Raw genomic sequence first — 288,358 nt, 5'->3', positions numbered from 1 at the left:
CTGGTTGGTGCTCCAGTGTTTGAGATATCTATAGGCCCCTGTTAATTGAGACTGCTAGTCCTCCTACAGGGTTGCCCTCCTCCTCAGCTTCTTCCAGCCTTTCCCTAATTCAACCATAGGGATCAGCAGTTTCAGATCATGGGTTGAGTGCAAATATCTGCATCTGACACTTTTAGTTGATCTTTGGGTCTTCAGGAGTTGCATGAAAGGTCCCTTTTTTGTGATCACTCCATTAGCCTCAATAATAGTGTCAGCCCTTGGGGCCTCTCAATGAGCTGGATCCAACTTTGGTCCTGCCACTGGATATTCTTTTTCCCAGGCTCCTCACCAGTTCCATACCTACAGTTATTTCAGACAGAAACAATTATGGGTCAGAGTTTTGATTGTGGGAAAGCAACCCTCTCCACTACTTGATGCCCTGTCTTTCTGCTGGAGGTGGGCTCTACAAGTTCCCTCTCCCCACTACAGGGCATTTCACCTATGGTTCTTCTATTTGAGTCATGAGAATCTCTCACCTTCCAGGTCTCTGATGAATTCTGGAGGATCCCCCAACTTCGTAACTACCTACCTTCCAAGGATGCCTGTTTCCATTCTTCTGCTGGCCCTAATGCCTTAAGTTCTTTTCCCTCACCCAATACTGGATAAAGATCCCATCTTCCTCCTACAACCGTCCACTTTCCCTCCCAGGCACCTCCCTACTTCCCTAATTCTGATTGCTTTCTTTTCTCTCTCAAGTGGGATTGAGACATCCTCACTTGGGCCCTTCAGCTTATTGACCTTTCTGAGTTCTGGGGACTGTATCTTGGGAATTCTGTTTTTTTTTTTTTGTTTTTTTTTGTTTTTTTTAGTTAGTTAGTTTGTTTGGTTTGGTTTGGTATTTTTGTTTTGTCTAATATCTGCTTACTACTTAGTACATACCATGCATGTCCTTTTAGGTTTAGGGCTGAATTACCTCACTCAGGATATTTTCTATTTCCATCAATTTGTTGCAGACCTCATGATGTCTTCATTCTTACTAGCTAAGTAGTGTAAATGTGTCAATTGTGTAAATGAACCACATTTTCTGTATCCATTCTTCTGTTGTGTGACATCTGGATTGTTTCCAACTTCTGGCTATCTCAAACAATGGCACTACAAACTTAGTAGAACACATGCCACTGTGGCATAGTAGGGCATCTTTTGGGTATATCCCAAGAGTGGTATTGCTGGGTCTTCAGGTTGATCTATTCCAATTTTCTGAGGAACTTCCAGATTGATTTACAGAGTTTTTGTATCAGTATGTGATCCCACCAGCAATGGAGGAGTACTCTTCTTTCTCCTCATCTTTGTCAACCAGTTTTGCCTGACATTTAGATCTTGGTGTAAGATGGAATCTCAGGGTAATTTTCATTTGCATTTCTCTGATCACAAATGACTCTGAATATTTCTTTAGGTGCTTCTCAGTCAATCAAGATTCCTCTGTTGTGAATTCTCGGCTTAGTTCTATACTTTGTTTTTTGATTCGGTTGTTTGGTATTTTTGGTGGTAAACTTCTTGAGTTCTTTATATGTATAAAGATATTTGGATATTAACCCTGCATCAGATATGGGGTTAGTGAAGATTTTTTCCTGATCTGTAGGTTGTCGATATGTATATGACTTACTGACTATGTCCTTTGCCTTAAGAAGCTTTCCAGTTTCATGATGTCCCATTTATCAATTCTTTGTCTTAAAGCATGAGCCATTGGAGTTCTGTTTAGGAAATTTCCCCCTGTGGCAATGAGTTCAAGGCTCTTTCCAACTTTCTCTTCTATTAGATTCTGTGTATCTGGTTTTATGCTGAGATCCTTAATCCACTTGGACTTGAGCTTTGTGCAAGGTGACAAATATTGATCTATTTTCATCTTACAAAGTACATTCAGAGAGTTAGACCAACACCATTTATTGAAGATGGTTTCTTTTTTCCAATGTATATGTTTGGCTTCTTTGTCAAAGATCAAGTGCGTGGTTTTATTACTGGGTCTTCAATTTTATTACATTGATCAACCTGCCTGTCTGTGTACCAATATCAAGCAGTTTTTATTACTACTAGTCTGTAGTAGAGCTTGAAGTTAGGGATTGTGATTCCCTGAGCTTTTCTTTTATTGTTAAGAATTATTTTTGCTATTCTGGGTTTTTTCTTTCCAGTTGAATTTGAGAATTGCTCTTTTCATGTCTTTGAGTAATTGTGTTGATATATTGATGACGATTGCATTGCATCTGTAGATTGCCTTTGGTAGGATGGTCACTTTTACTATGTTAATTCTGCCAAACCTTGAGCATGGGAGATCTCTCCATTTTCTGAGATCTTCTTCCATTTCTTCCTTGAGAGACTTGAAGTTATTGTTATGCAGATCTTTCACCTATTTGTTTAGAGTTACCCCAAGATATTTTATATTATTTGTGGCTATTGTGAAAGGAATAGTTTCCCTAATTTGTTTGAGGGATTTTTTTTTTTTCTAGACAGGGTTTCTCTGTATAGCCCTGGCTATCCTGGAACTCACTTTGAAGGCCTGGCTGGCCTCAAACTCTGAAATCTGCCTGCCTCTGTCTCCCAAGTGCTGGGATTAAAGGCATGCGCCACCACACCAGGCTTTGAGTTAATTTTCTCTCTGGCCACTTTACTGAAGTTGATTATCAGCTGGAGATGTTTTCTGGTAGAATTCTTTGGGGTCGCTTATGTTTACTATCATATCTTCTGCAAATAATGATATCTTTACTTTTCTTTGCCAATTTGTATCTCCTTGAACTATTTTAGTTTTATTGTTCTATCTAGCATTTTAAGTACTATATTGAATAGATATATTCAAGTACTATATTGACTATATATGGGAGAGTAGGTATCCTTGTCTTGTCCCTGATTTTAGTGGAATTTCTTCAATTATCTCTCCATTTAATTTGATATTGGCTGTTGGTTTGCTGAAAATGCTTTTATTATGTTTATGTATGGTACTTGAATTCCAGATCTCTCTAATACTTTTAACATGAAGAGGTGTTTTATTTTGTCAAATGCTTTTTCTGCATCTAAGGTGATGATCATGTAATTTTTTTCTTTGATTTATTTACATCCTGGATCAAGTTAATGGATTTTCATATACTGAACCAACCTTAAATCAGAGGGATGAAGCCTACTTGATCATGCTGAATCATGGTTATGATGTGTTCTTGGATTTGGATAGCAAGAATTTTATTGAGTAGTTTTGCATCAATGGTCATTATTGGGATTAGTCTCAGGTTTGATAACATTTCATTGAGTGTCTATTTTATTGGATATTAGGATGGCAACTCCATCTTGTTTCTTGGGACTATTTGTTGAAAGAACCTTTTTCTATTCTTTTATTCTGAGGTAGTGTTTGTCATTGTTATTGAGGTGTGATTCTTGTATGCAGCAAAATTCTGGATCTTATTTGAGTGTCCAGTGTGTTAGCTTGTGACTTTTTATAGGTGAGATGAGTCTATTAGTGTTGGGAGATATTAAAGACAGATTGTTGATTTCTGTTATGTTTGGTTTTGTAGGTGGCTTTATGTGCTTGTGGTTCTCTCCTTTTGGCATTGTTGTTTGATGCTCAATATCTTGTCTTTATTTTGTTGTAGGCACCTTTCTTGTGTTGGAAGTTGTTTTGTTTTGTTTTGTTTTGTTTTTTGTTGTTGTTTTTGTCTAGGTTCCTCTGGATTGGTAGATTGCTATTCTCCTGTTATATTTTGTTTTCTCCATCTATGTTGATTCAGAGTTTTGCTGGATATAATTGCCTGGGCTGGCATTTGTGTTCTCTTAGAGTCTGCATGACATCTGATAATAGATCTACTTTGTATGTTACTTGGCCCTTTTTGCTTGCTTCTTTTAATATTTTTCTTTGATCTGTGTTTATTGTTTTGTTTATTATGTGATGAGAGGATTTTCTTTTTGCTCCCATTTTTTAATGTTCTATAAGCTTCTTGTATCTTTATGGCCATCTGGAAGTTTTCTTCTGTGACTTTGTTGAAGAAATTTTCAGGTCCTTTGAGCTGGGAGTCTTCATTTCCCTCTATTGTGAGTATTCTTAGATTTACTCTTTTCATTGGGTTCTGAATTTGCTAAATGCTTTTGGTTAGAAGGCTTTTTTTTTATAAACACCCACTCCTGCTTCCCTGTCCTGGCATTCCCCTATACTGTGGCACAGAACCTTCAAAATACCAAGGGCCTCTCCTCTCACTGATATCCCACAAGTCCGTCCTCTCCTATATATGTGGCTGGAGTCTTGAGTCCCTCCATGCTTACTCTTTGGTTGGTGGTTTAGTCCATCGGAGCTCTGGGGTTACTGGTTAGTTCATATTGTTGTTCCATCTATGGGGCTGTACACCCCTTCAGCTCCTTGGGCCCTTTCTCTAGCGCCAACATTTTAGACCCTGTTCTCAGTCCAATGGATGGCTGTGAGCATGCACTTTTGTAATTGTCAGACACTGACAGACTCTCGGGGACAGCTATATCATGTACCAGTCAGCAAGCATTCTTGGCAACCATAATAGTGTCTGGGTTTGGGAACTCTATATGGTATGTATGCACAGGTTGGACAGTCACTGGATGGACTTTTCTTCAGTTTCTTCTCCAAGATTTGTCTCTGTATCTCCTCCCATGGTGATTTTGATCCCCCTTCTAAGAAAGACTGAAGTATCCACATTGTGGTATTTCTTCCTCTTAAGCTTCTATGAATTGTATCTTGGGTATTTCTAACTTCTGGGGTAATAGCCACTTCTCAGTGAGTGCATACAATGTGTGTTCTTTTGCGACTGAATTACCTCACTCAGGATGATGTGTTCTACTCCATCCATTTTTCAAAGAACTTCATGAATTCATTGTTTTCAGTAGCTGAGTAGTACTCCATTGTGTAAATGTACCACATTTTCTTTATTCATTCCTTTGTTGAAGTTCATCTTGTTTCTTTCAAGCTTCTAACTGTTATAAATAAAGCTGCTATAAACATAGTGGAGTATTGATAAATGGAACCTCATAAAATTGCAAAGCTTCTGTAAGGCAAAGGACACTGTCAATAGGACAAAATAGCAACCAAGATATTGGTAAAAGATCTTTACCAACCCTACTTCTGATAGAGGTCTAAAATCCAATATATACAAGGAACTCAAGAAGTTAGACACCAGAGAGCCAAATAACCCTTTTTAAAAAAATTATACTCTGAATAAATTTGGCTATTGCATGAGACTTTAGTCTTCCTCATTTATCACATCCTTTCTCACAAGTTTCAGCATCTCTAGAAGAGTGACCTGTGTGAACTAACTTTATTTATAAATATTGTTTAGCCTTATGTAATTTTCATAATTAAAAGCATGGATTCATAAATCTTTGCCTAAAAAAAGTAACTTTTATTTGTCAGATGTAATTGCTGTCTTGGAGGCTTACCTCTGAATAATGTCATCCTTCCTAGTTCTTTCTGAACTCTGGTTGTTTCATTTCAGTTGTTCTGTCTCAAAATTCCTCTCAAAGATCACTGATAAAAGTGACTTCTTTCTGCTTTTCACTGAGTTGTTTGACTTCTGCACTTCACAAATTGTATTCAACGGCCACAACCTGAACTGTCCCCCATTCTTGGCTCAATTTGTGCTGCACTTAAATATCCTCTATTGTTGCTGTAAATCTCCCAAATATGCCCGGACAATGAAAACACAGCACAGTTAATATGATTACATGCTGCACGCCTAGATTGCGCAGATCTACTGCTATACTACCATCTTCCACATCTATGAGACCCCTTAGAAGTTGCAGTTTCTCCAGGCCATGTGCTTCTGCTTTGCTTGTCTTCTACCTCCGCCTCCTCTGCATCCTCTCCCTCTTCCATTTTCTCCTTCTCCTCCCACCTTCTGCTCCACCTTTCCTTTTATCTGCCCAATTATCAGCTCTCCTTTAATTTACAAATTACGGTGGGAAGCAGGTTTACAGGAAATCACCTGAATGCTGACTCATTCCTTGTTCATAACCACTCACAGGAGAATGGAATTAATGTCAAATATAATTAGCCCCAGGGCTATCTACAAAATTTCTGCCTTTCTGTCCAATTAAAAGACTATTTTATCTCAGATATAATTGAACATAACTATTGCTATTTTGTAATTTATAAAGTACAAGAGACCTAACACCCAGTCTACCATCCTTGTTAATGAAACAGAACCTCTGTCATCTATCTTTACTTAAAAGATTTATAATTCTACATCTGACTATGTCTTGGCGATTGAATGCCATCTGGAAACCATCCTCTCAAAACTGTTCCTATCAAAACAAAAATCCTGGGTCGTCTAGGAGACTATGTAGTTTTTCAACCCCATCAGACATAAAAGAACGACTGATATTAACTGAAAATATATAGGAAGCCTAAAACAGCTTCCAAATCTTAGCTATTCCATAGAGACCGCTGATCACTTGGACAGTCCCTTACTTTAACACGTTGGAGCATCGGTCTTCAGCCTACTGGTCAGGGTCAGTTGACAGATGTAAAGAAACAGGAATATTAAGGACTAGCCTACTCTGTCTTGGCAGAATCAAGCTGTCCTAATTTGCAGTTGTGTCCTTTCGTTAGACAGCATTATGTCTATAGATGAAATGAGGCAATTCTTGCCTAGTGGCTATTTTGCCACAACTGTAGTAACTCAAAGATGTTCAGTTTCTTCTTTGAATCCAAGACAGGGAAAGCTATCAGTAGCAAACACATAAGTGGACGCTCACAGTCAGCTATTGGATGGATCACAGGGCCCCCAATGGAGGAGCTAGAGAAAATACCAAAGGAGCTAAAGGGATCTGCAACCCTATAGGTGGAACAACATTATAAACTAACCAGTACCCTGGAGCTCTTGACTCTAGCTGCATATGTATCAAAAGATGGCCTAGTCGGCCATCACTGGAAAGAGAGGCCCATTGGACTTGCAAACTTTATATGCCCCAGTACAGGGGAACGCCAGGGCCAAAAAGTGGGAGTGGGTGGGTAGGGGGTGGGGTAGGGTATGGGGGACTTTTGGGATAGCATTGAAAATGTAAATGAGGAAATACCTAATTAAATAAAAGAAAAAAAAAACATAATGGAAAGGAAAAAAAAGAAACAGACTGATCTCAACAACAAATGAATAAATAACATTAAATGTCACATTCTGTGGGCTTCTGATTTTTTTGAAAACCAACTATTTATGTGAAGTAACCTAGATTGTCCTTTGTTACCTACTCTCAGCCATTTCTGTTTAAAATAACTGAAACACCACTAAAAATAAACTCAGAGTCATGGATTTACTATTTGGCTTAACTCACAGGCTTAACCATCTCAGACCTGTTTATAATAATAGCAATAGAAGGAATGGGTCTAATCCCTATACTTCAAAATTTTTAGCATCAAAGACAACCTATAATAACCATCCCCAGCCCCAAATCTTAGGGAACTGGGACAATGACTCTTCATAACTTCTTCAAGCTGAATATGGGTGTTGAGATTTTTTTGAATGGAGGGGAAAGGGTAGCAAAATGGGGGAGTTAGTTGGCCTTAAGATAACCACACCAATGATTGTATTAGTCTCTGATGTCTGTGTCTTGGCTGGATCCAGATGAAAAAAAACAACACATCAGGAGTTCAGGCATGTCAGTTCAGCATGTCTGACGATGACATTCACCAAGGCTGTATATTCTGTAACATATAAATCTCAAAAAAAAATTTTAGTATCATGAAGATAAACTTTTTGTATGATTCTCTGAAATCTAGTTCTCAGGGGGTCTCCCTCTATCAAATCTGATTCATATAACTCTGGAAGGTGTAAATACCTTAATCACCTTTTCCAAACACAAAGACAAAACCTTTTCCCCAAATCAGCACATCCTTCAGCCGTAACCAGGAAAACCTGGAGCTTGCCCTTTGTACCAGAGGAACAATAAAACAAACACAACACTCAAAATCACACACATTTTAGTCTATTTCAAAATCACACACATTTTAGCCTATTTAAACCTTTCTAATTTGTCATGTCAGGATTTAAACCCAAAATTCTCATGGAGCCCACATTAGACAGAATATGAGTCTCCTGCAGACTTTATACCATCTTTAAAACAATTGATTGACTGGACAGTGGTGGTGCATGCCTTTAGTCCCAGCACTTGGGAGGCAGAGGCAGGCAGATTTCTGAGTTCGAGGCCAGCCTGGTCTACAGAGTGAGTTCTAGGACAGCCAGGGCTACACAGAGGACCCTGTCTCGAAAACAAAAAACAAAAAAACAAAACAAACAAATAAAAAAACACAAAACAAAAAAGCAATTGATTCACACTTCTATTTTCATTTCCTTTTCCTTTTCATTTCCTCTTTTCTTTCCTTTTCTCTTTTCTTTCCTTTCTATACCTGCTTATAAGAAGCAGCTTGTCAAACCAGGATTTAAACCCAAAATTCCCATGGAGCCCATGTTAGACAGAATATGAGAATTGAGTATGCTGTAAAACTTATTAGGGTGCTTTCTACCTTGAGCTACAAATATTTATTTAATTAATAACCATTATAATATCTATCTGTTATGCTCTCTATGTGTAGCCACAGACTTCTATTAATTAATACCTATTCATAGCAGGAGATTATCACTGCTCTCTCTACTTGGAGTCAGTGACTAATTTCCATATATAGTGTTGAACATGAAATTTCTCATAATAAGCTCTCTGCCTAGAGTAACCATCCTGTCTATTGTGCACTCTACCAGGAGCCACAGACATTTATTTAATTAATACCTATTATATCTATCTATTATACTCTCTACCTAGAGCCACAGACTTCTATTAATTAATAACTGTTCATAGCAGGAGATTATCACTGCTCTCTCTACTTGGAGTCAGTGACTAATACTCCCTATCTGGTTCTGAAACGCAGGTGAAATTTCCCATCTTTAGGTACTAAACCTGCTTAAAAGAGGCAGTTTGTCAAACCAGGATTTAAACCCAAAATTCCCATGGAGTCTACATTAGACAAAATATGAGTATCTGGTAAGACTTATTAGAGCAATGTACCTTTATATCATCTTCAAGTATCAAAAGATTATATTTCTCTCTTTATAGAAATGAACTACCTGGTGCGGAGTCCATTGTACCTTTGTTTCCCAATTATTTATTAACAGGGAGAAGCTGAGTGTAAAAAGATCTGAGTTGTCTGTGTCCCTGTTTGGAGATGGGGGAGGCAGGGTGGGGAGCGGAGGATACAGGGAAGCAAACACAGATAGGCTTTCTTGGGCATAGATGCCTCTCTGCTGTTCTCTGTAGGCCCTTCATATCTAGTCAACTTCAAATCCATACTGCTACAGACTAGGTCACTGCCCAAGCCTCATTCAGGGGTTGGGGTCAGTAAATTTTTATCTCAGGTTAGCTGAATCCAAATCAAAACTTCAGGTGCTATTTTGTTGCAGTAAATCTCCTCCGAAATATGTCCAGGCAACGAAAACACAGCACAGTTAATATGATTACATGCTTCACGCCTAGATTGGGCAGATCTACTGCTACACTACCGTCTTCCACAGCTTATGAGACACCTTAGAACTTTCGGTTTCTCCAGGCCATGTGCTTCTGCTCTGCTTGTCTTCTTCCTCGTCCTCCTCTGCATCCTCTCCCTTTTCCATTTTCTTCTTCCTCTCCTCCCACCTTCTGCTCCACCTTCCCTTTTATCTGCCCAATTATCAGCTCTCCTTTAATTTACAAATTACAGTGGGAAGCAGGTTTACAGGAAATCACCTGAGTGTTGACTCATTTCTTGTTCACAACCACTCACTGGAGAACAGAATTAACATCAAACATAATTAGCCCCAGGGCTATCCACAGCACTCTCTCTTTTATGTTCTTATGGTAATTGTGTACATTCAATAGCTGCTATATTCTGACAAAAATCTTTCTCTGGTTCATCACTTTGTCTGTCCCAACCCCCAAATTTCCAAATTAGTTATCAACTTTTGATATGAGTGCTTCCTTCTACAAACTAACTTTCCAGTCATTATTTGGAAGTTGAGGTGTATATTAAGGAATTGTCTCTATTCCAGCCAGAGGAATTAATTCTGTCATTAAAACTGGATTCTGCAGACCTAGAATGTGATCCCTTGATGAAGTCATATTGCTAGATTAAAATTACTCTATATTTGCTAACATCATATATTTTAATCATTCTAAGTATTATATCATTCTAATATCCTAAGGATTATATATGACTACATTTTTTAATCAACTCTCAGAATTCTGTCAGTACTGTCCTCTTTTTAATCTGATATACAAAGAATTGTGCTGGACTCAATGTATTCTAAGGCATATTCTGTTTTCAATTAATGACCTCCATTAAATAGATATCACATTTAATTTACATCTAATGTGTGTGTATATATACATATATATATATATATATATATATATCCCATTTTCCTCTTTCTTTTAATCCTCTGAATAATACAACATAGAAAGTCAACCTATTTGATTTTAGTCTTTTATTTAAATGTTTTTGATTAAGTTATAGGATACAAGTTTATTATATCTAACACTTTACAGAAGTCATTCTATAATTAGCTTGAAAAGTGACTATTGAAAAGTAAAGTCTGTTATCAGTTTGTACCAGCTCATTAAACAAGATGATAATTTTCCCTTAATCATCTGTTTTATCCTTAAGAATGCAAGTCACTTTTTATATTTTATTAACTTTCAATTTTTCACATTAAAATATAATTATATTATTTTGCACATCCCTTCCTTCCACCAATACTTCACATGGATTCCACCTTGCTGTCTCTGAATATATGTTCACCATGTCTTTAATGGTATACATACATATATATTATATACATATACAAATATACATATACACATATAATATACATTTATGTAAGTGTTACATATATAAATAATATATCTTCATTTATGCATAAAATGTATATGTATACTCATGATCATATATATATGCTCAGAATATGTAATATTACTTATATTAATATATATCCATTTATTAATACAAGTAATATATTATATCATAAATCATATATATATATATATATATATATATATATATATATATGATTTAAGAGCTAGGTTGGTGAATAACCAATTGTGGATGGCTTTTCCCTTGGGAAGACCTTTTCTTTTATTTTTTTAAATTCCTCTTTCTTATATCTCTTTGTCTAAGTTTGAGGTGCCATGAGATTCCCCCCTTTCCTCTTAGCATGACTTTTGGTCTCATCCTTGTTTAGGTCTTGTTTAGCAAGCCATGCTAGTGAGATATCATGTTTTGTAGATTTTCTGGGATTTCTAGTAAAGGATATTGCACATTAAACTCCCTGTTCTTATTTTGCCTTTTAACAACCTTCCCACCTCTTAGTCTTAAAAATCACCCACTTGTTTGTTTGTTTGTATGCATGTTTAGTGAATGTGTTTCTTTGCTTGTAATGTGAGTAGGGGGGTGGTACACATGGTATTAGTGGTACTATGAGCATAATTTCTGTAAATTTGTTCCTTTCCACGTCCATGTAGATTCTGGGAATCAAACTCAGGTTATCAGACTTGCTTTGTAGGTGCACATTTTCCACCCCATTATTCATCATTATGGACTTTAGTTATTTTTCTTACAATTATTTCCTGAGGAAGAACATTTTGGCATTTGACTGTGTATAATTATATAAAGTAAAAAAAAACAAAAATGTTCAAAAAATCACATATTATGTAATTATTATATCACTGAATCTAAAGCCCCCTATGGTGGTTTGAATAGGAATGGCACCCATAGACTCATGTGTTTGACTGCTTGGCCTGGGAAGAAGTAGAGGTAGGCTTTGTGATCATACATGAGAAAACTATACCCAGTATTTCACACAGTCTCTTGGCTGCTATCTGTGGATCAAGATATAGAATTCTCAATCCCTTTTCTAGCACCACATCTTGCTGCATGCTCCCATGTTTCCCTCCATGTCAATAATGGGCTTTTATAACAATGGAATAATTATTTCAACCAGGACACATCTCTTATTATTGCCACCAGCTCAGCTCAAGTATTCAAATATATGAGTCTACGAGGACCATTTCTATTCCACCCACCATAGGTAGTCTTGGACTTGGTGATATAATGATAACATAATATGTGACATTTTTGTCACTTTTAAAACCCCTGAAACTGTAACTTAGTCTCAATTAAATATTTTCCATTATAACAATATCTATGTTTATGGTGGTCCTTCACAGCAATAAAACACTATCAAAGATACTATGAAAGAGAATCATTATCAAATTTAATGAGTGAATAGTCAGTCCTGTGTATCATTTCAAAGCTGCATCATTTGTCATTTACTTCACATTTCTATTATAATCAAATATGTTGAGCAAGAGTAAAACTATGTTTATGCCTTCCATATGATCAAATGATCCATTGGTAGGAATAAAATTTAAATAGCTTTTAGATCAATAACTTCATCAAATAATGAGTGAGAACTCTGATCTGAAATAGAGTTTAATAATGACTGACTGTCAGTTTGAGCCCATAGAAAAGTTATAATAGTGCTTCTCACCATTCCTAATGCTGTGATCCTTTAATCAAGTTTGTACTGGTGTGATCAAACCTATGATAGGCTGGGAACCCAGGTCATAACTGCATAAATTGGAAAAAAAAACAGATTCACCCCTCTTTCCTCAATCATAGCATCACCGAGAAAACTCTGGGATAGCATGTGATTGTTTGTCTATATTTCCTGCAGCACATCCGAGTGCCTCTATAGAGGGTCAGCTTTTGACAGTGTGTGGACACAATTCCAGCTCCTAGCTGACACATGGTGGAGGAATTTTAATGCAATAACGTGGCTGCTCTCTCTAGGGATTACATCCAAAGAACATTCAGGTCTGTGGAACTAAAACCCTAGAATCTAACTAGAAAACAAACACGCCTTTATTCTCAGGAGATAGAAGCAGGAAGGTCTCTAAGTTCAGGACTAACAAGTGTCAGGTAAAGAAAAGCTTAGGTCCAGGGCCTTAATCCCAGCACTCAAGAGACAAAGGCATGCAGATGTCTTGAGTTCTAGTCAGTCAGTTTTGTCAGTTGAGTTTAGGGCAGTGTGGAGTCAATGCAGTGATAGTGACGTTGAGTTCATTGAGTTCATGCAGCTTTGTTCAGTCAGTCCGGCAAGAGACATTGCAGGGAAGTTGAGTCCAGCTCATTCAGCACCAGATGCAATTGAAACCAGAGATGAAAGGGAGCTAGAAGATTAGAACAAATTGCCAGAGTTAGTTTGAGAGCATCAGAGCAATTCAGTGATAAGGTAAGAGAAACCAGATTGAATCATTCAGGATGGAGAGGAGTTTGAGTCAGAACAGCTGAGTTGAACTGGCCAGAGTTTAGAAAGAACTAAGGAAGGGTGAGCATATTCAGCATTAAGACTTTGAGATGACAATTACATCAGGTGAATAAAAGTTAGTTGTTCAATATGCCCTCATTCATTGCCTATGCTCTATAGTGCCTCCCAACCTTGCTTTTATCTGGATGCAGAACTCCACTGACCTTCGGTAAGATCAGTGAATCTGCCTGCCTGAGAACTGCTTTGTAATATGTCTATATTTATCTATTGTTAATCTGATATAATCTGACATAAATCTGTATCATTGAGAGAGATGAAAAGCCTATCACCCTAACTCTAATATTAATTTTGCTACTTCCTAACTATAATTTTGCTATTGTTAATTACTATAATATAAATATCTAAAATTTCCAATGACTTTAGGCAAACCCTGTGAAAGAGTCATTTGATCCCAAGAGGAGATGCTAATTGAAGGCTGAGGAACACTGAGTTAGAGGCATAAATACTTCATATATTAGAGTACACTTACAGTTTGCCTTGCAAAAATTTCCTATGATCTGACTACTTCTCTAGAAAAAATTATTACAGATATACCATTTAAAATATTTTTAAATTCTGTATGCTTAATTATGAACTCATATAACCCTAAATATTACATTTAATTTTATGTAATTTTGTTGTTTTTAAACTTATAACTAAACCTTTCCAAGTCCAAAGAAATTATTTCAGCTTGTATTATGAATACTATATTACTGAACACTTTACCTAATTTTCTATACAAGAGATAAAATTTATCCTTTCAGAAATTGTCATAATGGAATGGAAAGGTGGTTTATTAGGAAAAGTACATAAAGGCACTTACTTTCAAACCTGAAATATGGGTTTAAACTTGATATCTTCATGGAAACAAAAGAGAAGTTACTTATGAAGTCCACCTACTGCCATATATATCCTGTAATATATCCATGCCAACACACAAACACACCCAAAGAGAAAGAATAAACTGAGAAGCACAATTCAATTTTGAATAAATTTGTACCATATCAAAAATGTTTGTGTATAAATAGCTAAATGAGTGAATATTGCATTATTGCTTTTACATTGGAAATATGTTAGAAAGATTAAGACATATTGCAGGCTTTTCAAAAGTAGAAAGCATTAAGACAGAATGAATTCCTGGTTTAAATTTACAGATTGGGGAAGGTGCTTCAAGCTAGAATAAATAAGTTTAACTGAGTGGCTAAAAATATCAATGATTTTATGTTTAATATTTTCTCCATTCAGGCTTATATTTATCATAGTTTAAAAACCTTTACAAATCAGAGAATTTACTGTTTATTTTGCATTTGTTAATATTGTGGCTGGAGCTGTTCCTAAACAGGTAATCATCATGTTTTAATTTCACAACTGCTGAAAAAAATAATTATGCACTATTCTACTCATCAAAATATCATATTTTCAAACAGGCAAGTTTATCAAGATATTTTTAACAGTTTAATTGTATATCACAAGAAGATAAGCATTATCATCAGAAACTGATATCCCTGTGCATCACAAAGCTCCCAATGAAGAAAGTTCGTTCTTTCTTTCTTTCTTTCTTTCTTTCTTTCTTTCTTTCTTTCTTTCTTTCTTTCTTTCTTTCTTTCTTTCCTTCTTTCTCTTCCTTCCTTCCTTCCTTCCTTCCTTCCTTCCTTCCTTCCTTCCTTCCTTCCTTCCTTCCTTCCTTCCTTCTTTCCTTCCTTCCTTCCTTCCTTCCTCCCTCCCTCCCTCCCTCCCTCCCTCTCTCTCTCTCTCTCTCTCTCTTTCTTTCTTTTGTTTTTTGTTTTGTTTTGTTTTTTTTGTTGTTGTTGTTTTGTTTTGTTTTTTGAGACAGGGTTTCTCTGTGTAGCCCTGGCTGTCCTGGAACTCACTTTGTAGACCAGGCTGGCCTTGAACTCAGAAATTCACCTGTCTCTGCCTCCTGAGTGCTGGGATGAAAGGTGTGCCACCACGCCCACTGAAGAAAGTTTTCTAAGCTTGGTGAAAAACAAACCAAACCAAACAAACAAACAAAAACTAAGCTTATTGGTGCAAGCCTATAATTCTAAATGTGAGAGACTGGTATCAGATTATATAAATTCTAACTGCAGGATGAGTTTAATGACATTCTGAGCTATATCAGACTCTTTAAAATTAAGATTCAATTTATTTCTCCAGTGAGACTCCTTTGGAGGAAACTATACTTTCACTTGCTAGTGGTTATCAATGAAGACTACTTCTAGGTTAAGGATGGGGGCACATGAGTACTTCTTTATTCACAGGTAGGCTATATGACCACCAGTAGATGGCCAATGGAAAACAAACTCAATTCCACTTTTTATGATTTTTTGTCTTATGATGCAATGTCAATGCTTTTCCATATGTGTGCACATATATATGTGTGTGTGTGTGCATATATGTATATATATATATGTGTGTGTGTATGTATATGTATAAGTATATGTATATGTTTATATGTGTGCATATATATATATATATATACACTACAGGCCATTTAACTATACTATATTATTTCCAATTTAGTATTTATGTGTAAATGTAGCATATTTTTTGTATCCATTCTTCTGTTGAGGGACATCTGGGTTCTTTCCAGTTTCTGGCTATTATAAATAAGGCTGTTATAAACATAGTGGAGCATGTGTCCATATTACAAGTTGGAACATCTTCTGGGTATATGTCCAGAGAGGTATTGCTGGATCTTCCCATAGTATTATGTCCAATTTTCTGAGGAAACTCCAAACTTATTTCCATAGTGTTTATGCCAACTTGCAACCCCACCAGCAATAGAGGAGTCTTTCTCTTTCTTTACATTCTCGCCAGCATTTACTCTCACCTGAATTTTTTTTTATATTTTTATTAGGTATTTTCCTCATTTACATTTCCAATGCTATCCCAAAAGTCCCCCATACCCTCCCGCCCACTCCCCTACCCACCCACTCGCACTTTTTGGCCCTGGCATTCCCCTGTACTGGGGCATATAAAGTTTGCAAGTCCAATGGGCCTCTCTTTCCAGTGATGGCTGACTGACTAGGCCATCTTTTGATACATATGCAGCTAGAGTCAAAGCTCCGGGGTACTGGTTAGTTCATAATGTTGTTCCACCTATAGGGTTGCAGACCCCTTTAGCTTCTTTGGTACTTTCTCCAGCTCCTCCATTGGGGACCCTGTGATCCATTCAATAGCTGACTGTGAGCATCCACTTCTGTGTTTGCTAGGGCCCAGCATGGTCTTAGCCATTCTGACTGGTGTGAGGTAGACTTGATTTGCATTTCCCTGATGATTAAGGATGTTTAACATTTTTTCAGGTACTTCTCAGCCACTCAATTGAATTATTCCTCAGTTGAGAATTCCTTGTTTAGCTCTGTACCCCATTTTTAATAGGGTTAGTTGATTTTCTGGAGTCCATCTTCTTGATTTCCTTATATATATTGGATATTAGTCCCCTTTCAGATTTAAGATTGGTAAAGACCCTTTCCCAATCTTAAATCTGACTGGTGGACCTTTTGTCTTATTGACTGTGTCTTTTGCCTTACAGAAGCTTTGCAATTTTATGAGATTCCATTTGTTGATTTTTGTTGTTTGATTATTTCCTGAGGTCTACTCCTCTTGCATGAATTTGCTTCCTTTTGTTTAGAGCACTTAGGTGTGCTGTGAAGCTGCTAGTGTGTGCTCGCTCTAGTTTCTTTGTGGCAGCACTCAGAGCTATGACTTTTTCCTCTTAGGAATGCTTTCATTGTGTCCCATGAGTTTGGGTATATTGTGGCTTAATTTTCACTAATCTCTAAAAAGTCTTTAATAACTTTATATTTTCGTTGACCAAGTTATCAATGAGTAGAGTGTTGTTCAGCTTCCACATGAATTTTGTCTTTCTATTATTTATGTTGTTATGGAAGATCATCCTTATTCTGTGGTGATCTGATAGGATGCATAAGATAATTTCAATATTTGGTATCAGTTGAGGCCTCTTTTGTGACCAATTATATGGTTTGTTTTGGAGAAGGTTCCATTCCATAAGGTGCTGAGAAGAAAGTATATTCTTTTGTTTTAGGGTAAAATGTTCTGTAGATATCTGTTAAAACCATTTGTTTCATAATTTCTGTTAGTTTCACTGTCTCTTTGTTTAGTTTCTGTTTCCAGGATCTGTCCATTGATGAAAGTGGGGTGTTAAAATCTCCCACTATTAGTGTGTGTAGTGCAATGTGCTTTTTGAGCTTTAAAACTCAAAATTCATTAAACTTCATTAAAGTTTCTTTAATGAATGTGCATGCCCTTGCATTTGGAGCATAGATATTGAGAATTGAGAGTCCATTTTGGAAGATTTTACCTTTGATGAATATGAAATATGTCTTTTTTGATAACTTTGGGTTGGAAGTCAATTTTATTAGATATTAGAATGGCTACTCCAGCTTGTTTCTTTGGATCGTTTGCTTGAAAAATAGTTTTCCAGCCTTTTCTTCTGAGGTAATGTCTATCTTTGTCCTTGAGATGGGTTTCCTGTATACAGGAAAATGTTGTGTGCTGTTTATGTAGCCAGTATGTCAGTCTATGTCTTTCTATTGGGGAATTGAGCCCATTGATATTAAGAGATATTAAGGAAAAGTAATTGTTACTTCCTATTATTTTTGTTGTTAGAGTTGGGATTCTGTTCTTAAGGGTATCTTCTTTTAGGTTTGTTGAAGGATTACTTTCTTCCCTTTTCTAGGGCATCATTTCCCTGTGTGTGTTGGAGTTTTCCTATCCTTTGAAGAGCTTGATTCATGGAATGTTATTGTGTCAATTTGGTTTTGTCATGGAATACTTGGTTTCTCTACCTATAGTAAATGAGAGTTTTGCTGGGTATAGTACCCCGAGCTGACATTTTTGTTCTCTTGGGATCTGTTTAACATCTGTCCAGGTTCTTTTGGCTTTCATGGTCACTGGTGAGAAGTCTGGTGTAATTTTGATAAGTCTGCCTTTATATGTTACTTGATCTTTTCCTCTTACTGCTTTTAATATTCTATCCTTATTTAGTACATTTGTTGTTCTGATTATTATATGTTGGAGGGAATTCCTTTTCTGGTCCAGTCTATTTGGAGTTCTGTAGGCTTCTTGTATGTTCATGGGCATCTCTTTCTTTAGGTGAGTGAAGTTTTCTTCTATAATTTTGTTGAAGATATTTACTGGCCCTTTAAATTGAAAATCTTCATTCTCATCTATACCTATTATCCATAGGTTTGGTCTTCTAATTGTGTCCTGGATTTCCTGGATGATTTCAGTTAGGACCTTTTGGCATTTTGCATTTTCTTTGTTGTGTCCATGTTTTCTATGAAATCTGCACCTGAGATTCTCTCTTCCCTCTCTTGTATTCTGTTGCTGATGATCCCATCTATGGTTCCTGATTGCTTTCGTAGTATTTCTATCTTCAGAGTTGTCTCCCTTTATGATTTCTTTATTGTTTCTACTTCCACTTTTAGATCCTCGATTATTTTGTTCAATTCTTTCACCTGTTTGGTAGTATTTCTCCGTAAATCTTTAAGGGAATTTTTGTTTCCTCTTTAAATCCTTTTTGTTTACCTGTGTTTTCCTGTATTTCCTTTTTAAAGTCCCCCATCATCATCATGAGAAGTGACTTTAGATCCATGTCTTACTTTTCTGGTGTGATGGTGTATCCAGGACTTGCTATGTTGGGAGACTTTGGTTCTGGTGATGCCAAGTAACTTTGGTTTCTGTTGCTTCTGTTCTTATGATTGCCTCCTGCCATCTCATTATCTCAAGTGCTTGCTGCCCTCAATATATCTGATTGGACCCTGTCCTTCCTATATTCCCAGTTGATTCAGGACTTCTCAGAATCCAGCTTTCTCTGTGATCCTTTGATTCCAAGCTCCTGTGTACCTGAGATTCTGGGTGTGTCAGATTTCTAGGCTGTCAAGCTTTCTCTGAGACCCTGAGATCCTGGTGTGACCAAGCCCCTGTTATCCTGGGATCCTGGAATCCTAAGATCCTCAGCATGTTACAGAGCCTGGAAGTGGGGTCTCCTCTGAGAACCGTGGAGCTGTCTGGTGTGTTTAAAACCAAGGTATACCAGTTCTGATCAGAAGGAACCAGAGTAGCTGGTCAGGCAAGGCTCCTGCTGTCACAGGCCTGTCACAATTAGTTTTGAACACATGTTGTGTTCCACTCACCAGTGATCCTAAGATCGCCTTGAAAGTCCTCTGGGGACCGCAGGAAATTCTGCAGAGTTCGTGCCCAAGGTGACCTGGAGCTGGTGCTGACTGGAATGGACTTGTGCCCCTGGTCCTCCCTAAGCCTGAAGTGGGCTGATGCAAACCTTGCTGCCACTGAGAATGAGACCACCTGGGGTGGAGCCTTCTGACCTAGATGGTTCTATTGTTCTGTCACCTGCTGCTGCTCACCTCCAAGACATTGCTACCTGCTGAGAGGCCCCTGAGATATTCCAGAAGCACATTCTATCCTGCACATCTCCTGCAGGCTGGCTCCAGGCACCAAGAATGGATTGGCAGGGGATGGGCTTTCCCCTTTTTAAGCACAGTCTCTGAGTAAAATCATGGGCCTTGATCAGAACATTTGTCTTGGCTTCATTACCTTTTCTTGCAGTCTAAGTCTTTTTCAGCCCCAGCCTGCCTTCCAGAAATACCCGGTTCATGTAGGCCACGGGCCTGCTTACAACAAGTCTTCTATTTGGCTCTTTACCGTTTGTTTGTCTTATCCTATATTGATGTGTCATTTTATTATTATTCCCTTAGAAGAGTATGTGTTTTCTAAGCCGGGCGTGGTGGCACACGCCTTTAATCCCAGCACTTGGGAGGCAGAGGCAGGCGGATTTCTGAGTTCAAGGCCAGCCTGGTCTACAAAGTGATTTCCAGGACAGCCAGGGTTATACAGAAAAACCCTGCCTCGAAAAACCAGAAAAAAAAAAAAAAAAAAAAGAGTATGTGTTTTCTAATTACAGCCTTAAAAGAGTTGTACCTGGGTAGAAGAGATGTCAAGGAATTAAGAGGAGAAAATGAAGAAGAAATCATAATCAAGCTATTATCTGAGGAAAAAAGTATATTTTAAGAGTATTAAGTATATAATAAGAGGAAAAGTATAATTTTAAAGAGTGAATTTAACAAATAAGGTGTTTCAGAACCTCATATTTTAAGATTATGACCTTTTTAGTAGAAGCACAACACATGCCTACATATGATTGATTTGAAGTTCTATTAAGTATATTACTGTTGGGTCCCATTTTAGACCTGGTTTGGGCCTTGAGGACAAACCTGAGCCTGGCTCAAGTTTTGAGACTTATTTTAGTCAATTCTCTATTAGGTAACTCAGCAAGATCTGTTTGGCCCTGCCTCTGCCCTGCCCTTGCTGATGTAGAGCTTTGTCATTGGCCCTGTCAGTCACTCCATCCTTGTTTAACCCTACAAAAAAATCCCCCGCCCTATGTTCAGAAATAAATAATAAATAAATAAATAAATAAATAAATAAATGAGAGGCTAATGCCATAAAGTTGAGTTCCTGCCGCGACAAGACTCCTGGCTTGGTGTGTTTCTTTTGGGCCATTTACACTCACCATTTACTCAGCCCTGCAAAGACCCCAGAGGACCAGAACCTCTCTCCTCTGGCCTGGACCTGCCAGGAAGGAACTGGCACATTATTATTTACCATATTGATAATGTGTTTTTTTGTTTTATTCCAACATTATAATGTCACTTGATTTATCATATGTGCAGTTAATTTCTTGATGAAATGTTGAAAACATAGTGAAAATAGAAAATGTGTGGGTAAAGCAAATAACTGCAATGGAGATTATAATCAATCAAAGAATTCTTTTAAATTTGAGGACAAGAACATAGTCCTAAGTACATAGGAATATTATTTTCCTCTATTTGCTCAGTTATGTTCCCCATCACTCAATTAGTATTTCTATAATACATACTATATTCTAGATACTTTGTTTTTTATGCCTTATTGATACAGAATAAAATTAAGTACACTATTCTATTGTTGTCTTCAAACATGACATGTGTAGTAGTCATGGTGTATACCTTCATTATGCATTAAATCCTCATATCCATAGGAGCTCACCCATAACACAGCCTATTGCTGATCAGATGCTGTAAATGAATGATGTAAAGCTAAGTGAGGAGGCACTGACAACTCTTTTGAGTTACTGATCCAGTTAAAATAAACAATAACCAAAGCAGAAGTCCTATATAGAAAGAATCAATAATAAACACATTATCATACATATTTGCCTAGACAAGAATAATAATCATATGGCATTATGTTCTGTCACTTAGAACAATAAGGAGATTTCCTCATTCACTATAAACAGTAGCATGCCCATTTTTGACACAAAGAAGAGAGACCTCAGCCTCTATTAATACTATAAATTACCATCAATTTTCAACATGTTACTTCAGAATCTATTGGCTTGCTTATGCATTCAGGTGGAGAACAGTAGTTAAACATGTGTTGGACTGCAATGCAGCACTGCACTGGGAGGTAGCAATATCAGTGTTATTCATTATCAGTGTTCTATAAAAATAATTTTGTAAAACATAAAGGGTTATTAATTATGTTTTATCTCCTACTTTCAAATATAAAATATTATTATATGACCAAAGTGATCTTTGATTAGTAATAAGATTGTTTTTATAACATTTTAGAATATATTTCACATCAATATTCCTTTAAATTTAAATCTTTAAATTTTTTAACTACATGGATAACATATTTACATAATTAGCAATCCTCTGTTTTCTGATCACCAAATTTTGTTCTTTATCCCCTCACTACGTCTGAAATTCATTATCTTTCTTCTTTAATTACTAGAACTGAGTCTATTTATTATTGTTCACGTTTACATATATTTTGGGCTAACAATTGAGTTTGTATAATTTATTAAAAGCTTATTTCTGAAGACAATTAAATCTTTATTCTCAGCAGTAATTTATTACCTGTACCTTCTCATGTAATGTGGAACTGTGATCTGTTTGTATGTTGAAGACAGTGGTTGAGATATTTGGTTTTTGTATGTTGGTTGTATGGTTTTTATATATTTGACTAATATATAATTTATGAATATTCTATTGATCACAGATCTAGGAGTTGTTTTATATCCATAATTAATATCTTAAATAAAAAATGACCAAATAAGGCAAAATATGTAAGATAATTTGGGAAGATGATGATTTAACTAATTGAAAAGTGTTTGGTAATATTACCAAAATGATCACTGTAAAATGAAAGTTCATAGTTGGTTATATTATTCTGATATCTTATTGGTTTTATACTATAGTTTTCACTCTATGTAAACAATACCTTATAATAATTACTTATATAATATATGCTCTTTTTAGGCATTTTAATAATTATTTGATTTATTAGTAGGAGTAGACAAAGCATGTTTATAAATTATACTTCAATATTGTCATAATTTGTAGATAGATTTGAATTTCTAAATTCAGAAAAGATACTATAATTGTATGTATTTGTGTTTGTGTGTGTATATGTGTCATTGTGTGTGTCTGTGAGTAGAGGCATACATTCTTGAATATCTTTAAAATCTGAGCAAAATTGTCTTAATTTTTTTAGTGTTCTTGACAGTGGAGTCTTGGCCTCAAGTGAAGGTATATAATAAAATCACCTCTGATTTAGTGTAATTCTCAGTTAATTTAATTGCTATATCAGGACCCCAGGCAGTTGTAAATATATATCAAATCTCTAATAGGCACTATACAAAGACAAATACCCTAACATTTTTATTTCAATCTCTGAACCATAATCCCACACATTGAAATTATTTGATTCCAAGTTATTGGCTTGCTTGGCTCTTCCCTTTTCTCAGTCTTATAGGTTGATTTTGTATCTTTCATTGCCTAAAACCATTTCAATTTTACCTAGCTTCTAAAACTGCAATGTTATTTATATGTTCTTCAGTTTTCAGAAAATGTTCGCAGTCAGAGATACATTATTATTTTCCACTGAAATACTTTATCAGTGTACAAAAGTTTCTATATGAGTAAAAATCATGTTTTTGTTTTTTTCAGGTTCCCTTGCATGAACCTACAAACTGAATTCGCAACTCTCCTTTTCTTATATAGATAACTTATAGTAATATTGTTTTAAGTTGTGTATTATTAATTCTGTGGAAGAAAAATTTTAGAGTGCAACAACACTAGCAAAGTAATACAGGCAAATAAGGCATGCTGAATTAGGAAAAAGACTTCTCAGAGAAAAGCTACTCAAATTGTTATGTAATACGAGGTACTCAACATAAAGATAATATACATATAAACAATTATATAGGTGAGAAAGATGTAGGTATATATTGAGGATACAATATATATTCTATATAAATTAAGTAAAATTGCTCCCAAATGTTCTGAGACAAAGAAGAATGATGTACAAGAGGGGTTTGAGAGAGGAAAGGAAAGGGGACAAATGATTCACTTACAATTTAGTGTAAAAAATAAAAATATTATGAAGTAACTATACAATTTTAGAAGTTCAACTAACTATATTTTATCTCCAGTCCCTATCTTTCTGCACATTAATATTATAATATAATATTATAAGAAGTTTTTTATATATCAAAATAGATATTTTCCATTATGGGTGATTTATTTGCATAAATTTGTATATATAAATTTCAAAATAATACATTTTCAGATGAGGATGGAGAGACAGACAGATAGAAAAGAGAGACAGAAAGATAATTGTGAAAGACAAGAAAGAAAAAAGTACATTCCATAAACAGACATGATTACTTTTTAATCTATTTATGGCTAGTTGGCTTTGAGCAGATGGCACTGAATAAAAAAGAAGCATAAAATGCCAAATTTCATATAATATTGTACATTAGGATTCTATTATCTTCATGAATATCATATATATATGTGTGTGTGTGTATGTATATATATATATAATATATATATATATATTATATATATATCTTTTGGGGGCAGAAATAGTTACATGAGAAGAAGTATGACTTCACCTCAATAATTCTGATGACAAGAGTGAATTTCTTATGATATGAAAGAAGTTATATTTGGTACTTTAATCCTGGATAATGAAACTCATTGTGTGAAACTCTTTACCACCAAAGACCTCAAATGAATATTTACACATAGGTGAAAATTTCTCTGCAACATTAGTAGTCATTAAATAATACTTAAAATAATTCTATGTTCAGTCTTTACACATGACTACTTTACATATTACTACTATCAAAACCCAACATATTGCCTTGTACTAATTTTTTACCTAGTTACTGTAAAGGAAAAAGAAAAAAAATCAATATCCCTCTTTCATTTGGGCCTCTGATTTACCTATATCTAAGTGATTTCCCAATCTTTCTTTGATTTATTCCCCAATATATTTCCAAAACCTGGACAAGTGAAGATAAGTTGTGTTACCCTTTACACCTCATTAGCTGTTACAAATACATTATGACTCTTACTGAAGCACTATCATACCTGTTGTTCTATTCTTCACGATATTGCTTTCCTGCTGTTTTTAGAGATGGTATTTAAGTAAGACTATTCTGACATGTATCATCATTACTGAATCATTGTCACAGAACTGTAAGACCAAAATTAATTAAAATAAAAGTACCAATAATTGATATATTATATATATTTCATATATTAGTATATAAATATATTTATATATTTATTTTTCCCTGTTGCTTGTCACATTATCTTTTGAGACAAGGTCTGTCATAGAATTTGTAGCACATTTACTAGACAGATAGGACATAATAAATCTGAAATTCCAATGTACCAGAAATTTCACGTGTGTGTTTGTCATTATAGTTAGCTTTATATTGACAGGGATCCAAACTATGACCCAAATTACCTGAATAGTAAGAACTTTATCAACTGAACAACCTCCTACATGCTGTACTATTCTGCTCTTAAATCAAAACTGTACATACTTCTACACTAGTTTATGATATTAGCATAGTTTCTCTGTTTTTTTGTTTGTTTGTGTATTTGCTGACACATTCTCAGTATTTAAGATAGGAGGATGTAGAATACATTAAGTGTATCAAGATGGCCTTGGTACCTACAGAGATCTACCTACCTCTGCCTTTCAAATTGGGATTTTAGCAGTCTGAGAATATTTCTGTATGAGCATAATTTAAGAAAAATATTAATATAGGTGCTAGTCATGATTGACTCTAAATTTCAATAATATTAAAAATACATGTTTTAGCAGGGCATGGTGGTGCACACCTTTAATCCCAGCACTCAGGAGGCAGAGACAGGTAGATTTCTGAGTTCAAGGTCAGCCTGGTCTACAGAGAGAGTTCTAGGACAGCTAGGGCTATAAAGAAAAACCCTGTCTCAAAAAAAAAAAAAAAAAAAAAAGAAAGAAAACTAAAAAACCCCACATGTTTTAAGGTAATTTTTCTAGGTTTGGAAAATATACCTCATTAGGAGCATATTTCTCTAGGATCCATGATGTCCTAAGAAAGATAGATAGGGAGAGAGAGAGAGAGAGAGAGAGAGAGAGAGAGAGAGAGAGAGAGAGAGAGATTAAGTTCTTCAATCAATTTATTAAATGTCATTTCAATGTCTACCATATGCTAGGCCTGTGACATCCAAAATAAATTAAATCTTTCTAAGAATCAAGTCACATGATATTTATTATACAAAAAAAAAAGCAGTTCAACCTTCCATTTGTAAGGCCAACCCAAGTCAAGCTTGAATTATTGAGGAAAAAGTCAATAGTGAAATTAATCTGTGTATCAGTACAAATTTTTTATGATCCTGTTTCTGAGATAATCAAATTTCCATAGTTAACTACAAATTTGATGTGCCACAATGACATGAAACACAACTCTGAAATAGACAATGTCCTGAGTAGTATCTATAAATACAGACTTTCTCTTTTCTATAACCCAGAGCCACCTATTCTCTTATTGTTTCTAAGACGTATCCCCTATGGCTAGCATGCAGAGAAACATCGCTGGGAATATATAGCCTGACAACTAACATCTCAGCCCTAACCAAGCAACTAAAGATCTGCACAAATAAAAAATGCTAATTCAATATAATCAGCTAGTTATGACCTGATGGAAATCACCTTCGTATTATTTATATAATTCATCAATTTTCTTTTTGGATTATACAATGAATTTGACTCTATTTAATTCTCTCATCATGAAAGCATTTCTTTCTATTATATTTAAACGTAATTCCATAAAACCATAAAAAGAACAATGTAGATGTGTTAAAGCCACACAAAATGTAACAATGTCATGTCAGTCTAAGGAAGAAATATCCCTATAGAATATAAAAGTTGATGGTCACCAAATGATTATATAAAACAATATTATTTCTTAACAATGTGCTCAAAATCTAGATAAATTCAGATCCAATTGTGCAAGAAAATCCAGTCATTCCTATCGCCTGACACTATTTATGGAAATATGTGAATAAATGTCTACTTACCACAGATAGAGAAACCAAAATATAGCAATGCTAGGAAATAACATGTGGTAAATAAAATGGCCTCCACAGGCTTATACTTTGGAATATTTGTTCCTAATTTAGTGGAATTATTTGGGAAGTGTTACAATGTATGTGGCAGGGGAGAACCTGATAGGCATTAGTGTGATTCTGTGAAATTGAAGCCTCAGTTGTGTTGGTGACATCTGATTATGTTGTATATGACAGCAATGGAAAATATGCCAAGGAGAAATGTATACATGGAATATGACCACCCCAAGATTGGTAAATATGTTACAGACAGCCACAATGAAAAGATAGAGTCATCTAAACCTTCTGAAATAAGCAATAGAGATATACAAATTGGGGTTTGCTCAGCTGGTTTTAAACTAGTCTTGGACCATTATGTCTTCAATATGTGCTGATTTTCTGAGTTGAAGTGAATTCAATTTAAATTATGATACTTTTAGGAGGCTATCGGTACCTCCATATGTAATGTAGTTGTTTTAATGAGAATGATCTCAGAGACTCATATGTTTGAATATTTGATGTCCAACTGGTGCTACTGTTTGGGAAGAACTGGGAATGTAGTTTTTTTGCAGGTGTGATAGAGTAGTAGGCACTGAGGATTCAAAAGCCTACTGTAAGTCCCAGTGTCTCTATGCCCTTTTGCTTGTGGATGAAAATAGGAACTATTATGCTTCATGCTGACATAATGAACTCAAATGTTTCAAAACCATTACCTATTAACCAAATTAAAGTATTTCTTTTATAATTCATCTTAGTCACAGCATTTTTTTTTCAGGGCAATGGAAAGTTAAGCAAAAATACCATCAAAGACCTATTTAGTAAACCAATGAGTTTTAGGTGGATTATTTACTGAAATTTTAATGTGGTCACTAATAGGAGCATAAGTCAATGAAAAACAGCAGCCTCACCAAAGTACATTCCATGTCATGAAAATGGAATACCTAGAGGCCATACTACAGTTTGCTGACAGCTTAACAGATTGGAGAATGCCCTTTTCCCTTTTTCTGAATGATTTCAAGGCAGCTAGTCTGGTCCCTTTTAGACAGCTTTGATGGTTTTGAGAGTAGTTTCAGTACAACTTACTGCTTATATGTGCTTATCCAGTAAAAGTCCTGTGAATCCAACTAGTTTCAGAGAATATCTGAAGCTATTTTGAGTAGTTTATTTTTTAAGTTAAATACTTTTCCACTATATAATTTCCTAGTTCACTTCCTAGTAAAAATTCTGTTATTTTAGCCTTCTGTAAATATTGGCTTAATGTGATACTTTTCATTTTGAAGATAACTGTTGAAGAGCACCTGAGAGGAAATGATGCTCTTGGATTTCATTAAATATTCTAAGCATGAAATAAATGTGCCTTTTGGTTTTATTGGGTTCATAACAATAACCCCCAAATATTACATAAGCATTTTGCTACTTATATTTGTAGATTTATAATAGCTATGAAACCTTATGCTCTACTCTACCTCCTCATTTTATACAACATGAATGCATGTTCCTTTTTTTTTTATTTCTACAAGGAAACACCCAGTAAATTTTAGTGCCTCTGTATGGTTATATTCAGAGAACAATCAATTATTGAACATGTGAGATTTCATAAAGGAAGCCAAATGTAGGCAGGTGATTAATCATTCATTTTTGGTTCACCTTGAAAGAGCAGCACACAGCAAAACATTGTTTATATTTCTAGATCATTCTGTGCCTAATCAGCAAACATGTATTCTATAAAGTTAGTTCTTTTCTTTTTCATTTTTTATTAAATATTTTCTTTATTTACATTTCAAACGTTATCCCCTTTCCTCTCTTCTCCTCTGAACACCCCCTATTCCATGCCCCCTTCCACTGGTCACTAACCAACCTACTCCTGCTTCCCTGTCCTGGTAGTTCTCTACACTGTGGCATTGAGCTTTTTCACTAGGCCAAGGGCTTCTCCTCTTACTGATGTCCTACAAGGCCCTCCTCTGCTGCCTATGCAGCTGAAGCCATGAGTCACTCTCTTTGTACTCTTTGGTAGGTGGTTTAGTCCCTGGGAAATCTGGAGGTACTCATATGGGACTCCAAACCTCTTCAGGCCTTGGGTCCATTCTCTACCTCCTCCATTGGGGACCCTGTGCTCAGTCCAGTAAATGGCTGAGAGGCTTTACTTCTGTATTTGTCAGGCAGAGGCAGAGCCTCTCAGGAGACATATATATCAGGCTCCTGTCAGCAAGCACTTTTGGAAACCACAATAGTGTCTGGGTTTATTAACTCTATATGGGATGAATCCCCTGATGGGCAGTCATTGGATGACCTTTCCTTCAGTTTCTGCTCCATATTTTGTCTCTGTATCTCCTTCCATGGGCATTTTGATCCCACTTCTAAGAAGGACTGAAGTATTCCCACTTAGGTCTTCCTTATTCTTGTGCTTAAGGTTGTTTGTGATATGTTGGATATTCCTAACTTCTGGGCTAATAACCACTTATCAGTGAGTGCATGTGTGTTCTTTTGTGATTGGATTACCTCACTCAGGATATTTTCTATTTCCATTCATTTGCATAAGAACTTCATGAATTCATTATTAATAGCTGAAGAGTACTCCATTGTGTATATGTATCACACTTTCTGTATCCATTCCTCTGTTGAAGGATATCTATGTAGTTTCCAACTTCTGGCTGTTATAAATAAGGTGACTATGAACATAATGGATCATGTGCCCTTAATATGTATTGGAGGATTTTCTGGGTATATGACCAGGAGTGTGTAGCTGGGTCCTCAGGTAGTACTGTGTCCAATTTTCTGAGGAATTACCAAATTGATTTTCATAATGGTTTGTGGGAAGCAGGTGTGGCCACATGGGCCTAGATGGTGCCCTGGCCCATTGCCAGGCCCCGTGAACCCCACATGTTTACTGCCTTGCCCGAACATGCGCAGTGAAACTGCATGCATAAGATGCCTGCCAAGTTAGACTATTCCTCCTGATCCAGATCTGTCAGCCTATCTGTGACCAACCTGAGCTTGTGTCTGGAGCATGTGTGATTCTGATTGGATGGGGTGGTGTGGAGCAAGATGAGGTCAGCTGCCACTACTATAGGAGAATAGCCCTTGCTTGAAGTAGAAGTAGAAGAAAAAGAAGAAGCTGCTGCGTGAACCTGACTTGGCATCCGTGTTGTTCTTGTCTCGGTGGGTCGGAGACTGCAAGTGGTAGCCTGTATGGGGTAATGAGGCTGACCCTGTTAATGTGCAGTCTAAGCTTGCAGGCATGAACAGGGCAGATAGATATTTCACATAACCTTTCAGGCAATCTTGGTTTTGTTTTTGTCTTTTTTTTTTCCTTAAGATAGAAAACCACAGGGCTCTGCTCATCTTTAAAAGTTGTATTTTTTGAAGCACAGTCTCAGGTTGCAGAAGCAAAAGCAATTCCATCCTGTTCCTGCCTGTTTCTGGGACCTAATGGTTTGATGTGGTTTGAGATGTTCCAGATCAGACTGTACTGTGCCAGTGCTGCAGAAAAGCAAATACATCAACACTTTCTCACCTTTGATAGGTTTTGGTTTTTAACATTTTAGAACCATTGATCACACACATTTTATTTTTTCTGAAAATTCATTAAATGTACTCTCTAATCCCCATGATGTAATTATAAAGGTAAATGGACACTGTTTGTAGTCTTATTTAATTTATAAGGTTTGAGGTCAGGGACAATCAGGCCATTTGGACAATCAGCATTCCAGTCCCACTGAGTGTCGAGGCTGGAGAATCACCACTTAGGTTCTCGAGACGCTGTTGATCCATTTCTTGTATTTTTGTTTTAGTTTTTGATTTAAAAAAAACTTACATTTAAAGTTGCCTGTGGCTCATAAGGAGAAAAAACTAAAACCATTCATGACATAGATCTTTAAATTTCCATGCACTGTCTCCCTTTTACATTCCTCCATTGGCTTTGTTCTTCAGTGCAGTCCTTAGGCCCGAGCTGGCCTAGCATTTCAGTAACCTGTTGGGCTTTTAGGGCTTAGAGTGTTAAATACATGTCTTCTGTGCCTCTTCTATAACTCAATCTAGTTCCTAATTGTGCTTCATCATTGGCTGTTCTGTTTGGTTGCAGGTCTTTTGTTAACATTTGTCATCTTTATTGCATTTTCTTTCATTGTTTGTTGAAGTCAATAGCAATGAGTACAACTCTTGTACATTTGAATGAAACTGATTCTACTGAGTGTAATGAGAGCTAATGAATGCCATGTGGTGCCAGCTGGGCTGAAGCCTACCTCGGGTGCATTCTCTAGTGTTGAAGGATCAACATTCCCTTTGTCTACAACAAGGAGATATGTGTTCATAATACTGAACTTGACTTTTAAGGGAAAAATGCTTTTTGTGAAATTTGCTTAAGACCATTGTTTTGCAGTAATTAGGTAATTGCATGTTTCTTAGGGCTGAGTTAAGCTCTTTGTAGTCAAGAGTATTAATGCCGCAGTGATGGGTGCTATCCCCGGGTTCTGCAGCAGTTCACAAAGTCTACCATCTAGTTACTTTCAAGCCTCATTCAGATAATCTTGCTAAGAGCTCTTCTGCACGTCCTGCAGGTGTTCTACTATCCTCTCTCAACACTGCTTTGAACAGTGCTCTGTAAAGTGTAAGTTCTTTTGTCCCAACAGTTGTACTAGCTGTCATGTGGTTATTGTCTGGACAAGTCTTTTGATTTTGTTTTCCATAAAAAGAATATCCATGACTGTTCCAATCTTCTGTATTCAGAATATTATAATGCTGCAGACATTTTTATAGAAGGACTGCAAGTTTGTGTCCTGGGAATATCTTGTACTCATGTGTTTCTGTGAGATCTGAGATGAGTATGTTCTGGAAGAGTCCTTGGGTCTGCCTGCACATGTCTGTCTGGGTTATGTGGGTAGATGCTAGGGATTCTGCTCTTAGATGAGATAGTTGGAAGCCCTGAGGCTCCTGAGCTTCCTCGATGGCCATGATGTGCCATGTCTGGCCTCCGCCACTGAGTTTCTTGTAGTTGCACTGTTTGAGGCTCTGAAACAGCAACAGCGTACACTGCCTGTACTTGGACTTCAACTTACTGACTTTGATAAGGAAACCCAGGAGCTCCTGATTGCTGAGGAAGAGAAAAACCCATACCTGAGCATCCTAAGCAGTGTGTAAGGCATAAGCAGAAAACAAGGGTGGATGTTCTGGTGCAAGAAACATGGCTGTATTCTGACCTCAAACTACCTCCAAAGGAAAGAGAGCAGAATCCTTAATTTGGCCCATTATATATAAAAATTACAGGTCACTAGCATTCCAATGTCATATAGTTTCTTTACGACCCCCCCCCATTCAGATGTGTTTTGCAAGACAGATGTGACTTTTTGTTTGCACTACAGATTCAAACAGGCCATTCAAAGACAGTTATGGTAAAATGACTGCCTTAGAATGACCATTTTCCCACACTTGTATTCTAAGCATCCAATAAAGTCTTTAAATGTATCTGTACCTTTAAAGATAAAAGGATCTTTAGAAATCCCTTAAGAAGAGTTTTGCCAGCCGGGCGTGGTGGCGCATGCCTTTAATCCCAGCACTCGGGAGGCAGAGGCAGGCAGATTTCAGAGTTCGAGGCCAGCCTGGTCTACAAAGTGAGTGCCAGGACAGCCAGGGCTACACAGAGAAACCCTGTCTCGAAAAACCAAAAAAAAAAAAAAAAAAAAAGAGTTTTGCCTGTTGGTGGATTACTGGACCTATAATGTCGGTCCAGGCAATGATGGTGCCCCATAAAGTTGTTTAGGGAAATGTATAAAGGTTGGGGAAATGATGATGGAAACTGTTGCTGTTTTGTCTTTTTTTTATTAAATAATAAATTTAGGCATGTTCTAAAAAGAAGGGTGGGCATAAAGAAAGCACAGGCCTGTCAGGTTCCCAGGAAAAAGGCATGAAGCACTAAGGTTCTCAGGAATAGAGATAAAGGGAAAAGAATAGGCCTGATAGGTTCCCCGGAAAAAAGAGGACAGAGCACTAAGGTTCACAGGAATAGAGACGAAGGGAATTTCAGCAACATGGGTTCAACTGCGTCTAAAACAAAAGTAAAAATAGCATACGGGGAAATTTTGGTAAGCAAAGGTGAGTAAAGAAAGCCAGCTAATCCTTAAGGATATAAAGGTGGGGCTAGGAGCTTTTGGTAAACAACCTAATGTAAAACAGATTGAGGTACTTGCCTTCACTAATTGGCTTCAGTTTGTTATGAGAAATCCTATGGTATACCCCAGAATTACCCGGACTGAGCCAATACCAGGTGCTGTTAATGTATTTACTGATGGATCCAAAGGCAGTATGAGAGTAGTTTATGTTGAATTATCAATCTGCACTAGCTGTTGAATTATGTGCTATCCTGCAAGTGTTTCAAGAGGTTGAGGAAACTTTTAATCTAGTTTCAGATAGTCAGTATGTAGTCCAAGCAGTGCAGCAATTAGAAACCGTGGGGGTAATTAAAGCTGCCTCCACTGTATGTACCCTACTCTCCTCCTTGAAAAAATGATTTGAGAAAGGAAGCATCTTTTTGCATTGTACATGTTAGAGCTCATTCAGGATTGCCCGGGCCTATAGCCAGGGGGAATTCTGTTGCAGATGAATATACTCGTTCCCTGTTTGTTTTTATGAGTGCCTCTCCAGTGCAGCTTGCTGCAGATTTTCATAGAAACTTTCATGTTAATGCAGGCACCTTGAAAAAAAGTTTAGGATTACCCGAGAACAGGCTCGAGAAATTGTGTTAAAATGTGTCCATTGTGTGTCCTTGTTGCCACAAAGGCCAAATGGAGTTAATCCCCGAGGTCTTAAGCCTCTTCATGTTTGGCAGATGAATGTTACCCACATCCCCAAATTTGGTAATCTTAAATATGTTCATGTCAGCATAGATACATATTCAGGCATTGTATTTGCTACTGCCCAAACAGGGGAAAATGCCCTGAAAGACCCCCGGAGGGAGACCCTCACTCAAGTCTCAGGACAGCCGCGAACCCAAGGAGGCACTGAGACTGAACTCAAGATGTTGAGAGTAAGATTTAATAAAGCAACAACAAGAAAGCACATAAACCAGAGCTCTGGGGTCGAAACTCATACACCAAGCATGGTGCAGAGGAGATCCGACCCCGACCCAAATTTTTCACAGGCTTATATAGGAAAAAGCCAAGGGGGGAGCAGGGTAGGAAAAGTACAAGTTTGCGTCACTAAGGGGTTCTGCCAAGGGTTTTTCCAAGGGGCTTTCCAAGGGGCTTTCCATAACCAAGGGGTCGTGTCCTATATTTTGGCAATATACCCGATCTATTGAAACATTCCGAGGTTGTTCCAGGAGGCCCTTATCTCAAAAATGTTCCTGGGGCTGTTCCAGGAAGCCTCTATCTAAAAAATGTTCCTGGAACAGTCCTCAGTTGGGAGGGGGTCGGACTCTGAGTTGAAGAGTTCAGGAATATACTTTGGGGTGAAGAGTTCAGGAGTGTTCCGGGAACAATCTCCAGATGGGAGGGGTAGGACTCAGAGTTGAAAAGTTCAGGTGGCCTGTAATTTTCCACCTTCATTCCCCACTCCTTTTTGTAAGTAGCTCTAATCTTAGAGCGAGTTTTCGGCCTCCTGGAGGACCCGATATTGCTGCCTTAGTACCATAACTTGCACTGCATTAATTCTTTCTCTAATAAAAGCTACTAACTTATTGAGGATGCAGGGGCCAAAAGTAAGCAAAAGCATAAGTGTAATTAAGGGTCCTGCTATGGTGGAGAGGAGAGTGGTGAGCCAAGGGGACTTATTAAACCAGCTTTCAAACCATCCTTGTTGGCTTTCTCTTTCTCTTTTACGTATATCTAGGCGTTCTCTAAGTTTGGCCATAGAATCTTTGATTACTCCTGAATGGTCAACATAAAAACAACATTCTTCTTTTAGGGCAGCACAGAGTCCTCCTTCTTTAAGGAACAATAAGACTAATCCCCTCCTGTTTTGTAACACCACTTCGGACAGGGAAGTTAAAGATTCTTCTAATTTGGTTATAGACTGTTCTATAGTTCTAAGATCAACATCCATAGCTGTACGTAATTCTTTATAGTATTGGGGGGGTCTTAATTAAGGCAACGGTTCCTGTACCTACTCCTGCTGTTACTCCCAATCCTAAAAGTACTGCCAAAGTTAAGGTAACGGGTTCTCTTTTCCAGTGGACCCGGTGATCAAATTTATCTAAAAAGGAGCTATCATCATGATACAGGAGTCTAGGAATAAGTTGAACTAAAATGCAAAAATCTTTGGAACTATTAAAAACAGACATAGATACACAAGGAGTGAGACCAGTATTGCAAGCCCATACTGTGTCTATGGGGGGCACTAGATACTGACCACTTTTGTTAGGCTGGATGTTCTGGGTCTGATTACAGAGGTGCCCTTTATCCTGAGGTACCTGGCCTAAACAAAGCCCACTTCCTGAAACCGCTGCCAGAGTCAACTTTTTGTTTTCTCCCCAAAGGCATTGAGAATGATCTGAAGTAGTATTATAAGTCCTGATCTGAGCAATTCCTTCATAATAAGGGGGCCTAGAGGCATAGCATAACCAACATGATTGAGTCATATTAGGATTAGTCCTATTTAAAACTAAAAAAGGCTCCTTGGATTAGACAGACCAGACGGCTCTCTGTGTCTAGGGGCGGTGGGGAAACTAAGGTTGGCTTCATGAGGGGAGTATTAGTCCCTAGGGAGGGTCTCACTGTGTTGAGCTGTGGAGTTGGTGGAGCTGGTACGGCCGGGACTTTTGGGGGAGCCGGTGCGACTGGGGGGCCCTGTTCTGTAAGGACTTTGTTGGGCCCTATGGGGGTTACCGCCAGGTCTCTCACCGTCAGTCTGATTGTAAAAATGAACCCAGGGTCTCTTGGTGGAACGTATACGTGCCAACCCCACCTATTTCCTTTAAGCCAACTCAAACAATTTTGTTTCCCTTTTTCGGTGAATTTTATAAGTAGGGGGTTGCAGTATTTACCTTTGCATGATCCTGGGGGGCTGTTTTTAAGAGCACACCCACTCTCTGGATATTTATGGGGGTTTCTTTCTCCTTGGTTTGGCCTGTCATAACCACTACCTCGTTTTACCGTGATTAGGTCCCAGTCAGAGGAAGGCTTCCAGTAGGCTTCTCCTGTCGTTTCACATGTCCATTTACCACAAAAATAATCTGATGCCCCTCCACATTCTTGTTGAAGCCTCCCACTCCGACCCTGACCGGGGCAAACATAAAAATGTGCAGCTCTAAGATTAGCTCGGTAGAACTGCCCCGAACACCCATACGTGTTCCCTATTCCATTCGGAACACACCGCTGTTCAGGGGGTGGGTTACTAAGATCAGTATGATCGGGGAGGTCTCAATTGGGAGATCCTGCTGCTAACTTACAGATGTCAGGTGTGAGATCAGGCCACCAAGTCCAAGGGGGATGGACTGCAGTGACTGCCCATACAATGTTTCCCTCCTCATTAAGCACTTCCCAAGACTGTTGAATTGGATCATGAGGGTTGTGGTTCCCTAGGCTTAGGGTGGCACCCGTGACACAAGCGAAGTTTAAGAGGATTGTCAGTAGTTGCCACCGTCCAGTTGTCTTCATGGTTGCCTCTTCCCTGGCTAGGAGCCTTTTTGACGTGGGAGGCGTGGATCCAGGCGGCGATTCCGTCTACCTTTACTGCCGTGGGAGTTGTTAACAGCACCAGATATGGTCCTTTCCACCGAGGCTCAAGAGTGCCAGCGCGATGTCGTCTGACAAGGACCGAATCTCCAACCTGGAACCCGTGGGGCACTGCTGTAGTCCCCGGTGCATAAGCTTCTTTGATCTGGTCCCAGATCTGTGTTCTGACAACTTCCAAGGCCTTTAAATGGGTAAACAGAGCAGAGGGTGAGGAAGAGTCAACACTGGGATCCAATATCCCGCCGGACTCAGTCAAGGGGGGCGGTCCCCCATGTAGAATTTCATAAGGGGTAAGACCGAAACGTCCAGGTGTGTTTCGGACTCTAAGAAGCGCAAAGGGAAGGAGGGTCACCCAGTTTTTACCGCCGGTCTCAATAGCTAATTTAGTTAGGGTCTCTTTTAGAGTCCTGTTCATTCTTTCTACCTGCCCTGAGCTTTGGGGTCTATAAGCACAATGTAACTTCCAATCAGTCCCCAATTATGAGGCCAATCCCTGACTTACCTGGGCAACAAAAGCGGGCCCGTTGTCTGAGCCAATTACCTTGGGGATCCCAAACCGGGGTAGGATTTCTTCAAGGATTTTCTTGGTTACCACCTGAGCAGTTTCAGACTTAGTGGGAAAAGCCTCTACCCATCCGGAAAAGGTGTCTATAAATACCAGCAGGTACTTGTTGCCATACATTCCTGGTTTAATTTCAGTGAAGTCCACTTCCCAATAAACTCCGGGGCGATCTCCTCGTTGTCTCTTTCCTTGTTCTTTGTAAGGTTGGGCAGCATTGGTAAGAGCACAAGCCTGGCAAGAGTCAATTACCTGTTGTACTACCGAGTTGAGCTTTAAAATATAATAATCGGAACCCTTGATCAGCTGTAGGAGTTTATCAGATCCCAGATGAGTCAGTTGATGTAATTTTTGGACATAGTCTCTTCCTTCTTTTGTAGGTAAAATAATACGCCCATCTACAGTCCGCGCTAGCCCCCTAAAATTGAATTCCTGCGCCTGTTTGCGACAAACCATGGAATCTAATAGTTTAAAATCTTCATCAGAGTAAGTATAATTAGGACTGGTTGCCGATGAGGGCTCTGGTAGGGGCCTGCCTCTTTCTACCATGATTGTTACCCCGTGAGCTGCCTGATTTGCTGCTACATCAGCCATCTGGTTTCCTCGGGCCACAGGATCCTGTCCTTTTTGGTGGCCCGGACAATGGATAATAGCCACTTTCTTTGGCATATGTATAGCCTCTAGAAGGGCCAGAATTTCTTCTTTGTTTTTAATGTCTTTACCTGCCGAGGTAAGTAGCCCCCTCTGTTGGTAGATGGCCCCATGGATATGGGCTGTAGCGAAAGCATAGCGGCTGTCAGTGTAAATGTTGATCGCCTTACCTTCAGCTAACCACAGGGCTTGAGTTAGCGCCAGGAGTTCAGCCTTCTGAGCCGAAGTTCCTTCTGGAAGACCACTCGCCCAAATTACCTGTTTTCCATCTACCACTGCCGCTCCTGCTCTTCTTTTTCCCTCTACCACAAAGCTGCTACCATCTGTGTACCAGGCAGGCACACCTGGCCAAGGCTGATCAGTCAGATCTCTCCTCGTTCCAGTTTCTTCAGCCAGGACATCAGCACATTGATGTACAGGAGTGGAGTCATCCGCCAGGGGGAGGAGGGTGGCAGGATTGAGGATGGCAGGTGGAGCAAAAGTTACTCGATCATTTAGCAACAAACTCTGGTAGTGGGTCATCCGGGCATTAGTCATCCATCGGTCAGGGGGCTGTCGTACAACACTCTCCAGAGTATGGGGGGCGATTACAGTCACATGCTGACCCAGAGTAAGCTTGTCAGCGTCTTTAACAAGCAGGGCTACTGCAGCAATGGCTTTTAGGCAGGAGGGCCAACCGCTGGCGACTGGGTCAAGCTTTTTAGATAGGTAGGCCACTGGCCGCTTCCAGGGCCCCAGAGTCTGAGTCAAGACCCCTCGGGCTATTCCAGCCCGCTCATCAACATATAGGGTAAAAGGCTTAGTCAAATCTGGCAAGGCCAGAGCGGGGGCTGCAAGCAGGGCTGCCTTTATGCTGTCAAAGGCTTTTTGGTGTTCCTCAGTCCAGGTGAATGGGACTTTTTCCTTAGTAAGTGGATATAGAGGGGCCGCCAGTGTTGCGAACCCTGGTATCCAGAGTCTGCAAAAGCCCGCCGTCTCCAGAAACTCACGTACTTGGCGTGGGGTGGTAGGGGTTGGGATCAGCATCACAGTCTTTTTCCTGGCCTCGGTGAGCCACCGCTTTCCTTCTCGGAGAGTGTAGCCTAGGTAGGTCACCTCGGTGCGACATAGCTGAGCTTTCTTGGCTGATACCTGGTACCCCAACTCACCCAGTTCATTCAGGAGCTTCTTGGTTCCTTCAAGGCACAGTTCCTGAGTTGGGGCTGCAACCAGTAAGTCATCTACATACTGCAAGAGAGAAATCTGAGGGTTTTTCGCTCTAAAAGACGCAAGGTTGTAATCCCAATTAGGACGAGTCAAGGGGAAGGATTCATTTATAAGATTGGGGAGATTAGTGGGGGTCCCATCTTGTCCCAGGACATTCTTCCTGGCTTCCAGCAGGATCCTTTCTCTCTCCTCCGTGGTGAAGAGGACCTGCAAAAGTTGCTGGCAATCATCCCAAGTAGGTTGATGGGAGAACATAAGTGATTCAAGGAGCCCAATAAGCCAGAGGGGTTTTCTGAGAAAGGAGAGTGGTTAGTTTTCCAATTATATAAATCAGAAGAGGAAAAAGGCCAGTACTGCAAAGGAATGAGATCATTAGGTCCTGGCGCTGGCCCTCCCACATGTGCTCTAAGTGGCAAGGCGACTGTTGAATCCGCCCCCCCTTCCTCCCCAGGGCTTCGGCCTCGGCGGCTCCTAGTCCCCCCCGCCGGTCCCTGAACCCCTCTCGCTATTGGTCCCTGTGGCGGGGGGGGGCTGCAGGCGGCTGCTGGGGCAGGGGGTAAGGAGGAGGTTGGGAGTCCATCCAGAGGAGGTCGTCAACCTCTGGATAAATCTTGGGGGGTGCTGAGGGACTGGATTTTTCGGCTGCATCGGACTGGACAACCGCGACCGTCAGTTTCGAAGGATTTGGAATCCAAGGCTTGATCCACGGAGGTAGGAACTGAACAAGATTCTGCCAAGTCACAATGTAGGGGATCTGATCAGGGTGACCTCTTTCTTCCTGAAAAACAATTTGCCTGATGGCAGCGATTAGTGACAAGTCAAAAGCACCTTCTGGTGGCCAGCCCACTCCAAATGTCGGCCACTCGGAGGTGCAGAAGGTCTGCCAAGGACCTTTTCTAACCTCCACCGACTGGTTGTGAGCTCTAACTCTCACCTCTCCCCAATGCTCCAGAGTTAGAGACAGGGGAGAGGAGGCAGATTGTCCCATTTCTAGAATAATAGCAGACACAACAAGAGCGGACACGAGACTGAGACAAAAAAGAAACCAAAAACGGCGGCGACTTCGTGTCAACCACAGGCAACTTACAGAATCAGATGGCCTCTCCAAGGCCGGCCGATTGAGACCTTCCACCAAAGTGATGGTCTCTTGGCCTTCAAAGGGGTCCACCAGGCATCCCCGGTCCTCCCCTGTTCCGCCTGGGACGTCTCCCAGGGTGAGCGGACGGTGGACACCGGACACGTCTATCCCTATCCACCCCGCGCTCCCTCCCGGAGCGTGGTCTCACTGTGCACACTGAGCACGGAGCGTTCCGCAAAACCGAAACTGCGATCGCACCAGATACAGAAACAGATGGCCTCTCAAAGGCCTACAGATTGAGACCTTCCTGGCCTCCAGAAACAGAACACAGACACCAGACCAAGACAGAACAGAAAATCTTACCTTTAAGTGGGTCTAGGACCTCTGGGTGGTCACGCAAATCCCGGACGAGCCCCCAAATGAAAGACCCCCCGGAGGGAGACCCTCACTCAAGTCTCGGGACAGCCGCGAACCCAAGGAGGCACTGAGACCGAACTCAAGATGTTGAGAGTAAGATTTAATAAAGCAACAACAAGAAAGCACATAAACCAGAGCTCTGGGGTCGAAACTCATACACCAAGCATGGTGCAGAGGAGATCTGACCCCGACCCAGATTTTTCACAGGCTTATATAGGAAAAAGCTAAGGGGGGAGCAGGGTAGGAAAAGTTCAAGTTTGCGTCACTAAGGGGTTCTGCCAAGGGTTTTTCCAAGGGGCTTTCCAAGGGGCTTTCCATAACCAAGGGGTCGTGTCCTATATTTTGGCAATGTACCCGATCTATTGGAACATTCCGAGGTTGTTCCAGGAGGCCCTTATCTCAAAAATGTTCCTGGGGCTGTTCCAGGAAGCCTCTATCTAAAAAATGTTCCTGGAACAGTCCTCAGTTGGGAGGGGGTCGGACTCTGAGTTGAAGAGTTCAGGAATGTACTTTGGGGTGAAGAGTTCAGGAGTGTTCCGGGAACAATCTCCAGATGGGAGGGGTAGGACTCAGAGTTGAAAAGTTCAGGTGGCCTGTAATTTTCCACCTTCAGCCCCTAATGTTATATCTCATTGCCTTCAGGTATTTGCAGCATGGGAGATGCCTAGACAGATAAAATCTGAAAATGGACCTGCTTATACAGAGATTTTTACATTTTTGTAATGCATTAGGTATAAAAGTTATCCATGTCCTACCCTATAACCCCCAAAGACAAGGAATTTTAGAAAGAGCCAATGCCACATTAAAGAACACATTAATAAAACAAAAAGGGGGAATAGGGGTTCAGTTTAAATCCCCTAGGGATAAATTAAATATAGGCCTATTTATTCTTAATTTTTAAAATTTGGATAAAATTGGAAAATCAGCTGCAGAACAGCATTGCACCCCTCAGCAGGGTGCGGCCATGTCTGTGCTATGGAAGGATGTCCTCACAGGACAATGCAAAGGTCGAGATCAGGTGTTGGTACAGTCCTGAGGAGCTGTTTATGTGTTTCCAGAAGATCAGGAGGATGCAGTCTGGGTTCCAGAAAGACTGAGTAGGCCGTGGAGAGAAAGCAAACCAGAAGAAGATGAAACACCTGAGGACCCTGCCTGATCCTGATGCACCTGCAAGCGGTATCATGGCAAGAAAGACTGTTATGGGGAATAGTGAAAGCACTCCCTCTGCCAGTACCACTTAGTGTGGAGGCAGATGTATACTAATTCCATGGGAACTGCTTCAGTTCTCAATGATCTATCCTCTAATACTGCCAGTGCTTTGGCAGTACAAGAGGGAATTAATACAAATTTGAAAGCTGGTATCCTCATGGTTAACCAAAGAGTGGATTGGTTGCAGAAACAGATGAATATTTTGGAGTAGTTAGTATTTGCTTCCTGCACTACTCATATGTCAGGAATGTGTGTAACCTCTGTTCAGTATCAGAATTTTTCCGGAGCTGCAAATCTGTGGAGTGCATTGTTGCAATGCTGCTAGGAAATTGGAATCATGATCTCGACACAAAAATGAAGGAATTGCGAGCATCGATTATTGCCATGAACAACACCCATGTGGAGATTGCAACTGCAAAGCAATGGCTGGAGATCATCCAGGGAACTGTGGGATTCTTAAAAATTGGGGAGGGATGGCATTTTGGGCGTTCCTGCTGACTGTTGTGTGTGGAGGAATGCTTTAGTGGATGGCAAATATGTGAAGGCGGCATAGGGCTGATAAACAAGCCTTAGTTCAGGCTATGGCAGCCTTGGAAGCATGAACATTCCCCCAATATTGGCGGAACATGCTGGATTAGTAATCAATGATGGGTAAGACCCTCATGTACTCATACCAAACTAAGTCAGGATGGCAAAAGTGAGTTCATCACTCCCATGACAGGTAAGGATGTGTCACAGATGGGGGCGGCCTAAGATAGATGCTGATCCCAGATCTACTAATAAAACAGAAAGGGGGAGATGCGAGAAGCGGGTGGGGTCACATGAGCCTAGATGGCTCCCTGTCCCATTGCCAGGCCCCGTGAACCCCACATGTTTACTGCCTTGCCCGAACATGCACAGGGAAACTGCATGCATAAAGCTGCCTGACAAGTTAGACTATTCCTTGTGATCCAGATCAGTCAGCCTATCTGTGACCGACCCGAGCTCAAGCCTGGAGGGTGTGTGATTCTGCTTGGATGAGGTGGTGTGGAGTGAGATAAGGTCAGCTGCTGCCAATATAGGAGAATAGCCCTTGCTTGAAGTGGAAGAAAAAGAAGAAGCTGCTGCATGAACCCGATTTGATGTTCACGTTCTTCTTGACTTGGCGGGTAGGAGACTGTGGCAATGGTTGTACCAGCTTGCAATTCCACCTGCAAAGAAGGAGCGTTCATCTCTCCATTTCCTAGCTAGCATCTGCTGTCATCTGAGCTTTTGATCTTAATCATTCTGACAGGTGTAAGGTGGAATCTCAGGGTTGTTTTGATTTACATTTCCCTGATGACTAAGGATGTTAATCATTTCTTTAGGTACCTCTCAGCCACTTGATATTCCTCAGTTGAGAATTCTTTCTTTACCACTGTATCCTATTTTTAATAGGGTTATTTGGCTCTCTGGAGTCTAACTTCTTGAGTTCTTTGTATATATTGGATATCACCCCTCTATCAGATGTAGGATTAGTAAAGATCTTTTCCCAATCTGTTGGTAGACATTTTGTCCTATTGATAGTTTCCTTTGCCTTATAGAAGCTTTGCAATTTTATGAGTTCCCATTTGTCAATTCTTGATCTTGAAGCATAAGCCATTGGTGTTCTGTTCAGGAAATTTTCCTGTGTATCCAAGTAGTCAAGGCTCCTCCTCACTTTGTTTTCTATTAGTTTCAGCATATCTGGTTTTTATGGGGACATCCTTAATCCATTTGAACTTGAGCTTTGTACAAGGAGATAAGAATATGTTGATTTGAATTCTACATGCAGACCACCAGTTGAACCGGTACCATTTGTTGAAAATGCTGTCTTTTTTCCACTGGATTGTTTTAGCTCCTTTTTCAAAGATCAAGTGACCACAGGTGTGTGGGTTCATTTCTGGATCTTCAGTTCTATTCCATTGATCTACCTGCCTGTCACTGTACCAATACCATTCTGTTTTCATCATGAGTGCTCTGTAGTAGAGCTTGAGGTCAGGGTGGTCAATCCCCAAAATATCTTTTATTGTTGAGAATAGTTTTTGCTATCCTGTTTTGTTGTTGTTGTTTGTTTTGTTTTGTTTTGTTTTGTTATTCCAAGTGAATTTGGAAATTGTTCTTTCTATCTTTAAGAAAAATTGATTTGGAATGTTGATGGGGATTACATTGAATTTGTAGATTGCTTTTGGAAAAATGGCCAATATTCTATATTAATCTTGTCCATTTATGAGCATGGGAGATCTTTCCATCTTCTAAGGTCTTCTTGGATTTCTTTCTTCAGAGAATTGAAATTCTTGTCATACATATCTTTCACTTGCTCAGTTAGACTCACACCATTCATGAATATTGTTAAATGTGTCGCTTCCCTAATTTCTTTCTCACATTGTTTATCCTTTGAATACAGGAAGGCTGCTGACTTGTTAGAGTTACTTTATATCCAGCTACTTTGCTGAAGTTGTTTGTCAGGTTTATGAGTTCTCTGGTGGAATTTTTTTGGGTCACTTAAGTGTCATATCATCTTCAAATAATGATATTTTGACTTCTTCCATTTCAATTTGTATTCCTCTGAACTCTTTTTCTTGGCTAATTGCTCTTGTTAGGACTTTGAGTACCATATTGAACAGGTAATTAGAGAGTAGACAGCATTGTCTAGTCTCTGGTTTTAGAGTGATTACTTTAAATTTCTCTCCATTTAGTTTGATGTTGTCTACTGTTTTGTTGTAAATTGCTTTTACTATGTGTAGACATGGGACTTGAATTTCTAACTATATTTCCAAGTCTTTTATCATGACGTTGTTTTGGATTTTGTCAAATGCTTTCTCAAAAATCTAATGAAATGATCATGGTTTTTTTTTTTTGTTGTTGTTGTTGCTGTTTTTTGAGTTAGTAGATTACATTGATGGATTTTCATATATTAAACCATCCCTGTATCCCTGGGATGAAGCCTACTTTATCATGATGGGTGATCATTTTGATTTATTTTTGGAATCGGGTTATGAGAATTTTGTTGAGTAATTTTGAATTGAAATTCATAAGGGTAATTGGCCTGAAGTTGTCTTTCCTTGTTGAGTCTGTTGAGTCTTGTGTTGTTTATTTATCAGAGTAATTGTGGCTTCATAGAACAAATTGGGTAGAGTTTCTTCTCTTTCTATTTGTGGAATAATTTGAAGAGAATTGATATTAGGTCTTCTTTGAATGTCTGATTGAACTCTGCACCAAATCAACCTGGTCTTGGCTGTTTTTTTTTTTTGTTGTTGTTGTTTTGTTTTTTTTTTGTAGACTATTAATGACTGTCTCTATTTCTTTAGGGTTTATAGGACAGTTTAGATCATTTATTTGATCCTTATTTATCTTTGGTACCTGGTATCTTTTGAGAAAATCGTCCATTTCATTAGATTTTCCAGATTTTTTGAGTATAGGATTTTGCAGTGGAACTGATGATTTTTGGGATTTCATCAGTTTCTCTTGTTATGTCTCCCTTTTCATTTCTTCCTTTTCATTTCTGATTTTGTTGATTGGGATACTGTCTCTGTGCCCTCTAGTTAGTTTGGCTAAGGGTTTATGTATCTTGTTGATTTTCTCAAAAACAAGCTCCTGGTTTTGTTGACTGTTTATATAGTTCTATTTGTTTCTACTTGGTTGATTTCAGCCATGAGTTCAATTATCTCCTGCCTTCTTATCCTCTTGGGTTGATTTCCTTCTTTTTGTTATAGAGATTTCAGTTGAGCTTTCAAGCTGCTAGTATATGATCTCTCCAGTTTCTTTATGGAAGGACTCAAAGATAATAGTTTTCCTTTTAGCAATGCTTTCATTATGTATTATATGTTTGGGTATGTTGTGGTTTCAGTTATATTAATTTTGAAAAAGTATTTAATTTCTTTCTGTATTTCTTACTTGACCAAGTTATGGAGAAGTGTTGTGGGTCATCCAGTGGCTCAGAAGAAATGGGGTATGGCTGGGGAGGCAGACTCGACCTGAAAGAGAGAGAACTATATGGACTAGAGAAAGAATGGAGCTAAGTCAGTTTCCTGATCAAAGTTCAAATGTTTAATGATGATGTTCACTTTATAAAGAGGGAAGCCCATCCCCAGTCACACCAAGTTTCTTGTGAAGTAGTCAAAACAGCCTCTTAGCAGGAAGTTGTGAAATTCACAGTTTGGTGTTAACTCTGGAAAACCTTGGAGAACAGGTATGGCCTCAGGCAGGTAGCAGGTATTGGCACATAAAAGGAGAGGGATGAGAAGCAGCACAGCACATAGCTCTGCCTCAGTGGTGGATGGTCTGAACCACCCTGGCTAGGCTGGAAGGAGGTTACAGAGAAGGGCAGGTTACACAGAAGGGCATTGTTCACCTTCCGTGTATATGTGGGATTTCTATTTTTTCTTGTTATTAAAAATCTGCCTTAATCCATGATGATCTGATAGAATGCATGGGATTATTTCAATCTTCTTGTATCTGTTGAGGCCTATTTTGTGACCAATTATATGATCAATTTTGGAGAAGGAAACATGAGGTGCTGAGAAGAAGGTATGTTCTTTTGTTTCAGGTTGAAATATTCTATAGATATCTGTTAATTCCATTTGGTTCATTACTTCTATTAACTTCATTGTGTCTCTGTTTAGTTTCTGTTTCCATGATGTATCTATTTATGAAAGTGGGGTTTTGAGATCAGCCACTATTATTGTCTGAGGCACAATGTGTGCCTTGAGCTTTACCAGATTTTCTTTTATGAATATGGGTGCCTTTGCATTTGGAATATAGATGTTCAGAATTGAGAGTTCATCTTGGTAGATTTTACCTTTGATGTATATGAAGTGTCCTTCCTTATCTTTTTATTTGATAAATTTAGATTGAAAATCAATTTGACTCAATATTAGAATGGTTATTCCAGCCTGTTTCTTTCGACCGTTTTCTTAAAAAATTGTTTTCCAGCCTTTTACTCTGAGGTAGTGTCTGTCTTTGTCAATAAGGTTGGTGTCCTGTATGCAGCAAAATATTGAGTCTTTTTACATATCCAGTCTACTAGTTGCTCCATTAAGGTGAGTTTAGGCAAACTTAACACAAATCTCAGGGGATCTGTTCAATCATGAAAATGTTCATTGTTGCTTTATCTTTAAGTTGACAGGTTTAGTTGCCCTCTATCCAGCTTTATCAAGCTGTAACCTACTATTAAAATATGCAAGTTTATACTGAAATGTCATTTTATGATTTTAAGCATTATAAAATAATTGCTTCAATTAAATGAATTAATATATCTATCACCTCACATAATTCCAATTTGTTTTTAATAGCTTTGGTTCAAAGAAGATTCCAGCTATCACTGCAGCATTCTTTCTTTTTCTCATACAGTACATTAGATAAACATCTTACAGAGGATGATTGTAAAATTTTACTACCAATTCCACATTTTTTAATCCAAAAAACATCATTTCCATGAATTTTACAGATTATTGTGATAATACATACTTATGATACTATGTATGATTGTCATTATGATTTATTTTAATTTATCTAATGCTGTGCATTTTATAATATGTTACTATATTTCCTATGGTTTCCTTATGAGAACCAATAATGATATTATATATATGCAGTTTTATTCAATTCTCCATCTAGATAAAAAGCTTAAGTGGTTTGAATAGCCTAACTAATATCATTAATGTTACAATGACTATGAAAGTACAAGTGCTTTTATTATGATGCAGATTTTATGTACTTTGGAAACACAACCAGAAGTGAAATCAATATATCTTACCAAAATATTAGTTTTCTGAGAAACGATTTTTTAAGATAGCCATTGAACTTTGAAATTCTAACACCAAATCAGCATAAGAATTTTCATTCCCCACATCCTCAGCAACATTCATCATAAGAGCTTTTTAACACACATGGTGATAGTTATAGAATAATAATAATCCATTTTTAGAAAATGATATGCAAGTATCCAATGTACATTATACATATACATTTCCTATATTTCACCACGTTTGTTGTCTTTCTCTACATAATTCCATTTGTACAATATTTTTACAAATAGTTGTATGATTTTGTTGATATATAAAATGAATCTCATAAATAAGAGAAAATATGTAACATATCTAACATTTGTTTGCTAAATATGATTGTTTCTGATAGCATCTATTTTCATGCAGATGATAGAATTCCATCATTTATCAGTGGAAAATTTATACTTACAAGAACCCAGGGAGAAATGCACTCACAAATGAGCACAACTTCTCAAAAATGAAGTATAAGTGTCTGATACAAACATTAAAATAACTTTAAACATTTTAGTTATTACAGAAAATAATTAAGCTATTTTAAGATTCTAAATTAAAGGGTAGAGCAATCATTTCATGGGTAAAAGCACTTATTAGCACCCACAAAGTAGCTAATATCAATCTCTAACTGCATTTCTTGAGAATATGACACTATTTTTTGACTTTGGGGAGAATAATCTTACATGTTGTTTTGCATAAATGCTGGAAAATATTTGTAAGTAAGTAAATATATAAAGAAATATATTTTTTAATTTTTCAAATTCTATATCATGTCAATATAAAATTTAAACATACAGAAAGCATGTAAGAAATTCTGGTGTGACTGTGGATAAAAGGAATCTGTATATCATACTGATGAGAATAGAGATGTGATCAGCAAATGTGGGACTCAATATTCATGTTTCTTAAAGAACTAAAAATAGGAGTAATGTATGATCCAGCTACAACACTCATAGGTATTTATTCTAAGGACTCTAACACAACATACTACATATATAGCTGTGCATCAGCATTTACTGCTTCACAAATTCTGTGCATTCACAAGTTCTATTGATAGAAGTTGGGGAACCAACTGACGTTCCTAAGATTAGAAGATTGAACTGATAATAAAAATGTGATACCTATAATTTTTTAGATCTTGTTTTTTTCTTTTCTTTCACAGTAATGTATTGATTGACTCCATTCATTTTTTCCTCAAGTGGTTTCTGCTGTACTTGGGTCAATTTTGTCTTTAGAGCTTCATAAACTAGAAGAAATATAACAGAATGATTTGTTAAAGATTATCTCAGAACAATATATACTATTTGAACCAACAATGTACTTTATAAAATATTCATGTTTTATGGATTTAAATTATGCCTTAGCATATGAAATAAAATATATATTATACCACAGAAAAATTACATGGTTTTCACTATGACTATCCATATTACAAATAAGAACACTATCTTAGAATATGTCTATTTAGACTTGGTTATGAAACTCAGGTGTCTGAAGATGAAAGAAAATGATCAGGATATAAAAAGAATAATACTTAAAATGAAGAAAGTTCAAAAATAACTTTCCCTCAGAAATATTTACTTAAGAACATTTGGGATCTTCTTCTTAGTACATCTTAAATCATAGATTTATAAGCAACAGGCATGCCTTGATTAGCTGGAGAATACTAAGAAAAATGTCAACAATATATGCTCCTAACAATTTCTACAAAATAAATTTTTTATAAGTGCAAAGAAGTTGGCCTCTGTATGAGATAGATGGGATCAACCGATATAAGTTGTTAGGGGTCATTTTGGTTACAGCTGCAGCTTACTCAAGTCATCATATATGCTTACTTCTTGAAAATACTTTGCAGCCTGACCTTGTGTATTTCTTTCCAAACAATTCTTAAAGTCTTTATGATTATAAACTGTGTTTCCCATCTTTAATCTATAAATATTTACGATATTTGGTGTCTACCAATATAATGTTACAATATAAAGACTTACAAGAAAGCATTTAAAGTAAATTTTTTTTATTTTTTGATATTGCATATATTTTTTAGATTACCATCTACTTGTATCATTTCCCTTCCTTTCACTGTCTGAAACCTCTTTGACACTTCTTGCTGCTCTTCCAAATTAATGCTCTTTTTTTACTATCATTACATATAAACATATATAAGTATATGCATATAGATTCCAAATATAACTTGATAAATTTTATGATATTATCTGTATATGTTATCAGGTATTACTGTGTGTCTTTGGATAAATATTTTATATGATCGTCACTAAGGAAGAATATTTTTTTCACTCTCAGCATTCCTTAGTTTTTTGTGTAGGATTGAGGCCTCCTAAACTATTCCCCATCCTCTTTGGAATGTCTATTGTTTTAGATGTGGCTCACCTCATGCTTAGAAAGTCATTCTGGTTAAACTTTTTGAATATAAATTAAGATACTACTAGAAGGCGCAATATTATGGATAAATCTTTAATTCTCTAAATCTTATCTTTTGTAAGTCCTTTTCTACAATGTGCCCTGATTTTTATGATCAAGAGAATGTTGCAAATGCATCCAATGGTTCTGTACTCCAAAATTCTACATTTTATTGGTTGTGGTTTTCTGCAATAGTCTCTATTATTGTAGAGAAAAGTTTTCTTGATGAAGGCTTAAGATGACAATACTCTTTAGGTATAAAGTACAATGTTTTAATATAGACACAATAATCATTTAATAAAGGGGTGGCTGTTAGATTTGTTTTTTTTTTGTTTGTTTGTTTGTTTGTTTGTTTGTTTTTTCTGAAATTAGCTCATGAGTTGCAGGACATTGCTTTGATTTCCATTACTGTTCTTGATTTCCCGCTTGCTTACCTGATTTTAAGTCCAACTACGAAGGTAGTAGTTACCACCAAATTAGATATCACCCGACTCTACATTTGGAGATGTGATGCCATGTTTTTCCTTATAGTTATTCAGAGGTGTCATAGTTGGGTACATATGCTGGTTGCTGTCCTACTTTCATTCAAATACCTTGTTGAATTTAAAGCACAGTCTATGAGATAGAACTCATTCAACCCCTAATACTGCTTGTGACCAGAAACACAATAGGTCAGGATCCAAGACAAAAACAAAATCTACTCTTCTGACAAAAACAAAACAAAACAAAACAACCCCCCCCCAGAAAAAACAAAAAAACCCCAAAAAACAAAAAACAAAACAAACAGAAAACATAGTGAGAACATGACACCTAAAGACATTCTGCTAAGTCAAAGAACAGGGTCTTGCTCATACATCTTACTGCTCAAATTTTCTTCTCGTCTAGAGAATCCTAGAATAAAGATATTTTGGTGATGTTGTAGCTAAGCCTGCTCTTGAAGTTTTCGAGCCTTTGAAAGTGGTACTTATAAATAAATCAGATAATGAGAAAGAAATGAAGAAATCTTGCTTATTCGCTGCTTAACATGATGGGGCATTCAAGGATACCTAGAAAAAGATAACAATAGAAATAAAGTGTCTTTACATTTTACAGAAGTGGTGGATGTCTGATGGGCGGAAGAATGTTAATGAGAATCAAATTATGATCAACCATGTGATATGATAGTAAAGAACGTGTCTCCAATTTTGTTCATGTCTTGAGGCCATGTGGAAAATAAATTTAAAAACAAAGATATAGACTGAAAAATATTCTAATAGTTAAGAGCACTTGTTGCCATTGCATCCTTTGTGAATTGATACTAAAAAACTGAGTGAAACAACATGAAAAGAAAGAAAGAAAGAAAGAAAGGAAGGAAGGAAGGAAGGAAGGAAGGAAGGAAGGAAGGAAGAAAGAAAGAAAGAAAGAAAGAAAGAAAGAAAGAAAGAAAGAAAGGAAGGAAGGAAGGAAGGAAGGAAGGAAGGAAGGAAGGAAGAAAGAAAGGACGAACAACATGCACACTCGCACGCACACGTGCACAGAGGTGGGGGGAGAGAGAGAGAGAGAGAGAGAGAGAGAGAGAGAGAGAGAGAGAGAGAGAGAGAGAGAGATCTGCTTTTACTGCCAAATTGGCACCAAAAATTCAAGAGCCTGGAATTTATAGTACAAGTAGGAATAATTAGGTTTAGCTAGTCCCATCAGGAGGTACACGTAGAAGATGTTCTACTCATTCTGTAGGAGTTAGCTTCGGTTTTTAGTTTTGTAAGCAAATATTAATTGTTTATAAATGCTAAAACTTAGATGATAGCTTTTTGTAGTTCTGAGGCATTGGTGTTTTTCAGTATAAAATATTAACTTAAGATCTCCTCATTTATTACACATTAGTCAAGGTTTCCTTTACTTTCCATATGTTTGTATTTTAATCACCCACATGTCAGTCTACAACTGCCTGTAACCTTCAGCCACCCACAGTGATAAACTAAAAATAATAATTATAAGAGTTTTGGTATTAGGTCTTCACTGAAGTTCTGATGAAACTCTGCAGTAAACCTATCTTGTCCTTGGCCTTACTTGGTTGGGAGACTATTAATTACTATTTCTATTTCTTTAGGGGTTATGGAACTGTTAGATAAATGTATCTGTTCCTGATTTAACATTGGTACCTCTTACCTGTTTAAAAATTTTATCCAGATTTTCCAGTTTTGTTGAATATCGACTTTTGTAGTAGAATCTGATAACTCTCTGGATATCCTCAGTTTCTGTTGTTATTTCTCCCTTTTCATTTCTGATTTTGTTAATTTGTATATTGTCTCTGTGCCTACTGGGTAGTCTGCCTAAGGCTGTATCTACATTTTTTATTTTCTCAAAGAACCAGCGCCTGGTTTTGTTGATTCTTTGTATAGTTCCTTTTGTTTCTACTTAGTAGATTTAGCCTTGAATTTGGTCCTTCACATAAAGCCAGATACAGTGAAATTAATAGAAAAGAAAGTGCGAGCCTGGCCAGTGGTGGTGCATGCATTTAATACCAGCACCTTGGAGTCAGAGGCAGGTGGATTTCTGAGTTCGAGGCTAGCCTGGTCTACAGAGTGAGTTTCAAGATAACCAGTGCTACACGGAGAAACCCTGTCAAAAAAAAAAAAAAAAAAAAGTGGGGGAAGAGCCTCAAGCACATCGGCAAAGGGGAAATATTCCTGAACACTACACCAGTGACTTATGCCCTAAGATCAAAGATTAACAAATGGGACCTCATAAAATTGCAAAGCTTCTGTAAGTCAAAGAACATTGTCAATAGGACAAAACAATAACCATCAGATTGGGAAAAGATCTTTACCAACCCTACATTTGATAGATGTTCTATAGATGGCTTATATCCAATATATATAAAGAACTCAAGTTAGACACCAGAGAAACAAATAACCCTATTTAAAAAAATGGAGAACTGATCTAAGCAAAGAATTCTCAACTGAGGAATGGCAAATGACTAAGCACCTAAAGGAAAGGTCATCATTCCTAGACTTCAGGGAAATGCAAATCAAACAACCCTGAGATTTTACCTCACACCAGTCAGAATGGCTAAGAACAAAAACCTAGCCGCCTAGCCCCTCTTCTCTTCCAGGTTTCCAAAATGCCTTTCCAGGCTAGAACCCAGGCTGTGATCTGCTGGCAGGACATAATACTCTGGGAATCATTTTGGCAGTTTCTTAGAAAATTGTACATTGTACTACCTGAGCACCCAGCTATACCACTCCTGGGAATATACCCAGAAGATGCTGCAACATTTGATAAGGATACATTCTCTACTATGTTCACAGCAGTATTATTTATAATACCCAGGAGCTGAAATGAACCCACATGTACTTCAACAGAAAAAAATGTATACAGAAAATGTGGTACATTTACTCAATTTGAGTACCACTCAGATATTAAAACCAATGAATTCATAAAATTCTTAGGCAAATGAATGGAACTAGAAAATATCATCCTTAGTGAGATAACCCAATCACAAAATAGCACACCTGATATATACTCACTGATAAGTGGATATAAGCCCAGAAGCTTGGAATACCCAATACACATTCACACATGACATGAAGCTCAAAAAGAAGGGAGAACAAAATGTGAATACTTCATTCCTTATTAGAAGGCTGAACAAAATACCCATGGGAGCAGATACAGAGTCAAACTGTGGAACAGAGAGTGAAAGAAAGCCCATCCCAAGACTGCCCCACTTGGCAATGCATCCTGTTTACATTTACCAACCACAGACATTATTGTGGACGACAAGAAGTACTTGCTGACAGGAACCTGATATAGCTCTCTCCTGAGAGGTTCTGCCAGTGCCTGATGAATACAGAGGTGGGTGCTTTCAGCATTGGAATCAGCATAAGGTTCCCAATGGGGGAGCTAGAGTAAGGAAGCAAGGTGTTGAAGTGTTTTGCAGCCCCATAGGAGAAACAACAATATGACCCAACCAGTATCTCCAGAGCTTCCAGGGACTAAATCAACAACAAAGAGTTTACATGGAGGGAGCCATGGCTTCAACTGCATGTGTAGCAGAGAATGGCCTTGTCAGTCCTCAGTGGGAAGAGTGGCCATTGGTGCTGTGCTGTGATTCTCCATACACTGGTGTAGGGGAATGCCAGGACAGGGAAACAGGTTTGGATGAGTTAGTGAGCAGGGGGAAGTGGGATAGGATAGGGTATTTTCAAACTAGGAAAGGGGATAACATTTGAAATGTAAATAAAGAAAATATCTAATAAAAAAATTTGCCGGGCAGTGGTGGCACACGCCTTTAATCCCAGCAATTGGGAGGCAGAGGCCAGGGCATTTCTGAGTTCGAGGCCAGCCTGGTCCACAAAGTGAGTTCCATGACAGCCAGGGCTATACAGAGAAACCCTGTCTCGAAAAACAAAACAAAACAAAACAAACAAAACAAAACAAAACAAAAATTTAAAGAACTGTGTTTAAACCTCTTAAATGAGTTCACATGTGCACTGTCCATCTCATAATGGTATAAAATTAAATTTTGTATTAATGAAAGAAATTCACACCAATGAAATCTTTAAATGTGCCTCAAAATAAATTCTCTATCAATGTAAGAAATTATAACTTCAATTTTGCATCAATTATAAAGATTTCTACCAATTATGTTAATGGCTACACAATGCTTTGTTAAACTATAAAAATTATTAATTCATTTCATCTATTCCCTCCCTCTTTAAAATTATGACCATTGCAAAATTATCACATAAAATGACAATCAATCTATAATTTTTAAAATAACTATTACCAGACACCCAAACCCAGGGAATTGGGCTGAGGATTCTCCATAGCTCTTTCCTACTAAATATGGGTGATCAAATTTTCACTAAAGTAGTGGGAGGGGTACAAAAAAAATTGGTTAGACTTAAGAAAGATAGCATTACTAAATGTTATCCAGTCTTTGTATGCTTAGAGTTTCAGTGTTTAACCAAAGTTCTGACTGGATCAATCTGAATGGTTGGGTAAGGTAAGATGACCTGGAGTCAGCAACAAATGGTGAAGCTCTTTTGGGCAGCATTCAGAAACAGGGTGGCAAGCATGTCAGTTCAGCACCTCTGAGGATAAATCTTGCCAAAGCTGTACATTCTATAATATATGAATCTTACAACCAAAATATTAGTACCATATTCATATAGATTCCACAATGTACACAGATCTATTATTGGAGAAACCAAGATATTCCATGACAAAAACAAATTTATACAATTTCATTCCACAAATTCAGCCCAACAATGGATAATAAATGGAAAACTCTAATACAAGGAGGGAAACTACACCCTAAAACAGGGAAGAAAGTAATCTTCTCTCAACAAACCCAAAAGAAGATAGCCACACAAACATAATTCCACCTCTAACAACAAAAGTTAACAGGAGGCAACAATCACTGTTTCTTAATATCTCTTAGCATCAATAGATTCAATTCCACAATAAAAAGACATTGACTAACAGACTGAATACAAAAACAGGATCCAATATTATGCTGCATACTGGAAACTTGCCTCAGTTAAAAAAAAAAAAAGACACTACCTCAGAGTAAAGAACTGGAGTACAATTTTTCCAAGCAAATGGGACCAAGAAACAATCTGGAATAGCAATTCTAATATCAAATAAAATTTACTTTCAACCAAATATTATCAAAAAAGATTATCAAAAAAGATAAGAAAGGACAATTCATACTACTCAAAAAAAATCTACCAAGATGAACTCTCAATTGTGAAGGTCTATGCTCCGAATGCATGGACACCGACATTCATAAAAGAAACTTTATTAAAGCTCAAAGCACATATTGTACGTCATAGAATAATAGTGGGAGACTTCAAGACCCCACTCTCAGAAATGGACAAAGCATGGAGACAGAAACTAAACATTGACACAGATAAACTAACAAAAGTTATGAGCCTGATGGATTTAACAGATATATAGAGAACATTTCATCCGAAAAAAAAAAAAAAAAAGAAAAAAGATAACTTCTTCTCAGCACCTCACGGTACCTTATGCAAAACTAACCATATAATTGGTCAAATAACTGGCCTCTACTAATGTAAGAAGATTGATATAATCTCATGCATCCTATCAGATCAGCAAGGAGTAAGGTTGGTCTTCAATAACAACAAAACAACAAAAAGAACACATACACGTGGAATCTGAACAGCTCTATACTCAATGATAACTTGGTCAAGGAAGAAATAAAGAAAGAAATTAAAGACTTCATAAAATTCAATGAAAATGAATGCACAACATACCAAAACCTTTGGGACACATTGAAAGCAGTGCTAAGAGGAAAACTCATATATCTTGAGTTCCTCAAAAAAAAAAAAAAAAAAAAAAAAAACCCACACAAAACAAAAAAGAAACAAAAGACAAAAAACTGGCAAAAGCATATACTAGCAGCTTGACAGCACATCTGAAAGCTGGAGGGCATCATCCTGAGTGAGGTAACCCAATCACAAAGGAACTCACACAATATGTACTCACTGATAAGTGGATATTATCCCAGAAACTTAGGATGCCCAAGATACAAGATACAATTTGCTAAACGCATGAAACTCAAGAAGAATGAAGACCAAAGTGTGGACACTTTGCCCCTTCTTAGAATTGGGAACAAAATACCCATGGAAGGAGTTACAGAGACAAAGTTTGGAGCTGTGTCGAAAGGATGGACCATCTAGAGCCTGCCATATCCAGGGTTCCATCCCATAATCAGCTTCCAAACGCTGACACCATTGCATACACTAGCAAGATTTTGCTGAAAGGACCCAGATATAGCTGTCTCTTGTGAGACTATGCCAGGGCCTAGCAAACACAGAAGTGGATGCTCACAGTCAGCTATTGAATGGATCACAGGGCCCCCAATGGAGGAGTTACAGAAAGTACCCAAGGAGCTAAAGAGAACTGCAACCCTATAGGTGGAACAACAATATGAAGTAACCTGTACCCCGGAGCTCTTGTCGCCAGCTGCATATGTATCAAAAGATGACCTAGTCGGCCATCACTGGAAAGAGAGGCCCATTGGACATGCAAATTTTATATGCCCCAGTACAGGGGAATGCCAGGGCCAAAAAGGGGGAGTGGGTGGATAGGGGAGTGGGGGTGGGTGGGTATGGGGGACTTTTGGGATAGCATTGGAAATGTAAATGAGGAAAATACCTAATAAAAAATAAAAAAAAGAAGATACCAGGTCCCAAGCTTAAATAAGAATCAGTTAAACCATCTAAACTGTTACATAATACCTAAAAAATTAGGAGCAGTCATTAAAAGTCTCCCAACCAAAAAAGCCCAGGACCAGAAGCATTTTGAATAGAATTCTATAAGAACTTCAATGAAGACCTAATACCTACACTCTTCAAACTATTCCACAAAATAGAAACAGAAGAAAAACTACAAAATTCATTCTATGAGGCCACAATTATATTTTACCTAAACTACAAAAAGATCCAAAAAAGAAAGGTAACTTAATGCGAAAATACTCAATAAAATTCTTGCAAATCAAATCTAAAACCACATCCAAACAATCATAAATAACGATTAAGTGGGCTTCATCTCCTAAATGTGGGGATGCTTAAATATATGAAAATCAAACTATATAATCCACTATATAAACAAGCTCAGGGGGGCGGGGCATGTTCATTTCATTAGGAATTCAAGCTCCGTACATAAACAGTAAAACCAATATAGAGCAAACCAGTAGGGAACATCATACTAAATGGACAGAAACATGAAGCAATCCCACTAAAATCTGGGACTAGACAAGGATGCCCACTCTCTCCCTAACAATAAAATATAGTACTTGAAATCCTAGTCAGAGAAATTAGACAACGAAAGGGGGTCAAATAGATACAAATTGGAAAGGAAGAAGTCAAAATATCACTATTTGCAGGTAATATGATAGTATACTTAAATGACCCAATAAATTACACCAGAGACCATATAAAACTGATAAACAACTTCAGTAAATTGGCTAGATATAAAATTAACTTTAAAAAAATCAGTTGCCTTTCTCTACTCAAAGGATAAATGGGCAGAGAAAGAAATTAGGGAAGCAACACCTTTCACAATAGTCACAAATAATATTAAACACCATCTTATTACTCTAAACAAGTAAGTGAAAAATCTCTATGGCAAGAACTTCCAGCCTCTGTAGAAAGAAATGGAAAAAAATCTCAGAAGACGTAAAGATCCCCCATGCTTGTGGAATCGCAAGATTAATGGTCATATTGGCAAAAGCAATCTACAGATTCAATGCTAACCCCATCAAAATTCCAAATCAATTCTTCATAGAGTTAGAAAGAGAAATTTGTAAATTCATCTCGAATAACAAAAAACCTAGGATAGCAAAATTATTCTCAATGATAAAGGAACTTCTGGCAGAATCACCATCCATGAACTCAAGCTCTACTAAAGAGTAATAACGATCAAAAGGTCATGGTATTTGTACAGAGACAGGCAGGCAGATCAATGGAATAGAATTAAAGGCCCAGAAATGAACCCACATATCTATGGTCATTTGATTTTTGACAAAGAATCTAAAACCATCCAGTGGAAACAATTACACTTTCAACAAATGGAGCTGGTTCAATTGACAGACAGCATTTAGAAAAATGTAAACTGATTCAATCTTACATACTAGTACAAACTTCCAGATAAAATGGATCAAGGACATCTACATAAAAACAGATACACTTAACTAATAGAAGAGAAAGTAGAGAAGAGACTTGAACACCTGGGCACAGGGGAAATTTTCCTGAAGAGAACACCAATGGCTTATGCTCTAAGATCAACAATTGACAAATGGGACCTCATAAAATTATAAAGCTTCTGTAATGCAAAGGACACTGTCAATAAGACAAAACAACAACCAATAGATTGGGAAAAATTCTTTATCAGCCCAACAACTCATAGAAGGTTAATATCTAATATATACAAAGAACTGAAGAATTTATACCCCAGAGAACCCAATAACCCTATTAAAAATGGGGTACAGAGCTAAACAAAGAATTCTCAACTGAGAAATAACAAATGACTGTGAAGCATCTAACAAAATGCTTAACATATTTAGTCATCAGGGAAATGCAAATCAAGACAACATTGAGATTCCAACTCTAGTAGTCAAAATGGCTAAGAACAAAAACGCAAGTGACACCAGATGGGGCTTGGATGTGGAAAAAGAACAATCCTTCATTGTTGGTGGGATTGTAAGCTTGTATAACAACTCTGGAAATCATGCTGGTGGCTCCTCAGAAAATTAGACATAGTACTACATGAAGACCCAGATATATCATTCCTGGGAACATACCCAAAAGAGGCTCCAACATAACAAGGACACATAGTTGCCTTATTTATAATAGCCAGATGCTGGAAAGAACCCAGATGCCCCTCGACAGAGGAATGGATACAGAAAATGTGGTACATTTACACAATGGCATACTAGTTAGCAACATTTTTGAAGTTTTTTTATTCCATCTAAATATTAGTTTAATTAAATGGGATTATCTAACATTAAAGTTGTTATTATATTCATAGAATTTGAAACATAAAAGAGATTCCAAATAATTTCATTCAGAATAAAAATTAAGAAAATTTGCATACGACTTTGTGACTTATCTGGTTGTCTGCATATGAAAGGAAGCAAATAGAATTTGCATTAGTGGTTGACCCAGGATATCTTCATAAATTATGTTATTCTTATAACATTAAATAGCAACAGTTTTCGGTGTCCATTTAGGAGGTTTATATTATGTACTAATGGAAGCAGTGAAGAAATATGAAAAATAGTTGTAGCCTAGATATCTCTGTACTTTCCTGGAAGACTTTCACAAACTTAATAGTTTTTAAAGTTGTAAAATATATCATAATATCACTTTTCAAATATTTTCATTAAAATTACTTTATTTTTCTTGTCTCAGTCTCTCTATCTATCTGTCTCTCTCTTCAGTGTGTGTGTGTGTGTGTGTGTGTATGTTTGTGTGTGCATGTGGGTGCATGCTTGTGTGTGGAAAGTGTACTGTACATATATTTACACATTCATGTAGAAACAGAAAAGTTCTACCTTCATTTCTAAGGTTTTGTCTAGAATTTTTTCTTTGGAAACAGAGCTTCTCATAGTCCTGATTGATGTGATATACAGGCTTATCATCTAGAACCAATGATTTGCTTGTTTCCACATCCGTAGCACTGGGGTAATACATACATATCATCATATTCAATCTTTTTTTCTGTGAGTACTAGGGAATAGATTTTGGTCCTTATAATTGCAAGTCAATCATTAAATCCCAAGCCCATTTAAAATACATTTTAAAAGATTTATTATTATGTGAATTTGTAAGTGTATATATACATATAGGAATATACAAAATTATTATGAGACAGGAACAGCAGAAGTGGAAGATACCCACTTCCTAGTAACATATTATGAGCAAATAAGGCTGGTTGATTATTATTGTCTTTTTAATCACTACTACTATACCATGAATACACAAGTTCTTCTTGAGTTGGTGTCCTATATTTCAGTGGGTATTTACAAACAGTGGAATAACTGGATCTTATGTGAGGAGAGTCCCTAATCATATATGCACTTAAAAATACACATAATATTTATATGATATATAAAAGATGTGAATATAGTTTTGGTATTTATATATGAATATAAAATTGTGGAGTCTATTATATCTTAGTCAACTATTCCTGAATTTGATGATGTCCAGGAGTGTTTGATATACACAGTGTCATTCTATTGTAGAAAACCGAAGATCCTCTTCAAGCAAGTATAAGGGATAGTTAAGTTGTTAATCTTTACCCTAGTGGGTTTTTAAAATTCATTCATTCATTAATATTTTTCAAAGTATATTAAAATAAAATAAAATAAGACTCCCACATTAATAATCAAAGAAGGAAAACCAACAGCAAATAAGAGACCAAGAGAAGGCACAGGAAACAGAGATCCACTCATCCACTTTGCACAATCAGGAATTCCATAAAATATTAAACTGGAAGACACAATTTCCAGTAAGAGGACCTATTCTGGATCTGTAAAGACCCTGTACTGCTTCAGTCTCTGAGTTTATATGAAGTTTGCTTGTGCTGATTTAAAGAGTCTTGTTTGTCTTGGTTATTCCCCATTCTTTCTGGATCTTCAATTTTTGTTTCATCTCCTGCAGGGTTTGTTGATAAAAAATGGCAGGGAGTTAATGAAGAAATCCTATTTAGGGCTGAGTGTTATGGAGTCTCATCCTCTGTGAATTGTCTGGCTGTGGCTCTTTGTATTTGTTCCCATCTACTGTAGATGGGAATTTCTCTCATGATGATAAAACAAGACAATTAATGTCACTGGGAGTCGTTTTATGGTTACATGATTTTTATTTCCTGTAAGGAGCCGCCTTCACATTCGCCATTACAAGATGGCGCTGATGGCACTGACACCCGTGTTCTAAGTAGTAAACAAGCAAGCTGCGCATGTGCCGGGGTAGCTTTCCACGCCATGTGCTCTGCCTTTCCCGTGACAACAACTCCGGCTGATGGGCTGCAGCCAATCAGGGAGTGACACGTCCGAGGCGGAGGACAGTCCTCCATAAAAGGGAGGGGGCTCCGCCATCTCTCTCTCTCTCTGGCTCTCTCTCTGGCTCTCTCTCTGGCTCTCTTCTCCACTGGCTCCTGATGGGGTAAGCAATAAAGCTTGTGCTGCAGAAGATTCCGGTTGCCCTGAGCGTGTTCTTACCAAGGGAACACAAAAGCGCGGGCAATAAATGGCGCCGAAACCCGCGAGCTACTGCATCACGGGGAAGGAGCGGTTAATGAAGTGTTCCCGGAAACAGACTGTTGAGAAGGATCCAGTGTGGGTTCAGAACTCTTCAGCTGGGGAACTGTGATAATGAAGTGTTCCCACAAAACAGACTGTTGAGAAGGATCCGGCATGGGTTCAGAACTCTTCAGCTGGGGAACGGAGTGGAACCAGAACTGTGGGGACGGGACGCGTGTTACAGCTTTACAAGGTATGTCTAGTCTTGAACTTTCTCTAGTGTTAAAAGCCCTTTTATTTCTTTTCACATGTCAACAAGTGGTTAAGGCAGGGTGGAGAATTCTGGACAAAATTCAAGACAGTCTATCAGAAGTAAAGCCGGGAGAGAGAGCAGGAAAAAAGAGAAAGCATGGCGCGCCAAATAAGTATACAGGCCTTTCCACGGGTCTTGAACCCAAGGAAAAGTTAATGTCAGGGAAGAATACCTGGGGAGAGACTAGAAGGAAAGAGGAGAAAAAACAAAGGAAAAAAGAAAAGTTAATGTCAGGGAAAAATACCTGGGGAGAGATTAGAAGGAAAGAGGAGAAAAGAGATGAGTTTAAAGAGCCAGTTCTTAGTAGCTGTGAATCAGATAAAGAAATTAGCCCTTCTGAGAAAACAGACTTGGAGGAGGGAGCAGCTCATTATGAGAGAGAAATTCGAGCTTTTAAGTCAAGAAAAAAGCCAAAAGTGGCTGGCAAAGGCCAGCTTGCTGCTTGGCCTCAGGGCAGTTGGCTTCAAGGTCATAGTGTACCTCCGCCCCATGTGGAGCCCCCGCCCTGCGTAGTACATCAGCCCTGTGCAGAGAGGCAGTGCGCGGACTCGTTCATTTCAAGAGAGGCACAAAGGAAGATACAACAGGCATTTCCGGTCTTTGAAGGAGCCGAGGGTGGGCATGTTCACGCTCCGGTTAAAGAGCTTGCCGAATCGGTCCGTAAATATGGAGCCAATGCTAATTTTACTTTGGTGCAGTTAGACAGGCTTGCCGGCATGGCACTAACTCCTGCCGACTGGCAAGTGATTGCAAAAGCCGCTTTCCCCAATATGGGCAAATATATGGAATGGTGAGCTCTATGGCAAGAGGCTGCACAAACGCAGGCCCGAGCAAATGCTGCTGCTTTGACTCCAGAGCAGAGAGATTGGACTTTTGACAGGTTCAAACCTTGGCAGCCACATCTAATGATTGGACAGTTTTAGTTACCTCCTTTTCAGGACAAATAGATAACCATTATCCAAAACATCCAATTTTACAGTTCGCCCAAAATCAATCTGTTGTGTTTCCACAAATAACAGTAAGAAACCCACTTAAAAATGGGGTTGTGGTATATACTGATGGATCAAAAACTGGCATAGGTGCCTATGTGGCTAATGGTAAAGTAGTATCCAAACAATATAATGAAAATTCACCTCAAGTGGTAAAATGTTTAGTGGTTTTAGAAGTTTTAAAAACCTTTTTAGAACCCCTCAATTTTTTAGAAGTGGCTGGAGTGATTAAGCCTTCCAGTAAAGTTGTCAATATTTTTCAGTAGATACAATTAATTTTGTTTGCCTCTCCTTTAACTGGAGAAAAGGCCTCACATGTGATTCAACATTGCCTTAAGGCATGGAGTGCTTGGGGAAAACCCAAACTACTTAAGACTGATAATGGACCAGCTTATACATCTCAAAAATTCCAACAGTTCTGCCGTCAGATGGATGTGACCCACCTGACTGGACTTCCATCTAATAAAACAGAAAGGGGGAGTCGAGGAGGCTCTACCCCGAGTACCAAGAGTGTCTGTGTCTACAGCACTTTTTACACTCAATTTTTTAAATCTTGATGCTCATGGCCATATGGCGGCTGAATGCCATTGTTCAGAGCCAGATAGGCCCAAAGAGATGGTTAAATGGAAAGATGTTTTAAATAACAAATGGAAAGGCCCGGATCCTATTTTGATAAGATCCAGGGGAGCTGTTTGTGTTTTTCCACAGAATGAAGACAACCCATTTTGGATACCAGAAAGACTCACCCGAAAAATCCAGACTGACCAAGGGAATACTGATGTCCCTCGTCTTGGTGATGTCCAGTGCGATAACAACAAAGGGAGAGCAGCATTGGGAGATACAGAATTGGACGGCTAAATTTGAACAGACCCTTCAAAAATTGAGACTTGCCCCACGCACTTGGACCTGTCCCTGACCTAAGGACTATCTTTTCAACATTTTCCTTCTTTAAAGAATGGGTGGGGGTGGAATTATTTGGAGCTGTTCTTTGCTGTGGATTAGTGTTGCTTCTTTGATTGGTCTGTAAGCTTAAGGCCCAAACTAGGAGAGACATGGTGATTATTTCCCAGGCACTTGCAGCACTAGAACATGGTGCTTCCCCTGATATATGGTTATCTATGCTTAAGCTATAGGTCGCTGGCCACTCAGCTCTTGCACCCCACGAGGCTAGTCTCATTGCACGGGATAGAGTGAGTGTGCTTCAGCAGCCCGAGAGAGTTGCACGGCTAAGCACTGCAGTAGAAGGGCTCTGTGGCATATATGAGCCTATTCTAGGGAGACATGTCATCTTTCAAGAAGGTTGAGTGTCCAAGTGTCCTTCCCCCAGGAAAAATGACACGGGAGCGGACCAAGACCCCTTCGGGTGATGAGCCTGGGAGGAGGTTTTGTGTAAAGCCCCTATTTTACACACTGGGGATTTGACCTCTATCTCCACTCTCATTAATATGGGTGGCCTATTGCTCTTACATAAAAGAAAAGGGGGAGATGTAAGGAGCCGCCTTCACATTCGCCATTACAAGATGGCGCTGATGGCACTGACACCCGTGTTCTAAGTAGTAAACAAGCAAGCTGCGCATGTGCCGGGGTAGCTTTCCACGCCATGTGCTCTGCCTTTCCTGTGACAACAACTCCGGCTGATGGGCTGCAGCCAATCAGGGAGTGACACGTCCGAGGCGGAGGACAGTCCTCCATAAAAGGGAGGGGGCTCCGCCATCTCTCTCTCTCTCTGGCTCTCTCTCTGGCTCTCTCTCTGGCTCTCTTCTCCACTGGCTCCTGATGGGGTAAGCAATAAAGCTTGTGCTGCAGAAGATTCCGGTTGCCCTGAGCGTGTTCTTACCAGGGAAACACAAAAGCGCGGGCAATAATTTCCATAGAATTTTTTTTTTTTTAATTTTACCTTGGTCTCTGGGCTATCTTGCCTCAGGTTCTTGATCAATAAAGAAGTACCCAGTATAGGTTTCATCTCAAATATTGGGCCTTAAATCAAATCACTTATTGGTTATTTACTCTTGAAAACTTTCTGCTACCTAATCCCTAGAGTATTTTTCAGGTAGTATACCATTCTAGATAAATACTTTGTAGCTGGATAGGCATTTATGTTTCTCTTTGTGGGTATGCAAAGTGTCATTTTGTACCAAGTGTTCTGGAACACAAGTGAAAACGCATCAGATCTACCTCTCTGTCTTCAATTTGTTGATTAGATGTTGTCTTCAGCATTGGGACTGTGCTGTTAGTTTCTGGAGAGCCAAATTCTAATTAATATTGTTATGATTGGTGCTGAGAGAGAGATGTAAAGATATGGAGGGGAGAAAGTGAGAATCAGTTATTTCTTTACACATGTGTGGGCTATGGAGAAGGCAGGTAATAAGGCTTGTTCAATATACATTTAGACAAGCACTTTGCCATCTCTCTGGTACCTGTTACATATTTATAGCTCTAAATATAACTTTTATATTTAAAAATTAGCAAATTAGTGATGGATTTCATAGTGATATTTCTATAATCATACCTCATATACATTTACCCATAGAAGAATCTTAGAATATTTTTTAAAAAAATATTAATAATCATTTATGGTTTATTACAATACAACTACTCATGAAAATGATTTATTTTTATTTTCATAGGTTTGTATTTTTTCTACAAACCTTGTTTTAATCATTATTGAGGTTTCATGATTGTTAAAACTAAATAATTTCATAATAAATGGTTAGTATCTGATGTGATTCAAGTAACTAAAAATGATGGTGCCCATTTTAAGTCTGAGAGCTAAATAGTATGAGGCAGGAACAGCAGAAGTAGAAGATACCTACTTTATAGTAAAATATTATGAACAAATAAGGCTGGTGGCAAATAATTGCCTTTTTAAGCACTACTATTATACTATGAATACACAAGTTCTTCTTAGGCTTGTGATCTATATTTCAGTGGGTATTTACATAGCAGTGGAATAACTGGATCTTATGTAAGTACCTTACCATTTTCTCTCTGTATTACTTCAAAATTGGCTCCATCTTGCTGCTTTTTTATATAATTTTATTGGAAATAATTTTATATATAATCTAGTCTGGTCACTGTTTTCCCTTCCCTCATAGTCTCCTAGATCCTTACCATGTCCTAAGCTGTTCAACTACCTGCCTTCTTTCTTTCTCTTTGAAAAAAAAACAAACAAGTAAAACAACCAGAATAAAACAGAAAAAAATCAAGAAAACACACAAATAAAACCCCCATAGCATAAAACTCATACAAATTCAGACCTCTCCCAAAACAAAAAGTAAATCACATAATCTGAAATTATAATATACAGTAAAAAATTTTTGTAGGGTAAAAATGTCCATAAAAACCATGAGTCAAAACATCTCAAAACATCAAACTGAATATAGACAGCTTTCTCAGTTCTTGCCAGAGTTTACACTTTTGGATAAACCAAACAAGTTTGGTATTTTATTTGTAATTATATTTATGCGTATAATTGTGTCTAACTAGTGTTATGATTATTAGTGCTTTTACAGAGACCTGGAGAGGTGAAGTATTCTGTATTACTTGCTTTTCTATCACAAATCACATAAAGATCAATGAAACTTGCAGTAGAATTATGTTATTGGCACCTTGCAAGTTCCTAGGATTAGAGTCCATGGTGATTAAAACAGATGCATGTCAACAGGCAGGCTGTAATGACACTGGAGTTTATATCTTGCTCCACAAGTAACAGGTAGAACAAGATAACTGGCAATAACATGTGATTTTGAAACATAAAATTCTGTCCTCAGTGACAAAATTTCCTGACAAGGACACTATGCATGATGGTTTCCAAACAGTTTCATCAACCGAGAATCAGGTATAAAAATATATAAGGCAGGAGCCCATTCTCATTCATAATGCCAGTGATCCACTGGAGCTTGAGTTACAGGTGGTTGTGAGACACAATCATGAGTTATGAGATTATAACTCAAGTCCCCTGCTAAAGCAATATACGGTCCTTGTAATCACTAAACTGCCTCTTTAGTATCTAAAATAAAAATAGTTACGATATTTATTCCTTTTTCATTATATGCAATATACAAAAATCTATCAATGAAATCTACCATAAAAACAAACTGAAAACACACACACATGTCCACACACACAAACACACACATACTTTTTTACTAAAATATGGCAAATGCTGTATTTCAACATTGCTTGCATGTATATTTATGTACGCCTGCCTACATGCACCTTTGTAAAATTATACCACATCAACTCAAAAATGATTTTCCAATTGCCATCTTATAATATGGATAAGGTAGGTTCTGATAGTATTTCCATCTAACAAATATACTTTTAATTAAATGGCTCTCTAATCAAGAAACAAATAAACAAACAAAACCTTAAGAAGAAGCTGATGAATTAGGACAATAAAGACGACAACATTTCCAATATTATCTTCTCTTTCTAAAGAGTGCACTGAATTTCTCATCTTCTTTTTTAACTATTAAGATATAAGAATTGTAACTTATGATTGCACTGTTTTATGAAATTCTAAGTAAATGTATTAAACAGAACCTATTTTCACCATCTGTATGCTCCTTGTTTTAAATGAAAAAAAAAAGGAAAGAAAGTAAGTAAAATGTAGGTAGGTGTCCTTAAGAGTGGTAAGTCTCATACTTCATGACAACAGTAAAAATTGTAAAAATCAGGATTCTATTGTTATTTAATATTGATAGTGAAGCAATTGGAGGAACTGATCAACCTCTGAGCTATATGTGGATACACCATAACGCCAGAAGATAAGCCTTTGTTAACTGAGGAGGTAAAGAAAGAAGTGGTACACAGTAGACCTGGTAATCAATCAAGTTCTCCTTCCTTATCTTTGCTTTACCTGTCTTAAAACATGTGTCCTTTTAATTAAAAGTAATGCATCTTCTCTTGTTTACCTGACAAATATGTCTTTCCACCATGAATATAAAACAAAGGAATAAGTTTAAAGATAAACTTGCTAATTTAGCAGAACGACAATTAAAAAGATTTAAAACTTTAATTCTTTCTAAGAGCAATGGAATGCTCAATAATAGAAAACATCTCCCTTTTATTAATGCATCTTCTATCTTGTAATTGCAGTTGTCAACATTTTTAACAAATGAATAATTCAAAGTGTTACACGACGCTAAACATATTCCAGGGATCTGATCATACCCCAAAACACTACACTATTTGTTTGTCCTATGACCAAAGGTGAGCCAAAATGTATTAACAACACTTTACTGATTCAAAAGGTTTTATTCAGGAATGCAGATGTATATACAAAAGCATATATGCATTCACTAACAATTCGGGGAAGTAAAGGTTGTAAATGAGAAAATGAGAGGGGTAGCTTTTGGGGGACAGTTTGTAGGGAGGAAAGGGAATGCAGAATTGCAACTAAGTTATAATTTCAATATCCCCAACAAAAAGACGCCATACAAACAAAATCTCTGTTCCACAAAACTGAATCTATACAAGAAAATTCTAGTTGTGAATATATGCAGACAGTAGTAATAGTGATACTTTCAGTGACAGATTAAAGAAATTAAACTTCATAATATAAGAAGTTTTGACTTTTAGGGCAAGTATGGCCATTATTATTTTCAAAGTAATATAGAGAAAAATTTTAGAAAAATTTAAAATTTATGTTTATATACTTTATTTTAGATATATTTAATATGTTTTTATATCATAATACATAATGATTATTTTAGCTCATTATTGTTCTTTATTTTAAACAAAATCTTTTTCATGCTTTCAAAGCTTTTACCTAAATCTTCTATAACCTTCATCATTCACAGCCGACCAGATTATGATATGAACTTGACTCTAGATATTATATATTTATGCTGTATATTGACTGTGAAATTTTTTGACAAATATAGTGTTAGTATAAATGTATGATAGTACTGCTATTTTTATCACCCTGCTGATATGTAAAATTTTGGAATGCTTCAATTAACCTTAAAATGTATAAGAAAAGGGAAAACAAAACATAAAATATTTATGCTAAAAACCATACAAATCTATTTTGAACAGGTTATGCTAGGATATTGATTTTCAAAATTATGATTGTTAGAATAAATATGACTTCTTGAAATATTTTTTAACTTATCACTAATTTATTTAAAACTTAATGACTTGTTTTTCATAATATTAAAACGTACCATATTTATGAATTTACAGTTAAAGAAGAAATTATCTAGATAATTACTACATGGTTGTTGTATTTGTTTGTTTGTTAGATTATTTTTCAAGACATTATTTCATTGTAGAGTCCTGAGTGTTATGGACATCACAGTGTAGATCAGGTGGTCTTGAACTTAGAGAGATCTGCATGTCTCTGCCTCCTTCATGTTGTGTTTAAAGCATGTGCCACCACTTTCCAGCTAGAATATGTTTTATCTGGATTGATATATAAAATGTTTAAACAATTTTACTGGATAACACTTTTTAAGGTATTTTAAATTAAGTCACTGGAGTTGATTTTGCACCTTTTTTATATTCTTTGGAACATTTTCATCATTTCTATGGGAAACATTATGATCAAATTCATATCAGTAAATTTAAGGAATGAAAATGCATTTATAATGGTCATGGAAACAGGATTTCTGTTCATTTCTTCTTTTAAGGAAGTGGATTGAAAAGGTATACTTTTAAATAGAACAGCTAATTTTGACTTTGATATTTGTCCATATTCCATATTATTTGTGCATTTTAAGGAAAATATTGTCATTCATGTGAAGTTCCTTCTCAAAAATAAGTCCCTTTCATCTATGACTGAACATCACTTAGATAAGTAATTAGATTATAGTACTATTTCAGATTATATCTTGCTGCAGAGCCCATACAATTATTTCTTCAACACTTTTCATTTCTTTAAATGTGACATTCTCTAGAATTTCTATGTTTCATCCTGATATAATCATAATGATTGCCAAACAGAAATGTAAAGTTGTATTAAAATTTCCTGCTTGTGATATTTCATAAATTTTATCAGTATTAACTAAAATTTGATGTTTTAAAAAACTAAGAATGTTCCTAGTTAGTTTAATATTTTCTTCATATATTTGTAAGCAGTGTGTGAAGATCGCAGTCCTCACTTAGTATAAGTAACTAGTTTTATCTTTCATAGAAATTAATATTTTTCCCTTCTGGTCACCTTGGGCGCGAAGTCGGCAGAGAGTCCCACAGTCCCCAGAGGACTCTCCTCATGATCTTAGGATCAATTGTGACTGAATCACAAAATCTGTTCCAAACCAATCATGATGGGCCTGTGCCAGCAGCAAGGAACCCCACCTGACCAGGGTTCAAGGCCATTTAGATCAGTTCCAGCTCCAGGTCACCTTTGGAACAAACTCGGGAGACAGTATACCTTGATTTGGAACACACCAAACAGCCCCATGGTTACCAGAGAAGAAACCACTTCCAGGTGCTGTAACATACCCAGGATCTTAGGATTCCAGGATCTCAGGATAACAGGAGCTTGGTCACACAAAGATCTCATGGTCTCCGAGGAAGCTTGACTGCCAAGAACTCTGACACACCCAGAATCTCAGGTTCACAGGAACCCTGAATCACAGGATCACAGAGAAAGCTTGACTCTGAAGAATCCTGATTCAACAGGGATTATAGGAAGAACAGGCTCCAATCAGATATATTGAAGGCACCAAGCACTTGAGATGATCAGATGGCAGGAGGGAAGCTTAAGAACAGAAGCAAGAGAAACCAAGTTTACTTGACATCATCAGAACCAAACTCTCCCAACATAGCAAGTACTAAATACACCATCACGCACCAAAAGCAAGATATGGATCCAAATTCACTTCTCATGATGATGATGGGTGACTTTACAAAGGAAATAAATAACTCTCTTAAAAATTACAGGAAAATACAGATAAACAACTAGAAGCCCTTAAACAGGAAACACAAAAATCCCTTAAAGAGTTGTAGGGAAACACTACCAAACAGGTGAAAGAATTGAACAACACCATCCAGGATCTAAAAATGGAAGTAGAGACAATAAAGAAATCACAAAGGGAGACAACTCTGGATATAGAAATCCTGGGAAAGAAATCAGGAAGCATAGATGCTAGTATCAGCAACGGAATTCAAGAGATGGTAGAGGGACAGAAGATTCCATAGAAAACATTGCCACAACAATCAAAGAAAATGCAAAATGCAAAAAGATCCTAGCTCAAAACATCCAGGAAATCTGGGACAAAATGAGGAGAGATACAGAAAACAGAAGCTCAGGACTATGATTTATTCTTGTTTGTCTATGCAGATCATGGGAGAAGAATAGATATCTACTCTTCTGTTTAATAACGGTTCTGCAATTGAATTAACACAAGACCTTGGGCTGGGTGCATCATCTAACATCCATATATTCTATCCTGATGAGATCTTTATTCTGACAATGATTTGCTGATCAACCTGTTCCAAACAACAGCTAGATTCTCAGAAAGTTAGTAGAGTCTTGCAGGATCATTAGTTACAAGACTTAACAGGAACATTCAAAGGGTTGCCCAGCAAAGTTGAGGAACTGTCTCAGACTATTAATTTGAAGGAAACCTTGGGAAATAGAAGAGTTGGATTTTCTGATTAGGATGTGGGCAGAAACTAGGTGTCAATATCTAAATCAGCATATCTCAGGTATGTAGTATAGCACCTCTCTATACTGTAACTGCAATTGCTAACAACCATAGTCACTTAGTTATGTACCAATGTGCTGGGTTAGATTTTAAGCTCTTGCTGAAGCTGTGTTTCCTTTCTTGAGACATTTGATGGGTTAGCAGAGTATCTTGGGGTTTGAGGAGGAGAAGGGAGTGTGAAATGACATCATCATGCATATTATTGTTGAAAGTAGGAAGTTCTTTTGAAAGACTGTATTGAGAAACTAAGAAAATAAATTAAACCCTTTTCAATTGTGAAAAAAAAATGTGTAAATAAAGATGGCCTGAGTTGTCTCAGTTTCAGAATGTATGAAATGTTTTTCAAGTCTTCTTTTTCCTCTTCCACATATTCTCCTTCAATTTGAACCTTCCTGGGGCTGAATTTTGGTACTGTGAGCTGTGGTGGATCTAACCTTGGGTTTTGAGGAACTTTCACATTGTTTTCTGTAGAAGTTATAGCAGTGTATTCCCAACAACCATGGATAAGAATTCCATTTTCTTGACATTCTTGTTAGCAGCTGCTTGCATTAGTTTTATTAAATACTTCATTATGATTTAGGCAAGCAAAAAAGTCTTAAAAAACATAATAATTATATTTCCCTGATTGATAAGTGTAATGTGCACTTTTATATTTCTCATTAATTTGTATTTCATCCTTTGAGAATTTTTGTGAAATTTTATATCCAAGTTTTGAATTGTGTTATTTGTTTTCATAGTGGTAAATATTATTTCTTTTCTTTTAATTCTCGACACTAATGCTCTGCCAGATATATAGTTCATAACATTTTGTCACATTCTGGGGAATATGCTTTGGTGAAATGGTGGTGTCCTTTGCTATTTATTAACTTTTTAGTGTCATGGATTTAATTACATTTTTAAGTGTTGACCTTCATATCGATGCTTTTCAGATAGTGTTCAGAAAGATCTTCCCATTGCCAATGAAATAAAATCAATTTCTTACTCTCTTCTTGAGTACATTTAGTATCTGGCCTTCTGCTGAAGTCCTTTATCCTTTTGAAACTTATTCTTTTTCCAAGATAATATGCATGGATAGTTACACTCTTCCTCATTCAACTATCTTATTTGACCAGCTTCACTCAAAAAGGGGGAGATGTGGGAAGCCAACTCCAAGATGGCACTGGTTTCTGGTTGCTGTTGTCATAAACAACACCACTGTGCAGGCATCAATTCGAATTTGGCGCCAACCCCTCCTGAACGGGTGCATGCAAATTGGGTGCGGGCAGACTGGCCAATACCAGGGGGCTACGGAGCCTTCTCCTGTGCTGGGGTACATATAAGCAGGGCTCCCTGGTCGCCCGGGCTCCCCATAGAAGCATTGAGGCGTTCCTGCAATAAAGCCTGTTGAGAAGAATCTGACTGTGTCGTGTTGTTCTTGCTGGTCGAGAGCAGATGTGACAGGTATGTTAATCTGGATTGCAATAAATGTCTAGTGCTTGGAGTCTTCTGTAGAACAATAAGAATTCAATGGTAAAAAAACCAATGAATACTTACTTGATATAGTATGAGTATATGCATAAATGACCCAAACAACAACTCTAGGAAAGGCCTATACCTGACAAATACTTTCAGCAATGTAGGAGGATTCAATATTATACACAAATATTGCAATATTTCTTGTGTACAAATGACAGGCACAATAATAAAGAAAGCATGAAAGCAATACCTTCTTAGTACCTTCAAAACACAAAATAAAATATCTTGAACTTATTTTAATTAAACATGTAACCTGTAGAGAGAAACTTTAAGAGACTTTAAGACTTGAAAAATGATACTGAAAAAGGTATCAGTAGATGAAAAGAACACCCATGAGAGTGGTCATTTTAAAATGAACATGTTAAAGTAAAAAAATAAACAAAAAACAAACAAACAAATACAAACACAAAGAAATAAACAAGCAAAACTTAGATGAAATGCTATCCTGATAATGCATAACAAAACTAAGGTGAAAGCCAGTAATATGCTGAAATTTAATGTAAGTTTATAGTTACTGATGTCTAACCAGACAGCCATAAATCCTACTAAATGTTCCCTAAAGAAAAATATCAACTAAAACTTGGATTTAAAATAATTTTCAACTGTCAAGATATCTTAGTCATGAAGCACTTTCCAATCAAGTACAATAAAATCTACAACATTCCTACTCTCACATAAATAATAACAGGCATAGTTGGTTGTGCATTTCATTTTAGCACTAGGGAGATAGAGACTGGCAGATACCTGAAGGTTGGTAGTAAATTATGCTAGAATATTCAATGACATTCAGGGTTTTTTGTTTGTTTGTTTCTCTTTTTTCTTTTTATTAAAAGGTACTTTATACAATATACTCTGATTATAATTTCCCATCAACCAACTATTTGAAGATACTGCCCACTAACAAATTCACTCAAACACCTGTTCTTTTTTACTCTCATTAGAATATAAACAGACTAAATATACAAAGAATAATAAATTTTATTTCTGACTATTGTGTAGGATATTTTTTCTTAATTTCTTTCTTACCATGATTATCCTTTGTATAAAATAAGGCTATTAATTTGTTTGAGATAATTTTATATCCAGCCATTGTGCCAAGATTGTTTATCAGTTGTAGGAGTTTTCAGGTTAAATTTTTTAGGTTGCTTAAGTATTCTATCATATCATCCTCAGATAGTGACATCTTGACTTCTTCCTTTTCAACTTACATCCCTTTTGAACACCTTTTGTTGTATAATTGCTTTAGCTAGAACTTTGAGTACTATATTGAATCAATAGAGAAAGACAAACCTTTAATTGTCCCTGATTTTCCTAGTATTGCTTCAATTTCTCTCCATTTAATTTGATGTTGGCTGTTAGTTAACTGTATATTGCTTTTAATATTAAGTTATTTGCCATGAATTACTGATCTTTCCAAGACTTTTAACATGAAGTGGTTTTGTATTATGTCAAAAAAGCTTCTTCAGCATCTAATCAGAAGGTAATGTGATTTTTTTTCTTTGAGTTTACTTATACTGGATTATTTTGATGGGTTTCCATATATTGAACCAGCCAGGGATATAGCCAACCTTATATCCCTGGGATGAAACCTACTTGATCTTGGTGAATGATCATTTTAATGTGTACTCAGATTTTATTTGTAAGAATTTTACTGAGTGTTTTTGCATTGATATTAATAAAAGACTTATATAAATATAAGGGGCAATATATACTAAGAATGCCCAACCCATCGTTTTTTTTAATTTAGGTACATTACTCTAACATCTAGCCTAACTTAAAAAGTTTACAATTCTACACTTGAATTATGTTTTGATTTTTCACTTGCATTACTATCGGAAACCCGTCCTTCCAAATTTACATTATCTTCCTCAATGCTAAACAACTTATGTTTGAATGTGAGACTATAACTAGTCTTTGACCCCATCAGAGATCTGAGAATGAATTAAATATTACCTGAATGTATAAAAATATATCTTCCAAAACTTAAACAAATTACAGAGACAACAGACTACCTAGGTCTAAAGACCCTTATTCTGAAAAACTTTGGGGCATCTGTCTTTAGATTTCTGTCCCAGAATCATGAAGAAATAATTTACTCTTTATTAGTACAGCTAACCTTGTAACTTTACTGCATTGTGTGTCCTTTCCTGGAAAATATATATTGTATGTGGATGAATTAGAGCAATTTCTAACCAGTATCTACCTTGCCACATCTGGAGAAATTCCATATGAAGATAATGATGCTCAGTGTCTTCTTTGAACCACAAAGACAGTGCTGTCTGTAGTAGACATGTCACGTAGTCAAAAATCTAATAACAATGAAATGATGATTCCTGCCATATTCTGTGGGTTTTGAAAGTTTTTGAAGAGTATCTATCTAAATAATGTACAACTGAACTATTAAAATTTGACTTCTCTTAGCTATTTCAATTTGAATAATATTGAAAACACTTTATTATAATTAAATAAGAATCTAATACAACCAGGAGTTTGCTATCTGGCCCTTAACTTTCATTAATTATTCATCCTAAGTCCTTTGTAATAGCAGCTATTAGGAGGAGTGGGCCTAAGTCTTGAATTCTTAAAGGATTTTCATAGACTTTATGCCTATCTGAGAATAACAATATTAATTAATACATTTGTACCAATATGCAAAGATTTATACCAATGGAAAATTTAAATCTGAATCAATATATAAATGCTGTACCAATATAAGAAATTATTCAATATTTTATCAACTATAAAAATTTTTACCAATGTAAGATTATCACTATACTCCCTTCTATACTTAATAACAACTAAAATCAAATTTTATTCATCTCTATCCTTTGTTTGTTTGATTGGTGGAGGTGAGCACTATCTACTGCCTACTTCTCTCTACTTTCCAAGCAGGCTTACTCTTTGCTCAGCAGAGCCCACCAGCTTTCTCCAGGTTGACATGTAGAACTTTATTGTTCCCCTGCTCATGCCACGAACCTGAGAATATTGTGATCCAATTTATCATGTCTTTTATTCTAGTTCTGACCTGCCTGGCTTGTGGAGTAACCATGTGACTAGGTTCCACTCAGTTAAGAAATCAATTCTACCTACCTCCTAATCTCACATCAGCTTGTGTTTTCCATTTGAAAATCTCCAATTAATTTTTAAAAGCAAGTACAAGCCTTACACATGAGACACCATTTGTTGCATTAATTGCAAAAAAAAATCTACTCAGATCACCCTACCAGTGGAGGCACAAGTTCCTCCCTATCTACACTATGTTCTGGATTTTCGAATGAAACACACACACACACACACACACACACACACACACACACACACACACTGCCTTCTTTTTTAATATACCTTAAACAGCACAATGGTAAGACCACTCTCAAATTTCTCATTTGCTAATGCCTCCTATCTTTTTCTATACTCCTGAAATAATGCTTACTAAAATCTAAATTTCATCTTTGCTATTCTATACACAAACTGGGGCCCCCTTGGGCCACTCTTCCTGGATCTTACATGGCTGTATGCTCTTGGTTCTCCAGCTCTCAAGCCTGTTCTTTCTACTTTTCATGAATGGTGATTCTAAATCTTTCTTCTCCCACTGGTTCTCTTACACAGGAAATCTAAAGGTCCAACTCTGTCTCTCTGTCCAGTCTTTGGCCTCTGGAAACTTTATTTACCAATTAGAACCAACTAGGGACAGGACCCTAGCATCTCACATGTGGGATTCCCATGGAATTTGGAAACCAATAACGCAAGCATTAAATCGAATTCACAACAGAGTAATTTTCCATTGTGTAAATGAACCACATTACCTGTGCTCATTCTTTGCTTGAAAGACATCTGTGTTCTTTCTTGCTTCTATTACAAATAAGGCTACTATTAACATAGTAGAGCACATGTCGTTGCAATATGTTGGAGCATCTTTTGGGTATATGCTCTGGAGTGGTATAGTTGTGTCTTCAGACAGAACTTTTTCAAATTTTCTTTGCATCATTCAGATTGATTTCCAAAGTAGAATTCTTACTGTCTAAAGGAAATGCAAGGATAAAAAATAGAGCAAAGACTGAAGGAAAGGGCATCTAAAGACTGGACCAACTTTGGATCCATCCTATGTACAGGCACCAAACACTGACACTCTTTCTGATGCCACATTATGTTTGCAGACAAGAGTCTGTCATGTCTGTCCTCTGAGAGGCTCTATCAGCACCTGACTAATATAGATGTAGATACTTAAAGTAAACCATTTGACTAAGGTCAGTGACCTCAATGGAAGTGGTTGAGGAGGACTATAGGAGCTGAAGGAGATTGTAACCCCATAGAAAGAATGACAAGATTAAATATCCAGATACTTCAGAACTCCCAGACACTAAGCTACCAACCAAAGAGCATATATGGGCAGGTCTGTGGTTCCTGGTGTGTATGCTCCAGAAGATTGCCTTGTCTGCCCTCAGCGGGAGGGGATTTGCTTGGTCCTATGCAAGCTTGATGCCCCAGAGAAGGGAGATGCTAGAGGGGTGAGGTGGGACTGGATGTGTGTGGGGCAAGTACCCTGCTAGAGGTGAAGGGGAGCAGGAATGTCATAGAGGACTCATGGAGGGAGGGTGGGGTGGGAAGGGGAACAACATTTGAAATGTAAATAAATAAAATAATTAATAAAAAGTGAAAAAGAGTAATAAAATAATAATGTAAGAAAAAACAAAACAGACCAAAATAGAACAAAAGAAACAAACAAACTATAGAAGAAAGGAAGGAAGACGAACTGAAGAAAAGTTTAAGAAATATGTATAGATGCAGAGGAACACATGTTCACACACAGAAATGTCATAAAAACATTGGAGCAGAAAGCATAATATATATACAAGGGAACTACAAGGTTAAAAGAAAAAGCCCAGATGAAGAATTATTAGACAATGATTCAACAAAAATTCCATTGAGTTGGTTTTTATTAGCCATCTACTACTGTGCATGGAGACTGGTGAGTGGTTGGTATACAGAATGAAATAAAATTACCCAAATTTACATGGATGCAAATATTGTTTTATAATAAAAAAGTGCTTGGAAATCTAATACAGGAACACATTAAAAACATCAAACATCATGATCAAGTAGGCTTTATCTTACTGATGCAGGAATGGCTTAATATGCTTAAATCCGTAAATATAACCTACCATGTAAACAGACTTAAAGACAAAAACCACATTTCACAGATACAGAAAAGACCTCTGACAAAATTCAAAATTTCATAATGATAAAAGTTCTGAAGAGAATAGAGATGCACCAACATAATAAAGACAATTTGAACAGTCACATAGCAAATATCATTTAAATGGAAGTTCAAAGGATTTCCACTAAAATCAAGAAAAAATTGTTTTTAATCTTTCATTAACTACTGAATATAGCACTTGACGTCTTAGCTAGAGCAATACAAAACTGAAAAATATCAGGGTGATAAAATTAAGTAAGGTAGAAATCAAGTATATTGCAGATGATAGGATAGTATACATACATATCCCTGTAATTCCATAATGAAACTCCTATAGCTTATAAACACTTTAAACAAAGTAGCTGGATGTAAAACTAAGAAACAAAAACAAAAACAGTAGCCTTTCTATCTACAAATTGTCTCCATTTTTATTTCTGATTTTGTTAATTTGTATAATGTCCCAGTGCCTTATGATTTTCTAGCTAAGGGTTCATCTATCTTGTTGATTTTCTCAAAGAACCAGCTCCTGGTTTGGTTGATTCTTTTTTTTATTGTTGCTGTTTCTACTTGGCTGATTTCAGTCCTGAGTTTGATTTTGTCCTGCTGTCTATTCCTCTTGGGTATATTTGCTTCTTATTTGCTTCTTTTTATTCTAGAGCTTTCAGTTATTCTGTCAAACTGCTAGTGTATGCTTTCTCCAGTTTTTTGTTTGTTTGTTTGTTTTTTGAGGCACTCAGAGCTATGAGTTTTCCTCTTTGATCTGCCTTCTTTATGTCCCATATGTTTTGGTATTTTGTGGCTCCATTTTCATTCAATTCCAAAACATTTTTTTATTTCTTTTCTTTTCTTTATTGATTCCTTGACCAAGTAATCATTGCATAGAGCATTGTGTGTGAGATTTCTGCTTTTTTGTTGTTATTGAAGACCAGCCTTAGTCCCTGGTGATCAGATAGGATTTATGGGTGTATTAGTCAGGGTTCTCTAGAGTCACAGAACTTATGGATAGTCTCTATGTAGTAAAATAATTTATTGATGACTTACAGTTGGCAGCCCAATTCCCAACAATGGTTCAGTCGCAGCTGTGAATGGAAGTCCAAGGATCTATCCATTACTCAGTCCCACACGGCAAGCAGGTGAAGGAGCAAGAGCAAGACTCCCTTCTTCCAATGTCCTTATATTGTCTCCAGCAGAAGGTGTAGCCCAGATTAAAGGTGTGTTCCTTAAACCCTGAGATTTAATCTTCTGGAATCCATAGCCACTATGGCTCAAGATCTCCATACCAAGATCCAGATAAGGATCTCCAAGCCTCCAGATAAGGGTCACTGGTGAGCCTTCCAATTCTGGATTGTAGTTCATTCCAAATATAGTCAAGTTGACAACCAGGAATAGCCACTACAATGGGATTACTTCAATCTTCTTGTATATACTGAAGCCTGCTTTGTGACTAATTATATTGTCAGTTTTGGAGAAGGAACAATAAGGTGCTGAGAAGAAGGTATATTCTTTTTTTTTAGGATGAAATTTCCTATAAATATCTATTAAATCCATTTTTCATAACTTCTGTTACTTTCACTGTGTCTGTTTAGATTCTGTTTCCATGATCTGTGCATTTATGAGGTGTGGTGTTGAAGTCTCCTACTACTATTGTTTGAGGTGCAATGTGTGATTTGAGCTTTAGTAAAGTTTCCTTTATGAATGTGGGTGCCCTTGCAATTGGAGCATAGATGGTCAAAATTGAGAGTTCATCTTGGTATATTTTTCCCTTGACATATGTGAAGTGTCCTTCCTAATCTTTTCTTTTTATAACTTTTTGTTGAAAGTCAATTTTATTTAATATTAAGGTGGGTACTTCTGCTTGTTTCTTGGATCCAATTGTTTGGACATTTTTTCCAGCCTTTTACTCTGAGGTAGTGTCTGTCTTTGACACTGAGGTGCATTTCTAGCATGCAGCAAAATACTTGGTTCTCTTAAGTATTCAGTTTTTTAGTCTATGTCTTTTTATTGGGAAATTGAGTGTATTAATGTTCAAAGATATTAATAAATAGTGATTGTTGCCTCCTGTTATTTTTGGTGTTATATGCGGAATTCTATTTGTGTGGCTATCTTCTTTTGGGTTTGTTGGGAGAAGATTAGTTTCTTGCTTTTTCTAGGGTGTAGTTTCCACCTTGTGTTGGAGTTTTTCATCCGCTGTCCATTATAGGGCTGGAATTGTGGATAGATATTGTGTAAATTTGTTTTTCTCATGGAACATCTTGGCTTCTCCATCTATATGAATTGAGAGTTTTGCTAAGCATAATAGTCTGAGGTGGCATTTGTGTTCTCTTAAGGTCTGTTTAGCATTGCCCAGGATTTTCTGGATTTTACAGAGTCTGATGAGAAACCTGGTGTAATTCTGATAGGTCTTCCTTTATTCTTTTTTCCCTACAACATTTAATCTTCTTTGTTTTGTGCATTTGATGTTTTGACTATTATGTGACAGGAGGAATTTCTTTTTTGGTCCAATCTATTTGGAGTTCTGTAGAATCTTTGTTTGTTTATGGACATTTTTCTATAATTTTGTTGAAGATATTTACTGGTCCTTTAAGTTGGGAATCTCCCCTCTCTTCTATACCTATTATTCTTAGATTTGGTCTTCTCATTGTGTCCTCAATTTCCTGGATGATTTGGGTTAGGAGCTTTTTGCATTTTGCATTTTCATTAATTGATGTGTCAATGTTTTATATGGTATCTTCTGAACCTGAGGTTCTCTCTTCTATCTCTTGTATTCTGTTTGTGATGCTTGCATCTATGATTCCTAATCTCTTTCATAGGTTTTCAATCTATAGAGTTGTCCCTCTTTGTGATTTCTTTATTGTTTCTATTTCCAATTTAGAACCTGGATGGTTTTGTTCATTTTCTTCACCTATTTGGTTGTGTTTTTGTGTAATTCTTTAAAAGATTTTTGTGTTTCTGCTTTAAGAGCTTCTACCTGTTTATCTCTGTTCTCCTGTATTTCTTTTGTTTGTTTGTTTGGTTTTTTGTTGTTTTGTTTTTTGTTTTTTGTTTTTTTGTTTTTTGACACAGGGTTTCTCTGTGTAGCCCTGGCTTTCCTGGATCTCAATCTGTAGACCAGGCTGGCCTCAAACTCAGAAATCCTCCTACCACTGCCTCCCAAATGCTGGGACTAAAGGTGTGCACTACCACAGTCCAGCACTACTGTATTTCTTTACGGGAGTAATTTATGTCCTTTTAAACATCCTCTCTCACTGTAAGATGTGATTTTAAATGAGAGTCTTGCTTTTCTGTTGTGTTTAGTTATCCAGGGCTTGCTTTGGGGAACATCTGGGTTCTGATGATGCAAAGAAGGCTTAGATTCTGTTGCTTATGTTAATGCTCTTTCCTCTCACAATCTGGTTATCTCTAGTGTTATCTGGTCTTGCTGTCCTTGACTGTGGCTTGGTCCTCCTGTAAGCCTATGTGTCAGCCCTCCTGGGAGACCAGTTCTCTCTGGGAAGAATTTGGTTTTGGAGAACTTTGGCACAGGGTCAGCTCTGGGACTCAGATAGAAAGTGGATGGATCTTATCCTGGGCCGTTCCTTGTTCCCTGTGTTATGAAGGCTCTGGGCTGATCCCTCATAGGCCAGTAATTTGAGATGAAGTGGTAGTCTCACCTGCACTCTCAGGGGTGTCACTGCTCCTTGGAGACTAGCTCTCTCCTGACAAGTCCTAGTTATGGATAGCTGTTAATCCACAAGACATAAAAGAACAATTTTCAGCTTTATATAGAAATACAAAACCCAAAATAATCAATGCAAGAAAGCATAGAAACAAATAAAAATAGCTAAAATAATTCTAAATAATAAAAGAATTGTTGGGTTATCATTATCCTCAATCTCTAATTAAACTGCAAAGTATCAGAAAAATAAAAGCATGGTATTGGCATAAATCCAGACATTATGATCAAAGAAATAAAATTGAAGATACAGGCTTACATTCAGATATCATAAACAACTGATTTTTTTGATAAAGAAACTAGAAATATATACTGGAAAAATACAGTATCTTCAACAAATGCTATATTTTGAAGTGGGTGCCTATATGGAAAACACAAATAGATTTGTATTTATAATCCTGCATAAATTGATATGAATCATAGACTTCAATGTAAATTCAAATACATTTAATATGATAGAAGAGGAAGTGGGAAATATTCTTGAGTTAAATGGTCCAGAAAAATAATTTCTGAGGAGAACAATTGATTAATAGGTACTATAAAAAACAATTAATACATGGAATATCATGAAAATGAGAGATTTTTGTATGTCCAAGAACAAGCAAAACAGCAATCTATAGAAAGAATAATATGTAAACTATATGAATACTTAAAAAATCCTGCATCAACAACAAATTGGACTAAAGTAAAATGAGTTATAGATATAAAAATAAATCTTTATAGATGAAATCAAATGGCTGAGAAATGGTTAAATAAATATCTAATATCCTTAGTCATCAGAGAAATATAAGTCAAACATAATTTAAAATTTTATATTACAACAATCAGAATTGCTAAGATCAATATTACAGTGATAGATCAAGGTAGCAAAGAGGTGGATTAAAGGGAACATTCAATTCATTGATGGACTACAAATGTGTACAGTAACTATGGAATTGCTATGGAAGAAGTTCTTCAGGATGATCAAATTTTATCTACCTCAAGATCCAACTATACTATTCTTGGGCACATACTCAAAAGATGTTTTACCCTACTATAGAACAACATGCTTGATAATGTCCATTACTGGTAAATTCATATTTAGAAATTGGAACAGCCAAGATGTTTGCCAACAAATGGATTGATAAAGGAAATGTGGTACATTTACACAATGGAATATTGCTCAGTTTTTAAAAAATAAAATCATAAAATTATCAGAACAAAATAAAGAACAAGGAAAATTATCCTGAGTGATATATCTCAGATCCCAAATGCAAATATTTTTTTACATTTTTATATGTAAATATTAATTAATTCTTTAATAAGTAAGCTACAATCCATTTAACCTCAGATGTTAGTTACATAGTAAGTGACTGGAGGAGAGGGATATCCATAAAAAAGGAAAATAGAATAGATTTGTATGTATATATGGGTGTTTGGAGGCACTGGAATAAGATGATCAAATGGGGAGATTGAATGAAATAGAGTGTGGTAGAGGAAAGGAATACAGGAAGGAAAACCAAAAACTGAGGGTCATTTAAAGGGTCATATGAAAATCTGCTAAACTAAAATCTTCCCAGAATGCATAGATATATGAAGGTGGCAGAAATATAATTTCCAAATAAGAGGGAGACAGAGCCACAAAAACACATCTCTCATCTCAGATGAAGCCTCCAGTTGGAAATTTTTTGGTAATCTAACTAAGTTGTTATTCAAAGTTTCTTCTAGGGTACCTCTAAAAGACCCAAGCCATTGTCAGGGGTACTGTTTGCTCCCTAAAACCTGATGCCAAGCTCTATTCCTGAAACACCTACACGACATAATGAACAAGGGAATTCAAGCTAATGTATACCTATAGCCTCTGAATTATGAAATAGTGTTTTTGCAAGTTTTTATGTTACCAATAGAAAAATATAACCACCAACTCAACTACAAATTCTACAGTCTACAATGGTGACATTGTAAGCAAGATATGTTAGTGCAATAGTGGAACAAAGCTTGGGGAATAACCAGTTTATTGGATTTAAGGCATACTCTATGAGATAAAACTCATCCTAGGCTCTGCACATGTAGCCAATCCAGCTTTAATTTTTTAACCTTAATTTTAATGATCGTTCTTAAGTATTTTAACCATCCTTTTAGCCCAATAACTACCAGAGGTAGTAGGAGATACAGTACAAGTTGATGGCCTATTTAGAAAGGTTCTTTGGAACAAGTCCCCTCTGTGTTGTCTGGAAATGAGCAGTTCAGTTTACAGGTTAGCAGTGTCAGCTTGATACACCCACATATACATCATGGATACACCAGCAGTCTAGTTCAGTACAGTTGGGTTAGGAACAGTGGTGACACTACCTAGTAGAAACAGCAGGATTCAGCATTGGCACAAGTCAGCAGGAGGGACAAGAAGGAATACCAAGAGAAGTTCTCAGTGAAGTGACTATCCGCTTATACATGAGACCCACAAGCATCGAACAGCTAACTCTATAAGCAGGCTTCACTGGAACCCATCACTGCTGGTCAAGTCCTATTTATACATTCCAAAGATCAAGAGTCCTCCATGTGTCTTGCCTCAACAAATTCACCTGTCTCAGCTGATATTCTGACAATCACACCAATTCTGTAGAAGTAGAAAGGAACTGCAGCACACTACAAGTTGTTTGGTGCCTTTCTCTCTATGTAGTCCAAACAAATGTAGCTAAATTACACAATGTATGGCAGACAAATGCTAGCACGTTGTTAGCAAATAATACGTCACCATGTATCCTTTAATGTACTTAATTTAGCAGAACACCCTTCCTCTGTGTCTGCTTCAGATTTCAGAGAAAAATGTCTCTTCATGAATCTCCCTTAGTCTTTCCCCTGTGATGACTTCAACTAAATATTCCTTCATTTATTTGCCCCAACAAGGCACATAAAAATTAATTTCCAAAGAACCCTCCAGTTTCCACTTTGTATTACCCTTTCTGTTTAAAAGTTCTCTCTCTCTCTCTCTCTCTCTCTCTCTCTCTCTCTCTCTCTCTCTCTCTCTCTCTCTCTCTCTCTAACATTAACAGTATATACACAATATAAATAATTATAAGAATCATCACATTTTCAATATTAGCTTATGTCCAATATTGTCAAACAATAGTTTACCTAAACAACCTTAAATTTCTACCAATATACAATGAATACAAAACTCAAAATATCTATCAACATACAATAATTCAAACAAACAACTTACATTTCGATTAATATATAATAAATAAACAAAAACTTTAATAACTATTAAAATATATAATTAAACAAAGCCTCTTAAATTTCTACTTATACAATAATAAAACAAAAACATTAAATTTGAATTATACAATAATTAAACAAAATTTAAATATCTATTAATAATTAAACAAAAAGACCTAACATTTATAGCAATGGATTTTTTGTGATACCATGTAAAAATACAACTGAAATTTATATTCTTATTAAAACCTGATAAGTTGTTTGAAGAAATATATGCTACTCTGTCCATTAAATGTCTATTGTATTATATACAATCAGGACTATGTTTTTGTTTTGGATTGGGACACTATTCACTGGGGAGGATTATTTCTCTCACTGTCAGTACTCTTTTATTGCCTACATTATTTGTCTAAAGTTGGGCCTTCTGAGATTTTTCTTTCAATGTGTCAATTAATATTTCTATTGGTGACATCTCTTTTCAGATGTTTATGCAGACATGCTGGTTTCATGAGTGTTGCTTTTCTGACCTTCCTATGAGATATAGTATCATAGGAAAACTCCTGTTTCTCTGGTTCTTATATTTTCATGCCCCTCTTCTGAAACGATCCATGAACCAAAAGATGAAAGAGTGTAGTAAATTTATCAGTATGAACTCAGCTGCATGCAAACTCTGCATTTTGACCAGATGCCAGATGTGTGTTATGTAATATTTTCTACCCTTAAACTTATAGAAACTTATACATATATATATATATGCCATTTATATATCTATATATTAAAATCTACATTTTTTGATTTTTTAAATATTTTATTAGAGAATTTCTTTATTTAAATTTAAAATGTTATCCCCTTTTCTAGTTTCCTCTCCAAAAAAATCCTATGCCCTCCCCAATCCTTGTGCTTCCTGGCCCTGGCATTCCCCTATAGTGGGGCATGGAACCTTCACAGGACCAAGGGCCTCTTCTCTCATTGATGAGCAACTAGACCATCCTCTGCTACATATGCAACTAGATCCAGGAGTCCCTCCATGTGCTTTTTTTTTTTTGATTGGAGGTTTAGTCCCAGGGAGCTATGGGGTTACTGGTTAGTTCATATTACCCAACTGCAAACTCCTTCAGCTCCTTGGGTACTTTCTCTACCTCCTTCATTGAGGACCCTGTCCTCTGTCCAATAGACAGCTGTGAGCATCCATGTCTGTATTTGTCAGGACCTGGCAAAGCCTCTCAGGAGACACCTTTATCAGGTTTCTGTCCACAAGCTCTTGTTGGCATCCACAATAGTGTCTGGGTTTGGTGGTTGTTTATGGGATGGATCCCCAGGTGGAGCAGTCTCAGATTAGTTAATCTTTCAGTCTCTGCTCTGAACTTTGATCCTGTGACTACTTCCATGTGTATTTTGTTCCCCCTTCTTTTTTTTTTTTTTTTTTTGTTCCCCCTTCTAAGAAGGATCAAAGTATTCACAATTTGGTCTTCCTTCTTCTTGAGTTTTATGTGTTTTGCAAATTGTATCTTGGGTATTCTAATTTTCTGAGCTAATATCCACTTATCAGTGAGTGTATATCATCTGTGTTCTTTTGTGATTGGGTTACCTCACTTGGGATGATATCCTCCAGATTCATCCTTTTTTTTAATTTCATAAAATCATTGTTTTTAATAGCTGCATAGTGCTACATTGTGTAAATGTATCACATTTTCTGTAGTCATTCCTCTGTTGAGAGACATCTGGGTTCTTTCCAGCTTCTGGCTATTTTAAATAAGACTGATATGAACATAGTGGAACATTTGTCCTTATTACATGTTGGAGCAAGTTTAAGTGGGTCAAGGAACTCCACATAAAACTGGATACACTGAAACTTACAGAGATGAAAATGGTGAAGAGCCTCGAAGATATGGGCACAGGGAAAAGATTCATGAACAGAGCACCAATGGTTTCTGCTGTAAGATCAAGAATCAACAAATGGGACCTCATAAATTTGCAAAGCTTCTGTAAGGCAAAGGACATTGTCAGGAAGGCAAAAAGGCAACCAACAGATTGGGAAAAGATCTTTACCCAATTCTGAATCTGATAGAGGGCTCATATCCAAAAGATTCAGAAAATTGAAGAAGTTAGACTCCAGAAAACCAAACAACCCTATCAAAAAATGAGGTACAGAGCTAAACAAAGAATTTTCAATTGAGGAATACTGAGTGTCTGAGAAGCAACTCAAAAAAAAAGAAAGAAAGAAAGAAAGAAAGAAAGAAAGAAAGAAAGAAAGAAAGAAAGAAAGGAAGGAAGAAAGAAAGGAAGAAAGAAAGAACGAAAGAAAATTTTAATATCCTTCTTCATCAGCGGAAATGCAAATCAAAACAAACCTGAGACTCTACCTCACACTAGTCAGAATGGCTAAGATCACCACATAAAACCAGAGACACTGAAACTTATAGAGGAGAAAGTAGGGAAAAGCTTCGAAGATATGGGTACAGGGGAAAAATTCCTGAATAGAACAGCAAAGGCTTGCGCTGTAAGATCAAGAATCGATAAATGGGACCTCATAAAGTTGCAAAGCTTCTGCAAGGCAAAAGACACCGTCAATAAGACAAAAAGACCACCAACAGATTGGAAAAGGATCTTTACCTATCCTAAATCAGATAGGGGACTAATATCCAATATATATAAGGAACTCAAGAAGGTGGACTCCAGAAAATCAAATAACCCCGTTAAAAAAATGGGGCTCAGAACTGAACAAAGAATTCTCACCTGAGGAATGCCGAATGGCAGAGAAGCACCTGAAAAAATGTTCAACATCCTTAATCATCAGGGAAATGCAAATCAAAACAACCCTGAGATTCCACCTCACACCAGTAAGAATGGCTAAGATCAAAAATTCAGGTGATAGCAGATGCTGGCGAGGATGTGGAGAAAGAGGAACACTCCTTCATTGTTGGTGGGATTGCAAGCTGGTACAACCACTCTGGAAATCAGTCTGGCGGTTCCTCAGAAAATTGGACACAGTACTACCGGAGGATCCAGCAATACCTCTCCTGGGCATATATCCAGAAGATGTTCCAACCGGTAAGAAGGACACATGCTCCACTATGTTCATAGCAGCCTTATTTATAATAGCCAGAAGCTGGAAAGAACCTAGATGCCCCTCAACAGAGGAATGGATACAGAAAATGTGGTATATTTACACAATGGAGTACTACTCAGCTATTAAAAGGAATGAATTCATGAAATTCCTAGGCAAATGGATGGATCTGGAGGGCATCATTCTGAGTGAGGTAACATATTCACAAAGGAACTCACACAATATGTACTCACTGATAAGTGGATATTAGCCCCAAAACTTAGCATACCCAAGATATAAGATACAATTTGTTAAACGCATGAAACTCAAGAAGAACGAAGACCAAAGTGTGGACACTGTGCCCCTTCTTGGAATTGGGAACAAAACACCCATGGAAAGAGTTACAGAGATAAAGTTTGGAGCTGTGAAGAAAGGACGGACCATCTAAAGACTGCCATATCCAGGGATCCATCCCATAATCAGCTTCCAAACGCTGACACCATTGCATACACTAGCAAGATTTTGCTGAAAGGACCCAGATATAGCTGTCTCTTGTGAGACAATGCCGGGGCCTAGCAAACACAGAAGTGGATGCTCACAGTCAGCTATTGGATGGATCACACGGCCCCCAATGGAGGAGCTAGAGAAAGTACCCAAGGAGCTAAAGGGAACTGCAACCCCATAGGTGGATCATTATTATGAACTAACCAGTACCCCAGAGCTCTTGTCTCTAGATGCATTTGTATCAAAAGATGGCCTAGTAGGCCATCACTGGAAAGAGAGGCCCATTGGACTTGCCAACTTTATATGCCCCAGTACAGGGGAATGCCAGGGCCAAGGGGTGGGGGTGGGTGGGTGGGTGGGGGACTGGGGGGGGGAGTGTATTGGGGACTTTTTGGATAGCATTGGAAATGTAATTGAGGAAATTACCTAATTAAAGAAAAATAAATAAATTTAAAAAAAAAAGAAAAAAAAAACTCAGGTGACAGCAGATGCTGGCAACAATGTGGAGAAAGAGGAACACTCCTCCATTGCTGGTGCGATTGCAAGCAGGTACAAACACTATGGAAATCAGTTTGGCTGTTCCTCAGAAAATTGGACATAGTACTAACAGAAGATCCAGCAATACCACTTCTGGGCATATATATTTATTGTTAGTATCTAGTAAAATTTAAATAAAAACTGTTTTTCATTTCATAGCCTAATTTTTTCATATTTTTTAAAAATGCAAACTGTCAATCATCATAAAAGAATAGGTATTATACCTTTCGTTAATTTCTGAATTCTCACAATTTGTTACTAATTTTTATTTACCATAATGTTATAGAACATCTCCAAATTGAATAGTATATTTCACTCATATTTTTGCTTTACTTTAGGACATTATTTTAGCTACAATAAGTTATTTTATTTTGATATATATTTTCTTTTGGTTGATGCGAATTTTGGAACTTTGGATTTGAAAAGCAGTAAAATGCTTTAAATGGGGCTTAATGGGCTAGTAAAAATATGGGAGACTTCATTTCTGAGAATGATTTGAAATGTGTGGTTTTAGTTCTAGTCCAGGTTTCAGTGGAGAAATTGTATATGTGGCCTAGAGACTGTTTTGGGGTATTTTTGGTTATGAGTATTGCTATGTTTTGCCCTGGTCTGAAGAGTGCCTGAGGTTAAAGTGAAGAGAATCAGATTAATTGGATTGAAAAAGGAAATCTCTGAAACATGCATCATCGACTTTGTTCTCTGGTTAAGTCCCATGAAGAACATTTTAAACAAGTGTAGAAAGCTGAGGAAGGAAACATATAAAATATATGAATCGAGTATTAATGGGGTACCAAAAAGTGAAATGGAGTTAAATTCTATGTTAAAGGAGATAAAAAATTGAGGGAGTGGACTTTGGGGTAAGATCTTACTCAGCTAAATTTAGATCCAGGCATGGTGGAACATACCTTTAATCCCAAGAGGCAAAGACAAGCAGATCTCTGAGTTCAAGGCCAGTTTACAGCACATACTAGATGAAAAAAAAATTTAAATCCAGGCTTTGTGGACCACATCTTTTAATCCTATTGCTTAAATTACAGGCATGCAGATCTCTGAGTTCAAAGACATTCTCCAGAGCAAGTTCAAGCTCAGGCAATGGAGGATTTGGGAAACATAAATCTGGTGATAACAATAGAACAAGGGGTCATGTTCCAGTTTCAGTTTTCTGCAGGTTTGGTCATGTGGCTCTGATTTGGAGTCCAGGATAGAAGGGTAATTGATGCTGCTTAGCTTGATCTAAGAAATTAGCAGTGATTAAGAAGAGATCAGCCTCACTGAGGTGAAACCTTCTGTGAAGAGATTTCTGAGAGTACAAAAAATCTATATTCCAGAGATATCCAAGTTTGTACCTCTTGCAGCATCTATGTTTGGTAATGTGTAAGAGTCACCAAGGTTGTACTGGTTTTGAAAGCATGACAGGGTCATGAAGAGCATCTGAGGCTTGGACTATAAGAGGCCATGGAAGGAGATTAGTGAAGGTGTAACCTCAGGTGTAGTTGATGGCCTGGACTGAATGGGTCATGCAAAGGGCTGGAGGCTTGTCACAATGAGGAAAGCCCATGAGAGGCTATTGGTGAAGCCCAGTTACAGCAGAAGATCACAGTGTATTGGAGATGCCAGAACCATGGGATGATATGGAGGGCCAAACTGGAGAAATGATGACAGCCCTTAGAAGAAGCCCAGAAGATTCTGTGTGGATCCCAGATATTGACCTAAGAAGCTTTATCATTGAAGTTACCTTGAAGATTCCAAGATTTTTGAGATATCAGAGCCTTGGGTTATCTATTGAGGAAAGCTGCTAACAGGGAGTAGAACCAGACCAGGAGAAAGAACTTTGTTAAATTTAAGATGAAAAAGGAGTTGGAGATCTGAAGACCACTTTGACATCAGCCATGGAGCCTTTATAACACTTGCATTGACCATAGTGTCTGTTCACAGCAGTAAAACCATTACTAAGAGTCTTGTGGTTATCCAATTTAAATGGATAGCCTTAAAAGCATACACATACATACATACATACATACATACATACATATGTACATACATAAACACACACATATACACCACAAAATAGCATCAGCATTTACATTGTATTCATATATTTATTCATGCATATATATATATACACACACATATACATATGTGTGTGTATATATATATGCATACATAAATAATAGAAAGCCAACATTGATGTGGAATCTGAACAAAACTCTACTCAATGAAAACTTAGTCAAGGAAAAAATAAGAAAGAAATGAAAAACTTTTTAGAGTTTAATGAAAATGAAGCCACAACATACACAAACTTATGGGAAAAAATGAAAGCAGTCCTTAGAGTGAAACTCATAGCTCTGAGTTCCACCAAAAAATAACTAGAGAGAACATACACTAGCATCCTGACAGTACACCTAAAAGCTCTAGAACAAAAGGAAGCAAATTTACCCAAAAGAAGTAGACGGCAGGAAATAATTAAGCTTAAGGCTGAAATCAACCAAGTGGAAATGAAAAGAAATATACAAAGATAGCCGGACGTGGTGGCGCACGCCTTTAATCCCAGCACTCGGGAGGCAGAGGCAGGCGGATTTCTGAGTTCGAGGCCAGCCTGGTCTACAAAGTGAGTGCCAGGACAGCCAGGGCTACACAGAGAAACCCTGTCTCGAAAAACCAAAAAAAAAAAAAAAAAAAAAAAAAAAGAAATATACAAAGAATTATCAAAACCAGGAGCTGGTTCTTTGAGAAAATCAGCAAGATAAATAAACACTTAGCCAGACTAACTAGAGGGCAAAGAGACAGTATCCTAATTAACAAAATTAGAAATGAAAAGGGAGACCTAAGAACAGAGCCTTAGGAAATACAAAGCATCATCGGATCCTACTACAAAAGGCTATACTCAACAAAACTGGAAAACCTGGTGAAATGGAAATTTTCCCAGACAGATTTCAGGTACTAATGTTAAATCAGGATTAGATAATGATCTAAACAGACCCATTTCCCCTGAAGAAATAGAAGTAGTCATTAATAGTCTCCCAACCAACAAAAGCCTAGGACCAGTTGGGTTTAGTGCAGAGTTCTATCCGGCCCTTCAAAGAAGACCTAATTCCAGTTCTCCTTAAACTGTTCCAAAAAATAGAAACAGAAGGTACTCTACCCAATTCATTCTATGAAGTCACAATACCTAAACCACATAAAGACCCAACAAAGGAAGAGAACTTCAGACCAAATTCCCTTAAGAATTTTGATGCAAAAATACTCAATAAAATCCTTGCAAACTGAATCCAAAAACACATCAAAATGATCATCCATCATGATCAAGTAGGCTTCAGGGATTCAGGGATGGTTAAATATATGGAAGTACATCAATATAATCCACTATATAAACAAACTCAAAGACAAAAAGAAAAAAACAAAACACATGATCATCTCATTAGACTTGACAAAATCCAACACCCACTCATGATTAAAGTCTTGGAAAGATCATGAATTCAAGGCCCATACCTAAATAAAATAAAATCAATATACAGCAAATCAATAGCCAACATCAAACTAAATGGAGAGAAACTAAACAGCTTCAGTGCAGTAGCTGTATATAAAATCAATTCAAACAAATCAGTGGCCTCTCACTTCATAAAGGATAAACAGAATGAGAAACAAATTAGGAAACAACACCCTTCACATTAGTCACAGATAATATAAAATAACTTGATATGACTCTAAATAAGGAAGTGAAAAATGTGTATGATAAGAACTTCAAGTCTGTGAAGAAAAAAATCAAAGAAGATCTCAGAAGATAGAAAGATCTCCCATGACCATGGATTGGCAGGGTTAATATAGTAAAAATGGTTATCTTGCCAAAAGCAATCTACAGATTCAATGCAATCCCCATCAAAATTCCAACTCAATTCTTAACCAAGTTAGTAAGGGGAATTTGGAAATTCATCTGGAGTAACAAAAATTTTAGATTAGCAAAAATTATTCTCAACAATAAAAGAACCTCTGGGGGAATCACCATGCTTCACCTCAAGCTATACTACAGAGCAATTGTGGTAAAAACTGCATGGTACTGGTACAGCGACAGACAGGTAGATCAATGCAATAGAACTGAAGGCCCAGAATGAACCCACACACCTATGGTCATTTGATCTTTAACAAAGGATCTAACACCATCCAGTGATGGAAGGAAAAAAATCATTTTCAATAAATGGTGCTGACTTAACTGGTGTTTATCAGGTAGATAAATGTGAATTGATCCATTCTTATCACCTTGTACAAAGCTCAATTCTAAATGGATCAAGGAACTCCACATAAAACCAGAGACAGTAAATATTATAGAGGTGAAAGTAGGGAAAAGTCTCAAAGATATGGGCTCAGCCAAAAAATTCATGAACAGAACAGCAATGGCTTGTGCTGTAAAATTGAGAATCAAAAAATGGGACCTCATAAAATTGCAAAGCTTCTGTATGACAAAATACACAGTCAATAAGACAAAAAGGCCACCAACAGAATGTGAAAGAATTTTTTCCAATCCTAAGTCATATAGAGGACTAATATACAATATCTACAGAGAACTCAAGAAGATGGGCTCCAGAAAATCAAATAACCCCATTAAAAAATGGGCACAGAGCTAAAGAAACAATTCTCAACTGAGGATTACCTAATGTTTGAGAAGCACCTGAAAAAATGTTCAACATCCTTACTCATTAGGGAAATGCAAATCAAAACAACCCTGTGATTCCACCTCACACCAGTCAGAATGGCTAAGATAAAAATTGAGGTGACAGCAGATGCTCGCGAGGATTCAGAGAAAGAGGAACACTCCTCCATAGTTGGTGGGATTGCAAGCTGGTGCAACCACTCTGGAAATCTGTCTGGAGGTTCCTCAGAAATTTGGACATAGTACTAGATGGGATCCACTAGTACTTACTGATAAGTGGATATTAGACCAGAAACATAAGACATCCAAAATACAATTTGCAAAACACAAGAAAATTAAGAAGAGGGAGGACCAATGGGTGGACACTTCATTCCTCCTTAGAAAAGGAAACAAATTATTATCCAGAGTCTACCCCACCCAGGGATCCATCCCATAATCAGCCACCAAACACAGACACTATTGCATATTTCTACAAGATTTTGCTTACATGACCCTGATATAGCTGTCTCTTGTGAGGCTATACCAGTACCTGGCAAATACTGAAGTGGATGCTCACAGTCATCTATTGGATGGAACACTGGGCCCCCAATAGAGGAGCTAGAGAAAGTACCCAAGGAGCTGAAGGGGTCTGTAACCTTATAGGAGAAACAGGAATATGAACTAACCAGTACCCTCTGAGTTCCTGTTTCTAGCTACATATGCAGCAGAAGATTGCCTAGTCGGCCATCACTGGGAGCAGAGTCCCTTGGTCTTGCAAACATTATATGCCCCAGTACAGGGCCTGGAATTGGGAGTGGGTTGGTTGTTGAGCATGGTGTGGGGAAGTTATAGGGAACTTTCGTGATAGCATTTGAAATATATATGAAGAAAATATCAAAGAAAAAAATTGTTATTAAAAAAACAAACTTAGGACTTTGAATCTTTGTATATTGTTCTATTTGATATTCTCAATTTGGAATGCAAATCCTAATTTCCCTGGACAATTAAGTGATGGGGGATTAATAGTTTTACCAAAAGAAGTGGAAGCTATTAGTCAACAACAGATGAATTATATAGATTATGATCATTGGTTGCCTGTTTCACACCATTCCTTTGGCAAAAGGGACCATTAATGTGAATTCATCTTTCTTCATCTCTAAGTAAAGTTTGAGCCCCTTATTATGAAGCTGTTACTGTGTTAATACAGAATTGTAGAAGAGAATCATGGAAGTATTTTGGAAAGAATGTCTTAAGAACCTGATGAAATGTTTACTCTTTATTCCAAATAGCAATTAAATTTGTTATTGTGAAACACTAATATTTGGCCTATTGCATGGCAAACATTTTAGACAAATTTGATAATCATTATCTAAAAGACAAGTTGTTACAATTTGCCTCTGTCCATACTTTTGTATTTCCTGTAAATTTATGCATGTAGCTGATAATGAATGCACTTACTGTATTTATAAACAGCTCATTATTAGGAAAGAAACATATGTGATTGGATCACATGTTTATTTTCTCAAGTGTGCCCCCTGCTTCACAAATAATTGAAGTATGTGTTGTAGTCATGTTTTTGAAATGTTGAAATATCAAGCTTTTAATTTGTATACTGATAGCCAATATATAGATCATGGTTTATAATTCCTCGAAATTGTTCCTTTTTTAGATACTGCTTATTCTCAACTTTTAAAGTTATTTATACAAATACAGCTCAATTTAAGAAACATGTACTGTTCCTTACTTTATCAGACATTAAAGAACTCATACTGGATTGCCTGGACAGATTTGTGTACCACGCCTTACAGGAAGAATTAGCCAAACAATTTCACTCTTTACATCATCAAAAAAGTAATAGATTGAGACAATTTCATATTTCTAGAAAATATGTAGGTCAACTATAAAGATTTGTTTTGTTCTCAGTGTCCTCAGTTTCTTCATGTGTCACATAATGGTTTTAATTTGTAAGGACTCATACCTAATCAATTATGGCAACTGGATGTTACCCATATTTCTTTATCATCCTAAAGGACAAGTTACTGTGGAACAAACACATTGAACTTCAAAACAATGGTTTCATAAAAACAAAAAAGGGGAAATTATATCCCCATATACCAAAAAATTATTTAAATCATGCTCTTTATTTTAAAATTTTAAAGTTTTGATATCAAGGAACTCTTTGAGTGTGGAAGAAGCAGCTATTGGCATTTCTACCCTGGTTTTGCAAGGAAAAAATTATGAGCTCCTTAGAACAGTAATAGGTACAGATATAGAAAAGATAAAAAACACTATAGACAATTTGCCAGAATCTCTAACCTCCTTGCTTGAGGTAGTGTTTCAAAACAGGAGAAGACTTGATCTTTTATTACTTCAAAAAGGAGGACTAAGTACCTCCCTCCATGAAGAATGTTACTTTCACATTGATCATTCAGGAATAGAAGAGAGTCTATGGCTGAAGTTCGAGAAGGACTAGCCAAAAGGAAAAGAGAAAAAGGGAATGGTTTGAATCAGGGATGGTTTGAATACTGATTCTCTGTTTCCCCATGACTTACTACTTTAATTTCTACACTACTTGGACCATTAATTATAATTTTGATGTGTTTAACTTTTGGACCTTGTATCTTTTTTTAAATTTTGTAGGTATTTTATTTATTTACATCTCAATTATTACCCCCTTTCCTAGTTTCCCCACTGAAAATACCCTACCCCCCACACCTCTGCTCCCCAACCCACCCACTCCCACTTCCTGGCCCAGACATTCCCCTATACTGGAGCATAGAACCTTCACAGGACCAAGGGCCTCTCCTCCCATTGATGTCCGAGTTTTGTTGGGTGGTTTAGTCCTGGGGAGCTCTGGGGTTGCTGGTTAGTTCATATTGTTCTTTGTCCTATGGGTCTGCAAATCCCTTCAGCTCCTTGGGTACTTTCTCTAGCTCTGTCATTGTGGACCCTGTGCTCCATCTAGTGGATGACTGGGAACACCAGATGTTCCTCAACAGAGGAATGGATACAGAAAATATGGTGCATTTTCACAATGGAGTACTACTCAGCTATTAAAAACAATGAATTCATGAAATTCTTCGACAAATGGATGGATCTGGAAGACATCTTCCTAAGATAGATAAGTCAATCACAAAAGAGTACACATGATATGTACTCACTGATACATGGAATTAGCCCAGAAGCTCAGAATACCCAAGATACAATTTGCAAAACACATGAAACTCAAGAAGGAAGATAATAGTGTGAATTCTTCTATCCTTCTTAGAATGGGGAGCAAAATATCCATTGAAGAAGTTACAGAGACAAATTTTGGAGCAGAGGCTGAAGGAATGAACATCCAGAAACTGTCCCACCTGGGAATCCATCCCATAAACAATCACCCAACCCAGACACTATTGCAGATGCCAACAAGAGCCTGGCTCTCTCCTGAGAGGCTCTGCCAGTGCCTGACTAATACAGAAGTGGATGGACCTTGTATCTTAAACAGATTGATTGCCTTAATTCAGGCTCTCTTTCAGCAAACTCAGCTATTCACCATGACAGTTTTCCATCCCTATGAAGAAATGCATTAAGTGTATATCCATATGTCCTTTGTGTCTCTAATCTGAATGGGAAACAGTGTGCTATAGTAGGCCAGTAGTCAGGAATGTGTAAGAGTGTTCTTCAACTCCTATCAACCTAAGACAGAGACATACATCAATACTATATTTGTTCTCCCTGACCAGTAAGAAGGAGCAATATAGACATCAACTTAAGACACGTACAGAAGTCTGGCCTTAATCTCATTAACTGGCAAAATGGGCAATGGAGAGATGGCAACAGTTAGAGTACATCAGAAAAAGAGTCCATCTAAGTGACCACAATATAAGTTAACAAATGACAAAGATCCAAAGCAAAAATTAGGCATTCAGTAATAATACATATTTTTGGATTATGTTATATGAGGAAATAAATAAACATACAACTCTTTGGTGAAATATTAAGAGACATATTTATTGAGAATTTTTTTTTACATCTAGATAAATACAACTTTTGATAAGTAAAGTTAAATACAATTGTATTATGGTATTGTGGTATAGACCATGTTCCTGAGTAATGCAGAAGGAAAAGGTGGTTGTAATTAGCATTTACATGAGACCCCTGTATGAGGATCAAGCACATGAAAGTTTGTAAAATAAGTCAGTTAAATTCAGCTTCTGATTGACAATTTAAAGATGAATTGAGTTGAATTGAGTAATTTTTTATAGGATTCTCTAGGAGCATTCAATTTGTATTGCCTGAATAAGATGAATAATTTTCCAATACTGTGAGTTTGATGACAGAGTATTAGGCAGATTCATTTAATCAGAGAGTATGGGTGGTTATGATATAGACCTTTCAATTAGCTTTTTCTAAGAGAAATATTGGGAGGTCAGATTAAAAGACATAGTCAATTGAAATAGCCTGCAAGTCCAATAACAGTTGGATGGTAGGCTTACATACATATTTACACTGTTCACAGCACCCTCATATGTCACTTCATGAAACTTTGATAGCAAAGTATTTGTTGTCTTGTTGTTATTGAGACATTTAGAATGTGGTTGCAGACTCTAAGACCCTTCAATGGGCCAGAGAAATCTGCATGTGAGACATTGGGAGTAATTCATTTTTGTTATAGATAAAAAAGATTTTTCTGAGCTTGCCTACATAGCTAAAGCTAGTCAGGACTGCATAACAGGAGACAGAAACAGCAGATCTCTGGCAAATCTTATTTCTTTGTGCATCCTTATCTTATAATGAGGCTAGCAAGCTATTTGCTCTAATCTAGTTTTGTGCCATCCAAGGGAAAGAGTAATGTTTGAGACAAGGGATTCAAGTATATCATGAATTTAATTCATTTTATTAAAATATTTACCCTTTATAACCAAGTTTTAAAATATAACTGATTTTGAATATTACTTCTATATTAAACAAGCTTCAAGTTTACTACAAACTCATTTTGAGTTATTTAGATTAGGTTTAGTTTTGTAAACAATATTAAAGGATATATAAAAGGAGATACATATTAGTCTCTCTGGCCAAGATTTCCTTTGTATATGATACTGGCAGCTCTGCTTTCTTTCACAGAGTAGTTCCTATTCAGTAGCTCCTATCGGTATCACTAACCTTGTGCTATAGTCTGTCTTGGCTGGGATCTTATCTTTCAGGGCTTCTTTAGAAAGGCTTTATGATTCCTTTTCTATGGGGCTGAAGAGCTCTTTCTTTAAAAGCAACAGGACTTGATTAAATTTGAGCACTGGGTGAGTTTAGGTGGGTGCTGAATGGTAAAAGGTTGTTGACAGAGTTGGGGACTTATTTCTGGGTACCATGGATCTCTCTCCACCCCCATTTTATATAGTTAGCTAAAACAATTAAGATATTGAAATTGAATGTTTTGAATTCAGATCAGAGGTAGCCACTGTCCAAAGTATATTAAAATAATATTTGAAATGAGAGGCAACCCAGTGGTTCTGGTTTGAGGACTTCCAAATGAGCTTTTTAACATTGGACACAGATGGTATCATTTCAATTTAGAAACCATGGTGGATACAGGACAAAAGTAAAAACAGGTTAAATCTACCCATCAGAGGTATAACTTGAATTTTGGATTGATCAATTTTTCCTGAAAAGTAGAGAGAAAGTACACTAGTACCCTCCATGGTTGAAGATATCACAGAACACACAGAAAGTTTCTATAACCTAGAATTTTCAATCCAAAGGAGTCTCAAGATGAGATAGAGGTGACACCTGGAATCCCAGGGCCTATCTTAGGTACTTCAGAATTAGATTCCTTCATTTACTTTGTACTGACACGTTTGCTCTCTTGAATGTGTAGTCTGGTCAAATAGACAATGTACTCTATCAGGAGATAAGACAATGTCAGAGCAAACAGAGAAATAGGGGATCAAATAATAAAAAAATAATGCTAAAAAGGACAGCTGAGAAATTGATGATGCTGTTAAGCCTACTTGGGATCCCAAACTATATGCATGTACAATATAACAATATAGTTCCCAAAACTACTTTCATTTACGGAAGTTGCACTGCTTACATATTCCTATGGGTGTTTATCCTGTAAAGTGTGCTCATTGGCTGTTTCTGCTCCTGAAGGGATGGGACAGGTGAGTAGATGAGAATAAGGAAGTTGGATGGAGGGGCATGGGCCCTATCACTGTTTTCAGAAACAGGTGTTAAATGTGGAAACAAAGAATAAAGAAACAAAAGGTAAGAAAGAGACCAGAGCTTGATGTCAGCAGATGATTTTGTATTTATTCACACATAGATGATCAGGCTTTCTCTCTCAAGAATGAAGGGTTGTTTGGGGGTGAGATAGAGATACTTTGAATTTATATACAAGGTTCAGAATGAAGAACTTGACAGAGCTGTATGAGCACTATATGCTAACCCATGTTCTTTTCTTGCTAGAACTCTTTACTCAACCAAGAAATATTACCTTGAAAAACAGGTTGCCTCAGCAAATATTCCTCTTTATGTGATGGCTGGCCAATAAAAGTTGAGGAAGATCAGTTGTAATATTATGCAATTCATTTTTTGCCACTAAGGTACTCTATCATGTGAAATTAACTTTTATTTGACCGATGTAGTTGTCATCTCAGGAGCTGACTGCTGTATAAGCTGACTTTTTCAAGGTCTTTCTGAACTCTGGCTGGATGCCTCAACTCAGCTGTCCTGATTCAAACTCCTCTCTAAGCTGATTGATCCTCACTGAATTGCTCTGTTTGGCCTCAAACTAATTCTGGAAATTCTTTCTAATCTTCTAGTTCCATCTTATTCTCTGGCTTCAATTGCCATTGCTGACCTCTACTGCCCAAACTACAAAAACTGAATGGAAGTGTAAAATGAACTCAACTGAACTCAACTGCACTGCATGAACTTCAGTGACTGAACGGATTCAACAAATCTCTGTTCTCTCTCTGAACTGATTTTAAGTAACCTCTGCTTGCTGTGCTGCTTTTGTGAGAGTGAACAAATCCTATCTGTTACTCATTTTGCCAAGCCTTCCTCTGATCTATAATGTTGACTGTCCTTTAAGTAGATGTCACTTTCATATATGGCTGCTTCCTTCTACAAATTAACCTTAACTAGATTGTTTTTGATTAAAAGTATGTACTAAGGGCATCTCTATATTCTAGCCAGATCACACAACCTAAAAGGTTTTAGGTATTGATCTTTTGCTAGAGTATCTATTGCTGGATTGAAATTCCTCTACTCTATTCAATCTAGCCTGGACTACATAAAACCTTATCTCAAAAAAAAAAACCCAAAAATATAAAGGTAAAATAAGAATAAATAATTGAATTTAAATGGGAAGTAGTGTAGCTTATTATGCAAAATTCTTCACCTTAATATTTTATCATGGATGTGGGATATTATACATCTCTCTGAGGGACAATTCCTAATTAATCACCCCTAAAAAATGGGTGCCTTGTTCTTTAGATGTGCAACTTCTGAGAAGTTATGCATGTTACAGTAAATATGCCCAGAGTAAAGTTTGATACATTAGAAAAATTATTGAAAAAATAAGATATGAGTAAGATCTTTCCATAGTAAGAGAAAGGAGACAATTGTGGGAACTATAAGTTATTCATATATCTTGCAGTAAAATTAGTTTCTGCTGCTAAAAGCAAGCTCAGGTTTAAAACACACAGAATGGAAACACCAATGATGAAAAATGGAATCTGCTTGTGGTATGAGAAAGCCAATTAGAATTGATCAGATACAGACTGATTCTGTAACCTTATGCTATTGTCTATCAGCTGGACATCAGAGTAGCTATCATAAAGCTCCCTTGAGGATTATATGCAATAAAATGTTGGATTTTATGTGTAGTTGCTTATAATAAAGCTAAATGCAATGAGTTAAGTTGTAAGTAAATATAATTTTTAAGTTAGTCTCCTTCCATTATAGTAAAGATAGTTCTGTAGACACTTAAAAGAAACTTACTTAATAGAAACGTCAGCTACTTTTTGATAGTTATACAAAGAGAGGGGCTCTAATTAGTTAACAGCACTTGACACATCGAAAGGTCATATGATTCTAATACTACCAAGGGGCAAAAGCCAGAGATGGACAGATAGGGTACTCAACAATGTTTAGCTCTATGAGAGAAGCATGAAAAGAACATGATCATCTCCATCTCTGTAGTTATTTCATGGCAGCATACATGGGTAAATGCTGTTCATTGCCTAAGCCCATGACAGCTAAGAGAACCAAACACCATGATACTTACATCAGCCCTCTGTTCAGGTTAACGATGACCCTATAAAATACATAGAGAAGGTCAAAGATTTTTTTTTCTCACTTAGAAACCTCTCAACCTGTGGCATTCATATATTTCATCTTTCTCTCTTGATTTTCTCCTAATTTCTCACTATTCTGTAATCACCATTAATGAAGCTTACTTTGTTTTCTGTGCATACACACATAATTCATGCCCTCTTAGCTGGGCAGTGGTGGTACATGCCTTTAATCCCAGCACTTGGGAGGCAGAGGCAGGTGGATTTCTGAGATCAAGGCCAGTCTGATCTACAGAGTGAGTTCCAGGACATTCAGGACTACACAGAGAAACCCTGTCTTAAAAATCCCCAAAATAATAATAATAACAGTAATAATAATAATAATAATAATAATAGAAAAAATAATTCATGCCCTCTTAATTTCACTGCCATGAGATAATGTATTCATTTTCTGAGTTCAATCTTTCATGATCATGAGGGTAAAGATCATGTGCTTGGCAGAAAGTACAGTTCATGTTGAGACTCACAGGAAATTCAGCAGCCCAGTACAGGCCCAATGAGGCCCAAGGCCTGTAACTGATAATAGGTGCTGGCCCAGTTAAACATGATAGAGCATGTGAATGGAGACCACTGGCAGGTTCCAACAGGTGAAGGTCTCAAGGCAAGTGAAGGCCTGACACTGAACAGAAGCACAGCAGGTAACAGAGGCCTGACCAGAGTGAACAGAAGGAGAAGTTCATGGGAAACCCTCTGGATTGACCTGAAGGCATGGAGCTGGCCATCTCAGATATATGGTTACCTGAGGAGCCTAAAAGTAATCTCAAGTGCAGAGGAAGATTCTCCCTGAGCTGCAATAGAATTAAAATGCCCCAGACATCTGTACAGGTAAAGTATCGAGTTTGGGAATGTATAAAAGAGAAGGAAAATGGAGTATTAAAAAAACTTTCTTTTGAAGATAAGACAGGAAAGTCCATAAGAAATATTTTAGAGATTAAAAAGGAAAATATGTTTATGTTAGATATGGAAAGAAACACAATAACAGAGAGGATTTAGGGTTTGTCAAGTGCTCTTTTAAGTGATTCCAAGACTGAAATAAATGAGAGAGACAGAGCAATCATATTATTGATTATTGCTATTATCACATTAGTAAATCTCATCTGTATCTTAATAATTGTTTTGACTATCCATGTCTTCCCAAAGAAGACTACTTTAGAGAAAAAAATTACAAAATTTTAAGGATCAGACTGAGTAAAATGCTAAAATGTCAGAGATGAAACAAAATGAGAAAAATAATTTGAAAATAAACTTTACAAGAAAAAAATTTAGATTTATATTTAGAAATGAAACAAAGATGATAATGCCATAGGAAAGAAAAAGGATGAAAAACAGAAACAAGTTTTAGAAGAAAATTTATAAAATACAAATTCTAAATAACATTGAGATAAACAGTAAGATAGAGACAGAGAAAGGAAGGCTAGAACATACAAAATTACCTTGTAGGGGAATATATCTCTGACAATAAACCTAAAATGATTTCCCAGCATTGAAAAAGAATTAGCAGGAGATAAGAGAAATCCAGAAGGTTATTAAGAATTCAAATGGAAACTTAGAGAGGCACAATATTTTAAGAAGTCTAAGGAAGCAATAATGAATTATGGCTTACATTCACCATATGTCAAACACATGCTTAATAACAGAGACTCACTCACAATATTTTAAGAAGTCTAAGGAAGCAATAATGAATTATGGCTTACATTCACCATATGTCAAACACATACTTAATAACAAAGAGTCACTTTTACAATGGGGCACTGGTGAGGAAGCCACATTTTTCTGTCATTTCTATTGTTTTAGAAGCTGCTTTCTTACACTTCCTGCATATTTAGGTAAAATTTATTTCCTCTGAAGGGTCTAATGGGGTTGAAGACTAAATGGTTATAGCCTCATGTCTTAGGGTTTCTATTCCTGCACAAACATCATGACCAAGAAGCAAGTTGGGGAGGAAAGGGTTTATTCAGCTTACACTTCCACATCCTTCCACATTGCTGTTAATCACCAAAGGATGTCAGGACTGGAACTCAAGCAGGTCAGGAAGCAGGATCTGATGCAGAGGCCATGGAGGGATGTTCCTTACTGGCTTGCTGCCCTGGATTGCTTAGCCTTCTCTCTTATAGAACCCAAGTCTACCAGTCCACAGATGGTCCCACCCACAAGGGGCCTTTCCCCCACTTGATCACTAATTGAGAAAATGCCTTACAGTTGGATCTCCTTGAGGCATTTCCTCAACTGAAGCTCCTTTCTCTGTGATAATTCCAGCCTGTGTCAAGTTGACAAAAAAACTAGCCAGTACCCCTCACAATTAAGCTTAAGTTGTTAAAGATATAAGAAAAATGCTTTAGGTTTAAGAAGATTTTAGGGTTGTAATGCAAATTAAAATAGAAATATATTTAGTTATAGAACTCTGAGTTCATTAAGCTAGTATTGATAATAAGATATGTTCTCCTAAGTTGCCAAATATATAGGGACTGGACATTGTGAATATAAATGTTACCTAGTAGTTTTCATAATGTTATTGTAATTGTTATTGAATATATTCTACTATTGTAAAATACAGTCTTTTCCTGGGTTAAAGTGGGGAATTGTAGAGAGAATACCTTGTATATTGTATAGATGTATCACCTGTCAATTAAAAAAAAAACACAAAAAACTTGTCACCTATAGGAAAGGGTAGAGTACAAAGTGGCACAACTTGTAGGCAGAAACAATCTGTGATGGACCCAGGTTGGAAGACTCCCTGGAGAAGTGAGTGGGACAGACTCATGGATCCTAAGCAGAAGTAGTCAGCCTCATCACAGAATGCAGAGTAATAGAATGGGTTGTTTTAAGTTATCTTCTCAGAGAGTGGGCATAGCTTTATGGCCTAGGTATTTGTAAATTTGTTTTCAGTCTGAGTTTTTATTCCATGAGATTTGGACCAGGAGAAAAACCACATGTTTTAAAACATGAATGTTTGATTGCCTATCTTTTGGAGTCAAGTACAATGAGATCCTATCACACTGAAAATAATATTTCATCAAGTGAAGAACTATATTTATATTTCATGTAATAACTCAAAAATAATTATTTTATAGGATAACTTATATCTTGTGTGAGAGATAATTTTAGAAAACTGAAAAAACAATATCATTATGAGTTTTCTACTTGAGAAGCTTCTCATAGTAACGTATGTATATGTGTGTGTGTGCTTATGTGTGTGTGTGTGTGTATGTGTGTTGTGGTTAGTCTCGATTCCACATCACATGACAGATAATCGTTTCATGATTTAAAGAAAAACGTAGAAATTTCATGCACTAAAATAGTTATATAATAGAAATATAGATAGACATGGACTTACACGTACAATAGCCATTTCCCCAAGATCCTCCAAATTTACAAATGTTCATCCATTAAATGATGGGCATTAGAAGAAGTACATTTTCAAAGTTGCAGTTTCATTCTTTAAATTGTTAATAAGTAGTTCATATTATTATGGAAGACGTTAAATCATAAGCATACATATAGTACACTTGATGGTATACAGTAAAATAGATATGCCAAACCTTTTATCACTTTCTTATTGTAAAATTAAGATTTATTGAAGTTTTCTAATTATTTTTTAATATTTAGAGCCCAATATTCAATTTGGAAAATGCATTCTGAAAATTTAAGATAATATATATTTTAAGAAAAATACTAGTAATAGGTATTAAAAGTAGAACAATGAAAAAAAACCTGTCGAAGAGTGACAAAGAAAAAACTGTAGAACATTGTGTAATGACACAAAGAATTATGTAAACAAGTGGGCAATGATAAGTATCATTCTTGGTAAAGTTAATTTATTTTTCTCTTAAAGAGCAGTTCAGAAATTTGTCCAAAAGTGATTTATTCACAAGTTTACTAAGTAAAATTAAAGAATAATCAACTTTTTAAAGACAATTAATGAGGAAATTATTGTATGAAATTAAATAAACCAATTTTCTACAGTGATTGCTCTGTCAGAGTTTAATTAATTTAGCTATACGACTTCTGTGTCAGAAAGATGCTTACATTTTCTATCATGTTCTGTACTGCTTTATATTTTAATTTCATATTCTTGTGTATGATTGTTTTCTTTGTCTTCTTTCTAATTTGTAAGTCAAATTTTACTGAGAAAATTTCAGTATGAATTATAATCAAATTCTTTCACATAACTTCTGAGCTGAATAAAATAGATGAGCTTGAGGTAAAGTCATGTTTTCAGACTCTAAAGAAACTTATTTAGATATATTTTTTGTTTATTTAATTTCAGTTAAATTAAAAAAAAATGTGATGAAATGGATTTTCATATTACCTTGACAAGTATCTGGCTATCGGGCTATAGAAATTGATTGCCAGGGAGATTATATTTAACAGTGGTTCTGAAATTGCTATGGATTTCTGTCCATAATCTCACCTCCTTGGTATTTCTGCAGTCCATTAAAATATACATAATCAATCTGAGCTATTCTCATTTGTCACACAATGGGAATAATACAAGCAAAATTATGGAAACCAAATAAATACTCTTATTTACTTTATAGGTTTTAAATATATTTCATGTAAGACTTTTCTCAAAGAACTAGAAACTGGGTGGTAAAATTAAATCTCTCCTAATCTATGTTCATTTTACAAAAATGGTTTATGAAAATGATTCATGCATAAATTTCTTAAAAATATATTTCACATATAGAGTAACACAACAAGGTTTAATATAAAATTAGTATATAAAAATAGCTACACTTCTTTGGGTTAAATATTGTGCTAGCTAAATTAGATAAAACATAATGAATTTAATGAAATGAATGTGATTTTTTCTTGCTAATTAGCTTCCACTTATCATTAAAACATGTTAATATTAAAATATATTTTAAATGAAAGGAAGAAGCTATACTGAAATAAAGAATTGCTATTGGTATTCATATATTTCCATCAGTACTTATTTCAACATTTACTTTGTTTACATCTGATTTGATTCATTAATGTATCTCAAAGTCATAACAATGTCTATAAAAGTAATGGTCAGGGATAAAAATGTTTCAAAAATTTTTATAAAATCTATCTTCTTATCAAATATGTTTCTTTTATAACAAATTCTTTGTATCAACATTGTATGTCTATATGTTTAGAAAAATGACATCTGAACAAAAATAGAACTTTCAACCATACAATCCTTGACTGTTTTAATTTAATGACAATATTTCAAAACTGTTTAGACCAAATGTGTACCTTTGTCTATTCATTATGTGCTGATTATATATGCCACTATTTCTACAAGATTTGCTAACACCTTAGTATATGGTAATAAACATGAAATGTGTTGTAAGAAGTTTTCTCAGAATGTATCGAGGTCCTAAGATATGAGCCATTGGTTAAATTTTCATTTCCTATAATAAACCAATACCCTGTTCTGATCTAATTTCAAGAAAATATATTCATATCTACACGTAAAGTTCGTAGTTCATATAACGTCTCCTGAATGTTAACTTATGCAATCTGAAATTCAAGTTATTAAATGTCTTATATTTATTCTAATACTTCAATCACATTCAAATGGCACAGTAAATATCAATAATGAAGTGAACCACATTTACTAAAATACTCAATATGATATAATTCTTTTCAAACTTTGTATTTTCTTATTAGATATTTTCTCCATTTACATTTCAAATGCTATCTCCTTTCCTAGTTTCCTCTACGAAAATTCCCTATACCCACCCTCCTTCTTTTGCTCCTCAACCCACCCACTCATGTTTCCTGGCCCCGGAATTCCCCTATACTGGGGCATAGAATCTAAAAAAATAAAAAAAAAAATTTAAATTAAAAAAATATTCCATAATAAAGCCAGGCAGTAGTGGCACACACCTTTTATCCCAGCAATTGGAAGGCAGAGGCAGGCAGATTTCTGAATTTGAGGCTAGTTTGCTCTACAGAGTGAGTTCCCGGGCAGCCAGGGCTACACAGAGAATCCATGTCTCGAAAAACCAAGGGGGAAAAAACAGAATCTATAATAAAGTCTATTGATCCATCAATCCTGTGGAACGGTCTGTTCTGGAATCCTGTTTTGTTTCTTCTGATTTGTCTAAATATAAAATTTGTAGATGTTCTCTATAGTCAGCCATATAATTAATTCATTATTAGAAGCTTTAATAGGATCATTAGTATTTAATGGTCTTGAAGGAAAAGATAAGTAGGCTTTAAAATTCATCTCAAAATTGCCAATAAACATGCTTAGATAGTTTTGGAGGAAAAAAAAACCCAACAACTTTGTATTGTTCCTTTGTAAATTTCACCTCATGCACCCTAAACCCACTCATCTCCCACTCCCCTAATTCCTATACTCTATCCTTGCAACCTTAACTAGAAAAAGAGAGAAAAATGTCTCACTGTGGAAGCTGTCATTTCACAGTGTGACACACAGTAAACTCTTTTATGAACACTTCTTTGCTTGTAAATATTCATTGCAGTGATTCTTTGGTCTGGCACGAGGCCTCTGACTTTGCTCCTTTACTGATATACTATTGCTGCCCTTTGTCCTGGAGATCCTGTAGTTTTAGATCTGTAGTACTAGCCCCTTCGTGTACTCGTGCAGTTTAGCTGTGCTGTTGATGTAGGGAGTGAACCAATTCAAAGACCTGGATCTCAGCCAGAGCAACATTTGAGCTAATCAGCCGGCTGACTCTCCTTCTCTTGAGCTGTCAGGTTTGGCTGAGCAGAAACTCTGAAACCTGGGCCAACTTTACCGTGCTACCAAGGCAATATTTGATCCTGTGCCCCTGAGAGTTGTAGCCAGTGAGGGACATGGCCAGTTTTTCCCACTCTAATGACTCCAGGATCAGTTATCTTGTCTGCGATTGAAGGTAAAGGCAGAGGGAAGGGAGGAGGGTATATGTTCATAGTCCATGCCATCACCCAGCAGATAGTCTGTGCAGGTTCTATTACATTAATTCTCATGGGGTCAGCTCACCTGAAGCTCCCACACCCAGGGCCAACTCTATTGTGTTGCCCATGTGAAATGCATCGTCTGTTCTCCCTAATTGTGCAACTGCTCTGGGGCAGGAACAGCAATTCTGCTCCGACGACCTCTGGGCTAGCTCTCTTACCTGCCGTTGGTGACAGGGGGAGATGTTGGGGTCTTGAGGTGTGTTTACTCACATGCTGATTGCTGTGCCCTGAGATCTAGTTACAGTCTGGATACAAGCATTATCATAAATACAGAGGAATCTTCTGAATCCATATGATGCAGAGAAAGCTCCCCGGTTATTTCAGATTGGTTAATATAAGAAAAACCTGCCAATGACTGAGTAGAGAAGAGTAAAAGTCTAAACTTCTGAGGGAGACAGAAGTGCCAGGATAAGTTTGCTACAAGGTATATGAGGGTGCAGGAAGAAACAGGCTACAAGGTCAAAAGTCAGAAGGCTAGCATGAGACAACCATTAGTAGGATGCTCTGCAGGCATTTTGAGAGTCACAGGGTCCAACAGAAGGAGGAGTTGCCAAGGGAGTTAGCATTTTGAGAGTCACAGGGTCCAACAGAAGGAGGAGTTGCCAAGGGAGTTAGTTCTCCATGAAGAGAAACAGCTACAGCAGAGTGAACCAAGGAGACTACATGAAAATAACTTGGGTTATTTGGCTAGAAAAGAGCCAAGATAGCATAGAGGATTAGCAATATCCATCACAGTGTTTAAAGATTCTCATAAACTTAATAGGATTTGATCACAATTATTTGGGACATAGCCAGGTTAGAAAAACTGCCCTTCTGTAAGGTAAATTTCATCCTGTAAGGTAAAGCTGGAGAGACCTCTTCCTTGCCCATGTCACTGCATGACAGATAAGATCATTTTCCCATGATCACACTCTCAGGACAGCTCACTCTCCATATCCCACTCTCAGCCATTAGAAACAAGTGGTAGGGCTGGGTTTCTCATGCTCATATCCTTGAGAGGCTTGCTCACCAGCAACTACCTAAACATGTTTGGCCTTCTCTACCAAGTACTACAGCTGGCTACTGTCAGGGTCAGCTCTCCTGGTCTACTAACCCTTAGGCCACTCTTCCACAAGGCCCAGGTGAAAGGTGTTTCCAGTCAACAGCCTGGACTTTGGTAGTAACATACCCCTGCTGTTACAGGGCCACACACCAAAACATGGCCTCCAGTGGCAGCACAGGACAGGACCCTACCACCTGTCAACTCCAGCTATTCATATTGGGTGTTCCTCACTACCTTACAGTCTCCAGTTCTTCCTCTCTTTATTGTACACACAGCCTTCTCTTTTTCTTTCTCTTCTATTACTCCACCACTTACTTGTTCCCCTTAGAGGTGTCCAGGGTCTCTGAGTGTCTGTGGGTATCTTGGGAGTAGCCTCAAGAGTAATATGCCTGCTCATGCACTACAGTGCCAGGCAAAGGTCATCTCAGACATTGTCTGAATCCCAACAGGCCTACAGAGCACTTGACTGGCGGTTGTCTTATATAGCTCCCTATCCAGGTCCCATGGTGCCAGTCTGGTGGTCATTTCAGCCTTGCTTCTTGCCCAGTTTGCTTGAATAACCCCATGCTACAGTAATGTTTCTAAAACTCACTACCACAGTGGGCCCTTAGTCACAGGAGAAGGTTCTTCTAGACTCTGGTTTACTTCGAGTCCTAGAGATATCAGGGCCTGCATGGTGCCAGATTGGTGGTCATCCCATTCTTGTTTGAGCCCCCTGGTACTAAAATTTTGGTCATCTCAAGCTCCCTTGTTTCATGGTTGATCCACTACCAACTACAGTGACACAACAGCCACACCTGGAATGCTTCTAGGGACTATTGATGACAATATTTTATACCAAAAATATATAAATCTTTTTCTGAAAGTTGGAAACTATAGAGATTAGGGTGAAATAATTCTTAATCTTACATTACTACAGAAAAGAAAACCAAAGAATTATATTGTTTCAGTTTAGCTTAGGCTGAATTTTATACAGGTTTTTATTTTACTTAGAAATTGCCACTATAGAGAGAAGCAATCATAATTACATATCTCTTTGAATGTTTAATCATTCTACATTTCTACAATTTCTTTTACATTTTAGATGCCTGAGTCACTAATCTATTGATGTAGTATAACAGTGTAAACATTTAGTAATGTAAGTAATATTTATACACACACATTCACAAACATACACACACACCACACTTATATTCAGAGGAAATCAAAAATATACATTTATTGTAAAATAACAGAGCAAAGACAACTTTTAAGAAGTTTTTATTTTTTTCTCCTTTTATATATTTCTACCTGACCAGTTTCCAGTCTTTCCTTTCTTCCCAGTCTCTCTCTCCACCTCTCATCTTCCTCCAAACCACTCCTTCTCCATTTCTACTCAGAAAAGGGCTGGCCTTCTAGGATACCCATCAAACATGGCATATCAAGTTACAGTAAGACTAGGCACTTCCCTTCAATTAAGCTTGCATGAGAAAACCCAGTGGGAGGAAAAGCTTCCCCAAAACAGACAAAAGAGTCAGAGTGCTACTGTTCCCAGTATTAGTAGTCCCACAAGAAGACCAGGCTACATAACCCTAACATGTTTTCAGAGATTCTTAATCAAACCCATGCAAGTTCCCAGGTTGTGTGTTCAGTCTTTATGAGCCCTTATGAGCTGATTCTGTGGTGTTGTTGTTCCCTCTTGATCCTACAATTCTTCCTCCTCCTATTATGCAGGATCCCTCAAGCTCTACCTAAAGTTTAGTTGTGGGTCTCTGCATTTGTTTCCATCAGTTGTTGGAACCTCTCTGATGATGATTATGTATGTGTGTGTGTGTGTGTGTATATATATATATATATATATATACACACACATATATGTGTGTATAGTATATATGTGTATATAATTATATAAAATATAATATGTTGTGTCTCTTTAGAGATACCCATTATACCTCTTTTAGAAGGTGACTCTAATAAACCTTAGATCAATGAAAAGATATTATAAAATTATTTATTAAATAAGAAATGCAAAAATTGTTATACTTGCTACTGGATAACCAACCAATCAGAGGAATCATTCTTGTTGATGTCTTATTCTCCTACTCTCCACAATTTCTTTTATAGTTACTTGACTGTAACTCTTCATAAATTGCTGGAACCTAGAAATTTGAATAATTTATCCTGACAATGCTTTAAACAACAGTAACCATGAAAAATCAGATTGCAAAGAAATTATTTAAATGAATTACACATTACTTTCACAATACCCAAGGAAATAATTTTATTTTATGAGTTGCTTTTTTGTTTGAAGATGAGATGTGTTTCTAACCAAGTCTTCTTGTATTAAAAGAAGGCATTAAAATTACCTATATTCAATAGGGAATGGAAATATTCAAAATTGTGACCATAGATAATCCTCATTTGAAAATATTTGTTTCTACATTTTCATTATTATGAAAATTTTTATTTTATATAACTTTTAAAATGAGTGTGAATTGAAAGAAGTAGTTCATTGAGATAACATTATAAAGTATTTGTAGGCAACTTTAGAGTTGAAATATAGCAAAAATAGCAAGTTTTGTAAAAAAAATTCAATATAAATAATGTTTTACATTGATTTTTATTAACAACTAAGCTTATGATATGTGTGTTATTTTCTCTGTATGGAATTAATAGTGAGTCATTATGTGCAAAGGAGTTCTATGATTTTATTCTTGCAATTATTCAATATTGTTGAGTAAACCAAAGTGTTATAAATCATAACATTTTTTTAGAAATTTATGAGTTTTTGTAGTTTATCATGTATTTCAGAATTTCTCCAAATTCAATGTCCTGACTTCATAGAACTTAATGAATTATAATTATATTTATCATGTTTTAATTTAAGCCAGAAACATTATGGGAAAATGGATAGGGTTACTAACTGTTAAAATTCTTAAGAAAATACTATGTACATATTCATTGTGTAAATCAGTGTTTCTGGTGTTCACATCCAGGACAAGTCTGTATTCAATTTTCAGAATAATGGATGAAAAGTTTTAATACTATACATGTACAATTTTGAATGCAATTCTTACTGCTGTGTTTTTATTTCTACTTAAAAGTTCTAAATTGCTAAACAACAGTAACAAATAGTCATCTTTTATTTGATTCTATGAAGAATATCTAAAGCTATAGTACTGACCTTTTAAAATACCAAATCATACCAATGAATTTGTTATAACCTTTTAAAAATTGAATTTACCACACTGAAGTAGAGAAATAACATAGAACTGTAATTTTAGCTAGATTTGTTTTACATTTTATATTTCATTTCAGGAGAAAATGAACCCATATGGGAGTAAACACTGCCTCCAGTGACCCCAGGCTTAACATCTTTTGATGTATTCATCAATCTGTTAATTAGTATTCACCCAAAGTTCTATATGATTAGAGCAGGGTCAGGCAGATCCAAAGAACCCATAACAGCAGCAGAAAAAAAAAATCACCAGCTGTTTTGTCCCTGCTATAAGTGGTATTCATGACTCAAAATTAACAAAGAAGCTTATTAAATAACAAAGATTAAACTGTAAAGTTTTTTTTCCCTGGGAAAGTATTTTTGGACTTTAATGTGGATTGGTCTTGCTTTAAGAGTAGGAGGGATTAGTGGAAAACATGGATGGAATAGAGAAAGGGAAGAACAAATACTTAAGGTAAATTTTTTTTCTTAACTTTAGGACCATGATTTGGTTTGTTTGTCTGTATGACAGAAAAGTCCAAATGACAACTAGCAAAGTATTATATGCTAATAAATATAAGAAAAAATGTTTTGCCTACTTATCACATGTATTTGAGGCTGCTATTTAAGAGTCAGCATGTTCTTTTAGATGCTTTATTCTTAGCAAATCTAAAGAATCTTTACAACTGCGTATAGGGGCCTCAAAAAGTGGGAACTGCTGAATTCCAGGAAGTTGAAAGTGTGTTTCTTCAGGCTGTACCAGTGTAATAGAGAAGAATTCACATCCCTGGCAGAAGCTATGGGAATATCCCAGATGGCATTAGACAATGGCATTTGACAATTCCCTGGAATTTTGCCTCACATAAAGACTGACAATATGTTTAACATCTAGAATTTCTTAGGGAAGATTTAATCAGTATATTTATTTGGATAAATACATCTTTTCATTAATCTATTCTACCTATTCTAGCTCTATACTTTCCTATAAGTAAAACGCAATGTGTTTCTTAACTCAATTTTCTGAATAACATTGTACCCTCCTTTCCTTGTCTTACCAAAGTAACTATTTAAGAAAGAAATACATGGGAGATAGGGAGAGAAGAAGAGTCATCTTATAGTTTTCAGCCTCTCAAAGACCCATCATTCTGTGCCTGGTATCAAAATCTCTAAATTGGTTTGTTTGTTTGTTTGTTTGTTTTGTTTGAGTATTTGATTTTTTTATTTTGTAATGTTTTTCCAGGTATATACTTTTTCCAACAATGGACTCTTCCTAGTATTCTCAACAACCACAGTATCTAACAATTTGTTCCTGTGAAATCTGGCCATATGATGAGGATCCTAAATACCCATAAGTTTAAGTGTTTCTAGCAGCAAACCTTTTAGGTCTCAAGGATCAATGGCCCAAGCCTCTGTCAGCACTACAGAGATACTTTTGTATCTTAAGATACAATAAACCTCTAGGATGCTTTCTTATCTCTGGCATCTTACTACTTGAGCTTTGATTGATTCTTAGCAATTCAGTATCAAATACCTTAATTATACATGGTTTTTCTAGCTGACTTGTGTTCACTACTGCCTTTTCATTCTCTTTTCCTGTATTTTATTTTCATTTTCTACTGAAAATATATTTTCATGCAATATTTCCTCCGCCTCTATTACTCCCAGTTACTCCCCACCTCCTCTTCCATCCATTTCCTGTTTTTGCCAAACCAAACAAGGAGCATCCAGATTAGATCCCTTCTCCCAAATTCCCATTCCTATCTGAAATGGCACACCCAACGAGTCTAAGTTAGCTGCGTAGTATCCCCCAAACACTATTGCCTGGCCTTTGATCCAACAGGCACACTGCACAATTAACATCCACAAATACTATACAAGATCATCTCGTCCAATGCTGCCCAGTAGAGACCTGTTGTGTGGGAAACATCCAGATTAGGGTGGCCTTCCCAATACTTGCTATACCAGCAACATCTAGTGACAAACAGATAGCTAAAGGATGGCATAAGTCAACAAACAACAACAACAAGAACAATGTGGAAACTTTAGAGCAAAACTATTTCACTAGAGCAAGTCCTAGATATCCTAACACAAACAAAGCACAGGAAAAGTACCTTAAATCCAACATTATAGAGATGGAGATGCCTTTAAACATCAAGAGAATACATCCCTCAAAGAAATACAATTAAAAATACAATCAAAAAGGTTTAAAGATTAAAATAGATGGAAGAGTAAATCTCAAGTATAGAAGACACAATAGAAGTAATTAATATATCAGTTAATGAAAATGATAAATACAAAACATTCCTTACACAGAACATCCAAGAAATCTGGGATCCTATGAAAACACCTAATGTAATAATTGTAGAATTAGGGAAGAGTCCCAGTACTAAAGACACAGAAGATATTTCCAAAAAAAATCACAGAAAAAATTTCCTCAACCCAAAGAAAGAGATTCCTATTATATACAAGAAACTTACAGACCAACAATAATATTGGATCAGAAAAGAAAATCTTTCTGCTACATAAGAATCAAAACAATAAAGAACATAGAAATTAAAAGCTACAAGAGATAAATGTCAAATAAAATACAATGGCAGATGGTGATGATCTTGATTTAGCTTGTGTAATTGGTATATAGAAATTCATTCATTTCATTTACATTTTCCAATTCTTTGGAGTACAGGTTTTTAAAGAAATACCTAGTAATGTTTTCCTCTGTATCTGTTACTATGCTTCCAATTTCATTTATGAATTTGTTAATTTGAGTACTGCCTTTCTGTCTTTTAGTTAGTTTAGCTAAGGGTTTGTCTCTCTTATTGATTTCCTCAAAGAACCAGCACTTGGTTTCATTTATTCTTTGTATTGTTCTCTTTGTTTCTAATTGGTTGACTTCAGCTGGAGTTTGGTATCTGCCATCTAGTCCTCCTGGATTTGTTTGTCTAATTTTTTCCCCTGCAATCTTCAGGGGTACTTTACATTCCTTAGTATGAGAACTCTCCAATTTCTTTAAAAGGGCACTTAGTGCTATGAACTTTCCTCTTAGCATTGCTATCACAGTGTCATATAAGCTTGAGAATATAGCCCCTTCATTTTTATTGAATTATAGATAGTCTTTAATTTCTTTCTTTCTGACCCAGTCACCATTGACTAGATAGTTGTTCAGTTTCAATGAGTTTGTAGGCTTCCTATCAATTTTGTTGCTGTTTAAGTTCAGCATTTATCCAAGATGATCTGATGAGATGCATGGGGTCATTTCAATCTTCTTGTATTTGTTTAAAACACCAACTAAAGAATATTTATGGGCTGGTCTGAGGCCCCAGGCACACGTATAGGAGAGTGTTCACACATTTGACCTCAGTGGAAGAGTATGTACCTAATAAAGTAGAGACATGAAGTTCCATGTTAGGGAGAAACCTTGGGGCCTGCCTTTTAAGAGGTGAAGGAAAGGGAGGAATGGGGGAGGAACTCTATGACAGGAATCCTCGAAGGGGAACTATTTGGTATGTAAATAAATGCATAATCACAAAGGGAAATCTATCAGAAATATCCCTGTCTTCTTATCACAGAATCTAAAAGCTAAAAGGGACTGAACGAACATCTTATAACCTCTAATAAATGACAGATGGCTACATAGACTACTTTCACCAGCAATACTCTTATTGAACATATATTGAAAAAACAAGATATTCCAAGACAAAATGAAAATAAAACAGTAACTATCCACAAATCCAGTCCTACAGAAAATAGTAGAAGGAAAACTCAAATCCAATAAGGTTAACTATTTCCAAAAAATAGAGAGAATAAATAATTCTATACCTCGAAATTAATAAAAAAAGAAACATGAAACAAAACAACGGAACAAAAAATAATATGGGAAGGGCAAACACTCACGCACACACACACACACACACACACACACACACACACACACACAAACCCTAACAGGATCTATATTAAAATAACAGGAAATAACAATCATTGCTCATTAATATCTTTCAGGATCAATGGACTCAATTTACCCATAAAAGGGCCTAGCAAAAACAGAAGTGGATGCTCACAGTCATCTATTGGATGGATCACAGGGCCCCCAATGGAGGAGCTAGAGAAAGTACCCAAGGAGCTAAAGGGGTCTGCAACCCTATAGGTGGAACAACAATATGAACTAACCAGTACACCCCCAGAGCTCATGTTTCTAGCTGCATATGGATCAGAAGATGGCCTAGTCGGCCATAACTGGGAAGAGAGGCCCATTGGTCTTGCAAACTTTATATGCTTCAGTACAGGGTAACGTCAGGGCCAAGAAGTGAGAGTGGGTGGGTAAGGGAGTGTGGGGGGAGGATATGGGGGACTTTAGGGATAGCATTGGAAATGTAAATGAAGAAAATACCTAATAAAAAATAAAATAAATATAAATAAACCTTAATTAAAAAAAAAGCACAAACTGACAGAATGGATATGAAAAACATTTCTAAAAGTCTGCTGCATACAAGAAACTCACCTCAAAAACAAAGATAGATATTACCTTAGACTAAAGGCTTTAAAAATGTTTCCCAAGCAAAGGAACCCAAGAAGTAAATTGGAGTAGCTATTCTAATATCTAATAAAATAGATTTTCAACCAAAATTAATCAATATAAGTGGAGCAGGACATTTTATACTCATGAAAGGAAAAATTCACCAAGATGACATCTCAATTCTGAAAGTATATGCTCCAAATATAAAGGCACCCACATTCATAAAGGAAACATAACTAAAGCTTCAATCTTACATTAATCCCCCTACATAATTAGTGGCAAGCTTCAAGACCCACTCGCACCAATGGATACATCATCAATGTAGAAACTAAACAGAGAAAAAATAAAACTAACAGAGGTTAAAAATCAAATGGACCTAATAGAACCAACAGAACATTTTACCCAAACACAACAGACTATACTTTCTTCTCAGAATCACAGTACCTTCTCCAAAATTGGCCATACAGTAGCTCAGAAAGCAAGCCTCAACAGATACAAGAAGATTGAAAGGGCTCCTTATATCTTATCAGACAATGACAGATAAAAGATAGATTTCAACATTAACAGAAATAACAGAAATCCTTGAAACACACTGAAACAAAATAAGGGGCTTCTCAATGATAACAGGGTCAGGGAAGAAATATAGAAAGAAGTTAAAGACATCCTAGAACTCAATGAAAATGAAGACACAGCATACACAAATTTATGGAATAAAATGAAAGCAGTGCTAAGAGGAATGTTCATAGCCCTAAGTGCTTTCATAAAGAAATTGATAAGTACCATACTAGCAATTTAATAGTATACCTGAAAGCTATATTGGTAACAAAGAAACATAGCCTGGAGGAGTAAACAATGAAAATTAATCAAACTCAGGAATGAATACAACTAATTAGAAACAAAGAGAACAATAAAAAGAATTAACAAACTAAGAGCTGGTTCTTTGAAAAAATCTGCAAGGTAGACAAACCTTTGACAATTCTCACTAAAAGGCACAGAGACTGTATCCAAATTAATAAAATCTGAAATAAAAAGGGAGACACAACAACAAACAGGGACTAAATCCAAAGAAATATTAGGTCTTACTTCAAAAGCCTGTACTCTACAAAATTGATAATTTAAACAAAACACATGACTTCCTGGCCCACTTAACAAAGTTAAATCAAGATCATGTAAACTATGAAATATTCTAGTCACCCCTAAGAAAACAGAGACAGCCATTAAAAGTCTCCCAATTAAAATCACTGAAGGCCAGATTGTTTTAATACAAAACTCTACCAGAATTTCAAAGAGCTAGTATCAGTACTAGTCACAAAACAGAAACAGAAAGAACATTACCAAACTCATTTTATGATGCCTCACCTAAAGCAAACAAAGACTCAAAACAAAAAAGAATTTCAGACCAATTTTCCTTATGAACATGATAGAAAAATACTCAATAAAATACTTGCAAATCAAATACAAAAGTAAATAAAAAACAATATCCACCTTGATCAAGTAAGCTTCAACCCAGGGATATAGGCATGCTTCAATATATAAAATTCCATCAAACTTATCCACCATATAGGCACCATGGAAAAAAAAAAAAAAACCTCATGTTCATCTTATTAGATGCTGAAAAGACCCTTAAAAAAATCCAGCACGCCTTCGATGTTAAAAAACTTGGAGTGGTGAATGCCTAAACAAACTACAACCCAGAGTTTAATACAGCAAGCCAACGACCAATGTCAAATTAAGTTGAAAGAAAATGGAGCTCCACTAAAATTAGGGATAAAATAAAGCTGCTTACTTGTGGGTCAAGTGGATTGTGCCACTAGAAAGAAGAAGTGGTAAGGCTGAATGAGCTCAAAGGCTCTGGATCTCAGAATTGAGAATGGTAGGAGTGGGGCCAACTGCTTGTCTAACTCTACCTTCTCTGGAATATGGAACTAGACACCTCTGAGAGGACCATTGGAATCAGTCATGCAGGGAAAACACCTGAAGTCCTTCCTTATGCAAATAGACTACCACTAGCATGTCAAACTGAGCCAATGCAAACATCTACCCTTGGATCTCACTTTATTCCTCAATGTTTTTAAAGATGTTTCAATATCATTGATCAGTAGGTCTAACATAGTAAAAATGGCCATTTATACCAAAATCAATCTTCAGTTTCAATGCAATTCTTTTAAAAATTCCAAATTAATTCTTTCTAGACCTTAAAAATGCAATTCTTGAAGCACTTTCAATTCACAACTTCACTTAAAAGAAAGAAAGAAAGAAAGAAAGAAAGAAAGAAAGAAAGAAAGAAAGAAAGAAAGAAAGAAAGAAGAAAAGTAAAAAAGAAACCTTCAGGATAATTAAAAGACTTCTGTACAAATTTTTTTTTTAAATAAAATAAAATAAAATGACTTCTGGAGGTATCGCTATTTTGATTTCAAGGTTTACTTAAGAGAAATACTAAAATATTAATATAAACCATATTTTATTGATATTGAGAGAAAATTGACAAATAGTATCTCATCAAAACCCAGACATAAACTCACATACCTATGAACACTTGATTTTTGAGATAGGCTCCAAAATCATACACTGGAAAAAGAAAATATTGTCAACAAGTCGTGCTGGTCTAACTGGATGTTTGCGTGTACAAGAATGCAAATAAACCGCTATCTATAACCCTGCCCATAAGACAAGTCCAAATGGATGAATGACCTCAAAGTTAAACTGACCCCAGTAAATCTAATGCAAGAGAAAATCAGAAACTGTCTTGGGCACATTGGCAAAGGAGAAAAATTTCTGAACAGAATACCAATAACACAGGTACTAAGAACAGCAATTGATAAATGGAACCTCATGGAACCGAAAGCTTTGGCAAGGCTAAGGACACCATAAATTGGACAAAATTGCACCCTAAAGAATGGGAAAACATCTTCATCAAACCTGCATCTGTCAGAAGACTAATATTCAAAATATATAAAGAGATCAAAAAATCAGACATCAAAAATTCACTGAATTAACAATATGGTTCAGGGCTAGAGAGAAAAGAAAATCCTTAACTGAGGAGTCTTGAATGGCTATGAAGTACTTTTAAAATATTTAATGTCCTTAATCATCAGGAAAATGCAAATCAAAATGGACCTTGAGATTCCACCTTATACCAATCAGAATAGCTAATAATAAAAATTCATACTTACAGAACATGATGCTGCTGATGTGGCAAAGAAGGGACACTTCTCCATTGCTAGTGAGAGTACAAATTGCTACAAATATTTTGGAAATCAATTTGGCATTTTCCTAGAAAATTTGGAACAGTTCTACCTGAATACTCAGACATATATGTAATACTGTACCACTCAGACATATATTGCCCCACTATACCACAAGAATATTGCTGTGGTGAATTAGTTAAATTGCTCTGGATTCTAGCAGGTCATGGGCATACTGCACCTCCTCAAGAGCTCTGTGGATTTGCAAATGAAAAACACACACAAACTAATTTTGTTATGCCTGGCTAGTTCAATGCCTGGGCACTTGTAATCCTACCCATGACTAGCACATACTTCTTTCTGATATTCTTGTCTTAACAACTTCTAAATCTACATTTTATCTTTGATGACCTGTTATCTTCTAGGTAGACCTTCCCCCTCCCCACCCCCACCATATTCTCATTCCACGCACATTGCTGAATTATTTCTTTCCTGCAACTCTTAAATTTGATGTCTCCATTCTGATTCCTTCTAGGAAGCTTGCCCGAGCAATCTAAAAGTACTGTCCCATCTCCCTGCCCAGCCATTGGCTGTGGAGCAATTCTTTATTATCCATTGAAGCCAGCTCAGGGGAGGAAGTCTAAGTCTAGATGAATGACCTTTGGAAGCCAAAATAAGGTGAAGAATTAGAACTAATTACTAACAAGTTCTTACTCGACTATGTTGATAGCAGCTTTATTTCCAGAAAAGAAAAACAGCCTAGATGTCCCTGAGTTGAAGAATGGCTAAAGAAAATTTAGTACATCTACTCAATTGAATACTATCAGCTATAAAAACAGAGACATTATGAAATTTATAGATAAATGAATGGAACTAGAAAATTTCATCCTGAGTGAGATAAGATAAACATGGTATGTATTCATTTATAAGTAAACATTGGCCATAAAGTACTGGCTAAACATACTGGAAGTCACAGAACCAAAGAAAGTAAGTAATCAGGAGGTCCCAAATGGAGGATGCATGAATATCATTCAGAAGGAGAAACAAAATAGTCATTGGATGAGGATGGAGGAGGGAACTGTGGGGAAGAGTAGGTAAGGAGGGAATGGGGATGGGTATCACACATGGTGAAAAGGATTGTAGAAGAGGAATGGGAGTGAGAAAAGCAATCAAAGTGCGGCATCTCTGGGAGTAGCCGAAGACCTGTGAGAGGGGAGGTTTTGCTGGGTTTATGGGTGTGAACTCCCACCAGTAAGTGATATGGTTAATGAGGTGGCAAAATCCTCTAGCCAGATGGGACTTCCAGGAGAGGTTGGAGATATTAACCCACAAACCAAACCTTCAACCGAAAATTTGTCCTACCTACAAGATGCACTAGAATGGAGAAGAAGCAGATTGAGGGAATGACCAACCAAAGACTAAACCAATTTGAACCACATCTTATGGAAGATAGTCAGTCTGTGACATAATTAATAATACTCTGCTATGCTTGCCGGCAGGAGCCTAGCATACCTGTTGTCTGGGAGATTTCATCTGTCAGCATATGAAAGCAGATGCATTCAACATTCAAACATCAGAGAGTAGAGAGTCTTTTGGAAGAGTGGAGGATATTGAGCAAGGTGTATGGGTCAAGGACACAAGAATCCCTACAAAGTCAACTAACGTGGACTCATGGAGGTTCATAGAACTGAACTACCAACTGAAACTGGGCCTTGTACACATTTATAGCTGATATTCAATTTGGTCTTCACGTGAGTTCCTTAATAATTGGATCAGAGGCTGTCTCTGACTCAATTATCTATCATTGGGCCTTTTCCTGGACTACCTAGTTGTGTCTCAGTAGGAGCGTAGGCACTTAGGCCTGCTGAGACTGCTTGTCCCAGAGTGTGGTTGTAACCATGGGGAACTTCACCCTACTTTGAAGAGAAAATGAGGATGAAATGGGGAAAGGTATTTGTAAATGTTGGAGTGGGAAGAGAGGTAAAATTTGGCCTGTAAAAAATAAATAAATAACCAAACCAAATCAAAAATAAGAATCAAGCCACCACTTAAAAAATAAAAATAAAATAATTCACAAGACAAACAAATCAAATTATAGGAACCAAATAAAAATAGGCAAAGGAAAAAGCACAAAAAAACAATCTATATAGATATTAAGGTACATGTTTTCACACACAAGAATCCCATTAAAACTCCAAACCCCAAACCATAATATATAAAGAATGGAACATATATTTTTATGGAATAAAATTATAACACATTCTTCCCTCCAGCTCTTCCCAGCTACTTTTGTTTAATCCCTTATATATATATATATATATATATATATATATATATATATATATATATATATATATACAATATGGACATATACAACTCATCATATATATATATGTTGAATTATATGTTGTAATTTTAGTTATTGTTATGTTATTTGTATGTCATTTTTATTATTCTAGATTTGAAAGGCACTAAGAGGGATCATCTTTGAGTGAGCATAATTATCTTTTTCCCTGTAATCATTACTTCCATGTAGATGTTTTCCTATTTTGGATACTGAAAATTTTTCTTCCCATGGTAACTCATTCATGGAAAACTATCTGTTACTGACACATTGCTAGATAAACATAACTTCATAGTACATTCGAAGCATTATCCTTCTATGCCCAGATAACTGCACCTACCACACTTCAGCAAAAATGCCCCTCTTTCCAATAAAAAACATCACATAAAACCACAACTGAACACACAGCGTAGATTATCAGTTCATGAGGATCCCAGCACAAACCGATAAATCCATACAACTATGGCTTGGGTAACATTGCTGAAGAGGAGTCACAATAGTTTAAAGCCAGAATATCATGAAGGCCAAATAATGGAAATAGCTACAAAAACAAGGCTGAGGCAATGGTAGTATCAAGAGTCTTACTTAGACAGTTCTAAAATTAGGCATAGTGGTACATTTCATTCCAATTATAAGTATATATTATCTATATTGTAATCTTTGTTTTTAAACTTTTTAAAATTGTTTAAAAATGTGTTTTGACAGTTTTATAGAATGAAAGAACTATTTCCGTTTTTTACATGTACAGCATATGTTTTGATTAGATTAACTCTTTTACTGTTTCTTCTCATAGCTCCTATTCATTGCCTTAAAAAAAAAAATCTGCCATTCTGCCTGTCTGGTCCTTTCTGCTGGAACAGACTGCTAGCTAGTTTGCTCCCTGGAAGACTCCACATTCTAAAGTATCCCATGAGATCTGCTACACTCAGAGAGTTTGGTAAGAACCCTCCGGAAGTCCCAATCCTGGAAATGGAAAACAGATGCTGCTGGGAGCCCAGTGGATATGGGACCCATCAACCCCCCAAACCCCCACATCCTTCACTTCTGCCTGGTTCTTTCAGCTGTGATCTGCTAGATAGTCTACACCCCTGAAGATACTGTATCCTGACACATCCCAGGAGATCTGCTCCATTCATGGCATCTGACACTATAGCCTGAAGCCACTGAGGAGATTTACTATACTCAGGGTAAATGACACTACAGCCTGAGCCATTCCAGAAGATCTACTGCACATAGAACAACTGGCATTTCAGCAGAATCACTGCACAACTTAACAACTGACACAACAGTCTGAAGATATCCCTGAGGCTCTGTGGCAGGCATGACAAATGACCCAATAGACTGAAAGTCTCCCTGGAGTTCTGTTGTACTCCAACACAAGAAAGGTGCTTACACCAAAATAAAGACAAGATATTAAGCATCAAACAACGAGAGAGTCAAAACAGAGTCAAAAGGTGAAAACTACAAGCACATCAAGCCACCTACAAAAACAAAAATAATAGGAACCAACAATCATCTGTCTTTAGTTTCTCTCAATATTAATGGACACAACTCACCTAAAAAATATAACTTAACAGACTGAATATGCTAACAATATCCAGCATTTTGCTACATACAACAAAAATACCTCAATAACAAAGGCAGTCACTATCTTAGATTAAAAATATGGAAAAAGGTCTTCCAATCAAATGGTCCCACAAAAAAAGATGGAGTTGCCATCCTAATGTTTTAATATAGAATAAAATAGACTTTCAACCAAAAGTTATTAATTGTGATGAGGAAGGACACTTCATATTCATCAAAGGGAAATCCACCAAGAGAAAATCTCAATTCTGAACATCTATACTTGAAATGCAAAGGTACCCACATTCATAAAAGAAACTTTACTAAAGCTCAAAACACACATTGAAGCCCACTCTCAGCATTGGACAGGTCATGAAAACAGAAACTAGGCAGAGACACAGCAAAACTAATAGAGATTATAAAACAAATGGATTTAGCAGGTATCTACAGAACATTTCACCCTAAAACAAAAGAATACACCTTCTTCTCAGCACCACATGGAACCTTCTCCAAAATAGACCATGTAATTGGTCACAAAACAACCCTCAACTGATACAAGAAATTGAGATACTCCTTTGCATCCTATCATATCACCATGGCCTAAGGATGGTCTTCAATAACAGCAAAATCTACATAATGCCGACATACACCTGGAAACCTAACAATTCTCTACTCAATGATAACTTGGTCAGGGAAAAATTAAAGAAGGAAATGAAAGACTTCCTGGAACTTAATGAAAATGTTGACACATCATACTCAAACTCATGGAACATAATGAAAGCAATGCTAAGAGAAAAAAAAAATCATAGCACTAAGTGCCCTGGTGAAGAAACTGGAGAGATATTACACTGGTAACTTAAAAGCACACCTAAGAGCTTTAAAATAAAAAGAAGCAAACACAGCCAAGAGGAGTAGACAGCAGAAAATGGCCAAACTCAGAGCCCAAATCAACCAAGTAGAAACAAATCGAATAATACAAAGAATCAACAAAACCTAAAGGTGGTTCTTTGAGAGAATCAACAAGATAGATAAACCCCTAGCCAAACTAACTAATGGGCCCAGTGGTAGTATCCAAATTAACAGAATCAGAAATGAAAAGAGAGACAACAGAATGGAGGACATTCAAGAAAAACCCATCAGATCCTACTACAAAAGCCTACACTCAATAACACTAGAAATTCTAGATGAAATGGATGGATTTTTAGACAAAAGTTAAATCAAGAGCAGGTAAACTGTAAAAACAGACCCATAACCCATAAGGAAATAGAAGAAATCATTAAAAATCTTCTAACCAAAAGAAGCCCTGGGCCAGACAGATTTAGTGAAGAATTCTACCAGAGTTTCAAAGAAAACCTAATACCAGTATTGCTCAAACTATTCCATAAAATATAAACAGAAGAAAAACTATCTAATTCATTCTTTGAACCCACAATTACTATGATACCAGTCACACAAGGATCCAACCAAACAAGAGAACTTCAGAACAATCTCACTTATGAAAATCAATGCAAATATACTCAATAATTTTTTTTTGAAAATCAATGCAAAAATACATCAATACAGTCATTCACCACAATCAAGTTTCATCCATTTCAGGGATGAAAGGTTGATTCAATATATGAAAACCCATTAACGTGACCCACTATATAAACAAACTCAAAAGAAAAAAAATCACATGATCATGTCTTTAGATGCAGAAAAAGCACTTGACATGATACAACACCAGTTTATATTAAAATTATTGTGTAGATCAGGAATTCAAGGCTCATTCAAACATAATAAAATCAATTTACTACAAACGAACTGTCAGTATCATATTAAATGGAGAAATGCTTGAAGCAATCCCACTAAAATCAGGGACAATGGAAGGATGAACACTCTCACTATATCTATTCAATATAGTACATGAAGTGCTAGCTAGAATGATAAGACAACAAAAAGAGATCAAGTGGATACAAATTGGAAAATGGGAAATAAAGTTATCACTATGTGCAGATGATATGATAATATACATAAGAACCCCCCCCAAAAAAATCTACCAGAGAATTTCTCCAGCTGGTAAACAACTTTAACAAAGTGGCAGGATATAAAATATATCAGTAGCCCTCCTTTACACAAATGATAAAGAGGCTGAGAAAGAACTTAGGGAAATAAGTCCCTTGATTGTGGTGAATGACTGTATTGATGTATTTTTGCATTGATTTTCAAAAAAAAATTATTGAGTATATTTGCATTGATTTTCATAAGTGAGACTTAACCACAAATAATATGAAATATTCTGGGTTAAATCTAACCAAACAAGTGAAAGAGCTATATGACAATAGCTTCAAGTAAAACAGGAAAGAAACTGAAGATCTCAGAAAACATAGATATCTCTTATATTTATTGGCAGAATTAAAATAGTAAAAATGGCTCTCCTCTCACCTGAGGAATACCGAATGGCAGAGAAGCACCTGAAAAAATGTTCAACATCCTTAATCATCAGGGAAATGCAAATCAAAACAACCCTGAGATTCCACCTCACACCAGTCAGAATGGCTAAGATCAAAAATTCAGGTGACAGCAGATGCTGGCGAGGATGTGGAGAAAGAGGAACACTCCTCCATTGTTGGTGGGATTGCAAGCTTGTACAACCACTCTGGAAATCAGTCTGGCGGTTCCTCAGAAAATTGGACATAGTACTACCGGAGGATCCAGCAATACCTCTCCTGGGCATATATCCAGAAGATGTCCCAACCGGTAAAAAGGACACATGCTCCACTATGTTCATAGCAGCCCTATTTATAATAGCCAGAAGCTGGAAAGAACCCAGATGTCCCTCAACAGAGGAATGGATACAGAAATTATGGTACATTTACACAATGGAGTACTACTCAGCTATTAAAAAGAATGAATTTATGAAATTCCTAGCCAAGTGGATGGACCTGGAGGGCATCATCTTGAGTGAAGTAACACAATCACAAAAGAACTCACACAATATGTATTCATTGATAAGTGGATATTAGCCCAAAACTTAGGATACCCAAGATATAAGATACAATTTGATAAACGCATGAAACTCAAGAAGAATGAAGACCAAAGTGTGGACACTGTGCACCTTCTTAGAATTGGGAACAAAACACCCAGGGAAGGAGTTACAGAGACAAAGTTCGTAGCTGTGATGAAAGGATGGACCATTTAGAGACTGCTGTATCCAGGGATCCGTCCCATAATCAGCTTCTAAACGCTGACACCATTGCATACACTAGCAAGATTTTGCTGAAAGGACCCAAATATAGCTGTCTCTTGTGAGACGATGCTGGGGCCTAGCAAACACAGGAGTGGATGTTCACAGTCAGCTATTGGATGTATCACAGGGCTCCCAATGGAGAAGCTAGAGAAAGTACCCAAGGAGCTAAAGGGATCTGCAACCCTATTGTTGGAACAACATGATGTACTAACCAGAACCCTGGAGCTCTTGTCTCTAGCTGCATATGTATCGAAAGATGGCCTAGTCGGCCATCAATGGAAAGAGAGGCCCATTGGACTTGCAAACTTTATATGCCCCAATATAGGGGAATGCCAGGGCCAAAAGAATGGGAATGGGTGGGTAGGGAAGTGGGGGGCGCTATGGGGGACTTTTGGGATAGTATTGGAAATGTAATTGAGGAAAATATGTAATAAAAATATTAAAAAAAAATGGCTCTCCTCCCAAAGGCAATCTACAGATTCAATGCAATCCCCATCAAAATCCCAACACAGTTCTTCACAGACATGGAAAAACTATTCTCAATTTCATCTGGAAAGGTAAAGAAACCCAGGATAACTAAAACAATTCTTAAAAATAAAAGAAATGCTGGGGAAAATACCATCCCTGACCACAAGTTCTACTAGAGAGCAATAGTTATCAAAATTGTATGGTATTGGTACAGAGACAGACATGTTGATTAATGGAATAGAATTGAAGACCCAGAAATAAAACCACAAACTTATGCACAACTGATCTTTGAAAAAGAAACCAACATTATGCAATGGAAAAAAGAAATCATCTTCAATAAATGGTGCTGGTCTTATTGGCTTTCTGTATGGAGAAAAATGACAATAGACCCATATTTTCACCTTGCACAAATCTCAAGTACAAGAATATAAAGGACCAAAACCTAAAACCAGATACACTGAGTCAAACAGTAGAGAAAGTGGGAAACAGCCTTGAACTCATTGCCACAGGTGGAAATTTACTAAACAGGACTCCATTGGCTCATGCTTTAATATCAAGAATTGATAAATGGGACCTCATGAAAATGTAAAGCATCTATAAGACAAAGGATATAGTCAATAAGACAAATTAACATATGGATTGGGAAAAAAATCTTCACTAACCTCACATCCAATAGAGGGCTAATATCCAAATTATATCCAAAATATGTAAAGAAATCAAGAAGCTAAAAACCAAAAAAAAAAAAAAGGGGGGGTGATAACTAAACACAGAATGTACAACACAGAAATCTGCAATGGCTAAGAAGCAACCAAAGAAATGTCCAGAGTCCTGAGTGATCAGACAATTGTAAATCAAATGACCCTGAGCTTCCACCTTACACCAATCAGAATGGCTAAAAATAAAACCTCAGGTGACAACACATGCTGGCAAGATGGGTAGAAAGAGGAACACTCCTCCATTGCTAGTGGGATTGCAAACTGATATCACCCTCTTGGAAATCAATCTGGAGGTTCCTGAGAAAATTGGACATAGATCAACTTGAAGACCCAGCAATACCAGTCTTGGGAATATACCCAAAAGGTGTCCCCCTATACCACAGGGTCATGTGTCCCACTATGTTCAGAGTGGCTTTAATTTTGAAAGCCAAAAGCTAGAAACAACCTAGATGTCCCATGACAGCAGAATAGATACAGAAAATGTAGTTAATTACACAATTGAATACTACTCACGGTAGATCGTGAAAATATCATTCTGAGTGAGGTAACTCAGACCCCAAAGAACATATTCACGAATAAGTGGATATTAGCTAAAACAACAACAAAAAGCAGTACAGAATACCCAAGATAGAGTCCACAGAACTCAAAAACTTCAACAAACTCAACTACCCTAGCAAGGACGCTTCAGTCCCCCTTAAGAGAGAGAAGAGAACAATCACAAGTAGGGAGGGAGGGAAAGTGGACAAGGATGGGGAGTGTGTGTATGGGGAGGAGGAACTGATCTGGCACTGGATGAGGGAAAAAAGACTGAAGCCCTGAGGGCCAGCAGAAAGAATGTAAACAGGCAACCTTAGGAAATAGGAGGTTGGGGGGACCCCCAAGAATGCACTAGAAACCTGGGAAGTCAGAGACTCCCAGGACTCATTGGGAGGGTCCTTATATGAAATGACCAACAGAAGGAAGAGGGAACTTATAAAGGTCACTTTCAGCAGGAAGACAGGACATCAAGTGACAGATGGGATGTCCATTCCACAGTCTCATCCCTGACCCATAATTTTTCCTGTATGAAAGAATTACAGGGATGGAAATGGAGAGGAGCCTGGGGAAAAGGACTTCCAGTCATTAGCCCAAAGTGGGATCTAGCTCAAGGGGAGGTCCCAAGGCCTGACACTCTTACTGAGGCTATGGAGCACTCACAAAAATGGATCTATCATGACTGCCCTCCAAAAGACCCAAAAAGCACGTGAAAGTGTCAGATGCAGACATTTGCACCCAACCAATGGACAAAAGCAGCTGGCTCCTGTTGTTGAATTAGGGAAAGCTTAAAAAAGCTGAGGAGAAGGGTAATCCTGCAGGAGGACCAGCAGTCTCAATTAATCTGGACTCTTGAGATCTATCAAACACTGGACCACCAGACAGCATTGACCAGCTAATGTGAGTCCCTCAACACACATACTGTAGAGGACTTCTTGGACTATTTTCATTCAGAGTTTATAAGCCTAATCCTCAAGTGACTGTAGGCCCCAGGGCATTTAGATATCAGGTGGGGTAAGGGTGGGGGCATCCACATGGTGAAGGGTGGGGTGTGGAGAAGATTTGGGATATGGTGCAGTCAGAAGGTGGGTGGGGGTGGGGTGGGGAATGGAAGATGGAGTTTCAAAAACAAATTAAAAATAAAATAAAACTTAAAAAAAAAGAATTCATGAATTCACTTTCTACCTTGTCCTTTGCTGGGGCAGACTCCTAGCCAGTCTCTTTCCCTGAAGACACCATATCCTGACCGTCCCAGAAGATCCACTGCACTCAGAGCATTTGGTAAGAAGCCTTGACCTAAAGTCTCAAATCTGCCTCAAGGAGCCCATTAGACTTGGGACCCATTACCCCCCAAAATCCCTGCCTCCTGAATATCACTCCCCTTCTGCCCAGTCCTTACTGTAGGGGCAGACTGCTAGCCAGTCTGCTCCCATGAAGATGCCTTATGCTGAGCGTTCCCAGAAGATCCACTGCACCTAGAGCAGTCAATTAACTGACACCAGAGCCTGAGTCATCCCAGGAGATCTGATACACACAGTGCAACTTAGCAACTGATCACCAGCTTGTATGCTTCCCTGAAGACAGTACAACTTGAAGGCATCCCAAGCAATCCTCTATACACAGGGCAACTGGGCAACAGACACCACAGTCTGAAGACATCCCTGGGGCTCTACGGCAGGCAGAGTGAAAGAAGAAAATTACTGACCACCAGAACTTCTCACCCCAGAGTACATTCTGAACTCTCACACCAGAGTCAGACCCCCTCTCAAATGAAAACTGTTCCAGGGACATTTCTGAGATAAGGGTCTCCTGGAACGAACCCAGTCCAACCCCTCCCAACTGAGGACTGTGCCAGGGACATTTTTGAGATAAAGGGTGTGAGTAAAAACCTCAGTTTCAATGAATCAAGTACATGGCCAAAGTGTGGGACGCAGTTGCAAAAGCACTTTGGAAAAACCCTTGGCTGAATCACTTAGTGACGTAAAAACTGTATTTTCCCTGCCCTGCTCCCCCCTTACCCTTCTCCTATAAAAGCCTGTGAAAAGTTTGGGCTAGTGGTCGAATCCCCTCTACACCATGCTGGGTGTGTGTGGGTTTCGACCCCAGAGCTCTAGTTCATGTATTTGCTTGCTGTTGCTTTATAGGGCTCTGGTTTATGTGCTTTTATGTGCTTCCTTGTCGTTGCTGTATTAAATCTTGCTCTATACATCTTAAGTACCGGTCTCAGTGTCTTCTTGGGTGCGCGGCTGACCCGAGGCTTGAGTAAGTGCCTCCCTTTGGGAGTTTTGGAGTCTTTCATTTGGTGCGTTGGCCGGGAATCAGCGCGTCCACCCAGAAGTCCTGGACCCACTCAGAGGTAAGATTTATTGTTCTGCTTTGGTCTGGTGTCTGTGTTCTGTTAATTTCTGAGAGGCCAGGAAGGCCATTCTGTATGAGCGATCGCTGTTCTGGTTTTGCGTGACGCTCTGTGCTCAGTAAGAGCACCAGAGATCGCACTCCGGGAGGGAATGCGAAGTGGGTAAGAGTAGACGTGCTCAGGTGCCCACCGTCCGATCTGCCCCTGGGAGACGTCCCAGGTGAGATAGGGGAGGACTAAGGACGCTTAGTGGACCCCTCTGTGCGAGATCGTGGGTTCGAGTCCCACCTCGTGCTTCTGGGTGCGAGATCGTGGGTTCGAGTCCCACATCGTGCTTCAGGTTGCGAGATCGTGGGTTCGAGTCCCACCTCGTGCCTCTGTGCGAGATCGTGGGTTCGAGTCCCACCTCGTGCTTCAGGTTGCGAGATCGTGGGTTCGAGTCCCACCTCGTGCTTTGGTTTTTTTTCTTTTATCTCAGTCTCGTGTCTGCTTTTGTCATGTCTGCTATTATTCTAGAAATGGGACAATCTGCTGGGTGTGTAGGTGTGGAACTGCTGCATTTGTGTATTCTGAGATTGTGGGTTTATTCTGGCAGTGGCTGTGAGAGGACGGCTGTCTATGGCCTCACAATCTGCACCCCCCAAAAAAAAAAAGATGTTCCAAGGGAGACCCTGGAGGGAGTGCCCAGGGTACAGAACAGTTAAAAAGACCTGGCTGTTGCCTGGCAGAGTGAAAGAGAGAGAGAGTTCTCTCTGCCAGAGCGGGAGTGGATGTGGAATCCCACCCCTATCAGGAAAAAGAGTCAATGTTGAATCCGACCCCGTCAGAAAGTGGCGTTTGGCTGGTTGTGTTTGTGTCACGTGACAAGACTGTGTGTGTGTGTGTGTGTTAACCCTTTGTCGACTGTAGACTTGGACTGACGTCAGGACAGAATTTGTCAGAAATGGGTTTAAAAGGGAAAAAAACTCAGTGCTGGTGAGTCCCAGGCTGCTCAAAAGAGCTCTGAAATGCAGAGCTGGGCTAAATATTTCCGGCTTTGGTGGCGCAGTTAGGGCTTTGATAGCAGCAGTGGTGCTGAGGTTCTGAGTTCTGCAGACACAGCAGCAACGGAGGCTGTCTGTGCCCTGCGAATGAGTTGTAAAATGCTGATAGTGAGTGCAGCGGCCTGCCGGCCCCCGCCTGCCAGTCCCGGAGTGGCCGTGAAGCTTGCCACAGCTGGGGAAGGGCCGACTACAGCCGCCGTCCCTCCTTTGGCCCCCCCAGAGTCTACCAGCACTCCCTTGTGCCGGCCCGGCTGCGTGCTCCCTCCCCAAAGACAGTGCAGAGAGCACCAGGAATCTATCAGGTAGTTAAATAGTTAAATTGGAGGGGGCACCTCTGCCTGCCAGCGTTTGTTTGCCACTCCCAGAAGTTTACGCCGCATTCCGCATTCCGGTGCGCAGCGGAGACTCGGGCGCTGGGCTCTTCACATCAAAGGATCTGTTTTCAGCCTTTGCCTGCCTCTTGGGTGGGAGAAAGGCTCATTCTCCTGCCCTCTGTATCTTGTCTCTTGTTAACAGAAAAAATTGTGTTCATTTTGAGATATCAGTGGTCTGGTGCAGCCAAATAGAGCTGCCCTCCCTTCTCTGCCCCATGTGTTTTCTCTTCTCAGGCACTGCCCTGAGCTGTGTGAGTTTGTTTTAAGCTCCGGTGAGGGAGACATACAAGGTAAGGAGCACCTATGGGTCTAACTGCCAGGCTCTGATGAGGTCTTGTCTCTGTGGGACTAGAAAAGTGCCCCGACAATCTGACCTAACAGTAAAAAGAGGTAAACTATGAAAAAAGTTAAGTGACAGAATATAGATGTAATAATTAGATAACATTCAAAGTAAGCAAAGACAAGAAAGAGATATATATAGATAGAAAGAGAGACATTATATGAGATCTCCATTGCAGTTAAGAAACAGGAGTAAAGAGAGATAAATGACAAAGACTAGAACCTAGCAAAGTGACACTTGCTAATAATACTAGCACTTAGAAATGATCTGTAAAAAATGCTGGTCACAAAAGTCAGGGAGACTAGAAAACTTAGTACCTGGCAACAGAAAAAAGAAAGCTTTTGGCTGAAGATCAAAGTGTTTACTGTTATCTGTTAAAGAAAAAAAGCACTGGGTGAGAGACTGTCCTAACAAAAAGAAGAGGAGCCCCCCCTCATGACCAAACCCTTCACCTGTTTGTGGCTGAAAGTAAAGAAAAAGCAGAAGGGGTGCTAACACAGAGGCTGAGTCCTTAAAAGAGACCGGTGGTCTACCTGTTAAAAGCAGCTAAAAAGAGACTGTGTTTCATATTCCTCCACTGACCAGTGCAAAGCAAGTTTAAAAGGTTCCTGGACACTGCAGGCCTTTGCAGACTGTGGATTCCAGGTTTTGCTGAATTAAAAAGATAAACAGCCCTTCGTATGAAAAAAAAAAAATAAAGAACAACCTTGGATGGCCTTAGACGCTATTGAGACTGCCCTAATGTTGTCCCTAACTTTGGGACTCCAAGATGTGACTGAGAACAAAAGTATTGCCAAAGAGGTTCTTACTCAGAGATTGGGACCCTGAAAAAGACCCACGGTGGCATACTTGTGAAAATTAGACCTGGTGACTGTAAGATGACCTGCTTGTCTGCACATAGTGGTTTCTAGTCAAGGACGCAGATAAACTGACTCTGAGACAAAACTTGGCACATGCCCTAAAAGTGTGGTTCAGCCCCCTGACCGATGGCTGACTAATGCTCTGGAAAACATGAACTCCTGGCACTAACCCAAGCCCTGCGGTTGGCTAAAGGCAGAGACCGAGGTGCCGAGACGACGAAAAGCGTGGCTCACCGAGGCCAGAAAAAAGACTGTGATGCTGATCCCAACCCCCACCACCCCGCGCCAAGTACGTGAGTTTCTGGGAACGGCGGGCTTTTGCAGAAAAGAAAAAGTCCCATTCACCTGGACTGAGGAACACCAAAAAGCCTTTGACAGCATAAAGGCAGCCCTGCTTGTTAAAGACGCTGACAAGCTTACTCTGGGTCAGCATGTGACTATACCCACTACCAGAGTTTACTGCTCCTTGGCGGATGACTCCACTCCTGTACATCAATGTGCTGATGTCCTGGCTGAGGAAACTGGAACAAGAAGAGATCTGACTGATCAGCCTTGGCCTGGTGTGCCTGCCTGGTACACAGATGGCAGCAGCTTTGTCACAGGAGCAGCAGTAGTTGATGAAAAGCAGCTCATATCCATGGGGCCATCTACCAACAGAGGGGGCTACTTACCTCGGCAAGTAAAGATCAGATCAGCCTTGGCCTGAGAGTTTGAGCTGGTACACGGACAGCAGTAGCCTCATGATTGAAGGTAAGAAAATTTTTCCAAGGTTCAGAGTGCCAAAAGCAATAGTGTCAGATAATGGCCCTGCTTTGTTGCCCAGGTAAGTCAGGGTGTGGCCAAGTATTCAGAGGTCAAAAATTACATTGTGTGTATAGACCTCAGAGCTCAGGATAGATAAAAATTAGTTTAAAACTCTAAGACAGACCTTGACAAAATTAATCGTGGAGACTGGCACAGACTTGGTGTTCCTTCCCTATGCCCTATTTCTTGATTCAGTTTTACTCTGTTTAAAGTCCTTTATGAAACTCCTATGCCCATTACTGTTTTTAATAATGTGTTTAAACCTATGTTGTTAATAATGCTCTGTATGCTAAGTTAAAAGGCTTGCAGGTGGTCTGGTCACAACTGGGAAAAATTGGACTGAGTACGCGGACGACATTGCTCCAGGGATCCCAACAGCTGAGACAGTGAACGAGCTGGGTATCCCAAGGACATCTCACCAGTTCCAGCCAGAGATCTGATCTACGTGCACCTACATCGTGCCCAGACCCTCAAGCCTCGCTAAAAGGGCCCCTGCCTAGTTCTGTTTACTAATGCTTCTTGTTCTGTTTTTGTTCCCATGTTAAAATAGAGTCTTTCATTTGGTGCATTATGCAGTATCTGAAATTCTAAGATTAGAATTATTTACTAAAAGAAGGGGGGAATGAAAGAAGAAAATTACTGACCACCAGAACTTCTCACCCCAGAGTACATTCTGAACTCTCACACCAGAGTCAGACCCCCTCTCAAATGAAAACTGTTCCAGGGACATTTCTGAGATAAGGGTCTCCTGGAACGAACCCAGTCCAACCCCTCCCAACTGAGGACTGTGCCAGGGACATTTTTGAGATAAAGGGTGTGAGTAAAAACCTCAGTTTCAATGAATCAAGTACATGGCCAAAGTGTGGGACGCAGTTGCAAAAGCACTTTGGAAAAACCCTTGGCTGAATCACTTAGTGACGTAAAAACTGTATTTTCCCTGCCCTGCTCCCCCCTTACCCTTCTCCTATAAAAGCCTGTGAAAAGTTTGGGCTAGTGGTCGAATCCCCTCTACACCATGCTGGGTGTGTGTGGGTTTCGACCCCAGAGCTCTAGTTCATGTATTTGCTTGCTGTTGCTTTATAGGGCTCTGGTTTATGTGCTTTTATGTGCTTCCTTGTCGTTGCTGTATTAAATCTTGCTCTATACATCTTAAGTACCGGTCTCAGTGTCTTCTTGGGTGCGCGGCTGACCCGAGGCTTGAGTAAGTGCCTCCCTTTGGGAGTTTTGGAGTCTTTCAAGAGCAAAGACCCGACAGACTGAGAGCCTCCCTAGAGTTCTGCTGCACACAGGGGCACAGAAACCACAGTCCATAGGCCCCCACAGAGAACAGTTTCACACAGGTTAACTGCTCCTATGAAGACCCAATAGTCTGAAGGCCTCCCAGAAGATCTATTGCAGCCAGGGTAAAAAAAATCACAAGGACAAGCTATACATGGAAGATTAGCAAGCCACATGTGACCAACAGTCCCATGTTATGTATAAAGCATACATTAAAAAAAACATGTTTTTTTCTTTATAAAGTCATATAAATAACAACAGCTGATATAAAATTTCTCCTATTGGCTACACCTAAAAGGAACACAAAAATTTATTCCAAGAACATTGTTATGTTTAGAAAAACTGAGGTTATAAGACATTTGTCTTTTTTCCTTTGCATTTTCTCACAAGTTCTCAGAATTCTCTTCACATTACTCCATTCTTGGACCCTGTTCAAAAGACACATTAATTTAAGCATCTTTTGTCAATAAGAGTTTAGGCTATTTCAAAACTTCAGCACAAAATACGATAGTGTTAAACTTGGTGGAATAAATGAATAAAAAATTTCAACACATCCTTATTGATTATGCTTTAAGTAAAATCTTTCATAATGTTTGCAGTTTTATTAACATGGGTACCTCCATGTGTACTCTTTGGGTAGTGGTTTAGACTCTGGGATCTCTGGTTGGTTGATATTGCTATTCTTCCTATGGGGTTGCAAACCCCTTCAGCTCCTTTGGTCCTTTTTCTAACTCCTCCATTGGGGATTCTGTGATCAGCTAAATGGTTGGCTGCGAGCATCCTCCTCTGTATGTCAGGCTCTGTCAAAGTCTCTCAGGAGTCAGCTATATCAGGCTCCTGTTAGCATGCACTTCTTGGCATCCACAATTGTTTCTAAATTAGGTGACTGTATATGGAATGGATGCCCAGATGGGGCAGTCTCTAAATGCCGTTTCTTTAAGTCTCTGCTCCATAATTTGTGTCCATATTTGCTCCTGTGAGTATTTTGCTACCCTTTGTACAAAGGACCAAAGGACCCATAATTTGGTCTTCCTTCTTCTTGAGCTTCATGTGGTCTATGAATTGTATCTTGGATATTCAGAGCTTTTGGTCTAATATCCACTCATGTTTTCAACTCCTGTCTGATTAGAAAATTATTAAAGATTCAACTACAGTGTCTAATATACTACCTACATATAAGATAAATCTTATGAAATATGACATTAATTTTAACATAGATTATAGATAAATCTCTAAGATTTACTGTAAAAAAATTGAAAATAATATAATTTATAAAATTATAAAATTTTTGATCCCAGTAGACAAAGGAAGATATGTTGATGGAAATTCCATGTTGGTGATCCATGCAGTTATTATAGGCAAGGCAGCCTTTTTTTAAGTGATATTGATAACTGTAGACTCAAAATTAAGAATGATAGACCTTGAAGGCAGCTCTGATCACCATAACCAGTAAAAGAGGCAACCCAGACAGTAAATTATTGTAGAGAGTCCTTAAACATTGATGAAGATGCTGATGTGTAGTTCTTCACAAGCGGTAGGGAATAACTCATTTTTATTTAGTGATATGGACAGTTGGAGTTTGACCATGCTCAAATGAACCTATGAAAAACAAGAATTGTACTTGGTGGGGTTTTTGGTGTTGTTGTGTGCATGTTTGTTGTTTTTATTTTGAACAAGGGCGCCAACTTGGAGGGCATACCTGGAAGAAATGGGAAGCTACTATGATATAATGTGTTGTTTGAAAACAAGATTTTATATACACACCTACTTATGTATGTATATATGTATGTATATATGTGTGTGTATATATATATACATACATATATATATATATATGCAAATATCCACTAAGATTTCTTGGAAATCAAATACAAGTACTAATTTAAAAGATTACTCACCCTGATCAAGCCAGCTTTGTTCCAAATGCAAGGGTCATGTACCGTATGTAAATCAATAAGTATAATGTATATTATAAAGAGACTAAAAATGAAAAAAAGCCATGATTACATCATTTGGATGAAGAAAATGTCTTTGAAAAACTCCAGTATTCCTTAAAGATAAAATTGATATAGAGACTAGGAATATGAAGTATATACCTCCACACATTAGATATAATTTGCAGCAAGTCCATAGCCACTATCAGCCAAAACGTGATGAATTTCAAATCATTTTCACTAAAATCGGGAACATGACAATGTTGCCAATGCTATTAATACTTATTTGATATACTGAGAACAAATGACAATTCAAGCTGGCCTTCTATTCTATGTGAATAGAAGGCAACATTTATTCATTGCTGTTGGAGGGGGAAACATAGACAGGAGTATAGAATCTATGTCATAGTTCCTCCAGAATCTGAGAATAGATATGCTTTCTAATTATACTATGCTTAGGTGTATATCCAATGGATCCTTTATTCAACTACAGAGACACTTGCTCCAATCAGTTCATTGCTGCACTATTCATAATAGCTATGAGTTGAAAACAGCCTAGAAGTCTATCAATAGATAAAACAATAGAGAAATTGTGGTATATGCGTACAATGTAATGATTCTCATCCAAGAAAAAAAAGTGATATCATAAACTTTACAACTAAAAATATGGACATAGAAAAAGCGATCCTGAATGAAGTAAACCAAAAAGAAAACTTAGTATTTATTCACTTATATGTAGATGTTGGCTATTCAGTCTTCTATAAGCAAGTTATAATCTAAATTTAAGGACTAGGGGAGAAAAAGGAATCTCTGAAGGAAGAAGAAATAGAACAATGGCTGTCTACCAATGAATAGCCTAAGAAGCAAGTTGTTCTGTCCAGGAGGCTGTATGACTCAGCTCATCTTAAGTATACATCAGAATCCTGATAATTAGGCTCTTATGGCAGTAAAGAAAATAACTTGTCAGCAAGAGCAAGGGCATGCAGGAAAGATAAATAATGTTTTTTCTTCCATGTTCTTTTATAATCTTCCACCAGAATGTGTGGCAAAATTAAGGGTCAACATTTCTATGTCAAAAGATCTGAATTAATTATGAATCTCAAAAGATGTTAATTAAAAATGTGTTTTCCCACTTCAAAAAATTTAATTAAGAAAAACATTCCCCAAAGTTGAACAGGGCCACCTAGGTTTTATTTACTTAGATATGTAGTCAGGATGACTACCAAGAATAGCCATCATAATAGTTATTGATTGTTGGGAAAGACAATAGGCGTATCAAATTATAATGGGGAGGGAAGTAAGGGGTAATAAAAGGAATACAATTAACATCCCAAACTAAAGGCCTTTTCATGGGTCTTATGGAAACATAAAAAAGTAGAAGCTTGCAAAAGTTTCTATGTGTGTGAATCCCATTTAAATGAAACTGCCAAATAATCAAGGAGGCAGAGCCCCAAATGGACATTTGTTTTCATAAGATGAAGTTCTTGGTATTAGAAGTGAGTTACTGCTAATCTTTTTTTTTTTTTTATGACCAAAGAAGCCCTATGGGAATCACAATGATACTTAGCCTATTTCCAAGGCTATTTGTTTGCTCTCCACAAACTGATAGTAAGGTTGTATTCCTTAATACCAATATATGTCAGTGAACATGGAAAAGGAAAGCTGTTGCCAAAGTAGAGCCTTCATTCTTGTCCATGGCCCTGAAAGGTAATCTGTCCACTGCATCCCAAAACTTTAATATATGATGGTAACCTGCCTGTAAGATATACTACTTCTGTAATGTCCCAGCAATCTCTAGCTGAATATGATGCCCACTCCATGAGATAGAATGCATACTGGCATTACTCTGGAAGATAGGAACCCAAACAGAAATATGTGAGGGAACTAGGAGAAAACAAAAACAAACAGTATTTCTACTAAAGGAGCCTAGCTGTGATTCTATGATTTATTCAGCACCATCAGAAAAGTTTCCTCACTCAGTAAATATGAACAAATACATACAACCATATGTAGACAACTATATGTATTTAGTTTGCCTTGCTGCTGAGATGCTGAGCTTGACTAAGCCACCTCAAACCACCCACACACACATATGTGTCCTTGATGAAGGAGACAGTCCTTACTTTTCCAAACTGTCATTCATATCAGATGAGTATTCATAGAACTTACACATGGTGAATCAGAGATTAAATACATTTTACTAGGAAGGGTTGTTTACTGGCAACGCTTGGGGACACTATATTTATTGGTCTAAAACAATACAAAATGTAAAAATTTCCTGAAACAAAATATCATGGAAACAATGAAAAGACAAACACAGGAATAATAGGAATAGAATATTATGTAGATTACCAGTTCAAAGGGCCAGAAGACATCTTCAAAAAAATCATAAAAGAAAACTTTCCTAATCAAAAGAAAGAGGTAGCTGTAAATGTACCAGAAGCCCACAGAACACAATACCTTCCTGCTATGAAAGAATGAAAACACTAAATGTACAGAACAAAGAAAGAATATTAAAAGCTGTAAGGGAAATAGGTCAAACAACATATAAATGAAGACTTACAAGAATTACATCAGACTTCCCAACAGAGACACTAAAATCCAGAAAATCTGGGACACAAGTCATGCAGACACCAAGAGAACACAGATACTATACCAGGCTACTATATCCAGCAAAACTGACAATCAGCACAGATACATAAACCAAAATATTCCATGGCAAAACCAAAATTAACAATATTTTCTACTAATCCTGCCGTAGAAGGAAAACTAGACAGAAAACTCCAAGAGAAGGAGGGTGAGTATACCAAAGAAAACACAAGAAATTAATCATCTCACAACAAACACAAACAAGAGAATCAAGCACACATAATACTACCTCCAACAAGAAAAATAACAAGAAATAATAAACATTGGTCTTTAACAACTCTTAATTTTTAGGCAGAATTCTACCAGATCTTCAAAGAAGAGGTAATACCTATACTACCAAAATTATTCCACAAAATAGAAACATAAGAAACACCTACTTCACTGTATGAAGCCACAGTTACTCTGGTATCTAAACCACACAAAAAACCAGAGAAGAAAGAGAACTTCAGACCAATTTTGCTTATGAATATCAATGAAAAAACACTCAAGAAAATTATTGCAAACAAAATCTAAGAACACATCAAAATAACCATTCAACAACATCAGTAGGCTTCATCTCAGGGATTTAGGTATGGTTCAATATTTGAAAATCCAAGACTAAAAGCCAGTATATAAACAAACTAAAAAAAAAATCACATAATTCTCATTAGATTCGTAGAAAGCCTTTGACAAAATACCACACATCTTCTTGTTAGAAGACTTGGAGAGTTCAGGAATTCAAGGCACATGCCTAAACCTAAGAAGAATATACAGCAAACCAAGAGCCAATATCAAATTAAAGGGAGAAAAGCTTGAAGCAATCACAATAAAATCAGGGACTAGGTAAGGCCCCCTACTCTTTCCCTACCTATTCAATATAGTACTTTAAATTACAGCTACAGCAATTAGACAAGAAAAATAGACACAAGCAACACCTAAAGTTCTAGCAGAGTAGTCCTACAGCTGATAAACAATTTCAGCAACGTGGCTGGAAATAAATTTATCGCAAATATTCAGTAGCCTTACTTTATACAAATCTTAAATGTGCTAAGAAAGAAATTAGGAAAAAACACACTTCACAAAAGCCACCAATAATGAAAAAATATCTGGATGTAATTCTTAACTCTCAAGAGAAAAGTCTGTATGGCATGAACTTCAAGTACCTGAAGTAAGAAATTGAAGAAAACCATAGAATTTGGAAAGATATCCCATGCCCTTTGTTCAGTAGGATTAACATAGAAATTATAGTCATCCTACAAAAAGTAATTTACAGATTCAATTCAATCCTCATCAAACTTCCAACACGATTCTTTAGACATTAAAAGAACACTTCTGAACCTCATATGGAAAAACAAAAACCTCAGGATAGAGAAAACAATTCTCAACTATTAAATGACTTTGAAGAATTTACCATCCGTGACCTCAAGCTGTACTACAAAGCTACATTGATTTAAAAAACAAAAAAACAACAAACAAACAAACACCCTGCATGGAATTGGTAAAGAGACGGACAGATAAATAAATAGAATGGAATTGAAGACCCCAAAATTAATCCACACACCTATGGACATTTGTTTTTTTGACAAAGAAGCCAAAACCATACATTGGCAAAATGAAAGCTTCTTCAAAAATGGTGCTGGTCTAAATGGAAGTCTGAGTGGGGAAGAATACAAACTGATCCACATTTTTCACCTTGTGGAAAGCTGGTGTCCAAGTAGCTCAACATAAACTCAAATACAGAGTCTAATAGAAAAGAAAGATGGAAATAGTCTCAAACATATTGGCACAGTGGAAATTTTCCTGAAGAGAATAGGAATGGCTCAGGCTTTAAGATAAACATTGACAAATTGGATCTCATGAAAAAATTCTGTTCAGTTTTTATTACTATTTTACATAATTACTTCTGATATTTTACTATAGTTTGAGTATTTCTATGTGTTGAATAAATATAATTTATATTTCTATTTTTTGGGTAAACATACTTAGTTGCTTCTGTACTTCCTGTTTTGGGAAAAACTATTACATTCCCAATATTATTTTGCATTTTTTTCTTATTATTTTGTTACATTCACTAGTTATGAGTTTTGTATCTTAAATTTCACACATTTTGTTTGTTTGTTTGGTTGGTTGGTTTTGGTTTTTTCGAGACAGGGCTTCTCTGTATAGCCCTGGCTGTCCTAGAACTCACTTTGTAGACTAGGCTGGACTTGAACTCAGAAATCCACCTGCCTCTGCCTCCCAAGTGCTGGTATTAAAGGCGTGCGCCACCACCGCTTGGCAATTCATACATTTTTAAAGGTATACCTATTACATCACTAATCTCTAAACTACTTAAAAATGATTTGTGTTGTTTTTAAATTATTTGTTATTTTTTCAGATACTATCCTGTTGCTTGAACACTTCTCTTTTAAACATAATTAAATTTAGAACTTTTGTTTACATAGATCAATATTTTTATGGCTTTACTTTTTAAAATAAGTTGTGTTTTATTATGTATGTTGCTGAAGTAATTATATAATGCTGTTGGATTTAATTAGTTGAACCTAATATATTTTCTTCATGATGCTTATTTGTGTGTGTGTGTTTGTGTGTGCGTGAATGAGCCATTGTGAAGACTAATTGATCTTTCTGTAATTTCTATTATATTTATGAGAATTTGTATAATGTAGGTTTTAAAAATTAATTTATTTCTTCACTTTACATCCCAATGTCAACTCCCTTTCCTCCAGGTACCTCCTGCTACAAATCTTCTATCTGCCTCTTCCCTTTTCCTCTGAGAAGGGATAGCACTCCCTGAGTGTCCCCAGACCATCACCATACAGCAAATCAAGTCACTGCAGAACTACACAAATCCTCTCGTACTGAAGATGTAGAAGGCAGCTCAGTTAGGGCAATGGGATCCACCAGTTGGCAACATATTCGGGGACAATCACTGTTCCAGTTGCTGGCGGACCCAAACAAAGATCAAGATACACTTCTGCTACATACATGAAAGGGGCCTAAGTCTAGCCCTTGCTTGTTCTTTTGTCTGTGTTTTAGCCTTGGGAAGCCACCAAGAGTCCAGGTGGGTTGACACTGTTGATATTTGTATCCACTTTAGGTCTCTCAATACTCACCCAAACTGTTCTCCAAGACTCCTTGAGCTCTATCTAATGTTTGGCTGTGGGTCTTATAATGGTTTTTCCTGATTTCTTGCTAGAGCCTCTCAGAGGACAGTTATGCTGGGCTCCTTTCTGCAAACAATCAACAAATGGGACCTCATAAAATCACAAAACTTCTGTAAGGAAAAGGACACTCTCTATAGGACAAAATGGCAACCAACAGATCTGGAAAAGACTTTTCACAATCCTACATCTGAAAGAAGGCTAATCTAATACCCAATCTATACAAAGAATTAAAGAAGGTAGACTCCAGAGAATTAAGTACACTATTTAAAAATGGGGTACAGAGCTAAACAAATAATTCTCAATTGAAGAATATGGAAAGGTCAAGAAGAACCTAAAGAAATGTTTAACATCTTTAGTCATCAGGAAAATGCAAATCAAAACAACCTTGGGATTTCACTTCACACCAGGCAGAATGGCTGAGGTTAATATCCAAAATATATAAAGAATGAAAGAAATTATACACCAACAAGTCAAATAACCCAGTTGAAAAATGAGTACAAAGCTAAATAAAGAATTCTAACTAGAGCAATCTCAAATGACAGAGAAGCATGTGAAGAAATGTTAAAAATCCTTGTTCTAGAGCTTCATATGGTATCTTGGGTATTCTGAGCTTTTGGGCTAATCTCCACCCATCAGTGAGTGACTACCATGTGTTTTCTTTTGTGACTGGGTTACCTCATTGAGAATGACATTGTCTAATTCCATTCATTAGCCTAAGAATTTCATGAAGTCATTGTTTTTAATAGCTGAGTAGTACTCCATTGTGTAAATGTAGCACATTTTCTCTATCCATTCCACTGTTGAGGGACATCTCGGCTGTTTAAAGCTTCGGGGTATTATAAATTAGGCTGCTATGAACACAATGAAGCATGTTTCCTAATTATATGTTGGGTGTCTTTTGGGTATATGCCCATGAGTGGTATAGCTGGGTCCACAGGTATTACTATGTCCAGGTTTATGAAGAACAGCCAGACTGATTTTCAGAGTGGTTGTATCAGCTTTCAGTTTCACCAACAATTGAGAAGTGTTCCTTTTTCTCCACATCCTTGCCAGCCTCTGTTGTCACCTTGGTTTTTCACCTTAGCCATTCTTTCTAGAAATTCTTTTATTGTACAAAATTTTATGCTATCCTTGATCTTTGTATTTCTCTGTGAAGTTGAGAATTGCTCTTTCAAAGTTAGTATAGAATTGTGTTGGAATTTTGATTGGAATTATATTTTATCTGGAGACTGCTTTTGGTGGGCTGGCCATTTTCATTATATTAATTCTACTGATCAAGGATCATGGGAGAACTTTCCATTTTGTGATACCTTTTTCAATTTATTGTCTTATGAGTCTTTCATGTCCCTAGTAGTTAGAGTTACACAAAGATTTTTTTTTTATCTTTACTTATGACTATTTTGAAGAAATCTTTACTTATGACTATTTTGAAGAAATTTCCCTTATTTCTTTCTTAGTCCATCTATCACTTGTGTAGTGGAGGGCTACTGACGTCTTTGAGTTAACTTTGTATTCAGCCACTATGATGGAGTCTATCAGCTTTTGAAATTCTCTGGTATAACTTTTGGCGTCACTTATGAAATCTATTATATCATCTTTTAATAGTGATACTTTGGTTTCTTCTTTTCTAATTTATATCTACTTAACCCCCTTGAGTTGTCTTTTTGCTCTCACTAGAACCTCAAGTACTCAACTGAAGAGAGAGGTGGAGAATGGACAGTTTGTCTTGTCTCTGATTTTATTAGACTTGTTTTAATTTTACTCCATTTAATTTGATTTTGGCTATTGGCTTCTTGTATACTGCCTTTCTTGTTTTTAGGGATTTACCTTTTATCTCTTATCTCCTTACATCTTTTAAAATGAAGGCATATTGGTTTTTGTCAAAGGCCTTTCAGCATCTACTGAGATGACCCTCTGTGTGTGTGTGTGTTGGGAGGATGTTTGCAGTTTGTTTATACTATAGATTTCATTTGTATATTGAACCACCCCTGCATCTTTGGGATAAAGCCTATTTGATCATGATGGGTATTGTCTTTCATATGTTCTTGGATTTGGTTTTCAAGTACTTTTCTTGAGAGCTATTGCATCATTGTTCATAATGGCGATTGGTCTGAAATTTCCTTGGTTTATTTCTAGTTTAGTTAAGGTATCAGCATGACTGTTACCACATAGAATAAGTTTGTCAATGTCCCTGTTTTTTCTATTCATTGGAGAAGTTCAATGAGTGTTGTTATTAGTTCTTTATTGAAATTCTAGTAGATTTCTGCAGTAAAACCATCAAGTCCTGGACTTTTTTTGTTTGGGGAATTTTAATGACTGCTTATCTTACCTTGTGGGTTATAGAATTATTTACATAGTTTAACTAATCTTCATTTAACTTTCTTAATTGGTATCTGTGAGAAAATAAACCATTTCATGTTGATTATCCTATTTTGTGGTGTACAGGCTTTGAAGTAAGACCTAAAGATTTTTTGAATTTCCTAAGTTTCTATTGTTATGTCTCCCTTTTCACTCTGATTCTGTTAGCTTTGGTACAGTCTCTCTGCCTTTTTAGGTAGTTTTGATAGGGGTTTGTCTATAGTGTTGATTGTCTCAAAGTCAAACCACTTGGTTTTGTTGAATGTATTATTCTCTTTGTTCCAAGTTGAATGATTTCAGCATTGATTTCAATTATTTTCTGCTCTTTACTTTTCTTGGATTTGTTTACTTCATTATTTTTTTCTGGATCTTTTGGGTGTATTTTAAAATCATTGGTATGAGAACTATCCAATTTCTGCATGAAGGTATTTGTGTTATGATCTTTCCTCTTAGCATGAACTGTTTAGAATTTGCATTTTTTGAATGATGTATTATTTGTTTTTCCCCCTCTTATCTCATGCCTGAGAGTCTCTCTTACATTTCTTGTATTCTGTTGGTGCTGCTGACATCTCTAGTTCCTGTTCACTTTCCTAGATTCTTCATCTCCAGGATTGTTTAAGTTTGTGTCTTCTTTATTATTCCTATTTGCCTTTCAGATTTTGGACAGTTTAATTTATATCCTTCACCTGTTTGATGGCATTTTCCTTCATATATATATATATATATATATATATATATATATATATATATATATCCTCTTTTAGGACCTATACCTGTTTGAGTGTATTTCCCTGTATTTCTTTAAGGAACAAAATGGAAAAAAAGACTGAGCAAAAGTAATTTCAGTGGCCAGCCCAAATTGTGATCCAGATCAAGGGGTGGCTCCAAGGTCTGACATTATTACTGATGCTATGGTGTGATTAAAGACAGGAGACTGGCTGGCATGGCTGCCCTCTGAGGGACATAACAAGTAGCTGAAGGAGCTAGATGTAAATACTTACACCCACCTAATGTACAGATGTGGGGGACATTTTGTTTGAATTTGAGAAAAGCTGGAAGAAGCTGAGGTGGATGGTGACCCTATAGGAAGACCAGCAGGCTCAACAAAACTGGACACTCAAGGTCTCTCAGACACTGAGTCACCAATTAGGCAGCATAAACTTGCTGATATGTGGCCCCTGACACATACAGCAGGGGACTGCCTGGTATGGCCTCAGAGAGAAAAGATGCAACTAACCCTTGAGAGGCTGGAGGCCCCAGGGAGTGGTGAGGTCTGGAAGAGTGGGGATGTGGGGACATCATCCTGCAAATGGCATTAGGAGGAACGGGGTGAGGAACAGTCAGAGGGCAGACTGATAGGGGATAGCAACTGGCCTGTAAAAATGTTTAAATAATAATTATAAAAAATAAAAGAAACTTTGATGATATAAAAATATACACTGACAGGGTTGACAAGAGAACAGCCTCCAGCCCTGAATTCAAAACAAACATTGAAATGTCAGCTATCTCATGATTGTATTATATTCAATAAAAGAAATGAGAAGTGTCAAATGATGATAGGACACCATTTTCTTCTTCCTGCTCCTTTATCAATACTCTCCCACATACTCATTCTTGCTGCTTTCTCAAAATCATATGCTCTTCTTTTATTAATTGTTATTACATTATATACATATATGTGCATTTGTATATTCCTAAATAGATAAATATAACTGGTTCAGTCTATTAAAGAAAGGAGTTAAGAAGTAACACAAATTTAACTTTTAGTTCTATTCAAAAATTATTTGAAAGTTTCTTCATACATTTTCAAACAATGTCAAACTTGGTAAAGATTACATATGTAATTTTTAAAGAGCTAGAATTTTCTTCTTGGAAATATTTATTTTCATCTTAGTCCCTGTGGTTATGGGAATGGCATGAAATCTTCCCTTATAAATGAACAACACATAGATATACAATTCTGCAAAATAAAATGGTATTCAAACTTCCTATTTAAAATATAATCATCAAGTAAACCAAAATTAAATTAATATTATGTTAACAAAATGAAAATAACACAAACAAGAAAGAGGATAAGATAGTTTGATTCTGTGCCCCTTCTTAGAATTGGGAACAAAACACCCAGGGAAGAAGTTACAGAGACAAAGTTCGTAGCTGTGATGAAAGGATGGACCATTTAGAGACTGCCGCATCCAGGGATCCATCCCATAAGCAGCTTCTAAACTCTGACACCATTGCATACACTAGCAAGATTTTGCTGAAAGGACCCAAATATAGCTGTCTCTTGTGAGACGATGCCGGGGCCTAGCAAACACAGGAGTGGATGTTCACAGTCAGCTATTGGATGTATCACAGGGCTCCCAATGGAGAAGCTAGAGAAAGTACCCAAGGAGCTAAAGGGATCTGCAACCCTATTGTTTGAACAACATGATGTACTAACCAGAACCCCGGAGCTCTTGTCTCTAGCTGCATATGTATCGAAAGATGACCTAGTCGGCCATCAATGGAAAGAGAGGCCCATTGGACTTGCAAACTTTATATGCCCCAATATAGGGGAATGCCAGGGCCAAAAGAATGGGAATGGGTGGGTAGGGAAGTGGGGGGCGCTATGGAGGACTTTTGGGATAGCATTGGAAATGTAATTGAGGAAAATATGTAATAAAAATATTAAAAATTAAAAAAAAATCTCCAGTCCAGAATAAACTATTCATATTAACTTGTATTCATTTTCTACTACTTAAATATCTCTTTGCATAAAAGAATTGTTTTAGGTTACCCAGTGTAAAACCATGTTTCTCAACACGTTTTCCTAGGACAAAAACAAAAGTATAAAACCATAATTAAGGTACAACTTGGTTCTGATATGGATGAGTGTACGGCTCCTCTTTATATATGATATCTAATAAGGTATATCTTTGTCTTTTCTATCAGCCATAAAAGACACAGTCTATCTTGTCAATTTAAAAAAAAAAGATACTTTGATTCTAAATGCATCTGTTCACAACTGGAAATATACTGAAGAAATAAACCAAATTCTTCTGAATTCTGTGGTATTGGTAATATTCTATAAAAGTGTGCAGTACTCCCTGTGATTTATAAAGTATACTTCTCTATGTTAGTAAATATTTAAATAAGATTTCAGCAATCATGTCCAGTGTTTAATGTACACCTAGACAATCTGTAGATAGCCTTATAATGTTTCTTATTTTTAATTATTCTGAACAGATTGTGTATTTAGTTCTTCAAAGATACATGTGGGGATACAATCTTTTTTTTTTTTTCTTTAGTTTTTGTAAAGGCAAGAGAAATACAGATCCAAAAGATGCTGATGACAAATAATGAAGAAAGCCCGTGAGGAGTCTCTGAGTTTGTGTGTCACATACTTGGTATTGGGATTTGATGAGAGCCCCTTATACCCAGCATCTCTTGATAAGAAACAGGCTGTTTAGAGAGGTTTGGAATTGGCAGAGGCAGTTTCACTGATAAGTAGGAGAGAAGGTCATAGTTTCTATGTGACTAACTTTTACTTGCAATTAACAAGACCAATCACTACAATCTGTATTTCGCAGAAATTTTGATGGTACTACGATCAATAAATTATATTGTTTATGATTTCAATTAGGAAGTTATATTGCCTAATACAGAGATGACTACATATAAGAAAAGTTTCTCAGTGATATTACAGCTTATTCCAAATATGCTTGTCCCTTGGTATGAAAGAGAGAATTACTTCAGTACCTACTTGGGAAATCAAACATCCTTTTTAGCTTAAGCTTTTGTACATTATTCACACATAGGTTTGACATATATAATAAAGCAGCTCTAGATTTCTTACACATAAGACACATTTAGTAAATTTTAATAAGTTTTATATGATATTATCTGAGGAAACACCAGGAAATATTTTGTACTAGTTTTGGGCAAATTTGTTGTCTTCTCTTACAAACATTTAAATGTGCTGCTTGACTCTTACTGTATATTCAATAAACAGGAATATATAAAAATAAATTAGCTAATTATATAGTAGTAAAAATTAATACACATAGAAATAAAATTATATGAATTACTTTCAATATACTTGTTTCTTATCAAAAAAGTTTCTTCACCCACATATCTATAAATAAAAATATGTAAATTTAGTCTTTTATGTTTATAATACATTCTTTATTTTATTCTTTGCCTGATAAAAATATCAAGCCAACATAATTGTTATTTTGAGTTGGAAATGTTGTTTTACTGCATATCACTTTATAAATTAAAATGTCCTTTGTATGAACTTGTTAATACATTAATTTTAGGGATTACTCATACTGAACACACATGTAAGAACACAAAGTAATTTCTCCAGATTTTTAAGAAATATGCTTCTCTAAAACTCATATTTTCAATCATCATAATATTGCTCAATTTTTATCTTAATAGAGAGTACTAAAAAGCACTAGAAAAAATATATTCTTATATACATATATATATATATATTCAAGTGGAAAACATGTTAGTAATATGAAATTGTCATAAATGCATATTATCATATACTTAGCTAGTGTTTTCTATGAATGTACAATTTGAAGTCTTGAAAAATACGTGGGTAAAAATCACCAATCAAAAGTACACATGGTGTTATTCGTGACTCCAGCTGTATCTATAGCAGAAGATGGCCTAGTCGAGAGCCAGGCATAGTGGTATTTGCAATCCCAGCACTCAGAAGGCAGAGGCAGGCAGATTTCTGAGTTCGAGGCCAGTCTGGTCTACAAAGTGAGTTCCTGGACAGCCAGGGCTAAACAGAGAAACCCTGTCTGAAAAAGGAAAAAAAAAAAAAAAAGGAAAAAGAAGATGGCCTAGTCGGTCATCAATGGGAGGAGAGGCCCCTGGTCCTGTGAAGGCTCTATGCCCCAGTGTAAGGGAATGCCAGGAGGAAACTGGTTTGGGTGGGTTGGTTAGCAGGGGGAGGGGGAGGAGATAGGGGATTTTAGGAGTGGAAACCAGGAAAGGGGACATTTGAAATATAAATAAAGTAAATGTCTAATAAAAAGTAAATAAAAAATGTTATGATTCTTGAATATTAGTGTTTGTCTACAGGGAACTTTGTGGAACCAGTCTACCTGCTACTTTACAAGCCTGTATACCCACATTGCTCATTAACTGAGTGAATGCATTTCAGTTAAGATCATTGACTGAGGGGAACAAAGCATTGGCATTTTCCATGTAGCTGGCAGAGCAAGTCAATATGTTCTATGACATTATAAAGCCATATCTATGGATTATGTGTGTTCTTTAATAAACCAAAGATTTCACACTGTCAGTTCACAGGACTACTATAATGTGCAGTTTTATTGATATCTACAGATTTTACTTCCACCCAAATCCAAACATTTGAAGGTATTATCAGATGAAGGAGATGAGCTTTCATAACGTTTTGAAGAAAATGCAAATAATTACAAATGAGTTTTATTTATTTATTTGTTTTTAGATCTTTGACTATTTTATTAAATGCATCCTGCTCATATGAACACTCCCTCTACTATTTCAGATCATTCCTACTTACCACCCATTTTATCCTGTGTCCTTTATTTTTGGAACTCATCAAATAGTTTGTCCTAAATTCATGGAGTTATAGACTTCACTGAAATGTGTTCAAATATTGCGTGCAATGGTTCTAAGTCGGGTCAGTCACTGCGTAGCCTTTCTTCCAGTCTTGGCTCCATTTTTGTCCCTGCATTTAATTTTATGTTCTTTTGGGTCTGGGTTACTTCACTCAGGATGGTATTTTCTAGTTCAATTCATTTACCTACAAAGCTCATAATATCTTCGTTTTTAGTAAATGAAGAGTGGGGGCCTGGGGCAACATGTAGTAGAGGACTTCCTTGTCTGGCCATACCGAGAAAGGATGAGCTTAATTCTGTAGAAAGTTGATACCATAGGAAAGAGGAATGCTGAGTGGGGGCCTGGGGCAACATGTAGTAGAGGACTTCCTTGTCTGGCCATACCGAGAAAGGATGAGCTTAATTCTGTAGAAAGTTGATACCATAGGAAAGAGGAATGCTGGTTGGCATGAGATAGGAGTGGGTGGGTGGGAGGGGGAACACCTTCTCTTAGGTAGAGGGAAGAGAGGATGAGGTGAACTCAGGGAGGGGGTAACTGGACAGTGGGGCAACTTTTGGAATGTAAATAAATTAAATAATAAAATGGAAAGTAAAAAAATATATATAAAACTTAAATGATCATTGTGATTAGAAATAAAACTATCTTGAAAACCAGAAAAATTAAAAAAAAAAAAAATAAGAATACTATCTGTCCTTGCTCCAGGATCTGTCAATTGCAATTGTTCCTCTGCTCCTTACCTGTCCATGCAGTGAATCAGTTTACTTTGAGCTTAAATAGATGTTGGGTATGATGTTACAAGCATTGTGAGTTTTCATGTGCAGCTACTCGGATATACCTATACTTTCTTTTGTTGTGGTCATTTATAACCTCTTGGAGTAAAACATCTTTTAAACACTGCTTATTCTATGATCCGTCAACCTTTTGAGGAGAACATGTGAAATAGATGTGCCTTTAAGGGATGAACATCCATAATTCCCTGGTTTTCTACACCTTAATCACAATCTCAGCCAAAGAGAAGCTTCTCTGTTGAGGGTTGAGAGATGCCTTTATATATAGTTATAATAATAAGTAGTACTACTAATATATATATATATATATATATATATATATATTATAGTAATAGGCTCTCCTATATGGCATCTAGTACCTTTCTAACCACTGCTTCTTGTTGTTATACTCATCCCGTGTATGGTATCATCATGTAAAACTGGCCATGATTCCAAGCAGAATGTGGTTGTTCACTACCATGCCTTCAAAACTATTATCATGCCAGCAACCATATCTTCAATAGAGTCTTTACTGTAGTCAAAGAGAGAGGATGGACAAACCAGGAAAACATGGACCACCAACTGTTTCTCTAACTTTTTGGGAGAAGAGGAATGATGGGGAAATGTGGTCCAGATGGAGTGCTTGAGAAAAAATTGTATTTTCAGTGAAAGTAAAAAAATAGAATAACATAATGCAGAACAATTTCCACTGTTACATCATTTTGTTTGAGGTCCAGAGAAAAAATAAGGGAGATTTTAGAAGATCCCAGATATGACAGTCAAGCAGAACAAAATAAGATACAAGTTCTAAAAGCAAGCAAAAAGTCAGAAAAACAGTTGGTCACACTGTTTTGACTCTCACAATAAAGATAAAGATTACAGACATATCATAGGCAAAGGACTAGTTTCAGACTCACAGAAGCCCTTTGTTTGTTAATTTAGTCTTGTGAGTTCATGTGAGGCCATTTAGTTGAATTGGCTTGGTGGTCCATATTCTCCTGGTTTGTCCATTCCCTCTGTTAATTAGAATCTTTCCTCTTTCTCTTTCTTGGGGTTCCCAGATCTCCTAGATGAGGGATGTGATATAGTCCTTCAGTTTAGACTCTCTTCTCTGATGATGACTGGACAAGGCACCAACATATAAATATAGCAGAATATCATTAGTCATTATTTCATTGTTTCTGTTCCAGTCATATTTATTTCTATACTAATATCTAGACTACCAAGTCTCTTTCAATTCTTAATGCTAACATTTTAATCTCTAGTGGTACGTCTCTTTTTCTTAAAACTTGGACAAACCAGAAGCAGAGGATCTATGTTCTAATCTGTGATATTCAGTCTTCTAATTGTCGAACTGAAACTATTAATATTCATAATTATCATTTATAAATTTGTATTGATTTATATAATTTTGTTGACAATTTGCAATTCCTTAGACTTCTTTGATGAGTTGTCTCGGTCTTATTTATTCTTTACCTGTTTTTTCTGTAAATTCATCATTCAATTCACACATACATACCCATTTCAGTGTCCTCTGTAGTCATTTCTTAGTGATCAGAAATTCCTTTAATGTGTTTTTATCTCCTTTATATATTTAACATTTTCTAATTTTCTCTAATAAAATTTAATGAATTAACTTATATGATCTCAACTTATATAAGCTTTATATTGGTTAATTTTTATAAGTAGGAATTGGTTATAACCAACAAGCATATATTGTCTTGTTATATAAACAAGATATTCCTTATGATTGAAGGAATATCAGTGTTCTCCTTTTTTCTTTAAAACAATGTCCTACAGGTCCTTCCAGTACTCAAAATTCTGTAAGTTCACACATTTTAATTTAAGCTTAAATATTCTCTACTCGGGCAGACATTGTATATAAATAATGGTACATACAATTTAATATGATGAAGTTGTTTGGAAAATATTTTTCCTTATACAGTAAAAAGTAGACTATGATCATTTATCACAGGGACAAAAACCTTTACGTTTATAATAACTAAGTTAAGAAATCAATAAAAGATACATATTTGAGGCATCAAAATACTGACACCAGAGGAGTCACTGAACTAATACTAAATTTGCATGTTTAAGTTTGAAACAAAACTCAAGAGAAGATGCTTTTCAGTGAAAAACTTGGCTTATTAGTTCACTCCTCATGACAGTTGGTTCACTGAAACAAATTACATGAATAAAAATAGTATCAGATTTAAAAAGTTCAAAGAGCAATCAATCTGTGATACTTGTTTCCTTGAGACTGAAATGTTACCATGTGCTATATATTTGAATTCAAGCCCTCAAATTTTTCTGCTGATTCAGATCATAAATCATAATGCCCCCAAAAACTTTTATGAGTTTTACAGCAATGAATAATGGTATGAAGAATTTATGAGGGCAAAATCTCTACTAACTATGTAGTTATTGCCTTTTCCAAAAGAATAAATCCTACCTACCTCAGACCAGAAGAATAAAGTTCTTGACACTGTAGGATTCATAACTGACAAGCAGAGTTCTGGGCATTTAATCATGGGGTGATGCTTTCTGGTTGTAAAATGCAAAATTACAGTGAATGGTGGAGATTAATAAATCCTTAAGAGTTCAGCCAAATTCTAACTATACATCTGCAGAAGAATTTTTTCTATTTCTGAAAAAAAATGGAATTGGTGTTCCTTATGCAATATTGTTTTCAGTCAGAAGCTATCATGTTCATTAGACATACCATGCAGTCAATTTATGTCCTATTAAGTTATGTTAAATGTTTATTAACTCAAAAAAGACCACATATCTGACTCAATCACTACACATTTCTGTGAAATAGTACTCAATCTTTGAAACACAGCAAATTCACATTTTCCCAACAATTGAAAGCATTATGGAATTGCATACCCAAGTTTTACAGTTTAGAGAAAGACATTACTTTGCAGACACTATAGAGCAAACAGAAAATAATATTTTTTAAGGCTTTTCACATATGTATGCTTACTTTTAGTTGTTCTCTCTTCTTCCTTTTGCTTCCTTATTGCACGCTCCAATCCTGTCCACAAAAAGTCCAAGTGATAATACTAAAATATATATACACTTATGTAAAATTAAATAGACTTAAATGAGCTGTTTTCATATTTATGTAATAGGTAAATTAAGAGTAATTAATTTAAGAAAAAGAGTCTACAAATTTAAATGGGGATATATTGGAGTTGTATGAAGAAGATATAAGTACATATTCATTACAAGTTGGAGCAGTTCCTGGGTATATGCCCAGAAGTGGTACTGTTCGTTCTTCTGGGAGGTCTATGTCCAATACTCTAAGAAAACGCCAAACTGATTTCAAGAGTGGTTGTATGAGCTTGCAATTACACCAGCAATGGAGGAGTGTTCCTCTTTCTCCACATCCTTGCCAGCATCTGCTGTCACCTGAGTTTTTGATCTTAGCCATTCTGACTGGTGTAAAGTGGAATCTCTGGGTTTTTTTGATTTGCATTTCCCTGATGTTTAAGGATGTTGAACATTTTTTAGGTGCTTCTCAGCCATTTGGTTTTCTCAGTTCAGAATGCTTTGTTTAGCTCTGTGCCCCATTTTTAATAGGGTTATTTGGTTTTCTGGAGTTCACCTTCTTGAGATCTTTATATACACTGGATATTAACCCCCTATCAGATTTAGGATTGGTAAAGATCTTTTCCCAATCTGTTGGTTGCTATTTTTTCCTATTTACAGTGTCCATAAACAATCACCAAACCCAGACACTATTGCAGATGCTAACAAGATTTTGCTGAGAGGAGCCTGATATAGCTGTCTCCTGGGAAGCTCTGCCACTGCCTGACAAATACAGAATTGGATGCTTACAGTCATCCTTGGACAGCGCACAGTGTCCCCAATGAAGGAGCTAGAGAAAGTACCCAAGGAGCTGAAGGGGTTTCCATCCTCACAAAAGGAACAACAATATGAACTAACCAGAACTTCCTGGGACTAAACCACCAATCAAAGAAAACACATGGTAGGACTCCTGACACTAGCTGCATAAGTAGCAGAGGATGGTCTAGTCAGTCATCAATGGGAAGAAAGGCCCTTGGTCCTGTGAAGGTTCTGTGCCCCAGTATAGGGGAATGCCAGCGCCAGGAAGTGGGAGTGGGTGGGTTGGGGAGCAGGGGGAGAGAGGAGGGGCTAGGAAATTTTCAGAGGGGAAACTAGGAAAGGACATAACATTTATAATGTAAATAAAGAAAATGTCTACTAAAAGAAAAATAAATACATAATCACATATATTTGTAAACAGAAATGTCCAAACAGTTAAAATAAAAAATATATTGAGCATTTCCAAAAACTATTTTGAGTTCTACACTAATACGTCCATATAGTATTCTTCTCACTTAAAGTAATTTTTCATGCATTGTCTTTATATTAATATGATATCAATATTTGTAATTTCATATTAAAATAAATATTTAATCAAAAAAACTGCATTATTTCTTTCTCTAATATGACAGAGTTTTTAAACTATTACCAATTATGAAATAGGAACTTATATCCCAAATGTTATGAAAATGATGACAGCGTGCTAAGAAAGAACAAATATCCTCTGGGATGGAGCATCATCTCAATGTAAATACTGGATTTAGTGGTTTTTGTCACTTCTCTGTAGATATTTAAAATTTTAAGAAAAAATTCATTCGAATTTCAAACTTTAAAAGATTATCTGTTCACATTGTTATTACATTAGGGAGGTTTTGTATATTCACAGAAGTGTGCATATGACTTGACTGTGTTGATTTCTCTGTGGAATTCCTATCTCTTCCAGGCCCTTAATCCTTCCACCATCAGTTCCATAAGAGTCCACAAGCTCCATCCACTGTAGTTTCAGCATTTGTTTCAGTCAGCTACAGTGTGGGGCCTCTCAGTGAACAGTTATGATAGTCTCCTGTTGGCAAGTGTAGTAGAGCACCATTAATAGTGTTAGAGATTGATACTTGCCCATGTGTTGGGTATAAGTTAGGTAAGTTATTGTTCGGCAATTCCCTCAGTCTCTGAAGATATCTTTATTTCTGCATTTCTTGTTCACAGGGCAATTTGGGGGACAAATTTTTGTGGGTGGGTTGGTATCCTTACCCCTATACTGGAACTTCTGTCTGGCTACAGGACGTGGTCACGTCTGGTTCTATAGCTGCTTATATTCTAATGCCAATTTTGTTCCCTGCAAACTAGAATGTCTACAGTTAGCTTCTGAGAATTTGAACCCAATTCCTTATAACTGGTAAATAAAGATGCCAAAAGACATGAGCTGGGAAGTCCAGACAGAGGTGGGATTTCAGACTTTTCTGTGACTTGAGACTGTGTGGATAAAAGAAGAAAGGATCTGCCATTCCAGTAGAGTATAGAGGAGTGGAATGATACCATGTGTTAATAGTGCAGGACAGAGAGGCATAGCCACCATGTAGGAGCTGTGGAAGAGGGCTGCCTAACTGGGTCCAAGACTGTGAAGCAGCTAGTATGGGGGAAAAGAGGGGGAGGAAAGAGAACCCGTGCCCAACCAGAGTTCCATTGCTCTGTGTGGGTGGATGTGGAGGGCTGTTGTGTGCTCTCCACACAACCCCGGGTGGGTGACTGGCTGTGTGAAGCCACAGACCCAATCTTTGTGGGGGGGGGCAACAAGAGGCAGTCTGAGGTCTCTGGTTCTCAGTCTTGGACATCCCAGAAGCTGCTGTATGTCTCAGAAGAGCTGAGAACAAAGTGGGGATCCCATGGCAGGCTCGGCCAGCCTCGGGGCCAAAAAGATGAGTGGGCAGGGGGAAAAGGGGTGCTGGTTGGTTCCCACACAGGTGACAGTCTTTGGTCCAATCTGTGGCTGGAGTGTAGGAAGACCTTCCAGTGGGAGGTTAGACACAGCTCTTTAGGCGGAAGTCTATTCCATCATTCAAGCATGGTAGGCCTTTATGAGCAGAGACAGTCTATGGCTTTAGAGCATTATTGTAGAAAGGCAAAGAGAAAGAGAAAAGGTAAAAGAAAGAAAAGGGCTGGCCATGGCCATGTGGAGAGAAGGGGAGGAAGGGAGGGGAAAAAGAAGAGCTAGAGATGAGAGAAAGATCAGTGACAGCTTAAGAGAGAGATGAGGGGCCAAGCAGCCCCTTTTATAGTGGGCTAGGCTATCTTGTAGTTGCAGGGTAGCTGGGGGGAGGAGCATACCTGGCTTTTGTCAGGTAACTGAGGGTAGAGTCTAGCCTGAATACCAGGAGCTTGGGGGTTTGTCTGTGTGACTGGTAGTCACAGAATTATGGAGTTGGGGTCTCTGTGGTGTCAGGCACCTGTCTCTGGGAATGTGGCTCACTCTTCGGTCTCTTGTAGAGTTTTCTACTGGGTCTCCAGAACAAGCCTCACTCAACCAAAACAGGCTACCTTTCACAGTCCCACAGAGTGCAGCCAAGTACAACACAGAATTTAAGTAGTAACTCTTTAATGGATTTAGTTATTTCCTCTTTAAAGGCCTCTGTCATCTCCATAAGATGATACACATTGAGTAAGAGTTTTCATTTTCTTGCTTTTTGAGTGTGTTAGGATATTCAATGCTTGCTGTAGTTGGGGAGTTGGGTTCTGAGCTATATTACCTGGTCTTTGTTGATTGTGTTCTTGCACTGGCCTTTAGCCCTCTTCTCTCTGGTATTGTCTGGCCTGGTCTCCTGCAGGTGGAGTTGGTAGTATCTAATGGCAGTAAGCATCTGGTTGTCCTTGTTAATAATAGGCCCCTATGGATTCAGGCATGGCTGTGGCACCTGGAGAGAAGTGCCGATCCTTAATTTCAGGTAGAGTTATAGATCAGGAGATGGAGTCAGAGGGCATGAAGAAGACTTAATCATGGCTGGTGATCTTGCCAGGGGTAGAAGAGTAGCAGGCAGGGGACTGAGGTGTAAGTATGCCACCTGGTTGTTCTGGGTGGCTGCAAGCCTCCAGGAATGCAGGCTGAACTGTGTCCTGTGGTATGGAGTGCTGATCTGGGTTTGTAGATAGACATAGGACTGGAAGTTCATGAGTCTGATTTTTTAAAATTATTTTAATAAAATGTATTTGATGCCCTATGTTAATGTACTTATCCAAAAACATGTATTGATCGTGTCACATTTTTTTTTCAAGAGTTTAATATGGCTAGTATATATATACTATACTAGTTTAATATGGCTAGTATATATATATATATACTAATATGGCTAGTATATATACTTTATTATTTATATATATGTATTATATATTATAATATATATAATCTTTAAGTTATATCACATATTTAAATTGAATGAGATTATTCTAAATAGGTAAAAGCATAATTAAGTAAGATATGTAGTGATCTTGGTGTAATTTGGAATTAGTAAAATGCCATTCAAGATTTAAAAATGTGAAATTTTATCACTATACTTTTAGTTTTGTGTATTTGAAAAGTTATACTTAAATGGGTAAAATTTAGTCAAGTGTATGTTTGCTAGAAATCAGATCTAGTTTGGTATACCTTCGATAATTTTGCAGAAAGAAATTTCTAATTTAAATACTATAAAGAACAAAAGAAGGAAATGTTAAAATATCTTAGTGCCAGATATGTTAAGTGATTTGAACTGCCAATATATGTAAGGGTTTACAAAAATGTTATTATTCAATATAAAATAGAACCTGCCCATATGAAATCACAGTAACCCCACAGTTACCACAGCATTAAGAAAAAGAGTTGGGGAAAGTTATAGAGAATCTATGAGTAGTGGGCAAAGGGAAACTATTCAGAATATATTGTATAAAAATGTTAATTTTCTCAATGAACCAACTCTTGGTGTCATTGATGCTTTATATTGTTTCTAATTTATTGATTTGAGCCTTTAAATTGACTATTTCCTTCCTCCTATTCCTCTTGGCTGTGCGAGCATGGGATCACTTCAAGCTCTTTATGAAGTCAGTTAGTACTATGAACTTTCCTCTTAGCACTGCTTTCCCTGTGTCCCAGAAGTGAGATGTCATTTTGTGGGAATTTTCCTTTGATGAGGATGAAGTTTCCTCCCCATATCTTTTGATTACTTTTGTTTGAAAGTTTATTTTAATACATATTATAATGGCTACTCCAGCTTGCTTCTTGGGTCCATTTTCTTGGAAAATCTTCCTCTAGCCCTTTACTCTGAGGTCATGTCTGTCTTTGGTTCAGAAATAAAGAGGGAGCAGAATGTAAAAGAATGGCAAACCAGTGACAGGTCCAACTTGAGTCCTATGCCATGAGAGAGAATCTACCCCTGACACTATTAATAATATTCTACCATACTTAAAGACAGGTGGTTAACATAACAATTATCTGAGTAGCTTCACTCAGCAACAGATCAAAACAGATGCAGAGACCCACAGCCAAACATTAAGCAGAGCTAAGTAGGGTAAGGAAAGGGTAAGGAAAGACAGAAAGAACTAGAGAGATTAAGGACATCACAATAAAACATAAGGAATCAGTTAATCTTGGCACATGCATGCTCACCGAGTGTGAACTACCAAGAGAGCATTCATGGGAGAGACCTAATCTCCTATACATATTTAAGAGATTTACAACTTGCTCCTCATTATGGACATCTAATAGCAGGAGCAGAGGCTGTCTCTTACTCTGTTGCTTGCCTTTGGATCCCTTTCCCATAACAAGAAGGCCCTGTCTAGCCTCAATGTATGAAGATGTGCACAGTCCTACTATAGAATGATATGTCAAGACAGGTCTTTGAGGGGAAAGAAAAGGGCATTGTAAAGTTAATTAATAAATTAATGAAAAACAAAACAACAAGAACAAATATTAAACCCTACCTTGTCAGAAGAGAAAGGGAGTATAGATCGGGGAAAGGGACTCTGTGCAGGGATAACAGGATGGGAGGTAGCAATTGAGATATAAAATGAATAAAGAAATAAATTAATATATAAAAATTAAATAAAAATTAAGCAAAGGATATTTACTTGGAAATTTATACATAAAACTTGCCACTAGAATACTTTCCCTATGCCTTTGATTAATATTTTCAGGCACCAAAACAGATTAAGTCTTGTTCTAAGCAGAAATGTGCTTTTTCCCCAAGACTTAAGTTTACACATTATTAAAAATTTAATATATTCCAAAGAAATTAGTAACTATCCATAGCATTCAATTTACTTGTCAATTTACTGGTAACTAACAATACAATTTTTTCTAAGTTATAAATGTGTTAAATTGTACACCATATACATGAATTAAATTTATAAATATTTCTGTATTTAATACACTTGTGCTAAAATACTAAATATGTTCATTGATATCTAAAACTTATTAATAAAACTTAGCATATTTATAGTATATTAATTACATAGTTTCTATTATATCTTTTTTACACTTTTCTAATATAACTACATAAATAATTTTTGTATATTTAATTTAATCTATTTTTAGTGAGACCGCTTTCTATGTATAAGTTTTTCTTGGTTTCCTCTGTGTTGAATAGACTGTCTTTTTTAGTCAGTAGGTAAAAAGTTTGAGGTAATATAAGATTACTTATGAATGAAGAACCATCACAGTCACCTATATAAGTATATAAGTCAAGTTTTAAATTCACAGAGCATATTTAATTCCACTGTTAATTTTAATTTTCTTTGACTTCTAAAGTTGAGATGTGATTCAAGTGTGTTGATTGTCCTATTCAGTTCACTTTCCCAAGCACTCCTATTTCTTTCCCTGTATATATATTTTTTTCATACTACCACCAACACTACACCACACAAATTAAATATACTGCATTCTGATAAAAGATAATTTTTAATGAAAAAAATCAATATGAGAAAGCTAAGTTTTCATGGTAGACCTTAAATCTAGCTGGCCTCTGTATAATTAATCATTGTTTAATTGTGAATAACTAAATATTTGTGAAAAAAAGAGATATCATAATAGAAATTCAAAACAAAAGTCACTGGTCGTTGGAAATTGGCCATCCATTTACAGCTCTATTTTTGTGTATGTGTGTGTGCAGAAGATATAAATAATGCTGCAATGTCAGTGAGAGGTCTGCTCTTCTTTATATCCTTCTTTCACATTCTCAAATATAGAGGACACATTTATCAAGTGGCAGTTCTCAGAAAACAAAGGACATAAAGATAAATTATACATGCTGTCACTTTTTTTTCAGGCCAATACTCAATAACAAAAATCCAGTTTAGTATTTTTAATGTCTGCACACAGTTTTAGAGGAATGGTAAGCACAGGGAATAAGGTTTCTTAGTAATAATTTTCTACACTTTGTCAAGAATTTTTCAGCCATTTATGTTTCATCTTTTGAGACCTGTCTGCTTAAGTCTGTACCTCATTGTTAATTGGATTTATGGTCTCCTCATGACCAGTATTTTGAGTTCTTTGGATATTTTTGATACTAATCCTTTATGAGATGGATAGTAGACAGAAATCTTTTCCCATTCTGTAGGCTGCTGCCATGTCTTCCTAATAGTGCCCTTTTTATTTAGGACATTTTCAGTCTCTATGTCCCATTTACAAATTATTGGTTTTATTGTCAGTATCATTAGTGTACCTTTTAGAAAGTTTTTTCTGTGTAAAGGTTTTATGGCTATTTCTCACTTTCTTCTCTAACAGATTCAGTGTTTCTGCCCTAATGTTGAAGTCCTTGATTCATTTGGAGTTTTGTTCAGAGTGATAACTGTGCATCTAATTCCATTTTTGCTAGCAGCTATTTAGTTTAACCAGTAGCAATTATTGTCCATGTGTCTGTCATTTCTCTGTGAGTTTCTGGTGTCTTTGTTCAAATTGGGGTGTCCCGAGGTAAGTGAATGTATGTTTCTGTCTCCAGTTTGATTCGATTGAGTGTCAGCTTGTATTACCAAAATACATTAATGTTTTTATTACTAAAGCTTTATACTAAAGCTTAAAATTTGGGATGGTGATACCTCCAGCATTTCTATGATTATTCATATTTGTTTTTTATTTGTTCTGGTATATGTGTGTGTGAATGTGTGTGTGTGTGTGCGTGTGTGTGTGTGTGTTCATATTAAGAACTATGGGAATAACTAACCACTCTCTAAATGGATTTAAGGAACACTTAGGAATTGAGATCTATGTCTGCCACTGACCTGGTAGTCAAGAACCTGAAACTGGATAGACCAATGGTCTATATAAAAATAGGATTGTTTTCAAGGAAAATTGCATTAATATATGTGCTAAATAATGATAGATAGATCATTTCCATAGATCAGTGCCTTGCTTAGCTAACATCAGAAAAGAGTTCTCTTGGAGTAGATGGAAAATAACACAAAGAAAAACAAATGACAGGGAATTCTGAATGACAAATTTTAGAAGACTAAGTCCTAAATGGAAATTTGCCATCCATCTCCATACCAAGTGATTCCTGCAGCTATGAAGAAGACATGCTATGCACAAAGAATATAAGATATGGAGATAACTCAAAGGAAACAGTGTCCCTCTCAACATAACAGGACAGATGCACTTATGAACTAACAGAGACTGTGGTAGCATGCACAGCTTTGAGCCAGAAGGAACTCAAATGCTAAAAGATGAAAGTAGATACAGACACCCATCACTAATTAAGGAGTTTTCTCTAATTGAAAATTTCTTACATAAAAATTAGTTACAGAGCAATAGTGATAAAGACTGCATGGTACTGGTATAGAAATAGGCAGCTAGAACAATGAAATAGAATTGAAGACCAGAAAGGAACCCACACACCTCAAGATGCTTGATTTTTGACAAAGGAGCTAAAATCATCCAGTAGAAAAGAAACAGCATTTCAACAAATGGTGCTAGTTCAACAGGTTGTCAGCATGTATAACCATGCAAATTGATCTCCATTAAGATCTCTTGTAAAAAGCACAATTCCAAGTGGATCAAGGACCTCAACATAAAACCAGATAAACTTAAACTAGTAGAAGAGAAAAAGGCAAAGAGCCTCCAACACATGGGTACAGGGAAAATTTCTTGAACAGAACAGCAATGGCTTATGCTCTAAGATCAACAATCAACAACAGGACCTCATAAAATTGCAAATCTTCTGTAACACAGAGGACACTGGCAATAGGACAAAATGGCAACCAACAGATTGGTAAAAGATATTTACCAACCCTACATCTGATAGAAGGCTAATATTCAAATTATACAAATAACTCAACAAGTTAGATTCCAGAGAATCATATGACCCTATTAAAAATGGGGTACAGAGCTAAACAAAAAATTGTCAAATGAGGAATATTTAATGGACAAGAAGCTCCTAAAGAAATGTTCAGCATCCTTAGTTATCAGGGAAATGCACATCAACACAAGTTTGAGAATCTACCTCAAACCACTCAGAATGGCTAAGGTCAAAAACTGAGGTGAGAGAAGATTCTCTAAAGGATGTGGAGAAAAAGAAACACTCTACCATTGTTGGTGGGATTGCAAGCTGGTACAACCACTCTAGAAATTAGTCTAGCAGTTCCTCAGAAAACTGGACATAGTAGTACCTGAGGACCAAGCTATACCAACCCTAGGCATATTCTGAAAAGATTCTTCAACATATAACAAGAGCACATGCTTCATTATATTCATAGCAGATATATTTATAATACGCAGAAGGTGGAAACAACCCAGATATCCTTCAACAGAAGAATAGATACAGAAAATGTGGTACAGTTACACAATGGAGTGATAAGCATCTATTAAAAACAATGACTTCATGAAATTCTTAGGTAAGTGGATGGAACTAGAAAATATCATCCTGAGTGAGGTAAACCAGTCACAAAAGAACGCACATGGTATGCACTCACTGATAAGTGGATATTAACCCAAAAAATTTGGACTACTCACAATACAACTCATAGGTCATATCAAGTTGAAGGAGAAGGAAAACTAAAATCTGGATGCTTCAATCTTTAGAAGTGGGGAAAAATACTCACAGGAAGTAGACGTTTGTAAGGACATGGTAGGAAAAAAGGAGGGGGAGGAGGAAAAAGGGGTGGAAGAATTAGATATGGCAGGAGTTGTGGATGATTTTCAGAGGACCAGGAATTTAAACAGAGGTATGTAGCAGTTGGGGATAGGGAACTGTGGGTAGCCACCAGCAAGTCCCAGATGCCAGGAAAGTAAGTGGATCCCAGGACCCAACACTGATGATACTAGCTGAAATTCCCCACAAAGGGGAGGGAGAACCTGTTGAGACCATATCCTGATGTTAAGCACAACCCACGGTTGACGAATGGGGCCACCCAATCATCTCCAAATTTTTAACATAGAATGGTTTCTGTCTAAAGGAAATATGGGGACAAAGTGTGGAGCAGAGACTGATGGCAAGGCCATCCAGAAGATGTCCCACCCAGTGATCCATACCATATACAGACACCAAACACAGACTGCAGGGCCATGGTTGTAGAGGAAGAGGGGGAAAGGAGATAGCAGGCATCTAGGCAGAGTTCTGGTGCTCTGGGCTGGCAGACCTGGGAGGAATGAAGGCTACTTTTTACACTGCCCCGGGTGAGCTTCTAGCTATGTGAAGCCACTGACCTCACATGACAAGGGCTGGACAAGGTGCAGCCCCCTATACCAGGATCTCAGTCTCCTGCATCCCACGCTGGATATGGCAGAGGAGCTGAGAACAGAATAGGGAACCTTGGGCTGCACTCAGCCCCTGAGGTAAAGGGAGAGAGGGCAGGGGGGAAGAAGGGGAGCTGGGTGGTTCCCATAGAGGTGAGTGAATGTCTTTAGTTCGAGCCTTGATGAACAGAGAGAGTTTATAGTTTTAGTGCTTTATTGTAGAAAGGTAGAGGGAAAGAGAGAAGGTAGAAAGAGGGAAGGAGAGGCCAGCCATTGACAGGAGGAGAGAAGGTGGAAGAGAGAGAAAAAAAAGGAAAGGTAGAGAGTAAGAAAGCTTAAAGAGAGAGGTAAAAGCTTAGAGAGCAAACAAATCCAAGAACACATCAAAAAAAAAATCATACATCATGATCAAGTAGGCTTGATCCCAGGGATGCAGGGAAGGTTTAATATATGGAAATTAATCAATGTAATCCACTATGTAAACAAATTCAAAGACAAAAACCACATGATCTTCTCCTTAGATGCTGAGAAAGCATTTGACAAAATCCAACACCCATTCAGGATAAAAGTCTTGGAAAGATCAGGAATTCAAAGCTCATTTCTAAACATACTAAAAGCAATATACAGCAAACCAGTAGCCAACATCAAACTAAATGGAGAGAAACTTGAAGCAATACCACTAAAATCAGGCACTAGAAAAGGCTGCCAACTTTCTTACTACCTAATAAATATAATACTTGAATTCCTAGCCAGAACAATTAGAAAACAAAAGGAGATCAAAGGTATACAAATTGGAAAGGAAGAAGTCAAAACATTACTATTTTCAGATGATATGATAGTACATATAAGTTACCTTAAAAATTCCACCAGAGACCTCCTAAACCTGATGAACAGCTTCAGTGAAGTAGCTGGATATAATATTAACTCAAACAAATCAGTGGCCTTTCTTTAAAAAAAGGATAAACAGGCTAAGAAAGAAATTAGGAAAACAACACCCTTCACAATAGTCACAAATAATATAAAATACCTTGATGTTACTCTAACTAAGGAAGTGAAAGATCTGTACGATAAGAACTTCAAGTCTCTCAAGAAAGAAATCAAAGATGATATCAGAAGATAGAAGGATCTCCCATGCTCATGGATTCGCAGGATTAATATAGTCAATATGGCTATCCCACAGAAAGCAATCTACAGATTCAATGCAATCCCCATCAAAATTCCAACTCAAATCTTCTTTGTTTTAGAAAGGGCAATTTGCAAATTCATGTGGAATAACTAAAAACCTAGGATAGCAAAAAATATTCTAAATGATAAAATAACCTTTGGTGGAATCACCGTGTCTGGCCTCAAGCTATACTACAGAGCAATTGTGCTAAAAACTAGATGGTACTCAGACAGGTAGATCAATGGAATAGAATTGAAGACCCGGAAATGAACCCACACACCTATGGTGACTTGATCTTTGACAAGGGAGCCAAAACAATCCAGTAGGAAAAAATACAGATTTTTTAACAAATGGTGCTGGCACAACTGGCAGTTATCACGTAGAAGAATGGGAATTGATCCATTCTTATCTCTTTGTACTATGCTCAAGTCTAAGTGGATCAAGGAACTCCACATAAAAGCAGAGACACTAAAAATTATAGAAGACAGAGTGGGGAAAAGCCTCAAAGATATGGGCACAGGGAGAATATTATTGAATAGAACAGCAATGGCTCATGCTGTAAGATCAATAATAAACAATGTTACCTCATAAAATTGCAAAGCTTCTGTAAGGCAAAAGACACTGTCAATAAGACAAAAAGTCCATCAACAGATTGGAAAAGGGTCTTTACTAATCTTAAATCTGAAAGGGGACTAATATCCAATATATATAAGGAAATCAAGAAGATGGACTCCATACAATCAAATAACCCTATTAAAATGGGGTAGAGAGCTAAACAAAGATTTCTCAACTGAGGTATACCTCAGTTGAGTGGCTAAGAAGTACCTAAAATAATGTTAAACATCCTTAATCTTCAGGGAAATGCAAATCAAATAAACCCTTAGATTCCACCTCACACCAGTCAGAATGGCTAAGATAAAAAATTCAGGTGACAGCAGATGCTGGCGAGGATGTCCATTGCTATTGGAATTGCAAGCTGGTACAAGCACTCTGGATACCAGTTTTGGGGTTCCTTAGAAAATTGGAATAGTACTACTGGAGGATCCAGCAATACCTCTCCTGGGCAAATATACCCAGAAGTTTTTCCAACTTTTAATAAGCACACATGCTCTACTATGTTCATAGCAGCCTTATTTATAATAGCCCGAAGATGAAAAGAATTCAGACTTCCCTCAGCAGAAGAAAAGATACAGAAAATTTGCTACATTTACAATGAATTTATGAAATTCTTAGGCAAATGGATGGATCTGGAAGATATCATCCTGAGTTTGGTAACCCAATCACAAAAGAACACACATGATATGTACTCACTGATAAGTAGATATTAGCCTGGAAACTTAGAATCCCCAAGATACAATTTGCAAAACACATGAAACTCAAGAAGAAAGAAGACCAAAGTGTGGATACATTGTTCCTTCTTAGAATGAGGAACAAAACACCAATGGAAGGAGTTGCAGAGACAAAGTTCAGAGCAGGACCTGAAGGAAAGACCATCCAGAGACTGCCCCACTTGGAGATCCACCCCATAAACAACCACCAAACCTAGTCACTAGGCAGACGCCAACAAGAACCTGCTGACAGGATCCTGATATAGCTGTCTCCTGTGAGACTCTGCCAGTGCCTGGCAAATACAGAAGTGGATGATCACAGTCATCCATTGGATGGAGCACAAGTACCCCAATGAAGGAACCAGAGAAATTCCCATGGAGCTTAAGGGACTGAAGCCCCATAGGAGGAACATCAATATGAACTAACCAGTACCTGCAGAGCTCCTTGGAATTATACCATCAATCAAAGAAAACACATGATGGAACTTGTGTCTCTAGCTATATATGTAGCAGAGGATGTCCTAATCATTCACCAATGGGAGGAGAGTCCCTTGGTCCTGTGAAGGATCTAGACCCCAGTGTAGGGGACTGGCAGGACCAGAAATGGGAGTGGGTGGGTTGAGGACCAGGTGGATGGGGAATAGGAGATTTTCAGGGGGAAACTAGGAAAGGAGATAACATTTGAAATGCAAATAAAGAAAATATCTAATATATTTTTTTAAATGTTCAACACACACACACACACACACACACACATACACACACACACAAAGCTTAGAGAGTGAGGAGGGACCAAACAGCCCTCTTATAGTGGGCTTCTTATCTTGCTGTTGCTAGGTAACTGTGGGAGGAGTTTAGCCTGAAAGCCAGAAGCCTGGGACATTGTCTATGTGACTGAATGCCACCTGCCTCTCTGATGAGGGCTGTGGGGGCAGTAACTTTGACAGGAGCCAGGGATCCAAGAGACATAGTCGAATGCCTACAGTCCCATGTAGAGGAAAACTACCATCCATCATATCCTATTGGGGTTCAAGACCTCTGCTCGCCTGGAGACCAGGCTGTCTCTACATAGCCCCACACCAGACACTATTGCTGATGCCAAGAAAGGCTTGCTGACAGAAGCCTGTTACATCTGTCTCCTGAGAGGCTCTACCAGAGCCTGACAAACATGGAGACAGATAATTGCAGTCAACCATTGGCCTGAGCACAGGGTCCCCAGTTTAAGAGAGAAAGAAATGAAGGAGCTGAAGGGGTTTACAATCCCATAGTAGAACAATAGTATTAACCAACCAGACCCCCAGAGCTCCCAAGGACTAAAGCACCAACCAAACAATACACATAGAGGGACCCATGGCTCCAAAAGCATATGTAGCAGAGGATGGCCTTGTACTGCATAAATAGTAGAGAATCTTTCCTGTGAAGGCTTGATTCACCAATTTAGGGGAATGCCAGGATGGTGAGGTAGGAGTGTGTGGGTTGGAGAGTGAGTACTCTAATAGAAGCAGGGGGACGAGGAATGTTATTGGGGGTATCTGGAGGGAAAACTGGGAGAAGGAATAACATTTAAAATGTAAACACTTAAAATACCAAATAAAAAATTAAAAAAAATTAGTTTTCTCCTAGTGAAGTCTGCCAGGGTGTATCATTCACTCAAGATATGCCTTTAGCCAATACCAGTTGTCCAAACAGAATAGACTCAATGGTATTTTAAAGACTTTTTTGTCCCATATGCCATTTTTGAAGTGCTTTTTTTTCTATATTATGATTCCTGATTTTATGCTTTAGAGTTTCTGTTTGGCATGTGCATGCATCTATAGAATTTCTTTTGCTTTTACATTTTTAAAGTTTTTCTCATTTTCCTCCTATTTCATTTCTAATTTCTAAGACATAAAAGAGAATCTATGGCAAATGTGTGTATAAACAACTTCTAGCTTTTTTGACCACAAAATATAATAAACAAAGTAGTGCTTTAAATGAGAATAAACGTGTTCCAGCATCACAGCCAGGGGAAAGTGTTATGATATGATTTTGTACTATGATTATTTTATTCAAATTTAATTAATTAATTAATTAATTAATTACTTTTTTGCAGTCCAGACTTTAATTATCCTGGTCCAGCCTGTGAATGTTCAATATCCCATACCTCCTCCCAAACCTCTCTTTTCACCAAGATGTCCCCATCCTCCATCCCCCAAACCCCCTGACTTCTAAACTCTCTGGGGACTCCAGTCTCTTGAGGGTTAGGTGCATCATCTCTGATTGAACAAAAAACCAGCAGTCCTCTGCTATATATGTGATGGGGACTCATATCAGATGGCATATGCTGCCTGTTTGGTGGTCCAGTGTTTGAAAGATCTCCAGGGTCCAGATTAATTGAGACTGCTGGTTCTCCTACAGGATCACACTCCTCATATTCTTTCAGCCTTTCCTTCATTCAACCACATTAGCAGCTTCTGTCCATTGGTTGGGTGCAAATATCTGAATCTGACTCTTTCAGCTTCTTTTGGGTCTTCTGGAATGCAGCCATAATAGGTCCCTTTTTATGAGCACTCTATAGTCTCAGTAATAATGCCAGGTCTTGAGACCTCCCTTTTAGCTGGATCCCACTTTGGGCCTGTTGCTGGACCTTATTTTCCTCAGGCTCCTCTCCATTTCCATCCCTGTAGTTCTTTCAGACAGAAACAACTATGGTTGTGGGTTTTGACTGTGGGATGGCCCCCTCCCTCATTTGATGCCCTGTCTTCCTGCTAGAGGTAGGCTTTATAAGCTTTTTCTCCCTACTGTCAGGCCTTTCTTCTACAGTCCCTCCTCCCAGGTCTCTGGTGAATTCTGGAGAGTCCCCATAACCTCCTAACTCCTGAGGAATTCTTAGGATCTTTTTGCATTTTGAATTTTCTTTGACTGTTGTGCCCATGTTCTCTATGAAGTCTTCTGCACCTGAGATTCTCTCTTCCATCTCTTGTATTCTGTTGCTGATGCTCACATGTATGGTGCCTGATTTCTTTCCTAGGGTTTCTATCTCTAGAGTTGTCTCACTTTGGGTTTTCTTTATTGTTTCTACTTCCCTTTTTAGGTCTTGGATGGTTTTGTTCAATTCAATCACCTGTTTGGCTGTGTATTCCTGTAATTCTTTAAGGAATTTTTGTGTTTCCTCTTTAAGGACTTCTACCTGTTTAGCAGTGTTTTCCTGTAATTCTTTAAAGACTTCTACCTGTTTAGCCATTTTCCCCTGTATTTCTTTAAGTGAGTTATTAATGCCCTTCTTATAGTCCTCTACCAGCATCATGAGATATGATTTTAAATCGAGTCTTGTTTTCGAGTGTGTTGGGGTATCCAGAACTGGCAGAGGTGGGAGTGCTGGGTTCTGATGTTGGTGAGCGGTCTTGGTTTCTGTTAGTAAGATTCTTATATTTGCCTTTTGCCATCTAGTAATCTCTGGCATTAGTTGTTATAGTTGTCTCTGGTTGGAGCTTGTTCCTCCTGTGATTCTGTTAGCCTCTGTCAGCAGTTCTGGGAGTCCAGCTCTCTCCTGAGTCTCAGTGGTCAGATTACTCTCTGCAGGCAAGCTCTCCTCTTGCAGGAAAGGTGCACAGAGGTCTGGAGTTCAGACCGGCCTCCTGGCTGAAGATGAAGACCTGAATCAAGGCCTGTCCCAGAAGTTATGTTGCCTCTGCAGTCTTTGCGCTCACCTGCACATACTGGTCTCTGAGGGACCGGGGACACAAGATGGCTTTCTCACCTGCTCCAGCAGTCAGAGCCCTTCCAGGTGGAGCCCTCTCCTCTGGTGGGGAAGGTGCCCGGATGTCTGGAGCACAAAACGGGGTCTGTCCCTGAAACTGTGTAGCTTTTGTAGTCCACTCACCCTCTGCAGTCTGCCAGCTGACCTGAGCAGACTGGTCTCTGAGGGACCCGGGACACAAGATGGCTCCCTCACCTGCTCTGGTGGTCAGAGCCCACCCAGGAGGCCACTTCTTCTCTGACAGGGAAGGTGTTCAGATGTCTGGAGCACAAAATGGAGTCTGTCCCAGAAGCTGTGTTGCTTCTGCCTGTCCCAGACACTGTGTAGCTTCTGCAGTCTGCTCATTCACCAACCCCCCAAAAATTCTTTTCTTATACAATACATTCAGACCACAATTTTCCCTCTATCTTTTTCTCTATTTGCCCCACTCTACCTTTTTTCTCTCCCATACCCACCACACCTCCCTTTCCCTTCAAAAAAAAAAAAAACATGTTTCTCATGATATTGACCAAATATTGCAGTACTCATAGGGGCTCAAAGAGCCTGAGGCAATTAATAGTCTAAATAGGTCAGACCTAGGTCCTTTGAATCTGTGTTACCATTGTTAATTTGTGAGGGTTTGTACCTAATATTATTGTTTGTTGAAATTTTATAAATTTGTAGAATCATTATTTCACATTGAAATTTGCATCTACTATTGATTCCTTTCCTTTGTAAAAGTAAAAGTCAGTGTAAATATGGGGGGGGGGCATTATTTTCTTTGTAAACACGTGGCCAAGCAAAACAATTAGAAAAAATATCAGATGATCAATAGGGAATAATATACGTTACCATCACAAAACTTTGTTTGATGGCCTTGATGCTGAAAAGATATAATACAAAAGAACTGAAGCATAGAAATGAAAGAAATAGATATTCAAGACTTTTACAAAATTTTAAATTATAGTATAAAACAAAAATATAATTATAAATCAAAAGTAATTATAATAATAAAATTAATTCAGGAAATTAAAAATTTCCAATCTATGTTTTGCATTAAAGTTTTAATAAATTTTTTCAGGTGTTCTTATATCATCAGGAGTTGATGCTTGTTTTATCTAAGAAAGTATTGATCAATTAAGAGATTTAGTTTAGTGGAATTATTTTATTTTTGAAAATAATTTAAAGAGATGGTTTTTAATTCATGAAAAGATGGCTCACTAAAATTCATGAAGTCATTGAAAAATGTGTTAGTGGCTTTTAAATCGCATTAGTGTTCATAAAATGAAATATGTAAATAAATATGTTGACGGTAAATCCATGCTTAATAAACGTACCCAAAACACTCAAAGAATTACTTCTAAAGGAACTGCGACAGTTAGGTTTATGCAATCAAAGTCACTTACCTCAACTGCAAGTGGCCAAACTTATGTGCAGACAAGGCAGATAAACAAGCATATAAACTAAAAATCAAACAATAGAACAATAAAAAAATTAAAGGAATACCTTAAATAATAATAAATAATAAATAAATATATGCTTTGAGCAATATGAAAGCACCCTTTATTTTCTAATGATTTCCACACTATTTAAATGCATAGAAATAATCTATTTTTAACTGATTATCCTAATGCCTGTCTTACATTGAAAGAACACTTAATTTGAGTGAAAAAGGAACATAAATAATTTGAAAATGTCTTAGACATTTGTACACCTGATAGTGTCTAGAATATGCAATGAAATAAAATAGCTAAAACAACTCATCTAAGAAGTATTGGAATTTATTCATGGAATCGAATAAAGACATGTCAAAAAGGAAAAATCCAAATCAATAGATCAAGGTCAGTACAAATGGTAGAGAACATTTTTAAAATGTTCAGTATCAGCTGGGTGTGGTAGCACCATGCCTTTAATCCTAGCACTTGGGAGGCAGAGGCAGGCAGATTTCTGAGTTCAAGGCCAGCCTGGTCTACAAAGTGAGTTCCAGGACAGCCAGGACTACACAGAGAAACCCTGTCTCAAAACAAACAAACAGACAGACAGACAGACAGACAGACAGACAGACAGACAAAACAAAACGTTCACTATCCTCAAATAGCATACAAATTCAACTACTTTGCAATGTTAGCTTATCTCATCCAACTTGCTAAGATAATAATGACAACAAATGCTTGCATGTATGATAGAAAAGGGACAGCTTATTTACTGTTGGTCGGAATAAAAATTAGCAAGTTACTATGTATATTACTGTGTAATTTCCTCCAAAGCTAGTGATAGATGTACAACATGTTTCAATTATATAATTTATTTCCTTTACAGTGACATCTATAGTTTAGTGCAGACATATTTGCTCATCTATGTATATTGCTACTCTATTCACAATAGCCAGAATATAGAAACATCCCCTATGTTCATTATCTGATGAATGAATAATAAATGTCTTATACACACATATATATATATATATATATATTAAAAAATCAAAATTGTAAAATTTTCAATTGAATGGATGGAATAAGCAAGACAACAATTCTGAATGAGATAACCCAAACCTTGAAAGATAAATATCACAAAAGTTGTTGCTGCTGTTGTGTGTTATTTGTTTGTATTTTATTTATTTATTTATTTACTTACTTATTTATTTAGGTTTTCTCAATACATGGTTTCTCTCTATAGCTCTGGCTGTCCTGGAACTCATTCTGTAGACCAGGCTGGCCTCAAACTCAGAAATCTGCCTGCCTCTGCCTGCCAAGTTCTGGGATTAAAGGTGTGCACCACCGCCTGGCCTGTATTTTATTTTTAAGAATGTTAGTTTTGAATCTCCAGATATAGGTGTTTAAATATTGAATATTTAGACATGTCAGCAAACTAGTAAGAGGTCATTGTGTGGAAACATACAAAGACAAAAATTAAAATGTAGATAGCATAAAGGGGAATAGGGAGTAATGAAACTAGAAGGATTAAGTTGTAGGAAATAGGACAGCAAGGTATCATAAGAATTTTAGTAAATAACAAATAACACAGAAGAACGTTAAAAAAATAATACAAAAACATATCACTGTAAAAGTTCCATATAATGTATAATATATGTGTTTGTGTGTGTGTATATATATATATATGTATAATATATATATAATTTTTTTAATGGAGTTACCTTATAGCAGTGCCCTCTTTCAGGCTTATAAGCAAAAATACCCATATGAAGAATGGATTATTTCTACTAGAGTTGTTTAAAATTGGGTTCAAATAGACATCCCAAATATTGCAAGCTTTTGCTCATGTTTTTTAATACTTTCAAAAAACTTGTAAAGCTTGTTATTTAGCTATCACATATTTAATTCATAAACCACAAAGAATTCAAGCTTTGCTGATCTGGGTGTTTCATCATTTCTGCCAAGCTTTCTTAATCCCGGAGGATGCTATGTAATGGGAGAAAAATGTATTTATATATTGTAACTAGCTGTTGACCATGCAGACTACAATAATGATCAGCATGGCAAGATATATCCACTAACTGACCCGTCCAGCAGGTCCAGTTATTTGAGGGTCTCGAAGGGATCTTCTCCTAAGAACCAAATGGGGGGATAGAGAGAGACAAGGACCAAGTGCAAGAATGACACAGAAACATTCTGAGTGGCATCAAGGTCCCAATGTATTAGCCAGACTCAAGGTTTAAATGCACAAGCAAAGGGGAAGTACTTTTCAGCAGGAGGAATGGGGCAATGGAAAAAGAGGAAGTACTTCTCAGCAGGAGGGATGGGGCAGCAGAATTTTTTCTTTTGGCAACTACACGGGGAAGCAGGAACTTGGCAGTACTGACTTAGGGCTGGAACAATCTGTGGTTGTTCTCGGAGCGGTGCATTGGTGGCCTGCTTTTGAACTCCTTTTCTTCTCGGGGAGTGCGGGGGGGAGAGGCCCAATTCAGAGATCAGGACAATAGTGTTGACTTAATAGCTCCCAACAACTAACTACTGCAATAGTGGGATCACAGCAATGTGAATAGCCAACCAAATTTTTTATTGTATTTAAGGTTTGAAATTTATAACTACAATAATGTTAATTGGCCCAAACCAGTAGATACAGTGTTAACAGTCTCTTAAGGAGAACTTATTACTATTATTTGGTAATTAAGCATAGTATACACTGGATTCTAATGACTTATAGCAGTACATATAGAAAAGTTCATCTCTCAATTAACATCAATGCTTAATTTTGGCCCTGACAGGCTGTTAATGCTTCTGTAGATGGCCATATATGTAGGCACATACTGGTAACATGAAATAAACACAGTGGTTTATTCAGTACAATGTAGTCAATCCTGAAATCATATATACACAGGTAATACTAAATGAATTCATGTGGACCCAGCAGATTTATATGTTTATACATATGTGTTATGAAAAACAACCCTGAGATTCCACCTCACACCAATCAGAATGGCTAAGATAAAAAAGTCAGGTAACAGCAGATGTTGCTGAGGATGTGAAGAAAGAATAACACTTCTCCATTGCTACTGGGACTGCAAGGTAGTAAAACCACTTCGGAAGTCAGTCTAGGAGTTCCTGAAAAAATTGCAAATAGTTGTACTTGAGGACCCAGCTATATCACCCCTGGGCATCCCCTCCAAAAATGCTCCGACATATAACCAAGACGCATGCTCCACTATGTTCAAAAGCAGCCTTAGACAGAACCTGGAAATTACCCAGATTTTCCTCAACAGAAGAATGGATACAGAATGGAAATGTGCTACACACAAACAATGGAGTACTATGCAGCAATTATAAACAATGACATCATGAAATTTGGATGCAAATGAATGGAACCAGAAAATACCATCCTGAGTCAGGTAACCCAGACACAAAAGAAGACACATGGTATGTACTCACTAATAAGTGGATAATAGCCCAAAAGCTCAAAATGGCCATGATAAAACCCACAGACTATATGGAGTGTAGAAGAAAGGAAGACCAGGGTATGGATACTTCAGTCCTGAATTGAGGAGCAAACAGAACAATCCTGGGAGGTGGAGGTAAGAGAGGGAGAGAAAAGGGGGAGGATATAAGGGGAGCAGTATCAGAAATTGGAGAAGATGCAAGAGCGGTCAGTAAATTGAACAAAAGTATGTAGCAAGGGAGATGAGGAACTGATGATAGCCACTCAGAAATCCAGGGAAATGTAAAACTTTTGGGACCCAATGGGGCTGTCTTTAGCCAAAATGAGTAGAGAAGGGGGAGATATAATCTGTTGAGACCACCTCCAGTATATAGGCACAGCCCATTGTTAGGGATGGAACCACCCACCCATCTCAAAGTTTTTACCCAGATATGTTCCTGTCCAAAGGAAGAACATAAAGAAAAAAATGGAACAGACACTGAAGAAAAGGCCAACTGGTAACTGCCCTACTTGGGGATCCATCATGCCTGCAGACACCAAACCCAACACTGTTGTTGTGGTCAAGAGGTGCTTGCTCACAGGAAACTAGTGTGTCAGTTCCTTGAGAGGTCCAGCCAGCAAATGACCAATGCAGACGTGGATGTTTGGAGCCAACCCTCAGAGTGAGCTCAGAGAATATGGTGGTGAAGCTGGCAGAAGAACTAGAGGAGTGGTGAAGGATTGCATTCTCATTGGAAGAACAACATAGACTGGCCTGGTTCTCCCAGAGTCTGGACCACCAACCAAGGAGTGTATCTGGAGGAATCCATGGCTCCAAATACATTGTAGCAGAGGGTGGCCTTGCCTGACAGCAAAGGGAGGAGAATCCCTTGGTACCAGGGACGTTTGATGCCCAAGCTTGGCAGATGGGAGACTGTGCGTGGGTAGAGGAGCACCCTCATGCAGGCAAAGAGGAGGGGGGTGGATGTGGGGATAGTATTACATACACTCCAGAAGTGACTCGCATTACAGGTTTAAAAACCTGGAAGCAGTCCTGAGGCAGAGAGTTTCAAGGAAACTTTTCCTCCTGGAACCTTGGCATTCCCATAGTCCGTGTACTCAAACACTGTCCCCATATTAGTCTGGTGTATGGATCTGTGTGCTTTCTTGTATTATAGGTGCTTCCAAGTAATGATTTTACAAATACTTAAATCAGGTTGAATTTTACTCCCTGGTCTACACCAATATCCAAGATAACCCTTGAAGCCAACCCTGAGCTTGGAATTCAGTAAGAATGTTCCCTATTCAGTAACATTCAAACTCACTTCTAGTAGAGACAGTGAAACTAATTAGGCATTACTATTTACTTGAACAGAGCTAGAAAACCTCAGGGCTAGTCTGCATAGTAATTACTTAGGACAATATTTGAGTCACACCCAAACACAGTAATACACAATGGCCTAGGAAATGGGTGGGTTGTAGTATGAAAGAGTTAGTAGAAGGGAATTCCCTTGGTGTAGGTTTTTTTCACTAGGCCCAGAGGAATAGAATAATCAGGTATTTACTAAAGAACCCCTGGTGGTGGGTTTAACAGTAGACTAGCCTTGTATCAGAGCATTCACCTGGCTCCTGTGTTTAGCTGATCTTATTTAGGATTGTTCCTATTCTCAGTTGAAAACATGGCCTGGCTCCCGCTATCTTTTTATGTATACATTTTCTTTGTTTTGTGTTAAGAAACAGTGTACCTTGACAGATGTGCTCACCTAGCCTTCTTGTTTTTCTGCTGTATTAAAAGCCTGGTGTTTGCTTGGACAAAATACATTCAGATTCAGCACCCCCTTGTGTCTGTGTCCATTTGTCAATTCTCACCAACTCCATGTTCACCTGCCAGAACCCCTAATTCCCATGAATTGAGGGGGGCAAACTGAGCCCAGTCTATGGTAGGATGGGGGGTGGTTGGTGGAGGGGTAACTGGGACATTCCATATCATGGGATGGGGGGTTGGTGAGGGGGTAACTGAGAAGTAGGATATCATTTAAGATGTAAATGAATGGAATGTTTATTTTTTTTTTAATCCAATAAACAAACTAGCCTGGAAAAAAGAAAAAAAAATAGAAATTTAATTTGAGATATATTGAAGATTTAGCAGAAAATTGAAGGGAATAGTTATAAGGGAATGTTTTTAATTATGTTGTAATTTAAATTTAATTATATTTTATTCAAAATTTAAAACTGATTTTTAAAATGAACTTCATGAATGTTAGTTTAATAATCACAAATGGGATAGTGCAGAAATTAAAATGAAGAGAATTGAGGGTATATTTAATCACAACACCATTTATGCAAGTATAAAATTCTCAATATTTGAAAACTATTTTATATGACTTAATATAAAGGTGGCATGTATTTGAATACTAAAACAGATATGGGACAGTAATTCTTTAATTATTGATTTGGACATTTGTAAGCAATGTCTCTACATCACTCTTAATACTTCCACCTATGTATACAGAATACTACAAAAGTTTTAAGGAGAATTATACTCATTGGTAAAACAGTGACATACTCTAGTACAAAATCTATCATGTTTGTGGTGATATATATATATATATATATATATACATATATTATAATTATATTATGATGACATCATTTTCTTCCTCCCTCAAAATCCTCTCACTTGCCTCTACTTCCTCTAATTCAGATACATTCCTTTTGCACGTTAATTATTTTTACTTGCTTTTGTGTATATGTATACATGTATATATTCTTATATCTATCCTACGCAGTCTCTGCAAAATTCTACAGTGTTGTCTCTAGACTTAGCTTTGGTCCTCCTTCCTTCATCATCATATTCTAATCTGTATTGCTTATCTCTTAATGAGTATTTTTCTCTTATATCCCTTCTGTCATTCATTGCTGTTTATTCCTATTCTAACTTGGACATTATATACTTTGTAGAACCTATTTTGACCTCCAAATAAATATCCATTATTATGATTTGTCAAAGTCACCTAGCAGAGTGATATAAGGTTAGCTATTTCATATTCTAATTTATAAAATAAATATTTACATTGGAATATTTTCTTCGGCAGATAAAACTATATTATATTGCAAATTCATAATATCAAATTATCATTGGAAGAGGTTTTTAATAATGAGGAGTGAGAACCTTACATATGCTTCTCTCCAGGACTCATCAACAATGTAGCAATAACTAAATAACAAGATTCCTTATCTCTTGTTAATAACTAGATGAGAAATTGTGATCTTTATTTAACGAATATTTTGAGCCTTTAAATATCCGTCAAGATGAATTATAATGTTTCATAGACAGTTTATTACAAACAACATTTTTAGAACTTTATTCAAGAATAACATATTATGGAGTTTAATATATTTTGGCTACCATATTATTATTTTTAGATATACCAAAAGAGTTTCAGGTGTGACTATCAGATCAAGTGCAATGCTCCCATTAACTCTCAAGCTTGACTAATACTCATGAGATGACAATGCATCCCATAAGACCAATACTTCAGACACCACATTTAATAGTTCCATCAGAGATGTGGTTCAAGCATTTCGTGGTGAAAGCACACCCATTTCTTTTGAATTTCAGACCTTTCCCAGAAAGTACTAATAGTGAACTTGCCTTTACATGAGGCCATAATGCTAAAGCTTTCTTGCTCTCTAAAATCAGGTACAAGTATTATGAGGCTAATAATTAAATGGTATGCTTACAGTTATGATTTCTCTTTTCCTATCTCTGATTCTTTATTAATGTTAAAGAATTATGCTTGTGTTAGTCATGGTTTCCATTGGTAAGTAGAGATACCGTGGCCATTTTTTTTTTAAATAAGGGCTCTCTTAAAACAGATAATATTAAATTGGGGCTAACTTACAGTTTCAGAGGTTTATTCCGTTATAGTCATGGTGAGGATTAAGGCAATATGAACAAGACTTGGTGCTAGAGGAGCTTTATCCAAAGGCTGCCAGGAGAAGATTGGATCATAATGGGAGTAGCTTGATTTTATATATATATATATATATATATATATATATATATATATATATATATATGTCACAACTCTTCCAGTAAGTCCACACCTTCATACAATGCCACTGCCTATGGCCAAGCATGCAAACCCTGAATATGTTGAATATGTGAATAGCTATAACTATTCAAACTACCATAGTATCTGTTCACAACTTTACTATATCTTATTTTTCTCTTTCTAATTATTCATGACTCATACTAGCCATTTATCCTAAGAGATTGAGAAAAATTACAAATAGGTTTTTGTTTGCCTGTTAAGCATCTTTTGACAGGAGATCTGTTCCAATCCAGGTTTAGACAATGTTCATATGACTTAAGAATTGTCTTCATTTCAGAGGAAAGATAATTTTGTCCACAATATTTACTACATTTAATCCCCCATGTTCAACTTACTCCACTTATATGCAGTTAGTTATAGTAATACATTATGTATAAAGTCACTGGCAATTGTGTGACAGCAATAACAAAATATGATATGTACAATGCTGAGGTATGTTGTTCAGTTTCCTCATGAAACTTCAACTATTTAGAGAATAATCTGCCAAATATTGACATTCTATTTCCTTTCTTTCCTGAGCTGATTTTTCTTCCTATTTGGATTGACTGAATCTGAGTTATAAAATTTTATTCTTCATCTTGTTTGACGTTGACTTTTATGACCTAACATTCTTTAGTTATCTTTGGCTGTTCTTCTGTGTAAAGTGTATTTTAGAAGAACCTCAAACAAAGTGGCAAGCACAGAGTTCTTGATATTATAGGTATCAAAATGTCCATAAACTTGTGAACTTTTGAACTTCTATAAAATCGGTGCTACATCTCTTACGCTATAAAAAAATCACAAAATTACCTCTGAAGCTACAAAGAGTCAAAGAATCATTGTGTGGAGATTTTACAACCAGAAATTTCATGTTAAAACTATACATTTCATTTCTATTTTTATATTTTAGAGAATGCTATAAAATCTTTTACAGATTAATTATAAATCAACCAAGTATTTGGCCTTCTTCAATTGAAGTGATTAATAACAGTTCCATTATTGATACTTATTGACAGGTTGCGCTAAATGTTTAAGAAGACTAAAACCTCTAATTTTATATTTTAATTAATCCTCTACCTTTGTTTGCACTCTTCTTAAAATTTTGCTTACATCTGATTTATCCTGTTTGAAAACAGTTTTTATTTATAATTAAATGAATTTAAATTACTACTTCCTGATGCTCTGCAGTTTTAAGCTTTGGGCATTTTATTCTCACAGATATATGGTCAATTATATAATAAATCAGCTATCACACTTAATCTATCAAGCTATGCCAATTCTAATGTTTACAAATATTTGGGATCTCTATCATTCTCCTAATTCTTCGAATTCTCTCAATACTTAATTTTGTGATGTTAATCAATTTATCTTTGGGACCCTGATTTGCTCAAATGAAAATCAGTAATAAACAATGAAATACATAGTGGTGGATTGAGTATGCTTGGCTGATGGGAAGTGGCACAATTAGGAGGTATAACCTTATTGGAAGAGGTGTGGCCTATTTGGAGGCAGTACATCATTATGTATGACTCCTAAGCTCAGGCTCTGGCTAGTGTAAAATGAGAGCCTTCTCCAAGCTGCTTGCAAAGAAGGTCCCCTTTGCTGCCTCTGGATCAAGATATGAAAATCTTGGCTCTTCCAGCATCTGCCTGCTTGATGGGCTGTTTCCTCTCATGAAGATAATGGACTGAAAGCTTGAAATGGTAAGCCAAACCCAATTCCTTTCCCTTCACAGCACTAAAACCTTAACTAGTATATATATATATATATATATATATATATATATATATATATATATATATATATATAGTCAGTGAAAAACTGAAATGGAAGCCTGCAAAAGCATAACATACTAACATATGTTAGTAACTACTAACTACTACATCTGATGCAACATAAAAACAATATAGAAGTTTATTAATATGTCCTTATGAGCACCAAATAAAGATTGTATGCCAATATTTTAATTATGCTATTAGTTTACAGAATATTTTGTTTGTCTTTTAGTAGACTGAAAGTGCTAGACTTTAAAAATAAGGTATTAAGGTTGTAAGGAAAGAAAATGAAAAATTTGAAAATTATTTGTTCTCTCTTCATGTGACCAAAATTAACTACTGGGATAGGGCAATTTAATATCAAGTAATTATGTAAAGAAAAATATAATTTGCAGTTTTAAAATAAAATAACATCTCAAGTATGATTTATTGATTCATTTGTTTTTTTTTAAATTAAGAATAATATTCTGGCCTTAAATGATCTTCTGCCTTATATAAATACTAATGTTCTTTTCAATCTAACACCTTAGAGTACATAAAATCTTAAAATTTATTGTGTTCTTATATTTATCTAATTTGATTTATATTTTATCACACTGATCAACTTGTGCCAAAAAAGGAATGTTTTTACTTTTCAAATTTCGATATTATCATTTATGTTTTTATATTTTTAAAATGTTTAAAAACACTTCTTAATTTTTATGATTTGAGAGCAGAGGTTTCTAAGTTCAACCAATTTTCTTGTACATTTTAAAATTAAGTAACTTCTGAGAGCATCATGAAAAATGAGAACAATGACAATAATATCAATAATGGATAAAAACTCAGAATATAAATTTTAAAAATATTATAAAGTATAAATATTAGATGATTAGTATTCACAAATGAAGTCTTATGTTTAAGAATCTGCAATTGATGCTTTATAATATCTCAATAAGCATTTTCACTATTACATAGAATGCTACACCAAACATTACAAATTTGAGTAACACAAATCCCAGAATCTATGTGTATCATTGATTGATATGAATGCTGTTTCCATACAGAAAAAAATAAACTGTACATGAAAGTGGTTTTCTTCATTCTTTTGGTAATACAAACTTTCACTTACATGTGGGTCTTGATATTTATATATTTCCATGTAAGTATATTTAAACACATGTAATAACTGAGAGTTGCCATTTATGACATCTTCATACAGTAAAATTGTAAGTATATGATTTGATATATACTCAATGTTAACATATATTACTTAAGTACTCAAGAAATGTCACGTATTTTATCCATAGTCATATATAGGGCAAAGTTTTTGAAATGCAACCAAATGTTCTTTCTAATTTTTGAAGCTTTTAAAATATTTTCTTTTTTTTATGTTTTTGACATTTCAATGGTGTACCAATTGAGTTAGTGGTTTGAATAGTACTTGTATCCAGACATTTTGGTTAGTTTATACAGCAGAATCATCCCAATTAGTGCTAATGTTTTAGAATATTTATATTCAACATGTAAAATAATGGGGTTCTATAACAAAGCAACATATTTCTCAAGCTTTTTCCTATAGCATAAAATAGTTTCTCATATTCATGTAGTACAGAAACTTATTTATTAAAAAAGTATAATATTGAATGAAATATATTAATATTCTAACACATGTAGTATAGCAGGATTTTATAAAATTTTATATTAAAACAGAGAAGGGGAAATTTTGCCGAGTAAAAACTGAAACTCTTTATCAAAAGAAAACAAAGCAGTTACAAACACGGCAGGTTACACTTCAAGTAAGGAGATAATGGCATTAAGCACAAATAATATAAAGATACCAATTACATGGGAGACATTAGATCAATGTATAAAATAGAGATCAAATCAACAGTAGATTATATGAACGAGTCTTTTTGCAACCTGAGTGAGATAACCTAGACCCAAAGTGAAAAATATTGTATTTATTCTCTCATATTTGGATGATAGTTTTTAAAGCATATAAGAGGCATATTAAAATTCATAAGTAAGGGACTTGAATGGAGAAAAGATACTTGTAAAAATGGAGGGAATAGAATATATAATTACATTCTTCAGCCCCTCATTTATGTGTCACTTCACATTCAGGCTTATCCAAAGAAGTCAATCTATGTGTTGTTATTAGTTCCTAGATGATAGGAGAAACTCTGATGTGGAACAAAATATTGATAGGATAAGAATATATAGATACACACACACACACACACACACACACACACACACACACACATATATATATATATATATATATATATATATATATATATATATATATGATTATCATGTAGCTCCCCAAATTAAATAAAATGGGGATGCATTTGGCTGAAATAATCAACAAAGGGGGAGATAAAACCTTTAGAGACTACCTCCAGTAGATAGGAATGGTTCCTAGTTAATGAATGGTACCACCCACCCATCTCAAAAATGTTAACCCAGAAATGTTCCTGCCCAAAATAAAAACAGGGGCAAACAATGGAACAGAGACAAAAGGGAAAAGCAATCCATAAACTGTCCAACCTAGGCATCCATCTCATCTTCAGACACCAAACCCCACGTCTATTGCTGATGCCAAGAAGCACTTGGTGATAGGAGCCCGGTATGGCTGTCCCCTGAGAGATTCTGTCAGCACCTGACTAATACAGATGCAGATAATTATGGCCATCCATTGGACTGGAACCAGGGACCCTAATGGAAGAGCTAGAGGAAGGACTGGAAGAACTTAAGAGGATTGTAATAAGAAGAGACCTTGGTTAAGAACTTCATTAACATTGGCAGAGGGGAAACTTTTCTAAACAGAACACCAATGGCTCAGGTATTAAGATCAAATTTTCACAAATGGCGCTCCCTAAAATTGCAAAAGTTCTGTAAAGCAAAGGACACTGTCAGCAGGACAAAATGGCAACCTAAAATTTGGGAAAAGATCTTTACCAACCCTATAGAGGAATAATATCCAATATATCCAATGTATGCAAAGAACCTAAGAATATAGACTCTAGAGAAGCAAACAACCCTATTAAAATTGGATACAGAGCTAAACAAAGAAATTCCAACTTAGAAATCTCAAACAGCTGAGAAGCACTTAAAGAAATGTTCAATATCCTTAGTCATCAGGAAAATGCAAATAAAAAGGACCCTGAAATTCCACCTCTCCCCTGTCAGAATGGCTAAGATCAGAAACTGAGGTGACAGCAGATGCTGGGTAGGATATAGACAAAGAGGAAAACTGCTCCATTGCTAATGGGGTTGCAAGCTGGTACAATCACTCTGGAAATCAATCAGCAGGTGCTTCCGTTTTTTTTTTTTTTATTATTACATATTTTCCTCAATTACATTTCCAATGCTATCCCAAAAGTTCCCCCCCCACTTCCCTACCCACCCATTCCCAATTTTTTTTGGCCCTGGCGTTCCCCTGTACTGGGGCATATAAAGTTTGCCTGTCCAATGGGCCTCTCTTTCCAGTGATGGCCAACTAGGCCTTCTTTTGATACATATGCAGCTAGAGTACTGGTTAGATCATAATGTTGCATCTACAGGGTTGCAGATCCCTTTAGCTCCTTGGGTACTCTCTCTAGCTCCTCCATTGGGGGCCCTGTGATCCATCCAATAGCTGACTGTGAGCATCCACTTATGTGTTTGCTAGGCCCCAGCCTAGTCTCACAAGAGACAGCTATATCAGGGTCCTTGCAGCAAACGCTTGCTAGTGTAAGCAATGCTGTCATTGTTTGGAGGCTAATTATGGGATGGATCCCTGGATATGGCAGTCTCTATTCCATCCTTTTGGCTCAGCTCCAAACTTTGTCTCTGTAATCCTTCCATGGGTGATTGTTTCCAATTCTAAGAAGGGGCAAAGTGTCCACACTTTGGTTTTCATTCTTCTTCAGTTTCATGTGTTTTGCAAATTGTATCTTATATCTCGCTATACTAACTTTCTTGGCTAATATCCAATTATCAGTGAGTACATATCATTTGAGTTCTTTTGTGATTGTGTTACGTCACTAAGGATGATGCCCTACAGATCCAACCATTTGCCTAGGAATTTCATAATGTCATTTTTTTAATAGCTGAGTAGTACTCCATTGTGTAAATGTACCACATTTTTTTGTATCCATTCCTCTGTTGAGGGGCATCTGGGTTCTTTCCAGCTTCTGGCTATTATAAATAAGGCTGCTATGAACATGGTGGAGCATGTGTCCTTCTTACCGGTTGGGACATATTCTGGATATATGCCCAGGAGAGGTATTGTGGGATCCTCCAGTAGTACTATGCCCAATTTTCTTAGGAACCACCAGACTGATTTCCAGAGTGGTTGTACAAGCTTGCAATCCCACCAACTATGGAGGAGTGTTCCTCTTTCTCCACATCCTCGATAGCATCTGCTGTCACCTGAATTTTTGATTTTAGCCATTTTGACTGGTGTGAGATGGAATCTCAGGGTTGTTTTGATTTGCATTTCTCTGATGATTAGGGATGATGAACATTTTTTCAGGTGCTTCTCAGCCATTCCGTATTCCTCAGGTGAGAATTCTTTGTTTAACTCTGAGCCCCATTTTTTAATCGGGTTATTTGATTTTCTGGAGTCCACCTTCTTGAGTTCTTTATATATATTGGATATTAGTCCCGTACCTGATTTAAGATAGGTAAAGATCCTATCCCAATCTGTTGGTGGCCTTTTTGTCTCATTGACGGTGTCTTTTGCCTTGCAGAAGCTTTGCAGTTTCATGAGTTCCCATTTGTCAACCCTCGATCTTACAGCACAAGCCATTGCTGTTCTATTCAGGAATTTTTCCCCTGTGTCATATCTTCGAGGCTTTTCCCCACTTTCTCCTCTATAACTTTCAGTGTCTCTGTTTTTATGTGAAGTTCCTTGATCCACTTAGATTTGACCTTAGTACAAGGAAATAGGAATGGATCTATTCGCATTCTTCTACATGATAACAACCAGTTGTGCCAGCACCATTTGTTGAAAATGCTGTCTTTCTTCCACTGGATGGTTTCAGCTCCCTTGTTGAAAATCAAGTGACCATAGGTGTGTGGGTTCATTTCTGGGTCTTCAATTCTATTCCATTGGTCTAGTCTGTCACTATACCAGTACCATGCAGTTTTTTATCACAATTGCTCTGTAGTAAGTAAAGCTTTAGGTCAGGCATGGTGATTCCACCAGAGGTACTTTTATCCTTGAGAAGAGTTTTTGCTATCCTAGGTTCTTTGTTATTCCAGATGAATTTGCAGATTGATTTTTCTTTTTTTTTTTTAATTCTCTTTTAAATTTATTAGGTATTTTCTTTTTTTTCCTTTTCTTTTCTTTTTTTTAATTTTTAATATTTTTATTACATATTTTCCTCAATTACATTTCCAATGCTATCACAAAAGTCCCCGATAGCGCCCCCCACTTCCCTACCCACCCATTCCCATTTTTTTGGCCCTGGTGTTCCCCTGTACTGGGGCATATAAAGTTTGCATGTCCAATGGGCCTCTCTTTCCAGTGATGGCTGACTAGGCCATCTTTAGATACATATGCAGCTAAAGACAAGAGCTCCGGGGTACTGGTTAGTTCATCATGTTGTTCCAACTATAGGGTTGCAGATCCCTTTAGCTCCTTGGATACTTTCTCTAGCTTCTTCATTGGGAGCCCTGTGATACATCCAATAGTTGACTGTGAGCATCCACTCCTGTGTTTGCTAGGCCTCTGCATAGTCTCACAAGAGACAGCTATATTTGGGTCCTTTCAGCAAAATCTTGCTAGTGTATGCAATAGTGTCCACATTTAGAAGCTGATTATGGAATGGATCCCTGGATACGGCAGTCTCTAGATGGTCCATCCTTTCATCACAGCTCCAAACTTTGTCTCTGTAACTCCTTCCATGGGTGTTTTGTTCCCAATTCTAAGAAGGGGCACAGTGTCCACATTTTGGTCTTCATTCTTCTTGAGTTTCATGCGTTTAGCAAATTGTATCTTATATCTTGGGTATCCTAAGTTTTGGGCTAATATCCACTTATCAGTGAATACATATTGTGTGAGTTCCTTTGTGATTGTGTTACCTCACTCAAGATGATGCCCTCCAGGTCCATCCATTTGGCTAGGAATTTCATAAATTCATTCTTTTTAATAGCTGAGTAGTACTCCATTGTGTAAATGTACCATAATTTCTGTATGCATTCCTCTGTTGAGGGACATCTGGGTTCTTTCCAGCTTCTGGCTATTAATAATAGGGCTGCTATGAACATAGTGGAGCATGTGTCCTTCTTACCGGTTGGGACATCTTCTGGATATATGCCCAGGAGAGGTATTGCTGGATCCTCCGGTAGTACTATGTCCAATTTTCTGAGGAACCGCCAGACTGATTTCCAGAGTGGTTGTACAAGCTTGCACTCCCACCAACAATGGAGGAGTGTTCCTCTTTCTCCACATCCTCGCCAGCATCTGCTGTCACCTGAATTTTTGATCTTAGCCATTCTGACTGGTGTGAGGTGGAATCTCAGGGTTGTTTTGATTTGCATTTCCCTGATGATTAAGGATGTTGAACATTTTTTCAGATGCTTCTCTGCCATTCGGTATTCTTCAGGTGAGAATTCTTTGTTCATTTCTGAGCCCCATTTTTTAATGGGTTTATTTGACTTTCTGGAGTCCACCTTCTTGAGTTCTTTATATATATTGGATATTAGACCCTTATCTGATTTAGGATAGGTAAAGATCCTTTCTCAATCTGTTGGTGGTTTTTTTGTCTTATTGATGGTGTCTTTTGCCTTGCAGAAGCTTTGCAGTTTCATGAGGTCCCACTTGTCAATTCTCGATCTTACAGCACAAGCCATTGCTGTTCTATTCAAGAATTTTCCCCCTGTGCCTATATCTTCAAGGCTTTTCCCCACTTTCTCCTCTATAAGTTTCAGTGTCTCTGGTTTTATGTGAAGTTCCTTGATCCACTTAGACTTGACCTTAGTACAAGGAGATAGGAATGGATCGATTCGCATCCTTCTACATGATAACAACCAGTTGTGACAGCACCATTTGTTGAAAATGCTGTCTTTCTTCCACTGTATGGTTTTAGCTCACTTGTCGAAGATCAAGTGACCTTAGGTGTGTGGGTTCATTTCTGGGTCTTCAGTTCTATTCCATTGGTCAATTTGTCTGTCACTATACCAGTACCACACAGTTTTTATCACAATTGCTCTGTAGTAAAGCTTTAGGTCTGGCATGGTGATTCCACCAGAGGTACTTTTATCCTTGAGAAGAGTTTTTGCTATCCTAGGTTTTTTGTTATTCCAGATGAATTTGCAGATTTGACTTTCTAATTCGTTGAAGATTTGAGTTGGAATTTTGATGGGGATAGCATTGAATCTGTAGATTGCTTTTGGCAAGATAGCCATTTTTACAATGTTGATCCTGCCAATCCATGAGCATGGGAGATCTTTCCATCTTCTGAGATCTTCTAGAATTTCTTTCTTCAGAGACTTGAAGTTTTTATTATACAGATCTTTCACTTCCTTAGTTAGAGTCACGCCAAGATATTTTATATTATTTGTAACTATTGAGAAGGGTGTTGTTTCCCTAATTTCTTTCTCAGCCTGTTTATTCTTTGTGTAGAGAAAGGCCATCGATTTGTTTGAGTTATTTTTATATCCAGCTACTTCACCGAAGCTGTTTATCAGGTTTAGGAGTTCTCTGGTGGAATTTTTAGGGTCACTTATATATATATACTATCATATCATCTGCAAAAAGTGATATTTTGACTTCAACTTTTCCAATTTGTATCCCTTTGATCTCCTTTTGTTGTCGAATTGCTCTGGCTAGGACTTCAAGTACTATGTTGAATATGTATGGAGAAAGTGGACAGCCTTGTCTAGTTCCTGATTTTAGAGGGATTGCTTCAAGCTTCTAACCATTTACTTTGATGTTGGCTACTGGTTTGCTGTAGATTGCTTTTATCATGTTTAGGTATGGGCCTTGAATTCCTGATCTTTCCAAGACTTTTATCATGAATGGGTGTTTGATCTTATCAAATGCTTTTTCCACATCTAACGAGATGACCATGTGGTTTTTGTCTTTGAGTTTGTTTATATACTGGATTACGTTGATGGATTTCCGTATATTGAACCATCCCTGCATCCCTGGGATGAAACCTACTTGGTCAGGATGGATGATTGTTTTGATGTGTTCTTGGATTCGGTTTGCAAGAACTTTATTGAGGATTTTTGCATCAATATTCGTAAGGGATATTGGTCTGAAGTTTTCTATCTTTGTTGGGTCTTTTTGTGGTTTAGTATCAGAGTAATTGTGGCTTCATAGAATGAGTTGGGTAGAGTACCTTCTGTTTCTATTTTGTGGAATAGTTTGTGAAGAACTGGGATTAGATCTTCTTTGAAGGTCTGATAGAACTCTGCACTAAACCCTTCTTGTCCTGGGCTTTTTTTGGTTGGGAGACTATTAATGACTGCTTCTATTTCTTCGAGGGATATAGGGTTGTTTAGATCATTAACCTGATCTTGGTTCAAATTTGGTACCTGGTATATGTGTAGGAACTTCTCCATTTCATCCAGGTTCTCTAGTTTTGTTGAGTATAGCCTTTGGTAGAAGGATCTGATGGTGTTTTGGATGTCTTCAGGATTTGTTGTTATGTCTACTTTTTCATTTCTGATTTTGTTAATTAGGATGCTTTCCCTGTGCCCTCTAGTGAGTCTGGCTAAGGGTTTATCTATCTTGTTGATTTTCTCAAAGAACCAGCTCCTTGATTGGTTGATTCTTTGAATAGTTCTTCTTGTTTCCACTTGATTGATTTCGCCCCTGAGTTTGATTATTTCCTGCCGTCTATTCCTCTTCAGTGAATTTGCTTCCTTTTGTTCTAGTGCTTTTAGGTGTGTTGTCAAGCTGCTAATGTGTGCTCTTTCTAGTTTCTTTTTGGAGGCACTCAGAGCTATGACTTTTCCTCTTAGAAATGCTTTCATTGCGTCCCATAAGTTTGGGTATGTTGTGGCTTCATTTTCATTGAACTCTAAAAAGTCCTTAATTTCTTTCTTTATTCCTTCCTTAACCAAGGTATCATTGAGAAGAGTGTTGTTCAGTTTCCACGTGAATGTTGGCTTTCTATTATTTATTTTGTTATTGAAGATCAGCCTTAGTCCATGGTGATCTGATAGGATGCATGGGACAATTTCAATATTTTTGTATCTGTTGAGGCCTGTTTTGTGACCAATTATGTGGTCAATTTTGGAGAAGGTACCATGAGGTGCTGAGAAGAAGGTATATCCTTTTGTTTTAGGGTAAAATGTTCTGTAGATATCTGCCAGATCCATTTGATCCATAACTTCTGTTAGTTTCCCTGTGTCCCTGTTTAGTTTCTGTTTCCATGATCTGTCCATTGGTGAAAGTGGTATGTTGAAGTCTCCCACTATTATTGTATGAGGTGCAATGTGTGCTTTGAGATTTACTAAAGTTTCTTTAATGAATGAGGCTGCCTTTGTATTTGGAGTATAGATATTCAGGATTGATAGTTCCTCTTGGAGGATTGTACCTTTGATGAGTATGAAGTGCCCCTCCCTGTCTTTTTTGATGACTTTTGGTTGGAAGTCAATCTTATCAGATATTAGAATGGCTACTCCAGCTTGTTTCTTCCTACCATTTGCTTGGAAAATTGTTTTCCATCCTTTCATTCTGAGGTAGTGTCTATCTTTTTCTCTGAGATGAGTTTCCTGTAAGCAGCAAAATGTTGGGTCTTGTTTGTGTAGCCAGTTTGTTTGTCTATGTCTTTTTATCGGGGAGTTGAGTCCATTGATATTAAGAAATATTAAGGAAAAGTAATTGTTGTTTCCTGTTATTTTTGTTGTTAAAGTTGGCATTCTGTTCTTGAGGCTGTCTTCTTTTAGGTTTGTTGAGGGATTACCTTCTTGTTGTTTCTAGGACGTGGTTCCCGTCCTTGTATTGTTTTTTTTCTGTTATTATCCTTTGAAGGGCTGGATTCCTGGAGAGATAATGTGTGAATATGGTTTTGTCGTGGAATACTTTGGTTTCTCCATCTATGTTAATTGAAAGTTTGGCTGGGTATTGTAGCCTGGTCTGGAATTTGTGTTCTTTTAGTGTCTGTATAACATCTGTTCAGGATCTTCTGGCTTTCATAGTCTCTGGTGAAAAATCTGGTGTAATTCTGATAAGCTTGCCTTTATATGTTACTTGGCCTTTTTCTCTTACTGCTTTTAGTATTCTATCTTTATTTAGTGCATTTGTTGTTCTGATTATTATGTGTAGGGAGGTATTTATTTTCTGGTCCAGCCTATTTGGAGTTCTGTAGGCTTCTTGTATGTTCATGGGCATCTCTTTCTTTAGATTTGGGAAGTTTTCTTCTATAATTTTATTGAAGATGTTTGCTGGTCCTTTGAGTTGAAAATCTTCATTCTCATCCACTCCAATTATCCATAGGTTTGGTCTTCTCATTGTGTCATGTTTTTCCTGGATGTTTTGAGTTAGGATCTTTTTGCATTTTACATTTTCATTGATTGTTGTGCAGATGTTCTCTATGGAATCTTCTGCACCTGAGATTCTCTCTTCCATCTCTTGTATTCTGTTGCTGATGCTCGCATCTATGGTTCCAGATTTCTTTCCTAGGGTTTCTATCTTCAGTGTTGCCTCATTTTGGGTTTTCTTTATTGTGTCTATTTCCCTTTTTAGGTCTAGTATGGTTTTGTTCATTTCCATCATCTGATTGGATGTGTTTTCCTGTTTTTCTTTAAGGACTTGTTACTCTTTAGCCATGTTCTCCTGTAGTTCTTTAAAGTCCTTCTTGATGTCCTCTACCATCATCATGAGATATGCTTTTAAATCCAGGTCTAGCTTTTCAGGTGTGTTGGGGTGCCCTGGACTGGGCGAAGTGGGAGTGCTGGGTCCTGATGATGGTGAGTGGTCTTGGTTTCTGTTAGTAGGATTCTTACGTTTACCTCTCACCATCTGGTAATCTCTGTAGTTGTTATAGTTGTCTCTGTTCAGAAGTTGTTCTTCTGGTGATTCTGAGTACCGTCTGTCAGCAGACCTGGGAGACAGGCTCTCTCCTCTGAGTTTCAGTGGTTAGAGCACTCCCAGCTGACAAGCTTTCCTCTTAAAGGGAAGGTGTACAGATATCTGGCGTTTGGACCTCCTCTTGGCCGAAGAAGAAGGCCGAAAACAGGACCTTTCCCAGATGCTGTGTTGCTTTGGCAGGTCACAGAAGCTGTCAGCTTCTGTGGTGCACACTCTCATCTGTGCAGACTAAGTTCCTAAGTTCGGTGGAGTCCTGGATCCAAGATGTGCTCCCTGCTCCTGAGGCAGAGGGCTCCTATGCAGGGCAGTCCACTGTCTTCCAGCTGGGAGGGTGCCAGATGTCTACAGCCCCAAAAGGGTGCTGCCTCAGTGGCTCTGTGGCTCCCGCCTGTCCCAGAAGCTATCTGCCTCTTGGTCCTCACTCTCACCTGTGCAGACTAAGTTCGGCGGAGTCCTGGAGCCAAGATGGCGCTCCCTGCAGGTTGGACCTCTGTCTCTGGCTCTGTTTGCTTTTTCTAATTCGTTGAATAATTGAGTTGAAATTTTGATGGGGATTACAATGAACCTGTAGATTGCTTTTGGCAAGATATCCATTTTTACAATGTTGATCCTGCCAATCCATGAGCATGGGAGATCTTTCCATCTTCTGAGATCTTCTTTAATTTCTTTCTTCAGAGACTTGAAGTTTTTATCATACAGATCTTTCACTTCCTTAGTTAGAGTCACACCAAGATATTTTATATTATTTGTGACTATTGAGAAGGGTGTTGTTTCCCTAATTTCCTTCTCAGCCTGTTTATTCTTTGTGTAAAGAAAGGCCATTGACTTGTTTGAGTTAATTGTATATCCAGCTACTTCACCGAAGCTGTTTATCAGGTTTAGGAGTTCTCTGGTGGAATTTTGAGGGTCACTTATATATACTATCAGGGGTTAAATCAACCCAGTGGAAACAAGAAGAACTATTCAAAGAATTAATCAAACGAAGAGCTGGTTCTTTGAGAACATCAACAAGATAGATAAACCCTTAGATATACTTACTAGAGGGCACAGGGACAACATCCTAATTAACAAAATCAGAAATGAAAAGGGAGACATAACAACAGATCCTGAAGAAATCCAAAACACCATCAGATCCTTCTACAAAAGTCTATACTCAACAAAACTGGAAAACCTGGACGAAATGGACCAATTTCTAGACAGATACCAGGTACCAAAGTTAAATCAGGATCAAGTTAATGATCTAAACAGTCCCATATCCCCTAAAGAAATAGAAGCAGTCTTTAATAGTCTCCCAGCCAAAAAAAATCCCAGGACCAGATGGGTTTAGTGCAGAGTTCTACTAGACCTTCAAAGAAGGTCTAATTCCAGTTCTGTACAAACTATTCCTCAAAATAGAAGTAGAGGTTACTCTACCCAACTCATTCTATGAAGCCACAATTACTCTGATACCTAAACCACAGAAAGATCCAACAAAGATAGAGAACTTCATACCAATTTCCCTTATGAATATAGATGCAAAAATACTCAATAAAATTCTCACTAACCAAATCCAAGAACACATTAAAGCAATCATCCATCCTGACCAAGTAGTTTTTATTCCAGGGATGCAGGGATGGTTTACTATACGGAAATCCATCAATGTAATCCATTTTATAAACAAACTCAAAGACAAAAACTACATGATCATCTCGTTAGATGCAGAAAAAGCATTTGATAAGATCCAACACCCATTCATGATAAAAGTCTTGGAAAGATCAGGAATTCAAGGCCCGTACCTAAACATGATAAAAGCAATCTACAGCAAACCAGTAGCCAACATTAAAGTAAATGGTGAGAAGCTTGAAGCAATCCCACTAAAATCAGGGATTAGAAAAGGTTGCCCACTTTCTCCCTACCTATTCAACATAGTACTTGAAGTCCTAGCCAGAGCAATTCGACAACAAAAGGAGATCAAGGGGATACATATTGGAAAAGATGAAGTCAAAATATCACTTTTTGCAGATGATATGATAATCAGGTGCTTCCTAAGAAAATTGGAAATAGATCTACCTGAAGCCCCAAGCTATACCACTCTTGAACATATTCCCCAAAAGATACTCCAACACATAACGGGCACACATGCTTGACTATGCTCACAGCAGCCTTTTTTTATAGTAGCCACAAGCTGGGAAGAACCCAGATGTCCCTCAATCGAAGAATGCATGCAGAAAATGTGTTACATTTAGATTATGGTATATTACTCAACTATTAAAAACAATGACTTCATGAAATTCACATGGAAATAGATTTAAAAAGAAAATATCATCGTGAGTGAGGTAACACAGTAACAAAAAACACACATGTTATGTACTTACTGATAAGTGGATATTAGCCCAAAAGCTCAGAATATCCATGATACAACTCACAGACCATGTGAAGGTTAAGAAGAAGGAAGACCAAACTGTACATGTTTCCATCCTACATAGAAGGGGGAACAGAATTATCAGAGGAGATAGAGGGAGGGGGCCTATAGGAGAGAAAAGAGGATAGAGACAAAGGGGAACAAGATCGTGTATGGGAAGAGACAGTAGAGAAGTATTGAGGGTCAGGAAATTGAACAGAAACATGTGTTAGTAGTGGGATGGGGGAACTGTAGGTAGTCACTAGAAAGCCCCAGATAGCAGGGAAGCTAGAGGTTCTCAACACTCAATCAGAATGACATTAGCCAAAATACCCAGCAAAAAGGAGATAGAACCTGTAGAGACCATCTACTGTAGATAGGAAAAGCCCCCAGTTGAGAGATGGGGCCACCCTTTGCCATCATAAGTGGTTTTACCCAAAATTGTTCCTACCTAAAGGAAATGCAGAGACGAAAATGGTGCAGAGACTGAAGGAAAGACCATACAGAGACTATTCCACTAGGGATCCATCTCACTTGCAGACCCCAAACCCCAACACTATTGCTGATGCCAATAAGTGCTTGCTTGTTTGAATGGAAAAGTATAAATATGCATGTATTTATCTCTTTATGAATTTATATGAGTTTATGCATATTTGTTTATGGAAAAGTTTTTCCTTCTGTGAGTATTATTCTTTTCTCTGGGTACAATAGAAGATTATTTCTCCAAAGGTCCCCCTAGCTAGACAAGCAAGAGGTATCTGGACAAAATGCAAAAGGCTCTTACAACTAATTCTTACTTAATCTCCTTGTTTCATGATGATGTGCTAAGTGCCAGACACTGCAATTTATGGCTTCAGAGTAACACAGAAGTCAGATCAGTAAAATAATTTAAACTTAGATAACTAAGCATTTTGTTATTATACAGCAATGCTAAATATCTCTTAAGACAAATTCTTACCCCCATATCTCCTAAGGCAAAAATCTAATCCTCAGACAATGATCTTCCCCTTCTACTGCCTCAAGGAAAACCGACAAGAAATAAGACCCTACTGGAGCTTGTCCCCAGCACATGCTGCTATCACAGACATATCCATCCCCTCAACCTGACCATGGTTTTGTTTCTGTTTTTAACTATGACTTGCTTCCCATATACCCCTACAAAATATTTACCATATAATTAATTTCTGCATTAAAATTTAGTGTTCAAATAAATTTTAGGTTTTGTAAGGAGGACACTTGAATGTTCTACAGGAAGAGTTTACATCAGGGTTTTGAAAATGCTTCCTAAGTTATTTTGTTTCATTAATTAAGTCAAAACCTTATAGATGTCATACAGAAGTAATGCCCAGGTGGATTCTTTAAGTAAAGATAGAAGATTTTATATGCAATTATATGTCTTAAATATGTGTTATTTACAGGGATGTCTTCTTTAATTGCCTTATAAGTTTAATGATTAGTAGTTTAAAATAAAAATAAATTATATTACACTTATTATCTTCAGTGACAAGGACTTGAACCTTTTCCCAATTAACTAAATTGTTGATTTATTCACTGTACATCTGAATCACAGTCACCCTCCTTCCAGTTTCCCATACACAATAGCCCCTCCTACATTACCCTTCCCCTTTTCACTTGAGAAGGGGAAGCCCCTTACATAGGGTAACTATCTACCCTGGGACATCAATTCATTGCAGGACTAGGCATGTCTGTATTTCTGAGGACAGAAAATGCAGCTCAGTTACAGGAAGAGCATCCACAAGCAGGCAACTGAATTAAAGTAAGCCCCTGTTCCAGATATTGGGAGACTCAAATATTGACTAGGTTGCACATGTGCTACATATGTTCAGGGAGCCAAGGTTCAGCCCATGTATGTTTTTTGGTTGGTAGTTCAAAAGACTGGAACTTTATCTTTCATTTTATTACTTTATTTCCTATTTAACGAAGAAAAGATATTCAACAGCATTTTTATTGTTGTATCATATATTTTTAAAGTCTTGTTTTTTTAATGTTATTTAATCAATGTTTTACACTCCCCATTTTATTCCCCTCCCCACTCACCCTCCCACTCTTCCACATCCCATATCTTCTCTCTGCTCCTGTCTCCACGAGGATGTCCCCACCACTTCACCACCCACCCCACCAGATCTCTATCCTCCCTGGTGTTTCCAGACTCTTAAGGATTAGGTGCATCTTCTCTGATTAAACACAAACCAGGTAGTCCTCTGCTGTATGTTGGGGGATACCTATTAGCTGGTGTATGCTGACTGGGTGATGGTCCAGTATCTGAGAGATATCAGGGGACCAGTTAAATTAAGACTGCTGCTCCTCTTACAGAGTTACCCTCTTCCTCAGCTTCTTCTAGCTTTTTCCTAATTCAACCACTAGGGTCAGCAGCTTCTGCCCATTGGTTGAGTGCAAAATATCTGCATCTGACTCTTTCAGCTGATTTTTGGGTCTTTCAGAGAACAGTCAGGAGAGGTCCGTTTGTGTGACCATGACATAGCCTCAATAATAGGGTCAGGCCTTGAAACCTCCCATTGAGTTGGATCCCACTTTGGGCCTGTTGCTGAACCTTCTTTTCTTCAGGCTCCACTCTATTTCCATCATTGAAGTTCTTTCAGAGAGGAACATCCTTCACTTGATGCTCTATCTTTCTACTAGAGGTGGACTTTATAAGTTCCTTCTCCCTACTGTAGGGCTCATCTATGGTCTCTCCCTCTAAGTCCAGAGAATTTATCACCTCTCATGTCTCTGGTATATTCTGGAGGTTCCCCACAACCTATTACCTCCTGGGGTTGCTTTTTTTCTATTCTTTCTGCTGGCCCTCAGGGCTTCAGTCCTTTTCCCTCACCCAATACCAAATCATATCCACCTCTCACACTCCTGTCCCCTTTTGCTCCTAGGTCCCTCCCTCTCCCCTGTGATTGCTTTCTTCTTTCTCCCAAGTAGAATTGAAGCATCCTCACTTGGTCTCTTCAGCTTGCTGAACTTTTTGGGTTCTGTGGCCTGTATCTTGCGTGTTCTGTTTTTTATATATTTCTAATATCCACTTATTCATGAGTACATACCACGAATGTCTTTTTGGGTCTGAGTTACCTCAATCAGGATGAGTGGAACATTTTATGACACTCTTGATTTGAATTGTATTGAATTTGTTGGTATTGAACAATTCAAAGGGTATTACAACTCTACACAAAGTATATTTCATATTAATTGCACAAATATATTTCAAATTTCTCTATCACAGTCAAGAAAATGCTAACTAATGTAAGGAGATCATACAGTAAAGTTAGAATTACTATGTGTTAAATTTAGAGATACATAGAGTATAAATGTTAGCAGTCAAAAGTAATGGTTGGTAAAATTATTATTAAATTTCTATATTTACTTGGTTTTAAAACAATAAATTTTCAACACAATTATATACCCTCAAAAAGCCTTCTGCATTATACTTTTGCCATATGACTGTGTTACAATAAAACAATAGCATTATTAAAACTTTAAAAGCTATGTATTTTATACAAATACTGAAATGTTTGGTCAAGAACAGATGCAACTACTCAACAGTATGCAAGAATAAAATTATTATAAGGTGGATAAAAATAAAATGAAAAACCTACATAATGAACTATAGTATTTACTATTTAATGTTAATGTGAAATTTGAAATACTTTGACAATTTTGTTAAGCTATTTAAATATATCAGTATTATATAATAAGGAAACACATGAATCACAAAATTTTAGCAAAAACCTTCATGCTTTATGACTACTTTTCTTAATGAAGTGGACTTCAATTAATCTACATACATTAAAATAAGGTTAGAGCCCTTGAGAATAATGAAACCTAACATCATTTAATTTAAATGGATAATTAAACCGTATAGATTAATTAAGAAAAATAAATAATAGTTTACCCAATTAAAGCACTCCTGTTTACCTAAAGGATTACATTCTATAACATAGATAGAAAAAAAATCTAATTAATTATTGACTTCTATTCAAATAACATATTTTCAAAATAAATAACACTTGGAATTTTTATTTTTGTGCTAATTTATATTAATTAAAGTAAACTTAATCAAAACATTTTTGTTCACTCATTAAAAATAATACAAGAAATTATTCCATGAAATTATGCATTCTTTTGATAATTATGAATACAATTTACATATTGATAAAGTATAAATAAAAAACTCTGTTTACTATGAAAATGGAGAACAGCTAAAAGTTCCAAAAGAATTTTGGAATATAATATATCTACATATAATCCTGATGCAATTATTAAAGACATACTACTTAATACATATCAATTTGGTTTTCTATAACATGTGTGAATATGTATATATATATATATATATATATATATATATGTGTGTGTGTGTGTGTGTGTGTGTGTGTGTATGTCTATATATATGTATAGACATACACACACACATATTAAGACCAAGAATTGAAAAATGTCCTCACAAAATTGCAAACCTTCTGTAAGGCAAAGGACACTATCAATAGGACAAAACACAACCAACAGATTGGGAAAAGATCTTTACCAGTTCTGCATCTTATAGAGGGCTAATATCCAATATGTATAAAGAACTCTAGAAGTTAGAATCCAGAGAACCAAATAACCCTGTTTAAATTGGGGTACAGAGGTAAGCAAAGAATTGTCAACTGAGAAATTTGAATGGCTGAGAAGCACCGAAAGAAATATTCCTTAGTTATCAGGGAAATGCAAATCAAAACAAGCCTGAGATTACACCTCACACCAGTCAGAATGGCTAAGATCAAAAACTCAGGTAACAGCAGATACTGGTGAAAATGTGAGAAAGAGGAACTAACCCATGGGAGGCAGTACAGAGACAATATTTGGAACAGAAACTGAAGGAAAGGCCATCCAGTGACTGTCCTACCTGGGGAAACATCACATATACAGTTATCAAACTCAGACACTGTTATGGATGGCAACAAATGCTTGCTGACAGAAGCCTCATAGAGTTCTCTCCTGAGAGGTCCTGCCAGTGCCTGACAAATACAGAGGTGAATGCACACAGCCATTCACTGGACTCCAATAGAGGAGCTAGAGAAAAGACCCAAGGAGCTGAAGGGGTTTGCAGCTCCATTGGAAGAACAACATTATGAACCAACCAGTAACCCCAGAGCTCCCAGGGGCTAATTCACAAACCAGAGAATACACATGGAGGGACCCATTGACTCCATCTGCATATGTAGTAGAGAATGGCCTTGTGTAACATTAGTGAGAGGAGAGGCCCTTGCTATTGTAAAGGGCCCCAGTGTAGAGGAATGCCAGGACAGGGATGCAGGAGTGGGTGGTTTAGTGAACAGTGGGAGGGGAGAAAAGAATGGGGGTTTGGAGGGGAAATGAGGAAAGGGGATAAAATTTGAAATGTAAATAAAGAAAATATCTAAGAAAAAAATAAAGAATTCCACATATGCATATAATAAATATGTATATATATGCACATGGATATATATATTCATATATATGTATATATATGTATGTATTTGTACATATATATGTAAATATATGTGTGTATATGTACACACATTTTATACACACACACACACATATATATATATATATATGTGTGTGTGTGTGTGTGTGTGTACATATATATACACACACACACACATATATATATATATATATATATATATACTTTTTAACTTAATCATACACCAGCTGCTGGCATTGCTGGCGTTCATTCCAGTTAGTACCAGCCCTGTGCCACTTTGGGTGTGAGCTTGGCAGTCCCAAGGTCTGCAGAGGACTCTCCATGATGCAGGTGCCCTAGCACACTCAGGATCTTAGGATCACTGAGAAGAGTCAGCCTCCAGAGAGGGCTCTGACATTGGGACTTAGATGAGAGCTCTATCTTTTATGTCGGGTCTCTCAGAGACCAGTGCATGCAGGAGAGTGCATGTGCCACAAAAGCAACAGAGATACTTTAACAGGGTCCCTTCGGGCCTTCATCCTCAGCCAGGAGGCAGAGCTGGGACACAGACCTCTAGGCACCTTCCCCACCACAGAAGAGTCGTTGGCCTCTAAGTAGGGCTCTGACCCTGGGTCTCAGGTGAGAACACCATCTTGTATCCCAGGTCTCCCAGAGACCAGTCCATGCAGGAAAGCACATTGACAACAGAAGCAACAGAGCTTATAGGACAGGGTTCTTTTGGGCCTTCATCTTCAACCAAGAGGTGGATCTGAGATCCAGCCCACTGTGCACCTTCCCTGCAAGAGGAAAGCATCCCTGCAGAGAGTGTTCTGACCACTAGGACACAGGACAGAGTTGGCATCCAAGAATGCTGACAAAGGCAAACAGAATCACAGGAGGAACAAGCTCCAGCCAGAGACAGCTAGAACATCTAACAGCAGAGATTACCAGATGATGAAAGGCAAATGTAAGAATCATACTAACAGAAACCAAGACCATTCAGCATAATCAGAAACCATTATGCCCACCACAGCAGGTCCTGGATACCTCAACACACCCAAAAAGCAAGATGTGGATTTAAAATCTCAATGTACTGGCAGAGGATTTTAGGAAAGACATTAATAACTCATTTAAATAAATAAAAAAGAACATGGATAAACAGGTAGAAGGTCTTAAAGAGGAATCACAAAAATTCCCCAAAGAATTACAGGAAAACATTACTAAACAGGTGGTAGAATTGAAGAAAACCATCCAAGATCTAAAAATGAAAGTAGAAACTATAAAGAAAACTCAAAGGCAGACAACTCTGGAGATAGAAGTCCTAGGAAGGAAATCAAAAACCATAGATACAAGCATCAGCAACAGAATAAAAGAGATGGAAGAGAGAATCTCAGGTACAAAAGATTAGATAGAAAACATGGACACAACAATCAAAGAAAATGCAAAATGAAAAGAGATCCTAACCTAAAACATACAGGAAATCCTGGACACAATGAGAGGACCAAGCCTGAGGATATTAGGTATAGATGAGAATGAAGATTTTCAAATTAAAGGGCCAGCAAATATCTTCAACAAAATTATAGAAGAAAACTTCACTAACCTAAAGGAAGAGATGTCCATGAACATACAAGAAGTCTACAGAATTCCAAATAGACTGGACCAGAAAAGAAATTCCTCCTGACACATAATAATCAGGATAAGAAATGCACTAAATAAAGATAGAATATTAAAAGAAGCAATAGAAAAAAGTCAAGTAACACATAAAGGCAGACCTATTAGAATTATACAAGACTTCTCACAAGAGAATATGAAATCCAGAAGACCCTGTACAGATGTTATACAGACCCTAAGAGAACACAAATCCCAGCCAAGGCTGCTATACGCAGCAAAACTCTCAATTACCATCAAAGGTAAAATCTTCCAAGATGAACTCTCAATTCTGAATATCTATGTTCCAAATGCAAGGGAATCCACATTCATTAAAGAAACTATAGTAAAGCTCAAAGGATAATTTGCACCTCACACAATAATAGTGGGAGACTTCAACACCCCACTATCATCAGTAGACAGATCCTGGAAACATAAACAGAGACACATTGAAACTAACAGAAGATATGAAACAATTGGATTTAACAGATATCTACAGAACAACTTATCCTAAAACAAAAGAATATACCTTCTTCTCAGCACCTCATGGTACCTTTCCAAAATTGACCATATAATCATCAGTCACCAAAAAAGAAAATTATTGAAATTATCCCCTGCATCCTATCAGATCTTCACAGAATAAAGCTGATCTAAAATAACAATATGAATAACAGAAAGCCAACATTTACATGGAAGCTGAGCAATACTCTATACAATGGTAACTTGGTCAAGGAAGAAATAAAGAAAGAGATTAAAGGCTTTTTAAGAGTTTAATGAAAATGAAGCCACAAAACACCCACACTTATGGGACACAATGAAAGCATTCCTGAGAGCAAAACTCATAGCTCTGAGTTCTGACAAAAAAAAACTAGACTGAGCATATATATATATATATATATATATATATATATATATATATATATATATAAATGGGGTACACAGCAAGATAAAGAATTCACAACTGAGGAATAACGAATGGCTGAGAAGCACCTCAAAAAAATGTTCAACATCCTTAATCATCAGGGAAATGCAAATCAAAACAACCCTGTGGTTCCATCTCACACCAGTCAGAATGGCTAAGATCAAAAATTCAGGTGACAGCAGATGTTGGCAAAAATGTCGAGAAAGGAACACTCCTCCATTGCTGGTGGGATTGCAAGCTGGTGCAACCACTCTGGAAATCAGTCTGGTGGTTCTTCAGAAAATTGGACATAGTACTACCAGAGGATCCAGCAATATCTCTACTTGGTATATACTCAGAAGATGTTCGAACTTGTAATAAGGACACATGCTCCACCATGTTCATAGCAGCCCTATTTATAATAGCCAGAAGCTAGAAAGAACCCAGATGTCCCTCACCAGAGGAATGGATATAGAAAATGTGGTATATTTATACAATGAAGTACTATTCAGCTATTAAAAACAATAAATATATGAAATTCTTAGGCAAATGAATGTATCAGGACGATATCATCCTGAGTGAGGTAACCCAATCTCAAAAGAACTCAAATGACATACACTTAGTGATAAGTGGATATTAGCACAGAAACTTAGAATACCCAAGATTCATTATACAAATCATATGAAACTAAAGAAGAAGGAAGAGCAAAGTGTGGATATGTCATTCTTTCTTAGAATGGGGAATAAAATACACATGGGAGGGGTTACAGAGACAAAGTTTGGGGCTGAGACAGAAGGAAGGACCATTCAGAGACTGCCCGACCTGGGGATCAATCCCATAAACAGCCACCAAACCCAGACACTATTGCATATGCCAGCAAGATTTTGCTGACAGGACCCTGATATAGCTGTCTCTTCTGAGGCTATGACAGTGCCTTGCTAATACAGAAGTGGATGCTCACAGTCATCTATTGGATGGAACACAGGACCCCCAATGGAGGATCTAGAGAAAGTACACAAGTGCTGAAGGGGTCTGCAACCCTATAGGTGGAACAACAATATGAACTAACTAGTACCCCCAGAGCTCGTGTCTCCAGCTGCATATGTAGCAGAAGATGGCCTAGTCATCCATCATTGGGAGGAGAGACCCTTGGTCTTGAGAAGATTATATGCCCCAGTACAGGAGAATGCCAGGGCTAGGAAGCGGGAGTGGGTGGGTTGTGGAGCAGGGCAGGGAGAAGGTATAGTGGACTTTCGGGATAGCATTTGAAATGTAAATGAAGAAAATATCTATTTAAAAAGTATAAAAAATTCATATACATATATATAAGTAAATATGTATTTGTACATGCATATGTAAATATATATGCATGTTTATATACACAAAACAATACACACAGAGATATATAAAAATGGGCTACTTTTGTACTTAATCATAAGGATAGATAGTTTTACTTCAGATCATTCTTTGAAGATACATTCATAGTGGTACAGACATTGTTGTACCTTTAATATGATGTATCAAGAATAAGGAAGCTGAGAGGTTATTGATTATTCTCAGCTTACTTTCTTTTGTTTGTTTGTTTGTTTGTTTTTTGTTGTTTTGTTTTGTTTTGTTTTTTGAGACAGAGTTCCTCTGTATAGACCTGGCTGTCCTGGAACTCACTTTGTAGACCAAGCTGTCCTCGAACTCAGAAATCTGCCTGCTTCTGCCTCCCCAGTGCTGGGATTAAAGGCATGAGCCACCAAACCCGGCTTACTTTCCTTTATTTAGTTTAATTTTAATGATATTTTGTATCTGTTATTGCATACTTTCATGTACATTCAGTGTATGTTTCTCTTTTTCAGTCAATCTTTAAAGTAAGGACATCATAGATATGTCTCCTAGTTGATTTTAAATTTATTCATACTTACTACCACATTGATAATCACAAATGCATTGTATGGAAAATAAAGCTAGAAAACAAATTTCCACTTAACAGGTCTGATTTACCATGTTAATGCTTTTGAAATTTAAAGTATGCACATATATATACATATATATATATATATATATATATATATGTCTCTATATGTTGACAGTAATAATAATTATTGACTAAAATCTACATCATTATAAATATTATTTTTGCTTAATATATAATAACTAAATCTTTTAGGGGCAGTTATGATACTAAGATCCTGGTTCCCAATTGTTTCTCAGTCTTTCAGTAAAGAAAGTCATGGGCCAATTGCTGGGTTGAAGGTATAGGCAGGACCTATACAGCCCTGGAGGAAAAGATAGACACAAAGAAGAAGAGACTGAGTTTCATCATGCTTCTGGTGGAGAAGGGTTAAAGAACCATGTGAGATCTCAAAACAGAGTAGCCATACAGGCCACTTCTACAGGCAGGTGGTCAGGGGAATTTATCAAATAAAGCTTAGGGTGGGTGAGAAGTTTGGAGCTAAGAATATAGCTAAGGTCATGCTTTTCCTGGTGGGAAATAGTAGTGCCCAGCAATTGTGTCCAAAGGCAAGTTGAAGATGAAAACTTGTTGTGTGTGTGTGTGTGTGTGTGTGTGTGTGTGTGTGTCTTTTATCTCTGGATTCAAGGGAAACTGAGTAACGTTGCTCATTCCCAGAACTTAGGTGGGGTAGAGAAAAGCTACAGATAACAAAATCCACAGAAAATATTAGATAAGACATTTACAATAAAGAGTTAAAATATATGTAAAACCCCATGTCTTTTTACTAATATGTCATATCATCTGAATAAATGGCAATGGAATATTTCAAGATTTATCAATGCATTGGGGAGACATGGCAGGACATTTTCCCAGCCAAGGGAGGGAACAAGAGAGAGGGAGAGGAAGTTGAGATTAGGCAAAGAAAAAGAAAGAGAGAGATTGAGAGAGAGAGAGAGAGAGAGAGAGAAAGAGAGAGTCCAGAAGAGATCTTCAGAAAATAATTCAAGCAGAAGAAGTCATATCACACAAGTATCTCAGGTTTTTAGCTTGATGGATTCAGATAAGATAAATTAGCTTAAAAGATTAAAATATAATAATTCTCCTCAGTTGTTGTACACTAATGCTGGTAAAGTAAATATAATCGGCCAGTGTCAATTACTCAGGAGCTGAATGGGTAAAAGGAAAACTGTAACACAGTTATTAATAACTCACTAACAACTATGTTCCCCAATGCTTATTTTAATACTTTTAAAATAGCAACAAAAAAAGTCTTTGACATTATAGCTATAGCATTACTAAAATATCATGATTGCTTAAAATCAGTAATGAATAATTTTTGAAAACATATATAAGATAAATAGTAATTGAATTTACTTGTTTCTTTAACTTTATACTGTACAGGTAAGTGTGCCCTGCACCCTATTTCTGCCCAGAGGCTGTTGGCCACCAGCCTACAAGGACAAAGGAGTAGAACCAGAGAACATGGCTCAGACAGCCTTGAGTATGGAAGAAATAACTTCCATAAACCATTGCAACAAGATGAATCTACTTTATTCTTTTAGGGGTAGGGTATTATGAAGGCATTTTTAAGAGTACTGTGGAAAGGGCAAGTTGGTCATATCATCAAGAGAAAAGGAAGAACAGATTAGTTAGTGTACTGCAGTTAATTATCATGTGTGAGGGAAAACAGAGTGGGATCTTTGTGCTGAGTTATACAGTCTTGCAGAGCTCTGTTCCTGGTCAAATTTCAGACAAGGCCAGACAAGGCCAGCCACCTTTGTTTGGAACACTCTCCAGACAAAAACAGAGTCAAGGAAGCCCTACTGAGAAAAGAAATCCCCCAATTTACATGAAACTGATTATGTGGGACAGTAATAACAATATTCCACCAACACCTAACAATCTGAAATATATGCCTCACTGACTTTATGTGTTTGTTACTGAACCAATAAGTTCAGTTCTGATTTGTATTTTCCAGTGTCACTCTATAAATACAGGAATCACAACATAAACCAATGGCAACACAGTATACTTATAGTCTTATATTTAAAATATGAACATTTCAATTCTCCTCTTCAATGTATGTTTCTTAAAATTTTGCAGTGTAACATAAAATTCATAGGAGAGATTCAAACTTATGTATGCTGTATTATTATCACAGGCTTAAATATTGAAAATATTTTAATAGGTCAGATGTAGAGGGATTTTAAACCAGCAACAAGACTATTCTGGCAAGGGATCACATCCAAAGACCTTCTTGGTCTCTGTGTGATCCAGCTGAAATGACTAAGCACTCAGGCTTGAATAAAGACATGCTCATGGTCCCACAACCTTAGTCCCAGAAAATGATGTAAATATAGTTGACAAAAGAAGTCAGCCATGTTTGAAAGTGTTGTCTGATTCAAGGCCAGAAAAAGAGACATATCAGGGAAAGAGCTGATAGAATGCAGACATGCCCTGAATTACAGTATGATCTGGTTGGAATAAGGACATGCTGCAAGTATATATTTTTAATTCTTAACTATGAAAATAACATTAGTTGGTAAAAAGGAGGCAGCCATGTTTGAAGTGGGCATGTAATTGAGGGGAAGACAAAGTAACAAAGCAGTAAATCAGAGGGAAAAAATACAGAACGTGTCAAAGATAAGATATATTCAAATCACACATGAATGGCATAGGTAAGAAAGCCTACTTTAGAGCAGAAAAGGAGAGAGAATGAGAAAAAGGTGGTATGTGATATGTGGTGTGTGATTTGGTATATCTCTATGGCAGTTTTACCAGGATAGTTTTACAGACACAAGTTAGAAAATAAACTAGACTAAAGTAAAGACAGAGTGGGGTAAGAGGATTCTAGACTTAGGCCTAGAAATAGAACAGAAAATGAAACTCTGGAGTACTACTCAGCTAATAAAAATGATGAATTCATGAAACTCTTAGGCAAATGGGTAGAACTAGAAAGTATTGTTCTAATTGAGGTAACCCAATCACAAAAGAGCACACATGGTATGGACTCAGTGATAAGTGGTTATTAGCCAAAAGCTCCAAATAAGCAGGATACAATTTACAGTCCACATGAAGCTCAATAAGAAGGAAGACCAACATGTGGGTGCTTCAGTCCTTCTTAGAAGAAGAGCAAAATTCTCACAGGAGCAAATATGGAGATAAAGTGTTGAGCAGAGACTGAAGGAAACGCCACCCAGAGACTGCCCCTGCTCTGGATCATTGCAAATACATTTACCAAACCCAGACACTATTGTGGATGCCAAGGAGTGCATGCTGAAAGGACCTTGAAGTGGCTATCTTCTGAGAGGCCGTGACAGAGCCTTACAAATACAAAGGTAGATATTCACAGCTAACCATTGGATTGAGCACGGGGTCCCCAATAGAGGAGTCAGAGAAAGGACTGAATGAGTTGAAGGTATTTGTAACCCCATAGGAAGTACAATATCAGCCAAGCAGACCCCCCAGAACTCCCAGAACTCCCAGGGTCTAAATCATCAACCAAGGAGTACACATAGGTCCAGCTGCATATGTAGTAGAGAATGGCCTTGTCATGCATCAATGGGAGGAGTGGTCCTTGGTCCTATGAAGGCTTGATAGATGCCCCAGTATAGGGAAATTGGGAGTGGGGATGTGAGAGTGGGTGGGTGGATGGAGGAACACCCTCATAAAAGCAGGGGGAGGGAGGATAAGATAGGGTGTTTCCAGGAGGGAGGGAAACTGGGAAAGGGGATAGATAACATTTGAAATGTAAATGAAGAAAATAATCAATATAAAAGAAACTTAGTGTTTCACACAGCTTAAGTATGGCTCTCATCTCCTCTCTATCTGAAAGCTCGAGAACAACAACAAAAATAGCAAATACACCCAAAAGGAGTAGATGGCAGGAAATATCAAACTCAGGGAGAACAACAACCAAGTAGAAACAAAGCGAACCATACAAAGAATCAAGAAAACCCTTAGCTGGTTCTTTGAGAAAATCAAGAAGATTCATGAACCCTTTTCCAGACTAACAAAAGGATACAGAGACAGTATCTAAACTAACAAAATCAGAAGTGAAAAGAGAGACAGAACAAAAGAAACTGAGGAAATTAAAAACAAAACAAAAAAAAACAAAAAACAAAAATAATTCAAATCCTACTACAACTGGAAAATCTGGATGAAATGGACAATTTTCTAGACAGATGCCAGTTAACAAAGTTAAATCAGGATCATATACCTTCTAAAATGTCCCATTACCCCTATAGAAATAGAAGCAGTCATTAAAAGTCTACTAAAAACAACAACAACAAAAAAACAAACAAACAAACAAAAACAAAACAAATTAGTGCATAATTCTATTAGACAATCAAAGAAGTCTTAGTACCAATACATTTCAAACTATTACACAAAATAAAAACAGAAGGAACAGTATCCAATTTGTTCTATGAAACCACAACTACACTTATACCTAAGGCATACAAACACTCAAAATAGAAAGTGAACTTCAGACCAAATTCCGTTATGAATATCAGTGCAAAAATTCTCAATAAAATTCTTGCAAATCAAATACAAAAACACATAAAAACCGTCATTCACCATGATCAAGTAGGCTTTTCCCGGAGATACAAGGATGTTTCAATATAAGGAAATCCATCAATAAAATACACTGTATAAACAAACTCAAAGGTAGGGGGCATGATCACCTCATTAGATGATGAGAAAGCATTTGATAAAATTTAACATCCCTTCATCTTAAAAGTCTTGTAAAGATCACAAATTAGAGGCATAGTAAAAGCAATATACAGGAAACCAGTAAATTGTGAGAAACTTAATGCACTCCCATTAGATTCAGGTGCTAGACAAAGTTGCTCACTCTCTCACTATGTATTCAATACAGTATTCAAAGTCCTAGCCAAATCAATTAGAAAATATAGAAAGGATTTCCAAGAAATAAAAATCGGAAAGAAGTCAAAATATCAACATTTGCAGATGATAGGATAGCATACTTAAGTGACCCCAAAATTCCACCAAAGAACTCTTACACCTCATAAATATCCTTCAGCAAAGGGTCTGGATATAAAAATAACACAAACAATTCAGGGAAAAAAGGCTGAAAAATTAGGGAAACACCTTTCACAATAGTTACAAATAATATAAAATAACATGGTATGACTCTTACCAAGCATGTGAAAGTTTTGTATGGCAACAATTTAAAATCTCTGAAGAAAGAAAACGAAGAAGATGGAAAGATCTCCCATGTTCAAGGATTGGCAAGATTAATATAGTAAAAATCCATAATTCTGAAAGCAATCTACAGATTCAGTGCAATCCCCATCAAAATTCCAACTCAAATCTTAGAGTTAGAAAGAGCAATTTGCAAATTCATTTGAAATAACCAAAAACCCAGGAGAGCAAAAACTATTCTCAACCATAAAAGAATTTCTGGGGTAATCACTATCCCTAACCTCACATTGTACTACAGAACAATAGTGATAAAATCTGCATGGTATTGGTACAGAGACAGTCAGGAAGATCAATAAAATAGAATTGAAGACCCAGAAATGAAACCGCATACCTATGGTCACTTGACTTTGACAAAGGAGCAAAAACCATCCAGTGAAAAGAGGACAGCATTTTCAACAAATGGTGCTGTTCAACTGGTGTTCAGCATGTACAGGAATTCAAATAGATCGATTTTTATCACCTTGTACAAAGCTCAAAACCAAGGCGATGAAGAACCTCCACATAAAAATCTGATACAATTAAACGAATAGAAGACAAAGTGGGAAAGAGCCTTGAACACATGGGCACAGAGGAAATTTTCCTGAACAGATTGCCAATGGCTTATGCTCTAAGATCAAGAATTGACAAAAGGGACCTCAAAAAAATGAAAAGCTTCTGTAAGCCAAAAAACAAAACAAAACAAAACCAAACCAAAACAAAACAAAACAAAACAAAACAAAACAAAACAAAAACACTTTGAATAGGATAAAAAGGCAATCAACAGATTGGGAAAAGTTCTTTTCCAGCTCTACATCTCATAGAGGGCTAATATACAAAATACAAAGAAAATAAGAAGGTAGTCTCCAAAGAAACAAACAACCCTATTAAAAATGGGGTACAGAACTAAACAAAGAATTCTCAACTGAGGAATATCGAATGGCTGAGAAGCACCTAAAGAAATATTCCTTAGTCATCAGGGAAATGCAAATCAAAATGACCCTGAGATTTCCACCTCACACCAGTCAGAATGGCTAAGATCAAAAACCCAGGTGTCAGCAGATACTGGTGAGGATGTGGACAAAAAGGAACACTCCTCCATTGTTGATGGGATTTAAAGCTTTACACCCACTCTGGAAATAAGTCTGTTGATTCTTCAGAATATTGGACATAGTCCTACCTGAGGATCCGGCTATACCGCTTCTGGCTCTAAACCCAGAAGATGCTCTAATTTATGACAAGGACAGATGCTACACTATGTTCACAGCAGCCTTATTTATTTTAGCCTGAAGCTGGTAAGAACCCTGATGTATCTCAGTAGAGGAATGGATATAAAGCTATTAAAAACAATAACTTCATGAAATTATTAGGCAAATAGTTTGAACTAGGAAATATCCTCCTGAGTGAGGTAGCCCCATCACAAAAGAACACACATGGTGTGTACTCCGTGATAAGTGGACATTAGCTCAAAGGTTTGAAATACCCATGCTACAACTCACAGATCATATGAAGCTCAAGAAGAAGGAAGACCAAAGTGTAGATGCTTCAGTCCTTCCTAGAATGGGGAACAAAATTCTCACAGAAGGAAGAGAGGAGGGGGAGAGGAAAAAGGAAGAGAGGAGGGGGAGAGGAAAAAGGATCAGGTATGGGAGGAGACAGGGATCATAGACTCAGGGGTAGGAAATTGATCAGAAGTATGTAGCAATGGGTAATTGGGAACTAGTAGTAGCCACCAGAAAGTTCCAGATGCCAGGAAAGCAAGAGCCTTCCTGTACCCATTGTGGATTATATTAGCAGAAATGCCCAACAAAGGGAAGGGAGAACCTGCAGATACCATATACAGAAGTTATAGAAAGACCCTGTTTTGGGGATGGAGCCAGCCACTCATCTTCAAATATTTATCCAAGAATTGTTCCTGTCTGAAGGAAATATGAGGACAAAGTGTGGAGCAAAGACTGAAGAAAAGCCATCCAGAAACTGCTCCACCTATGGATAGACAAATATCAAACCCAGACACTATGCTGTATGCCAAAAACTGCTCTTGATGGGAGTCTGATATAGCTGTCTTCTGAGAGGCTCTGCTAGAGACTGACAAATACAGATGAGGATGCTAGCAGAAAACCATTAGGATGAGCAGAGAGACACCTATGGGGTAATAAGGGCAAGAAATGAAGGAGCTGAAGGGGTTTACAACTCATAGGAAGAACAACAATATCAACTAACCAGACCCCCTACAGCTTCCAGGGGCTAAACCACCAACCAAAGAAACACATGGAGGGACCCATGGCTCTACTGCATATCGAGCAGACGATGGTCTTATTGGGCATCAGTGGGAGAAGAAGCCCTTTGTTGTGTGAAGGTTTGATGACCCAGTGTAGAGGAATGCCAGTGTAGTAAGGAGGGAGGGGGTGGGTGTGTAGGGGAGTACCCTCAAGGGGAAGCAGGGGAGCGAAGATGGTATATGGGGTTTGAGGAGGGGAAAATAGGAAAGAGGATAACATTTGAAATGTAAATAAAGAAAATATCCAATAATAAATGAAAAAAGACTATGAATTTGTAACAAAAACAATAAATTATTCCCTTTTAGCTAGCAATGAGTGACTTCAGCACTTAAGTTATATATTTTATCTTTTTAATTTCACTTTTTAGCTTACACTATTTTCTTTCCATGTCTTTCTTCCAAAGCCCTCCCATATACCACTCTCCACGTTCATTCAAATATGTATGTATATGCGCGCATGCACACACATACACACACACACACACACACACACACACACACACACACACACACACATATATATATATATATATATATATATATATATATATATATACTTAAACATAAGATGCTCAATCCATACAATACTACTTCTATGCATGTTTTTATAGCTGGAACATGTAATTGATATGCTCTTCTCTTGGAAAAACTACTTTACCCTTAAATCTTTTCTCATCTTTCATTTTTGTGTAAGACTGAGGTCTTGTGGGCTCTTTCTTGTCCATTTTTGTCATGTCCATCGGAGAAATGAAAAGTGAACTTATCTGTGGGCATAAGGCCAAAGGGATATATATATGTTTTGTAATTATAGCTGGCTTCATAAATTAGTGGTTGTATACTCTCTTTTGATAATTATGACTTCACTAACACTGAGTAGATAACTAAGCCATTTAGATCCAAACACACTTTCCCTCTTGTTGAATATGCATTAAACACAATTAAAGAACTGTTGATTGGAGCCAAGGTATGTGTGTCATCATGCCTCCCTCATTGTTATCATGTTATGCTGGTGTTGATGTGGGACTTTTAGTTACCTTCATCTTTGGAAGTTTGCTCTTTTTTTTCCTGGAATGGGGAAAGCTAGTATTCAGCTAGGGCACTTTTAGTACAGTTTAAGCCCTGGATCTTCACATCATGTTACTGAAGTGCATTGTCTTATAAAACTTACCTTCTATTTCTCCTACGCTTTTCTCCTAATTTCTTATCAGATCATGTGTATACTGATATTCACTTTACCTTACTCCCATCTTTTCCCATGGATATGCTTTCTCCCTATTTGAATAGTTGCCCTTTTCCATTTTTGTGTACTCTTCTATTTCTCTCTTTGTTCCTTCTATTTTCTGTTCTGGCTATATTGTTTTTCTTTCTTACTTTCTATATTTACCAAATGCTATGTAGTCATATCTGAAGATTAGAGAGACATAGCTTCCAAAGAGAGAGAGCTGGTTACATTTATCTTTCAGTGTCTGGGTTCTTTCACTGAATATGGTCTTTTCTAATTATTTACATTAACTTGCAAAGTACATGCTTTCATATTTCTTTACCACTGAATAATATTCCATATATACACCTCATTTTCATTATCCATTCATCAGTTGTATGTATTATGAATGTAGAGGCAATGAAAATAGAGCAAGTGTTTGTGAAGCATGAAGTCAAATTTATTGTCATATGAAAATGAGGGGTTTAGTCATGTTACATGTTAATATAGTTTAGTTTTTGAAAATTCTTCACACAGACTCCTTTAGTAGGCACACCAGTTTGCAATCCCTTCCAAAATGAATAAGGTTTGCTTTTCCCCATTACACACACACACACACACACACACACACACACCACACATACACACACACCACACACACACAGGCACAGCATATTTAATAATGTTCATTCAATAACTATGTCATAAAAGAGAATAGGGTTTTATTGCTCAAGAATCTTTATTCTAGTTGACTTTTTTTAAGTTAAAAATTCCTTAATTTTTTATTCCTGGTACCACTACCACAATTTACAGGGCAATATACCTGATGTAATGGAAAGAAAAAGAAAAAGACAAAGCTACAACAGATAAAAAAAAAAAAAACCTCAGGAATGTACATCTAATTGACACTACATTGCATTAATCAATAGCTGCACTTTTTGCAAACTGTGGCTATGACAGTCCTGAACAAGAAGGGTTTCCTGTTTAAGCTGCAGTAACTTTTCTGACTATGGATCATCTTTCCTTCTGTGGCAGATTTTTACAGTTCCTCTAATGCATTTGGGACAACTGTCTCAAAGTAACCTGCAGTTTTCCTGACAACTCCTCGCTCTCTCTCTCCTGCTAAGAACTGTAGCCATTTCTGTTTTATTTTAAAACCTTCTGCTACCATATCTACCACTTCCACCTCCAGATCCATAGCCACCACCATAGGGACTGCCTGAGATTCTTCCACCAAAACTGTTCCCCCTTCATGGGTCCATAATTTGATTGTTGCTGTCCACTATAATTTCCAGTCATTATAGTTTCCACCACCACCATAGTTACCTCCACCAAAATTTTCTCCTTCATTGTACCCATCATATCCTCCTCCTCCACCAGCATATCCACCACCCTAGTTTCCATATCCTGGTCTACCACCTCCATAACCTCCTCTACTACTGTAACAAGGACCACCACCATAGTTGCCACCATCACCTCCAAACCCATTATATCTGCCATCACCACCTCCATAACTACCTATGCTGCTACCACCTCCACCACCATAGCCACTTCTTCCACCAAAGTTTCCTCCACAACCAAAGTTTCCTCCACCACCTCCAAAGTTTCCTCCACAACCCATAAAGTTGCCAGGTCCACCTCCAAGACCTCTCTGTGATCCAGCAGACTGCATCTCTTGTTTAGAAAGGGCCTTTTTCGCTTCACAATTATGCCCATTATTATTGTGTGGTATTTCTGAACAACAATTGTATCAACTGTGTCATGATCATCAAAAGTTGCAAAAGCAAATCCTCTCTTTTTCCCACTCTGCCTGTCTTCCATAACCTCTATGGTTTCAATCTTGCCATACTTTTCAAAGTAGTTTCTCAGGTTATATTCTTCCGTATCCTCTTTAATACCACCAACAAAAAATTTTCTTCACAGTTAAATGGGTACCAGGCTTTACAGAATCCTCTCTAGAAACAGCTCTCTTTGGTTCCACCACATGCCCATCACCCTTGTGTGGCTGAGCACACATTGCACCATCCACCTCTTCAACACAAGAGTAGGTCACAAAACCAAGCCTCTGGAACGTTTTGCTTGGGGATCTCTCATTCCAAGCAGTCTGTAAGTGTGTCCCATTTCTCAAAATGTTCTCTTAAGCTATCATCTGTGGTTTCAAAACTCAGACCAACAATAAACAGCTTCCTCAGCTGCTCTGGTTCCTTTGGATCATGCCCCTCCATTTTGAGACCAGACTCGCCTCTTTCAACTTGAGTTCAATATCTCTAGTTGACTTTTAAAGTTTAAATATTTATGAGTACATATATAGTCTCTATAAACCTATGATGTTAAGACAAGAAGTATCACTCAAATGTGTTTACTTTTTATCATGTTAGAGACATAAGTTAAACATATACCTGATTCAATTTATTTTTCTCATTTCACTCGCTCTCCTAGCATGGAATGCACAGAGGATAAATACGTACACTCACCGGAACAATAGTATATATATGTTAATGCACATAGAAATATAGACTTGAATTTGGTATGAGACTGTTTAACTATATTGTGTGTTTTTTTTAAACATTCATTATCAGATGATTTTTCTGTGTGTTTAGTGATATCACTAAACACATAGCCATTTGTGTAATGGTTCACACAACCATTTTGTAATTGAAGAAAATAGGTATTTATTTATCTGTATTATTATATATATAAATATATTAAGTACATATATAAATATTATATATATATAAACCTATTCAGAGTTAATTTCTAACTATAACATAATTGTTTTAGAAGTTGTCTGACTTAAAAAAATATTAATTTGTCCATTATCTTTCTTATACCTTCATAACCCCTTATGTCTATCACAGAGGTACATCCTTTTATTTTGTGTTGAATAATACAATTCTCATGAATTTTAGTTAATTTTATAAGGGAACAAAATTATTATATTTATGATAATCATTTTTATTTATTTTCCTGAGGAATTAAAAAATAAAATTTGTCATTTCTTCAGTGTATACATTTCCACAATTTAATATGTCAAACTTGATGTGCTGTTTATTTTATGTTTCTTTTGTCAACTGATCCTTCTATGATTCATTTCCACACTATTTATGGAATAAACACAACAGAGAGAGATAATAGTTTTTTGTTTGTTTATTTGTTTGTTTGTTTTGGGTTTTTTTGTTTTTTCAAGACAGGGTTTCTCTGTATAACCCTGGCTGTCCTGGAACTCACTTTGTAGACCAGGCTGGCTTTGAACTCAGAAATCCACCTGCCTCTGCCTCCCAAGAGCTGGGATTAAAGGCGTGCACCACTACCACCCGGCAAGATAGTATACACAATAACAATATAGCTAACAACCAACAATATCTTATGATCAATTACAATTAATAAATGAAATTTGTTTAATAATTATTCTTAAAGTAATATTGGAATTTTTTTTTAAATAGCTAAGAAATAGCTAATGCACATAGTAGTTGCTTGGGAGTAATCTTAATACCTGCACTTGAAATAATAAAATGGAAAAGCAAAACTGATTTTCAAGAAAGCAGAGTATAATGTAGTTCACTAAGAACACACAGATACTTGTTCATGAGGCACTACATAAAATAGATGCAAACCATTACCTTCATTGCAGTCTTTATCAATATACAGATGACAAGGTGTTTCAGAGCCATTAATCTATCACCTCTAATGGGCATTAAATCCTGGTTTTACTAAAAAACGATTATGTTACATTCATCAGAATTTTATACACAATGGATTATTTAATCCTCTGGTTGCCATGCCTTTAAACAAAAAGCTTCTGAAATATATTTCATCTTCAGAGACTGTTGTGTTTAAAATTTCCAAATGCATCATAATGGTAGCCCATTTACACCCAAATTTTCTAGCATGAGGAAGTGTAGAATACAAACTTCTGTCACTTTTGTCACCACACATTTTCTCCATAAGCATTTATAAAAATAGTGCTAGGCTTGTTAAGTAGATGGGTGATCACATAGGAAAATTGGGACTTGTAATTCTCCCACTCTTTCAGTGAAAAATTCCTCTTCAAAATGAACAGAATAGATAAAATATCTTGTGTTTCTGACTTACCATGTGGATATGCAATTAAAAACAAGAGTTTAATGAACATCAAACTGTTTTAAAAAGAGCTTTATACAGGTAAATATGCAGTAGATAGAAATGGATCACCATTTTATGCCTAATTATTTAAAATTAATATCATAGGACTCTGATCTCTTCTACCCCCAAAATGCTTCATAGCACTTGGTTTATAGAAGATCTTACTTCCTGATTGAATAATCACTCAACCTGCAAAATGCTCTCCAAGAAAGATTGGTTTAGTTATGTTCATCTCTACCTGAGATTGTTTACCAAAAAAAATAGAGAGATTCAATGACTTCTCCCGGTTTAAAAGGAGAACAGTTAGGCTTTCATAGAAATGAATCTTCACTGATTGAACTCAACAGATTGAAGATATTATCTCTGTCCAACATGTGTGTGTGTGTGTGTGTGTGTGTGTGTGTGTGTGCATATGCAGTGACAAATTAACCAAATACAACCAGAAGCAGGCATGAATATCTGTCCTAGATGGATTTGGGACTATGTAGTAAATAATTTTCATTTCTGTGGTAGAAGGTTTAATATCTCAACTATTCAAAATTGTAAATATATATTTATTGGATGTTATCAGATAATAATAACATGAGCTCCCAGTATAACATATGGCTATTCTGTAGTTTACAGTCACTACTACCTTTGCGATTTTTGTTGTGCTGAAAAAAATTAAATGTGTTGTCATGAAAGACTGATATATCTCTGTTGAGTAGCCTATATGTTGTTTATTCTTTGTGTTATCAGTCCACTAAATGTGTTTTCCAGCATTTGTGTGATTGATCATGTAGGCTAGCCCTTTTGAAGTTGATTTGCAAGATTTATTAATTAATTTATTTATTTATTTTAGAAATCAGTAACTAGGACTGTTTATGACAATGTGTCACCTCGGCAATTGCTTTTTGGAGATATTCATGTCTCTGTGAATAAGAAATATTCCCTGTTTTATCGGTAATCTTTTTGCAATATTCCCAAGAGTAGTATTGCTGGGACTTCAGATAGATCTAAATCCAATTTTCTGAGGAACTTCCAGGTTGATTTCCAAAGTGGTTGGACCAGTTTGAAATCCTCCCAGCAATGGAGGAGTGTTCCTCTTTCTCCACATGCTCTCCAACATGTGTTGTCACCCGAGAATTTTATCTTAGCCATTCTGATTGGTATAATGTGGACTCTCAGCGTCATTTTGATTTCCATCTGTCTGACCACTCAGGACTTTGAAGATTTTTTTAGGTGCTTCATAGCCATTTGAGATTCCTCTGTTTTGAACTAATGGTTTAGTTCTATACAACATTTTTGTATAGAACCCAATTTTGTTTGGGTTGCTTGGGTTTTGGGTGGTTAGTTTCTTGAGTTATTTATATATTTTGGATATTAGCACTCCATCGGATGTGGGGTTAGGGAAGATTTTTTTCTAAATCTGTAGGTTCCAATATGTCTCATTGACTATGTCCTTTGCCTTATAGAAGTTTTCAAGTTTCATGGGGTCCCATTATCAATTCTTGATCTTAGAGCATGAGACATTGGAGTTCTGTTTAGGAAATGTCCCCCTGTGCCAAGGAGTTCAAGGTTCTTTCCCACTTTCTCAGAATACCAAATAAACAGTCCACAGAACTCAAAAAGGTCAGCAATCTGAATGGCCCAACTGAATACACCTCAGTTCCATTTGGGAGGGATATTAAAGCAATCACAAGTGGGGAGGGGGGACCTGGGAGGGAAAGTGAACCAAGGTAAAGAGGAGAAGAGAACCTGATCTGGTATTGTGTGAGGGAAAAGGACTGAAGCCCCGAGGGCCAGCAGAAAGAATGGAAACAGGCAACCTCAGGAGAAGGTTGGGGAGAACCTCCAGAATGTATCAGAGACCTGGAAAGTGAGAAACTCTCAGAAATCAAAGGGAGGAACCTTAAATGAAATGCCCTATAGTAGGGAGAAGGAACTTAAAACGCCCACCTCCAGTAGGAATACAGAGCCTCAAGTGCGGGATGGGGTTGACATTCCATAGTCAAAACTCTGACCCATATTTGTTCCTGTATGAAAGAACTGCTGGGGTGAAAATGGAGATGAGCCTGAGGAAAACAAAGTCCAGTGAGAGGCCCAAAGTGGGATCCAGGTCAAGGGGAGGCCCCGAGACCTAACATTACTGGGGCTATGGGGCACTCACAAAAAGGGACGTATTATGACTCTCCTCTGAAGGACAGAACAAGCAGCTGAAAGAGTCAGATACAGATAGTTGCACTCAACATATGGACAGAGGCTGCTGACAACTGTGGTTAATTAGAGAAATGCTGAAAGAAGCTGAGGAAGTGGGCAATCCTATAGCGGACCAGCAGTCTCAATTCACCAGGACCCCCGATATCTCTCAAACACTAGACCACCAAACAGACAGCATACACCAGCTGATATGAGGCACCCAACACACATATAGCAGAGAACTTGGGCCGAGGTTCCATCAAAAAAGATGCCGTAACCCTCAAGAGACTGGGGGAGGCACCAGGGAGTTTTGAATTCTGGTTGGGTGGAGGTGGGTGGTGGGGACATCTTCCTGGAGGCAATGTGGGGAGGGGGTATGGTATGTGGTACAGTCAGAGACTGCACTGGGGGTGGGAGTAAAATTGGTAATGTAAATAAATAAATAAATAAATAAATAAATAAATAAATAAATAAATAAATAAATGTTTTGATGGTAACCATATTTCTCATTCCCAGTATATGTGTAAGTATAACCACATCCCCGTCTTAATAACATTGCAGGTTTTTATCCTAATGTCAAGACATCCTTACAGTATATTGGTTGTCCTAATTCCTCACTTTTATCTATAATCCAGAGTCTCTTGGCTGCTATTGTTGCACTATAATCAACATTAAGAAAACTTATTCTTAATAAGGCATTATTTAACCAATCTCTGTATATTTTTACTCTCCTTTTTTTTTTAAATAAGTATCTCTATTAAGGTAAGATTAGCTCCTTCTTTAACTGCTTGTCTTGTCAGAATATGTTACATACCAGTAACATGCTTTTTATTGTAGTATATAAAGAATTAATTCATTATTGGTTGCATATATGGGAACAGCATAAGTTATAATTTGTGTATGTATCCCCAAAATTGACATTAGTCACACAATCAGTCCTTTCAGAATTTAAACTGGTTGCCTATTGAAATTCTGAGTATGTCTCAATGGTATGGTGTATATACATGTGATTTGCAAATTCTGTAAAATGAAAAATATCCATCTGCCAAGTGAAATTTTTTTTGGTTCCTTTAGGATTATGACCAGCAGTCAATGGAGCTGTGTTGTACAGAGAATATATAGAATTTTTACTCTTTCCCCCTTTGGCTTGCTGCCAAGTGATATAATTTTTTTCTTTAAATATTTTCCATTAATATCATGTTTCTTGTGAATTTTTTGTTCTACTAATATATTTACTATTATCAATTAGTCAATTTTATCATTTTCCTTCAGCTAATACACCGGGCAAACCTGTATGAAACAAAATTTGAGTAATATGTTATGGATTGTTTTTACTTTTGATGGTCTGTTACAACTGTACAAATTCCAAAGTTAATTCTGAATTATCAGCTATATATTTAGTAATATCTACATGCAAGACAAATCTTTCAGCATATAAAGAATCAGTAATTATGTTAGGAGATTTAAAATAATCAAATAATACAATGAGGATTGCATAAAATTTTGATTTTTAACTGAGGTATATGGAATTTAATCACCTTGCTTATTTTTCTATGACTTATAACCTGCCATCTCTGTCTTCATTGTAACTATATAGAATGCTGATGCCTCTAAAACTGGTGTTTTCTTTATACTATGTAGAAAAATCTAATTAGTTCTTTTTATAAATTGTATGTTTGCTTTTAGGATATTTGTTATTCATTCCACCCAAGTGGTTACTCTTTGGTTATCTTCATTGATCACCCATAATGATATAATCCCAGTCTGTGTAACAGACACTGCAATTTCATGTGGATCTGTTCTGGACAATTGATGTAGTCTTATTCTCTCTCTTATAATTAGTTCAGAATTCTTTTCTGTATATGACTTCAATTTTTTCCTTGTTTATGGATTAAGAAAATCCATTACATAATACTACCTTCCCTCCACATAATATGCCCAATAGGACAGTAAGTTGAAGGAAAATTGGCCAAAATACAAGACAGTTTAAGATCAATTCAAATCATATATACATCTTGCAGTCTTTGTTCTACAGCAATTAACTCTTTTTCTGCTGCAGCTATTAAATATCTTAGACTGTGTAAATTTGAATCTCATTGTAATGTTTGAAACAAATTACTTGACTAATACATAAATAATACATAAATAATCTAATTGTAGGTCTCAGCCAGTTAATATCTCCCAATTATGAAAATCATTAATTTTGCAGTTGGTGTCTATGTATCTGTTCATTTTGCAGTCAAATACTTTGATTGATTTTTTTCCAAAGTTTTATTATTTTCTTCATTTACATTTCAAATGCTATCCCGAAATTCCCCTATACCCTCCCCCCACTCTGCTCCCCTATCCACCCACTCCCAATTCTTGGCCTTGATGTTCCCCTGCACTGGGGCATATAAAGTTTACAAGACCAAGAGTCCTCTCTTTCCAATGATAGCCAACTAGGCCATCCTCTGCTACTTATGCAGGTAGAGACATAAGCTCTGGGGGTACTGGTTAGTTAATATTGTTGTTCCACCTATAGGGTTGCAGACACCTTCAGATCCTTGGGTACTTTCTCTAGATCCTCTATTGGGGACCCTGTGTTCCATCCAATAGCTGACTGTGAGCATCTACTTCTGTATTTGCCAGGCACTGGCTTAGCCTCACACAAGAGAGCTATATCAGGGTCCTTTCAGCAAAATCTTGTTGGCATGTGCAATAGTGTCTGCTAAGTGAATCTCCTCATTTTTTTTCTGAAGAAATTTGTAACTCTTTGCATGGCAGAAATCTTTATGTTACCATCAATATAGTCTCTAAATCATCTGTGTCTGAATTAGCCAACAAAATATTATCCTTATAATAATAAATGATTGATTGAGGAAATTGCATATAAATTATTTCTAATGATAGTTGTACAAAATGTTGTCATAAATTAGGACACTTGAACATTTCCTGTTGAAGAACATTCCCATAGTATCACTTTAGTGCAACATTGTTGTTTAGAATTAGGTACTGAGAAAGCAAAACTTTGTCTTTCTTGAACATGTAAGAGTATGGAGAAAATCAATCGTTTAAGTCAATTATTATTATAGTTCTTGATCTCACTGAAAAAGAAAGTGAAGGAAGTTCAGGTTATAAAAGAATCATTGTTTGAATTCTGTTATTAACTGTTCTTAAATCCATTATTATCCTCAATTTATTTGATTTCTTTTTTAAAACAAATGAAGGGGAATTTCAAGAGATAGTAAACTCTTTTATATGTTGAGCTTCCAGTTTTTTTTTTTTGTTTTTTTTGTTTTTTGTTTTTTTTTGTTTTTTGTTTTTTCGAGACAGGGTTTCTCTGTGTAGCCCTGGCTGTCCTGGCACTCACTTTGTAGACCAGGCTGGCCTCGAACTCAGAAATCCGCCTGCCTCTGCCTCCTGAGTACTGGGACTAAAGGCGTGGGCCACCACGCCCGGCTTCCAGTTGTTTTTGTACCAATTGTTCAAGTTCCTGCAATTTTTTTTCTTTTTTTTTTTTTATGGGCCATTGCTCTTTTCACATATATTTGTTTTATAGACAAAGGTCTTGGTTTGTCAGCTTTGACACTTTTATGAATTTGGAAACTGAATCCCTGAGATGTCTTATGTTTGGTCAATGTGCACAACTTGTGATTGTATTTGATCACCCATACCAATACTTTCTGCAGAAATATGCAACATATCACTTCTAATTTTCTAAATTTCTGTACCTGGATTTATAGGAATAGTAATTTGAGTACACCTCTTTAAAGAATCACTTCCTCTTAAATTTATGGGTATGAGAGCTAAAGAAGGTCTTAATATCTCTGTTTGCCCTTCTAGTCCCATACATCAATTCATCAAAATATTTATCTTATTCATGCTAATTTACTAATTCCTATAAACTGTATAAATCTTTGGTATAGCCAATCTGTTTATAAAACTTCTGTGAAATTATATTAAAATCAGCTACAGTGTGCACTAATCATTCTATTTCAACACCATATATTTGCACCATTCATTTGGGTCTCTATTCATTAACGATTGTTTGCCAGAACACATGTTTTCCAGGACTCTGCAAAGCCTGTGTTCTTTCTCTTGTAGCAGTTTTATCCTTGATGTAAGGAAAAAACAGCTGATCAATTCTATCTCCCAACATTAATTTGCATCTTCTTTTTCACATATGCCTTGACTTGTATTTCTTTCTTGCTATCTACATCTACTACAACTGGATGCAAAAGAACTCCTTGGGCAGTTAATCCACTTCTTCCCAAGATTATCCTCAATGTCCCTGATGGTAAAGTGTCATAAGCACAAATATTCAACTTGTAACGTTGAAATATTTAAACATTTGAAGATAATTTATCAGGCATATTTGTGGCTAGATCCAATGCTGCACTTCCTTCCTTACTATGTATAAAATCTGAAATATTTAGTTTTGATTTTCTTGTCTGCTTGGTACATCCTGGGTGTTCAAGGGAAAACAGTTTATATTGTTTAATTGGGGAGGGGAGTTGTGCTGACTGGCCCCTTTGCTCTATTCCTGAAGGCAAGAGGTTAATTTGTATGTGTCTCTTGGACCTACAATCCTTTGACAGATATTAGTCCTTCACAGTGGCTAAAATACTCTGGAAGCCTTTGTAGTTCAGAGTAGCCAGAAATCGACTGTTCTTTTCTGTGAATACCATATTGTTCAGAGTCAATGTACCTGCCCTTTTGAGTTCCAAATCATCTATCCTTTCAGCATCTTCAGAAATAAACACATTACCTACAATTAAAATATCAGGCATTTTGATTCCTGAGACATTTAGCTAGAATTTGAACTGTGATATTGGTGTGATTCTCCTAAGAAATAATACCAGTTTTCTCCCTTATACACTTGTCTAACTTGACTCCCCTTGCTTTCATCTCTCTGACTGCTCTCTTACATTCATTATTAGAATGTTCGAATGCCAAGGTTCCTATCAATGGCTGGTTTGAGGATCTGATATGGCTCTATTTACAGATGAATGTAGCCTCTGTAAGAAGTCAGTAAAGGCTTCCATAGGACACTGTAATGCCTCCAGTAAATGAGGTGAATATTTTTCTCCCAAATCCTCAGTCATTTCACAAGCTCTGAAAGAAGCAACATGGCATTGTTAAGCTACAACATTATTATATTGGATTTGTTCTTGAAGGACAGCATAGAACCCTTCAACAAGCAGTTGTTCTTTAGTAACATTAACTCTTTTTCTCTTTTTTTCTTCTCTTTTATCAGATATTTTACTTTAAAATGCTTCCCCTTTCCTGGTTTCCCTTCCACAAAGCACCTATATCATCCCCCTCCCCAGGCTTTTATGAGGGTGCTTCCCTACACTGAGACATCAAGCCTTCCCAGGACCAATTGCCTCACCTCTTATTGATGCCTGTTAAGGACATCCTCTGCTACATATGCCTTTGGAGACATGTACTGCTCCATGTCTACTCTCTGGTCGGTGGTTTATTCCCTGGGACCTCTGAGGGATCTGTTGGTTTATATTATTGTTCTTCCTGTGGAGTTGTAAACCCCTTTGGCTCCTTCATTCCTTTTTCTAGCTCCTCCATTGGTTACCCCATGCTCAGTCCAATAATTGACTGTGAGAATCCACCTCTGTATTTGTGAGGCTTTGGCAGACAGCTATATCAATCTCCTTTCAGCAAGCACTTGTTGGTATCCTCAATAGTGTCCATATTTGGTGACTGTATATGGGATGGATCCTCAGATGGGGCAGTCTATGGATAGCCTTTCCTTTGGTCTCTGCTCCACACATTGTCTCTGTATTTCCTCCTGTGAGCATTATGTTTCCCTTCTAAGAAGAACTAAAGTGTTCACACTTTGGTCTTCCTACTTGTTGAACTTCATGTGGTCTGTGAACTGCATCTTGGGTATTCCAAGCTTTGGGATAATATCCACTTACCAGTGAGTAAGTGTTCTTTTGTGATTGGGTAATTGGGTAACCTTACTCAGGAAGATATTTTCTATGTCCATCCATTTGCCTACAATTTCATGAAATCATTGCTTTTAATAGCTGAGTAGTACTCATTGTTTAAATACATTTTCTGTATCCATCCCTCTGTCGCGGGATGTCTGGGTTCTTACCAGGTTCTGGCAAAGATAAATAAGGCTGCTATGAATATAGTGGAGCCTATATGGGTCCTTGTTATATGTTGGAGCATATTTTGGGTTTTTAGTCACTAGTGGTATAGCTGGTCCCTCAGGTAGGACTACATCCAATTTTCTGAGGAACTGACAGAATGATTTCCAGAGTGGTTGTACCAGTTTGTAATCCCAACAACAACGGAGGAGTGTTGAACTTTCTCCACATCCTTGTCAGAATCTGAAGTCACCTGAGCTTTTATTCTTAGCCATTCTGACTGGTGTGAAGGGGAATCTTAGGGTCATTTTGATTTGCATTTCCCTGATGACTGATGTTGAACATTTCTTGAGGTATTTTTCTGCTTGGGATTTCTCAGTTGAGAATCCTTTATGTTTGTATGTATTAGGTTCTCTGGTGTCTAACTTAATGAGTTCTTGTATATATTGAATATTAGTCCCCTGAGGGATGATTTGTAAAGATATTTTCTCAATCTGATGGCTGTCATTTTGTCTAATTGGCAGTGTCATTTGCTTTACAGAAGCTTTGCATTTTATGAAGTTCCATTTGTTGATTGTTGATCTTAGAGTGTAAGCCATTTGTGTTATGTTGAGGAAATTTTCCTCTGTGCCCATGTGTTCAAGGTTCTTCCCCATTTTCTCTTCTATTAAATTCAGTGTATCTGGCTTTATGTGGAGGTCCACTTGAACTTGAGCTTTGTACAAGGAGATAAAAATGGAACAATTTAGCCAGACATGGTGGCACACACCTTTAATCCCAGCACTCGGGAGGCAGAAGGTAGGCGGATTTCTGAGTTTGAGGCGAGCCTGGTAAACCAAGTGAGTTCCAGGACAGCCCGGGCTACACAGAGAAACCCTGTCTCAAAAAAAAAAAAAACAAAAAAAAAACAAAAAAAAAAAACAAAAAACAAAAAACAAAACCACACACACACAAAAACAAAACACAAAACACAAAAACAAAACTCAAAAACAAAAACAAAACACAAAAACAAAAATAAAAAACAAAAACAAACAACAACAACAAAATGGAACAATTTGCCCTCTTCTGCATCCACAACACCAGTTAGACTAGCTCTATTTGTTGAAGATGCATTCTTTTTCCACTTCATGTATTTAGCTTCATTGTCAAAAATCAAGAGGCCATTCATGGGTGAGTCTTCAATTCTATTGTATTGATCAACCTGTTTATTTCTGTATCAGCATATAGCAGTTTTTTAAATCACTATTGCTCTGTAGTACAGCTTGAGGTCATGGATTGTGATTCCCCCAGAAGCTCTTTTATTGTTGAAAATTGACTTCACTATCCTAGATTTTTTTGATCTTTTATTGGAAGTTGAGAATTTCTTTTTCTATCTCTGTGAAGAATTGCATTGGAATTTTTATGGAAATTGTACTGAATCTGTAGATTGGTTTTGGAAAGATGGTCACATTTACTATGTTAATCCTACTGATCCATTAACATGGGAAATCTTTCAATCTTTTGAGTTGTTCAATTTCTTTCTTCAGAGACTTAAAGTTTTTGTCGTACAGATCTTTCACTTGCGAGGTGAACCAATGCCAGATTCTCCTCTCACTGTCTGCAGAGGTTTACTCATATTCTTTTTAAACATCATGCTTCCCCTGAAGTGTCTTCTCTGGTATTATATCATATGTTTGTTCATAAGAGAAATTGCAGAAAAACACCGAGTGTCTGCTTCAGAAAAACAATACCTCAATAAATACCTCTGGAAGACAGCTTCCAGAAGAATATCACATGAGACAACTGAGACTCCAAAGATACCAGAAAGTTCTACTTCAGGTATATTTGATAAAAACAAAGCAATCACATGCTTGGAGGAAAGTATTTGCATAAAATGCACTATAAGAATTATATATAATAAAAATAAATTTTATTTGAAAATACAAAACTATTTGAAAATAATAAAAGTGATCTTTTTAACTTATCAAATCTTCATATTTACAAAGACATATTACCTTATCTTGTAGGATATATTTTATGAATAAACTTCCACAATTTTCAAGGCCAAGAACATAGCTCTAGTCAGGTTAAAGTCCCTTAGGATAATATATATATATATATATATATATATATTTAGTATTGGTAATCATACTATCTCTCCTACTTTTAGATAATAGCTAAATCTTTAAGATATAACATAAGTCAATGTGACTCTTTTCCATCATCATCAAGCAGTACTTTAAAGATGAATGCTTAATATAATTTAATATATTTATTTCACAAAATCATCATTGATTTACATGATTTTCAAATATTTTCCTGTACATCATGTGTTAAAAAATCAAGTTCAAGGAGATCTTTGAAGAAACAGGGTCAAAATAAAACTTGGGAAGGTAACTATTTAAAAACCCTTAAAATCAAATTAAACTTCAATTTTGACTAGTTCAGGTACAAGCAAATATCTAGGTTAAATAGATACCACCATTTTCAAAATCTAAAGATTGCAAGAAGAGGAATGGTGACACTACAAATTTCAGTCTTCCTCAAACAATGAAGAGATTGGTCTCTCCTTTGCAATTAGCTCAATATGTAGTAATATGTCTATTATGAAACACAGGTTTATAGAAAAAGAGAGCGTCAGGCTATCTTTTACTAAATTAATCTAAAGAATATTTTTGTACTCAATTTCCACTTAAAGTACTGCTAACCAAATGTAGTCCAATAATTTTTAATGAAGCACAGTGTAATAAAAAGTCATGATTTCTGAAACAACGTATAGTAAGCCAAGAATGTCTTCTAAATGAACAATAGAATGTAAAACAGTAAAGTTTCACATATTTTGAGAGTATTATTATTCTATCTAAGCACACACCTGGTATAACGTTTGAAAACTGCACAGTAGTTGAGCAATTTAAATTCAGAACTCTGAATAAGACCTTTGTGTAATCTCATTGACATTTTACATTAACAATTGGATTATATTTTATAGAATTTTCTTTAATTTAAAAATCATCATTGATAACCTTAACAATTATTATTTTTCTAAAGACAGCAATAATAGGCAGCATATTTCTAGGTATATAATTTTTATTCATTATTTTCCAGCCTTTAAATATTTTAAGCTGAATAGTAAGTTCAAGCTATTATTTTTACATGCTCTGAATTTGCATAGTATTAACAACTATGGTATTCATATGAACTTTTTGAATTAACCTGCAGATTCAGTGACCTCAAAATAAAATTAGTTAAGATAGTGCACTATCTTCGTGTATAGGGAAAGAAATCCAAGTTATTAACTGAACTTTTGCATCTAATAAGACCATGCCTGGCTAAATGAATAGTGATGAGAACATAGTTAATTTAGAAGTTGCGTATATTATTAGAATTTGTTTATTACAAGTGATATATGCTTCAAATTTCAAATTACATGCCACTAGAAATCTATTACAAGTTTTATATTTTACAATTAAATAGCTATAAATGATTGAATTGTTTCAAATGGTACATTTCATTTTTTTGCAAAGAATTACTAAAATATAATTTTGAGTAAAATGAGGAATTGTGATTTAGTCATTATTCAGATTTCTATTTAATTATCTCTTTATACTTGAAACAATTAACATGACTTTTCAATACCATACTTAGTTTCTATAAGTCATCTATATTAAGTCTTTATAATACCATGGAAACAATTATGTAGATAGTTATCCATACATCATATTTGTATATTTCCACATAGCTACAGTGTATAGAGTGCATAAACAATTAATGTTATGGATTTATGTTTCATTTTTGCCTATCTACTTAGAAACAAATATGAACAAAAGTACAAAAACTTTCTGAGTTACATTTTCTATTTTTATATTATTTTTAATATAACATAATATAATTCATTTTATCAAATGAAGCAAATATTCACTATGTTTCACCTTTTCTTATTGTATTCTTTTTTTTGATTTTTAATATTTTTATTACATATTTTCCTCAATTACATTTCCAATGCTATCCCAAAAGTCCCCCATAGCGCCCCCCACTTCCCTAACCACCCATTCCCATTCTTTTGGTCCTGGCATTCCCCTATATTGGGGCATATAAACTTTGCAAGTCCAATGGGCCTCTCTTTCCATTGATGGACGACTAGGCCATCTTTTGATACATATGCAGCTAGAGACAAGAGCTCCGGGATTCTGGTTAGTACATCATGTTGTTCCAACAATAGGGTTGCAGATCCCTTTAGCTCCTTGGGTACTTTCTCTAGCTTCTCCATTGGGAGCGCTGTGATATATCCAATAGCTGACTGTGAACATCCACTCCTGTGTTTGCTAGGCCCCAGCATCATCTCACAAGAGACAGCTATATTTGGGACCTTGCAGCTAAATCTTGCTAGTGTATGCAATGGTGTCAGCGTTTAGAAGCTGATTATGGGATGGATCCCTGGATACGGCAGTCTCTAAATGGTCCATCCTTTCATCACAGCTACGAACTTTGTCTCTGTAACTCCTTCCCTGGGTGTTTTGTTCCCAATTCTAAGAAGGTGCACAGTGTCCACACTTTGGTCTTCATTCTTCTTGAGTTTCATGCGTTTAGCAAATTGTATCTTATATCTTGGGTATCCTAAGTTTTGGGCTAATATCCACTTATCAGTGAATACATATTGTGTGAGTTCTTTTGTGATTGTGTTATTTCACTCAAGATGATGCCCTCCAGGTCCATCCATTTGGCTAGGAATTTCATAAATTCATTCTATTTAATACCTGAGTAGTACTCCATTGTGTAAATGTACCATAATTTCTGTATCCATTCCTCTGTTGAGGGACATCTGGGTTCTTTCCAGCTTCTGGCTATTATAAATAGGGCTGCTATGAACATAGTGGAGCATGTGTCCTTTTTACCGGTTGGGACATCTTCTGGATATATGCCCAGGAGAGGTATTGCTGGATCCTCCGGTAGTACTATGTCCAATTTTCTGAGGAGCCGCCAGACTGATTTCCAGAGTGGTTGTATAAGCTTGCAATCCCACCAACAATGGAGGAGTGTTCCTCTTTCTCCACATCCTCGCCAGCATCTGCTGTCACCTGAATTTTTGATCTTAGCCATTCTGACTGGTGTGAGGTGGAATCTCAGGGTTGTTTTGATTTGCATTTCCCTGATGATTAAGGATGTTGAACATTTTTTCAGGTGCTTCTCTGCCATTCGGTATTCCTCAGGTGAGAATTCTTTGTTCAGTTCTGAGCCCCATTTTTTAATGGGGTTATTTGACTTTCTGGAGTCCACCTTCTTGAGTTCTTTATATATATTGGATATTAGTCCCTTATCTGATTTAGGATAGGTGAAGATCCTTTCCCAATCTGTTGGTGTTTTTTTTGTCTTATTGATGGTGTCTTTAGCCTTGCAGAAGCTTTGTAGTTTCATGAGGTCCCACTTGTCAATTCTCGATCTTACAGCACAAGCCATTACTGTTCTATTCAGGAATTTTTCCCTTGTGCCCATATCTTCAAGGCTTTTCCCCACTTTCTCCTCTATAAGTTTCAGTGTCTCTGGTTTTATGTGAAATTCCTTGATCCACTTAGACTTGACCTTAGTACAAGGAGATAGGAATGGATCGATTCGCATTCTTCTACATGTTAACAACCAGTTGTGCCAGCACCATTTGTTGAAAATGCTGTCTTTCTTCCACTGGATGTTTTTAGCTCCCTTGTCGAAGATCAAGTGACCATAGGTGTGTGGGTTCATTTCTGGGTCTTCAATTCTATTCCATTGGTCTATTTGTCTGTCACTATACCAGTACCATGCAGTTTTTATCACAATTGCTCTGTAGTAGAGCTTTAGGTCCGGCATGGTGATTCCACCAGAGGTTCTTTTATCCTTGAGAAGAGTTTTTGCTATCCTAGGTTTTTTGTTATTCCAGATGAATTTGCAGATTGCACTTTCTAATTCGTTGAAGAATTGATTTGGAATTTTGATGGGGATTGCATTGAATCTGTAGATTGCTTTTGGCAAGATAGCCATTTTTACAATGTTGATCCTGCCAATCCATGAGCATGGGAGATCTTTCCATCTTCTGAGATCTTCTATAATTTCTTTCTTCAGAGACTTGAAGTTTTTATTATACAGATCTTTCACTTCCTTAGTTAGAGTCACGCCAAGATATTTTATATTATTTGTGACTATTGAGAAGGGTGTTGTTTCCCTAATTTCTTTCTCAGCCTGTTTATTCTTTGTGTAGAGAAAGGCCATTGATTTGTTTGAGCTAATTTTATATCCAGCTACTTCACTGAAGCTGTTTATCAGGCTTAGGAGTTCTCTGGTGGAATTTTTAGGGTCACTTATATATACTATCATATCATCTGCAAAAAGTGATATTTTGACTTCATCTTTTCCAATTTGTATCCCTTTGATCTCCTTTTGTTGTCGAATTGCTCTGGCTAGGACTTCAAGTACAATGTTGAATAGGTATGGAGAAAGTGGACAGCCTTGTCTAGTCCCTGATTTTAGAGGGATTGCTTCAAGCTTCTCACCATTTACTTTGATGTTGGCTACTGGTTTGCTGTAGATTGCTTTTATCATGTTTAGGTATGGGCCTTGAATTCCTGATTTTTCCAAGACTTTTATCATGAATGGGTGTTGGATCTTGTCAAATGCTTTTTCCGCATCTAACGAGATGACCATGTGGTTTTTGTCTTTGAGTTAGTTTATATACTGGATTTCGTTGATGGATTTCCGTATATTGAACCATCCCTGCATCCCTGGGATGAAACCTACTTGGTCAGGATGGATGATTGTTTTGATGTGTTCTTGGATTCGGTTAGCAAGAACTTTATTGAGGATTTTTGCATCAATATTCATAAGGGATATTGGTCTGAAGTTTTCTATCTTTGTTGGGTCTTTTTGTGGTTTACATATCAGAGTAATTGTGGCTTCATAGAATGAGTTGGGTAGAGTACCTTCTGTTTTTTATTTTGTGGAATAGTTTGTGAAGAACTGGGATTAGATCTTCTTTGAAGGTCTGATAGAACTCTGCACTAAACCCATCTGGTCCTGGGCTTTTTTTAGTTGGGAGACTATTAATGACTGCTTCTATTTCTTTGGGGGATATAGGGCTGTTTAGATCATTAAACTGATCTTGATTCAACTTTGGTACCTGGTATCTGTCTAGGAACTTCTCCATTTCATCCAGGTTCTCCACTTTTGTTGAGTATAGCCTTTGGTAGAAGGATCTGATGGTGTTTTGGATGTCTTCAGGATCTGTTGTTATGTCTCCTTTTTCATTTCTGATTTGGTTAATTAGGATGCTTTCCCTTTGCCCTCTAGTGAGTCTGACTAAGGGTTTATCTATCTTGTTGATTTTCTCAAAGAACCAGCTCCTTGATTGGTTGATTCTTTGAATAGTTTTTCTTGTTTCCACTTGGTTGATTTCACCCCTGAGTTTGATTATTTCCTGCCGTCTACTCCTCTTGGGTGAATTTGCTTCCTTTTGTTCTAGTGCTTTTAGGTGTGTTTTCAAGCTGTTAATGTGTGCTCTCTCTAGTTTCCTTTTGGAGGCACTCAGAGCTATGAGTTTTCCTCTTAGAAATGCTTTCATTGCGTCCCATAAGTTTGGGTATGTTGTGGCTACATTTTCATTGAACTCTAAAAAGTCCTTAATTTCTTTCTTTATTCCTTCCTTGACCAAGGTATCATTGAGAAGAGTGTTGTTCAGTTTCCACGTGAAGGTTGGCTTTCTATTATTTATTTTGTTATTGAAGATCAGCCTTAGTCCATGGTGATCTGATAGGATGCATGGGACAATTTCTATATTTTCGTATCTGTTGAGGCCTGTTTTGTGACCAATTATGTGGTCAATTTTGGAGAAGGTACCATGAGGTGCTGAGAAGAAGGTATATCCTTTTGTTTTAGGATAGAATGTTCTGTAGATATCTGCCAGATCCATTTGATTCATAATTTCTCTTAGTTTCTCTGTGTCCCTGTTTAGTTTCTGTTTCCATGATCTGTCCATTGGTGAAAGTGGTGTGTTGAAGTCTCCCACTATTATTTTATGAGGTGCAATGTGTGCTTTGAGATTTACTAAAGTTTCTTTAATGAATGTGGCTGCCTTTGTATTTGGAGCATAGATATTCAGGATTGATAGTTCCTCTTGGAGGATTTTACCTTTGATGAGTATGAAGTGTCCCTCCCTGTCTTTTTTAATGACTTTGGGTTGGAAATCAATCTTATCAGATATTAGAATGGCTACTCCAGCTTGTTTCTTCATGCCACTTGCTTGGAAAAATGTTTTCCAGCCTTTCATTCTGAGGTAGTGTCTATCCTTTTCTCTGAGTTGAGTTTCCTGTAAGCAGCAAAATGTTGGGTCTTGTTTGTGTAGCCAGTTTGTTAGTCTATGTCTTTTTATCGGGGAGTTGGGTCCATTGATATTAAGAGATATTAAGGAAAAGTAATTGTTGTTTCCTGTTATTTTTGGTGTTAAAGTTGGCATTCTGTTCTTGTGGCTGTCTTCTTTTAGGTTTGTTGAGGGATTACCTTCTTGTTGTTTCTAGGGCGTGGTTCCTGTCCTTGTATTGGTTTTTTTCTGTTATTATCCTTTGAAGGGCTGGGTTCGTGGAGAGATAATGTGTGAATTTGGTTTTGTCGTGGAATACTTTGGTTTCTCCATCTATGTTAATTGAAAGTTTGGCTGCATATAGTAGCCTGGGCTGGAATTTGTGTTCTTTTAGTGTCTGTATAACATCCGTCCAGGATCTTCTGGCTTTCATAGTCTCTGGTGAAAAATCTGGTGTAATTCTGATAGGCTTGCCTTTATATGTTACTTCGCCTTTTTCTCTTACTGCTTTTAGTATTCTATCTTTAATTAGAGCATTTGTTGTTCTGATTATTATGTGTCGGGAGGTATTTCTTTTCTGGTCCAGTCTATTTGGAGTTCTGTAGGCTTCTTGTATGTTCATGGGCATCTCTTTCTTTAGATTTGGGAAGTTTTCTTCTATAATTTTGTTGAAGATGTTTGCTGGTCCTTTGAGTTGAAAATCTTCATTCTCATCCACTCCTATTATCCGTAGGTTTGGTCTTCTCATTGTGTCCTGTATTTCTTGGATGTTTTGAGTTAGGATCTTTTTGCATTTTACATTTTCCTTGATTGTTGTGCCGATGTTCTCTATGGAATCTTCTGCACCTGAGATTCTCTCTTCCATCTCTTGTATTCTGTTGCTGATGCTCGTATCTATGGTTCCAGATTTCTTTCCTAGGGTTTCTATCTCCAGTGTTGCCTCATTTTGGGTTTTCTTTATTGTGTCTACTTCCCTTTTTAGGTCTAGTATGGTTTTGTTCATTTCCATCATCTGTTTGGATGTGTTTTCCTGTTTTTCTGTAAGGACTTCTACCTGTTTGATTATGTTATCCTGTTTTTCTTTAAGGATTTGTAACTCTTTAGCAGTGTTCTCCTGCAATTCTTTAAGGGATTTTTGTGCTTCCTCTTTATTGTCTTCTACCTGTTTAGCAGTGTTCTCCTGTATTTCTTTAAGTGTGTTATTAAAGTCCTTCTTGAAGTCCTCTACCATCATCAGGAGATATGCTTTTAGATCCGTGTCTAGCTTTTCCGGTGTGTTGGGGTGCCCTGGACTGTACGAAGTGGGGGTGCTGGGTTCTGATGATGGTGAGTGGTCTTGGTTTCTGTTAGTAAGATTATTATGTTTACCTTTCGCCATCTGGTAATCTCTGGGGTTAGTTGTTATCGTTGTCACTGTTTAAAGATTGGAGCAGAAGCTGTGTTCCACTCACCAGCAGTCTCAAAATCCTGCGGTGGGGGTCATGGGTAGCTGACGGTACCCTGGTGCTGGTCCAGCCGGAAGAGGCCTGTGGTCCTACTCAGGCCGGTTTTCTGCTTTCCTAACTAATGCAGTCTCTGGTCCTGCACGCAATTGGATTGGAGCAGAAGCTGTGTTCCACTCACGAGAAGTCTTAAGATCTTGTCGTGGGTTTTGTGGGTAGCTGGCGAGTATCAGCCGACCCTGTGCCCTAGCTACCCAGGTGCTTTTCTGACCGGAAGAGGCTTGTGGCCCTACGTAGGCCGGATTTCTGCCTCCCCAACCAAAGCAGTCTCAGGTCCCGTGTGATTGGACTGGAGCAGAAGCTGTGTTACACTCACCAGCATTCTCAAAATCCTGTGGCGGGGGTCGTGGGTAGCTGGCGGGTGTCAGGCGACCCTGCGCTCAAGCTACCCCTGTGCTGATCTGGCAGGATGAGGCCTGTGGCCCTACTCAGGCTGGTTTCTGCTTCCCTAACTAATGCAGTCTCAGGTCCCGTGCGCAATTGGATTGGAGCAGAAGCTGTGCTCCACTCACCAGAAGTCTTAAGATCCTGTGGCGGGTGTTGTGGGTAGCTGGCGAGTGTCAGCCGACCCTGCGCCCCAGCTGCCCTGGTGCTTTTCTGACCGGAAGAGGCTTGTGGCCCTATATAGGCCGGATTTCTCTCTCCCCAACCAGAGCAGTCTCAGGTCCCGCGTGATTGGACTGGAGCAGAAGCTGTGTTCCACTCACCAGCAGTCCCAAAATCCTGCGGCGGGGGTCGTGGGTAGCTGGCGGGTGTCAGGCAACCCTGCGCTCCAGCTACCCCGGCGCTGATCTGGCAGGATGAGGCCTGTGGCTCTACTCAGGCCGGTTTCTGCTTCCCTAAGTAATGCAGTCTCAGGTCCCGTGCGCAATTGGATTGGAGCAGAAGCTGTGCTCCACTCACCAGAAGTCTTAAGATCCTGTGGCGGGTGTTGTGGGTAGCTGGCGAGTGTCAGCCGACCCTGCGCCCCAGCTGCCCCGGTGCTTTTCTCTTCTTATTGTATTCTTTCCATGTACATAGTCATGGTAAGATTAAAAGGACATAATTATAAAATAAAGGCTATTAGGACAATGGCTAAATATTCAGTTCGACATACAGTATACCTCATATTGTTTATATCAATGCATTCAAGTCATTTTTCATGTATTTTGATCATATACTTTGTCTTTTTCCAAAATTTAAAGATCTCAGTACCTCATAAATTTTCTAAAATTAGAAAGTAAAAATGGAAATCCAAAATAAAATTCAAAACAGTCATCAATAGAAATTAATAATAATAAACTGTATGTGTATGACATATGAACATGTGTGCACATTCTTGGCGCATGCCTATGGGCATGTGTGTGCATACACACACACTCACACACAAACACACACCACATTCATATACACACACATGAAACAAAAGGATCTAAATGACACTTTTGGCTAATACCTCAATACGATATAATCCATTTCTGTCAGTAGACATTTTTTTTTTTTTTTTTTTTGGTTTTTTGAGAAAGGGTTTCTCTGTGTAGCCCTGGCTGTCCTGGCACTCACTTTGTAGACCAGGCTGGCCTCGAGCTCAGAAATCCGCCTGCCTCTGCCTCCCGAGTGCTGGGATTAAAGGCGTGCGCCACCACGCCCGGCTGTAGACATTTTTATTTTGATATAAAATGTCTCGTTGGATCATTGTTACCACAATACTATGGTGAGTTCAATTTTCTTGCATATATTTCTGTATTTTACCAGGCCTTCCCTAGTGATATATTTCCACAAAGCTTTTCAAAAAGCAGTTGATTTTAGTCCTTGCTTCTTAAAACGCTTTATATGACCTGCCATCCCATGCCTCATATTTAATCACTATCACTACTATTCTAACTCTGTATTTCCCCTTCCTCAGAAGGCCCACTTCTTCTTTCTGCTTAGTAGCTATCTCACCTCTCTGTTTATTCTTATTGAAGGACTCACAATTTAAACCAGTAGTTTTCAATGTTCCTGATGTTGTGAACCTTTAATACAGTTCTTCCTATTGTGAAGACTCCCCCAACCATAAAATTATTTTATTAGTACTTCATAACTTTAATTTTGCTACTGTTATGTCATAATCTAATTTCTGATATTCAGAATCAGTGATATGTGATCCCTGTGAAAGTTTCATTTTTCCCAAAAGGGGTAGCTGCACATAGGTTGAGATTCATTGATTTAAACCTTTAAACAGCTCAATATAAGAGATAAAATGAAATATCTTTTTATTTCTGTGTCTGAGTTACTTTACTCACAATGAAAGTTTCTAGTTCCATATCTTTGTACCAGAATAGTTAATATTTTGTTTTCCTTAGCAGCTAAATAATATTCTATTGTATAAGGTTATCACATTAGATTGGAAGCTAAAAAGAGTTTCACTTTATGCTTACCTGCATGCCAAAGCTCCAATTATATTCATATCTGATCTTGACACAGATGAGTTAAAAAGCCTCATCTGTCCCACCCATGTGAGATGAGCTCTAATCTTTGAATATTTAAGAAAGAGTAATTATTCTGGGGATGGAGAAGCAAAGTTGGCAATGAATCTATGACAGCAAAGAAACAGGATAAGATTCGCTTTGTTTTATATCAGTAGATAAAAGTACATGTTAAAAGTAACCTTTCAATATCCTAACAATTAAGAAATTTCATATTGTTTTCCAGCCTTTTACTCTGAGGTAGTGTTTGTCTTTGTCCCTGAGGTGGGCTTCCTGTATGCAGCAAAATGTTGGGTCCTGTTTATGTAGCCCGTCTGTTAGTCTATATCATTTATTGGGGAATTGAGTCCATTGATATTAAGAGATATTAAGGAAAAGTAATTGTTTCTTCATATTATTTTTGTTGTTAGATTTGGGATTCTGTTCTTGCGGCTATCTTCTTTAGGTTTGTTAAATGAATACTTTCTTGCTTTTGCTAGGGTATAATTTCCCTCCTTGTGTTGGAGTTTCCCCTTTATTATCCTTGGAAGTGCTGGATTTGTAGAAAGTTATTTTGTGAATTTGATTTTGTCGTGGAATACATTGGTTTCGCCATCTATGGTAATTGAGTGTTTTGCTGGATGGAAGGAAAGACCATGTGGAGACTGCCCCACCCAGAGATCCATCCCATAAACAGCCACCAAACCTAGACATTATTGCATATGCCAGCAAGATTTTGCTGACAGGACCCTGATGTAGCTGTCTCTTCTGAGGCTCTATCAGTGCCTGGCAAATACAGAAGTGGATGCTCACAGTCATCTATTAGATGGAACACAGGGCCCCCAATGGAGGAGCTAGAGAAAGTACCCAAGGAGCTGAAGGGGTCTGCATCCCTATAGGAGGAACAACAATATGAACTAACCAGTACCCACAGAGCTCATGTCTCTAGCTGCATATGTAGCAGAAGAGGGCCTAGTCAGCAATTATTGGGCAGAGAGGCCTTTGGTCTTGGGAAAATTATATGCCCCAGTACAGCAGAATGCCAGGGCCAGGAACCAGGGGTGGATGGGTTGGGGAGCAGGGCAGGAGGAGTGTATAGGGGTCTTTCAGAATAGCATTTGAAATGTAAATGAAGAAAATATCTAATAAAAAATGAACTTTCATATTATAAAAACTTTAACCCAAAATAATAGAACCAAAATCGGCCTATGGTTTCCCTTTATACTGATTTTGGGCTCCAGGTTGAAACAGTCACTTTAACTGATAAAAATGGTATATTTTCACATTGATTTCATCAATGACATTTCAAATAAATATTCCCACTAACATATGGATGTTGCCTGAAGAACTAATTTATTTCACACACCTTCCTACATTTAACTTATATTCAAAAATTTGCTAAAATATCAAAAGCATTTTTTGTTCAGGACAAATATGATGGCTCCATGATCCATAGTTATGGCAGGCAGGTCATCCAAAACATATGGCTAAATAGTGTTTAAAAGCAATATAGTATTGCCATGAAAACAGATGCATTCATCAATAATACAAAGATGCCTCTCTGCTGTTCTATGTAGGCCTCTTAAATCTAGTCAGCTTCAGATCCATACTGCTACAGCCTAGGTCACTGTCCAAGCCCCATTCAGGGGTTGGGGGTAAGTGATTTTTTTATCTCAGGGTAGTTGAATTCAAATCAATAGCTTGGGTGCCATTTTGTTACAGTAAATCTTTTTCCAAAAATGCCCTGGCAATGAAAACACAACACAGTTTACATGATTACATGCTGCGTGCCTAGACTGGGCAGACCTACCATCTGCCCAATCTACCATCTTCCACAGCTTTTGAAACCCCTTTTTTTTTTAATTAGGTATTTTCCTCATTTACATTTCCAATGCTATCCCAAAAGTCCCCCATACCCTCCCCCCAACTCCCCTACCCACCCACTCCCACTTTTTGGCACTGGCGTTCCCCTGTACTGGGGCATATAAAGTTTGCAAGTCCAATGGGCCTCTCTTTCCAGTGATGGCGGACTAGGCCATCTTTTGATACATATGCAGCTAGAGACAAGAGCTCCGGGGTACTAGTTAGTTCATAATGTTGTTCTACCTATAAGGTTGCAGATCCCTTCAGCTCTTGGATACTTTCTCTAGCTCTTTAGAAGCTCTTCCCTTTTTCATTTTCTCCTTCCTCCTCTCCTCCTCCCCTCTTCCACTCTACCTTCCCTTTTATCTTACCAATCATCATCTCTCCTTTATTTTATTTTACGAATTAAGTTGGGAAGCAGGTTTACAGAAAATCACATGGCGCTGACTCATTCTTTGTTCACAACCACTCACAGGAGAATGGAATTAACATCAAATATAATTAGTTCCAGGGCTATCCACAACAGAGGAATGTCATTTATACTTCCCAATAAAAAATAAAATATAGTCAGTCTTCTATGTTTTAAAAGTAAAACTATTACTTAATGAATAAGCTATATTATATTTCTATTAAATTCACTTATTATTTTTGGATCAAATTTTTGGATCAAATATTTCATTTCCTATCCTAAGTAACTGAAGTAACAAGCATATGTTACAGCAGTAAGTCTAATATAAATAGAATATTAGCAAAAGTGTATGAAATAATAAATATTATTATTTATTTTTATTAATATCAGAAGGAGATACATTTGAACTCCATTTAGATAGAAAAACATACTGAAGTAGCCTTTATGAACTTATTTAGTACATTAATAGCATAGAAATTGTTTATGTTCACAAAATGGTATAATTTACTCTCTTTTATATTCTAAATATTTGTATATATTATTTAAGACTGAATAAACCTATTAGTGAATTTTTTTCTACATTGACAGGCTTCTACTGGTTATGTTATGTACTTTATGCAATTTTAATTTTACCAATGACACATAAAGAATAAAATAAATTCATGTTAGTACCTACACTAACTCATACAATTCTTTTATGATTTCCTGAAAATTATATTGATGATAACACATCTTATAATAATTTGGTCATGTTCTGATTCACACTATTCCAATATTAGACATTAAGAGGCACAATTTTTCCTGTCACCAAACACTTTTCCCTTTAACCATACAAAATCTTTTTGTAATTTATTTTAAACATTAAATAAAAAAACCTTATGAAATGTTTTCAATGGCTGCTGAACAAAAACTGTTAAGCTTTTATGGTAAGAATGTGTTCGGTATTTCAAAGTCTATATTAATTCAAGACTTTGGTCATTTGTTTCTTACTTCATAGAAATTCCCTGTTAATCTGTCTAGAAATTCATTTTTCACTATACATTTACTTTTGTCACAGTGACTTCACTCTTTCTTTTATGGAATCAATAACATTGGATACTGTGTCAAATATAGAACATATATTGTCTTGTGAAATGAAAATTCTTGCTGAGTTATCCTACTATATCCAGTAAGTTCATAAAGGCTACTTCAATATGTTTTTCTATCTAAATGGAGTTCAAATGTATCTCCTTCTGATATTAATAAAAATAAATAATAATATTTATAATTTCATACACTTTTGTTAATATTCTATTTATATTAGGCTTACTGCTGTATCATACGCTTGTTACTTCAGTTACATAGGATAGGAAATGAAATATTTGATCCAAAAATGCACAACAAAAATCATCTACTCCATGCTTAAAGACCCTGCTCTAAGAAAATAAAATGTTGGACTGCATTAGTTAGGGAAGCAGAAACCTGCCAGAGTAGGGCCACACGCCTCATCCAGCCAGATCAGCGCCGGGGTAGCGGGAGCGCAGGGTTGCCTGACACCCGCCTTTACCCACGACCCCCGCCACAGGATTTTGGGACTGCTGGTGAGTGGAACACAGCTTCTGCTCCAGTCCAATCACACGGGACCTGAGACTGCTCTGGTTGGGGAGAGAGAAATCCGGCCTACATAGGGCCAAACCCTCTTCCGGTCAGAAAAGCACCAGGGCAGCTGGGGCGCAGGGTCGGCTGACACTCGCCAGCAACCCACAAGACCCGCCACAGGATCTTAAGACTTCTGGTGAGTGGAGCACAGCTTCTGCTCCAATCCATTTGCGCGGGACCTGAAACTGCATTAGTTAGGGAAGCAGAAACCGGCCTGAGTAGGGCCACAGGCCTCATCCAGCCGGATCAGCGCCGGGGTAGCAGGAGAGCAGGGTTGCCTGACACCCGCCAGCTACCCACGACCCCCGCCGCAGGATTTTGGGACTGCTGGTGAGTGGAACACAGCTTCTGCTCCAATCTTTAAACAGTGACAACGATAACAACTAACCCCAGAGATTACCAGATGGCGAAAGGTAAACATAATAATCTTACTAACAGAAACCAAGACCACTCACCATCATCAGAACCCAGCACCCCCACTTCGCCCAGTCCAGGGCACCCCAACACACCGGAAAAGCTAGACACGGATTTAAAAGCATATCTCCTGATGATGATAGAGGACTTCAAGAAGGACTTTAATAACACACTTAAAGAAATGCAGGAGAACACTGCTAAACAGGCAGAAGACAATAAAGAGGAAGCACAAAAATCCCTTAAAGAATTGCAGGAGAACACTGCTAAAGAGTTACAAATCCTTAAAGAAAAACAGGATAACATAATCAAACAGGTAGAAGTCCTTACAAAAAAACAGGAAAACACATCCAAACAGATGATGGAAATGAACAAAACCATACTAGACCTAAAAAGGGAAGTAGACACAATAAAAAAAACCCAAAATGAGGCAACACTGGAGATAGAAACCCTAGGAAAGAAATCTGGAACCATAGATACGAGCATCAGCAACAGAATACAAGAGATGGAAGAGAGAATCTCAGGTGCAGAAGATTCCATAGAGAACATCGGCACAACAATCAAGGAAAATGTAAAATGCAAAAAGATCCTAACTCAAAACATCCAAGAAATACAGGACACAATGAGAAGACCAAACCTACGGATAATAGGAGTGGATGAGAATGAAGATTTTCAACTCAAAGGACCAGCAAACATCTTCAACAAAATTATAGAAGAAAACTTCCCAAATCTAAAGAAAGAGATGCCCATGAACATACAAGAAGCCTACAGAACTCCAAATAGACTGGACCAGAAAAGAAATACCTCCCGACACATTATAATCAGAACAACAAATGCTCTAAATAAAGATAGAATACTAAAAGCAGTAAGAGAAAAAGGCCAAGTAACATATAAAGGCAAGCCTATCAGAATTACACCAGATTTTTCACCAGAGACTATGAAACCAGAAGATCCTGGACGGATGTTATACAGACACTAAAAGAACACAAATTCCAGCCCAGGCTACTATATGCAGCCAAACTCTCAATTAACATAGATGGAGAAACCAAAGTATTCCATGACAAAACCAAATTCACACATTATCTCTCCACGAATCCAGCCCTTCAAAGGATAATAACAGAAAAAAAAAACAATACAAGGACAGGAACCACGCCCTAGAAACAACAAGAAAGTAATCCCTCAACAAACCTAAAAGAAGACAGCCACAAGAACAAAATGCAAACTTTAACAACAAAAATAACAGAAAACAACAATTACTTTTCCTTAATATCTCTTAATATCAATGGACTCAACTCCCCGATAAAAAGACATAGACTAACAAACTGGCTACACAAACAAGACCCAACATTTTGCTGCTTACAGGAAACTCATCTCAGAGAAAAGGATAGACACTACCTCAGAATGAAAGGCTGGAAAACAATTTTCCAAGCAAATGGCATGAAGAAAAAAGCTGGAGTAGCCATTCTAATATCTGATAAGATTGACTTCCAACCCAAAGTCATTAAAAAAGACAGGGAGGGACACTTCATACTCATCAAAGGTAAAATCCTCCAAGAGGAACTATCAATCCTGAATATCTATGCTCCAAATACAAAGGCAGCCACATTCATTAAAGAAACTTTAGTAAATCTCACACCACACATTGCACCTCATACAATAATAGTGGGAGACTTCAACACACCACTTTCACCAATGGACAGATCATGGAAACAGAAACTAAACAGGGACACAGTGAAACTAAGAGAAATTATGAATCAAATGGATCTGGCAGATATCTACAGAACATTCTATCCTAAAACAAAAGGATATACCTTCTTCTCAGCACCTCATGGTACCTTCTCCAAAATTGACCACATAATTGGTCACAAAGCAGGCCTCAACAGATACAAAAATATTGAAATTGTCCCATGCATCCTATCAGATCACCATGGACTAAGGCTGATCTTCAATAACAAAATAAATAATAGAAAGCCAACCTTCACGTGGAAACTGAACAACACTCTTCTCAATGATACCTTGGTCAAGGAAGGAATAAAGAAAGAAATTAAGGACTTTTTAGAGTTCAATGAAAATGAAGCCACAACATACCCAAACTTATGGGACGCAATGAAAGCATTTCTAAGAGGAAAACTCATAGCTCTGAGTGCCTCCAAAAGGAAACTAGAGAGAGCACACATTAGCAGCTTGACAACACACCTAAAAGCACTAGAACAAAAGGAAGCAAATTCACCCAAGAGGAGTAGACTGCAGGAAATAATCAAACTCAGGGGTGAAATCAACCAAGTGGAAACAAGAAAAACTATTCAAAGAATCAACCAATCAAGGAGCTGGTTCTTTGAGAAAATCAACAAGAGAGATAAACCCTTAGCCAGACTCACTAGAGGGCACAGGGAAAGCATCCTAATTAACCAAATCAGAAATGAAAAAGGAGACATAACAACAGATCCTGAAGACATCCAAAACACCATCAGATCCTTCTACCAAAGGCTATACTCAACAAAACTGGAGAACCTGGATGAAATGGAGAAGTTCCTAGACAGATACCAGGTACCAAAGTTGAATCAAGATCAGGTTAATGATCTAAACAGCCCTATATCCCCCAAAGAAATACAAGCAGTCATTAATAGTCTCCCAACTAAAAAAAGCCCAGGACCAGATGGGTTTAGTGCAGAGTTCTATCAGACCTTCAAAGAAGATCTAATCCCAGTTCTTCACAAACTATTCCACAAAATAGAAACAGAAGGTACTCTACCCAACTCATTCTATGAAGCCACAATTACTCTGATATGTAAACCACAAAAAGACCCAACAAAGATAGAAAACTTCAGACCAATATCCCTTATGAATATTGATGCAAAAATCCTCAATAAATTTCTTGCTAACCGAATCCAAGAACACATCAAAACAATCATCCATCCTGACCAAGTAGGTTTCATCCCAGGGATGCAGGGATGGTTCAATATAAGGAAATCCATCAACGAAATCCAGTATATAAACTAACTCAAAGACAAAAACCACATGGTCATCTCGTTAGATGCGGAAAAAGCATTTGACAAGATCCAACACCCATTCATGATAAAAGTCTTGGAAAGCTCAGGAATTCAAGGCCCATACCTAAACATGATAAAAGCAATCTACAGCAAACCAGTAGCCAACAACAAAGTAAATGGTCAGAAGCTTGAAACAATCCCTCTAAAATCAGTGACTAGACAAGGCTGTCCACTTTCCCCATACCTATTCAACATTGTACTTGAAGTCCTAGCCAGAGCAATTCGACAACAAAAGGAGATCAAAGGGATACAAATTGGAAAAGATGAAGTCAAAATATCACTTTTTGCAGATGATATGATAGTATATATAAGTGACCCTAAAAATTCCACCAGAGAACTCCTAAGCCTGATAAACAGCTTTGGTGAAGTAGCTGGATATAAAATTAGCTCAAACAAATCAATGGCCTTTCTTTACACAAAGAATAAACAGGCTGAGAAAGAAATTAGGGAAACAACACCCTTCTCAATAGTCACAAATAATATAAAATATCTTGGCGTGACTCTAACTAAGGAAGTGAAAGATCTGTATAATAAAAACTTCAAGTCTCTGAAGAAAGAAATTATAGAAGATCTCAGAAGATGGAAAGATCTCCCATGCTCATGGATTGGCAGGATCAACATTGTAAAAATGGCTATCTTGCCAAAAGCAATCTACAGATTCAATGCAATCCCCATCAAAATTCCAAATCAATTCTTCAACGAATTAGAAAGTGCAATCTGCAAATTCATCTGGAATAACAAAAAACCTAGGATAGCAAAAACTCTTCTCAAGGATAAAAGAACCTCTGGTGGAATCACCATGCCGGACCTAAAGCTCTACTACAGAGCAATTGTGATAAAAACTGCATGGTACTGGTATAGTGACAGACAAATAGACCAATGGAATAGAATTGAAGACCCAGAAATGAACCCACACACCTATGGTCACTTGATCTTCGACAAGGGAGCTAAAAACATCCAGTGGAAGAAAGACAGCATTTTCAACAAATGGTGCTGGCACAACTGGTTGTTAACATGTAGAAGAATGCGAATCGATCCATTCCTATCTCCTTGTACTAAGGTCAAGTCTAAGTGGATCAAGGAATTTCACATAAAACCAGAGACACTGAAACTTATAGAGGAGAAAGTGGGGAAAAGCCTTGAAGATATGGGCACAAGGGAAAAATTCCTGAATAGAACAGTAATGGCTTGTGCTGTAAGATCGAGAATTGACAAGTGGGACCTCATGAAACTACAAAGCTTCTGCAAGGCTAAAGACACCATCAATAAGACAAAAAAACCACCAACAGATTGGGAAAGGATCTTCACCTATCCTAAATCAGATAAGGGACTAATATCCAATATATATAAAGAACTCAAGAAGGTGGACTCCAGAAAGTCAAATAACCCCATTAAAAAATGGGGCTCAGAACTGAACAAAGAATTCTCACCTGAGGAATACCGAATGGCAGAGAAACACCTGAAAAAATGTTCAACATCCTTAATCATCAGGGAAATGCAAATCAAAACAACCCTGAGATTCCACCTCACACCAGTCAGAATGGCTAAGATCAAAAATTCAGGTGACAGCAGATGCTGGCGAGGATGTGGAGAAAGAGGAACACTCCTCCATTGTTGGTGGGATTGAAAGCTTGTACAACCACTCTGGAAATCAGTCTGGCGGTTCCTCAGAAAATTGGACATAGTACTACCGGAGGATCCAGCAATACCTCTCCTGGGCATATATCCAGAAGATGTCCCAACCGGTAAAAAGGACACATGCTCCACTATGTTCATAGCAGCCCTATTTATAATAGCCAGAAGCTGGAAAGAACCCAGATGTCCCTCAACAGAGGAATGGATACAGAAATTATGGTACATTTACACAATGGAGTACTACTCAGCTATTAATAAGAATGAATTTATGAAATTCCTAGCCAAATGGATGGACCTGGAAGGCATCATCTTGAGTGAAGTAACACAATCACAAAAGAACTCACACAATATGTATTCATTGATAAGTGGATATTAGCCCAAAACTTAGGATACCCAAGATATAAGATACAATTTGCTAAACGCATGAAACTCAAGAAGAATGAAGACCAAAGTGTGGACACTGCGCACCTTCTTAGAATTGGGAACAAAACACCCAGGGAAGGAGTTACAGAGACAAAGTTCGTAGCTGTGATGAAAGGATGGACCATTTAGAGACTGCCGTATCCAGGGATCCATCCCATAATCAGCTTCTAAACGCTGACACCATTGCATACACTAGCAAGATTTTGCTGAAAGGACCCAAATATAGCTGTCTCTTGTGAGATGATGCCGGGGCCTAGCAAACACAGGAGTGGATGTACACAGTCAGCTATTGGATGTATCACAGGGCTCCCAATGGAGAAGCTAGAGAAAGTTCCCAAGGAGCTAAAGGGATCTGCAACCCTATTTTTGGAACAACATGATGTACTAACCAGAACCCCGGAGCTCTTGTCTCTAGCTGCATATGTATCGAAAGATGGCCTAGTTGGCCATCAATGGAAAGAGAGGCCCATTGGACTTGCAAACTTTATATGCCCCAATATAGGGGAATGCCAGGGCCAAAAGAATGGGAATGGGTGGGTAGGGAAGTGGGGGGCGCTATGGGGGACTTTTGGGATAGCATTGGAAATGTAATTGAGGAAAATATGTAATAAAAATATTAAAAATCAAAAAAAAAAAAAAGAACGCCTCAATCCCCCCCCCAAAAAAAACAAAAAAAACAAACAAACAAAAAAAAAAAAGAAATGTTTGATGGGTAAAGATGCTGCAAAAGCCTGACTACCTTCAGTCCTCAGACCCAAAGAGGAAGGATTCTTGCCCAGCATATTCAAAGTTCTAGGTTCAATACCCAGCACCACCAAAATAAAGAAAATTAAGTAAAACTTTCAAGATAATCAAGGAAGATGAGACAAAAAGACATGGCAGGACTACTGCACACACGAACTCACAACAGCTGTGGTTGCATCCACAAGAAGAAGTCTGAAATCTACCATGGATGGAAGCAAGGCTCACCAAGGTGAAGAGCTATTGGTGGCTCGTGGATGCTGGAGGAGGAATAGACAGTTCATCTAGGATGTGACCTTTGGTAGGTTAACAATACTCTTGCAGATGGATGGTCCTTCATCCATACACATACAATTGGACTCAATGCATTAAAAATGGAGGGAAGAGAGGGAAGGATAGAAATGATGTAAATAAATTCTTAAAAAGGAAAACATCACAAAGGGCTCATGACTGAATGGGGAAATGGGAAATTGAGGGAGATGTGGATGGACAGGACAGGAAGAAAAGATGGGAGTGAAATGATGAACCACATATCAACATCCAATGTGGGGCAAGACACACTATGGCAACCTCTTCGCCTTTGCTGCCTCCTGTGACACACCATGGTAAAGCTGTGAGAACCCATTGAGAATTCTACTGAGGGAAACATGAAGACCAAGGAGCAAAATGGCTACCATCACCAGCCCGGTTCCTTTAAGAACATTCTTTCAAATTATGTTTTAAAGGAGTACATGAAATTGAGAGACATGTGGTGGGGTGGGTTCTGGTAGGAATTGGCAGTGAAGGAGTTGAGGTGAGTTGGATGAAAACACATTGTATACATGTATGAAGCTCTCAAAGAGTAAATAAAAATACATTTAAGATCCTTTAAAAAAAAAGAAAATAAAATGTTTATATTAATGTTATATATTATTATATTTCAGGATAATAATTCAATCTGGCATGCTAGCACAAGAAAAATGATAGATAAATGCTTTTGAGAGGGCTCAGTGAGTAAAGTCAATTATTGCCAAGCCAAATGACCTGAATTTGATATCTAGGACATATATGGTGGAAGAAGAGTGTCTAGCTCTTCTGATAAATTGGCCTTTGACCTTCACATATATGCTCACACACACAAACATACACACACAAAGACAAACACACATTCACATATTGTATGCAAACACTTCCACTGAAATTAAAGCATTCCATTCTTCAGGAAAGCTCCTAAACCAGGAAGTTTAAAAACTTAAAGTAACTTCAAGAAATGCCTAAAAAAAGACCAGATTCACAAGAAGAACCCCTTACATAGAAAACAATAAAAGCTGCAAAGAATATCACTATTTGCAGATGATATGATAGTATACCTAAGTAACCCCAACAATTCCACCAGAAAACTGCTACATCTAATGAACAACTTCAGCAAAGTGGGTGGATATAAAATTAACTCAAACTAATCAGTAGCTTTTCACTACTCAAAGGGCAAATGGGCTGAGAAAGAAATTAGGAAATGACATTCTTCACAATAGTCACAAATAATATAAAATACCTTGGTGTGACTCTAACTAAAGAAGTGTAAGTTCTGTATGATAACAACTTCAAGTCTCTGAAGAAAGAAATTGAAGAAGATCTCAGAAGATGGAAAGATCTCCCATGCTCATGGATTGGCAGGATTATTATAATAAGAACAAACATCATGCCAAAAGCAATCTACAGATTCAATCCAATTCCCAACAAAATTCCACCTCAATTTTTTATAGAGTTAAAAAGAGAAATTCTCAAATTCTCTTGGAATAATTAAAAAAATCCAGGATAGTTAGAGCTGTTCTCAAAAAAAAAAAAAAAAAAAAAAAAATTCTGGAGGAATCACCATCCCTGACCTCAAGCTGTACTACAGAGCACAAGTGAGTGATAAAACAAAATAAGACAAAACAAACAAACAAACAAACAAAAAACCCAAACTGCATGATATTGGTACAGTGACAGACAGGTAGATCAATGGAATAGAATTGAAGACTCAGAAATAAACCCACAAACCTATTGTCACTTTATCTTTGATAACGGAGCAAAAATGATGCAGGGAAAAAGACAGCACTTTCCATAAATGATGCTGGTTCAACTGGCTTTCAGCAATTAGAAGAATGTAAATTGATCCATTCTTATCTCCTTGGACATATCTCAAGTCCAAGTGGATCAAGGACCTCCACATAAAAACAAGATACACAGAATCAAATAGAAGAGAAAGTGGAGAGGAGCCTCTTACATATGAACACAGGGAAAATTTTCCTGAACAGAACACCAATGTCTTATGCTCTAAGATGAACAATCGACAAATGGGACATGATAAAATTGACAAGCTTCTATAAGGCAAAGTACACTGTCAATAGGACAAAACAGCAAGTAACAGATTGAGAAAAGACTTTTATCAATCTTACATTGAATAGAGGGCTAATATCCAATATATACAAGAACTCAAGAAGGTAGACTCCAGATAGCCACATAACTTTATTAAAAATGGGGTACAGAGATAAATAATTCTCAACTGAGGAATCACCAGCAGAGAAACACCTCAAGAAATATTCAACATCCTTAATCATCAGGAAAATGCAAATCAAACTGACCCTAAAGTTTCACTTTGATCCAGTCAGAATGACTAAGATCGAAAACTCAAGTGACCTTAGATGCTGACAAGGATGTGGAGAAAGATGAACACTCCTCCATTGCTGGTGGGATTGCATTCTGGAAAGAAGTCTGGCAGGTCCTCAGAAAATTGGACAGAGTACTACCTGAGTACCCACCTATAATACTCCTGGCCATATACTAAAATATGCTCCACTATATAACAAGGACACATATATATTAAAGCAGCTTTATTTATAATAGCCAGAAGCTGGAAAGAACCCAGATATCACTCAACACAGGAATGAATGCAGAAAATGTGGTATAGTTACACAGTGGATTATATTTACTCAACTATTAAAAGCAATGACTTTATGAAATTCACAGGCAAATGGATAGATCTAGAAAATATCATCTCGAGTGAGGTATCTGACTCACAAAATAACACATATGGTATACTCACTGATAAGTTGATATTATGAAAAAAAAAACTTGGATTACCCAGGATTCAACATACAGACCCTATGAACCTCAAGAAGAAGGAAGACCAATGTGTGAATGCTTCAGTAGCACTTAGATAGGGAACAAAATAATTACAGGAGGTAGAGTGTGGAATGGATTGGGAGGAAGAGATGAGTGGAAGGGGAAAAGGGGCAGGATCAGGTATGGGTAGAGATGGGGGAAATGTACAGAGGGCCAAGAAATTGAACAGAGGTGTGTAGCAATGGGGGATGGGGTACTTAGAGTAGCCACTAAAAAGTCCCAGATGCCAGAAAAGCAAGAGCCTCTCTTGATACCATGTGGATAACATTAGTTCAAATACCACACAAATGGGAGGGAGAACCTCTTGAGATCATATCCTAAGGTTCGGTATGACCCTCCTCATTGAGAATGGGCCCACCCACCCATCTCCAAAAATTTAACCCAGAATTTCTCCTGTCTAAATGAAATTTAGGGACAAAGAGTAGAGCAGAGACTGAAGGAAAGGCCATCCAGAGACTGCCCTACCTGGGGATCTATCCCAAATGCAGACACCAATCACAGACACTATTGGGGATGTCAAAAAGTGCTTGGTCACAGGACACTGATATTGCTGTCTCCTGAGAGGCTCTGCCAAAACCTGACAATACAGAGGTGGATGCTCACAGCCAACCATTGGACTGAGCATGGGGTCCCCAATGGAGGAGTTAGAGTAAGGAATGAAGGAACTGAAGGGGTTTGCAACAGCAATATCAACCAAACAGACCCTCCTACACAGAGCTCCCAGTGACTAAACAGCCAGCCAAAGAGTAAACATGGAAAAATCCATGGCTCCAGCTGCATTTGTAGCTGAGGATATCCTTACTGGCATTATTGGGAGGGAAGAATCTTGGTCTTGTGAAGGCTCAATTCCTCAGTGTACTGGGATACTAGGGCAGTGAGACAGCAGTGGGTGGGTTGGTGGGGGAGCACTCTCATAGAAGCAGGGGGGATGGGATAGGGAGATTATGGATGGGAGACCGGACAGGGGAAAACATTTAAAATGCAAATAAAAAAAATAATAATAATTTTTAAAAAGCTGAAAAGAATATTCAGACTAACCAAGCTACAATGAAGACTAAGTCAGTCCAAGAAGTAAATAAGGCTCTCAGACCAGAACACATCCCTGGAAGAGAGAAAGAAGCTTATATTCCAGAATGAGTTTTAGATCAAAATTGCTTTTAAAGAGCACACTCCAACCTGTTGAAGGCTGTACAATATATTCCAGGTTTCACAGCTTTTGTGAGCTGACACCCATGCTAGATTAAGCCTTAGTGATACAGCTGTATTTGAGAAATTTCTGCTTCTGTAGGTAATCCTTCACTTATAATCTTCTATGTAACCCAGGTAAAACTAATGGTGCACAAAGTTAAACTTTGATTTTTTTTTTTTTTTGTATTTGTTCTGTCCAGTGCTCTCCACATATTGATGAGTAGCTATTTGTATAGCATCTCTCTCAAATAGTTTTGCTACACAAATGAATAAATGTAATTAAAAATTATGACAATTTAAGAAAATCAGTGGGGGCTAGAGACATGGCTCATGGTTTAAGAGCACTGACTACTGTTCCAGAGATCCTGAGTTCAATTCCTAGTAACCACATCGTGGCTCTCAACCACCTGTTCTTGGATCTGATGTGCTCTTCTGGCATGCAAGGTGATCTAGCATTCATGTGTATAAAAAAAATCTTAAGAAAAAAAGAAAATCAGTATATTACAACCACAAGTGATTAGACAGCAGAATATATGAATTTTTTTCCAGTCATACATTACTGAATGACATACGACATATGCCATATAGCAGGACAGTAATTACATGAGGGAAATCACACATATTTAGAAATGCAATTTTGAATACATCATAGTATTGAAGGGTATCAATAAAATTAAAATTAAAAGAACATTTTAGAAATGCAAGTTTATAATATAAATGTATATGTCTGTCATAGTAATGGAAATAATTATGTATGTTGATATTTTTATACTTAATTTAGTTTTCTTAACTTAATTTCATCATCATAAAATTAGCTCACTTCTTTTAGGCATCACAAAAATTTAGTTTCTAATTACAATGAATTACTTGTTTACTTTATATAAAATAACATTTTTATTCTATTTTTAACTGTAACAAATTTCTTCATGTTTTTCTTTAATTACTTAACCAAGGTTCACTGATTTAAGCTATAATAAACAGAGTGACAAATGGTAAAAACATATTATTAGTTTACTTCATTCACAGATAAATAACTCTGGGGGGTTCCTTATATCTTCTCCATTAATTAGGTCAAAAAAGAGTTGGGGGAAGACAAAAGCTTGGAAATCATGGATGTAATTTGTTTAATGTCTAGTGGTTTCCAGAGAAGAGTATTGCCTTAAGTAAATGGAGCACCCCAAAATAAAAAGGCAGAAAGTTAGTTTCTTGAGGAAATCTAGATATTGAATGTGTTTCTTTCTTCGTGAAAGCTTCAGTTCTGTTTGTAAACATCATATTGGTGCCAAAATATGTACAAATAGATTTCTGATTCAATTAATATATTTTTGCCTGTGTAGAATCAAATATGAACATTACAATGCAATTTTTAATTTTATGGTTTATTATAAAATTTCACATAAAATAAAAATTACTTGACAAAAGTCTAAAATGTTTTCAGCTTCTTAAGTTTATGAGGAATGAGAAGACATATTTCTATTTTATTCACTTATAGAATATTTTATTTAGTGGACTTATATACACATGTAGCTTGTTGATCTTGTCGGACTCCTAATAATGGGAATGGGCTTTATCACTGCCTTTTTTTTTTGCCTGCTTTTGGGTAACATGTCTTCCTACCAGGTTGCTTGTCCTGCCTAAATAGGAGTGAAGGTGACTATTCTTACTGCAACTTGATAAGCTATGACTGGTTGATATACATGGAAGGTCTGCTATTTTATGAAGAGAAAGAGAATTGGATTGTGTGAAGGTTAGATGGGAGGGAAGGCCTGGGAAGAAAAAAAGGAGGAAAAACTTTAGTTGAGATGTAATATATGAAGAAGAAGAATTTTTTAAAAATGAAAAACAAGACAAAAGTTAATATAGCTTCCACTTCTATGAGCACTTTGATTAGATCAGGATCATTCCCCAGACCTCTAGTTTGAGTTCTATATGGTTAAGTTAAATAAAAATTTGTAACTGAAAAATTAGTTTTACAGACCAAGTTATGTATTAATTTTACTTTGTTAGTACTCTATTTATATAAAAGAACATTTGTAAAATGCTGTAACATTTTAAAATGTGGTACATTTACACAATGGAGTACTAGTCAGCTATTAAAAAGAATGAATTTATGAAATTCCTAGGCAAATGGTTTTACCTGGAGGGCATTATCCTCCAGGATAACCCAATCACAAAAGAACTCAAATGATATGTACTCACTGATAAGTGGATATTAGCCTAGAAACTCAAGATATAAGTTAAAATTTGCAAAACACATGAAACTCAAGTAGAACAAAGACCAAACACTTTGCCCCTTCTTAGAAATGGGAACAAAACACCCATGGAAGGAGTTACAGAGACAAAGTTTGGAGCTGAGACAAAAGGATGGACCATCTAGAGACTGCCATATCCAAAGATCCATCCCATAATCAGCCTCCAAACGCTGACCCCATTGCATAAACTAACAAGATTTTGCTGAAAGGACCCTGATATAGCTGTCTCTTGTGAGACTATGACGGGGCCTAGCAAACACATAAGGGGGTGCTCACAATCAGCTATTGGGTGGATCACAGGGTCCCCAATGGAGGAGCTAGAGAAAGTACCCAAGGAGCTAAAGGGATCTGCAAACCTATAGGTAGAACATTTTGAACTAATCAGTACCCCGGAGCTCTTGACTCTAGCTTCATATGTATCAAAAGATGGCCTAGTCGGCCATCACTGCAAAGAGAGGCCCATTGGACTTGCAAACTTTATATGCCCCAGTACAGGGGAACGCCAGGACCAAAAAGTAGAAGTGGGTGGGTAGGGGAGTGGGGAGGAGGGTATGGGGGACTTTTGGGATAGCATTGGAAATGTAAATGAGGAAAATACCTAATAAAAATATAAGAAAAACTAAAATAAAATCTTTTATTGGTAGCTAATGTCACCAACGTTTGATCTTGGGGCCTATTGCTTTCCTGGAATCTGGGATTTCTGATGGCTACATCCAGTTCCCCATCCCCATTGCTACATACATCTTTTCCATTTCCTAACCCTCTGTACATCTCCCCTATCTCCTCCCACACCTGTTTTTCTTTTTGTCCCTTCCCCTCCTCTCTTCCTACAATGTCCCTCCTGCCCTCTACCTTATATGTTCATTTTGATCGACCTTCTAAGTAGGACTAAAGCAGCCACACTTTGGTCTTCCTTCTTCTTGAGCTTCATAAGGTCTTCAAATTTTATGATGGGTATTATGAGCTCTTTTTCTAATATCCATTTATTAGTGAAGACATACCATGTGTGTTTTTTTTTTTTATGACTGAGTTACCTCACTCAGGATGATATACTCTAGACCCACCCATTTGCCTATGAATTTCATGAAATCATTGTTTTTAATAGTGAGTAATACTCCATTTTGTAATACTACAATTTCTGTATCCATTCCTCTGTTGAGGGACATCTGGGTTGTTTACAGCTTCTGGCTATTATAAACAAGACTGCTATGAACATATCCACCCAGGGGAAAATTTCCTGAAGAGAACACCAATGGCCCAGCTCTAAGTTCAACTGTATAGGCAAATGGAACCTCGTAAAATTGAAAAGCTTCTCTAAGGCAAAGGATACTGTCATCAGGAAAAAAAATTAACATCCTACTTATAGAAAAAAAAAAAGATCTTTACCAATCTTGCATCTGATAGAGAGCTAATATCCAATATATGCAAAGAACTCAAGAAGGTAGATTCCAAAGAACCAGATAACCCTATTAAAAATGACATACAGAGCTAAACAAAGAATTCTCAAGTGAAGAATCTTCAATAGCCAAGAATCACCTAAAAAATGTTCAACATCCTTATTCACCAGGAAAATACAAATCAAAACAACCCTGAGATTCCAATCGATACCAGTTTAGATGGCTTATATCAAAAACTCAAGTGACAACAGATGTGGTGAAAGAGAAACACTCCTCCATTGTTTGTTGGAGCCGGCCTGTGGCTTTCATATATGGGTTCAAGCCTGGGAAGCAGCCTGGAGCTGAAAAAGAAGAGGGAACCTAGGTGGGTAGAGAAATAATAGAACCAAGACAAGCTAGTCTGCTCAAGGTTCTAATCTTTAATGGCGGCAGTCACGCTTTATAAAGGAAAGGGGAGGCCCATTCCCACCATTTCATCCTTGGAGCCCAGCTGCAGGTGTCCACGTGTAGTCTCTGGAATAGCTAGGCAGACTCCCAGCAGGTAGCAGCAGTGACAGTGACTGAACTATAGAGTGATCTAGGGAGGCAGGCTTGTTGGAGGTTACATCTCCTCCCTGTTTTAGATAGATAGATAGATAGATAGATAGATAGATAGATAGATAGATAGATAGATAGATAGATAGATAGGCTGGACTGAGGCATAAAATTTATTTATGCTCCATAGTTCTGCCTGATTTCTTTGGGCCTAGTGAAGAACCTGTCTCAGTGGGATTCCCTAACTTTTCTCATGGTAAACCCTTGTTTGGTTAAGACTTTCCTTACTGTCCTAGTAAACACTTTGCAGACTAGCCCAGAGCTGATGGCTCTATCTTTTGTAATGCTTAATTAGTTACTGAATAGGTAACTTCCTTCCAAGTTGTCGGCTTCAAGGTGTTTCTAGGACATTGGAACACTGGCGAAAGCTTAACTATATCAGAATTCAATCTTAAAAGGCACTTATAATAAGATAATACTAAAAGAGAGCATGTGGATCGATACACCATACTAACGTGGGGATAAGGTAAGAATATACGGGTTATGAGAAGGCCAAAGTTCCAGGAGGTGAGTTTCCATGAAACTCTTTGCCTTGTGAGTGCTCCTAGGTCTCTCAGCCTGCCAAGCAAACTTCACTGGAGTGTGCATAGCATTCTTTCTCTTTCTTATATTTCTGCCGAAGTTTTAGAATGTCCTACCTCATCATAGCTACAGATCTCAGGAGTGCTCTGAAGATGAGTGGAAACACAACAATTTACTAACAAAATAGTGCCAATAATAATAGCAAGTAGAATAATATATTGAACCCAATCCAAGGGATTCAATGCACTTAGGTTATCTTTTAAATCTCTAGCCAATTCATCAATGTTCCAAGTGTTTAAGTGACTATTGCTAATACCTGAAATTCCTGCCTTTCTAGCTTTGATATATGCTATGTGCTGCCCTATTGTTAAGACTACTACTTCTAAGACATTAACCTTTGCCTCTAATTCTTTACATGGCTCTGTGGTGTATTATTAATAAACCATGGCCTCTAGGCATGTACCTCTGTCTAGATTGATATGATTCTGAGATCTGGGTGTCCTTCTTAGACACTCTGGCCCTCATAGTAAACCGTAATCCCAAATCAGACCAAAAGCCACAATATGTACTTGAATGCTTCTTGAATGAAGATTAGTAACTGCCACCTGTGCTGTTGGAGGCAGGGATGCATGCCTGATGCAGTCAGGCTGAAGGGCTTTGACTGACCTGCTTGAAAAACAAAGTCAAGACAGTGAAAGGCAACAGTACAAAAGCTTCTTTTGGGTAAGTCCAGGTACTCCATTCAATTGCAAATTAGCAATGATCAAGCTTAGACTTAGAGCTTCCAGTGTGGGGGAGGTGGCTTTGAGAATCACAGAAAGGCTGCAATCTTTCTGGGAGAAGAGGCTATGCTCCAATTTAACTTTGTTAAGTAATATTTTGTAATTTGTAAGAACATTTTGCTATCTTCACTGGGATACTCTAGTACTGGAATTATTACTAGACCAGTCAAAGATTGAGTCAGAATAACCAGTCACATGAGGGAAAGAGAAGAATCACTAATGTTTCTAAGTCAGATTACACAGTCTCTGATGTTCTTTTTACCATAAGGTTAAAAGCTTGAAGCAAGGCAGCCTCATGTGTCCAAACTGGAAAAATGACAAGCAAGGATGGGTTGAAAACATATACCCAAATCAGCTTTCTTGTCATTAAAGTCAGGGCACAGAGCGTACTTTCCTGTCAGCTTGACACACGAATTAGTCATTATGCTTCTGCAGCGTTCTGTGGAGAGAACCTATGCTTTTCCCTTTCCTAATAAGGTAACTGTTCAGGATCAAGCCATATGCCAATAAGTAGATCCTTTTAAGATATTATAAGACATTTATTAAATTCTTTGACATCCAAATTTCAAAATTCTAAAATAAAAGTATGATTTAAATAATGTGCATGGGAATGCACTAAATAATATGTACAGGGATATAGTTTTCCCCTTCTTTGTCTTTTAAGAAGCTAAAGTTTTAAATTTCCACAATACCTTGTCCTTGAGAATTTATAATTTGTTGACAAAACATCTCAAATACTTGACTGTTATAGTCAGTATTAATGTAACATGGGTTGTGACTCATTGCACTTTCAATAGTTTCTCTTGAAGAGCAGTTGTAACTAGAAAGCTTGAAAAGTTATTAATAGTCAAATGTGTATAATTTATTCAGAAATAAGAGCATTCATTTGCAGCAATTTATTACGTGTAAGTCCTCAAGAATTAACACCATTATGTAGAAACTGATAGAATCTGAGGACACCAAGAGCAAAAACGTTTATACAATTTGAGATGCACATTTTCCAAGAATACCAAAATATTATCTTAAACCATAACTGTTTTGAATATATAAAGAATGAGATTATATATCCAATCCATCTTATATGTAGGACCTATAGACTGCCTGAGATATAAATCCAGCATTTTTATTTATGAGTTGTATATGCATAAGCAATTGCAAATTTGAGAATTAATAGCATCCGAGGGACGAACAATCTTAAGCAATTGTGAGCTCTGAGATATAATATTGACTATTAATATACAAACTAAGGTTTGATTGTTCAGCATTTTAAAACACCATCCACAGCACACAACTTAATTATCTGTGCTGAAGCAGGGGGAAACTCAAAAGAATAAGCGTGTGATCCAGTTCACATCTACTCATTTCCCTTAGAGGGGTTGTTTTTAAACACAGTAACTGGGATGCATGCATGCATGAATTTATAGAAGATACAAAAGTATGCATAAAAACAATTTTTTAACGTATCTTTGGGATATTGATTCTCAATTTTATTTAAAATGATGGTGTGTAATAGATCAATTATTAATATTCTGTAATAACCAATTTAATTGCTGTTTGGAACAAGGAACAGACTTAGTCAAAACAATATACACTGAAAGATACAAACTCTTAGCTTCTTGACTACAGCTCACTAGGAGCAAACCCATGACAATTTATCCAGATGCAAAAGAAAAAACAAACTTTCAAATCTATAATAACTTTATATAAAGTAGGCAAGTCAAATTGCAATGTCCTGATAAATTCTACATCCTGATTGGCCTTTTTTATAAACTTAGAATTTAAACTTTATTTAGTACAACATCTGCAAAGGTGCTCTAACAGCTAAAAGGAATTCTCTCCTGAAGGCATGGAGGGGGGAGGTTCTCAGAACTTCCTGAGTCACAGTATGAGAAACAAAGGAGATTTCACACCATCTTCCCCGAGGCCGCTCTGAACTTGCATTAACTCGAACATAAGAAAAAATTGTCTAACCCAAGCATTTTGGCCCTCCTGTAATGAGGACAGATTTTAGAACTTTTAAGTTTCTTTGCAATATTAGACTATAACTACAAACTTGGTAAAGCAAAACCCAATTTCAAAACAATTTATCACCTTAAGAATCAACATTAAAATGTCACTACCACATTGCGAGATTTGGCTGCCAATTTATACCTATGTATGCATGACAGTGCAAGCTTTAATGCTTCATTAAAGAGACCTTGCTTTAAATCTTTTCTTAATCCTACTTTCTAGAATAAGAATCACATTAAATATTATCTCAGCTAGAAGTGTCTTAGGAAGCCCAGTTTTTTGGCCCGCTTATGCCACGTGCTTGAAAAGACTCCTGAGTTGTCAATTTAAAACTATCTTTCTAGAAACCAGTGTTACAGCTTTTTGATCAGACCCAATAACTTATAAGCTAATACTCTACGATGAACACACACAGGGCATATTACACCTCTAAGACCAGTAAAACCCAAATGAAGTGGCTACACGAGTCTTATAAATTTAGACCAATCAAAGACATTTAACTTTTCTAGCTATAATTATAAAATAAAAAGCACTTTGTCATTAGCTAAAATGCAATAATCACCATTGCAGAGAATTTTCTTAGGAAAAAAACATCTATCAGCTATTTTACCCCAAAACCATGAGGCTGCAGACTCCCTTTAAAAAAAAAAAAAAACAAAAAACAAAAAACAAAAACAAAACAGTTTTTCCAGTAGGGGCCCTCCTGCTGTGCCTGATCCTGGCTAAAGGTGTGGCTACTCTCTTGCTAAATCAGCAGATAAATTTTTAGCCATCTTTTATTTTCTAACATGAAACACAGAACATTCACTCATTCAGACATCTAGACACGAACACACGTATGGATATTCGGACATTTTGGTGCACCAGATATTAGACAAGACCTTAGACAAAAAAACAAAGAGGGCAAAGAACTTCTGCTGTAGGACCCAGCTCTAAAGCAGGGTGTCCCCGATTCTCTCTGTCTCTGGGAGAGTTCCAAAATCCAACTTTCCTCCCGCCTGATGCAGTTTCTGACTGCGGCCATCCACCTGTTCATTCTTATAAACCCTTATTCCTATCACCTAAAAAGCAGCTTCTGGAAGCTGAGGCCGACTGCCTGTTGAGTTCCTATTTCCTGATGTCTCACTGCTGAACCTAAGTGAATCCAGCACGTGGGTTTAGCGCTGTTCCAGCTTAGCCCATACCACACCCCTTAGCAACCTTTTACCTGTAGCTTCATGCCCCGGTATGAATTTTCTTTCTTTTCTTCTTCCATGGAGCTCCAATCCAGCAGTGTTTCTTTCAGAATCTTCTGCATTTCCCAGGCCCTGTGTGGGACACCAAATTGTTGGGGCCAGCCTGCAGCTCTCATATCTGGGTTCAAGCCTGGGAGGCAGCCTGGAACTGAAAAAGAAGAGGGAACCTAGGCGGGAAGAGAAATAATGGAACCAAGACAAGCTAGTCTGCTCAAGGTTCTAATCTTTAATGGTGGTAGACAGGCTTTATAAAGGAGAGGGGAAGCCCATTCTTGCCAATTCATCCTTGGAACCCAGCTGCAGGTGACCACGTGTAGTCTCCAGAATAGCTAGGTGGACTCCCAGCAGGTAGCAGCAGTGACAGTGGCTGAACAATAGAGTGATCTAGTGAGGCAGGCTTGTTGGAGGTTACAATTGTTGGTGGGAAAGCAAGCTAGTACAACCACTCCAGAAACCAGTCTGATGGTTCCTCAGAAAAACTGGACATAGTACTACCTGAGGACACAGCTATACCACTCCTAGGCATATAACCAAAAGATGCTCCTACTGTAACAATTTCATTTCAAAATTAATAGGAATTTCTAAATCTCTGCCCTAGAATCTGAGCGTTGGAGGTATAATCCTATCCATCTATATTTGGTAGGCTTGACTTTGACTCCCATCTCAGAAATGAACTTTTTGAAATACACATAAGTGGAAACATCTTAGAATTTCTACACATTTAGTTCTTAGGGAAAGGTGGGATACAGATAATGATGACAATGAAGATAATGCCCATAATATTAATAATAATAATAATATATGCATGCTTAAAACAAGTTTTCTAGAGAAAGGAAGCCCATCTATATATTCAGTCCAATGACAATAAAGCATCTGAAGCATATGATAGATTAATATCCAATGGAAATATTATAACTAAAAAAAAAGGTTTATAATTTTTTAGTTCTTTTCAGAAGAAAAGAATAGTGGAATAGTGAGATACTGAAAAGACCTTTCATATTTTACTGATCATTGTTTAGTTGAAATTAAAATTTTAGAGTTCTGTGTGTGATCAGCAAATACCATAAATGCTAGAAAGCATGATTGTTATCAATATTACAACTTTGCATATCATAACACATATCACAAAATATATAACATCCATCCACTTTTAGACCCATATAGACTGATTACTCTATACAATTACTGCCCATGTATATTCAGCAAAACTTTCTTTCAAGTGTCTGCTTCAACATTCTTTCAAGTGTATGCTTTAGTAAAACATCCTTTCACATGTGTCTGCTTCAGCTTAACATTCTTTCATATCTCTGCTTTAGCATAACATCCTTTCACTCATCTAACTCAGAAAACCATTATATGATATCACTGGTTCTCCAAAGACCCAGAACTTTCAAATTCACATTATCTTCATTAACATGAAAGTAAAACCTATGGTTATCTAAATAATTTTATCGATCAATATCTGATACTGACTTTCAGAATTGCTCCCTTTAATTTAATAAGCAAATACCTGAATTCCAAGAAAACAGGGCTAAGTATAAAATTTCTGACTCTATTACTGGAATATCAGTCAGTCAATTTTAAAAGACTAAGCTCATAATCACTGATATAAACATATCTCAATTACATTGTTATGCATATTCCTCATTATTGTTCTATCCGGAAATGGTGTCAAAGCCATTTTATGGAAACTAGAGTCAAAGGAAACTCTGTCTTTAGATGATTCCTTTTTTTTTTTTCTTTTCTTCCTGGAGTTGTTGCATTAGAGAAGTAGCATTTTACTTTCAACCTCAAAAATTTGTTTCCCAGAAGTAGATAGAAAATTTAAGAGTACACTGACAGACTAGCAATAGGCTGTAGAGAATAATTCATCTTCCTTTAGACTCCACAGAGCTCAATATTGTGAATACAATAAACTTCTTAATTGCCTCATGAAATAACTGGATGTGAAATATACCTAAATAACATTAGAATTCCCTTAGAATAGCAATTCTTCAGAGTTTCTTACCATATAGATTCCCAGGTTTCTGGAAATTTTGTTATTATTCATAATTGATGCATGAAATGTAAAGGAAAAAATCTCTTAGTCAAGAGTCAAAGCAATCCATATTTAATGTCTCTAGTACAAGATTTGTGTGTTTTATTTTTCTCTACAAAACTAAGCAATTTTTTGTTTTGATCATGCTACTGTAAGGAGACAGAACAGCAGATATTTTAAATCCCTAATTTAAATGCTCTGCTTCTGTGATGACAAAATATTCAAATACACAGCAAATACCTTTGTATCAAAGCAGGCCCACATTTTATTGTCAGGAAAAACCAACAACTTGCCATCTGCATAAATAAGTGATGAAATATATTTAAATTGCCCTATTCCTGGCATACTCTGAATTCATATACAACTCATTTTCACATAAATTTGTTACCTGGAAACACATATGTCTAAAGAAAATGAATTGGCAGTTCCTGGTACTCACACTTTTTAATATAAATCTGAAAAAGAATATCTTACAGTATTTACTTATTTAAAAAAAACAGATAACAAAATTAGTATGTACAACATTATCATTTAACTTGTATGTAGCCATTTTCAAGATACATTTTGAAATACATACAAATCACAAGGAATCTTTTTATTTTTAATGATAAATTTCACAAACAAACCACACAAGCCCGCTTGACACTGTTCATATACAGTGACATCAATCAGCTTTCATACCAACTGTACTTGCTATAAAGAAAGTACAGTGTAAAGGTATTAGTAGAAACTAATTTTAAAAATCTTAAAAACAGGAGACTGTACAATGCATATTCGTGTGTATGTACATAAAGTAGATGAAGCAATGCTTACCTCAGAATTTATAATCATATTATCAGGACACATTTTATCCCTTAGTTATTTTATATACCTATGATATTCATTAGAATTTATTATATTATTAGTGTTTAGAGAATTTTATTGTTATGTAATTAAATAGTCTTGCAAGCTATTACTAAAAATATCAAAGTTGAAGTAACACATTACATGTATGGATCCACCAATAAAGTGAATAGAATTAATACTGTAAGGCTTTAGGTCTGCATTTAACACTGCAAACAGAACATTTTAGAAGATATTGATGTTTGAAGAATCACTGACATTTTAGTACTTGGAAAATTATGAGAATATTGTTTTATTTTGAAATACTTAGGGCCCACAAACTGTTTTTTATCACATGCTGGAAAACCCCACCACTAAACCTACCTAGCAAAATTAAATAGCAACTATATCTTTAACAGCTGCCAAAGTGTTGTACATGCCAATTTCTGCCACAAGTCACACATTCTACACATGTGCATGCCTGATATCTCTTGTAAAAAGAAATTGGCTTCTCTTCTTTCTCTTTTTCCCTTCCAGACTCATACAGAGACAATCAACATTTTTGCATGGTATGATTTGTGTGCCATGTCTTCCTTGGCTCTGTTCTGCAAAGGTACTTACTTTCTTGCTCACCAATTGCTGGGCACCCTGTCCAATACTGTCTAATGGTTATGGCCAGCTCTTTTCTGAAGGAAAACATAGAAGGAGTTAATGGGGCATTTGGGAAGGGTGACTGGGGAAAGATGAACAGTAACTATCAAATTACTTCCTTAAGAGAACAGGGAAGTTTGGGAGCAGGCTAGAGAACATACATTTATATATATATATGTATATGTGCATGCAAGTTTATGTGTATGCATATGTGTGTGAGTGTGCGTATTTTAGTGTTTTAATAAACTGTGATTCTGAGGGAAAAAAGGAAAAAGATAAAGATCTCCCTTTTGTCAGAGTAAATAAACCTTTGACCAATTCCTTTTGATGAAGCAACATTTTTGAGCATGGATTTTGATGTCTCACTTCATTAAAAAGTTCTGTTACCAGGTTCTGTATCCCCTTAACTTTTAGCCATGGCCCTCAAAATGTGAGGTGCTGATCTCAACTGGTCTCTTCTTCATTCGTTATACCTAAGTTGCCTAGAACTTCAGGCTTTGAACATCCCCCTGTACCTAACCTATGGGAACTGTGTCTTCATCTGTATACCTCCTGGGTCTCCTTTGTGAAGCCTCTTTAAAAACCTCCAACCTTTATACCTTGCACTCTCTTTAGGGCCTCTAAACTTTTTCACATTTGTAGTTGAATTTGGCCTCAATGTAACTTAGATAATCATTCAAATTCATCACCAGCAGCACCCTAGATTCTGACATTATTAGGGACCTCTACAGTTACCTCCAACAATGGAGAAAATATTCATTCCAATCCTTCCTTCTCTTTTTCTTATTTCCCAACCCATCTCCTTCTAGCTAGTCAAGATACAGGTCCCATTTTCATTACAATGTACTTTCTCAAGTAGAAAAACAAACAAACGAACAAAAAACGGAGGTATAATAACTCTAACTCAAATATTTTACCCAATCCTATGATCTCCCTACTCGTGACATATATGGGATTTTAACTAACAACTTACTTCCTGAAGAACATAGGGGAGTTGGGAGCAGGTTAGTGCAAATGCAGATCAAAGCCAGAAAACTAAGGTAGCACACCCAGTCAGGGTTGAGATGGCCCCAAACCATATCCCCCAATTGCACTAAAATACACCGTTGGGAATTCTCGCTAGAGATCAGTTTGCAAATTGTCTCCTGCCCAGTTTCCATAACGTTGCCATTAAACCATCAAATTGTGAGAAACTTCAAAAGGTCACCCAGGACAAGCATTAAGCCCTATCTCAATTCCTAGATGCCTCACAAAAGCTCTATTAGAATATATCAATCTAGACCCTGAAAACTCAGGAAAAACAACTCATGGCATATTCTTTTTACCTGATATTCCTGATGTTAGTGCCAAGGTTACACACTTGAAGAGAAGACCCATAACCCCATAGGCAGAAGTCTTAGCACTTTAATGTGCCCTATTGGAGAGATTTTTTTTTAAGGTCTGCATTCAAACTACCAAATGCTCCCCAAAGGCATTCAATCATCTTAATTGACTGTCTGTGCTCCGTTGCACTCTAAGCTTCAAGAACCACTCAGTCTCTGCATCAAATTTGATGAGGACGATCACTGGATTCTGAACTATAGTAATCTATAAAGGCTGTCTGAGCATTTCCAAATTGCAATTAAGAGGGACATTGGGCTGATGACCCTGTGTCCATTGTGGCATGGGGACATCAAACCCATCTAACATCTTAGGTCTGAACTGAAGGGACTTGGGCTCATTTGGTCCAATCACTGGCATCTCCAACAGTGATGCTCTGGTAACCATTTTAGTATTGGGATAACTCATATCCTTCTTCCTGGACACTGGGGACACTTACTGGGTTCCAATGCAATTTTGGTGACCTAGGAGACCTAAATTTTCTTCCCTACTTGAGGGATAGAGGCTCCACTCTTCTCTTCATTTCCCTATTGACTCAAGGAAGGACTTACAGCCTTACCAACCTTACCAGATTCCAGCATTCAATTGCATTTTTAGGGGTGTTCCTCTCTCTTTCTTTCCTAAGGATGTTAATTGTTTTGTCTAATTATTGTGAAGGGATATTACAGCCAAAGTGGAAGCCTTTATTTGTTTTGCTCTCCCAATCCACCTGGCCACAAGCTTAGCAGAAGTACATAGGTTCTTTCTCCTAGACACCCAAACTACTTGTTCCAACATGTCATTTCCTTTGACAGTTTCACAAGTGAACCTTCAAGTTTTAAATACCGAAAATCTTCTCTTGCCAAAGAATGATTGTATACTCGATAGCAAAAAAAAAAAAAAAAAGAGTATGTGTAAGAACCCAATGGTATTCATAGTGCATCAGAAACTTTACCTATGCATTTCAAAGAGTTCTTTTATGTCACTTTCTATGCACTAAAAATATGGAAAGAACTACAAATATAATTATTTAGTTGTCAATGTAAGTTTAAATCAAAAATATCTGAGAACTAACATTATACATATTAGGTACATATTCTATGATAATATGCAGATCACGAGAAATTAAGTAGATAAGTCTGGAGAGATCATCTTCTGGATGAATCTACATGTACAATGCCTAAAAGTGGACATTTCAAGTAGAGTGTATAAATCTCACTTAAGAAAAATTTGAATCTCATAATGAGATCGCATAGGCATAAGCATAGCTCCATTCTCAGAGACCGCACTTATAACATTTATCATCCAATTGCTAATGTAAAATTTTAAAATATTTGTTGAATTATTTTATAGAAATATTAATCATATTTGTATAACTTATAAGTATTAATGGCTGTTGAAATTACACTTTTGAATTTTCAATGGTAGAATAAAAATATAAATGATTTACATAAAATTTTCAGGTGTTATAAAATTAATGAAGTATCAAGATCTTAATAGTCAAATTAATATAAAGTTTATTTGAAAACTTGCATTGAATACTAAAAATGGTATGCATATTATCTTGATATTTATGTAGAATTGACAAATTTCTGTATTAGAACACATATCTACAATATTATCTATCTACTCTGTTTTTTTAAAAATATTTTATTATTTGAAAATTGTATGCATGTATACAATATTTGGAACAATATAATACCTACTAACTCCCTCCATCTACTCTGAGATACAAGAACCAATTTTATATTCACATTCATATTTGTAATCTTCATCATAGTGATCATAGTCCTCCTGCTCCTCCTCCTCCTCATCATCATTACCTTCATCATCATCATTCCACTAAATCAAATTAGGATCATCCATATGGGGTAAAATATAAGGCCACACACTGCACAACAGGCAACCTATTAGCAGCAACAACTTGAAAAAAATTTGAGTCTTACATCTCAGCAATAATCCAGAATCAATATATCTTTTACATAGCGTGAAGCAGCTGGACATATATTTATATATTTCATGGTTTTTGACTATTTTTGTCTTTGTCTCAAGCTGGTTCATTTTATTAATATATTTGGATATAAGCAATCCAACTTTCAAAATAATAGAGTGAATTTCTATATGCATATGCAAATATAAACTTGTTTATAACTGTGACATTAAGATAAGAGAGTATACATGTGTATGAATGTATGTGAATTGTATGCATATCTCTCTCTCTCTCTCTCTCTCTCTCTCTCATTGTGTGTGTGTGTGTGTGTGTGTGTGTGTGACTGTAACTATCTGGGTATGCTTTCAGAAAAAAGAATTCATTATCTTTTATCCACTTATGATAATAATCTATAGCACTGAATACAATGACAGCTTTCTCTTGTTATGTGTGTTCTTTTTCTTTGGTCGAGTGTCCTGGATCTCCTCTGGGCTAATCCTATTCTCTTTAAATTGACAGATCCTTCCCTGGGGAACTTTGGGAGAAGGGTGAATGCTTTTGTGATATATCACACTGTAAAATTCATTGACAAGTACTATTGCTCATATGGCCTCAAATAATTTAATAATGACATGGAGAAATCAGGTGTCAACAAAGCATGTCTTGTTTAATACGTATTTTTCAATTCAAAATGTGATTTATCCATTTTAATTCCTTCTCACATTAATTGAATATGATATTTCAGAATAAACATGTATTTGTATAAGCCCTAAGTTAAGTCAGATAAATAATTATTATACATCACATCTATTTTATAAACTCAAAATTTGATCAAAGTTTCAACATTTATCTAAGACTAAAAGTATGTTATCCCACATAAAAAAACCATCTTAAAGATTGAAAGCTATATATTCCACTGGAACATGGAATTGTAAGATGCCATCCACTGGAGCATGAAAAATAATCAAGCAGAACATAGAGAATTATATATTTTGAGAAATACCCACTGTAGTTATATGCACATGTCATGCAAATATCTAAAGAAAGACTTTGAAACACTTAGACATAAATGATATATATTTATTAAGCTCCTCGCATAAGGACTCAGTGAAACATATATAGGAGGATGCAGAAATATCATAAGAATCAGAGGGCATTAAATACAACAAGGAAAACAGTTTTAACTTATGTAGACTGTAGCACCAAGCACAGGGCCTTCTCAGGTTTAAGCCAGGAAGCTTGGTTCTGAGAGTGGGAAATGGACACAATTCCCTATCACTAAGTAAGACACTATCTTCAGTTGACATTACTTGCAAAAGAAAAATTAGTTTTCACCAACAGAGTATCATTTTCATAGACATTTAAATCCACAGTAAGAGGGATACAGGTGGAAGTGGTGAGCTTCAGATGGATAGGTGGGTGATTAGAGTTGGGTGGTGAGAGTTGGGTGGGAATAATTCTCTCAGAGGCTGAGTGGAAAGCAGATTGTGTGAAGAACTTATGGAGGGTGGGGACTGGGAAGGGGCAACATTTGGAATGTTAATAAATGAAACAATGAAAAAAACACAGTAAAGTATAGGTCCTATTCCCAACAGCAGCTGACCAACAAAAAATGAACTCAATGATATTATTGTAGACTTGTCTTTTCTTGCTATTTTGGGACCTTTTTCTTTTGTGACTTATTGATTGTTTGCTCTTGTATTACGATTGCTGACTTTGTTTTTTCTGGTAGTTTGAGTAAAACTGAACCCAATAGGTCTGCAAAGAAAATCTTTTAGAAGGTGTAGCCTTATTTGGAGAAGTGTTGCCTTGTTGAAGTAAGTGTGTCTCAGTCCACTTCCTGCTGTTTGAGATCCAGATGTAGAAATCTCACCTCCTACATTACCACATCTGCCTGCATACTGCCACATTTTCTACCATGATGCTAATAGACTAATCCTCTGAAACTGTAATCCAGTCCCAATTAAATGTTGTCCTTCATAATAGTTGCCTTGATCATGGTTTTGCTTCACAGTAATAAAACCATAAGGCATTTTGTTATTGGCTTTTTAAAGGTGAGGGAGGATTAAAGTTCTAGGAGAAATTGAGGGAAAAGTAACCATGATCAATATATATTGCACAAAAAACTATTTATAATACAAAGAATTATAAAAAGAATAAAATAATGTTGATAAAAGGATAATACTAACAGGGGTACTGCAACTTATTTGCAAGAAAGTTAAATTCATTGGAAAAGATCATGCACAAAGTTTATTATTATTATAAATATTATCTATCCTAGGTTTTTTGTTATTCCAGATGAATCTGCCTATTGCCCTTTCTAATTCGTTGAAGAATTGAGTTAAAATTTTGATGAGGATTGCATTGAATCTGTAGATTGCTTTTGGCAAGATAGCTATTTTTACTATATTGATCCTGCCAATCCATGAGCGTTGGAGATCTTTCCATCTTCTGAGATCTTCTTTAAATTCTTTCTTCAGAGACATGAAGTTCTTGTCATACAGATCTTTCACTTCCTTAGTTAGAGTCACGCCTAGGTATTTTATATTATTTGTGCCTATTGAGAAGGGTGTTGTTTCCCTAATTTCTTTCTCAGCCTGTTTGTCCTTTGTGTAGAGAAAGGCCATTGACTTGTTTGAGTTAATTTTATATCCAGCTATTTCACTGAAGCTGTTTATCAGGCTTAGGAGTTCTCTGGTGGAATTTTTAGGGTCACGTATATATACTATCATATCATCTGCAAAAAGTGATATTTTGAATTCTTCCTTTCCAATTTGTATCCCCTTGATCTTCTTTTGTTGTCTAATTGCTCTGGCTAGGACTTCAAGTACAATGTTAAATAGGTAAGGAGAGAGTGGACAGCCTTGTCTAGTCCCTGATTTTAGTGGGATTGCTTCAAGCATCTCTCCATTTACTTTGATGCTGGCTACTGGTTTGATGTAGATTGCTTTTATCATGTTTAGGTATGGGCCTTGAATTCCTGATCTTTCCAAGACTTTTATCATGAATGGGTGATGGATTTTGTCAAATGCTTTCTCAGCATCTAATGAGATGATCATGTGGTTTTTGTCTTTGAGTTTGTTTATATACTGGATTACGTTGATGGATTTCCGTATATTGAACCATCCCTGCATCCCTGGGATGAAACCTACTTGGTCAGGATGGATGAATATTTTGATGTGTTCTTGGATTCGGTTAGCAAGAACTTTATTGAGGATTTTTGCATCAATATTCATAAGGGATATTGGTGTGAAGTTCTCTATCTTTGTGGGGTCACCCAAGGAAATAAAGGGAACTGCAACCCTATAGGTGGAACAACAATAAGAACTAACCAGTAACCCGGAGCTCTTGTCTCTAGCTGCATATGTATCAAAAGATGGCCTACACAAGCCTCTTCCGGTCAGAAAAGCACCGGGGCAGCTAGGGCGCAGGGTCGGCTGACACTCGCCAGCTACCCACAACACCCGCCACAGGATCTTAAGACTTCTGGTGAGTGGAACACAGCTTCTGCTCCAATCCAATTGCGCTCGGGACCTGAGACTGAATTAGTTAGGGAAGCAGAAACAGGCCTGAGTAGGGCCACAGGCCTCATCCGGCCGGATCAGCGCCTGGGTAGCTAGAGCGCAGGGTTGCCTGACACCCGCCAGCTACCCACGACCCCCGCCACAGGATTTTGGGACTGCTGGTGAGTGGAACACAGCTTCTGCTCCAGTCCAATCACGCGGGACCTGAGACTGCTCTGGTTGGGGAGAGAGAAATCCGGCCTACATAGGGCCACAGGCCTCTTCCTGTCAAAAAAGCACCGGGGCAGCTAGGGCGCAGGGTCGGCTGACACTTGCCAGCTACCCACAACACCCGCCACAGGATCTTAAGACTTCTGGTGAGTGGAACACAGCTTCTGCTCCAATCCAATTGCACATGGGACCAGAGACTGCATTAGTTAGGGAAGCAGAAAACCGGCCTGAGTAGGACCACAGGCCTCTTCCGGCTGGACCAGCACCAGGGTACCGCCAGCTACCCACGACCCCCGCCGCAGGATTTTGAGACTGCTGGTGAGTGGAACACAGCTTCTGCTCCAATCTTTAAACAGTGACAACAATAACAACTATCCCCAGAGATTACCAGATGGCGAAAGGTAAACGTAATAATCTTACTAACAGAAACCAAGACTACTCACCATCATCAGAACCCAGCACCCCCACTTCGCCCAGTCCAGGGCACCCCAACACACCGGAAAAGCTAGACACGGATCTAAAAGCATATCTCCTGATGATGGTAGAGGACATCAAGAAGGACTTTAATAACTCACTTAAAGAATTACAGGAGAACATGGCTAAAGAGTTACAAGTCCGTAAAGAAAAACAGGATAACACAATCAAACAGGTAGAAGTCCTTAAAGAAAAACAGGAAAACACTTCCAAACAGTTGATGGAAATGGACAAAACCATACTAGACCTAAAAAGGGAAGTAGACACAATAAAGAAAACCCAAAATGAGGCAACACTGGAGATAGAAACCCTAGGAAAGAAATCTGGAACCATAGATACGAGCATCAGCAACAGAATACAAGAGATAGAAGAGAGAATCTCAGGTGCAGAAGATTCCATAGAGAACATCTGCACAACAATCAAGGAAAATGTAAAATGCAAAAAGATCCTAACTCAAAACATCCAAGAAATACAGGACACAATGAAAAGACCAAACCTACGGATAATTGGAGTGGATGAGAATGAAGATTTTCAACTCAAAGGACCTGCAAACATCTTCAACAAAATTATAGAAGAAAACTTCCCAAATCTAAAGAAAGAGATGCCCATGAACATACAAGAAGCCTACAGAACTCCAAATAGACTGGACCAGAAAAGAAATACCTCCCAACACATAATAATCAGAACAACAAATGCTCTAAATAAAGATAGAATACTAAAAGCAGTAAGAGAAAAAGGCCAAGTAACATATAAAGGCAAGCCTATCAGAATTACACCAGATTTTTCACCAGAGACTATGAAAGCCAGAAGATCCTGGACAGATGTTATACAAACACTAAAAGAACACAAATTCCAGCCCAGGCTACTATACCCAGCCAAACTCTCAATTAACATAGATGGAGAAACCAAAGTATTCCACGACAAAACCAAATTCACACATTATCTCTCCACGAATTCAGCCCTTCAAAGGATAATAACAGAAAAAAACCAATACAAGGACAGGAACCACGCCCTAGAAACAACAAGAAGGTAATCCCTCAACAAGCCTAAAAGAAGACAGCCACAAGAACAGAATGCCAACTTTAACAACAAAAATAACAGGAAACAACAATTACTTTTCCTTAATATCTCTTAATATCAATGGACTCAACTCCCCGATAAAAAGACATAGACTAACAAACTGGCTACACAAACAAGACCCAACATTTTGCTGCTTACAGGAAACTCATCTCAGAGAAAAAGATAGACACTACCTCAGAATGAAAGGCTGGAAAACAATTTTCCAAGCAAATGGTATGAAGAAACAAGCTGGAGTAGCCATTCTAATATCTGATAAGATTGACTTCCAACCCAAAGTCATTAAAAAAACAGGGAGGGGCACTTCATACTCATCAAAGGTAAAATCCTCCAAGAGGAAATATCAATCCTGAATACCTATGCTCCAAATACAAAGGCAGCCACATTCATTAAAGAAACTTTAGTAAATCACAAAACACACATTGCAGCTCATACAATAATAGTGGGAGACTTCAACACACCACTTTCACCAATGGACAGATAATGGAAACAGAAACTAAACAGGGACACAGAGAAACTAAGAGAAATTATGAATCAAATGGATCTGGCAGATATCTACAGAACATTCTATCCTAAAACAAAAGGATATACCTTCTTCTCAGCACCTCATGGCACCTTCTCCAAAATTGACCACATAATTGGTCACAAAACAGGCCTCAACAGATACAAAAATATTGAAATTGTCCCATGCATCCTATCAGATCACCATGGACTAAAGCTGATCTTCAATAACAAAATAAATAATAGAAAGCCAACCTTCACGTGGAAACTGAACAACACTCTTCTCAATGATATCTTGGTCAAGGAAGAAATAAAGAAAGAAATTAAGGACTTTTTAGAGTTCAATGAAAATGAAGCCACAACATACCCAAACTTATGGGACGCAATGAAAGCATTTCTAAGAGGAAAACTCATAGCTCTGAGTGCCTCCAAAATGAAACTAGAGAGAGCACACATTAGCAGCTTGACAACACACCTAAAAGCACTAGAACAAAAGGAAGCAAATTCACCCAAGAGGAGTAGATGGCAGGAAATTATCAAACTCAGGGGTGAAATCAACCAAGTGGAAACAAGAAAAACTATTCAAAGAATCAACCAATCAAGGAGCTAGTTCTTTGAGAAAATCAACAAGATAGATAAACCCTTAGCCAGACTCACTAGAGGGCACAGGGAAAGCATCCTAATTAACAAAATCAGAAATGAAAAAGGAGACATAACAACAGATCCTGAAGACATCCAAAACACCATCAGATCCTTCTACCAAAGGCTATACTCAACAAAACTGGAGAACCTGGATGAAATGGAGAAGTTCCTAGACAGATACCAGGTACCAAAGTTGAATCAAGATCAGGTTAATGATCTTAACAGCCCTATATCCCCCAAAGAAATAGAAGCAGTCATTAATAGTCTCCCAACTAAAAAAAGCCCAGGACCAGATGGGTTTAGTGCAGAGTTCTATCAGACCTTCAAAGAAGATCTAATCCCAGTTCTTCACAAACTATTCCACAAAATAGAAACAGAAGGTACTCTACCCAACTCATTCTATGAAGCCACAATTACTCTGATACCTAAACCATAAAAAGACCCAACAAAGATAGAAAATTTCAGACCAATATCCCTTATGAATATTGTTGCAAAAATCCTCAATAAAGTTCTTGCTAACCGAATCCAAGAACACATCAAAACAATCATCCATCCTGACCAAGTAGGTTTCATCCCAGGGATGCAGGGATGGTTCAATATACGGAAATCCATCAACATAATCCAGTATATAAACAAACTCAAAGACAAAAACCACATGGTCATCTCGTTAGATGCGGAAAAAGCATTTGACAAGATCCAACACCCATTCATGATAAAAGTCTTGGAAAGATCAGGAATTCAAGTCCCATACCTAAACATGATAAAAGTAATCTACAGCAAACCAGTAGCCAACATCAAAGTAAATGGTGAGAAGCTTGAAGCAATCCCTCTAAAATCAGGGACTAGACAAGGCTGTCCACTTTCTCCATACCTATTCAACATTGTACTTGATGTCCTAGCCAGAGCAATTCCACAACAAAAGGAGATCAAAGGGTTACAAATTGGAAAAGATGAAGTCAAAATATCACTTTTTGCAGATGATATGATAGTATATATAAGTGACCCTAAAAATTCCACCAGAGAACTCCTAAGCCTGATAAACAGCTTCAGTGAAATAGCTGGATATAAAATTAACTCAAACAAATCAATGGCCTTTCTCTACACAAAGAATAAATAGCCTGAGAAAGAAATTAGGGAAACAACACCCTTCTCAATAGTCACAAATAATATAAAATATCTTGGCGTGACTCTAACTAAGGAAGTGAAAGATCTGTATAATAAAAACTTCAAGTCTCTGAAGAAAGAAATTATAGAAGATCTCAGAAGATGGAAAGATATCCCATGCTCATGGATTGGCAGGATCAACATTGTAAAAATGGCTATCTTGCCAAAAGCAATCTACAGATTCAATGCAATCCCCATCAAAATTCCAACTCAATTCTTCAACGAATTAGAAAGTGCAATCTGCAAATTCATCTGGAATAACAAAAAACCTAGGATAGCAAAAACTCTTCTCAAGGATAAAAGAACCTCTGGTGGAATCACCATGCCGGACTTAAAGCTATACTACAGAGCAATTGTGGTAAAAACTGCATGGTACTGGTATAGTGACAGACAAATAGACCAATGGAATAGAATTGAAGACCCAGAAATGAACCCACACACCTACGGTCACTTGATCTTCGACAAGGGAGCTAAAAACATCCAGTGGAAGAAAGACAGCATTTTCAACAAATGGTGCTGGCACAACTGGTTGTTAACATGTAGAAGAATGCGAATCGATCCATTCCTATCTCCTTGTACTAAGGTCAAGTCTAAGTGGATCAAGGAACTTCACATAAAACCAGAGACACTGAAACTTATAGAGGAGAAAGTGGGGAAAAGCCTTGAAGATATGGGCACAGGGGAAAAATTCCTGAATAGAACAGTAATGGCTTGTGCTGTAAGATCGAGAATTGACAAGTGGGACCTCATGAAACTGCAAAGCTTCTGCAAGGCAAAAGACACCATCAATAAGACAAAAAAACCACCAACAGATTGGGAAAGGATCTTCACCTATCCTAAATCAGATAAGGGACTAATATCCAATATATATAAAGAACTCAAGAAGGTGGACTCCAGAAAGTCAAATAACCCCATTAAAAAATGGGGCTCAGAACTGAACAAAGAATTCTCACCTGAGGAATACCGAAAGGCAGAGAAGCACCTGAAAAAATGTTCAACATCCTTAATCATCAGGGAAATGCAAATCAAAACAACCCTGAGATTCCACCTCACACCAGTCAGAATGGCTAGGATCAAAAATTCAGGTGACAGCATATGCTGGTGAGGATGTGGAGAAAGAGGAACACTCCTCCATTGTTGGTGGGATTGCAAGCTTGTACAACCACTCTGGAAATCAGTCTGGCGGTTCCTCAGAAAATTGGACATAGTACTACCAGAGGATCCAGCAATACCTCTCCTGGGCATATATCCAGAAGATGTCCCAACCGGTAAAAAGGACACATGCTCCACTATGTTCATAGCATCCCTATTTATAATAGCCAGAAGCTGGAAAGAACCCAGATGTCCCTCAACAGAGGAATGGATACAGAAATTATGGTACATTTACACAATGGAGTACTACTCAGCTATTAAAAAGAATGAATTTATGAAATTCCTAGCCAAATGGATTGACCTGGAGGGCATCATCTTGAGTGAAGTAACACAATCACAAAAGAACTCACACAATATGTATTCACTGATAAGTGGATATTAGCCCAAAACTTAGGATACCCAAGGTATAAGATACAATTTCTAAACGCATGAAACTCAAGAAGAATGAAGACCAAAGTGTGGACACTGCGCACCTTCTTAGAATTGGGAACAAAACACCCAGGGAAGGAGTTACAGAGACAAAGTTCGTAGCTGTGATGAAAGGATGGACCATTTAGGGACTGCCGTATCCAGGGATCCATCCCATAAACAGCTTCTAAACGCTGACACCATTGCATACACTAGCAAGATTTAGCTGAAAGGACCCAAATATAGCTGTCTCTTGTGAGACGATGCTGGGGCCTAGCAAACACAGGAGTGGATGTTCACAGTCAGCTATTGGATGTATCACAGGGCTCCCAATGGAGAAGCTAGAGAAAGTACCCAAGGAGCTAAAGGGATCTGCAACCCTATTGTTGGAACAACATGATGTACTAACCAGAACCCCGGAGCTCTTGTCTCTAGCTGCATATGTATGGAAAGATGGCCTAGTCGGCCATCAATGGAAAGAGAGGCCCATTGGACTTGCAAACTTTATATGCCCCAATATAGGGGAATGCCAGGGCCAAAAGAATGGGAATGGGTGGGTAGGGAAGTGGGGGGCGCTATGGGGGACTTTTGGGATAGCATTGGAAATGTAATTGAGGAAAATATGTAATAAAAATATTAAAAATCAAAAAAAAAAAAAAGATGGCCTAATAGGCCATCACTTAAAAGAGAAGCCCATTGGACTTGCAAACTTTATATGCCCCAGTACAGGGGAATGCCAGGGCCAAAAAGGGGGAGTGGGTGGGTAGGGGGGTGGGGGGGGGTATGGGGGGCTTTTGGTATAGCATTGGAAATGTAAATGAGCTAAATACCTAATAAAAAAAGAAAAATACTTGCAAAACAAAGCAAAACAAAACAAAACAAAACAAAAAAAAAGGAAGAAAGAAATCCTTGAGTAAGAAAGCACTCAAGGATTTTACTTCTTAAAACAAAAAAAAAAAAAAAAAAACACCTGAATACAAAAAATAAAAATTTAAAAAAAAAATATTATCAGGATATATGGTACTTAACTTGCAAAGCATTCAGTGGTTTCCAATATCTCATTTATGTAAAAGTTTTATTTTATTAGATATTATCTTTATTTACATTTCAAATGTCATCCCTATTTCCTAGTTTCTCCTCCAAAAATCCCCTATCCCCTCCTCCCTCCCCCTGCTCCCCACATACCAACTCCCATTCCTGGTCCTGACATCCCCCTATACTGGGACATAGAACCTTCACAGGACCAATGGCCTCTCTTCCCATTGATGACCGACTAGGACATCATCTGCTACATATGCAGCTAGAGCCACAAGTTCCACCATGTGTTTTCTTTGATTGGTGGTATAGTTCCAGTGAGGTCTGGGGGTACTGGCTAGTTCATATTGAGGTTACTTCCATAGGGCTTCAGACCCCTTCAGCTCCTGGGTATTTCTCTGGCATTTTCATTGGGCTACATCTAATGGATGACTGTGAGCATCCACTTCTGTATTTGCGGGGCACTGGCAGAGCCTCTCAAAAGACAGCTACATCAGGGTCCTGTCAGCAAACTCTTTCTGACATGTGCCTAGTAACTGGGTTTGGTGGTTGTTTATGGGGTGGATTCCCAAGTGGGCAGTCTCTGGATGGTCAATCCTTCAGGCACTGCTCTGAAATTTGTCTCTGTAACTTCTTCCATGGGTAATTTATTCCTCATTCTAAGAAGGAACAAAGTATCCACAATTTCGTCTTCCTTTGTCTTGAGTTTCATGTGGTTTGCAAATTTTATCATGGGTATTCTAAGTTTCTGGGCTAATAGCCACTTATCAGTGTGTGCATATCATATGTGTTCTTTTGTGACTGGGTTACCTCACTCAGAATGATATCCTCCAGATACAATCATTTGCCTAAGAATTTCATATATTCATTGTTATTAATAGCTGTGCAGTACTAAATTGTGTAAATTTTCTGCATCCATTCTTCTGCTGAGGGACCTTTGGGTTCTTTCTAGCTTCTGACTATTATAAATAAGATTGCTATGAACATAGTGGAGCATGTGTCCTCATTACAAATTGGAACTTCTTCTGGGTATATATGCCCAGGAGAGGTATTGCTGGATCTTTCTGTAGTACTATGTCCAATTTTCTGAGGAAACACCAATCTGATTTCCAGAGTGGTTGTACCAGCTTGGTATCCCACCAGCAATGGCGGAGTGTTTCTCTTTCTCCACGTCCTTGCCAGCAGCTGCTGTCACCTGAATTTTTGATCTTAGCCATTTTGACTGATGTAAGGTGGAATCTCAGGGTTGTTTTGATATTCATTTCCCTGTTGATTAAGGATGTTGAACATTTTTTTCAGGTGCTTCTCAGCCATTCTGTATTTTTCAATTGAGAAGTTTTTGTTTAGCTCTGTACCCCATTTTTTACATAGGTTTGTTTGATTTTTTGAGAGTCCAGCTTCTTGACTTCTTTGTATATATTGGATAAAAGTCCCCTATCAGATTTAGGGTTGTTAAAGATTCTTCCCCAATCTGTTTGTGGCCTTTTTGTCTTATTGAGAGTGGCTTTTGCCTTACTGAAGATTTGCAATATTATAAGGTCCCATTTGTCAATTCTCAATCGTATAGCACAAGGCATTGCTGTTCTGTTCAGGAATTTTCTCCCTGTGCCCATATCTTCGAGGCTTTTCCCCACTTTCTCCTCTATAACTTTCAGAGTCTCTGGCTTTATGTGCAGTTCCTTGATCTACTTAGACTTGAACTTTGTACAAAGAGATAAGAATGGATCAGTTCTCATTCTTCTATGTGATAACTGCCAGTTGTGCCAGCACCATTTGTTGAAAATGCTCTTTTTTTTCCACTGGATGGTTTTAGCTCCATAGTCAAAGACCACGTGACCATAGGTGTGTGGGTTTATTTCTGGGTCTTCAATTCTATTCCATTGATCTACCTGTCTGTCGTTGTACCAGTACCATGCAGTTTTTATCACAATTGCTCTAAATACATCTTTAGGTCAAGGATGCTAATTCCAGCAGAAGTTCTCTTATTTTTGAGAATAGATTTTGATATCCTAGGTCTTTTGTTATTCCAGATGAATTTGCAAATTGCCATTTCTAAATCTGTGAATAATTGAGTTGGACTATTGATGGGGATTGCATTAAATCTGTAGATTGCCTTTGTCAAGAAAGCCATTTTTACTATATTAATCCTGCCAATCCAAAAGCAAGGGAGATCCTAATATCTTCTGAGATCTTCTTTGACATTTTTCTCCAGATACTTGAAGTTCTAATCATACTGATCTTTCACTTTTTTAGAGTCACAACAAGGTATTTTATATTATTTGTGTCTATTGTGAAGGGTGTTGCTTATATCTAATATATACGAAGAACTCAAGAAGATAGATTCTAAAGAACCAAATAACCCTATTTAAAAATGGGGTACAGTGATAAACAAAGAATTCTCAACTGAGGAATGCCAAATTTTGGAGAAGCGCCTAAAAAATGTTCAACATCCTTAGTCATCAAGGAAATGCAATTCAAAACAATCCTGAGATTCCACCTCACACCAGTCAGATTGGCTAAGTTCAAAAACTCAGATGACAGCAGATGCTGGTGAGGATGTGGAGAAAGAAGAACACTCCTCCATTGCTGGTGGGATTGCAAAGAGGTACAACCACTTTGGAAATCAGTTTTGCAATTCCTCAGAATTTTGAACATAGCACTACTGTAGGATCCAGCAATACGACTCCTAGGCATATTCCTAGTAATGCTCCAACATATAATAAGGACACATGCCACACTATGTTCATGGCAGTCTTATTTATAATAGCCAGAAACTGGAAAGAACCCAGATGTCCAACAACAAGTAATGGATCCAGAAAATGTGGTACATTTACAGAATGCAATAATTCACAGCTATTAAATCAATGAATTTTTGACATTCTTAAACAAATCGATGAATCTGGACAATATCATCCTAAGAGAGGATATCCAATCACAACAGAATACATATGATATGGACTTACTGATAAGTGTATATTAGTCCAGAAGCTCAGATTATCTAAGATACAATTGGCAAAACACTTGAAACTCAAGAAGAAGGAAGACCAAAGTGTGGATACTTCAATCCTTCTTAGAAGAATAAAATACCCATGGAAGGAGTTACAGAGACAGAGTTTGGTGCAGAGGTAGAAGGAATGACTATTCAGAGACTGCCCCACCTGGAGATCCATCCCAAATACAACCGCAAAACCCAGACACTATTGTGGATGCCAACAATATCTTGCTGAGAGGAGCCTGATATAGTTGTCCCCTGAGAGGCCTTGCCAGTTCCTGACAAAAGCAGAAGTTGATGCTCACAGCTATCCATTAGATATTAGCCTTGTGTCATATATTGGATTGGTAAAGATACTTTCCAAATCTGTCCTCTTGTTTGTGTGTCCTTTGCCTTACAAAAGCTACAAAGTTTCATGAGGTACCATATATCAATTGTTGATCTCAGAACCTGAGCCATTAATGTTCAGTTCAGGAAATTGTCTATTGCACCAATGTACTCAAGGGTATTTCCAACTTTCTCTTTTGTGAGATTAGTGTATTCAGGTTGTTTTGTTTTGTTTTGTTTTGTTTGTTTTGTTTAAGACAGGGTTTCTCTGTATAGCCCTGGCTGTTCTGGAACTTACTTTGTAGACAAGGCTGGCCTGGAACTCAGAAATCCACCTGCCTCTGCCTCCCGAGTGGTGTATTCAGTTTTATATTGACATCCTTGATCCACTTGGATTTGGGTTTTGTTCAGGAAGATAAATATGGATCTATTTGCATTCTTCGACAGGTAGACATCCAGGTAGACTAACACCTGAATATGCTTTCTTATACCATTGAATGGTTTTGACTTCTTTTTCAAAATAAAGTGTCCATAGGGGTGGGGAGTTATTTCTGTGTCTTCAATTAGGTTCCATTTATAAATGTGACTATTTCTCTACTGACATCATGCAGATTTAATATTAAGGTTCTGTAGTAGACCTTGAAGTCATGGATGGTGACTCCAGAACTTCTTTTATTTTCAGGAACATTTTTTCTAGGCTGCATTTTTTATTTTTATATATGAAGATGAGGATTCATCTTTCTAGGTCTACAAAAAACTGTGTTAGAATTTTGATGTGGATTGCAATGAATCTAGAGATTGTTTTTGGTAAGATGGTCATTTTCACTATGATAATACTACCCATCCATGAGCTTAGGGGATCTTTCCAACTTCTGACATTCTTCAATTTCTTTCTTCAGAGACTTGTAAGTTCTTGTCATACAGATCTTTCACCTACTTGTATAAAGTTACACCAAGATATTTTATATTATCCATGGCTATAATAATAGATATTGTTTCAGCCATTTAATTTTTGTCCCATTTATCATTTGTATAAAGAAGTACTACTCCTTTATTTAAGGTAATTTTTTTTATCCAGCCATTTTGTGGAAGGTATTTATTGGCTGTAGGCGTTCTCTGGTAGAATTTTTGGGGTCACTTATGTGTACTATCATATCATCTGCAATTAGCAATACTTTGATTTCTTTCTTTCCATTTTTTAGTTTACTGATTTCCTTTTGATATCTTATTGCTCTAAATAGAACTTCAAGTACTAGATTGAGTAAATAGGGAAAGAAGGAACAGCCTTGTACTGTCCCTGATTTTAGTAGAATTGCTTTTAAGATTTCTCTATTTATCGTGATATTGGCTACTAGTTTGCTGTAGATTGCTTTGATTATGTTTGGGTATGTGCCTTGTATCCTGATCTTTCTCATACTTTTAACTTGAAAAAGTGCTGTATTTTATCAAAAGCTTTTCAACCATGAATGAGATGATCATGTGCTTTTTTTCTTATAGTTTTTTTTTTATATAGTTTTTTTATATGCTGGATTTCTGTATACTGAGCAATACCTGCATCTCTGGAATGAACCATGCTTTATCATGATTCATGATGTTTTCCATGTGTTCCTGGACTCAGTTTGTGTATATATATATTGAGTATTTTGCATCAGTGTGCAAATTTTGTAAGTGGTTTAGGTATTGGTGTGACTATGGCTTCATAGAATGAATTTGACAGTGTTTCTTCTGTTTCTATTTTGTGTTATATTGTGATACGTATTGGTATTACTTCTTTCTTGAAGGTCTGGTATTATTCTGTATGAAAACAATCTGTCCCATGCCTTTTATTCATTGGAAAGATTTTAATAACTGCCTCTACTTCATAAAAAGTAGAATTTAATTAGTTTACCTGTTCTAGATTTAATTTTGGTGAGTGGTATCTTTCCAGAAAATTGGCCATATTGCTATGAATTTTTTTTCAAATTTGGGTCTTTTGTTTTGTCTCCATTTTCATTTCTAACTTTTTTATTTGGATAATGTCTCTCTTTTAGTTTTGCTAAGGGTTTGCCCATCATGTTTATTTTCTCAAAGAAACCGATATTGGTTTCATGGATTCTTTGTCTTATTTTCTCTGTTGTTAACAGATTGATTTCAGCCCTAATTTTGATTATTTTCTGCCTGTGACTCCTCTTTATTGTGCTTGATTCTTTTATTCTATAGCATTCAGATGTAGTTTTAAATTGGTGGAATGAGATCTTTCTAGTTTCTTTAAGGAGGCACTTAGTGCTGTGGACTTTCTTCATAGCACTGCTTTCTTTGTGTTCCATAAATTTGGGAAAGTCTTTAATTTCTTTCTTTTTTACCCGCTTGATCCATAAATGAATGAGTAGAGTTGTTCAATTTCTATGTGCATGTAGGCTTTCTTGTATTACTGTAGTTCTTGAAAATCTATCTTTAATCCATGGTAGTCTGATAATGTACAAAGCAGTGTTCTTCTATCTGTTGAGGCTTGCTTTGTGACCAAGTACATGTTAAGTTTTAGAGAAGGATTCATGTGGTACTGAGAAAAAGGTATATTCTTTTGTGCTTCAGCAAAATACTCTATATGTCTTTGTTAAGTCCATTTGATTCATAATACATGTTAATTTCATTATTTCTGTATTTAGTTTTTGTCTGGATTATCTGTCAGTTGGTGAGAGTGGAAAGTTTAAGTCTCCTACTATTACTGTGTGGAGTTAGATGTGTAAGTTAAACTTTAGCAAATTTCTTTTACAATTGTGGCTTTCTTTGTGTTTAGGATGTAGATGTTAAGAATTGAGATATCTTTCTTGATCAATGTTTCCTTTGATGGGTATGATGTGTCCTTATCTGTCTCTTATGATTAATTGTGGTTGGAATTCTATTTTAATAGTTATTAGAATGTGTACTCTAATTTGCTTCTTGGGTATGTTTGCTTGAAAAACATTGTTTAAACCATTACTCTGAGATAATGTTTACCTTTATTGCTGAGCTATGTTCTTTTTTTAAAATATTTTTATTACATATTTTCCTCAATTACATTTCCAATGCTATCCCAAAAGTCCCCCATACCCTCCCCGCCACTTCCCTACCCACCCATTCCCATTTTTTTGGCCCTGGCATTCCCCTGTACTGGGGCATATAAAGTTTGCGTGTCCAATGGGCCTCTCTTTCCAGTGATGGCCGACTAGGCCATCTTTTGATACATATGCAGCTAGAGTCAAGAACTCCGGGGTAATGGTTAGTTCATGATGTTGTTCCACCTATAGGGTTGCAGATCCCTTTATGAGCTATGTTCTTGTATGAAGCAGAATGAGGGGTCCTGTTTTCACATCTATTCTGTAAGCCATTGTCTTTTGGGGGTGGTGGGAATTCAGTTCAGTAATGTTGAAGATATTAATGACCAGTTACTTTCCTTGACTACTTTGCTAGCATATATATACTAGCAAATGGATATATATAATACATGTTAATTTCATTATTTCTGTATTTAGTTTTTGTCTGGATGATCTGTCAGTTGGTGACAGTAGGAAGTTTAGGAAGTTTAAGTCTCCTACTATTACTGTAGCTCATAGTTTGTCCTAGCCCTCAACTATGAAATAGGAAGTTGTGATCTACTTCTGTAGTAATTATAAATTCTACAAAATTTATTTGAAATCTTTGTCTGATTTTGTCATTTCTCTTTGTAATGTTGTTCTTATTAATTTCAAATTAGCAATATTCAGTGCAATGTTTTGCTTTTTTTCTCATAATTACTTGGATCTGAATGTGTTCCATCAATAACACTTGGAATTTTACTTAATTTATTTTGGGTGTGTCTTTTCAGCTCTGTGAATTTTCATTAACTTTGCAATTATTTACTTCTTTACTCAATTTCTCACTTTACATCATTCCTCTATGGAATCATACAGTACTCACAGAATGTCTTGTTTAAAATTTATCACACTTCAATACTCAGGAATTGTTTTTTTAACTAGTTTTTTAATTATTATTAATGATTTATGTTAGAAACGAAGATTTAGTTCTGGTTTGCAGTTATTGACATGGTGTAGCTATAGGAAGCCACTGTCACTTATAATTAACAGAAGTAACTTTAGCCTACTCAAATTCCTACCTTATTTAAATACTATTTATAAAAGAAGACACTTAGGGTTTTCCTGGGAATTATTAG

The 288,358-nt window shown here is 37.0% G+C and overlaps 1 pseudogene; it reads right to left on the bottom strand.

Moving 5' to 3' along the window:
- Positions 1-217,122: 217,122 nt before the first annotated feature.
- Positions 217,123-218,196, bottom strand: LOC110308319 (heterogeneous nuclear ribonucleoprotein A3 pseudogene; annotated as a pseudogene).
- Between the last annotated feature and the right edge of the window lie 70,162 nt (positions 218,197-288,358).

Source organism: Mus caroli, unplaced genomic scaffold (genome assembly GCF_978045245.1).
Source record: "Mus caroli unplaced genomic scaffold, Mus_caroli_1 scaffold_15, whole genome shotgun sequence".
NCBI lineage: Eukaryota > Metazoa > Chordata > Mammalia > Rodentia > Muridae > Mus > Mus caroli.
The sequence above is the reverse complement of the archived record's forward strand: the minus strand, read 5'-3'. Positions and strand labels throughout refer to the sequence as shown.